Source organism: Ornithorhynchus anatinus, chromosome 3 (genome assembly GCF_004115215.2).
Source record: "Ornithorhynchus anatinus isolate Pmale09 chromosome 3, mOrnAna1.pri.v4, whole genome shotgun sequence".
NCBI classification, from domain to species: domain Eukaryota; kingdom Metazoa; phylum Chordata; class Mammalia; order Monotremata; family Ornithorhynchidae; genus Ornithorhynchus; species Ornithorhynchus anatinus.
In genome coordinates, this window is record NC_041730.1 from 12318153 (window position 1) to 12527710 (window position 209558).

At 45.6% G+C, this 209558-nt stretch overlaps 1 protein-coding gene, 1 long non-coding RNA gene and 2 other non-coding genes across 5 annotated transcripts; 2 read left to right on the plus strand and 2 right to left on the minus strand.

The window, feature by feature from the left end:
* Positions 1-4878: 4878 nt before the first annotated feature.
* On the plus strand, positions 4879-7572 carry LOC114810240. Its single transcript, XR_003757964.1, has 3 exons — positions 4879-4918; positions 6948-7098; positions 7282-7572. It is a non-coding gene; the product is annotated as an uncharacterized LOC114810240 (long non-coding RNA).
* Positions 7573-39507: 31935 nt separating this feature from the next.
* Positions 39508-179941, minus strand: STK33 (serine/threonine kinase 33). 2 transcript variants are annotated; one of them, XM_029061565.2, is made up of 15 exons: positions 179849-179941; positions 134537-134600; positions 103116-103594; positions 100715-100837; positions 94818-94931; positions 89088-89192; positions 81972-82110; positions 77183-77271; positions 74823-74907; positions 72777-72852; positions 62896-63008; positions 61633-61718; positions 54715-54957; positions 44357-44440; positions 39508-40397 (listed from the first exon to the last, which is right to left on the minus strand). In XM_029061565.2, exons 3-15 carry the CDS (start codon positions 103422-103424, stop codon positions 40182-40184), a joined length of 1782 nt encoding a protein of 593 aa, XP_028917398.1. In that variant the 5' UTR covers positions 103425-103594; positions 134537-134600; positions 179849-179941; the 3' UTR covers positions 39508-40181. The 2 variants fall into 2 exon arrangements, with proteins under 2 accessions (XP_028917398.1, XP_028917399.1); XM_029061566.2 differs by lacking the exon at positions 134537-134600 and having other exon boundaries at positions 179849-179931.
* On the plus strand, positions 66529-66666 carry LOC114810999. The gene has a single exon (XR_003758684.1). It is a non-coding gene; the product is annotated as a small nucleolar RNA SNORA7 (small nucleolar RNA).
* LOC114810723 lies at positions 68847-68986 on the minus strand. The gene has a single exon (XR_003758418.1). It is a non-coding gene; the product is annotated as a small nucleolar RNA SNORA7 (small nucleolar RNA).
* Positions 179942-209558: the final 29617 nt, after the last annotated feature.

A 209558-nucleotide genomic window follows, 5' to 3' on the forward strand; every position in this document is an offset into this window, starting at 1 on the left:
TGCTCACAGCGAGCCTACGGTCTAGAAGGGGAGACGGGCAAGAGTATAAATGAGTAAATTACAGATACGTACATGGGGTTGGGAGGGGGGAATGAATAAAAGAAGTCAGGGTGAGGTAGAAGGGCGTGGGAGAAGAGGGCTTAGTCAGGGAAGGCCTCTTGGAGGAGATGTACTTTTAATAAGGCTTTGAAGGCGGGGTGAGTGATCGTTTGTCAGACACGAAGATTTAATAAGGCTTTAATAAGGCTTTCCAGCCCAGAGGCAGGACTTGGACAAGAGGTCGGCAGCGAGATAGACGAGATTGAGATACAGTGAGTAGGCTGGCATTGGAGGAATAAAACCACACGCGGTCTCTGCCTCGCGTGAGTTAATGGGCTAAGTTGAACTGTGGATGACGCTGTCCAAGGCCGTCAGAGAATCCAGGCAGAAGTGGCTGGGGAAGTGCTTACCCTCTTGAATCTAAGTTTTAAACGTGGACAATTATGAAAATTCCCACTTTTCATTATCCTGCTAGAGGTGAGGGATGCTTGTGTTATGTCATACCCCTCTGGCAGGGGTGAGGAATGTAGGCTTGGAGGAGAAGGCCTCATAATCATAATAATGGTATTTAAGCGCTTACTATGTGCAAAGCACTGTTCTAAGCGCTGGGGAGGATAAAAGGAGATCAGGTTGTCCCACGTAGGGCTCACAGTCTTGAGCCCCATTTTACAGATGAGGAAATTGAGGCACAGAGAAGTTAAGTGACTTGCCCAAAGTCGCACAGCTGACAAGTGGCAGAGCCGGAATTTGAACCCACGAGTGAGATGGTTGGCCGGCTTCCGGACCATGTGGTGGGAAATCAGACACGATTAATCGGTACCATTAATCAGTGCATTACTGTGTGCAGAGCACTGTACTAAGCACTTGGGAGAGTATAGAACAATGGAGTGGGTAGACATGATCCCTGCACTCAAAGAACAACAGTCTAGAAGAGACTGGGTATTAAGATTACAAGCTCCAAGTCGGACAGGGCCTGTGTCCAGTCCACTTTACTTGTATCCACCCCAGCGCTTAGTACAGTGTACAGTCGTTACTATTCTAGGGATTGACAGACATTAAAATAAATAACAGAGAGGAGAAATGATGGAGTATAAGACAAAGTTATTAGCAGGGAATGTGCCTGTTTATTGTTGCGCTGTATTCATTCGGTAATATTTATTGAACACTTACTGTGTTCACAGTACTCTATTAAGCACTTGAGAGAGTACACTACAGACACATTCCTGCCCACAACGAGCTCACAATCTACTTGTACTCTCCCAAGCCCTTAGTACAACGCTCTGCACCTCGTAAGTGCTCAATAAGATTGAATGAATGAATGAATGAGAAGTACAGAAGTGCTGGGGGGGGGTGTTAATATCAAAGTGCTTAAAGGGAAAAGACTCAAATGCCTAGGAAATAATAATGATGGTATTTGATAAGTGCTGCTTATGTGCCAAGCACTGGGGTAGACAAAAGGTAATCAGGTTGTCCCACGTGGGGCTCTCAGTCTTAATGCCCATTTTTACAGATGAGGGAACTGAGGCACAGAGAGGTGGCCTAGAGAGGAAACACGACTGAGGGAGAGAGCTGGGGTCCAGGGTTAAGGGCTGCCCTGGAAAATTACAAGGGCCAGACGATTCTTGTTGATTGTAGCAGGGGAGGAGAAAATATAGCTAGAAAGGACTTTTCCAGGCTCAACACCTGGCCTGGGCATCTCTAGGAGCGAGTGGATTAATGAGGCTCAGTTTCGGCGAGGTATCCCAGGCTCAACCCCAAGCCCAGTCCCTCATTCCCTAGGAATCTTTGCCTGGATCACTCCTGGCATTTCCCTTCCTGACTCAAATGAGGCGGAACCGGTATCATTTTGGAAAAGTTCTTCATTCCAGATTATCTTGTACCTACCTCACGTTCGGCACATAGTGAGCACTCAACCAATACCATTTATTATCACTGTCAGTCAACCATATTTACTGAGCACTTACTGTGTGCAGAAGACTGTACTAAGAGCCTGGGAGAGTATACTATAACAATATAGCAGACACATTCCCTGCCCACAATGAGCTGACAGTCTAAAAGGGGGGAGGCAGACATTATTATAAATAAATAAATCACGGATATGTGCATAAGTGCTGTGGGGCTGGGAGGGGTGAAGAACAAAGGCAGCAAATCAGGGTGAAACAGAAGGGAGTGGGAGAGGAGGAGGGGGAGAAGCTCAGTCAGAGAAGGCCTCCTGGAGGAGATGTGCTTTCCATCAGGCCTTGAAGGTAGGGAGAATAATTGTCGGATTTTATTGCTATTGTTCTTGTCTGTCCGTCTCCCCCGATTAGACTAGAAGCCCGTCAAAGGGCCGGGACTGTCTCTATCTGTTACCAATTTGTACATTCCAAGCGCTTACAGTGCTCTGCACATAGTAAGCGCTCAATAAATACTATTGAATGAATGAATTAGAAAAAAGTGTTCTAAGCACTTGGGAGAGTACAGTATTACAGAGTTGGAAGACACATTTGTTACCCACAGCAAGCTTACGGACTAGAGAGGGGGACGTGTGTAGCTCTTCCTATGGACAGACCTGAGATAAAGACTGTAAACTCTAGACTCTAAGCTCACGGTAGGCGGGGAATGTGTCTATTATATTGCTATATCATACTCTCTCAAGCACTTAGTACAGTGCTCTGCATATAGTAGGTGCTCAGTAAATGCAATTTTTATGGATTTGTTAAGTGCTTACTATGTGCCTGGCACTGTACGAAGCACTGGGGTAGATACAAGGTAATCAAGTTAGTCCCTGCCCTACGTGGGGTTTCTGGTTTTAATTTCCATTTTACAGATGAGGTAACCGAGGCATAGAGAAGTTAAGCGACTGGTCCAAGGTCACACAGCAGACACTTGCGTTAGTGCCCCTTTTTGCCCTGAGGGCACCGGTGTGGGCTCAACAGAGCCTTTCCCTTTGGAAACAGGGCTCAGTCTGGGAAGGCCTCCTGGAGGAGGTGAGCTCTCAGTAGGACTTTGAAGAGGGGAAGAGAGTTAGTTTGGTGGATGTGGCCAAGAAACTTGCCTATCAACTCAGTCGTACTGTGCTCTCCCAAGCTCTCGATACAGTGTTCTGCACACAGCAAGCGCTCAATAAATATGATTGATCAACTGAGTCTTGAAGCCCGACTGACATGAGCCATTTCATTTCAGCCCCCTACCCCCTAGTGGCTCCTGAATTGCCAGAAGTGCAGCCAATCTCAAATGTTTTCGGCCTGCAACAGCCAATAACTGGAGCCAAAGGACATTTTTTCTGGGTACAATCTGGCGCCGTAGAATAAAACGACAAAAAAGAATGCCTCCCTGCTCTTTCCAAAGCATCGGTGACGACGGTCTACGCTTCTGGATGTTTGGGAAAGGTAGAAGACTGAGGTGGGGAGTGGGAAAATCAGGATCGGCCGCTTCCCCCCTCCCTCCCACCCCGGCAGCAGGGTGCTGCTGGACCTCTCAGCCGGGGAGGGAAGAGATGGGAGAAGAGTAATGTGGTCTAATCAGAGGACCTGGCTTCTGATCCCGGCTCCCCATCCTGTCTGCTGTGTGAACTTGGGTAAGTCACGTCACTTCTCTGAGCTTCAGTTTCCTCATCTGTAAAATGGAGATTAAAACTGTGAATCCCATGTGGGACAGGGATTGTGTCCAACCCAGTTACCTTGTATCTACCCCAGCACTTAGTAGGGTGCCTGGCACAAAGTGCTTTAAGAAAAGCCACAGTTATTATTATCACTATTAGGACTAATGGAGTGAGCTGAGGGCCTCGAGGGGACCGAGCTCTCAGCCACTCCACAGAGGGGAAGAAACGCAAACTGTGCAACTCAAGGTTTTCCTCCTTCCTTTTCCATGGACAACGCCTGCCCTCATGGGGCTCCCCAGAGGACCACCTCCCCACCGTCCCTCTAATGAGCCCGGAACAGCACTTTCTTCCCTTCTAAGTTCAAGCTGGCCTAGTTGACGTCCTCAACGGATTCTGTGGAAAAACGTCAGTCATCTCTCAATTAGGCAAATCGGACCCCGAGAACCGGAAGCCGTCGGTTCGGGAACGAGCTCCGCTGCCGACCGTTTCTCCTCGCTCCATCCTGGGGCCGCGCAACAAATCGGGAGCTTGGTTGGGGGAAAACATTTTCTTTTTGGTTCCGCCGCAGGAAAGAGCTGACAGGTAATAATACGACGTGCGGTAGCAGGAGAAATGCTGACAGACAGTGTGTTCCTTTGCTTCAATTAGGCTCTAATTACTTCTTCTCTTCAATTAGAAAATCACATGAACCAATTATGCCAGATAATGTGTGCTTATCCTATTCAAACTGCACAATGGCGGAGGCCTATTCACATTGATTATCTTCAATTTATGCTTTTAGCCTTTTTCCCCCCCTCCCACTTCTGCCTGCATGGCCCATTTCAGTTTTAAAGTGGCAGCTCTTAAGCCGTTCACGGTATTATGATATCATTCATAACAATTGTTATGTTTAGATGGAAGAATCATTCTGAATGCTGAAAGGGGAGAGAGGATGCTGGCTTGGAGGGGTGTGGATTGGGCTCTGGGAGTCAGTGGCTCTTTCAGGGGTGGTGGGGAGGTGTGTGTCTGGGGGGGGGGGGGGGGGGGGGAGCCGCTTTTTTAAATCCTATTTGTTAGGCGCTTACTGTTGCTTTCAAGCATTGTTCTAAGCACTGGGGTCCTGTCTTACTTTGTCGATTCGTCTCGACCCATGGGCATTTTTCCCAGAACAACCCACCTCCGTCTGCAATCATTCTGGTAGTGTATCCGTTGAGTTTTCTCGGTAAAAATACGGAAGTCGTTTACCTCTGCCTCCTTCCCTGCGGTCAACTCAAGTCTCCGCTCTCGACTCTCCCATGCCGCTGCTGCCCAGCACAGGTGAGTTTTGTCTTGAAGCAGATTGCCTTTCTCTCTCTAGCCACTGCCCCAGCTCGGAACGGAATGGACAGGCCTCTGCTTGACTCTCCCTCTCGTAGCCGAGACTGGTAGAGTTCTGGAAACTCTCCAGGTGTGACCCTGATAGGGTGGCACTGGGGTACATAAAAGTTAATCAGGTTGGACACAGTGTCTGTCCCATGTGAGGCTTACAGTCTAAGTCGGAGGGAGAACTGGTATTTAATCCCCACTTGAGAAAACTGAGGCACAGGTTCATGAGAGTCCGGGAGAAACCTGCCCACTGAGAAACAAGACTTGCAGATCAGCCAAACAGATCCAAAGAGAGCTAAACACTGAACAGGATGCACTGCCCATATTAAGTGCTGAAATACCATTGATCGATTGATTGAACTCAGTTCTCCCCAGGAGGCTTCAGTTCTCCCAGGAATCAACCATATTCATTGAGCACTTGAGAGTACAAAACCACAAAATTAGCAGACAAGTTTCTGACCCATAACGAGCTGACAGTCTAGAGGGAGCATCATGAAGCTCCTATGTTTCTCTACCCAGAGAAAGGAACGGCAAATGTGTAGAATGGGTGAAGGAAAGGATAGTCGGTCAATTGTATTTGAGCGCTTATTGTGTGCAGAGCACTGTGCTAAGAACTTGGGAGAGTACAATATAACAGGCACATTCCCTGACCACAATGAGCTTACAGCCTAAAGAGCACTCCACCTTTGGCCTTGACCAAGCCTCCGGATCTTTACACGGATTCGGGTCCAAGACAAGTTCCTACCTGCCTCTTGCAGGCAGGTTTATTATGTGCCTGGTACTGTACTAGGCACTGGGGTGAAAACAACAAGTCAGGTTGGACGCAGTCCCCGTTCCATGTGGCGCTCACGGTCTCAATCCCCATTTTCCAGATGAGAGAACTGAGGCCCAGAGAAGTGAAGTGATTTTATTACTGCCCTAGTCCAGCTGCGAAGAGGGCCCGGAAACGGGCCGGCCATGCCTGAGTTTGGGCCAGCACTAATTCCCTAGCCTTCTCCCCGACCTCCACGCAACTCTCTGTCCATAACCCTTCAGTCCTGCCCCGTCTCCAACCAGGCTAACCCCAGTTCCACCAAGGCCCTGCTTCAGGTGTTTTCTGGCAGGACTCCCACAGCTCCTTGGGCCTTCATAGTCGCCCCCAGGCTAGTCCCAGCATGCCAACCCATCTCCCTGGGCCCCTAGCCTGGAGTGGTTGCCACGCTCAGAACACTCTCAGCACAGACCCAGGCAGAATGGCTTCCAAAACCTCTAGCCCCTTCCCCCGGAGCCACTCCGGAGGGGCAGATGGTTCTGGAGCAGGCCGGAAACACAGAGCAGAGTTAGGAAGAGGGGATGGAATTTAGTGGATAGAGCACAGACCTGGGGGTCAGGAGGTCCTGGGTTCTAATTCCGGCTCTGCCATTTGTGTGCTGTATGATCTTGGCAAAGTCACTTCACTTGGCTTCAGTTAACCTCATTTGTAATATAGGGATTAAGACTGTGAGCCCCAAGTGGGACAGGGACTATATCCAACCTGATCAGCTTGTATCTACCCCAGCACTTAGTACAGTGCCTGGCACATACTAAGGGCTTAACAAATACCATGAAACAAAGAAATATAATAAAATAAAAAATAATCTGCTCAAAATTAAGCTACTTTCCCTTCCCTCCCCTACTACTTTGTCCACCTTTTTTGCAACTGATAAGTTCTCCCTGGACAAAAATTACCGGACACCGGAAACACAGCCACTCCTGGGCCAAGCCAACCATCCATTCAACCAGGATCCTGTCACCAGCCCAAATATAGTACCTAGAGAAACAAGGCGATACCTGTCCTCCTTGCCTTCCATCTTAACAGTTAGAAATAGGCTAAGTACCTGTCCGCAATTCTCCTTTGCCACGCCTAGCTTTTCTTTTATTGACTCCGGAAGGGCTACTCAACCCAGAATCTATCCACACTCCTTCCAGACTACTGAATTTTCTCCTCCATAACTCCCTGCAGGAACCCATTCAATGCACTTACCTCACTGGATGAAGCTGCTATTCTCTCATCTTGCTCCACGCCAAAGGAACTCTTCCTCCTCCTCCTCTTCAAGCCCCTCTAGATGGCTGAAGACCGAAAGTCTGCTGAACTACTGAGTCACGTGATGAAGGTTCTTGTAGATCACTTCCACCTAGTTGATTGGTCCATTTTTTTAAGCCCATTATGAGTGGGGAGCATGTCCGCTAATTCTGTTGTATTGTACTCTCCCAAGCGCTTAGTACAGTGCTCCGCACATAAGAGGTGTTCAGTGAATATCACTGACTGATGGATTTCTATGACTCTGTGCCCACAGGACGACCATCTGAGAATGTGGTTGGAGAGGTTCTCAACATCTCCAGGGTTGCTCAGGAGGATTTGAAGAAAATCTCGGTTCCTTGTTACGAGAAGGGAACGTGTCTGCTGATTCTGGTGTTCCGTACTCTCCCGAGGACTTAGGACATTGCCCTGTACCCCCTAAGCACACAATAAATAGCACTGCTTGACTGATTGCTTTGAAATGGGATCAGGGGCTTCCAATTAGTTTTAGCCTCAGACTGGCAACCAGCTGAGTTGACTTTGTAAGAGGAAAGATGGGCGTGGCCTAGTGGAGAAAGCAAGTTCCTTGTAGTCAGAGGACCTGGATTTTAAACCCTGCTCTTTCAATTGCTTGCTGTGTGATCTTGGGCAAGTCACTTAAATATCTCAGTGTCTCAGTTTTCCCAATTGTGAAATGGGAATCCAACACCTGTTCTCTCTCCTACTTGGACTGTGAGCCCCATTCATTCATTCAATAGTATTTATTGAGCACTGTACTAAGCGCTTGGAATGTACAAATCGGTAACAGAGACAGTCCCTGCCCTTTGACGGGCTTACGGTCTAATTGGGGGAGACGGACAGACGAGAACAATGGCGATAAATAGAAGCAAGATAAATAGAATCAAGCACCATGAGGACCTTGTCCGACCTAGTTAAAATGTATCAACCCCAGCACTTATAACGGTGTTTGACACATAGTAAGCATTTAACACATAATGTTAATAGTAATAATTATAATAATATTAATAATTTGGGTCGGGTAGGAGAGAGAGGCTCCAGGATGTTAGTCCAAAGAGGCTTGGTTTGAGGGAATTGGGGGCAGAGTTATAATCATTATGGCATTCAAGTAGAAACTTCTGACCCTAGGCTTTAAGGCATTTCATCATATACATCTTCCTTACCTACTCTCTTCTCCCACTACACCCCAGCTCACAGTCTTCCATCCTCTCAAACCACCCTACTCACTTTGTCTCTTTTCTGTCTTTCCTGCTGCTGACCTCTGATTAGGGCCCTTCCCCTTGCCTGAAACTCCCTCATCTTTCACATGCTGTAGACCACTGGTCTCCCCATCTCCAAGGCCCCTTGGAAAGCCCATCTCCTCCCGGAGGCCTTCCCTGACTAATAGCTCTTCTCTCTACCTTACATCCTCCCCTACTGCCATTTCGGCACTTCTGAGGCACCTGTGTACTTGTGTATACAGGTCTCCTGGCACCCAGTCCTGGCATTTATTCACTAGGCCACGCTACTTCTCAGGGGGTGCTCCCCTCTGAGCCCCCCAAGAACCCCAGAGCACCCCGTCACGACTCCAAACATCGTTCCCCCGTTCCATAGTCAGGCCTTCAATCACTCCTCAGTCGACTGCTCCCTCCACTTCCCTACCCCTGTGCCCTCCCAAACCTGGGAGTAGAACAGAAAAGACAGGATTCTGGAAAACCACCTCGTAGGTGGGCATGGAGCAGTGGGTATCGACTTCCCTCCCTAAGAGACCGGTGTCTTTTCAGAAGAGAGGCCAGCGCCCGGAACGGCAGCGTCTGCAGCGTTAATTCGGTATCATTCAGAAGGTTGCCGAACGCTCAGAGCTATGGAGATGCATTCTTGCTCCCTCTCATTGCAAGTCAATAATAATGGATTCCTGCTATTGATTATACATGAGCCTCTCTGTCCCATCGTAATGAAATTTTAATGTTGATGGTCCCCAAACTATTATTTCAACCTAATAACAGTGAGACTTGACAATTACCCTGCTCCTTGAATTGCTGAAAGAACTAATAAGGTCATCTTTAATAACTTTTTGTTTACCTGACATTTGGTAATTTTAGAGCGACGATGTGTTATTCGTTCAAGCTGGTGGAATTGTCGCGAAGCCACGGGGTCTCTGGACAGTCCCAACCCGGTCCACCTCGGGGAGCGTTTGAGTTTCCTGCCCTGGGATCTGGATACGGGGCACCCGGCGGCCTGGGGGAGAGAAGCCCAGCTGGGTCACCTTAACTCTAAAGGCATCGCATCGCCAGTGTCCACTGCCCTTTCCTGAAGCAGGGAAAGCACGGGGAGGCCCGAGAGTCGAATCGGGCCTGTCGCTGAAGGGAAACGCCAAGCGAAGGGTCTCTCCCCTCCCTCCACTGGCAGGGTTTCCCCGCCATTACTTGGCCGCGCTTCCTGGGAACGTTCCAAATGCTTGCTGGGTCGTCCCCCTCCCTGCCCTCACGGCAAGCCCCTGGGCCTCCCGGGTGACTCCGTGGCAAACCCCGGCTAAGTTACATCTGGCTTGACCGGGATGGAAAGCTGAACAGCCAAACTTGTAGCGTTTGAGCCTCCCTGTCTCTGTTTTCAGTTTTCTAGCAGGTGCTTCTCTTTTAACGGATATCTTCATCACCCTATTTATTTTGTTTAATGAGATGTACATCACCCGGATTCCATTTATTTTGCCATTGTTTTTATGAGATGTCCTTCCCCTTGACTCTATTTATTGCCATTGTTCTTGTCTGCCCGTCTCCCCCGATTAGACCGTGAGCCCGTCAAAGGGCACGGAGTGTCTCTATCTGTTGTCGATTTGTACACTCCAAGCGCTTAGTACAGTGTTCTGCACATAGTAAGCGCTCAATAAATACTACGGAATGAATGAACATCATTCCAGAGCTTGGAGCACTGTAGAGCAAGGATGATTTTCCTAGCCACACTCGATCTCCATGCGTTCCCAGAGACCTCATGGCCCCAGAGGAGAGGCTGGAGCTTCTCCTGGGGCCTCCCTGTAAGGTCCAGTGGCCCAGGAGCCAGCCCTGGGGGATGTCACCTCGAGGGAACTGACCCCATATCTGGCATTCGGATAGCGGCTGAACACCTGACCACACATGACTTGAGAGAAGACGCACGGCCTGGTGGAAAGAGAGCGATCCTGGGAGTCAGAGGAACTCTGCTGTGTGACCATGGCAAGTCGCTTCCCTTCTCTCTGTTTCAGTTTCTTCGTCTGGAAAATGGACATTCAATACTTGTTCTCCCTTAGACTGTGAGAGAGGCGTGGCTCTTCCAGGTCATGGGCCTGGAAGTCAGAAAGTCCTGGTTCTAGTCCCGGTTCTGCCACTTGTCTGATGTGTGACCTTGGGCAAGTCATTTCATTTCTATGTGCCTCAGTTACCTCTCTCTGTAAAATGGAGGTTGAGACCGTGAGCCCCCGGTGGGACAGGGACTGCGTCCAACACGATTTGCTTGTATCCACCCCAGTGCTTAGCACGGTACCTGGCATAAAGTAAGTGCTTATTAGACTGTAAACCCGTCAATGGGCAGGGATTGTCTCTATCTGTTGCCGAATTGTACCTACCAAGCGCTTAGTACAGTGCTCTGCACATAGTAAGCGCTCAATAAATACAATTGAATGAAATACTATTGAATGACTGTGTCCGACCTGATCGTCTTGTATTTACCTAAGTGCAGTTTAGTGCAGTGCTTGGCATAGAGTCAGAGCTTAATGAATACCACAGTTATTGATTTTTAAGCCCCCTCCCCCTTACCCCATTTCCCTTGGACCAACTCTTGACTGTAGCCTAGCAAACCCACTCAACATTCAACAAGCCAAGGCTCAGGCCATATTCCCGTGCCACAGAATGCTTTCCCTTCAGCACTGTTCTAAGCACTGGGAGAGATACAAGGTAATTAGCTAATCCCAGGTGGGGCTCACAGTCTTCATCCCCATTTGACAGATAAGGTCACTGAGGCCCAGAGAAGTTAAGTGACTTGCCCAGAGTCACACAGCTGACACGTAGCAGTCGGGATTAGAACCCACAACCTCCGACTCCCAAGCCCGGGCTCTTTCCACTGAGCCAGGCTGCTTCTCACAGTAAGCGCTCAATAACGACAACGGAAGGAATGAGTGAAGGAAGGAAATAATAATAATAATGGTATTTCTTAAGCACTTACTGTGTGCCAAGCACTGTTCTAAGCGCTGGGGGAGATACAAGGTAATCAGGTTGTCCCAGGTGGGGCTCCCAGTCTTCATCCCTATCTTACAGATGAGGTAACTGAGGCACAGAGAAGTGAAGTGACCTACCCAAAGTCACACAGCTGATAACTAGTGGAGCCAGGATTAGAACCCATGACCTCTGACTCCCAAGCCGGGGCTGTTTCCACTGAGCCACACTGCTTCTCATTTTACAGATGAGGTAACTGAGGCACAGAGAAGTTGAGTGACCTCCCCAAGGTCACACAGCTGACAAGTGGCAGAGCTGGGAGTAGAACCCATGACCTCTGACTCCCAAGATCGGGCTCTTTCCACTGAGCCACGAGGAAGGAAGGAAGGAAGGGAGGGAGGCAGGGAGGTAGGGAGGGAGGGGGAAGGAAGGAAGGAAGGAAGGAAGGAAGGAAGGAAGGAAGGAAGGAAGGAAGGAAGGAAGGAAGGAAGGAAGGAAGGAAGGAAGGAAGGAAGGAAGGAAGGAAGGAAGGAAGGAAGGAAGGGAGGGAGGGAGGGAGGGAGGGAGGGAGGGAGGATAATAATAATGGTGGTATTTGTTAAGCGCTTACTATGTGCAAATCACTGTTCTAAGCGCTGGGGGGATACAAGGTGATCAGGTTGTCTCACTTGGGGCTCACATTTTTAATTCCCATTTTACAGATGAGGGAACTGAGGCCCAGAGAAGTTAAGTGACAACGAAGGAAGGACAGCAAGGAGGGAGGAATGGATGGATGGATGGATGGATGGATGGATGGATGGATGGATGGATGGATGGATGGATGGATGGATGGATGGATGGATGGATGGATGGATGGATGGATGGATGGTTGGATGGATGGATGGATGGATGAATGAATGAATGAATGAATGAATGCGGGGTGGCCGGCGGCCGCGGGCTGCGCGGCGGAACGAGCAAGTCGAAAGGGCCACCTGCTGGACAAAGGGGGCAACTGCCGCGAGCCTGCACCGCAAACGGGGGCGGGGAGGGAAACTGAGGCCCGGGAGCCGACCCCGCTCAACGGGCTGAGGCGCACGGCGGGGGCCGGGACCAGGGACAGCCAGGCCAAAGCAAGCGGTGCGGCGGCGGGCCCAGACCCCCGGCCTGCTCTGCCACCTGTCTGCTGGGTGACCTTGGGCCAGTGGCTGCCCTCTTCCGCAGAATGGGGACCGAGACCGTGAGCCCCAGGGGGGACGGGGACTGTGTCCGACCCATTTCCTTGTGTCCGCCCCAGAGCTTACAACAGTGCCTGGCACCTTACTAAGCGCAGCTGGGTGACTGTGGGCAAGTCACTTCACTTCTCTGTACCTCAGCTCCTCATCTGTAAAATGGGGATTGAGTCTGTGAGCCCCACGTGGATGACCTTGTATCTACCCCAGCGCTTCGAACAGTGCTTGGCACAGAGTAAGCGCTTTAAAAATGCCATCATTATCATTATTATTACCAAATACCAAAATTAAATACCTACGGGAGAAGGGAGGGGTGCCCGCCTCGTGCCCTCGGAGTCTGGTGCGTGTTGTGCGACCGCGTGTGTGAACTCGCCCTGGGCCCTCCGAGCCCAGCGTATACGTGTGTGCGGGCAACTGGGTGTGGGCCCTCTCGTGACCTCGGAGCCCAGCATATAGAGCCGGGTGTGCGGGTGTGTGCCCGCCTCCCTGTCCCCCTCCCTCTCTGTGCCCTTGCAGCCCGGGTGTTCCAGGGAGCAGAAGCGCAGTGAACGGGAACCTCCAAAGGAGCCAGCGGCAGGGGGGTGAGGTCCACGGCCACCCATCTGGCCGGAGGCCGCAGCCGCTCCAGGGCCCGCCCTCCCTTCCCTCCATCCCTCCATCCCTTCCTCCCTCCATCCCTCCCGCTGCGGCCTGCAGACTCACCGAGGCCACACGGACTCATCTCTGGGCTCCTCCTAGCCAGGGCCGGGGCAGAGCCTGGCCGGGCCGGGCCGGGCCGGGCCGGGCCGAGGGACACCCGCGCCCTCCACTTCCCCTAGGGCTGGGCCCTTTGCCCCCGCCTGGCATCTCTGGGTTGGGCCCAGCCAGCCCACGGGGAGAAACGCCCCGGCAGTGAGGCAGATGGGGCGGCTGCCTCCTCCGCCACCCGTCGCTCGCTCCCTTTCCCGCGTCTCCTCCGGCGAACGGGGCTGTTAGATTTCCTTCCGCTTCCACCGCAGGGACCGTGTGTTCGATTTGAGGGCTGTTATCTCAAGCCCCCAGTACAGTGCTCTGCACCCGGCCGGGGTTCAGTAAATACCGATCACTGGGCAGGGATTGTGTCTCTGAGATGTCGTACTCTCCCAAGGGCTCAGTACAGTGCTCTGCACGGAATAAGCAAAGAATAAATACCACTGAAAGAGAGAGAGAGAGAGATCATCCAGAAAGATAATAATAATAATTGTGATATTTCATTCATTCAATTGTATTTACTGAGCACTTACTGTGTTCCAAGCACTGTATTAAGCTCTTGGGAGAGTACAATATAACAACAGACACATTCCTGCCCACAACGAGTCCATTAAGTACTTACCGTGTGCCAGACGCCGTACTAAGCCCTGGGGTGGATACAAGCAAATCAAGTTGGACATAGTCCCTGTCCCACGTGGGGCTCAGAGTCTCAGTCCCCATTTTACAGATGAGGTAACCGAGGCCCAGAGAATAATAACGTTGATATTTGTTAAGCGCTTACCATGTGCAGAGCACTGTTCTGAGCACTGGGGTAGATACAGGGTAATCAGGTTGTCCCACGTGAGGCTCACGGTCTTAATCCCCATTTTACAGATGAGGTAACTGAGGCGCAGAGAAGTGAAGTGACTTACCCAAGGTCGCGCAACAGACAAGTGGAGGAGCCGGGATTAGAATCCACGACCTTCTGCCTCCCAGAGCCGTGCCCTATCCACTAGGCCATGCTGCTTAGGCTCTCTCTCTCTGCCTCCCCTCAGCCCACCGCCTTGGCCCACTGCTTCCTGGCAGAGGGTGGGTGCCAGCCCTCCCCCAGCCTGCCTTCCTGACTTCTCTGCTCTCCCTCTGACCCTCCCACCCGTCCTTGCAGGATCGGACCCCTTCCCGTGCCCCGTGCCCACCCCAAGAGAGAGGTGACCCCTCACCTGTCCAGAAAGGTGTGATTTTTCTCTCTGCACACTGAGCCAAGACAGGTTCGGGTCTTCAAGGCTCTCTCTCAGAAGCCCAGGAGCCACTGAGTCTCCAGACGGTCAGGGAACGCATCTACCAGTTCTGTTAGATTGTAGTCTCCCAAGCGCTTAGAACAGTGCTCTGCATACAGTCAGCGTTCAGTAAATACCACTGGGGACTTCTCAATCACTGAAGAAATCCCCGTGCAGCTCTAGCCTGATTCGCCCAGTCGTCGGCAGCCGCCGCCTTCCATCACCCCACCACCCAACGTGCCTCAGGGGCTGGAGCATAGGCCTGGGAGTCAGAAGGATCTGTGTTCTAATCCTGACTCCGCCACATGTCTGCTGTGACCTTGGGCGAGTCCTTTCGCTTCCTCTGTGCCTCATTACCTCATCTGTAAAATGGGGATGAGTGTGATCCCCATGTGGGACAGGGACCGTGTCCAGACTGATTAATTCGTATCTACCCCAGCACTTAGAACAGTGCTCGGCACGTAGTGAGCACTTAAGTATCAGAATCATTATACTATCATTATTATCCTGGGCACTCAAACTGCTCCTACTTAGGACCTCAGAGGTGGCTTCGGACGGGGAAATCAACTCCCTGAATTTGGGAACGGAAAAAGGTTCATCAGGGATGGTGGAGAGGCCTCACCCCCACCCCCCTATCACGGAAATTCCTCACCCGACAGAGAGAGGGCCGATCTCCGCAGCCTGGTTTCTGCCAGGTTCCTGCACCCTTATCTGTATGCGGGCTGCTGGTCTTCTCTGCCTCTCCTTCTGCTCTCCCTCCCTGTTTTAATTAACAGAAAACAGTTATGAATATTAAAGAAGAAATTAACAGCAGTGTAAATAATTTCTGGGTGTTTGTCGATTCCGATTTCGGGTTTAATTAACCCCCAAGGGTTTGCTGGCTCCCAGGCTCTGCTGAGGAGAAGCGGCTTCTCGTCACATTCTCTTTTGGCTCAATCACTCAATCGGCATCTTGGTTCAGTGTCCCTCTACGGCCTCCGATCAGTGGCTAAGAAACAGCGTGGCCTAAAGGAAAACGCACCTGGGTTCTAATCCCGGCTCAGCCACTTGTCTGCTGTGTGACCTTGAGCCAGTCGCGTAACTTCCCTGGGGCTCATTTCCTCATCTGAAAAATGGGGATGAAATACCTGCTCTCTAGCCTACTTAGTTAGTGAGCCCCATGAGGGAAAGAGACCGTGTCCCTCCTGATTATCTTGTATCTACCCCAATCTTGGAACTTAGTAAGCGCTTAAAAAGTATCATGATTATTCTTACTCGGTCCCTTGACTGGGGAATCATTGCATCCCCAGCTCCCTGAAGCCCTCCCACCTACCTCTCAGATTAGTTCTCTAAAAAACATTCACTCTGTGTCTCTCCACTTCTCAAGAACCATCCACCTTTGCCATCAAACAGAAACTGCTCGCCATCGACTTTAAAGCATTCTGTTCTCCTCCTTCGGCCCAGCCCACAAGCTTCGCTCCTCCAACGCCAACCTCCTCGGTGTACCTCATTCTCATCTATCTCACCGTCAACCCTTTGCCCACATCCTCCCGCTGCCCGGAACCCCTTCCCCTTTCATATCCGATGGACGATTACTCTCCCCGCCTTCAAAACCTTTCTAAAATCACACCTCCAAGAGGTCTTCCTCATTTCCCCTATTCGCTCTCCCTTCTGCATCATCCGGGCGTTTGGATCTGAACCTCTTAGGCACTCGATATTCACCCCTTGTATACCTCCTTAACACCCTGCCATTTCCCCTTCCTGTAATGTATTTTAATGTCTGTCTCCCCACCTAGACTGTAAGCTCTTGATGAGTAGGGATCACCTCTACCCACTCTTTAGGACTGTGCTCAGTATATTGTCCGCACACAGTAAGCGCTCAATAATATGGGTATTTGTTAAGCGCTTACTATGTGCAGAGCACTGTTCTAAGCGCTGGGGGAGATACAGGGAAATCGGGTTGTCCCACGTGAGGCTCACGGTTCATCCCCATTTTACAGATGAGGTAACTGAGGCACAGAGGAGTTAAGTGACTTGCCCACAGTCACACAGCTGACAAGTGGCAGAGCCGGGAGTCGAACCCATGACCTCTGACTCCGAAGCCCAGGCTCTTTCCACTGAGCCACGCTGCTTCCCTACCATTGCCTGATTGAACGACACCACAGAGATGTCGGCCTGAACCCCTGAACCTAGAATTTTTCTCTGGAGACACCTGACTTGTTCCAGAGAGGTGGCCTGTCCAGAGGTTACAAGTAAAATGGACCAGCCTTTTTTAAAAAAAAAAATTTAAGCGCTTACTATGTGTCAGACACTGTTCTAAGTGCTGGGGTAGATGCAAGCTAATCCGGTTGGACACAATCTCTGCCCCCCACGGGACTCACAATCATAAATCCCCATTTTACAGATGAGGTAACTGAGGCACAGAGAAATGAATAATAATAATGATAATGTTGGCATTTGTTAAGCGCTTACTATGTGCTGAGCACTGTTCTAAGCGCTGGGGGAGATACGAGGTAATCAGGTTGTCCCACATGAGGCTCACAGTCTTCATCCCCATTTTACAGATGGGGTAACTGAGGCACCGAGAAGTGAAGTGACTTGCCCAAAGTCACACAGCTGACAGGTGGCCGAGCCGGGATTAGAACCCATGACCTCTGACTCTTAAGCCTGTGCTCTTTCCATTGAGCCATGCCGCTTCTCTAGTGACTAGTGACTAGCCCAAAGTCAACCGGTAGACAAGTGGCAGAATGGGATCAGAACCGAGGTCCTTTTACTGTGATTACTGTGTGCAGAGCACTGTACCAAGCAATTGGAAAATTACAGTATAACAGAGTTGGTACACATGTTCCCCACCCAAAAAGAGCTTACGGTCTAGTCAGCCGGTCAATTAATGGCATTTGTTGAGTGATTACTGTGTGCGGAGCACTGTACTAAGCGCTTGGGAGAGTACAGTATAACAGACACACGTCCTGCTCACAACGAGATTACGGTCTAGAGTGAAAGACAGATATCAAATGCCTCCCAGGCCCTGGACCAGGTTCTTGAGGCGGTAATGCAAGAAACGATCTCTCACCCAGTGGCCGGCACTGTCTTCCTTCGGGGTTTGTGAGTCAGAAGGTCACGAGTTCTAATCCTGGTTCTGCCACTTGTCTGCTCTGTGACCTTGGGCAAATCACTTCACTTCCCTGGGCCTCAGTTACCTCATCTGTAAAAAATGGGGATTCAGAGTGTGAGCCCAATGTGGGACGGGGACCGTCTCCATCCTTATTAATTTGTATCAACCCCAGTGCTTAGAGCAGTACTTGGCACAGAGAAAGTGCTTAACAAGTACTATTATCGTTATTATTATTAAGCGGGCATTCCAGGCCAGAGGGAGGATGTGGGTAAGGTGTTGCTGGTAAATTAGGCATAGTAGTGATAATTATAATGATGCCATTTGTTAAGTGCTTACTATGCGCAAAACGCTGTTCTAAGCGCTGGGAAGGATACAAGGTGAACAGGTTGTCCCACGTGGGGCTCACAGTCTTCATCCCCATTTTATAGTTGCGGTAACTGAGGCACAGAGAAAAGTTAAGTGACTCGTCCAAAGTCACACAGCTGACGAGCGGCGGAGCCGGGATTTGAATCCATGACCTCTGACTCCCCAGCCCGTGCTCCTTCCACTGAGCCACACTACTTCTCTCAGTGGAGTAACGGCGTTTGCAGAGCATCCACTGGGCATATCTACTGCATAAGCACTGTGGAGAGTAGGGTAGCTTTGTCCCCAAGAGGGCTTAAACTCGACTCGTGGCTGATTCATTCACTCAAGCGCTACCACCAAACCCGAAAACTGCAGAGGAGGCGGAAGAACCACAGATTCTTGGTTTTAGTTTCCCAATCTGCTCCTCTTGGCCCGGGAGAGGGAGGGGGAAGGGGCATCAAGGAGGGTTTGGATGAAGGAGCCAGAAAATGGGGCGTGAGGAGAGAATTTAGCTTCAGCGGGTGCAGGCGCGAGGAGAGAGGGGCTTCCTAAAGCACCGAGGGGTGGGAGAGACAGAACGTGAGCCTTCCTCTCGTGTTCCCAAGCTCCCGACCCGCTCCCGCTCAGCCTCCGCTCAGCCCTGACCTCTCAGCTCCAGTCCGCTGCCCTCTGGGTTGGGGCTGCGGGTTCGATGGGGTCACTCTCCATTAACGGCCATAAAAGCTCCACTTCTTCCTCATAAAAGACTCGGCCGTGACAGGGCCCTCGCTTTCCCCAGCTCCGGGCCAGCTGTACCTTGCTCGGTGCAGGCAGGGGCTTCCTAGCCCAGGGCATTAATATTGTATTTGATGGTGTAGATCACTTTTTCATTCTTAATTGGTACTTAAAATTCTTCCTCTAGTGAAAAGACTGATTGATTTGATGTCACGATTGAAGTCGCTCACCGCAGTCACAAACACCCAGCGGGACGAGGGCTCGGGGATGAATCGAGGTCAGAGAAGATGGGTCGAGGCCACAGTGTGTCTGTTAGGGAGGGTCCAGCCCCCTCCGGCCAGGAGGAAACGGTTCGTTCATTCATTCAGTCAGTCGTATTAATTAAACGCTTACTGTGTACAGAGCACTGTACTAAGCGCTTGGGAAAGTACAATACAACAATAAAGGGTGACAATCCCCGTCCACAACAAACTCTCAGTCTGTGGCGGGGCACAGACATCAGTACAAATAAACAGACATCAGCTGCTCGTGGGCTTTGGCCCGTCCAGTTTGGGCTCCCTGTGATCAGTCACTCCACTGATGTTGGGAGGTAGGGAATGTGTCTGTTTATTGTTGTACTGTACTCTCCCGAGCGCTTAGTACAGAGCTCTCCACACAGTAGGCACTCAATAAATATGATTGGATGGATGAATGAATGAATGAATGAAAGGAGTACAAGTGCTACAGATGATCCAGAGTCAGTCAAAATCTGACTCTACCCCTGCCTACTCTCAGCAGAGCCCAGGCCTAAAAAAGACTGGCTACTTTTCTGATCGAAACTCTGTCCAACTGAATGATAATAATACTAATACTTATTAAGCATTTACTATATGCCACGCTTATGCCTAAGTCCTGGGTTAAATACCATCATATCATTGATTGATTGATCGATTAACAGAGTTAGAATACATAATCTCTGTCCTCAAGCCATTAAATCAATCAATAAGTAATACTAATCGAGGGCTTACTGTATGCAGGAGGACTGTACTAAGTGCTTGGGAGAGTACAATAGAGTAGGTAGAAAAGATTACCTGCCTTCAAGGAGTTTACAATCTAGTGGGAATTTCCCATCTAGTTTACAATCTAGATTCTTGTCTTTCTTTATTCATTTCCTCTGGGCCCAGCTTGCAGGTACCAGGGAGGGAAGTGTGCTAATTTGGCGTATGTGAGGAGGAAGGGCATTCCAGGCCAGAGGTAGGACTTGGGCCTGATATGCTCAAGGTCACACAGCAGACAATTGATGGAGCTGGGATTAGAACCCAGATCTTCTGACTCCCAGACCCGTGTTCTTTCCACTAGGCCACACTGCTTCCCTCCCATTTTCCCAACCTCTAGGCCATGCGTGAGAGTCTGGGGAGGCTGGTTTAGCACATGCTAATTTTTTTAGCTAATTACAGCCCCTCAAAAAACCTATCTGGACTTTTCCGTTTTAAGACCTTTGAGAAGCAGCATGGCCTCGGGGAAAGAGTAGAGACTTGGGAGTCAGAGGACCTGGGTTCTAATCCCAGATCTTTGACATGTCTGCTGTGAGTACATTCAATTAATTAATCGATGATATTCTTGAATATTTACTGTTTGCAGAGCACTGCGCTAAGTGCTTGGGAGAGTACAACGCAAAAGAGCTGATAGAAACGTTCCCTGCTTACAACGAGTTTACAGTCTAGAGGAAAATAGAGTAAATATCAATCAATCAATCGTATTTATTGAGTGCTAATTGTGTGCAGAGCACTGTAATAGTAATAATGATGGTATTTGTCAAGTGCTTACTTTGTGCCAAGCACTGTTCTAAGCACTGGGGAAGATACGAGGTTAATAGGTTGTCCCAGGTGGGGCTCACAGTCTTAATCCTTATATTACAGATGAGGCAACTGAGGCACTGAGAAGTTAAGTGATTGTGCCAAAATCACACAGCTGACAAATGGGGTGAGCCAGTTGTTGGGTAGGGACTGTCGCTCTTTGTTGCCGAATTGTACTTTCCAAGTGCTTAGTACAATGCTCTGCACATAGTAAGCGCTCAATAAATACGATTGAATGATTTAGAACCCAGGACCTCTGACCCCCAAACCCGTGCTCTTTCCACTAAGCCAGGTGGCGCATGGCTTAGTGCATGTACAATATAACAGAGTTGGTAGACAAGTTCCCTGCCCACAACGAGCTTCCAGCTTAGTGGAGGAGCAGGCATGATCCGTGCCCTCAAGGAGTCTACAGTTTAATGTGGAATTTGCAATCTAGTTTACGATCTCTATTATAGTTTCTAAGTGCTTAATATAGTGCTCTGCCCTAATAGACACCCCGTTCATTCATTCATTCATTCAATCGTATTTATTGAGCGCTCACTATGTGCAGAGCACTGTACTAAGTGCTTAATCCTACTGATTGACTGAGGGTTTCTACCCAGAATCCTGATGTACCTTCTCAGAGAACTCAAGACCAGAGAACTTCTTCTTTCCCAAACCAGAAGCTTCTTTTAAAGCAGGTCTTAACCACCTCCGGAGGAAGAGCTAAAAATGATCCGTGGAAATTTTTCATTCCTTCATTCGACCGTATTTCTTGAGCATTTACTGGGTGTAGAGCACGGTACTAAGCACTTGGGAAGTACAATTCAGCAACAAATTGAGACAACGGGCTGACAGTCTAGAAGGGGTAGAGACAGACATCAAAACAAGTAAATGGACATCACTAGCATCATTATAAATACACAGAATTATAGATATATACACATCATTAATAAAATAAATAGAATAATAAAAATGTACATATATACACAAGTGCTGTGGGGCACAAGAGCAGGGGGAGGGAGTCGGGGCGATGGGGAGGGGAGGAGGAAGAGGGGAAAAGGGGGGCTCAGTCTGGGAAGGCCTCCTGGAGGAGGTGAGCTCTCCTTAGGGCTCTGAAGGGAGGGAAGAGAGTTTGGTGGAGGTGAGGAGGGAGGGCATTCCGGGTCAGTGGTAGGACATGGGCCAGGGATCGACGGCGGGACAGGCGAGAACGAGGCCCAGTGAGGAGGCGAGCTGCGACATAGGAATGGAGTGTACGGGCTGGGCTGGAGAAGGAGAGAAAGGAGGTGAGGTAGGAGGGGCCAAGGGGATGGACAGCTTTGAAGCCAAGAGTGAGGAATACTTTTGAGCACTTCTCATGTGCAGAACAATATACTTAGCTCTTAACGAAAGTGCAATACAATTGGTAGGCACAGTCCCTGATCCCTCTCCCAGCTCCACCGCAACTATGTACATATCTGTAATGTTATTTATTCATATTAGCATCTGTCTCCCCCTCTAGATTGTAGGGAAAATGGGCAGGGAAAATGTCCGTTCTATTGTACTCTCTCAAGTGCTTAGTACAGTGCTCTGCACAAGGGAGGCACTCAATAAATATGATCGACTGACTCAGTTTACAGTCTACAGGGGGAACAATAATAATAATGGTATTTGTTAAGCGATTACTATGTGCCAAGCACTGTTCTAAGACTGGTGTTGATACAAGGCTATCAGGTTGTCCCACGAGGGGCTCACAGTCTTAGTTCCCATTTTAAAGATGAGGTAACTGAGCCACAGAGATGTTAAGTGACTTGCCCAAAGTCACACAGCTGCCACGGGGCGGAGCCGGGATTCGAACTCACGACCTCTGACTCCCAAGCCCCTGCTCTTTTCACTAAGCCGTGCTGCTTGGACGACTGATGAGGGCTCATGGCCTCTCTGAATGTGCAGAGAAGACCTGATATAAATTCTTCAGTGATGTGAGCAAGTAAGAAAATAGCCATTGAGATCGGGTTTTAGCAGCAGGGTGATCTCTATTCAGTAGCGGGTATGTGTTTGTGCATGTGTTTGTCTGTGTGTGTGTACACACAAAATGTGTACGTATCTGCGTGTAAGCTCACGATGGGCAATAAATATGTCAGTTTATTGTTGTGTTGTACTCTCCCAAGGGCTTAGTACAGTGCTCCGCACACAGTGAACGCTCAATAACTACGCTTGAATGAATGGATGAATGAGGTGTGTTTGTGTGTGTGTGTGTCTGTGTGTCTGTGCGTGCTCACTCACTCGTCACAGCACAACTCGGGAGGGAACCTCTCCTAATGCGAAAGAAGCTGTCAAATTCCCTTTTCCTTCTCGTTATTGTGCAGTGGAGAATAGCAGATTGTCCTTGTGAGTGTTTAAAGCCCAGAGGACAATCTCTATGATCGGAATAATTCCGAGGCTCAATTTAGCTCTTTGACATATCTTTAAGTTCAGATTTGCTTCACGTTTCAACTCCCTTATCACAGAAAGGCTTGAAAATCAGGAAGTTTTGATAATTAAAAACTAAAGAGTCCAGCTCTGGGCAAGGCTTTCATTTGCTATTTCATGGTAGAAAACTTTGCAGCGAGGCTCGGTTCCTCTCTTTTTAGTGATGGTCCCCTAGCCCCGCCCACCATGCCAACTGATAATCATAATAATAATTGTGGTATTTCTTGAAAATCAGGAAGTTTTGATAATTAAAAACCAAAGAGACCAGCTCTGGGCAAGGCTTTCACTTGGCATTTCATGGTGGAAAATTTTGCCAGCAGGTGTGGGTTCCTCTCTTCTTTGCAATGGTCTCCTAGCCTCGCCCTCCATGCCAACTGATAATAATAATAATAATAATTGTGGTATTTGTTAAGAACATACTATGTGCCAAATACTGTACTGAGGGCTGGGGTAGATAGAAGATAATCAGGTCCCCACAAGAGGTTCACATTCTAAGGAGGAAGAGGGAGCCCAGGTATTGAATTCCGACTGCACCGATGAAGAAACTGAGGTATATGGAAATGAAGTGACTTTCCCATCTTGACACAGCAGGCAAATGGCAGAGAGGGATGAGAACCCAGATCCTCGGAATTCCAGGCCTGTGCTCTTTCCACTGGGCCACACGGCTTCTCTAGCCCCTAGCCCACGCAGGCCCCAACCCCAAGCTCCCCCTCACCCAGGGGACCCAGACAAGGGCTCTGTGCACTGGAAAATTGAATTGCTTCCTGGAAGTTGGGAGGAGAGTTGTCCCTGGGGAAGCACCGCGGCTCAGTGGAAAGAGCACGGGCTTGGGAGTCAAAGGTCATGGATTCGAATCCCAGCTCTGCCACTTGTCAGCTGTGTGACTGTGGGAAAGTCACTTAACTTCTCTGTGCCTCAGTTAGCTCATCGGTAAAATGGGGATTAAGACTGTGAGCCTCACGTGGGACAATCTGATTATCCAGTATCTACCCCAGCGCTTAGAACAGTGCTCCGCACATAGTAAGCCCTTGACAAATACCAAGATTATTATTATTCTTTATCCCTGCTCTGCCTGCAGAAGCTTCAGCATACTGTAAGCCCATTGAGGGCAGGGAATGTGTCTGTTATATTGTTAGTTTGTATTCTCCCAAGCGCTTAGTACAGTGCTCTGCACACAGTAAGCGCTCAGTCAATACAACTGACTGACTGATGTCCGCCACACTGCTCTGGGTGACCTCTCTGGGATTCGACTGTCTGTCTTGCTCAATAACTTCAATCCTCTGAACCAGAACCCAACTGAAGCTTCCCACCCTTTCGAGGAGAATAGGAAAAAAAAGCAGAATCTAACAAATCCACTCCCCTTCCTTATGCTATTTGTTCATTGATTCAGTCGTATTTATTGAGCGCTTTCTGTGTGCAGAGCACTGTTCTAAGAGCTTGGAAAGCATAATTCAGCAACAAATAGAGACAATCCCCGAACTCAACGGGCTCACAGTCTCGAAGGGAGGAGACAGACATCAAAACAAGTAAACAGGCATTAATAGCATCAATATAAATAGAATTATAGGTATATACACATCACTAATAAAAGAAATAGAATTGTGCGCTATGCGTCAAAACCTGTTCATTCATTCATTCAGTCCGTCATATTTATTGAGCTCTTAACTGTGCTCTGCACACAGGAAGCACTCAATAAATATGATTGAATGAGTTCTTGGGAGAGCACAAAATAACAAGCGGCTCTGGGGTAGGTACAAGATAATTAGATTGGACACAGTCACTGTCCCACATGCGACTCCCAGTCTAAGTAGGAGGAGAACAGGTACTGAATCCCCAACTTACAGTTGAGGAAACTGAGTCAGTCAATCATATTTATTGAGTGCTTACTGTGTGCAGAGCACTGTACTAAGAGCTGGAGAGAGTACAATATAACAGACACCTTCCCCTCCCACGATGAGTTTACAGTCTAGAGGTGGAAACCGACATTGATATAAATAAATAAATTCCAGATAGGTACATAAGTGCTGTGGGGCTAGCAGAGGGGATAAATAAGGGGAGCAAGTCAAGGAGACGCAGAGGGAGTGGGAGAAAAGGAGAGGTAAGTTAAGTAGCTTCCCCAAGGTCACATAGCTTAATTGATAGAGCCAGAATTGGAACCCAGGTCCTCTGACTTCCAGGGCCGTGCTCTTTCCACTAGGCTACGCTACTTTTCTAGGCTCGTAGACTGGAGGCCGCTTTAAGGACTGGGAACATATTTAATGCCAAATAAGCGGTGGATAAAAGATAGAAAAATGCTGGTGATTCTTCTGATGCTTGCTCTGGAGACTAGCAACGGGCACATTTGAAGCAAAATTGATCATGTTAATACTAACAATAATAATAATAATAATAATAATAATAACGATAATGGCAAAAGCTTTCCTTCCTAATTGCCGCTTGCATTTCAACTCTAATCATCTAATACCCGAAGGAGACGATAGGTAAAGGGAGACACCGAGAGAAGCTGACAAGCAAAGAGAAAAGCAGCCTGGCCTAGTGGGAAGAGCACAGCGCAGGGGAATCCAAAGACTTGGGTACTAATCTCGTCTCTACCACTTGCCAGCTGTGTGACCTTGGTCAAGTCTTTACCTCAGTGGCTGTGTGCCTCATATACATCATCTGCGAAATGGGGAGTCAATACTTGTACTAGACTGTGAGCCCCATGTATGCCAGAACTGATTGTCTTGTATCTGCCCCAGGGCTTAGAACAGTCCTCAACACATAATAAGCACCTAAAGACCACAATTACTATCATTATGATTACTAGCGATCCAAAGTCAGACTAATGATTATTATTATGGTATTTGTTAAGCGTTTACTGTGTGCAAATGACTGTTCTAAGTGCTGGGGTTGATACAAGGTAATCAGGTTGTCCCATGTGGGGCTCACAGTCTTCATCCCCATTTTATAGATGAGGTAACTGAGGCCCAGAGAAGTTAAGTGACTTGCCCACAGTCACACAGCTGACAAGTGGCAGAGCCGGGAGTCGAACCCATGATCTATTATTAGTGATCCAAAGTCAGACTAATGATTATTATTATGGTATTTGTTAAGCGTTTACCATGCGCAAAGGACTGTTCTAAGCGCTGGGGTTGATACAAGGGAATCAGGTTGTCCCACGTGGGGCTCACTGTGTTAATCCCCATTTTACAGATGAGGCCGAGAGAAGTTAAGTGACTTGTCCAAAGTCACACAGCTGACAAGCGGCAGAGCTGGGATTAGAACCCATGACCTCTGATTCCCAAGCCTGTGCTCTTTCCACTAAGCCAAGCTAATAATAATGATGGTATTGGTTAAGCACTTACTACGTGTCATGCACTGTTCTAAACACTTTATGCTGTCGAGTCAACTCCGACCCATAACGATTCCACGGACGCATCTCTCCCAGAAGGCCCCGCTGCCATCTGCAATCGTTCTGATAGTGGATCCACAGAGTTTTCTTGGTGAAAATCTGGAAGCGGTTTACCGTCGCCTCCTTCCGCGCAGTAAACTCAAGTCACCGCCCTCAACTCTCTGCCGTGCCGCTGCTGCTCAGCAGAGGTGAGTTTGGACTTGTAGCAGATGGCCTATAACTCGCTAGCCACTGGCCAAGCTAGGAATGGAATGGACAGGCCTCTGCTTGACTCTCCCTCCCATAGTCGAGACCGATAGAGTGCTGGAAACTCTCCAGACGTGACCTTGAGAGGGGAAGCACCGGGGTACATACAAGCAAATCAGGTTGGATACGATCCTGTCCCACATGGGGCTCACGGTCTTAAAACCCATTTTCCAGATTAGGTCACCGAGACCCAGAAAAGTGAAATGACTTGTCCGAGATCACCCGGCAGACAAGCGGCAGAGTCAGGATTAGAACCCAGGTCCTTCTGACTCTCTCTCCCCTAGGCCATGACTAGTGGGAAGGGTGCCTGGATACACTACCCCAGAGCTCTGTACCCGCAGATTTGGGCAGATGACAGGGACGGAGGTAAGGACGCTATCATTGTGGGTGGGGAATGTGTCTGCTAATTCTCTTCTACTGTACTCTCCCAAGCGCTTAGTACAGAGCTCTGCGCACTGCAAGCGCTCAATAAATACGACTGCTATTTTGAGGAGGGAGGGCCCTCCGAGGAGAGAGGGCCGCCAGTCTCTGTCTTCTTGGGCCCCTGAGTGGATGTTGCCTCGGATTAATGCAGCAATCACTTCTAATGAGGGCCCTGGCTCTTTGCTGATTTGCACCTCATTTACATAGTGTTTATTTTAATATTAAAATTCAGAGACCTTCTCTCTCTCTTGCAGGTGGTGAAAGAGCCGGGTGGGGCCAGCACCAGAAAGCCTGGAGGTTTTCTGGTCCGGAAGCTCGTTGAGGGCAGAGAGAGTCGACTAACTCTATCGTATTGTACTCTCTCGTTAATTATGGAACTTGTTGAGCACTCACTATGTGTCAAAGACTGATCTAAACCCTGGGGTGGATATAATTTAGTGAGGTTGGACACAGTCCCTGTCCCACAGGGGACTCACGCTCTTTGTAGGAGGGAAAACAGGCATCAAATCTCTATTTTACAGATGAGGAAACTGAGGCACGGAGAAGTTAAACGACTTGCCCAGGGTCACACAGCGGGTAAATGGGCAGAGCCGGGATTAGAACCCAGGTTCTTTAACTCCGAGGCTGATTCTCTTTCCAGTAGATCACGACGCCCAATAAATACGATTGACCCGAAGGGCACCCAGGAAACTACCACTTTGGCTCGGTCTAGCAAAGCAGGGGTGCCCTGGCCCCCTCTCCCCAACTCCCCTTCCCTGAGCGAAGCCAGCCCCACCTCAGCTTTAAAAGTGAAGCTGGGCGCTTGGGAGAGTCCAAAACAGTCCAATAGAGTAAGACCCCAGGACCCTGGCTCAAGGAACTGATGCTACAGGGTGTGGTTTCTGGTTTCCAAATCCCCCAGCCAGCCCAGTCCTTATCAGTCAATCAATCAATTGCATTTATTGAACCCTCACTGTATGCAGAGCACTGTACTAAGCGCTTAGAAGAGTTCAATAGAACAGAGTTGGTAGACACATTCCCGGCACACATCTTGCTTGCAGGCTAGAGAGAGAGGCAGACGTTAATAGAAATTAATTACAGATATTTATCTAGGTATTTATGTGGGGCTGAGGAAGGGGTGAATAAAGAGTGCAAATCTGGGTGCAAGGGTGCTGCAGAAGGGAGAGGGAGAAGAGGAAATGAGATCTCATTCGGGGAAGGTCTCGGAGAATAGCTCGGAGGACGTGTAACTTCTTTAGCGTCCGTCTCCCCTGTAAGATTGTAAGCTCCGTGAGGGGAGCGATAATAATGGCATTTGTTAAGCTCTTACTATGTGCCAGGCACCATACTAAGCGCTGGTGTGGATACAAGAAAATCGAGTTGGACATAGTTCTTGTCTTACGTGAGACTCACTGTCTGAATCCCCATTTTAGTGATGAGGTAACTGAGGCGCAGAGAACTTAAGTGACTTCAAACCAACTTTAATAATAATAATTATATTTGTTAAGCACTTACTACTAACTTAAGCATTTATTAACTTAGTACAGTGCAAGCACTTGTACAGTTAGTGCTCAATAAATACAATTGAATAAATAGAATTGAATGAACTAACTAAGGCACGGAGGAGTTAAGTGACTTGCCCAAGATCACATCAGTGACAGGCAACTGGCGGAGCCAGGATTACAACCCAGGACCTCTCTCTCTCTCTATTATGCCCTGCTGTGAGCTCTCCCTCCAGACTGTGAGCTTGGTGTGGGCAGAAATGTTGTTGTTATAGTGTACTCTCCCAAGTGCTTAGTACAGTGCTTTCCACCTAGTAAGCGCTCAATAGATAGGACTGAATGAATGAATGCTTTTTCAAGCTCTCTCTTAGGCAGCCCATGACCACACCCAGCATTTCCAATCTTTTCCTAGTTTTTTTCCTCTTGAAACTTCAAAAACTCCCTAATGCGAACCTTGGCAACCTTGCCTATAATTCAGTTTGGCCCTTCTCCCCCAGCCCCTCCCCATCAGCACACATATCTCAGTGGATAATTAGCAAGGCAGATACTTAAGGAAAGTGAGTCATTTTTTTTATTGTAATCTCTACCCCGCATTAATAAAACCCAACTTGGATCCGTAGGCCCCTACTGTGTCATTCCCTGCCTTCACACACCTCAGAAGAATTTGCACGATAAGTTCTGCTGTGTTCGTCTGTATCGTACCACGTGCCCGTCAATAAGAGAGCGAATGTGCTTCCGGGATATATATTAATTAAAGCCTGTCCTATTAAACTCGAATTAGATCACCCAAGAATATTTGCTGACAAGAGGGTGGGAGGGTCGCGGCTTTAGTGGAAGGGAGAAACACATTGGGTTGCTTTGTCAGCTCCCAAAAAGAGAGGTGAGTGGACAGTGTTGGTGGCTGTGGATCGGTTTCTGGGCAGACGCGGACGTGCCCCGATCGACTCTCTGGTCCCTTTGCGGCGGAAAGGTGGCCTCTTCAGCCCTCCAGGAGAACTTGTGGTATTCGTTAATAATAATTATAATAATAATGGTATTTGTTAAGCACTTACTATGCGCCAGGCAGTATACTAAGTGCTGCGGTGGATAAAGCAAATCGGGTTGGACACAGTCCCTGTCCCACTTGGGGCTCACACTCTCAATCCCCATTTTCCAGCTGAGGTAACTGAGGCACAGAGGAAGTGCAATGACTTGACCAAGGTCACACAGCAGGCAAGTGGCAGAGCCAGGATGAGAACCCATGACCACTTGACTCCCAGGCTTGTGCTCTATCCACTATGGCGGGTTGCTTCTCTTAAGTGCTTACTTTGTGCCAGGCACTACAGTAAGCGCTGGGGAAGATACAAACTAATCGGGTTGGGCACGGTCCCCGGCCCACATGGGGCTCACGGTCTTAATCCTCATTTTACAGATGAGGGAACGGAGGCGAGAGGAAGTGAAGTGACTTGCCCAAGGCCACACAGGAGGCAAGTGGAAAAACCGGGATCAGAACTCGGGTCCTTCTGACTCTCAGGCCCGTGCTCTGTCCACTACATCGTGCTGCTTTTCTATGAGGCACCCTATGATGCGACTGTTACCCTGGGACCCCCTGCTCCCCAAATCTTCCACACGCAGAAGACAATCATTTGGGGTGCCAGGAAACTGAGGTGTGGATTTGTCCGGACCCTGGTGGAACCACCAAGTCAGTCAGAATGACCGGCATCTGAGGAGGTCGACAGATCAGGTGTCGAGCACTGTCTTAAGAGCAGAGAGCACTATACGATATCTGCCTGTCTATCTCCCCCCTTCTAGACTGTCAGCCCGTTGTGGGCAGGGATTGTCTCTCTTTGTTGCTGAATTGTACTTTCCAAGCGCTTAGTATAGTGCTCTGCACAAAGTAAGCACTCAATACATAGGATTGAATGAATGAATGAATGAATGAATGAATGAATGAATACAAGAGGAAGGAAAAGGGAGACAGTCCCTTCTCACCCTTTAATCGATCTATCAGTGGTATCTATTCAGCATTTACTGAGTGCAGAGCACTGTGCTAAATGCTTAGGAAAGTACAATACAACACAGCAGGGAGACATGTTCCCTACTCACAAGGAACTTACAGTCTAGAGAGAGAGAAGGATATTAATATTCATATCTACAAATTATGGATATATACATGAATGCTGTGGGGCTGAATTCCAAGAGTCCAGAGGGTACAGATAATAATTACTAATAACTGTGGTATTTGTTAAGCCCTTACTATGTGCCAGGCACTGTTCTAAGCACTGGGAGAGATACAAGGTCATCGGGTTGTCCCACGTGAGGCTCACAGTCTTAATCCCCATTTTACAGATGAGGTAACTGAGGCACAGAGAAGTTAAGTGACTTGCCCAAAGTCACACAGCCGAAAGTGGCGGAGTCGGGATTAGAACCCACGACTTCTGACTTCCAAGCCTGTGCTCTTTCCATTAAGCCACGCTGCTTCCGTAGAGTGCTCTGCACACAGTAAGCGCTCAATAAATACGACTGAATGAATGAATCTCCCCCGTTAGTCATCTGCGAGTCTCTCAGAGTGCCGGAATTAGCCTAATGTACGTAATTTAAATTCTATATTATAAATTATTTATTTACATTCATGTCTGTCTCCCCTTTTCGGCTGAAAGCTTGCTGTGGGTGGGAATCACGTCTGCTAACTCTGTTGTATAATCCTCTCCCGAGCGCTTAGTACAGTGTTCTGCACATAGTAAGTGCTCAATAAATGCCACTGACTGATCCACTGATTGGAATGGGAAGGCCTCGTTTCTCTGTCGTTCACCAAGCAACACCCAGAAGTAAGGAGAAATGACCTGAGAGGAGAGAATCAATCTATGGTATTTATCGAGCACTTACCGTGTGCAGAGCACTGTACTAAGTGCTTGGAAGAGTACGGTGTAACGGAGTCGGTAGCCACGTTCCCCGCGCCTCCGCTCAGGATTCCCTTCGGAGTTCCGGACTTAGATTCCGGGGACGGGGGTGCCCGCAAAGGATGCCCAGAATCCTATCCTATAAATCATTTCTTTTCCTCTTGGAATGAAGCGTAAGTAGTTTGTGAGACGGGTGGATATCTGATGTGGAGGAGATGTTAAAGCGGAATCTCCTTGCCTACTAATGTGTCTCACACGAGCCAGCTGGTTTCGGCGTGAACCGTTGGCTGCGTCTATGTCTACGGCCGCTCCCAGAAACAGGATGCTGCCCCGACGATAAGGGGAAAACATCACTCTATCTTATTGAAAATTATCTTGGACCAGTAGTTGAGGACTGGGGATGGAGGTGGTCGGGGACGGTGATTGGAAGAGAGAGAGCTTGCCCCTACACTCCATATATAATCATTAATAATGATGGTATTTGTTAAGCACTTACTATGTGCCGAGCACTGCTCTAAGCGCCGGGGTAGATAGAAGGTGATCAGACTGTCCCACGAGGGGCTCACAGTCTTAATCCCCATTTTGCAGATGAGGTAACTGAGGCACAGAGAAGTTAAGTAGCTTGCCTGTATGACTTCGGGCAAGTCACTTACCTTCTCTGATAACCTTGTATCTACCCCAGTGCTTAGAAGAGTGCTTGGCACATAGGAAGCGCTTCACAAATACCATTATTATTATTATTATTATAATCTTGTATCTTCCCCAGTGCTTAGAACGGTACCTGGCACATAGTAAGTGCTTAACAAATACCACGTTTATTATCATCATTATTATTACTAAGTGCCGAGGTGGATGCAAGGAAATTAAGTTGGACACAGTCCAGGTCCCACATGGGGCTCATAGTCTTCATCCCCATTTTGCAGGTGAATTAAGGGCTTAACTAATACCACAGTAATAATGATAATAATCATTATTATTATTCATTCATTCAATAATATTTATTGAGTGCTTACTAAGTGCAGAGCCCTGTACTAAGTGCTTGAAATATACAATTTGGCAACAGATAGAGACAATCCCTGCCCAGTGACTGGCTCACAATCTAACTGGGGGAGATGGACAAAAACAAGACAGCAAAGTCACGATAAATAGAATCAAGGGGACGTACACCTCAATAACAAAATAAATAGGGTAATAAAAATATATACAAATGAGCACAGTGCTGAGGGGAGGGGAAGGGAGGAGCAGAGGGAAAGGGGGTAAAGGGGGCTTAGCTGAGGGGAGGTGGGGGGGGGGGCAGAGAGGCAGCAGAGGGAGCAGAGGGAAATGGGGAAGCTCGGTCTGGGAAGGCCTCTTGGAGGAGGTGAGCTCTCAGTAGGGCTTTGAAGAGGGGAAGAGAGTTAGTTTGGCAGAGGTGAGGAGGGAGGGCATTCCAGGACGACGGGGGGACGTGGGCCAGAGGTCGAAGGAGGGATAGGTGTGAACGGGGGACGGTGAGGAGGTGAGCGGCAGAGGAGCGGAGCGTGCGGGGTGGGCGGTAGAAAGAGAGAAGGGAGGAGGAGAGGTGGGAGGGGGCAAGGTGATGGAGACCCTTGAAGCCCAGAGTGGGAAGTTTTTCTTTCGTGCAGAGGTTGATAGGCGACCACTGGAGGTTTTTAAGGAGGGGAGTGACATGCCCAGATCGTTTCTGCAGGAAGATGATCCGGGCAGCGGAATGAAGAATAGACTGCAGTGGGGAGAGACAGGAGGAAGGGAGATCAGAGAGAAGGCTGACACGATTATCCAGTCGGGATATTATGAGAGCTTGTACCAGTACCATAGCCGTTTGGATGGAGAGGAAAGGGCGGATCTTAGCGATATTGCTATTACTAAGCGCTGGGGTTGTTACAAGCGAACCAAGTTGGACACAGTCCATCCACTTGGGGCTCACAGTATTTAACCCCTTTTTGTGGATGAGATGACTGAGGTAGAGAGAAGTGAAGTGACTTGCCCAAGGTCACTCAGCAGACAAGTGGTGGAGTGGGCTTGTAAAGGTCACAGGCACCTTGAGAAGCAGAGAAAGCCCCTCTTCAGGCAGAAGAAAATTTAAATCATTCAGAGCACTTTCCTCTTAGAGGAGCCATTTCCGGGTGGTCGAGGGTGAGAAAATGGGAAGTGGAAACAAGGATGTACAAGGATGTACACCCTCCTTCTACACCGTGAGCCCGTTGTTGGGTAGGGATTGCCTCTATTTGTTGCCAAATGGTACTTTCCAAGCGCTTAGTACAGTGCTCTGCGTACAGTGAGCGCTCGATAAATAGGATTGAATGAATGACTTCCTGGAGTCTTGATTCTGGCAACTGACCATTATGGCGCAAGAGCACAGTATTTTAAAGAATTTTCAAATATACTTTATTATAAAACGTTGTCATTCAAAAAGTGCAGAATGCAATAAAACAAGTACAGAATTTAATCATCTCAGCTTTCCCTTGCGTGGGAGAGTTGAGTTACTCCCCACCCAAGTTTGCCAACTCCAGAAAGCAATCAAAACTAACTCCCTTTATTAAACCAAGGGGCCCAAAGATACCAACTAGCCATTCCAGGTCGACACTGCTCAGCTCTTTCGGGCAGGTGGAAATCAGTGGGGATGTTTGGCTTCTTCAAAACTTCCCAGGATGTGACGCCTGAACTTTAAAAAAGGTCACGGGTCTGAAAAATAGGAGAGCCAAAATGCAACATCCCATTCTATCGGAGTCAGGGAGTTGCCTTAAAATCTCAAGGTCCCTTTCCACTACTCATGATAATAATTGCGGTATTTGTCAAGCGCTCACTGTGTGCCGGGCAGCGGGGAGGAAACAAGCAAATCGGGTTGGACACGGTCCCTGTCCCATGTGGGGCTCGCAGTCTCAATCCCCATTTTACAGACGAGGTAACCGAGGACCAGAGAAATGAAGCGACTTGGCCAAGGTCACACAGCTGACAAGTGGCGGAACGGGGATTAGAACCCACCGCCTCCTGACTCCCAGGCCCGGGCTAAGTGCAAGTGGGAGAAAAGTTCCGATCCCTGATCAAGTGAGAGCAAAGATTCAGGGAGGGCTCTATTCTGTTCAGCAGGGCCGGCTGCCTCAACATTCCCGGAGCGAGACAACCTGCCCTTTTGGCCAGACTGGAAAAAGTCATCCATGGAACTTCCACCTTGGCCCACAGCCAGTTGCCCCACCCCGTGGTCCTGCCCAGTGCCTCGGCCGGTTGGGCCGTCAGCCCAGCACTTAGTACAGTGCCTGGCACGTTAGTAAGCGCTTAACAAATATCAGCATTATTTTTGTTATTATTCTTAGTGAATAGAGCACGGGCCTGGGAGTCAGAAGGACCTGGGCTCTAATCCCAGCTCAGCCACATGTCTGCTGTGTGTTCTTGGACAAGCCACTTCACATCTCTGGGCCTCAGTTACCTCACCTGTAAAATAGGGATTAAGAGTGTGAGTCCCTCAGGGGACAGGGATTGGGTCCAACATGATTAACTTGTATCTACCTCAGTGCTTAGAACAGCGCTTGGCACTTAGAAAGCACTGAACAAGTACCATAATAATAATAATAGTTGTTATTATTAACTGCGTCTAGGGATGGCAAATATGTCCACCAGGATACAGGGAAAATTTCCTAAACGCCCTGACTTCTCTAAACAAAGGGGAAGAAAATTGGCCACGCTAAGAACCAAGTCATAATCATTATTCTGCGCGGAGATCAAAATCGCACTCCAGTCAGCTCACTTAAAAGAATGTGAGAGATCCAGAAGAGGACAATTGGACGACGTGAGGCCTTTTGAATTGTTAAAGAATAACCAATTAAACGCTTTTGTAAGTGATTTCAGTGCTCTTCAATGATGCCAAATTAAAAGCCCAGGGAACTAAAAGTCTTTAGGTCTGTACCATCCATGATAAAGGGGAGAAAAGCCTGGCTAAATCTGGAGGGGTGACAGTGCCTAGAGAGGGCAGGAATTTGTCTTTTTTTTAATTTTATTTTTTATGGCATTTGTTAAATGTTTACGACTTGCCAGGCACTGTACTAAGCGCTGGGGTAGATCCAAGATAATCAGACCGGATACAGTCCGTGTCCCGCATGGGGCTCACTGTCTTAATCCCCATTTTATAGATGAGGTAACTGAGGAACAGAGAAGTTAGATGACCTGCCCAAGGTCACAGAGGAGATGAATGGCAGAGCTGGGATTGGCATCCAGGTCCTGCCTCCCAGGCCTGTGTTCTATCCACTAGGCCACCACCTTTTGGGAGCAGTGCCTTCTTCCTAGAAGTAAAATGGTCCCAGTCGAGTTCTAGCACAGTAACAGAGATGGGACAGAGAGGGGAAAATTTGGTAGTCCCCACCTTTCTTTTTTGTGGTATTTGTTAAGCATTTCCTATGTGCCCCCAGGTACTGAACTAAGCGCTGGAGTAGATATAGGCAAATCAGGTTGGGCACAGTCCTTGTCACACAAGAGGCTCTCAGTCTCAATCTCCATTTTACAGATGAGGTCACTGAGGCAGAGAGAAGACAAGCGACTTGCCCAAGGTCACACAGAGATAAGTGGAGGAGCAGGAATGACAACACGGGTCCTCCGACTTCCCCAAAAGGAGCAGACTTTCTGAGGGCTGGACTTCCCCCGACCTATTTTAAAGCTTGATCTTTCTGTGGAAATGCAAATCTAAATGAAAGATTCATTCTGTTCTCCGCCAACTGAGTCTAGCAAATTTACTCACGTTAACGTCTGTCTCCACTTTTAGACTGGAAGCTCACTGTGGGCAGGGAAGTTGTCTACCAACTCTGGTATAGCGTACTCTCCCCAGTGCTTAGTTCAGTGCTCTGCACACATAAGCGCTCAAAAAATTTGACTGATTGATTGAAAAGCAGCAGGGCAGCCAGAGTGAGTACTTCCGGGATGATCAACCGGGGCACCCAGTTTGGAGGCGTATTGATATGAAAGCAGATCTTTTGAATCAATCGAGCAATGGCATTACTCTAGGCAGAGCACCGCACCGGACGCTTGGGAGAGCACAATTCAGTGGTGTGGGTTGGCACGTTCTCTGCCCACCAGGAGCTCTGAGCCAAGGCTTTTCTTACCCAAATAACGCCCAAGCATTTCCATTTACCTAGCTGGGTGGGCCTCGTGTTGCTCTCTTCTGACTCTGAGTGACTTTTACCCCTTCTGGGATTTCTGTTCCTTGAGCCCTTCTGGAAAGTCTTCTACGGTAAAAGCACGTTACCCCGCAGGCCGATGGAGCCAAATTTGGAACCTGCTGGCCTCATCTTTGGAAGAAACTGCTGATCACTTCAGGTCTTTGGCAAGCAGCGTTACCTTCCTTTGACTTTAGCTTTGACCGGCCCCTTCCTTTTCTTCTCTCTTCCGAATCAGGCGACGGTGTTTATCGAGTGTTTCCTTTGTGCAGAGCGCAGTCCTAAGCGACGGTACGGCAGAGTTGGTAGACGTATTCCCTGCCCACAAGGAGCGTACAGTCTAGAGGGAGAGGCAGATATTAAAATAAATAAAGGATACGTACCGAAGTGCTTGGGCACTGAGGGTGGGTTGAATATCAAGTGCTTTAAAGAAAACAGACCCAAGGGCAAATATGTCTGTTCATTGCTCTATTGTACTCTCCCAAAGGCTCAGTTCAGTGCTCCGCACAAAGTAAGCGTTCAATAAATACGATTGAATGAACGATGTGGCGCGGAGAGGGAACAGGAGAGAGGAGAGCTTAGGCTGGGAATATTTGCTGGTCTAGATCGGAGGTGAATATGCCTGTCTCCTTTCAGGAGCAAAGCCAGTCTCTCACCGGTCTGGAGCCCGGGAAGGATTGTAGAAGCAATTAGCGTAGCCGAGAGGAGCTTATTGGTCCCTGAGAGCCCTCCTAAGAATGGACTGCTCAAAGTCTTTAGCGTATTAACAGCAGGGCAAGCAGAAGATATGCCCCACAGACTTAAAGCGTCCCCAGGGAGGTACAAAGTAGAGGAAAAACTCAAAACTAGAGTTCAAACACAGTGTGAGCCCTAAATGTGTTTCCAATAGGGAAGGAAAATCACTGAATGCAAATGGCATCTATCGTGAAAGGGTCTGTTTAGTTCTCACAAAAGGGACTCTCTGAGAATGAAATTAATGTACGGATTTAAACACGGAATTATGATTTTCGCTCTAAGGGCTGTAGTATAAGCATGTCATAGCAGATATATTTCATACTGGGGGGCTGGGAAAGGGCATTCGGGATATATAATAATAACGATCGTGGTATTGGTTAAGCGCTTGCTATGTGCCAAGCACTGGTCTAGCACTGGGGTAGATACAAGTTAACTGTCAGACACAGTGCCACATGGGGCTCACAGTCTAAGTAGGAGGAGCAGAGGTATCCATTTTATAGTCGAGGCCCTTTTATAAACTGAGGCCCAGAGAAGTTAAGTGATTTGTCCAACATCACACAGCGTATAGGAGGTGGAATTAGAACTTAGGTCCTCTGAGTCCCGGGTCCCTGCTCTGTCCACTAGACCACTCTAGTTCCCAATTATATAGAAATTATTATTATTGTATTTGTTAAGCACAAAGCATTACCCTATTTATTTCGTTAATGAAATGTACATCGTCTTGATTCTATTTATTTGCAATTGTTTTAATGAGATGTTCATCCCCTTGATTCTCTTTATTGCTATTGTTCGTCTGTCCGTCTGCCCCGATTAGAATGTAAGCCTGTCAAAGGGCAGGGACTGTCTCTGTTACCGATTTGTATATTCCAAGCACTTAGTACAGTGCTCTGCACATAGTAAGCGCTCAATAAATACTATTGAATGAATGAATGAATGAATAAGCACTTACTACTTGCCAAGCACTGTACTAAGAGCTGGGGTACATAGGAGATAATCAAGTTGGACACGGTCTCTCTCTCACACGGGGTTCAGTAGGAGGGAATAGGATTTCATCCCCTATAAGCCTATTTATATGTAGGACAGGTGTCCTTACGCTGACTCCAAAAGATCCAGAAGAAATCAGAGCAGAAGCCCCCAGCTGGGATGAAGCTGTTCCATTCTGGAATATCAACCCTCCGGGTCACGTGATTCCATGCTGTTCCTCTTCAGGTCAGTGGAAGGTACACCTCGCAACCGAACAAATTCCATTTCCTTTAATCATCTCCCCATAAAATGGTCATATACACCCAGATTTCCAAATATTGGTCAATCTAGAGGGCTGGTTTGTCATTCCACTGGGGATAATCCCTTCCCTAACAGCCGAGAAGCTGCCTGGGGTGTAATGAGCTTAGTAGTAGCAACATGGCATGGTAAGTGCTTAGTAGAGTGCTCGGCACACAGTAAGCACTCAATAAATACAACTGAATGAAAAAATGAATGAATGGGTAGAGCACGGGCCAGGGAGTCAGAAGGTCGTGGGTTCTAATCCCAGTTCTGCCACTAATCTGCTGTGTGACCTTTGGCAAGTCACTTCACTTCTCTGGGCCTCAGTTACCTCCTCTGGAAAATGGGGATTGAGGCTGTGAGCCCCACATGGGACAGGGAGTGTGTCCAACCTGATTTGCTTGTATAATAATAATAATAATAATAATGGTATTTTGTTAAGCACTTACTATGTGCCAAGCACTATTCTAAGAGCTGGGAGAGATCAGGTTAAAATAGTGTTAATCCCCATTTTACAGCTGAGGTAACAGAGGCACCAAGAAGTGAAATGACTTGCCAAAAGTCACACAGATGACAAGCGGTGAAGCCGGGATTAGAAACCACGACTCTGACTCCCAAGTCTGTGTTCTTTCCACTAAGTCACGCTACTTCTCCCGACTGGGACTTTGTCAACTTGATTATCTCGTATCCACCCCAATGCTTAGCACAGTGCCTGGCCCAAAGTAAGCGCTGAACAAACACCACAGTTATTATTACTAGTAGTAATAGTACTTATTAAGCGCTTATTGTAGGCAAAAAACTATACTAAGGGCCAGGAAAGAATACACAGGTGAACATCAGATGGTTCATTTCTTAATAAGGACAAAGCAGACTTTCTTCTGGCAATCCTTTGGCATAACCTATCACTGAGTTCCTTTCATCTTTTTTCATTTTCGGGGGACAATGGAAATATGGAAAGGTTATCTTTTCAGCTGGCAATCTATTAGGAAAATTTACTAATGTAATGTACTGGGTAGCTACAGAAATTACTTACCAGTAAAGACACCAACCCTCTTTCCCAAGCAACAGAATACATTCCTGTTCTACCACCCACCCACTGCCGAATTAGGTTTCCTCTCCCTCCGAACAGACGCGGTCCACCAGCATGGCTAACACCTGTTCCTTCTCATTTTTATTTATTCGAGCAACACCCTGGACATTTAACAGCAAGTTTTAAGCAGGGAGTTCTAAGAAAAACTTTTCCCCTTTGCCAAGTTGAAAATAAGTTGTGTAAGCAATCTACAGTGACCTAAAATAGTAATAACACATTCAATGACCGAAGCATTTGTGCTGTAATGCCTAAAGCAAGTTTATAAGCAATTTCCTGGCAAGGTCTCCCGGTGCAAAGAGCACATAGTTATCAGGGAACCTCCATTACAAATTCTGGTCTCTCTGCGGGCTTTTTTTTTTTCTCCGTAAGCGCAGGTGACTGATCTACAGAATCCTAGGTAAAAACCAGCCGGCGGATTTATGGAAGTCTTCCCCGTGGAAGAATCGTTCTGATATGGGCCTACCGGTCTCTAAACCGAATATGACGTTGGTTTTCGGGTCGTTACAATTTCCGGCCCAGCGGTAAACGCTACCGATAATTGGGTTCCGGCTGCTTCAGAGACACTTTCGGTTGGAGAGGCGAGGCAAATAGTTCTGGGGATGTCTGAGGCCATCCCAGGGGAAAAGCGCACATTTCAGTCAGAGTACCCGCATCCTCTTCAGCCCACCTCATCCTCGAGATGTCGGGAGCGGTCGACCCTTCTGGGTATCGGAAAGAGCTGTTGGCGGGTGCCCTACAATGGCTTTTTGGTTTTAGACGCGGGAGTCGATTTAGGATTGCTTTTGGGAGCTAATCCTTGGCTTGCAGAGGCAGAGGCGCTATCTACTGCCCACTTCGGGGCCTGTGGAGGCTGTCTGTTGGCAGGGTAAATCTGTAGGATTGAGATATCTGAAGGGTCCAGGCCCCGCTTTAAACCGGACCCGGAGGATCCTTTTCCGGCAGTAGAGAACTGGAAATAAAAGAGAGGTTCTGAATGAGATGGGGAAGTGACAGCGCCGAGAGGAGGGACCTGAGAGGAACTAAACAGTACTTTGAGGCAGCATGGCATAGCGGATAGAGCAAGGACCTGGGAGTCAGAAGGTCGTGGGTTCTAATCCCGGATCTGCCACGAGTCTGCTGTGTGACCTTGGGCAGGTCACTTCACTTCTCCGTCTCTCAGTCACCTCATCTGTAAAATGGGCAGTGAGACTGTGAGCTCCACATGGGACAGGGATTGGCTCCAACTCAATCTGCTTGTCTGGCATATAGTAAACGCTTAACAAATACCATTATCATTATGATTATTCTTAGTTGGTGTTCTATGGAGAATTGAGAGACTGAATTCTCACATTTTAAAAGAATGACTGGTGGCATTTAATAATAATAATAATAAACATAATAATAATTATGGTATCTGTTGAGTCCTTCCTATGTGCCAAGCACTGTTCTAAGCGCTGGGATAAATACAATGTGATCAGGTTGTCCCAGGTGGGGTTCACAGTCTTAATCACCATTTTACAGATGAGGTGTCTGAGGCACAGAGAAGTTAAGGGACATGCCAAAAGTCACACAGCTGACAAGTGGCGGAGCCGGAATTAGAACCCACATCCTCTGACTCCCAAGCCCGTGCTCTTTCCATTAAGTCACGCTCCCTACGTGCCCGACGCTGTTCTATGCAGTGACGTGGAGACGAGATAATTAGGCCAAGCACAGTCCCTGTCCCACAGCTCTAACGTACATATCCTTATACTCTGCCCTTCCCTTCTCTGTAATTGATTCTAACATCTGTTTCCCCCCCTAGATTGTAAGCTCCTTGACAGAGAAATCACGCCTACCAACTCTATTATATTGGAAGCAGTTTGCCCTAGTGGAAAGAGCACGTACCTGAGAGTCAGAGGACCTGGGTTCTAATCCTGACTCTTCCACTAAATTGCTCTGGGTGACCTTGGACAAGTCACTTCCCCTGACCTCAGTTCCTTCGTCTGCAAAATGGGGATTCAATACTTGTTCTCCCTCCTACTTAGACTGTGAGCTCTCTGTGGGACCTGATTATCTTGTATCTCCCCCAGCACCTAGTGCAATGCTTGGCACAAAATAAGTGCTTAATACATACCACAGTTATTATTACCATTATTATTATATTATGTTAATCATTATTACTACTAATAATATTATTATTACTACTAATAATAAGTTACCTAATCCCCATTTGACAGATAAGGAAACTGAGACACCGAAAAGTGACCTGCCCAAGCACACAGTGTAGGCAAATGGCAAAGCCGGGATTAGAACCGGATCCCTTAAATTAGACCTGGGTTCCGATCCCGGCTCCGCCACATATCTGCTGTGTGACCTTGGGCAAGCCATTTAACTTCTCTGTGCCTTAGTTACCTCATCTGTAAAATGGGGGTTAAGAGTGTGAGCCCCATGTAGGACAGGGACTGTGTCCAACCTGATTAACTTGTATCGACCCCAGTGCTTAGAACAGTGCTTGGTACATAGCAAGTGCTTTACAAGTACCATAATGAGGATTATAATTATTATCATCAATAATAATAATAACAAATCTCAGGCCCCAGCTCCTTCCACTAGGCTGGATTTGCCTTCTTCTATATTTTTAAACAAACCCTGGCACTGAAAGGGGTAGATTGTCTTGAAAAAACACTTTGATCCTCGCTATCATTCCAATTCAGCTTCCGTCTCTCCCCGGACAACATGGCGGATGGGCTCTGACTGGACCGGAGAGAGGAAACTCCCCTCTGGGCGTGGGAGTCATTCCTTCAGCTCCCTGAGACGCGAAAGAAAATCATCTCCCCCAGCCGACCTTAAAAGTCTGGAGGAGTGTGGAGAGTCTCAAAGAAAACTCCCCAAGAATTGAAAACGGGCCATGAAATAAACCGGCTCATTATATCTCCAGCGAAATGAGATGAGCCACTGCAGATATTTTCTTAATATTCCCCCTGCCCAGGGGCTCTGGAGACCCAGTGTGTTTTCTTCAACTCAATGTAATTCTTGATGGCAGTCTCGGTTTACAGATTGAGGCTTTAAATCATTTGATTATTGTACGGAAGAAAAAAAAAGCTCCACAACACCAATTCTACTGCCTTCTCATCCCTGACTCGAGAGACTCGATAGGGAGCCAAGCAGCCGTTCTCCACTGCACGCCTACAAGCGCCTGGCCAATGTCATGTGGACCACCTGCAGCACCTCACGCTGGTTTTGATTCTGATTTTCTTGAAGACATTCCTAGGGGAGAGAAGCCCCGCTCTCTCCTGATTGCCACCCTCTGGGGTCAGTCTGCTGCTATCCGCACTGTGAGCTGACCAAATCTCGGTAGTTTATTTATGTACTTCTAGTAATGTCTGTCTCCCTCTCTAGACTGTAAGTTCGTTGTGGGCAGGGAACGTGTCAACCGACCCTGTCCTATTCTACCCTACCTGCACACAGTAAGCACTCAATAAATGCGATCGATTGGTCGATCGCACCTCTAAGACCTTAGTTCTGACCTTCCTGTTGGTGCACGCCCCATTTCAGTTCACCATTCAGAAACTCCTCGCAAAATGCTCAATCTTTCCTCAGCAAGGGTTGCCAAAAGCAGTCCCTCAACACCAGTGAATCCAGTCTCCCAGGAACTAAAGTAAATCAATCAATCGATGGTATTTATTGAGTCCTTACTACGTACAGAACACTGTACTAAGCCCTTGGCGGAGTACAGTAAGTCATTCCCTGATAGTGAGCCAGGAAGTTGGGAAGAGCACTGGGAGAAACATTAACTGTCGCAGACGACGAGGAGACGGTGTAGCGAAGCCCTGTCTCTATCGGGCAGTACACTAAAATCAGGCACGCCAATCAATCAATCAATCAATCCAACTTAAGGGTGGGCTGCTTCAGCATTCTTTCGCATTCATATGTATGCCCCTCTTACAAAGTTTAAAATGACTCGCTGTTGTTAAATGATTTGCCATTAGTGGGCAATTATCAAATAGGGGGAACTGAAATTGATTTATTGAACTAGCCGCAATTTTAAATACAAGTTAATTGGTGGGATTTCCACAGGAGCAGAGACTGCGGTCCAAGATTAGTGGGGAGGAGAAGGCAGGAATGGGAAAGAGGAAAATTAACCAATCGGCCAAACAGTTAAATAAGTGAAATGATTCAAGTCAATGGTATTTATTGAGCGCTTACTGAATGAGAGCACTCTTCTAAGTGCTTGGGAGAGTACAATATAACAGAGATGATAGACACCTCATTCATTCAATCGTATTTATTGAGCGCTTACTGTGTGCAGAGCACTGTACTATTCGCTTGGAAAGTACAGTTCTGCAACAAAGAGAGACAATCCCTTCACATAATGGGCTCGCAGTCTCGAAGCGGGGAGACAGACATCGAAACAAGTAAACAGGCATCAATAGAATCAATATAGATAAATAGAATTATAGAAGTATATGCATCAAAACAAGTAAAAGGGCACTAATTATAAATAAATAGACACGTTCCCTGCCCACAACAAGCTTACAGTCTAGAGGGGGAGACAGATATTAAAATGTACATAAGCAAAGAAAGAGGAAAAAGCAAGAGATGAGACGTGAGAAAGATGGACTGAGAAGGAGGTGAGACAAACACAAAGAGCGAGAGATATCTCAAGCACATATACACGACCACACGTCCTACCTTGACCGTCTCCCTACACGCCCCTCTACCCACCATTTTTAGCGGGCTGAAAAAGTCTAAGTTCTCCCAAAGCGTGCATTTAATCACTAGGGATAACTCTTAACTAAATCCACACACTCATTAGAGGGAAAGGTATATGTAGACGCACCACCCTCTCGTTCCTTTCTGCCTCTAAAACAGCTTTGCAAAAAAAAGGTTCCGCAGATAAGATAAATGAAAACTGGTGGGAATTCGGTATAATTTTCCAAAAGTACTTACAGTCGAGCTTGGCTTCATATGTGTATTCTTCTTCTTCACGGTCCCGTTTGTTAATGTGTTGATGTGATGCTTTTTCTTGTTGAGCTGTAAAAAGGCAACCGAGGGGCTGAAGTTATTGGCAAGGTACCCTTGGGGCATGGTCTAGTGGAAAGAGATCAGATCTGGGAGTCAGAGAACCTGGGTTCCAATCCCGGCTCCGCCATTTGCCTGCTGTGGTGACAGGGGGCTATAGTGGGGAAAAGCCAGAGTGACTAGTGGGAGAATAATAATAATAATAATAATAATGATAAAAATACGTGGGGACAAGCCAGAGGGTGTGGTGGGAAGAAGAGTCAGGGTGTGGTAGGGATGAGCCAGAGTGGGTAGTGGGAAAATCTAAGTGGGACAACCCAATAACCTTGTATCTATCCCAGCACTTAGAACAGTGCTTGGCACATAGTAAGAGCTTAACAAATACCATCTTTATTATTAATAGTATTATTAATGTATTTTAATGTCTGTCTCCCCTCTAGTCTTTAAGCTCCTTGTGGGCAGGGATTGTGTCTACCTACCTTATTGTATCCTCGCACGTGCTCAGTACAGTGCTCTGCACACAGTATGCACTCAATAAATATCAGTGATTGAAAGTGCTTAAACACAATAATAATAATAATTAATAATTCATTCAATCAGATTCATTGAGCACTTACTGGGTTCAGAGCACTGTACTAAGCGCTTGGGAAAGTACAGTACAACGACAAACAACAATTAGGGAGATAGGGTGAAAACTAGAGGGGTCAAGGGGGGGGGTTTCCTTGCTCACATACATGCTCATTAATGTAGCCCTGATCACCCAGAACCAGAGCTTCAAACCCCAAGCTTGTCTGACTTTCCTAGGATGCTGCCTCCAGATAATAATAATAATGATATTTGTGAAACACTTACTATATGCCAGGTACTGTACTAAGCACTGGGGGGAATACACGCAAACTGGGTTGGATACAGTTACTATCTTACACAGGGCTCACAGTGTTTAATCCCCATTTTACAGATAAACTAACTGAGGTACAGGGAAGTGAAGTGGCTTGCCCAAAGTCACACAGCAGACAGGTGGCAGAGCTGGGATTAGAACCCAGGTCCTTCTGACTCCCAGGTCTGTGCTCTATCCACCAGGCCACACTGCTTTCTAAACTCCACGGTACATAGGGAAAATGTGGCGAGGATTCAAAGGAGAGGAACCCTGATGATTGATTTCCTAGATTCAGGTTTCCAATTCTTTAATTTGCAGAGATCCAAGACTCATTAGCCTGGACAGGAAAAGACTAAAGGGAGACCTAAACGATTTTAGGCATATGGAGATCAGAGAGTGCAGTTACCACTTGGACTTTTTTTAATTGTATTTAAGAGCTCACTATGTGTGATGCACTGTTCTAAGAGCTGGGGTACATACCAGTTGGTCAGGTCAGGAACAATCCCTGTCCCACATGGGGCTCTGGTTCTAATGAGGACAGTCCATGTGTGAAGGGGCTCAGGTGACAGAACATAGAATGTGGGTAAAGATTTCGGCGAGAGCTCTTAATGTAGGTATTTGGGGTTTTTTTGGTATTTGTTAAGCGCTTACTATGTGCAGAGCACTGTTCTAAGAGCTGGGGGAGGTACAGGGTAATCAGCTTGTCCCACGTGAGGCTCACAGTTAATCCCCATTTTACAGATGAGGTAACCGAGGTACAGAGAAGTTAAGTGACTTGCCCCAGTCACACCGCTGACAAGTGGCAGAGCTGGGATTCGAACCCATGACCTCTGACTCCCAAGCCCAGGCTCTTTCCACTGAGCCATGCCAGCAACGGACTGCCAAGAGAGATTGGGAACTCTCCTACTCCAGATATTTTTACGAGGAGAGACGCCTTTCTGCTGCAATAGTTTAGGTCTAGAGGGGAAACAGACATTAATGTCTATGTTAATATAATTAATAGAATACTAATATACTATAATATCAATATGAGAATTAATAATTATATATCCTCAACACTCTAATAATATAAATGTCTGTTTTCCCCCTCTAGAATATAAGCACACCGTGAGCAGGGAACGCGACTACCAACTCTGCTGTACTGTACTCACCCAAGCGCTCAGTACAGTGCTCTGCACATAGCAAGCACTCAAAAAATACCACTGATTGACTGAAAGATGTTTCCTGCCTGGAGGCAAGAGTATGGACAAGATGGCGTCTCACAGTCCTTTCCACCTGGAGAGTCCTCCGTATTATTCTGGTTTCAATTTTTCCCAGCTCGAGTCACTAGATTCCAAAGAGGACTCGAAGTTATTTTTATATTGTATTTTTCCAAACGCTTAGTACAGTGCTTTGCACACAGTAAGTGCTCAATAAATATGACTGAATGAATGAATGAAGGTATGCAAAGGGAGATTATATGTGCTAGAAAAACAAAGTAAAATAGACTCCTCTTGGCATTCACCGGCATAACTTTATCCTGATGAACTCGTCTGCTGATAATGGATGCAAAACCAGTAAGCTCGAGGCATATCATTGGAAGTTGATATCAGTGCCTGGTGATTGAAAACTGTTACCATTTCTCTGAATTTTGAGTAAAAAAAAAAATATGCTATTTAAGTTAAGTGGTTTATCACCATAGCAACCATTCCTAGAGTCACACATTTAAATTACGGACTGATTCAAAGTCCAAATGCCAGGACATTCTGTTACGAACTGTGGCCTCTGGTTTGGGGATGCAATAAGATTCCTCTCACTTCACAATCCTCTTGTGTCCAGAGGATGAGGGCTGAGAGAAGATCGCCCTTCTGGCTTTCCTACTTACAGGTCTTTTCCTCAGCCATAGATGGTGACACTGAAGCGAGCTGATTGCATACATATGGATTTTAAATCAAATCTAATCAAGCGCTTAGTACAGCGCTCGGCACATAGTAAGCGACGAATAAATACCATTAACTGATCTAATTCTCTCATACGGGAGGCACGTTTTCCTTCATTTTCAGTCTAGTCATCTTAGATCAGTGCTCCAGCACTTAGAACAGTGCCCCAGTGCTAAGAACAGTGTTTGGCACATAGTAAGCACTTAAATACCCTCATTATTATTATTACATTTTGTGTGCAAGGAAAATGAAAGGATTTGCATTCTCCTCTCCAAGGGATCGGTTGGCTGATTTTCCTCTCGAAACGGTAAGATCTTCCTTTGTTATGTGCTTGCTATGTACTGGGCACTGTACTAAGCACTGGGGTAGATAGAAGACAATCAATCTGGACACAGTCCATATCCCGCATGGGGCTCACAGTCTTAATTTTCATTTTATAGATAAGGTAACTGAGGCGCTGAGACGTTAAGTGACTTGCCCAAGGTCACATAGCAGACGAATAGCAGAGCTGCGATTAGAACCCAGGACCTCTGACTCCCAGGCCTTTCCGCTGGGCCATGCTGCTTCCTTCTTCGAAAGGAACCCCACACGAACGTTTTAGTATTTGCAATTTCCCTCTAGACTGTAAGTTCACTGTGGGCAGGGCACTTGTCTGCCCTCTCTGTTGAACTGTATTCTCCTAAGCGCTTAGTACAGTGCTCCATATATGGTAAGTGTTCAATAAACACCACTGGCTGATTGATTCAATTTCCAGAAAAAGTTTACATAACTGAGGTTTCAAATCTAACATTAGGCTTCCTTGGAGGGAAAAAAGATCCGCTACTACTGAGATCCTACATCGGCAAGTAGTTGAGAAGCAGCGTGGCTCAGTGGAAAGAGCCTGGGCTTCGGAGTCAGAGGTCAGGGGTTCGACTCCCGGCTCTGCCACTTGTCAGCTGTGTGACTGTGGGCGAGTCACTTAACTTCTCTGTGCCTCAGTTACCTCATCTGTAAAATGGGGATTAACTGTGAGCCTCACATGGGACAACCTGGTTACCCTGTATCTCCCCCAGCGCTTAGAACAGTGCTCTGGACATAGTAAGCGCTTAACAAATACCAACATTATTTATTATTAGTCCACCGATAATATATGCTCTAGATAAATACACTTACTCAAGGATTTCATTTCATATGCCCTCAAAAGAGTTTGTTCAACGTAATAATGTCTTGTCTTATGCCGTCGAGTTGTTCCTGACCCATGGCGACTCCATGGATACATCTCTCCCGGAACGCCCCACCTATCGGCAATCGTTCTGGTAGTGGATCCACAGAGTTTTCTTGGTAAAAATATGGAAATAGTTTACCACTGCCTTCTTCCGTGCAATAAATTTCACCTCCACCCTTGACTCTCTCCCATGCTGCTGTTGCCCAGCACCGGTGAGGAATATAATAATAGATCATACTAATTATGGTATCTGTTAAGCACTTATTTTGTGCCAAGCACTGTGACTTCACAGCATGTACACACAACACACACAAACACCTCCTTTTTCCCCCACCGACCATCCCTCCCTGCCATACAGCTGTAAGCTTCATTGTGGGCAAGGAATGTGTCTGTTTACTGTCACATTGTACTCTCTTGAGTGCTTAGGACAGTGTTCATCACACAGTAAGCGCTCAATAAATACGACTGATTGACTGACTACTAGGGTAGATACCAGATAAACAGGTCGGACACAGTTCTTGTCCCACGTGGGATGCACAGTCTAAATACTAAGTCTAAATCCTTTCCACTTAGACTGGGAGCCCCAGGTGGGACAGAGACTGTGCCCAACCTGATTAACTTGTATTTTACCCCAGTGCTTAGAACAGTGCTTGACACATAGTAAGCGCTTAACAAGTACCATTTAAAAAATTAGAAGATGAGAAATTTCTCAGTTTACAGATGAGAAAACTGAATCAGAAAGAAGTAAATCCACTGGTCCAAGGTCAAAACAGCAGGTAAGTAAAGGAGCCGGGATTAAAATCCAGGCTCCCTAATGCCCGGGACTGTGTTTTTTCCACTAGGCCACGCTCCTTCCCTCAAATGGCCTAAATTAATATGCTGATAACTAAGGACTCTTTTCTCCGTGGAACTACAAAGTCAGAGCTCAGAAGACCAAAGTGTGAGCTTGAAATCTGCCACCCAAGCCCCATCTTAGCTCACATAGACGATTCCATTTTCTCCCGAAACCGTTCAGGGGGTGTTTTAATTGGCAGACGCTGTTTTTCTCCAGGTGTCTTCTCAGCTTAATGACGGTAGCAGAATTACATTATTTATCAGGCTTCTCCAAGGAACCGATGCTAAAGTGGTGATGTGCTATGGCAATCAGTAACATCCCTCCAGGTGTTTCTTACAACTGTCTCCTCTCAAGGTGAGGCTACATAACACAGTAGGAACACTCACCTTTATTATTTGCATTTCTTAATTAGATTAAGGATTCTCATCTCTTCCCTGGTGCTCAGTACAGAGCTTGGCACAAAGTATGCACTTAACAAATACTCCAGTTGTGAAAAATTCAAAAATGAAATGAGTGGATTCTGTTCAACAACGTCCAGGCAATTTTATCCTAGTCCAATGAGCTAAAGGAGTTTTTTCTGTTGGTTAGTTTTTAGCCTAACTGATGTTTTAAAACTCCAATTTCATCTCACTGTCGGCAGTCTACAGATCCAGGCTACTTTTTAGGAATTGTGTGATCAGCATGGTTTCTGTGAGAATACATCAAATTGGGTAGTAGAGATGGAGTTAAGAGATTTCTCCGTGAGGAAGTAAAGATGCAATGAGCAGAGAAGACTTCTAGAATAAGTCCTTATATAGCTTCCAATTAAATTATAGTCAAATTTTAAATCCTTGATTAGAGAACAATTTTGAGTGTTTACATACATATCGCATTCAGAAGTCTTTAGGGGTTTTTTTCTGGCTTCATCATATTTGTTATGTCACATCTCTTTTTGGCCAAAACACTTTTTTTAGGCAAAATAGTTTCGCTATCCATTCTTTTTTTTTTTTAACGGTACTTCTTAATAATAATGTTGGGATTTGTTAAGCGCTTACTATGTGCAGAGCACTGTTCTAAGCGCTGGGTGAGAGACAGGGTCATCAGGTGGTCCCACGTGAGGCTCACAGTTAATCCCCATTTTACAGATGAGGGAACTGAGGCCCAGTGAAGTGACTCGCCCCCAGTCACCCAGCTGACAAGTGGCAGAGCCGGGAGTCGAACCCGTGACCTCTGACTCCGAAGCCCAGGCTCCTTCCACTGAGCCACGCTGCTTCCCCTAATATGTGCCAAACATTGTACCACACACTGCGGTAGATACCAGATAATCATGTTATACACGGCCCCTGTCCTACATGGAGTTCACAGTCTTAGTAGGTGGGGGTAGGATTTAATACCCATTTTACAGGTGAGGTAACTGAGGCTCAGAGAAGGTAAGTGACTTGCCCAAAGTCACACAGCAGGCAAGTGGTGGAGCTGGAATTAGAACCCAGATTCTCTGGCTCTCAGGCCTGTGTTCTTTCCACTAGACCACACTGCTTCCCTAGAACTTGGGGGTTGGTAAGTCACTTAACTTCTCTGTGCCTCAGTTCCCTCATCTGTAAAATGGGGATTAAGACTGTGAGCCCCACGTGGGACAACTTGATTCCCCTGTGTCTACGCCAGCGCTCAGAACAGTGCTCTGCACATAGTAAGCGCTTAACAAATACCAACATGATTATTATTCTTTCAGGAATTCACATTGCAGAACTTGACCTATGTCTGAGATCCCTCATGTGTCCCCAACTGTTTCTGCCAACAGGTCACTGTGCTGTATCCAGATACGCGTCATCGGAAGAACTGCCGTAACGCTCTGACTGAAACGTGTAGTGAAAACACGCGCTATGGAAGCACTGACTGCACAGGCAATATTTCAAAGGCATTGTGTTGATGTGTCGACGTCCAGCATATTAATCACCGGCACCTACGTGAGGAAATGGCCAACGGCATTTCCAGTTTTCACTTTAGACGTCTACATTTCTCAGTCCCATCAAGACATCTTCCTCTCTACAAGGTCATCAGTTCAACTTCATTTGTGTGCTGCTAATGAGGACTTGAAAGAACAAAAGTAAGTCCTTAACATTAACCTGACTTTTGTATAATTTACGAGTGTATTTTTTTTCCTGAACTATATTGAGAACATTTCTTTAAGTGCCAAAGAGTGAAGACAATTTTGTTTCTTCTTCTTCCTTAAAGGGCAGCGCTATTCAAAACCCTCTGGATCAAGGGAGGCATCTGAGTTCAATCCAAATCTTTCTACCTTACTGTTCAGAAACGACCAGGGTGAAAGTAGCAAGTCCCAATTTTAGGGGATTTTTTTCTCTCTTTTTTTTTTAGTGAAGAGCCTAGATGGACCCATTTTTTGACCCACATTTCTATTTCAGAACAATTCTTTACAATTTCCCAGGTCGAACAATGACCCATTGAGGAAAAAAAAAGGGTTATTATCTAGGACAATACAACAGAGTGGGGAGTCATATCTTAAAAAGAGAAGCAGCCATATCTTAGAGAAGCAGAATAGTGTTGTGGATAGAGCACGGGCCTGGGAGTCAGAGGTCATGAGTTCTAATCCTGACTCCACCACGTGTCTGCTGGGTGACCTTGGACAAGTCACATCACTGTGGCTCAGAGGAAAGAGCCCGGGCTTGGGAGTCAGAGGTCATGGGTTCGAATCCCGGCTCCACTACTTATGATAATAATAATAATAATAATGTTGGTATTTGTTAAGCGTTTACTATGTGCAGAGCACTGTGCTAAACGCTGGGGTAGATACAGGGCAATCAGGTTTTTGCACGTGAGGCTCACAGTTATTCCCCATTTTACATGTGAGGTAACTGAGGCCCAGAGAAGTGAAGTGACTTGCCCACAGTCACACAGCTGACAAGAGGCAGAGCCAGGGCCAGGATTCGAATCCATGACCTCTGACTCCCAAGCCCGGGCTGTTTCCACCCTAACCCTACACTTATCAGCTGGGTGACTTTGGGCAAGTCACTTAACTTCTCTGTGCCTCCGTTACCTCATCTGTAAAATGGGGATTAAAACTGTGAGCCCCAAGTGGGACAACCTGATTGCCCTGTATCTATCCCAGCACTTAGAACGGTGCTTGGACACAAAATAAGCACTTAATAAATACCATCATCATTATTATTATTCTCTGGGCCGCAGTTACCTCATCTGTAATCCCAGTTACTCTACTAGGACACAGGTGCTGTTTTTAGATATTACACAGTCTTGGGAGGATGCAAATATTCTGACGAGAAGGTAGTGAGAAACGAGAGATGTAATCTAAGAAGGGAGCTACTCCTTTGAAGAAAGAAAGCTGCGAGATCATTGTTGACAAAATAGCCCGAAAGGAGGCTGTGCTGCTAGGGTTAGCTTCCAGCCCTCTCTTCCCAAGCAGAGGCTTCTGACCTTTAATCACCCACTTCAGTCCCTCATCCTGTGGCTGAAATAAACATCATTTCTCATCAGACAAAGAAACACTGACAAGAGAGAGGTAAGACTGAGTGAAAAATCTACAAGAGTGCTTTCATGTGTTTGGTGTTTTTTTTAATTTTTGAATGGTATTTGTTAAACACCGTGTGCCAGGCACTGTTCTAAGCTCTGGGGGAGATACAAGCTAATCAAGTTGGACACGACCTCTGTCCCACAAGGGGCTCACCATCTTAACCCCCATTTTATAGATGAGGTAACTAAAACACAGAGGAAGGGAAGTGACTTGCCCAGGGTCACACAGCAGACGCGTGGCAGAGGCGGGATTAGAACCCAAGTCCTTTGGACTCCTAGGCCTGTGCTCTATCCACTATGTCATGCTGCTTCTCGGCTTGGTTCTTCGATGGTGAGCTTCCATAGCTAATTGCTCCTTCTTTGCCTTCCAGAAAGAGAAGCTGAGGGATGGAGGGAATGGCGTGGTGCCTATCCATCAATCAGTGGTATTGATTCAGCGCTTACTACGTGCAGAGCACCATACTAAATGCTTGGGAGAGAAGCAGCGTGACTTAGTGGAAAGAGCACGGGCTTGGGAGTCAGAGGCCCTGGGTTCTAATCTCAGCTCCACCACTTATTCATTCAATAGTATTTATTGAGCGCTTACTATGTGCAGAGCACTGTACTAAGCGCTTGGAATGTACACTTATGAGCTGTGTGACTTTGGGCAGGTCGCTTCTCTTTTCTGTGCCTCAGTTACCTCGTCTGTAAAAGGGGGACGAAGACTGTAAGGCCCACGTGGGACAACCTGATTTCCTTGTATCGACCCCAGTGCTTAGGACAGTGCTTCGCACACAGTAAGCGCTTAACAAATACCATCATTATTATTATAGCAAAGCAGCTTGGCTCAGCGGAAACAGCATAGGCTTGCGAGTCAGAAGACGTGGGTTCTAATCCCGGCTCCGCCACTTTGCTGGGTGACCGTGGGCAAACCACTTAACATCTCTGCGCCTCAGCTCATCTGGAAAAATGGGGATCGAGACCGTGAGCCCCACGTGGGACAACCCGATTACCTCGTATCTACCCCAGCGCTTGGAACAGTGCTCGGCGCATAGTAAGTGCTTAGCAAATACCATAATTATCATAATTATTACTATTATTATTACTACAGAATTAACAGTCCCTAATGAGTTTACAGTCTAGAGGGAAGAATTTGGGGGAGGGGTGAGGAGCAGGGTGACTCCTTCCTTTTCCCGGTGAGTTCATTCATTCATTCATTCATTCAATAGTATTTATTGAGCGCTTACTATGTGCAGAGCACTGTCCTAAGTGCTTGGAATGTACAAATCGGTAACAGATAGAGACAGTCTCTGCCCACTGACGGGCTTACAGTCTAATCGGGGGAGACGGACAGACATGAACAATAGCAATAAATCTGTGGTGAGGAGGAGAAGGTGAGGCCCTCTCAAGGCCGAGCAACAGTGGAGACTGTATCATCGGGAGGGTAGCAGGGTGAGGGTCACAGCGAGGAACATTAACCACCGGGTTCGTGAGCAGTCATAGATGGAGGAGCATTCGCCTAGACCTCGCCTTGATGGAGAAGTGGGTAGAGGGGCTGGGAAGGACACACCTCAAAGAAAGGAGAGGAGTTGGATGCGAGTGAGGTTTCAGGGGATTGGGCTCTTGGGGTGGTGGTGAGAGAGGAGGACAGGGAAGGACTGGGAAGGTGGTGGGACAGGGGAGGGCATATTGAAGTCACGAGATTTCACTTTTTTTTCCCCAGTGGTATTTGTGAAGCGCTTACTATGTGCCAGGTACCGTACTAAGCACTGGGGCAAATGCAAGCTAATCGGGTTTAGACAGAGTCCACGTCCCACAGAGGGGCTTCATTTCCCCGGTCCTAAGTGGTGGCTGCTTCCAATCCAACCGCCTTAGAAAACTGTGCATTTTAACTCCCATTTTGGATGCATGGGTGTAGTAATCGTCTGGGCAGTGTTTCTTTCCTCTTACCTGTTTGGCCGGAGTAGAGGATTTACAGCTCACATTCTCAGTTTCGGGCCCCACACTCAGGCTTAAGAAGCTGTTATTCTCATCTGAAGTTTCTCTCTCTCTCTCGCCTGAAGTTCCCTCAAAGTTTTCAAACATCACAGTTGTGGAAGGCAGGTCAACACTTTCCTCATTTCCTACATAATTCTTCCATTCTTTCATCATCTCCAGAACATTTGATGGCCCCTCAGAAGTGAAGGTTTCACCCTAAAATAGTTAACAGTCATTTTTCAGTGTTATAAAACCACTGGCTTTAATGATCTTGTGTTTTCTAGCAGCATTTGTGATGGATTCAGCTACTTGGCAGAAGTAGTATGTGGCCAACTTTCCATAAAAAATGGTGAAAAACTTAATCCCTCTTGCTCTTTCTTCTCCCAAGATGACCATTTGTAATTCCTCCAAGAAAAGTCTACAACTCTATTTAGCTAAATTTGCAATGCTGAAATTTGAAGAGAAAAGAAAACACCTGAAACACACAGTGCTTTGGACCTTTTGAAAATTATTTCTTAGATTTAAAAATGGATTCACTATATGCAGTTCCTGTAGTTCAGAAGTAGAGAATGGAATTCTTGGGCTCAAGAGAAATATATACTCGAGGGGTATTATTAGATTTTATTATGGTTTATACGATTTGGGAAAAATCTGAATTTAGACTGGAATAATATTAGGCTTTATTATTTATTATTAATATTTAGCTTTTATTTTTATGATTCACATACAACATCTGCATATAGCTTCAGAAATTTGGCTCCTTTCTGACATTAGCAAATGGTTAAATGAACACTTAGCATCACAGCTATGTGTTGGTAGCCAGAGCTTTAAGCCCGTCTCAGGCTCACACCTGGCGAGTTTCCAGTATTGTACCAGTCTCAGCTAAGGGAGGAAGAGTCAAGCAGAGGCTTACCCATTCCGTTCCTAGCTTGGGCAATGGCTAGCGAGCGGAAGGCAATCTGCTGCAAGTCAAAACTCACCTGTGCTGTGCTGTGCTGAATATGGGAGACAGTCCTATGCGTGAAAGAAGGCAATGGTAAACCACTTCCATATTTTGACCAAGAACACTCTAGGGATACCCTATCAGAATGATGACAGATGGAGACGGGGAGTTCTGGGAGAGATGTGTCAAAAACGACTCGACAGGTATAAGACAACTGAATGAAGGAGGATGGTAATCACAAAGGAGAGAAGGAGACCCTGCCAGATACCAGTTACCCAAGGAACACCAGACTTTTTGCAGAGGGGGTGAAGGGAAATCCCCCAGAAAAAAAAAAATAACTAAACTTTCCCAATGCCACATTCTACATACCCTGTCCATATTAGGGCCGAAATAGAATTTCCATAGGAAAATTTTCTGCTAAAAAATATCCTGCCCCATATAGACAGGGCCTATATAATGGATTAACCAAAGATGAAGACAATTTCACAGTGAGGGAGGACCAAGAAGTTTGTAGCCAGTAGGATAAATAAGGTCTTAGCCTAACTCGGCTAAGAGCTACAAGAAAATCTTTCCTATTTATAAAAGATATCAAATAGAAACGGCTATGTATAATGCATATAAATAGAGACATCTCCACACAAATAATTTTCCCAGCTATAAGTGTGTTTGTAATGCTATTCAGTTATGTATACATTCATGCATTTACACTGAATAAACTGTGTATAACATATATGTATATATGTTTATATATGATAATATAAATAATCTAACTATATACAAAACAAAAACACCTTCACGGGTAGGAAAAGTTCATTTTAGGGACACCAAATACAAAAAAAGGGCCTTAAACAGTGACTCAGAAATAATCACTCATTTCATCTCCAACATAAAAGGAACAGAAGAGCATTTTGCAGATAAGATAGCTTTTGAGAAAAGGAGCGCAGAATGCTTTTGGAGAAGCACCAAAAAGGCTAAATACGGTTTCGAAAAAGAAGTGCTACGAAAGAGCTGGAAGGCGACACTGATGACTTTTCTACAGTAAACAACCTCTTTTTTTTTGCAACTCTGGGACCACATTACTCTTCCTCAGAAACATGATCCTTTGGATCACAGAAGCATCTGCGTTTGGAAAATGAAAGCTAGTGATACTCTACCTAGTAGCGATGGTCTACCTAGTAGAGCGGTAGCAGGGCCATCGCTAAAATGGTTCTGATCAGCGGGTGTCACATCGCCGCCTTGAATAACAACATCCTCTCTGTGCCACGTGGGTCGGTGTCTGGTTCCGTTCGTCGTGGCAGATTTTCCCTAGCACGGTACTTCTTCTGAGTCTGAGGAATAATGATGACTGTTTGGCTCTCTTTTACATTACATCCATTTACATACACATGGAGGAATCGTTTTCACTGTTTTCCTCAGAAGACTTCGGTGATAAAACATGTGGCAAAGCTCACAATACATCAAGCAAATGAAAGGAGCCTTTCATCTAGCTGAGCCTTCTGAAAAATGACACTATATTAGCAGCAGGTGCTGAATAATGTAAGCTTTGGTTAGAAAGTAACAAGCCTCAGAGAGAACTAACATGGTTTCTTTGGGTCTTTTATTTCCAAAAATGGATGCTGGAGTTCAGGTAGCGAGGCTAAAAGTATTATAGCAAACACTGAAAGTGACTAAGAACATTTTTTAAGGTAGAGATATATTTCTGACCCTCACACCCTGCCCTCTGAATATTTCTGTAACACGGTACGCTTTCGGTCAATTCTCTGTCAGCTAATGATTCGTCAAAAAATTCCAACCATCGTATTAAAGTTCCGTCAGGAGGAAGTAATGAAAATAGGTGATGAAGCCCCCAAAGGAGGAATACTGGAAAAACAATCATAATTAGGGAGAAAATTGTGCTGATTAACAACCGTGATTAAATAATTCATGAGGAATCATTTGCAACATCTATGGCCACGGTACGGTCTTGATGATGATAAGACCCCTAGTGGAAAAAGTTCACTATTGGGAGGCAGAAGACCTGGGTTGTAGTCCCACACCTGCCACTAGCCTGCTGCATGACCTTGGGCAAGTCACTTGACCTCTCTGGGCTTCAGTTTTCTCATCTGTACGGTGAGGAAAACTGTGTGGGACAGGGACAGGGTCCTGTAAAATAACCTTCGCTCATTCATTTAATCATATTTATTGAGGGCTTAGTGTGTGCATAGCACCATACTAAGCGCCTGGGAGAGGACAACAACAAACAGACACATTCCCTGCCCACAGCAAGCTCATAGTCTAGAGAACTGATCCATATCCCAGCATTTAGGACATAGTAAGTGCTTTAGAAATGTCAAAATTCATTATTACCAAGGAAAATAAAAGTGAAGCTTTCAAATTTTACCACACGCTACAAATGTACTTATTCTGAAAGTGGAATTCATAATGATTTTCTTGGTAAGAGCTTTAGAGAAGGTACCAAGTGCTTCATAGATGTCAAAATTAATTATTAGCACTCACCGAAAATGAGTGTGAAGTTTTCAAATTTTATCACGCTATGAACGTACGCATTCTGAAAGTGGAATTTACCATGATTTTCCTGGTAAGTCATTTAGAGAATTTTAAAAAGGCAAAGATTGGCCTTTTAGGTCAGAAGGGCTTAGAACATATCCCTAGGTACATAAAAGAGAGGTAGTCAGGTTTGACGAATGTGAAAGTAAAGCCAGAACTAATTCAGTACAGAGGACTCTTAAATAAAATAGGGAACAAAGATGCAAGAGGAAATACAAAGAAAAGGCCAAAATATACCAAAGAAAGGTTAAATCAGTAAAGAACATAATGGAAGAGTAAATCGCATGCAACATGGCATTTTCTCTGTCAAACATACATATATAAAGGTAAACAATCCAAAAGGAAATGGTCCAAGATGGGAGAAAATTAATCATTAGTGACCTGTTTTACAACTCACATGCTTACGATCAAATGGATGAGCATTTTGTAGAGACTAGTGGTATAACAAGCTGTGGCCAAAAGTATTTCTAAAGATATTTCTAAAGTTTAAGCTCTTTGAAGACCGGAAATGCGTGACTTGCAACTGTTGTACAGTGCTTAGCACTTCATAGGCATTCCAAAAAGACCATTGATTATTAAAAGACGACGATTGGAAAAAGAAAGATTCAAAGTCGTTGGTTTTGGGTTATGGTTTTTTTAGGATTAAAAACCCACAGTGGAATGCCGCATTGACAGATCCGTAGCCTCAAAAAGCTTTGAACAAATTAAGGATAAAATGTAAAACTAAAACTTAAAGCTAGTGCCAGAGATGAATATTTGGAGGAACCGATGAATACCTGTTATTGATATGCACATACTTGGAAAATATGTGTCAGATTTAGAAAAAAAATGGTGGACCAATCAATCAATCGTTTGTTTTTAATGGTATTTGTTAAGAGCTTACTATACACCAGGCACTGGGGTAGATATAATGTAAGCAGGAAATCAGGCCTGTTTCTCTAAGAAAGGAAGAGACAAGTCTAAATGGCAGAGAGGCTGAAAGAGCTTGTGCTCTCCCAAGCACTTAGTACAGGCTCTGCACACAGTAACATCTCAGTAAATATGACTGAATGATTGAGCTCCCCTTTAGAGCATGACAAAAAAAAGTCAGGAAGAGAGAAAGGGAAATAGATGAAGAGAGAGAACAGGAAGGAAAATATTATCAGTATAATCCACTAGGAAAAAGGATAATCTGGCTAACCAAATATTTAAAAAATTAAAGCTTTAATAGGCACCTGATTTATGAGAAAACATAGAAGAACATGGAATTCAAATCCTTGTGGTACTTTTTTTTAAACCAAAGTAAAAAGCAAGCAGCAAATTAAATTTTGTGTGTGCCCTTCAAGTTGGGAACACGCTCGGGGAAAGGGCTTTGTTTGTACTTTGTAGCCCTTCTGTTTGATTTATTAATATCTTCCTAGTGATTCTCAAAAGGCTGTTATTTCATTCACAAAAAGCTATCACGATGTTCATTAACCCAGCTCAGGGATCAAGTTTGCTCTGTTTTTGTCTTGTTTCCTTGCCCTATTTAAATGGCCAATTCTTTCCTCTCGAGAGTGTTTGTTCAGATATTGGGCCAGTTTTATTTCATCTGCCCCATCTTCTTTACTCTGACATCAATCGATGGTATTTACTGAGTGTTTACTGAGGGCAGAGCACTGTACTAAGTGTCGGGAGAGGGCAACAGAGGAGGTAGACTCCATCTCTGTTCTCAGAGAGCTTTATAACTTAGCGATTTACTAGTTTAGTCTAGCACAATCTAAGTACTTAGTGCAGGGCTCTGTGCATGGTAAGAACTCAATAAATACCAGTGATTGACAGTACACTCTATTCTTGCCAAGATGAAGACCTAGATTTCTCCCAGCACTAATCTCTTGGTGCAGCTCACTGGCACCCTTTATGATAGTGATTTGTGTGATAAATATATTTTCTTCTACTGAATGTTCCCAAGTGTTCAATACAGTACCGTGCACACAGTGGATGTTCAATAAATACCTCTGATTGAGCCGTTGTTTTCCTTATCGTCTCGTACATCTTTGATTCAAAACATACCACCGTATTAAAAGAAATCAGATCCATTAAGACAACTTCTTTGTCCATCATAAGACTCATCAAATAGGTAGAGAGAGTAAATATAAGGATGGTGGCCTGTTATTCGGGTGACATTTACATCGAATAAGGGACTTTTCTTTGTAGTTTGGTGTTTTAAAGCCCCAGATGGACCAATAAAAGATTGGAATGTTTCAGGTCAATTTGGAAATGGGTCAGAAGAAACTGGATAGCAGGAGGCAGCCGAATCTATAAACTCCCAGGGGAACTGGTGAGGTTTTAGTGCCTGCCAAGAGGGCCCATTTGTATCCAAGGCAAACAGACAAATTGAATCAGCTCTCTGCTCACTACTTACCCTCGTTCCTCCCCCACTAATAGTAGTAATAATAATGGTATTTGTTAAGTGCTTACTCTTGTGCCAGGCACTGTACTAAGCCCTGGGGTGGATAGGAGCAAATTGAGTTGGACACAATCCCTGTCCCGCAAAGCAATCACAGTCTTCATCCCCATTTTACAGATGATGTCACTGAAGCACAGAGGAGTAGAAGTGGCTTGCCCAAGGCCAAACAGCAGATAAGTGGCAGAGTCGGAATTAAAACCCCTAACCTTCTGACTCCTAAGCCCGTGATCTACCACTGTGCCATGCTGCTCCTTGCTATTACCCAGCCCTCCCTCTAATGCCAACTTATGCACTGTACCTCCCTTTCGTCTCTCGCTGTCCGGGCCTCTCTCAACTCTGGGTGGGTGGGAGAGAAAAAGGGGTGCCCTAAGGACAGGGTATCTTGGGGTTTGCTCAATAGTCCCAGATTTGCAGTGTGGAACTGAACAAATGAGTCAATTAGCTGAAAAAAATGCCTCATCTTGTCTTTTGCTGTCGAGTCGTCTCCGAATCCTAGTGACTCCATGGACACATCTTCTCCCAGAATGCCCCACCTGCGATCGATCTGGTAATGTATCCAGAGAGTTTTCTTGGTAAGAATATGGGAGAACTGCCTCCTTCCACGCAGTTAACTTGAGTCTCTGCCCTCGATTCTCTCCCGTGCCGCTGCTGCCCAGCACGGGTGAGTTTTGACTTGGAGCAGATTGCCTTCCACTGGCTAGCCGCTGCCCAAGCAAGGAATGGAATGGGTAGGCCTTTGCTTGGCTCTCCCTCCCGGAGCCGAGACTGGTAGGGTACTGCAAACTCTCCAAGTACAGTCCTGAGAGGGATTGACAAAATGTACTCAACGATTAAGCTACTTTATAAATGGGTTGAATCTTTATTAGGAGAAGAAGGCCTTCTCTAGCTGCTCTGGAGATAGACTGCTAAATCCAAATTGAGAAATAAGCAACATTAGTGCAGAGGTAGAAAAAAAAATAGTATTATAACCTACTCTTATCCAGTTGACATCAAGCAGTTCATTAGCTGTAATTCTGTGGGCAGGGTCTACTTTCAGAAGTTGTTTCAAAACATGTTTAGCTGTAGGAGAAGGAAAAACACAGATTTTTTTTTTTCTAGCACAAGAAATATACATATCCAAGTCTTTTTCCACCAAAGGTTCTGACTCATACTTTCTTCTTACGAAAAAGATATCAGACTTCCAGGCCCACGTACAGACCGGAGGGATGTGTGAGGTTCGGTGATGGGTGAGGAGGGGGGAAAAATAATAATAATAATGATAATAATAATAATAACAGGATTTGTCTATCATTGACTTTTTGTCAAGTGCTGGGGCAGTTGTTCTTATATTGTACTCTCCCAAACGCTTAGTACAGTGCTTTGCACACAGTAAGCACTCAATAAATATGATTGAATGAATGAATGAAGATAATCCGGTCGGACACAGTCCCGCCCAACATGGGACTCACACTCTAAAAGGGAAGGAGAAGAGGCACTGGACCCCATTTACAGATGAGGAAACTGAGGCCCAGACTTGCAGGTCAGTGGCCAAGCAGGGAAGAAAACCCAGTTTCCTCTGACTCCCAGGCCCATGCTCTTTCCACTACCAAACAATCAATGGTATCTATTAAGCACTTACTATATGCAGAGCACATACTAAGTACTTGGGAGAGCACAATACAACAGAATTAGCAGACACATTTCCTGCCCACTACAAGCTTACACCCTAGAGGGGGAGGTAGACATAAATGTAAATAAGTAATTTATAACATATAATTAAAAATATATACACTAGGTTACTATGCAGTATAAAATTCCACAATAATATTGATTCTGGAGCTGGGAGTATTCCAACGATTTGGGACCCTCAGGGACAATTTGAAGCTCTTTGACAAAACAATTATCCACCTACCAAACCTAGCCTTCATGCTTGTTCTTCTGCTATGACAGGAGATCTTAGTTTTTTTTGTTCTTGTTGTTTGTAATGATATTTATTAATCATTTACTATGTGCCAAGCACTGTTCTAAGCTCTGATTGAGCACCACTGGGTGACTCTTGGCCCTACATGACTTTCCCCTAGCATTTTTACTTGAAAGCGAGGCCTGGTTAGTACCCCAAATCAAATCGGCTTTGGGGATCATTAAATCACAATCTGTTTTTAAACTTAAAGTCACATAATATCAAAACCACTGCAGTCATTGGCAAATTGTCGACGATTCCTTTTCGCTTTAATCAGTAATTAGGGTATGTTCTTACCAGAGTCACTCACAGATTGCCAGATCTTCTTATGAAAGTAAAGTTCTCCCTTCTTAATGGCCTCAAAAAGTTTTTCTTCAGAGTGTGCCATAAAAGGAGGCTCCCCACTCAATCTACAATAAAAATCAGCCCTTGGAATTACTTTCTATTTGATGGAAAAATACTTGCACATTATTATAAAATATTTACTCATTGTCTTATTTATTAAATGCTTACTGTGGGCAGAGCACTGTACTAAGCGCACTCCACTCATCAGGAACAAGGATATTATGTTCCTGCATTCAAATCTTGTGTTATAATGCACGTGCCTCGATCGACACGTACACACAGGCACAATCGTTTCGGCAAAACACTCCGTTCGATCCAGACAACGTGTGTCGTCGGAAGAATGTTCCCTAACTCCCTAGATGCGCTCTTTCCCTTAGACATAATGAAGACATGTGTCATGGATGAACTGTGTACTTAAAGAAGTAATCAGGAAAGTAAGAAAACACACAGCACAAAAGTCACCCCATATCCTTTCCTACATAAGATTCATCAGATCCTGCCTGACAGAAAATGGAAAGATACGCTCCAAAAGTACTGAAGTAACTATTAAGACCTCTGACAGCTCTTACTCTATCATGCATCACACTGGAGGGTCTTTGAATTTCTATTCTGAGACTTCAAGATTGTTTTTCCAGTTTATTATTGAAAAAGCTCTCGCGTAATTACAGTCAGACTTACTAGATTGTGCTCGGACATATCCCAAAGACTCCGTCTTTGTTTCGCTCCGGCACATTTTGACCTTCTCCCACCTACTCTGCCATTATTTTGCTTTAAAATAGAAAGGCTGGAGTAATGCCTTCGTGGGAAAAGGCTGCTGGTTAGAGAAAATTAGCTAACGGAGGGACTTTTTTGAATGGTAGTAAAGCACTTACTGTGGGATAAACAGTTTTATAAGCACTGGGATAGGTGCAAATTAATTAGGTTGGACATAGTCCCCTGTCCCTCCTGGGGCTCAAGTTTCAGTAGGAGGGAGAACAAGTATTTAATCCCCATTTTACAGTTGAGGAAATGGAGGGCCTGAGAAGTTGAGTGACTTTTTGTATTTACCCCAGCACTCAGTATAGTGTCTGGCACATAGTAAGCACTTAACAAATGTCATTAAAAAAAAAAATTACAGCATTGTCCTGGTGGACAAAAGCAGGTTCGGAGAAACATACAAAAATATACGCATTCCAATAACGTAATTTCCTAATCTCTCTCAGTAGGAAACCATGTGTAAAACCACTGACAGATAATGAATTAATGAACCCAGATCATTTTACTAAAATAAGGAGGGTCCCATGTTAACTAGATATATCAAGTGATAACCTGCAGACATTTTCTGAAGCTAAGAATGAGAACTGGTTATTTGCACACAGAAACAAAATAGAAAATACCATTTTCCAAAAGTACATCATACTCATCTCCCCATTCATATTTCATATTTCATATTCAAATTAATCAGTAAGGAAACAAGATGTGAAATGCACCTTATTCATTAATGCTCTGGACCTTATGCTATCTGCAATAATAATAATGTTGGTATTTGTTAAGCGCTTACTATGTGCAGAGCACTGTTCTAAGCACTGGGATAGACACAGGGGAATCAGGTTGTCCCACGTGGGGCTCACAGTCTTAATCCCCATTTTACAGATGAGGTAACTGAGGCACAGAGAAGTGAAGTGACTTGCCCACAGTCACACAGCTGACAAGTGGCAGAGCTGGGATTCAAACTCATGAACTCTGACTCCAAAGCCCGTGCTCTTTCCACTTAGCCACGCTGCTTCTCCAATGACTTATTAAGATTACAAAATACTAATGTAAAGAAAAATGTATATTGTTGAATAAGGAATGAGTCTCAGAAAAGTATAGCCCTGACCGAAACCAGTCCAATTCCTGGTTCGGGACCCCGGCTCTGAGTCGCTGATAAAAACTCTTGTTGTGGACAAAGATTCATCACTCAATTGCTACTATTTTATAAGATATGCTGTTATGCTATTGTGTGACTCTAAGTATCACGATGTCAGCACCAATTCCACAAAACAAGTCCAAAAAGCAGATAACAAGTCCCAAAAGCAGAAGTTTTGGAAAGAGGCAGCAAGGAAAGAAGTAGCAAAACGAGGGCTTCATCACAGTGGGGAAACACGAACGCTAAACAGCAGGGATGACTGCGAAAGATGTCACTGAGAAGAAGGAATATGTGAGAGACTACAAAGATTAAAGAATATTTAATTGGGTGGGGGGGAGGTTCTAAATCAGAAAGCTGGCAACAGAGGTACAAAAGAATCGTTCCAGTAAAAAAGTGTTCCAGGAGATCAAAGGACGCGAAGGAAAAGCTCTAAAAGCTAGTACCCTGTGGCTGAATCTACAAAAACAATGTGGAGTGGAGAAGTCGACCACTTATTCAGTGACTGTGATCTGTGCAGACAGAGAATCTGGACCCCAAAAGTCTTTTTCCTTGATAACTGAGAGTTTGGCCTGAATAACTTGGATAATTGCCTCACCTCTCACCTCTCCACTTTATTTTAACTGGATAAACTCAGCCTCAAATGGAGGAACTACTTAGGGGACTCCAGGCAGGAAGGGTGATTTTGGAGAAGAAAGGAAATAGAAAAATGTAGGAAAAAGCCATGAACATATTGGAGGACATCTGTACTTGAGTCTCTTTCCTCCTCCAAAACAAGTATTTACACATTTCTCTTCCCTTAGACCAAACACTTCTGTCTTCCTGATGAAAATCCTACCTCTAAAGCATTCAGAACATTTTTCAGAATTCATTTGTAAAATTGGCTCTGCCAAGACCCATTTTTTAAAAAATGACATTTGTTATGTGATTGCTATTTGCCAGACACCGTGCAAACCACAGGGGTAGGTGTAAGACAATCAGGTTGGACACAGTCCATGTCCCCCATGGGGCTCACCACCTTAATCCCCATTATACAGATAAGGGAACTGAGGCCCAGAGAAGTTAAGTACCTTGACCAAGGTCACATAGCAGCGTGCATAGCAGCATAGCAGCGTGGGAAGCAGCATGGCTCAGTGGAAAGAGCCTGGGCTTCGGAGTCAGAGGTCATGAGTTCGACTCCCGGCTCTGCTACTTGTCAGCTGTGTGACTGTGGGTAAGTCACTTCACTTCTCTGTGCCTCAGTTACCTCATCTGTAAAATGGGGATTAACTGTGAGCCTCACGTGGGACAACCCGATTACCCTCTATCTACCCCAGCGCTTAGAACAGTGCTCGGCACATAGTAAGCGCTTAACAAATACCAACATTATTATTATTATTATTATAGCAGAAAAGTGGTGGAGCTGGAAATACAACCCAGGTCCTCCGACTCCCAGGCCCGTGCCCTTTCCCCTAGGTCATGCTGTTTCTACTTGGAACCCATCTGGAACCTCGACACTATCTTTTATAGACCAGGATTTCATAAGTACAAGTAGATCACTCATTTCCCTATATTCAAATTAAGCAGTAAGGCAACAGGATCTGAAATGCATCCTAGTTGGACCCACTGCCTTTAAGAACAAATCCATTTGTAATGGCGATAATAATAATAATTGCCATTATTATTGCAGGATTTGTTAAGCACTTACTAGGTGCTTCACTCCCCTCTCGGGGTCACACCTGGAGAGTTTCCAGTATTCTACCAGTCTCGGCTATGGGAGGGAGAGTTAAGCAGAGGCCTGTCCATTCCGTTCCTAGCTCGGGGCACGGCTAGAGAGTGGAAAGCAATCTGCTACAAGTCAAAACTCATCTGTGCCCGTCAGCAGTGGCCCGGGAGAGAGTCGAGGGCGGAGACTCAGGTTGACTGCATGGAAGAAGGCAATGGTAAACCACTTGCCGATTTTTACCAAGAAAACTCTATGGATACACAACTGGAATGATTGCAGATGGAGAGTGGGGCGTTCTGGGAGAGATGCGTCTAGGGCGTCGCTATGCATCGGAGATGACTCGACGGCATAAGACGGGACAAGAGGTGCTTAAACAAATGAGGAAGAGGGAAGAGGTTCTTGGCCGTCTATGAACTGAGAGGTGGAGACTGACAATGGGGTCTGACCCGTTAAAGCACTATGATACTTCGAGAAGCAGCGTGGCTTTGTGGAAAGAGCACGGACTTGGGACAGCATCACCAGACAGGAAAAGGAAAAGAAGCCACAGGGATAACGATGACGACATCGCCGTCGAGTCGTCTCCGACCAGTAACGACACCATGGACGTATCAGCAGTGTGACTTTGCGCAGGTCACTTCTCTGTGCCTCAGTTACCTCATCTGTAAAATGGGGATTAAGACTGTGCGCACCACGTGGGACAACCTCATTACCTTGTATCCCCCGCAGCGCTTAGAACAGTGCTTGGCACAGAGTAAGCGCTTAACAAATACCATCATATTATTATTCCTCATCCCATCCCTAGCCCCACAGCACCCATGTACATCTCCCTGCCCTCTGCTCCTTCTCTATCTGTAAAACGTTTTATTGTCTGCCTCCCCAACTAGATCGTAAGCTCCTTGAGTGCAGGGATTATGATTACCGACTCTAATGAACTGTATGCTCCCGAGCACTAAATACAGTGCTCTGCACACATTTAAGTGCTCAATGAAGATCACTGATTGATTGACTGACTGTCAGTCTGAAGACATGGAGCCAATAAGAAAATAACACAAGATCAGAGAGTATAAAGGGTCAGGGGAATCAGACCTCAGGTGCTGTGTTCAAAATCAGCAGCTTTGGGTAGTCAGCCTGCTGTACTGTACTTTCCTAAGTGCCTAGTACCGTGCTCTGCACACCATAAACGCTCAATAAATAGCATTCATAAGGAGCCAAAGAAGTGGAAGTTGCTACTGATGAGGGTGTCTCATTAAAATACAGGTGTTTTCCTTCCAAATCAATCAGAAAGGTTCAGGAAAGAGTGTACCCAAAGATAGAAGTAGTGTGGCTTCATGGATAGAGCACCAGCCTGGGAGTCAGAAGGACCAGGGTTCTAATCCCAACTCTAATACTTAATTTGGAAAGTCACTTCACTTGTCTGAGCCTCAGTTACCTCATCTGTAAAATGGGGATTAAGACAGTGAGCCCCACGTGGGACATGAGCTGTATCCAACCTGATTCGCTGCTATTTACCCCAGTGCTTGGAACAGTGCTTGACACACAGTAAATACTTAACAAATACCATCATTATCATTACTGGAAGATAATAATAATCTTGGTATTTGTTAAGCGCTTACTATGTGCAGAGCACTCTTCTAAGCGCTGGGGTAGATATAGGGGCATCAGGTTGTCCCACGTGAGGCTCACGGTTCATCCCCATTTTACAGATGAGGGAACTGAGGCACAGAGAAGTTAAGTGACTTGCCCACAGTCACACAGCTGACAAGTGGCAGAGCCGGGAGTCGAACCCATGACCTCTGACTCCGAAGCCCAGGCTCTTTCCACTGAGTCATGCTTCGTCTCTAAATCTTTTTAAAGATCTTTTTAGGCTAGAGAAGCAGGATGGCCTAGAGATGAAGCAAGGATTTGGGAGGCAAAGGATTCCAGTTCATCAATTAATACAGTGCTCTGCACGCAGTAAGCACTCAATAAGTACGACTGACCGACTAGGTGGACGGACTGATAGAACCTCATATTTCACAGTAGGTCGGGAACTAAAATAGGCGACAGCATCACCAGACAGGAAAAGGGAAAGAAGCCACAGGGATAACGATGGCGACATCGCCGTCGAGTCGTCTCCGACCAGTAGCGACACCATGGACGCATCTCTCCCAGAACGCCCCACCTCCATCCGCAATCGTTCTGGTAGTGGATCTACGGAGTTTTCTTGGTAAAAACACAGAAGTGGTTTACCACTGCCTCCTTCCGTGCAGTAAACTTGGGTCTCCACCCTCAAATCTCTCCCATTCTGCAGTTGCCCAGCACAGGGGAGTTTGGACTTGTAGCAGATTGCATCCCACTCCCTAGCCACTGTGTCCAAGCTAGGAATGGAATGGATAGGCCTCTGCTTGACTCTCCCTCCCGTAGTCAAGACTGGTAGAGTACTGGAAACTCTCCAGGTGCGACCCCGAGAGGGGATATCGCCAACACCGCTCACATAAAACTAACATTTATCCTGAATAACAGCAGCAACTCCGTGAAGCCTCGTCACTGCACATGACGGTTTGATTTATACGGGGCCTGACAACTTGTGGAAACAGAGATGTTGATTTCTTCAAAGAGTGGCAGGTCCGGTGCCAACAGGAAATCGGGCAGCGGATCAACAAAGGCTGCAAAGAAGGACCTGGCAAAGGAGGCCCAAATGAACAGTTCGCTAAGTTCTGCCGTAGCGTGGGCTTTCGCTAGGCATTTTGGCTAGAAGGCTGCTAGGGAATTAGGGGCCGTTGGTCTAATAAGGTAAGTCTCTTTGGATTCAGTCCCCTAGACTGCAAGCTCATTGTGGGTAGGGAATGTGTCTGCTTATTGTTATAGTGAACTCTCCCAAGCGCCTAGTACAGTGTTCCGCACACAATAAGCGCTCAATAAGTATGACTGACTGGAAAATATCGCATGCAAGCGCTCATCTTCAGACACGGTGAATAACACTACAACGTGAGTTCTCTTTTATGTCAGAATACAATCCCCGTGTTACAGGAGGCCTGGGTGAAGAAGAGAAGAATGTATTTATTGCATCAGGATGCTTGGGATGAATTCAAGGATGAGAGTATTTGTTAAGCGTTTATTGTTTGCAGAGCCCCGTACTAAGTGCCGGGGTGGAACGAAACAAGCAGATTGGACACTGTTTCAGTCCCGCATAGGGCTCCCAGTCAAAGTCAGCCTAAAATAGAGAAAACGGTAGGATTTCAGAAGGAAAAGTAAGTGATGAGAGGTGGTGTTTCTCTAACTGCACTGTTGGGGGTTGAGGAGCTCAGCCATTAGAGCCATCCTCTGGGGCTTCTGTAAGTGACAGAACGCTGGGCTAGACTTCATCTAGGCTCCGGGAGATTTGGAGCTGCCTGAAAAACCTTCCCCACACTCTCCTGACACGCCGAGGCCAAACCCTGCCCATGCTGGAAGGAAGTCCAAAAGTCTGCCATTAATTAATCAATGGAATTAACTGAGTGCTCACTGTGTGCATGTCAGTGTACCAGATGCATCAGAGCTACCCTAAGTGCTTGCAGTCCCAATCTTCTGAATGTTTTTTGTTTGGTCGTATTTTACGGTATTTGTTAAGCGCTTACTCTGGGCCGGGCACTGCCCTAAGTGCTGGGATAGATACAAGATAATCGGATTGGACACAGTCCCTGTCCCAAATGGGGCTCAAAGTCTTAATCCCCATTTTACAGAAGAGGAAAATGAGGCACAGAGAAGGGAAAGCGGCTTGCGCAAGGTCACACAGCAGGCAAGTGGCGGAGCCGGGATGAGTCCTTCTGACTCCCAGGCCCGTGCTCTATCCACTAGGCCACGCTGCTTCTGCGTGTTGTCAAGATTCCAGCACCTTATGATTAAGGAATGGGTTCCTGAAGCAGATGGGCAGGGGGTAGGGGGAGTGCTGAGGACTGCCCCTTCATACCCTGGAGCCGATACATGGACTGATCATTATCAATCGATCGACTGTATTTATTGTGCACTTACTGTGGGCAGACTGCCGCGTTAAGTCCTTGGGAGAGTACAGTATAACAATATAACAGATCCGTTCCCTGCCCACAGTGAACTTACAGTCGAGACGGAGAGACAGACGGGGATATAAAGAAGGAAATTACGGATATGGACATAAACGCTGCGGGGCTTGGGGAGCGGTGAATCAAGGGAGCAGACCAGGGAGATGGAAAAGGGAGTGGGAGAAATGGAAATGAGGGCTTAGTCGGTGAAGGAGCGCTTTCTTTGGTGCAGAGCACCCAATTAAACGCATGGGAGAGTACAGTGCAATAGAGTTGACAGATATGACCCCTGTCCTCAAGGAACTTATAAAATAACTTTCGGTGATCGTTTCCATTCTTTTTTTTTTTTTATGGAATTTGTTAAGCGCTCACTGTGTGCCGAGCTAGGGTAGGTAATCAGGTTGTCCCATGGGGGGGCTCACAGTTTTAATCCTTAGTTTACAGATGAGGTAACTGAGGCACAGAGAAGTTAGCAGCTTTCCCAAGGACACGTAGCAGACAAGTGGCAGAGCCGGGATTAGAACCCATGTCCTCTGAATCCCAAGTGCCTTTCCACTAAGCCACACTACTTCTCCTTTGCAAGTATCCTGCCACTCATCCATTCATTCATTCAATAGTATTTATTGAGCGCTTACTATGTGCAGAGCACTCTATTAAGCGCTTGGAATGTACAATTCGGCAACAGATAGAGACAATCCCTGCCCAGTGACGGGCTTACAGTCTAATCGGGGGAGACGGATGGACAAAAACAACGTAATCACGATAAATAGAATCAAGTCACGATAAATAGAATCGCTCCATAGACTGTAAGCTCGTTGCGGGCAGGAAATGTGTCTGTTTATCTCAAGTGCTTAGTTCAGTGCTTTGCACACAGTAAGTGCTCAATAAATACGAATGAATGAATGAATGAATGAATGAATGAATGATCAAGTATTTCACTAGGGCAGCTTGGTTTTCTAAGTCACGCTTCTGCCAGGTACATGCTTTCTGAGCAGGCTTCAGTGGCTACTGGTGGATTCCCGTGAACACGACTGAAGTTAAATTAAATTACCCTTCCTATGGATTTAGATTGGTATTCTACTCCCCTCTCTAGCAGTGAAGATGCACCTGGAAAATCTCTCAGAGTCTCTCACCTTTGTGATATTGGAAATACAGATCTCTCAAAATCAAAACCTCCATCTTCTACTCTCACAAACAGAGGATAGGATAATGTGGGCCAAGATAATTAAACTGTTGGGTTCACAAAGGAAATCACGGAAAACTAAACCTCGTCCTTACCCTTAAAGAACAATTGTCCTCTATATCGCAAGCTCCTTGTGAGCAGGGAATGTGTCTACCAACTCTGCTGTAATGTACTCTTCCAAGCGCTTAGTACAGTGCTCTGCACATAGTAAGTGCTCAATAAATACCACCAATTTATGGATTATGGACAACGGCAACATTTGAATTATATCTTTTGGGGCAGGCCTGCATACAAACACACCCACACACACAGTTTACATATAGCGTGAAAACACGTACCTGTGTACCAAATTTTGTCCATATTTAAAAAGTGTAATGAATTTACTACTACCCCCTTCTGACAGCCTTGGCAGTAATCAATCAATCAATCTATCAGTGGTATTTACTGAGTGCTTACTGTGTCCAGAACACTTTACTAAGCACTTGGGAGAGTGCAATACAACAGACTTGGTTGACACTTTCCCTGCCCACAATGAGCTTACAGTCTAGAGGGGGAAATGGCCATTAATATAAATAAATAATTTATAGATATGTACATGATTGATGTGGGGATGAGGGTGGGGTGAATACCAAATGTCCAAAGGGTACAAAGTACGGTAATGGAGCAGAAGGGAGAGGGAGTCGGTGAAAAGAGGATTTAATCGAAGAAGGCTTTTGGAGGAGACGTGATCTTTAATACGGTAGTAGATGGAGGAAAACTCCAAAAGGTCCCACCACGTATAGAATCCTTAAAAACTGTTAACATGCTGTCTACTAGTAATATAAATTGCTGATTTCCAAACTAATTTAGAACGATTCATCAGATAACGATTCTCGAATATGTGGTATTTTTAGAAATATTTCCCTAACGTATTTACCGTCCCACCGAAAAGAGCTTTTAAGACGTCTTCTCGATCAATTGTTTAACTAGCTTCTGATAAAATCATGAGCGCTTTTCCTCAGAGGGGCTGCTCGTTCTAAATTGCATATTTAGCAGGCTACTTACAGTATGTACATAATGACACCTATGCTCCAAATGTCACACTGCTGGCTATAGTCATGGGCATTGATAACTTCTGGGGCTGCCAACCAAGCAGAAAAAATAATATTAATAATACAAAAAAAATGACTTTTAAATGCTTAAACATAAAGCATGAAAAATGTGCTGATGTGGTGTAATTTATTCCCCTCTGAAAGAAAAGAACCAACAGCAGATGTTGGGATGAATAATGTACGGGCCTTAACAATTCATGTTGCCGGGCCTTCGCTTTTGTCACTTAGCTTCTGAAGGGATGGGGGACAAAAACGAGGCAACTCAAGGAGAAGCTGTTTTTCTTTCAGAAACCCTTAAGAAGTGTTGTTCCCAAAAGGCTGCCCAGTTTTCCCCTTCCCAGGTGGGGCTGGGTGAGCTGAAGAGGAAGGGAAATTAGCTACGCATCCTCCTAGGTGAAAAGAGGGAGGCAACATTTCTTCCTTTGCCAGCCCCACAGCCCTCTCCCTCTGCCCCCTACAACTCTCTCCCACCTCGGCAAGCCTCTCCCTCTCCTCAGCTCTCTCCCTCCATCCCCTCATCAACCCTCTCACCTTAACCCCTCCGCAATCTTCTCCCTCTGCTTTTTCCACAACCCTCTCCCTCTGGCCCCTCTACAACCCTGTCTCTCTGCCGGAGGCCACATGGGTGGCTTGTGCCCTGGGCTGTTTGGCTGCCAAAATGGCCCCCAGGGGAGAAACCATGACGCCCAGCTCACCATGCAGGTTTACGCTTGGGGGACACAAGAGTTTTAGCTTCTCCATCGTTTCACAGAAGCTTAATACAGAAAGTCTCACGGGACGTGGCCCAGGGAAGGGGAAGAGATGAGACAGGACGCACGAGTTATGTAATGTCCAGCCACACAACCTATCGTGTGTCTCTCTTTTGTTGTTAATCATCTGATGAGAAAAGCAGTACAGACTATGAAGTACACGTCTTGGGCTAAGAAATAAAGTACACTTGGAGATATATTCGCTTCATATAGATATGGTATAACATCTCTCTTGGAAGGCGACTCTCCACAGGGAAATCCTAAAAACTGGGTTTTAAAAAATGAATTGGCTCCTTTTTATGGCCCTAACAGAAACTCTTTTGATATTCATGCTCTGGCAGAAGGATTTGCGTTTTTTACTATTTTTTATGGTATTTGTAAGCACTTACTATGTGCCAAGCACTGTTCTAAGCGCTGGGGTAGACATGAGTTCATCAGGGTGGACACAATCCCTGTCCCACATGGGGCTCATAGTCTAAGTAGGAGGGAGAAGGGATTTAATCCCCATTTTACAGTTGAGGAACTGAGACACAGAGAAGTACAGAGACTTTCCCGAGGTAACACAGCAAGCAATTGGTAGACTGTGGTCCTTCTACCTGATACCTGATTAGTCCAGGCGTCCAATTGATTGACAGTTGTTGCTGGAGATATAGCAGGCTGTGCACTCTCCCCTTCAGAGCTCATTGTGGGCAGGGAATGTATCTGTTTTTTGTTATATTGTACTCTCCCAAGCGCTTAATACAATGCTCTGCACACAGTAAACACTCAATAAACACAAATGACTGCCTGAATGACCCCACTGCCTCCTGCTATGGGCTTCCCCAAATTCCAAGGACTGACTTAAGACCGCCAAGGGCAGGATGCAGGGTGGAAATGTCACTTGTCAATCCTAAACAAGGATCTCGAAACCCCCTAAGAGAGCTATAACACCAAAATCCTCTGTCTTCTCTGTGTGGGGTAAACCCCGCTACGGGACTTTGAGGCTTAACATCAGCTTGGACAAATTTGGGACGAAATGGAATTTTCCTTGGGAAAAAAAAATCATCTTCGAAACACGTACTGGGTTTGCAAATCTGGCCATTAAATATTACATTTATAAATATGTTTGAATTGCTCTCCAAAGAAAACTCCCTTATTTTGGATCAACCTCTAAGGTAAAAATCTAGTTTTAGTAGATAGATGCACGCTGCCTGTTACATTTCTTCACTTTAAAAAAAATAAATGAGTCAAATCTGAATCACAGCACTTACCCATATAGATCGGGGTCCCACAAGTAGTCTGCAGCATACTTTCACTGCCACCCAACTTCTGCACCGCTAAACCAAAATCGGTTACCTAAGGATAGAAATTCTTCTCAGTCATATCGAGCCAGAGACCTCATGCTGAGCTCCCGGCTCCTGTTATCTTTGTTTTTCAAAAAAGCTATTTAGTAATAATAATAATAATAATGGTATTTGTTAAGCACTTACTATGTGCCAAGCACTGTTTTAAGCACTGGGGTAGATGCAGGGTAATCAGGTTGTCCCACATGGGGCTCACACTTTTGGGAAGCAGCATGGCTCAGTGGAAAGAGCCCGGGCTTGGGAGTCAGAGGTCGTGGGTTCTAATCCCGGCTCTGACGCTGCCAGCTGTGTGACTTTGGGCAAGTCACTTAACTTCTCTGTGCCTCAGTTCCCTCGTCTGTAAAATGGGGATTAAAACTGTGAGCCCCACGTGGGACAACCTGATCACCTTGTATCTCCCAGGGTTTAGAACTGTGCTGTGCACAAAGTAAGCCCTTAACAAATGCCACCATTTATTTTATTTTATTTTAAATCCCCATTTTTCAGATGAGCTAACTGAGACACAGAGAAGTTAAGTGACTTGCCCAAGGCCATGCAGCAGACAAGTGGCGGAGGCAAGGATTAGAACCCACGTCCTCTGATTCCCAAGCCCCTGCTCTTTCCACTAAGCCACGCTCAATAAATACCATTGGTTGATTCAATAAAGAATTAGATTATTCATGCAAAACAGTAACTAAGAATAGTAGTATTCCCGGAGAACAGATCTATGTTTATTGTCCCTTTTATTTTTTCTTGTAGCTCTACAGAAGCAGCGTGACTTAGTAGCAAGAGCCCGGGCTTGGGACTAAGAGGTCGTGGGTTCTAATTCCGGCTCTGCCACTTGTCTGCTGTGTGACCTTGAGCAAGTCACTTGACTTCCTCCGTGCCTCAGCTACCTCATCTGTCCAATGGGTGTTAAGACTATGAGCCCCAGCTGGGACAACTTGATTAGCTTGTATCTAACCCAGTGCTTAGAACAGTGCTTGGCACAAAATAAGTGCTTAATAAATACCACAGGTATTGCTACTGAAGAAAACCTCTTCTCCCACAGCTGTCTGCGGGGTCAGTCTGTCTCCCTCCAGGCAATAACAGTGCAATGCCTGGTACATAGTAAGTGAGTCAGAAGGATCTGGGTTCTAATCCCACCCCCACCCTTTGTCTGCTGTGTGACCTTGGGCAAGTCACTTGACTTCCCCTGTCCCTCAGCTACCTCATCTGTACAATGGGGGTTAAGACTGTGAGCCCCAAGAGGGACAGGGACTGTGACCAGTCTGATGGCCTTGTACCCACTCCAGCCTTGGTACAGTGCTTGGCACATAGTATGCACTTAACAAATAGCATAATTATTACTATTAAGTGCTTACAAACACCATTAAAAAAAAGTTGGCAGGCAGTGCAGGTCCAAGACGCCGACTGTGCGCGTCAATCATCACACCTCTGAACAAACCTAGCAGAAGGCTTTCTCTAGATTCCTCTTGGAGCATTACGATTTCTTCTCAGAGGACAACAAGAAATACAGACACCCAGGAAAAAAGGAATTGGAAAAATGTACTAATGACCTTTTCAAGCAGTTTTACTCAAATTCGACAATAGAGAAGACACACGTTTCACAGGAGATTATATATTGCTTTGTCTATTAGTGTGCAGAAGGTCTTTAATAAAGATTTTATTCTTAAATGAACACATTTATACATTGCGAAAGAAGCCATTATCAAAATGGTAAGCAATTCGTAGCATGAATTATATAACGTATCATTTTTATTTGGAATGAAGGAACAATTAATTTTTTAAAAAACTTTAACTGTAAGCACTTAGAACATTAATTGTGTTGGGTGGGAAATATTTATTAATGCCCAAGAAATTCTCCATCAAGGAATATTGGTTTAGTTAAATCAAAGGTATACTAATCAAGGTGAGATTTTCTCCAAATTACTAACAAATTTACATTAAATTGCCATGTCATTTAAAAATGAATTAAGTTCTGAGTTTCTGCTTACTTTCTGCTACATGTGACTCAGAAGTACTGAAACGCTGTGTACATTAATAAAATATGCTTGTTGTGGGCTAAGAGGTCTAAATTCATTATTCAACCCCAAAATCTTTCTGTGATTCACCTGAACTTTAAAACCCTTTTTTTCTCTTCAGTTACATTTACATCCTCCTCCTCCTCTGCTCCTCGAAACAACACCATTTACTGTCTGTTCGAAAACCAAGTGAGACCTGACCTATTCATTGGGATACCAAGCTCCTGCTCAGGAAAATGCATATCACTGCTCATAATGGCTTACCTTTATATTTAGTTTCATTTCATTATTGTCATCAATAGTGGTGCTCTTCACCAATATGTTTTCCAGCTTTAGATCTCTATGGACTATATCTGCCAAGGCAAAGAACATTTTAATGGATTTCACGTATTAAGATAAAGCTAGAACAAAGAAATCACCAAAAAAATTCTTGAAATTACGTCACTTCATTCATTCAATCGGATTTATTGAGCGCTTACTGTGTACAGAGCACTGTACTGAGCGCTTGGGAGAGAACAATACAACGATAAACAGACACATTCCCTGCCCACGATGAGCTTTCAGTCTAGAAGTGGGGGGTAGACATCAATACAAATAACTAAAATGACAGATATGTACATAAGTGCTGTGGGGCTGGGATGAGGGAAGAGCAAAGGGAGAAAGTCAGAGTGACGGAGAAGGGAGTTGGAGATGAGGAAAGGTGAGGCTTAGTCTGGGAAGGCCTCTGGGAGGAGATGGGCCTTCAATAAGGCTTTGAAGGAGGGGAGAGTCATTGTCTGGAGGATTTGAGGAGGGAGACAGTTCCAGGCCAGAGGCAGGATGTGGGCCAGGGGTCGGCGGCGAGATAAGGTACAATAATTTTAGCACTAGAGGAACAAAGTGTGTGGTCTGGATTGCAGAAGGAGAGAAGCGAGGTGAGATAGGAGGGGGCAAGGTGGTGGACTGCTTTAAAGTCCATGGTGAGGAGTTTTTGTTGGACGCAGAGGTGGATGGGCAACCACTGGAGGTTTCTGAGGAGCAGATTCATTCATTCAATAGTATTTATAGAGCACTTACTATGTGCAGAGCACTGTACTAAGCGCTTGGAATGTACAAATCGTTAACAGATAGAGACAGTCCCTGCCCTTTGACGGGCGTACGGTCTAATCGGGGGAGACGGACAGACAAGAACGATAGCAATAAATAGAATCAAGGATGACATGTCCTGAACGTTTCTGTAAACAATGATCACACACATAAGTCTTACTTGCCTCATAACCGACAGTCCCTCCCACAGAGCGTGAATATGAAAACTACTTTGCGAGGCCAGTTTCCTTTCTGCCCCTTGATGTCACTTTTTTTAAGCTTCTGCTCTACCCCAGTTGTGATCTTTGTTCCCCTCTAGCCCCTGGTGGGCAGGGAATAAGTCTACCTACTAGGTTGTATTCTCCAAAGCGCCTAGTACAGTGGTCTGCACAAAGTAAGCCCTCGCTAAGGATAACTGAGTGACAGTCTGTCTCCACTGTTGATTCCGAGGCATCTGGTTTAGCCTCACTGTGTCTTCGAAGCCCCTCTGCCTGGTGACTTTAAAAATGCTTCCTCCGTCCTTTTTCCGCAGTTCCTCCACTTCAGCTCAATACCGGACAGCTGTGGGGACATCCTGCCATTATCCACTCTCTTCACCTGCCCTGCCCTAAAAGGGAAGCAGCGTGGCCTAGTGGATAGAGCATGAGCCTGGGAGACAAAGGGACCTGGGTTCTAATCACAGCTGCTTTGTTACCTTGGGCAAATCACTTCACTGAGCCTCAGTTTCCTCATCTGTAAAATGGGGATTAAATCCAACTCCTTCCTATTTAGAAACGAGCCCCATATGGAACTGGGATAGTACCCAACCTGATTATCTTCCATCTACCCTAGCTCTTAGTACAGTTCTTGGCACATAGAAAGCACTTAACAAGTACCACGAAAATAACAACAACGATGATGATAATAATAGTGGTATTTGCTCAGCGCATGCTATGTGCCGTACTAAGCGCTGGGGTGGATACAAGCAAATTCACTCATTCAGTTGTATTTATTGAGCGCTTACTGTGCGCAGAGCACTGTACTAAGCACTTGGAATGTACAGTTCGGCAACAGATAGAGACAAAATCAGGTTGGACACAGTCCTTGTCCCACATGGGGCTCACAGTCTTAATCCCCCTTTCACCTCCGGGTAACTGAGGCCCAGAGAAGTGAAGTGACTTGCCCAAAGTCACAGAGCAGACAAGTGGCGGTGCCGGGATTAGAACCTAATTTCCTCTGACTCCCAGGCCCATGCTCTATCTACAGGACACGCTGCTTCTCAATTACTATATGATATAATGCTATAATAATAAGTGCTCAGTAAATAGCACTGATTGATTGACTGACACTCAAGGTGAAGTCCCAAAAAAGACTTGGTGTGGGTCTTTGACTCAGAGCTAATGAGCCCAGGGAAAGCAAAAGTACTTCGACGAATCGCTCAGCGTGACAAAGGTGATCCCAGCTCATATTAGCCAACGGGGATTTGCCGGCCCAACCCCAGAGCTATGAAGCCCCATCAGCCGCTCCACTGCACCAGAGAGAGCAGCATGGCCTAGTGGCAAGAGCACGGTTGGGGGAGTCAGAGGACGTGGGTTTTAATTGCGGCTCCCCCACTTGCCGGCTGAGAGACCTTAGGCAAGTCACTTCACTTTTCTGGATCTCAGTTACCTCATCTGAAAATGGGATTAAGACTGTGAGTCCCATGTGGGACAGAGACTGTGTCCAACCTGATTAGCTTGTATCTACCCCAGTTCTTAGAGCAGTGCTTGGCACATAATACGTGCTTAACAAATACTGTTGTTATTATTATTATTATTATTATTATTATTAAGAATTCGGCCTTGGTGGCATCTGCGGTAAAACCGGGCCCCACAGCCAGTGGGACGTTACAATTGCCAAGAACTTTGGCCTTGTTGGGTGCCATCCTCTGTCAGTTTCTCAGAGGATATATTAGTCTTCTTGAGGCCATTTTTTCTTTGTCTACCCTTGTGCCTAGCCTTGTGTGCTACCTAGAAAGCAGAATTTAAGGACAGCATTCGATCTATTCGTGGCATTTACTGAGCATTTACTTTCCGCAGAACACTGTCCTAAGCACTTGGGAGTGTACAGTACAGCTCGCAGACATAACCCTTGCCCTCAAGGAGCTTACCATCTAACAGAAGGATCATGGTATTTCTTAAGCACTTATGCTACGCCAAGCACTGTACTAAGTGCTGGAGAAGATACAAGATAATCAGGTCAGAAATCGTCCCCGTTCCACTTGAGGCTCACTTGTTCTACACCAAGCACTGTACTAAGTGCTGGAGAAGATACAAGATAATCAGGTCAGAAATAGTCCCTGTTCCACGTGAGGCTCACAGTCCTTAAGTAGGAGGTAGAAGAGGTGTTTCATTCCCATTTCACAGGTGAGGAAACTGAGGTACAGAGAAGTTTAGCTTGTGTCACCGATGGACAATCTTGGTTGTTTGCAGAGCTTGTCAGATGGAGGGAGGCACATAATCTTAGTCTTCTCTGAGACTAAATAATCGTATTTATTGAGCACTTACTATGTGCCGAGCACATGGGGAAGTACAAGCCCAGTAGTCCGTAGTACTCTGCTTATTCTGGAAAACGGATCATAATCACGTGCATGTCTTCTGTGTGTTGTGTGTGATATTAGGACACTGTCAATCAATCAGTGGCATTTATCTAGCACTTACTTTGTGCAGAGCACTGAACTACGTTCTTGGGAGAGGACAATATACTGAGTTGGTAGACACCTTCCCCGCACATGATGAGCTAACCATCACTGTTGAAAAGAGATCCTGGGTGAGGGATTCAGGGGTATTTGATGAAACTATTAGCCATTCAACATCATTGGTATTTATCATTGGTATTTATCATTGGTATTCATCATCATCATCAGTGGTATTTATTTATTTTTCATGGTATTTGTTAAGTGTTCACTATGTGATAGGCACTGTACTAAACACTGGAGTAGATACAAGCTAATTAGATTAGACAGAGTGCATGGCTCACATGGGGCTCACAAGTCTTAATCCCCACTTTAAAGGTGAGGTAACTGAGGCACTGAGAAGTTAAGTGATTTGCCCAAGGTCACAGAGCAGACAAGTGGTGGAGCCGGGATTAGAACCCAGTTCCTTCTGATGCCCAGAACTCTGCTCTATTCATTCATTCATTCATTCAATAGTTTTTATTGAGCGCTTACTATGTGCAGAGCACTGTACTAAGCGCTTGGGATGAACAAGTCGGCTCTATCCACTAGGCCACACTCCTTTTCCTAATTAATTGAGCACTCACTTTGTGCAGAGCACTGTACTAAGCATTTGGGAGAGTACAATACAACAGAATAGGTAGACGCATTCCCTGCCCACAACAAGCTTATAGTCACCGAGGAGAAAGATCCTGGGTGAGTGACTCAGGGGCATTTGATGAAACTATCAGCTGTTCATCCTCACCAATGGTAATTATGGAGCGCTAACTATGCGCGGAACACTGAACTAAGCACTTGGGACAGTACAACATAATGGAGTTGGCAGGTGCATTCTTGGCTCTAGAATGTGGACATTCTGAATATATGAGCAATTGCTGAACAATGCTCCCTAGAATAACAAATACAGACTCTCTCGAAGTAAGTCTCAAAAAAAAAAAGTACTTGGATTTTCAAAAAGGTAATGGGTTTTTCTCTCTGAATACGTCAAGAAATGGAGAGGATTTCATGTAAGCTAAAATTATGATAGTGACACTGCCTTGTACTCGTTGGACAGGAAACCTAATCATTGACTTCTTGAAAAATGCTAATTCTGTAAGGCAAAGTTAGGTACAGTAACAGAGAGGGGTAAAGAAACCAGAACAATTAAAAAAAACCCAAACCTGCTTTTTAACTGTACATTTTTGGGGGAGAAATAAGATCAGTTTACAAGGAGAGGAATTGTAATTATAGTTGCCCTTAAACAAAACTGACATTTGCATTCACTGAATAAATGAGATAGATAAACCTCTTCCTTACCCTTTTTGTGAAGGTATGCTATAGCTGATGCTAGACTTTGAATGATGTATCTTGTCTCATCCTCTGAGAAGTGCCTTTTCCTGTTTAGAATTTCTTTAAGTTCTCCGTTCTCACACAGCTCCATCACTAAGTACATACTCTGGTTTTAAAAAACAACAGAAACTATAATTTTGTTTTGGCCTAGACATCGTTTAAACTCTTCTTTATTCCTGGGTACTTCAAACATACAAAATGATGAGAATTTGATCCCATTCTTCCCTTCAAATGGGGGAGGATCCTGGTTCAGAGAACATTAACTCGCCCTCCACCCCATTCTCCCTCTCAGGATGGTTCGCTGGAGACTTTCCGGTAATCTCTCAGTCTCGACTGCGGGAGGGAGAGTCAAGCGGAGACCTACCCATTCCATTCCTAGCTTGGCCAGTGGCTAGTGACCTGCTCCAGGTGAAAACTCACCTGTGCTGGGCAGCAGCGGCATGGGAGAGAGTCAAGTGCGGAGACTCAACTTGACCGTGCGGAAGGAGGCAATGGGAAACCACTTCCGGATTTTGACCAAGAAAACTCTACGGATACACCACCGGAACGGCTGCAAGTGGAGAGCGGGGCATTCCGGGAGAGATGTGTCCACGGGGACGCTGTGGGTCGGAGACGACGCCACAGCATAAGACAAGACCACCACATTACTGACTCTCCAAAAGAACCTGGCTTCCAATCCCCATCATAGATTCTAGGAGAAAAAGGAAAACGAGGGAGAAAGAAGAGGCGGAATTTCGTAAAAGTGACGGAAACCTAATGGCAATGAGAGAGGACCAATAAGCTTAAGAGCCTCTGTTGGGGACGAGATCTGTAAATATAGTAGTCCTTCGTATTTGAAGAAGACAGCATTGATGGAGAGGTTCAACCGTGAATGCGTTTTTGGCTGAAAGGGCTAATTGTAGTATCCACAATCTCGACCAGTATGGGTACGCGACAAGCCAGTCCCTTGTTGCGTAATTGTATTTCAAGGTAGCGCCCGACACTGTTTTCTCTTTTGCCTCCTTGTCTCTCTTTCGTTATAAAGCTTTTGCTCAGAGAGCCACTCCCTTCTTAATAAATAAATAATAATTATGGTATTGGTTAAGCGCTTACCATGTGCGAGGCACTGTACGGATGGATACAAACAACAAATCGGGTTGGACACAGTCCCTGTCCCATGTTGGGCTCACAGTCTCAATCCCCGTTTTCCAGATGAGGGAACTGAGGCCCAGAGAAGTAAAGGGACTTGCCCAAGGTCACCCAGCAGGCAAGTGGCAGAGTCGGCATTAGAACCCATGACCTTCTGACTCCCAGGCCCGGGCTCTATCCACTGTGCCAAGCTCCTTCTTGCGGCGGTTTGCCAAGCAGGGCTGTCCTCGGCAATATCATCAGAATGAATGGAATTTGCATTGGGTTCCCATACTCTTCTTAGGTTCTCTCAGTTTGATAAATCATTTTTTTTCTCTTTTTTCCTCCCAACTCTCTCCCACTCTTCTCCCTAATCCTCTCCCCCACACCAAGAAAGATCCTGCGTTTGATTTTAAAGCTATTAATCTAAGTCAAGTCTACTTTTGCTAAAGGGCCTCTGTCTGTCTATTTGAACCCTAAGAGAAATACACCAATGCAAATTCTCATTGTTCCAGTTCAGGCCACGGAGATGGTTGAAACCATGTGGGAATGCAAAAACCAAGTAGAGACAAGCAGCACAGTTGCCCTTGGCCCATTATGGATAAACTTGCCTCTCATACGGACACCATCTAAGAGATTTTGAACTCTTTCAAGTGGAGGCTTATTTTTTTGCTTGAGGAATCTCAATACATCAGCTAAAATAAATCTAATTTTCTTGGGTCCCAGATATAAATATGGGTAAAAGAAAATATCCGGTTTCCTCTTCTCTCAGGTGCCCTTACTCTCTCTCCTCATAAAGCACCCGCTTTTTTAAAATGGTGTTTGTTAAACACTAAGCGGCAGGCACTGTTCTAAGCCCTGGGGTGAGATAATCAGGTTGGACACAGTCCTTGTCCCAGATGGGGCACAGAGCCATAAGCACCGCTTTGCAGATGAGGTCACTGAGGCACAGAGAAGTGAAGTGACTTGCCCAAGGTCACACAAGAGGCACATGGCAGAACTGGGATTAGAAATCAGGTTTTCTGACTCCCAGACCTGTGCTCATTCCATTACGCCACACTACTCCTCTCTGGGATTTCCTCTCTCCCACGACCTCTCCTTCCCCAGATTCCATCTTCTCCAGTTCTGGACATTTGAGCAACCAGGAAATAGGAGGTTTCACTGGGATAGATTTTTTTCTCATTTTTAAATAGTATTTTCTAAATGCTCACTCTGTGCCATGGACGGGATTAACCACTGGAGTAAATACAAGCTAATCAGCCTGGACACAATCCATGTTCCACGTGGGGCTCACAGTCTTAATGCCCATTCTACAGATGAGGTAACTGAGTCACAGAGAGGTGAAGTGACTTGCCCAAAGTCACACAACAGGCAAGTGAAGCAGTGTGGCCTAGTAGAAAGAGCAGGGACTTGGGAGTCATCTGGGTTCTAATCCCGTCTCTGTCGAGTGCGTGCTGCGTGACCTTGGGAAAGTCACTTAACTTCTCCGGGTCTTGGTTTCCTCATCTGTAAAATGGGAATTAAATCTTACTCCCTCCTACGTAAGATTGTGAGCCTCACGCAGGATAGGGACTGCGTCCGACCTGCCTGACTTGTATCTACCCCAGTACTCTACCCCAGTGGAGAAGCAGCGTGGCTCAGTGGAAAGAGCACGGGCTTTGGAGTCAGAGGTCATGAGTTCGAATCCCAGCTCTGCCATTTGTCAGCTGTGTGACTGTGGGCAAGTCACTTAACTTCTCTGTGCCTCAGTTACCTCATCTGTAAAATGGGGATTAAGACTGTGAGCCCCACGTGGGACATCCTGATTCCCCTGTGTCTACCCCAGCGCTTAGAACAGTGCTCGGCACATAGTAAGCGCTTAACAAATACCAACATTATTACTTAAGAACAGTGTTTGACACATAATAAGTGCTTAATAAATACCATGAAAAAAGTGGTGGAGCTGGGATTAGAACCCGGGTCCTTCTGCCTCCCAGGCCCTTGCTCTGTCCTCATTCAGAGGGAGGGAAGCTTCCACGGAGAGAGAAGAGGAGCCCAGAAACCAGAGAACACCTGGAAGAAGTGGACATGTGAAGACAGACGGTCTTGGAGGCGGGGGGTCTTGGCCAAAGGACATTGGCAAAAGTGAAGCACAAGTGGGAAAAAATGCAAGACTGCAGAGAAGGAGAGAGGTCAGGGACGGAGAGGTAAGTTTGGGAACCATCCACGTAGAGATGTGGCTCAGTGGAAAAGAGCCTGGGCTTCGGAGTCAGAGGTCGTGAGTTCGACTCCCGGCTCTGCCACTTGTCAGCTGTGTGACTGTGGGCAAGTCCCTTCGCTTCTCTGTGCCTCAGTTCCCTCATCTGTAAAATGGGGATTCACTGTGAGCCTCACATGGGACAACCTGATGACCCTGTATCTACCCCAGCGCTTAGAACAGTGCTCTGCACATAGTAAGCGCTTAACAAATACCAACATTATTATTCAAAGCTTTGGGAATAAGAACGAGAATGAGAATGTGGATGGAGATGGAGACTAGAAGGGGACCCAGAACTGAACCTTGAGGGATTCCCACAGCTAGAGGTCGGGAGGCAGTGGAGGAGCCTGAGAAAGCAACTGAGAAGCAGCAGCCAGAGAGATAACAGGAGAACCACCAGAGAACAGTGTCACTGAAGCCAAGGTGAGAAAGTGTTTCGGTCAGTCAGCTGTATTTATTGGGCATTTACTATGTGCAGAGCGTCGTACTAAGCCCTTGGGAGAGTCCAATATAACAATAAACACACGCATTTCCTGCCCGCAACAAGATCTAGAGGACTATTTCTAAGAGGCGGGGGTGGTCCAGAGTGTCGAAAGCAGCCGAGAGGTCGAGGAGGCTGAGGATGGAGTCGAGGCAGCCGGATTTGGCAAGAAGGAGATCATTGGTGACCCGCTCCCTTCTGCGTCGCCCTGATTTGCTCCCTTTATTCATCCCCTCCTCCCGATCCCTACAGCACTTACGTCCACATCTGTAATTGATTTATTTATATTACTGCCTGTCTCCCGCTCTAGACTGTAAGCTCGTTGTGGGCAGAGAATGTGTCTGTTTATTGTTCTACCGTACTCTCCCAAGCGCTTAATCCAGTGCTCGATAAATTCATTTGACTGACCGACCTGCTCTGCCGTGAACGCCAACCTCCTGGGACCAGCTTCAGTGGACCAGAAAGGTGAGGAATAGGAATCTGGAATAGGAAATATGGGAAGAGGGAAAAGGATGGGAGCGGTGGAAAATCCGGGAAAAGGAGAAGGTGGGAGCGGCCCAGCTCGGGGAAAGCGGAAACGACGAGGATTGACAGAAATCATAAACCGGAACCTCCCTTCTCTCCCGGCAGAGACCTGGAAAATCTATTAGCCTTTAGGGACGGGATGTGGAATTAGAACTAAGTCTTCAAATCTGGAACACACCTCGACATTTTACTCTTCATTTGGACACGAAGATTCAAAAATAGATGGTAAGGTCGTTGTGGGCAGGGAATGTCTCTGCTATATTGTTGTGGCGTATTCTCCCAAGCGCTTAGTACAGTGCCCTGTCCTAAGTGCTCAAAAATGACCGATCGACTGATTAAAATCAGTCTCCCCAAAAGAAGGGGGGCAGGGGCAGGGAGCGTGTCCATCAACTCCGTTGTATTGTATTCTCCCAAGCGCTTAGCACAGTGCTCTGCCCACAGAAAGCATTCGAAAAATATGACTGATCGATTCCAAAGCTCAATCTCCTTGTTTCAATTTGTGGACCGGATTATACCAGGGCAGGCTTGTGTTGTGAAAAGAACGTCCCCTACTACGTTACCGTGTTAATCTCTCGACTGAGGAAGGAAAATGCGTGGCGTGGTAGAAACGACCCATCCAGATTTGTTTCTGGATCACAGTGGCGTGAGAGCTGTTAGGTGGCCTATTCGTGAAATACCGGGCCTATCCTGTGTAAGCCATTTTGTGGTTTCAGCAGGGGATGTGTTATAACTACATAATCAACAAAAATCTATAACCCAGTGATGGCAAATAATTTGTTTTATCAAGACTCAAAAGTATCTGCTTAGACTAAATGAACGAATGTAAAAGAGATTACAGGAAGAGCCAAATACAAAAAAATGACCGCAAGTCTGTACGTTTGGCTTTCAAATTATCCTAGGCTTCCTGATTTTTCTAAAAAAAGGATAATACAGTAATTTTGCACATCAATTTCCAGGTATCTGACAAGTATTCCAGTAATAACGCAAATACGTTATGCTGGAGTGAGAGAATAGATAACTGAAAATACGAAAGTTGGGAGAATGGGAGGCTGTTGAAATGATGAAGAGACATCAGGTGTTGGGAATTCATCTGGGGAGACACCCTAGAGGTAGTGGGATTTAGGGAGGGCTTTGAATCAATCAGTTTGCCAGCGGTATTTACTGAGCACTCACTGTGTGCAGGGCACTGTACTGAACACTTGGGGAAATGCAATATAATAGAGTTGGGAGATGTGATTCCCTGCCCTCAAAGAGCATGTAGTCTACAGAGGGAGATAGATATTAGAATAAATTACAGAAAGGGGATACTGTAGAATATAAGAATACCGAAGGTCCTTTATTAATAATAATAATAATAACGGTGGTATTTGTTAAGCGCTTACTATGTGCCAAGCACTGTTCTAAGTCCTGGGGGAGATAGAAGGTAATCAAGTTGTCCCACGGGGCGCTCACAGTCTTCATCCCCATTTTACAGACGAGGCAACTGAGGCATAGAGAAGTTAAGTGACTTGCCCGAAGTCCCACAGCTGGCAAGTGGTGAAGCTGGGATTAGAACCCAAGACCTCTGACTCCCAAGCCCGGGCTCTTTCCGCTAAGCCATACCGCTTCTCCTTTAGCCCATAAGCTCGTTGTGGGCAGGGAATGTGCTTGTTTACTGTGTACTCTCCCAAGTGCTCAGCACAGTGCTCTGCACACAGTAAGCGCTCAATAAAGCACGACTGTTTAACCGATTTAACGAAGTGCGGTGGGGCCGGGACGAGTATACAAGTGTGTAAGAGGCACATCGACAAGTGCATAAAATGGGGAAGCCTGTGGGCTGGCAGGTTTGCAAAGAAAGGGAGAGCGCTAAGCCAGGAGGACACTGTGAGGCATGGGTGGAGGGTGGGAGAGTTAAAGAGTGAGACACAGTTAGGAGCGGTACCTCGACCTAGTGGAAAGGGCATAGATGATCTAGAAGTCACTGGACCTGGGTTCTAATCCTGGCTCCTACTGAGGGCTCACCTCCTCCAGGACGCCTTCCCAGACTGAACCCTCCTTTTCCCTGTACCCCTCCTTCCCTCCCCATCACCCCGACTCCTTCCCTCTGCTCTACCCCCTTCCCCTCCCCCACAGTCCTTGTGTATATTCCTTCACTCATTCAATAGTATTTATTGAGCGCTTACTATGTGCAGAGCACTGTACTAAGCGCTTGGAATGTACAAATCGGTAACAGATAGAGACGGTCCCTGCCCTTTGACGGGTTTACGGTCTAATCGGGGGAGACGGACAGACAAGAACAATAGCAATATTGTATATTTGTATATATTATTTATTACTCTATTTTATTAATGATATGTATATATCTATGATTCTATTTATCTATTTTGACGGTACTGTGCCTGTCTACTTGTTTTGCTTTGTTGGCTGTCTTCTAGACTGTGAGCCTGTTGTTGGGTGGGGATTGTCTCTGTTGCCGAATTGTACTTTCCAAGCTCTTAGTACTGTGCTCTGCACACAGTCAGCGCTCAATAAATACGACTGAATGAATGAATGATATAGCACTGAAACCATGAGACGGACGAATCACACAATAAGCGAAAGCTAAAATCCTCCAAAAATGCTCTCGTCAGTCTCTGGTGACAGTATTCTGACAAGAACACGTGCAGCGATGCCTCAGAGGGATTACTTCAAACCAGAATGACGTCTACTCGGTATTAAGAACAACTTTCAAATGTTCCAGCTAATGGATTTTTACCTTGGGTGTTTCGAATACTTCTTCCAGGTGTATAATGTGTTCATGGTTCACACTTTTTAGGATGTTCACTTCCCGTTCCAGCAACTTCACAGCAGAGCTTCCAGCCTTAATTAACAAGGGAACATGGATTTTACATTTGTTTAAGGGTAATTGTTAGGCGCTTACTATGTGTCAGGCACCGTACTAGGCCCTGGGGTAGACACAAGCTAATTAGGTTGGGCACAGTCCCTGTCCCTCAAAGGGATCACACTCTTAATCTTCACTTTACAGATGAGGCATCTGAGACCCAGAGAAGGTAAGTAACTTGCCCGAGGTCACACAGCAGACTAGCGACAGTGCTGAGATTTGAACCCAGGTCCTCTGGCTCCCAGGTCCTTGCTCTTTCCACTAGGCCTCGCGTCTTCTCTACATTTTGCATTCACAGCATTTCCACCTATGCTCAACAACTGCACATTCCTTTGCTTCTCTTCATCTTCCTTTGCTGTTTCTCCTTCAGCTGCTGATCTACAAGTCTGTCGAATGAAATCATTTCTCTTTGGCCTCCACTATCAAGTCCTATATAGCTGCTCTCTAATCGCATTGCTCTATTCTGTCTATAAAGTTAACTTCGGCTTGCGTTTGAATCTTGCCTAAATTCTTCCAGTTTCCAATACATCTTACTGATCTTTACTTCACCAACCCTTTTATAGTGTTTTCTGGGATGGTGACAATAAAGCAATCAGAAATCTCTTCCCTAGTGTCCCTTTCAGGAGGGAGCAGTAAGTAAGCATCCAAGAGCCCGGAATATTATAACAAGAAAACGATGGGCCTTAATCAATCAATCCATCAACCGCATTTACTGAGCACTTTCATTAATGCATTCATTCAATCGTATTTTCTGAGCGCTTACTGTGAACAGAGGACGGCACTAAGCGCTTGGGAGAGAACAATACAACAATAAACAGACACGTTCCCTGCCCACAGTGAGATTACAGTGTAGAGCACTCACTACGTGCAGAGCACTGTAATAATAACAATAATAATGGCATTTGTAAAGCACTTACTATGTGCCAGGCACTGTACTAAACACTGGGGTGGATACCAGCAAATTGGGTTAGACACAGTCCCTGTCCCATGCGGGACTCACTATCTCAAGCCCCATTTTACAGATGAGGTAACTGAGGCACGGAGATGTAAAATGACTTGTCCAAGGTCATACAGTAGGCAAGTGGTGTACAGTGCTAAACGCTTAGTACAGTGCTCTGCACATAGTAAGCGCTCCATAAATACTACTGAATGAATGAATGAAGTGGTGGAGCTGGAATTAGAACCCATGACCTTCTGACTCCCAGGCCTGTGCTCTATCCATTAGGCTACGCTGCTTCTCTACTAAGCGCTTGGGAGAGTACAATATAACAGAGTTGGTAGACAGGTTCCCTGCCCACCGCGCTCTTACAATCTAGAGGAGTAAGCAGCAGTTTACCTGACAGGGGGCTTTCAAGGGTGAAGCAGCATGACCTAGTGGATAAAGCACAGGCCTGGGAGTCAGAAGGGTTGGGGCAAATCACTTCACTGGGCCTCAGTTACCTCCTCCGTAAAACTGAGATTGAGATGGTGTGCCCCACGTGGGACAGGGACTGTGTCCACCCCGATTTGCTAGTAACTACCCTAGCCCAGTGCCTGACACATAGTAAGTGCTTAACAAATATCATATTATTATTATTATTATTAAGGGTGCTTTTGGGTCTGTCAGATATGAAAAGCGACACTTCCCTCAGACCACCTGCAATCATTCGGTCAGTCAACAGTGCCTGGGTGCTTGAACGCCTCCCTAAACCGGAAGAGTCTGTTTCTGGAATGGCAAGATTCCCCGACTTCAACTCATTCCATCCTAAATCTGCCGTCACCGGGGACCTCATCCCGGGGTCTCCTCCGTACGTTCTGAGAAGCATCGAGCCCTCATCAGCCACCCTGAGGATATTCCCCCTGTAGGCCGTAAACTCCTCGTGGGCACGATCGGGCCTACCAAACTCTACTGTCCTGTACTCTCCCTTGCTACAGTGCTCCTCACACAATTAGCGCTCCACACACAATCGCAACTGCATGATTGATAGCGCTTAGAATGGTGCTTTGCACATAGTAAACGCTTAACAAATGCCATTATTATCATTATTATTATTATTATTATTAAGTAGCCTTAAGGATGGGCCTGGGAGCCGGAGGACCTGGGTTCTAAACCCGGTCCCGCCACTTGCCTCCTGTGGGCCCCTGGGAAAGCCACTTCACTTCTCTGGCCCTCAGTTCCCTCAAATGTAAAATGGGGGATTCCATACCTGTCCTCCCTCCTATTTGACTGCGAGCCCCATGTGGGACAGGGACTGTATCCCACCCGACCGACTTGTACCTACCCCGGCGCTTAGAACACTGCTGGGCACATAGCGAGTGCTCAACAAATACAATAACAAACAATAAGGGGCAGGGGCGGCAAGGAAGAGCAGGAAGCCTCTCCGGCCAATTCGTCTTCCTCTCCCCTCTCGCCTCACGTATTCTAACAGGTGTGGGCCAGTTGGAGCACCCCAAGCAACAGGCTCTCCCCTCCAAGCAGCCGGAAGCCGCTGCTCTCCTTGGGGTCAGTCTGGAGGTTTAAAGGGAACAATAGGGAACACGAGGCGACCGAAATACCTTTGAATGTGTCTGAAGACGGGCACGGAGCAGCCGCGACTCTCAGTACACCAGGCTCCCTTCTGACCCTCAAAGTGGGAAGGGGATTTATCTTGAGGCCGAGAAAGTGCCCTAGTGGCCCTGCTGCTTTGTATCCCGTTCCCTTTTTCCCTTTCAGAATGCTTACGTGTGAACAAAAGCACCTTATAAATCCCATTTCTTCCTCTTCACGGGTTTCTGTGTCAGTTCTCCTCAGGTAATTTTTTTTTTACCTTAAAATGGCTGAACTTTCCTCATTGTTCACTACCTTAAACTCTTTCCCAGGTTGTTGGTGTCATTTCTGGTCATGTGTAGTTCAATCAACACAGACTTGCCTTTTTCTAAGTAGAACATCATCATCTCACAAATCTGACCTCTTCTAGTCTATGCCTACCTCGTTACTCAATTTGGGCATTAATATCAGCTTAGAGTGAATTGCCGTGCAATTTGCTGCAATTTTTTTTAATGGCCGAGGGAAAGCCCTCCATTTTCCATTTGTAAAAACAGTCATTTCTGCAGTACCGTGGGTTTTTGTTCCGTAATTTGGATCTCACGCAAGGAAAGTATTAGGGGGATGGGGTGTTCCCGACACAAGCCGGTAATGGGTAGAAAATGATCCAAAATTTGACCCAGGTAGATTCAGTATAAGAGGAAACAGCCGTCAACCTACTAGTAGCACTGGTCAAAGTGAAAAGCTTCTACACTTCCCAGCTTCTGCTTCCTTGCATCGTAGGAGACTTTTGGGATTCTTTGTCATTGTCGTATTATTGATAGTGTAGTAATAACTGTAGTGTTTGTTAAGCGCTTACTACGTGCCAGACACTGTACTGAGGGTTGGGGTGGATACAAGCAAATTGGGTTGGACGCAGTCCCCGTCCCACATGGGGCTCACAGACTTTAACCCCATTTTACGGAAGAGGTAACTGAGACCCAAAGAAGTTCACAGACTTGCCCAAGACCACACAGCAGACAAATGGAGGAGTTGGGATTAGAACCCAGGTCCTTCTGACTCCCAGGCCCAGGATCTATCTACTAGGCCACACCGCTTCTCTACTGTAAAGTTTTGAAACTTTTCCATATTTAGTACAGTTAGATAACAATGGTGCAAACATTCTGCTAGGAGGTGAACATTTTGACAATAAAGAAATGTGTATCCCAAATTGTCGGCATGGTGGTATTTTCAAACCTTCTACGCTCTAACCGACTAAATCAGTGATTATTTTCACACAATTTCCCCAAAACCTGGTGTTCTTCAAGAACAATGCTGCCACTTTATAGCAGAAACAACTGTACGGTTCGAGGCTCCTCTCCCTTCGGCGTTGTTTATGCTCTTGGATCTGTGACCTTTGGGCACTTGAGAGCCACCCCCCTCTCAACCCCACAGCACTTATGTGTGGGCAGGGAATGTGTCTGTTATACTGTTATATTGGACTCTCCCAAGTGCTTAATACAGTGCCCGGGACAAGGTGAGCGCTCAATAAACACCACTGACTGATTGGCTGGTCTATAGATTATATATTATAAATTATTTCTCTACATTATTGTTTGTCTTCCCCTCTAGATCGTAAGCTCGCTATGGACACGGAATGGATCTACTAATTCTGTGGTACTGAACTCTCCCAATTGCTTAGTAAAGTACTCTGCACAGAATAAGAGTGCTTAATAAATTCGATTGAATAAGTGCTCAATAAATACCATTGATTGATGATGACAGGTAAGTCCCTTTCAATCAATGGCGACTGTTGAGTGCTTACTCCGTGCAGAGCACTGTACTCAGCACTTGGGAAAGAATAACACAACAGAGTTGGTAATAATAATAATACTAATTTGTTAAGCACTTACTATGTGCCAGTCACTGTATTAAGCACTGGGATGGATACAAGCAATTGGGGTTGGACCCAATCCCTGTCCCATATAGGGCTCACAGTCTTAATCCCCATTTTACAGATAAGTGAGGCACAGAGAAGTGAAGTGATCTGTCCAAGGCCACACAGCAGACGAGTGGCGGAGACAGGATTAGAACCCATGACTTCTGACTCTCGGTCCCGTGCTCTAGCCAGTATGTACAATACCTGCTCTTTGTGCCCTCTGAGATCACAGATCCCAGCAGCCCAGGGGTACAATTGCCCACGGGCACTGCATCAGACACGTGCCAGCCCCTTCTCTTCTCCACACAGCAAGTGTGGTCAAGACCTACGTGGTTCATAGTAGCCATGTTTCAGACTCCATCTCTCGGGTTCAATTCGGGCCAGGCTGAAATGGCCGATGGGGTTTGGGCTCGTAATTATTTCTCCTTGAAAGCCACCTACTATGCACAACCCTCCTGATGACTATCGCTTCTAAGACTGATCACCAAATGGGCCGATAAAAGAGGACAGTGTGGTCTAGTGGAGAGGGCACGAGGAGGCCTTGCTTCTAGTCTCGCCTCTTTTCCTGGCATGAATTGTGTGACTTTAGACAACTCACTTTATTAATCAATCAATCAAACTTCTTTCTCTCCCTTCTGCATTGCCCTGATTTGCTCCCTTTATTCATCCCCTCCCCCAGTCCCACAGCACTTACATACCTAGCTGTAATTTTATTTATTCATATTAATGTCTGTCTCCCCATCTAGACTGTAAGCTAATTACGGGGCAGGGAATTGTCTGCTTAGTGTTATATTGTAGTCTCCCAAGCACTTAGTACAGTGCTCTGCACACAGTAAGCGCTCAATAAATACAACTGATTGAGTGACTGACGATCAGTCCACAGTATTTATTGAGTGTTTACTGGGTGCTTGAGAGAGTGCAATAAAACAGAGTTGGGAGACACATTTCCTTCCCACAACGAGCTTACAGACTAGAAGGGGCCTCAGTTTCTCCATCTATAATATGAGGTTGATAATGCCTGCTTTTCCCTCTCTCACAGAATGAAGATAAAATAAGATCTCCGTGGCATGAAAGCGCTCTGGAAATAAAAAAGGGCTATACAAAAATCAAGGTATTATTCGTTATTATTACGATCATTGCTAATAATAATAATAAAAAGGGGGCTCTGACTTAGTACACATACCTTTTCTTTGTTCACTTTTTTGATTGCCCACTTCAGGCCCGTTTCCTTGTGTGTGACTTCAATGACTGTTCCAAAATTGCCTTGTCCCAGTTTTCTACCAAAAGTATAGAATTGCTTTAAAAAAAAAAAACGAGAAATAATTATCTATCCTCTGTCTGACATGCACTCAAGCTCACTCACGTTGAAAGTTAAAATCAGGATGATAGAGCTCCCTAGCTCAGCTCCTATCAGCACCATCAGTGGTACTTGTACTTATTGTGCACTTACTGGGTGCACTGTACTAAGCACTTGGGAGAGTCCGATACGACAGAATTGAGTTGGTAGATATGTTCCCTGCCCACAACGAGCTTACGTATGCAGTGGTATTATTGATGGGAGTGCACCTCACCTACCTAAATCAAAGAAGTTCATCTTTGAAAACACTCTCCCAAGTGCTCAGCTCAGCGCTCAGCGCACTGTAAGCGCTCAATAAATAAGATGTATTGATTGATCACACTTGTTCCCAATACATTCTTTCGATAATAATGTACCAACATTGTTTTAATGGATTTGATGGATTTTTCCCTTCATGATCATTCCATGGAGAAGCTTTGTACCAACTTTTAGTAGAGTGTCTGGCACACATTAAGTGCTTAACAAATATCATTAGAAAAATGAAATGGTAAAAGAGTTGTATAAAATGTCTTAGAGATCATAATTCTACATTGCATTCGTTCACCATCATCACAATAACTGTGATATTTCTTCAGAGCTTAGGTAAACATAATCAAGGTAGTCAATCCTATTTATCGAGCGCTTACTGTGTGCGACCCGATTTGCTTGTATCAATCCCAGAGCTTAATCCCGTGCCTGCCGCATAATAAGCGCTTAACAAATACCACAATTATTAATCCCGGTCTCCACTGTGTGACCCTGGGTAAGTCCCTTCACTTCTCTGGGCCTCCGTTTCCTCAACTGCAAAATGGAGATTCAACACCAGCTCTTCCCCAAGTGAGACAGGATTGTGGCCAAGCTGATTAAATTGTATCTATCCCAGTGCCTAGGTTTGACACACAGTAAGCGGTTAATAAATTCCACAAAAAAAAACTGATAACAAAAGTTTAAAAAGTGAGACAAAAAAGGAATTTGTAAACCGATTTACACGTAAATGCTGATGGTGGTTGACAGGGAAGACAGGACCAAGGGGTATGGTGGTTCCCTATCTTTCAGTCGAGGTAACCGAGGCACAGAAGTGAAGTGACTTATCCAAGGTCACAAAGCAGGCAAGTGGCAGAGCTGAGATTGGAACCCAGGTCCTCTGACTCTGAGGTCCATAATCTGTCTACTAGGCCATGCTGTTACTGCAAGAACACGACCTGCCCAAGCACTAGAGGAAGTCTGAGTGCAAGAGGCACTTGGGAGAAAGTGATAAAAGGATGGAACCAATGAGAAGCAGTGTGGCCTAGTGGATATAGCATGGGCCGGGGCGTCAGAAGGAGCCGGGTTCTAATCCCGGATCTGCTCCTTGTCTGCTGTGTGACCTTGGGGAAGTCACTTCACTTCTCTGGCCCTCAGTTACCTCATGTGAAAAATGCGGATTAAGACTGTGAGCCCCATGTGGAACAAGGACTGTGTCCAACCTGATCAACTTATATATACCCAGTGCTTAGAACAGTGCCTGGCACATAGTAAGTGCTTACCAAATGCTATTTTTAAAAAAATGGAGCTTACAAGTGAGCCTTGTCCACCTATTTTAGATTACTGCAACTTTATAAAACCTCACTGATTTGGATGCTGGGAAGCTGGGAGAAGAGCTCAAATCTAAAATGGGGACAGTTCAAATTATGGAAGAATTCTTCTCAAATGCAATTTGTCTAAAGCAAGTCCTGGACCAGTTTTCTGGGGGAGGGATCTCCCTGGGTCTCTGTGTGTTTCCCCCTCTAGACTGTAAGCTCGTTGTGGACAGGAAATGCGTCTGTTACAGTGTTAAAGTGCACTCTCCCAAGCGCTCAGTACAGTGCTCTGCACGCGGTGAGCACTCAATAAACACGACCGAATGAATGAATGAGTTCAAGGGTTCCGCTGCTCTCTGCAGCATCTGAAAATCTCCCATCATTTATAGCTTAAACCTTGGGACTCAATCAACGGAATCTGTTGAGAGCTTACTGTGTGCAGAGCACTGTACTAAGCGCTTGGAAGAGTATACTAGAGCAGAGTTGGTACACATGTTCCCTGCCCACAACGAGCTTACATTTAGCCAAAATGTCCGTGAAAGGTATACTTTGTAAGAGAAGAGAAGGCCAACAAAGGAGGCAGGGAGGTTGAATTATGACACATTGAAGATTAATAAGGACGTGAGTCAATGTGGATTATTGTGTTTAGAAATCCAAAGAAAAACACAGTTGCATTTAATTTAGTGATAGCACAGTTAGGCAAGCGCACTGTATAATAGCAATAAAAGCGCCCAATCCTTTTACATTTTAAGTTGAGAAAACAAGAAAATTAAATTCCGAACAATCATAATGCACAGTTACAAGACTATTTTACACACATTAACTTGGGAAACTCAGAATTATCATTTCCAAAACAGCAGGGATTTTTTTTAAACCTCGCCTCTCACTCTAGCACTGTAACAAATTAAGGGTTACTCTTGATGGAATAATTGTATTTATTTAGTTTTCAAACAATCATAATTCTTATCCTCTTTGGAGCTCATGTTGCTATTGCATTTTTGCAAGGGTTTTAGTTGTGTAGACCTTATAGAGCGTGAGCTTTGAATCTTTTTTTTTTTTGGTCTTCACGGCACATAAAAGCCTCTTCTGACAAGACCACGGGTTTCATGGAAGCATGTGGTATTTGTTGCTGAACTGTACTTCCCAAGCGTATAGTACAGTGCTCTGCTCACAGTAAGCGCTCAATAAATACGACTGAATGAATGAATGAATGAATCCCAACATGATGGGGTTTGATGTATTTATTGCTATTGTTCTTGTCTGTCCGTCTCCCCCAGTTAGACCGTAAGCCCGTCAAAGGGCAGGGACTGTCTCTATCTGTTACCGATTTGTACATTCCAAGCGCTTAGTACAGTGCTCTGCACATAGTAAGCGCTCAATAAATACTACTGAATGAATGACATACAGAGTAATCTGCACATCTATCCTTCCACCGTTAAGCGGTAGAGCCCAAAAATGAGTACTCTGGTTAAGAAGTGGCCGATACATAGTGAAGATACAAAAAAAACACCTCATGGTTCTCTAATGTTGCATCCATGTAGCTATTTCCATTCAAATAAAAGAAATACCCTAGCCCATATTTAACATTTCAGTGCCAGATTTCACCCTGCTAAGGAGAGCACAATAAAATGTCTATTTGAATCAAGGACGCGATTGTTTCTTGACAGAACATTATACTCTATTTCGCCAAATACAGCATCTCCGTAAGCCAGGACAAGATGCAGTGACAGCAACATAAGGCTATGGTTCAATGTTAATGTTATATGAAAAAAAAATGGCACTTTATTACAGTGCACATTACCGATGGAAACAAGGAAAAATATAGGTCAATCTCTCTTTAATTGGCACAGGGTTGGCTCGTGCTCGCCGTGTCTCGGGTTTGATTACTTCAATAAAAGATGTAAAGCCCGTAACAAAGACCTACACTCGCTATGGCCCGTCTTAAGCCTACCGGTGGCGAAGAAAAAAACCCATCCCAATCTTTCAGCAGATGCCAGACCCCATTCATTTCCGTTCAGCTAGAACGGCGACCGATCAAACAATCAATGAATGGTATTTACTGAGCGCTTACTGCGTACAGAGCACTGTATTAAGGGCTTGGGAGAGTAGAAGCCGCATGTGTAGCTGGAAGAAAGAAAAACCGAGCACACAAAAGAAGCAGAAGCATAGAGGATAGAGCTCAGGCCTGGAAGTCAGAAGGTCAGGGGTTCTAATCCTGGCTCCGCCATTTGTCTGCTGTGTGACCTTAGGCAAGTTACTTCACTTCTCTGTGCCTTAGTTACCTCATTTGCAAAATGGGGATTGAGGCTGCGAGCCCCACGTGGGACAGGGCCTGGGACTGGGTCCAACCCGATTTGCTTGTATCTACCCCAGCGCTTAGTACAGTGCCTGGCACACAGTTAAGCGTTTAACAAATACCATCATCATCATTATTATTATTACAGTAGAACACGGCTGACGCATTCTCGAAACAAAAACAGAAACCGGCGTGGCTTAGTGGAAAGAGCATGGGCTTAGGAGTCAGCCACTTGTCAGCTGTGTGACTTTTGGCAAGTCACTTAACTTCTCGGTGCCTCGGTTACCTCATCTGTAAAATGGGGATTAAGACTGTGAGCCCCACGTGGGACAACCTGATGACCTTGTATCTACCCAAGCGCTTAGAATAGTGCTTGGCACATAGTAAGCGCTTAACAAATATCAACATTATTATTATTATTATTATATGGGGCTAGTTTGATCGACAGTATGGGAAGCTTAATCAAGAACCGCGGTAGATACAAGATAATTGGGTGGGACACAGTCCCTGTCCCACACAGTCTTAATTCCCATTTTACAGATGAGGTAACTGAGGAACAGAGAAGTGAAGTGACTTGCTGTATGCTGTATGCAGGTAGGTGGACTATCTCCAAGCCTCGTGGTTTCTTGCCCGACTCCAAGGTCTACATTTTTCCACATTGACCCTCCCAGAAGGCCATGCTTCCTCGACCATTTTTACCCCTTCCTTATTGACGATAATATAATGATGACAACAACAATAATAATAATCATCCTCATCGTGGCATTTTAAGTGCCTACTGAACTAAGTGATGGGGTACATACAAGATCATCGGGTCCTACACAGTCCCTGTCCCACTGTGTACTGGGGAGGGAGAACAGGCTTTTAACTCCCCGTTTAACAGATGAGGTAACTGAGGCACAGAAAAGTGAAGAGACTTGCCCAAGGTCACACAGTAATAATAATAATAATTGTGTTTGTAAAGCACTTACTATGAGACAGGCACTGTTCTAGGAGCTCAGGTAGATACAAGTTAATAGAGTTGGACACACAGTCCCAATGCCACATGGGGCTCACAGTCTTAATCCCCATTTCACAGATGAGGAAACGGAGGCACAGAGAAGTGAAGTCATTTGCCCAAGTTCACACAGCAGACAAGTGGTGGAGCGGGGATTAATAATAATAATAATAATAATGTTGGTATTTGTTAAGCGCTTACTATGTGCCGAGCACTGTTCTAAGCGCTGGGGTGGACACTGGGGAATCAGGTTGTCCCACGTGGGGCTCACACTCTTGATCCCCATTTTACAGATGAGGTAACTGAGGCACCGAGAAGTGAAGTGACTTACCCACAGTCACATAGCTGACAAGTGGCAGAGCCGGGACTCGAACCCATGACCTCTGACTCCAAAGCCCGTGCTCTTTCCACTAGGCCACGCTCTTCGGTAAATGGCAGAGTTGGAATTAGAAGCCAGAGTCTCTGACTCTCAAGCCCTGCTCTTTCCACTGGGCCACGCTGCTTTTTTTTTTCTTTTTTTTTCTTAAGCACTTACTATGTGCCAGGCACTGTACTAAGCGTTGGGGCAGATCCAGGTTAATCACATCGGACGCAGTTCCTGTCCTGCATAGTGTTCGCAGTCTTCATCCCCATTTTACAGATGAGGTCACTGAGGCACAGAGTAGTGAAGCGACTTGCCCAAGGTCACACAGCAGGCAAGTAGCAGAGCCGGGATTACAACCCAGGGCCTTCTGAGTCCTAAGCCCACGCTCTATTCACTAGGCCTGCCTGGGGTTGGTTGGACAGACAGATGGCTACCAGGCACGATAATAAAGCCAGCTAAAAAAACACAAATGTCTATTTCCGGAGCGACACACTGTAAAATGCAGGAAAGCGCGAAGTGGCTTCTTACTTTAATAGCAGTTCCGTCATCCATCCTCGTGTGAGGAATTTTTCCTTCCGCACAAGTGCCACGAGTCCACTGTTGTTGAGACATTTTTCTAAAAGTCTCTATGACTTCTGTCATTCTTGACGGCTTTGGATAAGAATGCAAAGACAATAATTAAACCAGAATGAATATTTTTACTCCTAAAGCAATACAATAATTTAGACACTATGCTACAACCAATCGTATACGTAAAGAGAGCTTTAATAAGCAACTGAAACATAACATTTACTATGTAGATACACAGACATAACAGTTTATCGATTGGCCAAATTCATTTTGTGCACGTTTATTGATTCGGGTGGCTTTTTTTTGTAATCATGAATCAGAAGTCGATTTAAATTTAACCTCGGTGTCCTAATCACTGCCTAGGTTAGAGTTCCAGTGATATAAGGAGCGCTTCTATGGATTTTTTTCTATCTGCCGACAGTTAATTTAAACTCTGGAGTAGCACTTCTCAACTAGTGGGTCTTGAGGTTCATCCAATCATATTTATTAAGCATTTACTGTGTGCAGAGCACTGTATTAAGCGCTTGGAAAGTACAATTCGGCAACAGATGCATTCAGTAGCATTTATTGAGCGCTTACTATGTGCACAACACTGTACTAAGCACTTGGAATGTACAATTCGGCAACAGATAAAGACAATCCCCGCCCAGTGACGGGCACACAGTCTGAACAGAGAGAGACAATCCCTACCCAACAACAGGCTCACGGGCTAGAAGGGGGAGACAGACAACAAAACAAAACAAGTAGACAGGCATCGATAGCATTAAAATAGATCAATGGAATTAGAGAGAGAGAGATAAATAGAAATATAGATATATAAATGGAATTGTATATATCTATATTTATTATAGATGTATATATAGATATGTATGAAATTAATAGAAAAATATGTACAAATATACACAAGTGCTCTCAGGCAGGGAAGGGGATGGAGCAGAAAGAGGGAGTATGGGTGATGGGGAGGGGCGGAAAAGGGGGGCTCAATCTGGGAAGACCTCCTGGAGGAGGTGAACTCTCAGTAGGGCTTCGATGTGGGGGGAAGAAAGTTAGTTTGGCGGATGTGAGGAGGGAGGGCATTCTAGGCCAGAAGTAGGACGTGGGCCAGGGTTGACGTTGGGACAGGCGAGAACGAGGCCCAGTGAGGAGATGAGCGGCGGCCGAGGAGCGGAGTGGGCGGGCTGGGCTGTAGGAGGAGAGAAGGGAGGTGAAGGAGGAAGGGGCAAGGGGATGGACAGCTTTGAAGCCAAGAGTGAGGAGTTTTTGCTTCATTCAAAGGTTGATAGGCAACCACTGGAGATTTTTGAGGAGGGGAGTACCGTGCCCAGAGCGTTTCTGTAAAAAGATAATCCGGGCAGCAGAGTGAAGTATAGACTGAAGTGGGGAGAGACAGGAGGTTGGGAGATCAGAAAGGATTTTTACTGTATGCAGGGCACTGAACTAAGTACTAGAGAGAATACAAAATAACAGAATTGGTAGACACGTTCCCTGCCCACAACGAGTTTCCAACCCAAAGGAATCAATAGCAGTGATTGATTCCTGTTCAGAAGTCAGGCCATCAATAGTTTTTACTGAGTGTGTGGAAAGCGACTCGTAACCAGCCTTACTCCATTTTGTTTTCAGTCTCCATTTTGCATTAATCTACCTTGTTTTCCTAAATCATGCTTCAGCCACACCCTTCCCCTGCTGTCAATTTCAGCCACACCCTGACGTCAGTTATGAAAACTGGTGCCATAATTGAGTTATGTAGTGGATAGAGCCCGAGCTTGGGAGTCTGAAGGTCATGGGTTCTAATGCCCAACTCTGCCACTTATCCGCTGGGTGACCTTGGATAAGTCACTTCACTTCTCTGCACCTCGGTTCCCTCATTTGTAAAATGGGGATTGAGATTGTGAGCCCCGTGTGGGACAGGGACTGTGTCTAACCCTATGTCCTTGTGTCTATCCCAGCACTTAGTACAGTACCTGGCACATAGTAAGCGCTTAACAAATACCACAGTTATTATTATTGGATTCTGTTGTTCCTGCGAAGGAACAGCACACCCACCACGGACGAGAATTAGCTCCTTCTCCCACCGTTCGGGGTTAAAGTTGAGCCCGCTTTTAGGGCAGCGGAATATGTCTCTCCTCACCCATACAGATATGTATTAATATTACACTAAAAAACCCATTGTGCTGTGTTGCTTTTCTGTTGGACTTGACAAGTGCTTGCTATGTGCAGAGCACTGTCCTAAGAGCTTGGGAGAGAGCACTGATTGAATCAGCGACACATTCCCTGCCCCCAACGAACTTTCGGTCCGGAAGTCCCATAATGGCAAAAAAATCCCGATCGCTGCCCCTTATCGGGTCACCGACCCGCTCACCTCCGTCACCGTGGAAAGCTGCTCCTTCGACTTGGAAAGCAAGGAGCGGGAAGGTAAAGGCAGAGGAGGGAATTGCTCCTCGCTCTTCAACATGATGGATTCCTGGCTGTGGTCGAGCTCTTTCAACGTGGGCTCGATGGAGCCGGGCCCGCTCTTCTCGGAGCTGGAAGGGCTCGTCGTGGCCGACGTCTCCACCACGGAGGTGACCGAGTAGGGGAGGGCTTTCTTGTGGCAGAGGCAGGTGGTCACGGAGCATACTGAACACCTGGGGCCCTTCAACGGGTTTTGGTCGTTGGTCAGTTCGGACATGGTTCCGCTCTGTGTCCGAAGGCGGATGCGGATGGAGTGTGCTGAGTCGGAGGAATGTCTCCACGGGGCGGGAGCAGAAACAGGACCGGAGCGGGAGAGCAAATTATCTTTTCTGACTGATGAGGTCTTCTAGGTCAACGAGGAAGTGGGCAGGCGTTAGCACATTACACCTGCAGGAACAAAAGAAGTCATTATTGCTGAATTGTAATAACAATAATGACATTGGTTAAGCATTTACTCTGTGCCAAGCACTGTTCTAAGCACTGGGGGCTGTTGTAATTAGGTTGTCCCACGTGGGGCTCACAGTCTTAATCCCCATTTTGCAGACGAGGTCAATGAGGCACAGAGAATAAATAAAAATAAATAAATAAATGGTGGTATTTGTTAAGCGCCTACTCTGTGCAAAGCACTTGTTCTAATAATAATAATAATAATGTTGGTATTTGTTAAGCGCTTACTATGTGCCGAGCACTGTTCTAAGCGCTGGGGTAAACACAGGGGAATCAGGTTGTCCCACGTGGGGCTCACAGTCTTAATCCCCATTTTACAGTTGAGGGAACTGAGGCCCAGAGAAGTTAAGTGACTTGCCCACAGTCACACAGCTGACAAGTGGCAGAGCTGGGATTCGAACTCCTGAGCCCTGACTCCAAAGCCCGTGCTCTTTCCACTGCGCCACGCTGCTTCTCAAGTGCTGGGGGATACAAGGTGTTCAGGTTGTCCCACGTGAGACTCACAGTTTTCATCTCCATTTTACAGATGAGGTAACTGAGGCACAGAGAAGCTAAGTGACATGCCCAAAGTCACACAGCTGAGAAATGGCGGAGCTGGGATTAGTACCCACGACCTCTGACTCCCAGGTCCGTGCTCTTTCCACTGAGCCACGCCGCTTGTACTTACCAAGCGCTTAGTACAGTGCTCTGCACTCAGAAAGCGTTCAATAAATACGATTGAATGAATAATTAATCAATCCATCAACCGAATTAATTGACCACTTACTTAGTGCAATCACTCAGTCAATCGTATTTATTGAGTGCTTACTGGGTGCAGACCTCTCTGCTAAGTGTTTAGGAGGGTACAATATAACGAGAAACAGACACATTCCTTGCCCACAGTGAGCTTACAGTCTAGAGAGGGAGACAGATCTTAATATAAATAAATAAAATTACAGATATTGTCATAAGTGTTGTGGGGCCCAGAGGGGGGATGAATAAATAATAATAATAATAATAATGTTGGTATTTGTTAAGCACTTACTAGGTGCAGAGCACTGTTCTAAGCGCTGGGGGAGATACAGGGTGATCGGGTTGTCCCACGTGAGGCTCAAGGTTAATCCCCATTTTACAGATGAGGTAACTGAGGCACAGAGAAGTGACTTGCCCAAAGTCACCCAGCTGGCAAGTGGCAAAGCTGGGATTCGAACTCATGACCTATGACTCCCAAGCCCGGGCTCTTTCTGCTGAGCCACATCAGGGTGATGCAGATGGGAATGGGAGAAGAGGAGAAGAGGGCTTAGTCAGGGAAGTCTTCTTGGAGGAGATGTGCCTTCAATAACGCTTTGAAGGAGGAGAGAGTAAATTATGTGTCGGATATGAGGAGGGAGGGCGTTCCAGACCAGGGGCAGGATGTGGGCGAGGGGTCGGCGGTGAGACGGACGAGATCAAGGTACATGGCGAAGGTTGGCATCGGAGGAGCAAAGTGTGCGGGCTGGGTTGGAGTAGGCGAGTAGTGAGATGAGATGGAGAAGCAGCACGGCTCAGAGGAAAGAGCCCGGGCTTGGGAGTCAGAGGTCCTGAGTTCGAATGCCGGCTCTGCCACTTGTCAGCTGTGTGACTGTGGGCAAGTCACTTCACTTCTCTGTGCCTCAGTTACCTCAACTGTAAAATGGGGATTAAGACTGTGAGCCCCACGTGGGACAACCTGATTCCCCTGTGTCTACCCCAGCGCTTAGAACAGTGCTCTGCACATAGTAAGCGCTTAACAAATACCAACATTATTATTTATTATTATGAGGCAGGAGGGGGCAAGGTGATGGACTGCTTTAAAGCCAGTGGTGAGGAGTCTACGGTATAGAGGGGGTACAGACATTAATATAAATAAGTTACAGATGTGTACATAAGTGCTGAGGGGTTGGAAGAGGGGATTGATTGAAGGGAGTAAGTCAGGGTGACACAGAAGGAAGTGGGAGAAGAGGAAAGGAGGGCTTAGTCAAGAGAGGATTGTAGAGGACTGTAAGAAGACTGTATTAAGCACCTGGGAGAGTGCTTTATACACTATAAATAGAATAGAATAGAGAAGCAGTGTGGCTCAGTGGAAAGAGCCCAGGCTTGGGAGTCAGAGGTCATGGTTTCGAATCCCAGCTCTGCCACTTGTCAGCTGTGTGACTATGGGCAAGTCCCTTAACTTCTCTGGGCCTCAGTTACCTCAGCTGTAAAATGGGGATTAAGACTGAGCCTCACGAAGGATAACCTGATTACCCTGTATCTACCCCAGCGCTTAGAACAGTGCTCTGCATATAGTAAGCACTTAACAAATACCAACATTATCATTATTATTATTAATAGAGTTATAGTAGAGTTCTATTATGATAGAATATAATAGAGTTGAGAAACATATTCCCTTCCCAGAGTGGGAGACGGATATATAAATAAATAAGTTACAGATGGGTTCATAAGTGCTAAGAGCTGTGAGATCATTAAGAAATGATCAAGAAAAACATCTCCCCTCTAACTTCACCGTTTTTGGAGAGCACAGTAAAGGCAAAAACACTTTCAAAGAGAACCTGGCAGGGACACGATGTCCAAATTAGACACCGGGCCCTTTGTGGAACAGGGACTGTGTTCAACCAGGTTAAACCTTTTTTTATTTTATTTTTTTTTATTTTATTTTTTTCATATGGAATTTCTTAAGTACTGCTATGTGCTATGTGCTTCCATAGAGAAGCAGCGTGGCTCAGTGGAAAGAGCCCGGGCTTTGGAGTCAGAGGTCATGAGTTCAAATCCCAGCTCTGCCACTTGCCAGCTGTGTGACTGTGGGCAAGTCGCTTCACTTTTCTGTGCCTCAGTTACCTCATCTGTAAAATGGGGATGAAGTCTGTGAGCCCCACGTGGGACAACCTGATTCCCCTGTGTCTACCCCAGCGCTTAGAACAGTGCTCTGCACATAGTAAGCGCTTAACAAATACCATCATTAATTAATTAATGTGCGAGGCACTGGAGTAGACACAAGCTAATCAGGGTGGCCCCAATCCATGTCCCACATGGGGCTCACCATCTTAATCCCCATCTCCCAGATGAGGGAACAGAGGCCCAGAGAAGTGAAGTAACTTACCCAAGGTCACACAGCAGACAAGTGGCAGAGCCGGGATTAGAACGCAGGTCCTTCAGACTCCCAGGACCGAGGAGAGTGTCTTCAAAAACTCTCCAAAAACTCTCCAGTAACTTGAGGGAGAGTTCAATGGAGTAGATCGACGGAATCCCTGCCCTCAGGGAGTTTATCATTATCTTTTCTAACCGAATGGGCCACCTAAATTCCAAGAGGGCATTTACTCATACCCAAATCAAACAGAGACGTAGCGTGGGCTAGTCGCTAGAGCACAGGCCTGGGAGTCAGAAGGATCTGGGTTCTCATCCCAGCTCCATCACTTATCTGTTGTGTGACCTTGGGCTTCACTTCTCTGGGCCTCACTTACCTCATCGGGAAAATGGGGATTAATTAAGACTGTGATCTCTATATGGGCCAGGGACTGTGTCCAACCTGATTAACTTGTATCTACCCCAGTGCATAGTACAGTGCCTGGCACATAGTGCTTAATATCTTAAAATAAAAAAAACTTCATCAGGTCATAATTCTTAAAATGCTGAAGATCATAATCTCTAGACTGTGAGCTCCTTGTGGGCAGGGATTGTCTCTCTTTACTGTTGTACCGTACTTTTGCATGCAATAAGCACTTGATAAATATGACTGAATGAATGGAGGATCTAGAAAGCACATTCAGCATTAAAGAAAGTGTGTGCACTAAGCTGTTTCTATTACAATGTTATCATTATTCTTTTACTACCTTGTACCAAAAGCTCCAACCTCTTCAGTGATCTTATTAAATGAATTAACTCATCTTAACATGGTTTACTCCAGGTCCTGGGGTGATTTAGATCAGGAACCCAAATGGTGGCTGCTTTAGAGTTATGGGGGGGTGCTGTTTTTAAAAAATCTCAGGATCTACTTAATTAAAAAGCTCGCTATTCAACTGGCTGGCCGCTTATTCTGCCTACAGAACTTTGTCGTCACTGACGCAAAAGCTTAATGGAAGCAGGAAAAAGAAAAATGACTGATCTTTCATCTCCAAACCACCGAGACAAACTGAGCAGCCCCACTGAGAAGCGTAATGGCGTAGTGGATAGAGCACGGGACTGGGAGTCAGAGGGTTGTGGGTTCTAATCCTGCCTCTAACCCTTGTATGCTGCTGTGTCATGGCCGGCTACTTCCACCCCGGCCAGGGAGGAGGCGGAGGAAGTACCGAAGCGGCTCTGTTCTGGTTCCTCGAGAGGGGTCGTGCCCACCCAGGGCATTCCCATACGTGACCCTCGGCCCTCCAGAAGGCAGAGGAGGAGGGTGGGAGGGGAGGGGCTGTGGTAGGAATTATGACGATCAGTCGATTACCTGGTGGAGGGGGATGGCGGGGCCACCCTGGGAGGGATTGGAGCCCGGCTTTGGAACGTCCTACCTCCTTGAGTTTGGCTGGTGACTGCCACAGTTAAAGCCACCTAGACAACGGAGGAGTCGACGAAGTACCGCTCGTCTTGGAGGACTTTGCCCGATAAACGGATCGTGGCTCGAAATGATGAAAAACCCACAGGGAACCACCTGCAGCTCTATCTTCAATAGAATCTGAGTAATTTACCTGTGTTATTCCCTAGGAAGTAGTGAAAATTAGTGAGGTAATGTTAATGAGGCCTCGTAGGGGGAAACTACTGTTAATATAAATAGTACGGGGCAATAAAGGAAACTGTGCTTGGACAAAGAACAGGCACTCACCCCAAGTGGGAAAATACAGGGCACGGAGAACAGCACAAAACGCAGCGTGAATATGGCTAATTAGGGCTGAAGTGCTTCTAAGGAAAGGGGAACTTTTGGAAGAAGGTAAGGGGGTCCTTCCCTATGGTAGCTGACAGGCTCTCACAAGCAAAGGTGAAGCATGAAAGAAAGCACAAAGTAAGGAATGGGACCCAGAGAGAGCAGAGAGGAGGAAAATTTTGGCCCACATAAGTCTACCCCGGAGAGGGAGGAGCAAATGAGGGCAGAAAATATCAAAGAAAGGCTCTGAAAGGGAGGCGAAGAAATCTGAACTTTAGAAAGAAGCAGCAGGAATGCCAGGGTTGAGATTCAAGGACTATAAACTAGGCAAACCAGTCACGGTGAGTGTTGGCAGGCACGAAAAGTATGACATAATTCTCTCTTTCTACCGAAATTTAAATGATTGCCCTAGGACTCCAGACAAGCTCTACCCCTCTAATAATAATTAATACTTATGGCACTAAAGTGCTATGTGCCAAGCATTTTACTAATTGCTGGGGCTTTGCCTTGTCATGCTATTGTCGTGTCCGACCCATAGCGACGCCATAGACATGTCCCTCCCAGAATGCCACACCTCCATCTGCGATCGTTCCCGTAGTGGATCCATAGAGTTTTCTTGGTAAAAATCCAGAAGCGGTCTACCATTGCCTTCTTCCGCGCAGTAAACTCGAGTCTCCGCCCTCAACTCTCCCCCCTGCCGCTGCTATCCAGCACAGGTGAGTTTTAACTTGCTGCAGATTGCCTTCCACGTGCTAGCCACTGGACTAGTTAGAAATGGAATGGGTAGGCCTCTGCTTGACTGTGCCTCCTGTAGCCGAGACTGGTAGACTACTGGAATTTCTCTAAGTGCCATCCTCAGAGGGGAATTGCTGGGGTAGATACAAGATAATCAGGTTGGGCACAGTCCCTGACCCACATGGGACTCACACTCTAAATAAGAGGGCATAGGACTTAATCTCCAGTTTACAGATAAGGAAACTGAGGCTTCGAGAAATTAAGTGACTTGGCCAAGTTCACATAGTAGACAAAGGTGGAGCCGGGATTAGAACCCAGGTTCCCCAGGCCCGTTCTCTTTCCACCAGGCCACAGGGCTTCTCTAGTCTTTAAACACCTTGTGGGCATGTCTAATTACCGTATTGTTCTTTTCTCTCCCAAGGGATCATAACAGCGTCCTGCACACAGTAAGCACCCAATAAATACCACTGATCTAAACCTCTGGGCAAATAAATGAAGCATTAGCCTCCTCAGGTACCCGTTCCCACTGTGCTTGACTTCACTGGAACCCTTCCAAATAGAAAGACAGCTTGTTGGCTACCCTGATGACCCTCTTTGCTTTTAAGCGGTTTGCTCTCAGAGAAAGCTTGTCAGATTCACTCCTAACAACCCGTCGAGGTTACAGTCGACTCACGGCTCCTCTGCTGCCAGAAACAGTCTTTTGAGTATTTGTCTGCAAACATCATCAGGTGCAAATGGTGTGGTTTTTTAGACACCGCTTTCGCTAGACAAAATATGCTTCCGATGGAGCGCTCGTATTTCCAGGGACCAGAACTTTAAATAGAGGCTCTTTGGCCTTGGGGATTTCGATCGGAATCCTACCAGTTGGGGGACCCACGCTTTTTCAAGTGCCTGGTACAGTGGTCTTGTAAGCACTCAATAAATACCACTGTTTGATTGATTTTGAAAAAAAAAAAAGAGGTGACCAATATTATGTTGTCAGAGTAAGTGAAAAGATACAATCCACAAACATTCACATTTGTACACTAAAGAAAGAAAGCAAAAGTGTGAGCATCGCAAATCAGTCGGTCAGTCAATTGTATTTATTCAGAGCCTACTGTATGAAGAACACTAAACTAAGCACTTGGGAGAGTGCAATATAACAGACACATTCCCTGCCCACATTGAGATTACGGTCTAGAGGAGGAGACAGACATTAATAGAAATAAATACATCACAGATATGCACATAAGCGCTGTGGGGCTGAGACAGGAAAAGGGAGCAAGCCAGGGTGATACAGAAGGAGGGAAGAAAAGGAAAAGAGGGCTTAGTCAGGGAAGGCCTCTTGGAGGAGATGTGCCTTCAATAAGACTTCGAAAGGGGTGGGAGGGGTAGTAATTGTCTGTCGGATAAGAAGAGGGAGGGCCTTCCAGGCCAGAGGCAGGACGTGGGCGAGAGGTCGGGGGAAAGGTGGACGAGATCGAGGAACAGTGAGAAGGTTGGCATTAGAGGAACGAAGTGTGCTGGCTGGGTCGTAGCAGGAGAGTAGCAAGTAGGAGGGGGGGAAGGTGATTGAGTGCTTTAAAGCCGATAGTAAGGAGTTTTTGTTTTACGTGGAGGTGGATGGGCAACCACAGGAGGTTCTTGAGGAGGGAAGAAACACGGTCTGAACGTTTTTGTCCAGGCTCGCTCTCATTCTGCTTATTTATAGGTCTGGGAGTACTTAGGTTTCTCAGTATTCATTTTATTTGACAGAATGTGCTCAACAGGAGATAAAACCTTCACATCTCTAGTTCTTGTCCTTTAATGTACTCTTGCTACCGTTAAACTTGATTCTCCTCCTCAATCAATCCATCCTGGTATTTATTGAACGCTTACGGTGTGCAGGACACTGTGTTAAGCAATTGGAAGAGTACAATATAATAATAATACTAATTGTGGTAATTGTTAAGCACCTTCTATGTACCAAGCACTGTTCTACACACTGGGGTAGACACAAGGTAATCCGGTCAGACACAGTCCCTACATGGGACTCAAAGTCTTAATCCCCATTTTACAGCTGAGGTAAGTGAAGCACAGAAAAGTGAAGAGACTTGCCCAAGGTCAGGCAGCAGACGTGTGGCAGAGCCGGGATTAGAACCCTGGTCTTTTTGACTCCCAGACCAGGATCTTTCCACTAGGCCACACCGCTTCTACTAAGCACGCGGATCCAGAAAGACATTACGAGGGCACCTGGGCAGGTGACTACTTTCACTGTAGCAGTAGGGACTTGCCCAAGCTCCGACAGTCAATGGCCCAGAAGTCTCTGCCACTCAACCTTCAGCTCAGCGGTCGGAAACCATTCATGATTCTGCAGAGACCAAGCAAAGACGTTCAAAGAGATCTGGTTTTTGTTTAAGTTGTTAGAAGGTAATCTCACTCTCACAGACTTAACTGAAACGCGCGCGCTACTGCAAACGTATCCCCTTCGACACAGCTTTCTTCTTTCTTACTTTTATGATTCAAAACTCCGATACGCTAGAGCCTTTTTCCATTTTGAGATGGTCCAAAAATGGCTGGCTAAGCAGACTAAAATTGATTGCAGCTCGCGTTGGCTTTGGCCGTTACATGAGATTTGTAAACAAGGTTCCACTGCTCTTTTTAAAAAGCACTACATTAATACCCTAAGCCTCGATTCCTTCCATAGTCCAAGGCATTCGGCAGAGTCAGTAGCTTAGCAGTTTAGACCACTATATTGGCTGATCGATGAATTGAACAAAGAGGATCAACTTCTGGTAAAACATTCTGAATGAGACCAAGCAGAAAAGAAGGGATTACCCTAGTTTTGCAGACGTATAAGACCCTCTTCTTTGGCCAGAGCCACGGGGAGAAAAGGAAAGGAAAGACTTGAGAGGTAGAGATGAAGAAGAAAAACAAATGACCCCTGGATATGTTACGTTAAGCACTGGCTTGGTGAAACTGGGATCGTTCTCCGCTATGTGCTAAGAGTGCCCTAGGACCACCCTACCTCCCCTCACTAGTCTCCTACCACACCCCAGCCCGCACACTTCGCTCCTCTAACACTGACTTTCTCACCGGACCTTCATCTCATCCATCTCACCGCTGACTTCTAGTCCACATCCTGCCTCTGGCCTGGAACGCTCTCCCTCCTCATATATCCGACAGAAAATTACCGTCCCCCACTTCAAAGCCTTATTGAAGGCCCACCTCCTCCAGCAGGCCTTCCCTGACTAAGCCTTCCTTTCCTCTCCTCCCACTCCCTTCTGCATCGCCCTGACTTTCTCCCTTTATTCATCCCCCCTCCCACAGCACTTATGTACATAGCTGTAATTTATTTATTTCTACTGATGCCGGTCTCCCTCTCTAGACTGTAAGCTTGGTGTGGGCAGGGAATGTGTCTGTTTATTGGTGTATCGTATACTCGTAAGCACTTAGTATAGTGCTCCGCACATAGTAAGCGCTCAATAAATACAACTGAATGAATGAATGAAAAGAAAGGTTCTCTTTCCAGGTCCTTTTGGAATCTCTAAAGCCCAAGTCCTTCCCAAGGAGCGGCTCTTAGCTTTGTAAAAGTCAACCCAGTGGTTGGATTTTCAGTTCTTTTTCTTTATGGTATTTGTTAAGCACTTACTATGTTTCAGGCACTGTATTAAGTGCTGGGGTAGATACAAGCTAATTCTGTTGGACCCAGTCCCTGTCCCACATGGAGCTCACAATCTCAATCTCCAATTTATAGATGAGGTAACTGAAGCACAGAGAAGTGAAGCGACTTGCCAAAGGTCACACAGCAGACATGTGACAGAGCTGGGACTAGAACCCAGGTCCTTCCGGCTCCAAGGCCTGTGCTCTATCCATTTGGCTGAACCGCTTTCCTGGTTCATACCCATAAGGTCTACTTAGCCTCCCCAAAAGGGGTTGCTTCCCTGGGGTTTCATACATATAATGATGATGATGATGATGATGATGATGCTATTTGTTAAGCGCTTACTATGTGTCAAGCACTATTCTAAGAACTGGGAAGGATACAAGATCATCCCGTTGCCCATGTGGAGCTCACAGTCTTAGTCCCCATTTTACAGATGAGGTAACTGAGGCATAGAGAAGCTAAGTGACTTTCCCAAACTCACACAGCTGATGAGTGGCGAAGCCGGGATTAGAACCCATGACCTCTGACTCCCAAGCCCGGTCTCTTTCCACTGAACCACACTGCTTCTCACACAAATGCTGCAACCACTCCAGAGTCCGATCACCCCAAAATTCTACATGACTCCTCCATGCTCTTCTATTCTGCTAAAACAGTCTGGCTGCCTTATGTGATCATAGTAATTTCTAATCCCCATTTTCCAGAGAGGCCCAGAGAAGTGAAGTGACTTGCCCGAGGTCAAACCGCCGAGTGGCAGACCCAGGATTAGAACCCAGATCTTTCTGACTCCAAGGCCCCTGCTCTCTCCATTCGGCCACACTGCTTCTCATGGTAGCGCTCAACAACAAGGACTATTATCATCCAGCTATCACACTTTCGCAATTTGTTTTTCAAAATTATAACTGGGCACTGACCTTGGAATGTAAATGTGATTATTAAACACTGATGTATATTGCAAAGAATATTTATCCGGCTGTGTAAGCATCATAAGCACAGAGATCATGCCTTTTATAGTTCCTGTAAGTGTTTAATAAATACTAGGTCAGGCCCCGTTGCTTTCTGGAAATATTAATTCACTCACCACGGAGCTTCTCTTACTACCTCTTTGATCGATTATCCGGGATCAATCAGTGGTATTAATTGAGCGCTTACTTTGAGCAGAGCACTGGGCTAAGTGCTTGGTAGAATACAACATAACAGAGTTGGTACGCAGGTTCCCCACTCACAAGGAGTTTACCGTCGGAATCGTGCCTGTTATACTGCTGTGTTGTACACACCCAACTGCTTAGTACGATGTCCTGCTCATAGTAATCACTCAGTAAACACGATTTTTTTAATAAATGTATATACTTCAGGGCTTGGCACATTGTAAACACTATGACCGTCATAATAATAATAATGGTGATGATGATGGCGTTTGCTAAGCACTTAGTATATGCGAAGCACTCTTCTAAGCGCTGGGGAGGATACAAGGTAATCGGGTTGACCCACGTGGGGCTCACAGTCTTAATCTCCATTTTACAGATGAGGTACCTGAGGCACAGAGAAGTTAAGTGATTTGCCCAAAGTCACACAGCTGACAGCGGCAGAGCCGGGATTAGAACCCATGACCTCTAACTCCCAAGCCCGTGCTCTTTCCACAGACCCACGCTGCTTCTCTGTTCTGTACTAACGTCTGTCAGTCTAATAACACATTATCCAAATAGGGACTAAATAAAAAGTAACTCTTCCTGAGACCCTCAACATCAAGAAATAATATTATCATCATTATCAGTTTCAATTCTTTTTTAAATCTGCATTTTGTATAGAACATAGTAATAGTGACTTGGGGAACTCTGGTAAAAATGAAATACCTTAGGCATGATCCCTACCCTCAGAGATCTTCCACTTTAAAGGAGGAGACACATAATCAGAAATATTTAAAAGTTTAAATTTAAACAATCCACCAATCACTGGAATTTACTGAGCACTCTGTGGAGACCACTGTACTAAGCGCTTGAAAGAGTACAATTTAACAGTTGATGGATACGTTTCCCGACCGGAAAGGAACTAAGTGTCTCTAAGAGAAATGCTGGGATGCTGCCCCACTCTCAAGTGAAAATTATTTAACAGCATTTTGGGCAGGGAGCGTGTCTACCAACTCTGTTACACTGTACTCTTCCAAAGCACTCTGCACACAGTAACCACTCAATAAATTTGGCTGATTGATTGATTAAAGTCCATTATTCATTCATTCACTCATTCAATAGTATTTATTGAGCACTTACTATGTGCAGAGCTCTGTACTAAGCGCTTGGAATGTACAAATCGGTAACAGATAGAGACAGTCCCTGCCCTCTGACGGGCTTACAGTCTAATCGGGGGAGAAGGACAGACAAGAACAATAGCAATAAAGAGATCGATATGTATCTCAGCAAAAATATTTGAATTCTTTAGTAGCTGCTGGGGCATTTAAGGGCAGATACTGTGATATTTAGGTATCTAGGGAGTATTAATCAAGTGAATTTATTGAGGGCTTACTTTGTGCAGAACACTGAACTAGGTGCTTGGAAAAGTACAATAGAATAATAAACATTGACAATCCTCACCCACAATGAGCTCACAGTCTAGAAGGGGGGAGACAGACATCAGTGCAAATAAATAAAATTACAGCTATAAACATAAGTGCTCTGAGGGGATATATGATAACATATCAGACACATTCCATCAATCAATGGCATTCATAGAGCGCTTACTGAGTGCAGAGCACTGTACTGAGCACTTGAGAGAGTACAATAGAATTGGTAGAACCATTCTCTGGCCACGATGAGCAAAGTGTGCGTGTTTGTATATGTATATACACACACACACACATATAACACATATAACATCACATCACATATATAACATATATAACAAACTGGGAAATGTCTTTCTAAACAGATAAAAAGACATTTCCCAGTTTATGTTTAAGCAGTTTATTAGAATAAACAGTAAACACAAATGCATTTTCTTTTTCCCGGTCTTTTTTTTAATGGTTTACAATTTCTCACTTTAATTTCACCAGCCGAATGAGTAATAATGCAAAGAACACATTAAACAAAAAGACAGCCCATAGTTTAACACCTCCGATATCAATAATTCACCCCGATTAAGTTTACTGAAAAAAATACCACCCAAATGGCTGAAAACTGGCTACCTATATCACCCATATTCATTACCACTACTCAGAGACCAATTGGAAAAAAACAAAATAGTCAAACAAATGTGGCCATTGATCCCTTTGCTCAATAGCAGGCGGTAACAAAGGAACCTTTAAACTCCCGAAAGATAGTCTGGCTAATGGGAAATGCATAGCTGAGCTATCAAACATATCCTCTTGTGACGCTGCTGATCTTTGTGAATAATTCCACTTTACACTGGCTACTGGATCATTTTTATAAGAAGCTTTCCCGATCCAGGAAAGGGTCCTACTTCAGATGTGGAATCTCCTTCCATGAATGGGTTTAGCTACCGTGTTTTACACTATCTTGGATTGGTGACTGCAATTTATTGTTGTTTTTTTACAGTAGGTATTTACTGAGCACTTTTTAGATGCCAAGCACAGTGGGAAGCACTGGGATAGGAATAAAATAATCGGAGTTCTTGTCCCACCTGGCCAGTTTCCACTGTGGTTCACTAAGCAGTGTGGCTCAGTGGAAAGAGGACAGGCTTGAGAGTCAGAGGTCGTGGGTTCAAGTTCCAGCTCTGCCACTTGTCTGCTGTGTGACTTTAGGCAAGTCACTTGGCTTCTCTGTGCCTCAGTTACCTCATCTGTGAAATGCGGATTAAGACTGTGAGCCTCATGTGGGACAACCTGATAACCTTGTATCTACTCCACTGCTTGGCACATAGTAAGTGCTTTACAAATACCATCATTATTATTTTCACTGCCATTTAGATTTGTGAGCCACTTACAAGGCAGGGACTGGGTCTTATCTGCTTATCTGGTCATTAGCATAATGTTTAGCATGGTGCATGGCACATGGAACGCACTTAATCCACACCATTATCCCTGCTGCATAGGAGAGGAGAATTTTTTTTTTAGGGCATTTGTTAAGGGCTAATTTTGTGCCAGGCACTATTCTAAGCGCTGGGGTAGATACAAACTATCACACTGGACCCAATCGACTTTCGGGGTTACTGAAGTCAGTGTCATTTCAGGTAGACACTGATAATGTGAAACTGTTCTCCCTTTCAATGGAATCATGTAAGATAAGCAAGCTCTTCTTCAGGTTTTTTGTTGTTGTAGTTCGTTTTTTAATAATAATACTAATGTTGGCATTTGTTAAGCGCTTACTATGTGCAGAGCACTGTTCTAAGCGCTGGGGTAGATACAGGGTAATCAGGTTGTCCCACATGAGGCTCACAGTCTTAATCCCCATTTTACAGATGAGGTAACTGAGGCCCAGAGAAGTGAAGTGACTTGCCCACAGTCACACAGCTGCCAAGTGGCAGAGGCAGGATTCGAACCCATGACCTCTGACTCCCAAGCCCACGCTCTTTCCACTGAGCCACACTGCTTCTCTGGCATTTTTTAAGTGCTTACTATTGCCAGGCACTGCACTAAAGTGCTACGGTAGATACACGTAAATCAGGTGGAATATAGTCCTTGTCCCACATGGGACTCACAGTCTTTACCTCCATTTTACAGAAGAGGTAACTGAGACCCAGAGAGGTGAAGTGACCTGCCCAAGGTCACACAGCTGACAAGTGGCAGGGTCAGGATTAGAACCCAGCTCCTTCCGACTCCCAGGCCTGGGTTCTAGCCACGGGGAAATACTGCTTCCCTTTCTTCATGCGTAGAGCATGTATAGAGTATTTTTGTAATTGTCAGGAAGCAGAAAATGGGCAGATTAGACTGTAAGCCCGTCAAAGGGCAGGGACTGTATCTGTTGCCGATTTTACATTCCAAGCGCTTAGTACAGTGCTCTGCACATAGTAAGCGCTCGATAAATACTATTGAATGAATGAATGAATGAATGAATGAATGAATGAACAGCCCCACTTTCTGAATACTCCCTGAAAGAAATCAAAAACAGTCACTTTAGAGGCAGTTAAAAAATTAGTATTGCTTCTGAGAGTTAAGACTCCCAATGGTAAAGGCAGAATGGAAAAGATTTAGGAAGAGCACTGGATTCCAGATATGGGGAAACTTGGCATCTTTTCAAACTGGAAAAGTAAAAAAGGGAGGGAAATGCCTACATACTTTTTTAAAAATACCTAACAGTAACAAGTCCATCTACTGCTTTTTACTTTTGCTTACTTTTCATCTGTAACTGGACCAAGAAATCTTTGCATACCCATTCACTCTAAGTTTACAAACGATTGTGATTTGACTGACCAGAAATGTTCTTAATTATAGGTTAAATGTCAAGCCTGTAGCTTGTGATTAATCAAAACAATACGGCAAATCCTCTGCATAGATTTAAAGGAATAAGCAGCAGGACCTAATGGCTAGAATACAGGCCTGGGAGTCATAAGGACCTGGGTTCTAATGCGGCTCTGCCACTTGTCAGCTGTGTAATCTTGGGCAAGTCATTTCACTTCTCTGGGCCTCAGTTACCTCATCTGTAAAACACAGATGAAGACTGTGTGCCCCATGGCGGTCATGGACTGTGTCCAATCTGATTTGCTTGTATCCACCCCAGCCCTTAGTACAGTCCTTGCAAATAGTAAGTGCTTAGGAAATACGACTATAATTATTATTATTACCAATAATAATAACCCTGAAACTGGAAATACCAATTTTTCTTCTCAAAGAAAGGACAGTGCTTTCTGCCTGCAGCTGTAGAAAACTCTATGTCAGATAGTTAGAGCTCTTCATTTTGTGCCTGCATGAAAAAATGCCTGTATTAGGACCTTCTTCCTGAATAGTAATAAATAATAAAAATGTTTTTTAAAGTTATAGTGGAAACATTTTTATGATAAATAATACTTCAAAACAGAGTTTACATATCTTTCAGGCCTTAAAATATTTATATTTTTGTGTTTCTTCAACAGATTCTTTTCAAGTAATACAAAATGCATGCATTCGGGAAGACAGGACATTTAGGAATATGAACGGCTTCAGATTTTTTCTTACCTTTGTTTCTAAAAGTACTGCTTCTAATTCTACTATTTCTTGATTATTTTACCTTATTAAAAAGCCAAATGACATAGCCATACAAATCTGTATATTTTGGGTATTTCCAACCTTCAAGAATTCCCAAAGTCTCAAAACCTCAGCCTGATAAACTTAACACAATTCTGTAAAAAAAAAAAAAAAACTCCTTTGCAATTTACCAACCCATCCTGAACCCAAGTACAATTCTACCTCAGCCCAGGAAGTCCAAGACAATAAATTCCACAGTGGAATGTACAATGACTTGGTAAATAATTGTACCTTCCAAGCGCTTAGTACAGGGCTGTGCACATAGTATGCGCTCAAGAAATATGATCGAATGCATAAATAATTAGTTTTTAAATGTAATTTCTTTTCACCTGGATGACTTCTAATTATTTTATTTGAAATGAAAAGTAAAACCAAACAAACATTCATTCACATTTCTGTTTCCAATTTATGAAAAGATCGGAGGTGTCCGTCGCAAAAATCTACAATACCTCACAGACCGAGTGATACTATTTATATATTTTAGAGGCATAAAATTAATCAAGTATTGCAAACCCAACAGATCCTATGCAAACACAAAGACTAATCGCCCTTCTTCTAAAGTGTAACTAAATCTTATTTAAACAGGATCTTCAGCACGTCGGCTATATTAGGAAGCCATAAAGTTACCTTTTAAGTAGTTTTCCTCTCTGTTCCCGAGGACTAGAGATGTGCAAGCATTTACACGTTATAAACAAAGAAAATGAGCTCAAAGCATGTCTTAGCTAAATTAATTTTAAAAGTCTTCTTAGATTTCACAATTTCACTTTTTATTTAAAACAATCTGGAGGAACTACTATGTCACCGAAAATCTCTTACCTTTGATTGAAATGTTAAATGGCCACTTATAAAGTGACGATATAAGATTACATTTATGGAGATTTCTTTAAGAAAATGAACACGAGAACAGCTTTATTTGATATCAATGGCTTCAATTTTTATTGCCCAAAAAGCAATTTTGGGGCTCTTTTTACATTAAGTATTGCTACAACAACTGCTCACAAGTATTTGAATTTCTATTGCATGGGCAACGAGCAGAAATCCCTCCATTTCACAGAGAAGGGTGGAATGCCTGCTGTTATATGCAGCTGTCCAAACCCCACCCCATCTTTGTCAAGTGGGCATAAAAAAGGAATAACTCTCAACAGTGGTTTCATGGGAGGGAGAAAACGGGCATAGGCAATTTAGGTAGAGTTACGGGGAGAACCTTCCGTGGCTTTCCAAAAGCCCTCTTGTTCCCCAGAAGAAGGCGGAGACATGACCTAGAGGATAGAGCACGGGCCTGGGAGTCAAAAGGTCATGGGTTCCAATTCCGCTCCCGCCACTTGACTGCTGTGCTGTCTTGGGAAAGTCAATTCACTTCTCTGGGCCTCAGTTCCTCATCTGCATAATGAGGGTTGACAATGTGAGCCCCACATGGGACAAGGACTGTGACTAACCTAATTGCTGGTCGAATCCACCCCAGGGTTTAGTACCGTGCCTGGAACATTGTAAGTGCTTAATAAATACCACAATTATCATTATTATTAATATTAGTAAATTGCCCTTTGGAAGGAAGTTGGAAACACTGAGAAAGGTGATCAGACAAATAGCGATACTAAAGGACGCCTTTGTGATGAAAGAGGGTTTGATGTTTCAAATTGTCTGCCTGAGCCCATGGATTTCATGTATTCCCTCAAGACTGTAAACTCGCCTGTAGACTGTAAACTCATCTCAAAACTGTAAGCTCGTTTCGGTCACGGAGTTGGTCTACCAACTCTGTTATATTATGATATAGTGCTCTCCCAAGCGCTTAGAAAGTGCTCTACACACAGTAAGCGCTCAATAAATATGATTGATGATTGATTGCCAGAGAGTGACCAATTCCCTGGCATTGTCCAGACTACCATACACATTGCTGGTGAAACCGCGAGAAGCAGCATGGCCCAATGGCTTGAGTATGGGCCTGGGAGTCAGAAGGATCTGAGTCCTAATCCTGGCTCCACCACACATCTGCTGTGTGACCTTGGGCAAGACACTTCACTTCTCTGGGCTTCAATTACCTCATCTGTAAAATGGGGATCGAGACTGTAAGCCCCACGTGAGACATAGACGTGATTTGCTTGTATCCACCTCAGTGCTTAGGACAGTGCCTGGCACATAGTAAGCAGAGAGTGGGGAGAGAAAGGAGGCTGGGAGGTCAGCAGGAGGCCAGGTGGGATAAGATGAGTGATTGTATTAATATGGTAGCTGTTTGGATGGAGAGGAAAGGCAGATTTTAGCGCTGTTGCGAAGGTTGGACGGAAAGGATTTACTGATGGATTGGCTTTGTGGGTTGAATGGCAGAGAAAAGTCAAGGATAACACCAAGGTTACGGGCTCGTGAGACAGGAAAGATGGTGGTACCGTCTACAGTGATGGGAAAGTCAAGGGAAAGACAGGGTTTGGGTGGGAAGATAAGGAGCTCTGTTTTGGACATATTAAGGATGAGCTGACGGGAGGACATCCAAGTAGAGATGTCTCGAAGGCAGGAGGAGATGCGAGACTGCAGAGAGGGAGAGAGATCAGGGCTGGAGATATAGATTTGGGTGTCATCCTCGTAGAGGAGGGAGTTGAAGCCATGGGAGCGAATGAGTTCTCCAAGGGAGTGGATGTAGATGGAGAACAGGAGACGACCCAGGACTGAACCCTGAGGGACCCTCACAGTGAGGGGGTGGGAGGCAGAGGAGGAGCCTGCGAAGGAGACTGAGAATGAATGGCCAGAGAGATAAGAGGAGAACCAGGAGAGGACAGAGTCAGCGAAGCCAAGGTTGGATCATGTTTCCAGGAGAAGGGGGTGGTCCATGGTGTTGAAGGGAGCTGAGAGGTCGAGGAGGATCAAGCAAGAAGGAGATCATTGGTGACCTTGGATAGGGTGGTTTCTGTGGAGTGAAGGGGACGGAAGCCAGTTTGGAGGGGTAGAGGAGAGGAATTTGAGCCAGTGGCTTGCCTCACATACCCTTAACCTTAACTCCTCTCAGTCCACCCTCATCTTCAAGCCATCTCTAAATCCTGTCAGTGCTACTTTCACAACATCACCAAAATCCGCCCCTTCCTCTCCGTCCAAACTGCTAGCACATTAATGCAAGCACTTCTCCTATCCCACTTCATTGTATCAGCCTCCTTGTTGACCTCCCTGCCTCCTGTCTCTCCCCACTCCAGTCCATATTCCATTCTGCTGCACAAATCATTTTCCTTCAAAAATGTTCAGACCACGTTTCCCCGGTCTTCGAAAACTCCAGTGGTTGCCAATAACTTCGCCCCCTCCTACCTCACCTCACTACTCTCCTACTCTCACTCAGCCCACATACTTTGTTCCTCTAATGCTCACCTTCTCACTGTACCCCAATCTCATCTATCTCACCGCCCACCTCTCGCCCACATCCTATCTCTCACCTGGAACGTCCTCCCTTCTCATGTCAGACAGATATTTCCTCTCTCACACTTCCAAACCGTATTGAAGGTACAGCTCCTCCAAGAAGCCCTCCCTGACTAAGCCTCCTCTCCTCTTCTCCAACTCCCTTCTGCGCCGCTCTTACTTGCTCAATCATTCATCCTCCCTCCCATCCCTAAAACACATGTATCTATATGTATAGCGCTTGGCAGAGCGTAAGTGCTTAACAAATACCATCATTATTATTATTGTTATTGTCATATCTGCAATTTATTTAACTATTTACTTATCTATTTATACTAATGTCTAGAACTCCCCCTCTAGACTGTGAGCTCACTGTGGGCAGGAATGTGTCTTTGTTGTTATATTGTACTCCCCCAAGCGCTTAGTACAGTACTTCGCACACAGTCAGCTCTCAATAAATACAATTGAATGAATAAATGAATGAATGAATGAATAAAAGAAAGTGTAGGCGACTCGCACAAGGAGTTTGGAGAGGAATGGAAGGAGGGAGATGGGGCGATAACTGGAGGAAACTGTGGGATCGAGGAAGGGTTGGGTTTTTTTGATGGGGAGACATGGGCATGCTTGAAAGCGGTAGAGAAGAAGCCATCGGAGAGTGAACGGTTGAAGACGGCAGTTAGGAAGAGAAGAAGGGAAGGGGGAGAGAGTTTTGATGAGGTGCGAAGGAATGGGGGTGGCTTTTGAGAGGAGGCAGTAGATCTCTAGAGATACTGGTGGGAAGGATGGGAGAGTTGAAGAGGGGGCCGGAAGGGGGAGGGACTGAGGAGCGGCAGGGGGGATTTTAGGGAGCTCACACCTGATGGTGTCAATTTTCTTAATAAAATAGGAGCCCCATGCAGGACAGGGACTGTGTCCAACCCAAATCACTTGCATATTTACCAGCACGTAATCACCAGCACGTAGAACTATGTTTGACTCAAAGTATGCGCTTAACAAACACCATCCAAAAAAGAAAAAAAAACCCTGCCTATCGGTGAAACCGCAAACCTGGCAAATGAGAACCAAAGGTGCAAATAGGCCAGGATAACCAGTGAACGGTAGGCTTTCGCACCACTCACCTTCTGTTTTAAAGTTTCAGGATTTATTTTCTCTCGTTGTGAAACCCCCACTGCTTCATTTTGAAAATGCACACCCTTGATATTAAAAAAAAATGAAGATGTCTAAAGAAAACCATTCTGAATAGGCCTTGTCCACAGGGGATTTACTAGAATGACACTTGCAATCAATCCCCAATCTGCTGCTAGGCGAACAAGCTAGAACCAAGTTTCTAAACCATCAGATTCAATGCCGGGATACAGTGGCACACGATTCATTTTTGTTTCATGTCATTTTAACAAAAATATCTTCTAAGTGCATCCTTCTCTATCAAAGAGGTCAACTACTTTGTTTTCCAATTCAAAAAGACTCTCCGCATTCAATCGAGACAAATCCAAGATGCAAGAGAGCAACCACGCTTGGATTTTTCAGGGTCCTAATTCACCAATCTTCAAACCAATTCTTAAAACTCTAAAATCCTCTCAGATGAGGATGGCCATCTTATTTTACTAATAGGAACCCTAAAGCGTAAAATGCCTGTGAAACTTTGCCAGGTTAATGTGCAACTTCCTTGAGGACAGGGATCCTGCCTTTTTCTCACTATTGCACTCTTGTGAGCACTTAGCATAGTATAGTATAGCACCCAGTAAGTGCTCAACAAATACAATCAATTGACTGCTTGCTTCAGTTGCCATGTCAGGAACGTATCTGATGCCTGTAGACTTGTTTCGTTTTGATGTCTGTCTCCCCCTTCTAGACTGTGAGCTTGTCTCTATCTGTTGCCGAACTGTATTTTCCAAGCGCTTAGTACAGTACTTTGCACACAGTAAGTGCTCAATAAGTATGATTAGACTGTAAGCCTGTCACTGGGCAAGGATTGTCTCTAACTGTTGCCGAATTGTATATTCCAAGCACTTAGTACAGTGCTCTGCACATAGTAAGCGCTCAATGAATACTATTGAATGAATGAATAAGTGAATGAATGAATGGATCTGATGAGCCCCAATCCCCGCCTCATTGCCAGACTCCAAGGGATCACTTTCATTCAATCGTATTTATTGAGCATTTACTGTGGGCAAAGCACTGTCCTTTTCACTCATTCTCAGGACAGCCAAGTTTATTTCACCCATCTTTTGGCCGACCGACGATGTAACGATATGGGAGTGGTAAGGAGTTGTTCTCAGGACCTCTAAACCCAACTGGAAGAGGTAGTGGCTTCCCCTGGGGAAGTCTGAGTAGGTATAGACCGATTAACGCCACAGGCCACCCAGGTGTCACACTGAGAAGTACAAAGGACGTTTTCAAATTGTGTTGACAAACAGAGCGGGCATCTCAACCCGTCCGTGACCTTGAGCCGTCGCGACCCTCCTTTAACAATTGGTCGGGAAGGGATAACAGATGAATAATTGGTTTTCCTGAAAGAAGGGAGGATTCCGTATCCATGGATTTCTTTCTTTGGCGAGCTTCTGAAATCTTACGATGGAACTGTAAAAACAATGTGATTAAAATCGATAGAGCACATCATTTGCTGATACCACTGCCCAAGAAAAGGCAATAAGCCTCAGGCATGTTATTACTAGATTACACAATTTCACTGACAGGTTCAAGATTTTAAAGGCAGCCAAGAAGTATAGAGGATTTCTTTTTCAGAGCCAAGGGATTTTTTTTTCCTCAATTAAAAGGAAACCATCATGTAGGGTTTTTTTCGAGATGAAGATTAAAACCGTCCCTTGTAGCACCTGCAAAAGAAGCTTAAAATTAAATTTTTCCTGCATTTTTCTAAAAATAAAAACTGGTTTGCTTTGCCAATTACAATGGAGCTGAAAGCTACTTTTGTTTAACAATACGGTGCCCAACCATGCAATAACGTCTCTGTACATCAGCTTCTCAGATATCAGCCCAGCTCTGGGAGTACTGGATGTTAGTTTATTGTTTCCGCAGGGGCGGCAGAAGGCACAGAAAACATGTTTTTTCAAGTTTGCCCCCAAACCTGGCTATGGTTTTTGGGGGGGTTTTCCTAGTAATAAAATTAGGAATTTTTAAAAAGCGTTTCCGTTTTCAAGGACTTACTTTTTCCAAATATTACTATTAATTTAGATGGTTTTAAATTTAAATCACTTGATAAATTTCTACCTGGGATTCAAATATTAGAGTCAAAAGGGAGTCCCTGACTACTGGGAGCTCAGAGTGATAAATATTATTCACTCAATTGTATTTATTGAGTGTTTATTGTGTGCAAAGCACTGTCCTAAGTGCTCGGGGGAGTACAGTATAACAACAGACACATTCCCTGCCCACGATGAGCTCACAGCCTACAGGGGTGTGGGGAGGGGAGGGAGGGATACAATTAATGTAAATAAATAGATAAATTACAAATAGATACAGAGAGATGCATATGTGCTCTGCCAATGGAAGGGAGGATGAATGAAGGAGCAAGTAAGAGCAACCCAGAAGTGGGAGGAGAGATTATTCCAGTTACTGAGAGGGCTTCTTGGGTTTGTTGAATTTTGTATCCTGGTTTTTGCATTGACAGTTCAAAATAAGAATGCTGTGACACCATCATCATGGCATTTACTGAGCACTTACTACATGCAGAGCACTGTACCGAATGCTTGGGAGAATTAGACACATTAGCAGAATTAGCAGACACATTCCCTGCCCACAGTGAGCTTACCATCACCAACAGCATTTACTGAGTGCTAACTGTGTGAAGACAGTGTATTTAGCCCCTACTATGGAAAAGAAACTACACAAAGTGGTTGAAAAATATGAGAGTTAGAACATACAATGCCTCAAGGACCTCATAATTCATTGGGAGAGACACATGTTTAAATAAATGACAAGTAGAGGAAATAAAAATCAATCGATCAATCACATTTATCGAGTGCTTACTGAGTGCTGAGCACTTTACCACTAGTAGTTATGGTAATGGCAGTAGTAATAGCAGAAGTTAATAATAATAGTGATAATAGTAATAATAAAGGAAATAGTAGCCAAGAAATATACCGCAGATTAATGTTAGGAAGATGACCTCTGAAGAGCCTGGAAAAAGTCATGAAATGTGCTGAGGTAATGGTTGCCACAAATATACAAATCGTCAACTCTATGGCATTTCCTGTGACAATGTCTGGATCCGAAAGCTGGGCAGTTAAACAACGGGATGGAAAGAACATTGATTTTTTTGGAAATGTGGTGTTAGAGAAGGCTTTGGCGAATGCCAAGGACTGCCCCAAAGACAAACAAATGGATTTTAGAGCAAATTAAACCTAAGTGGTCTTAGGAAGGCCAAATGACTCCACTTAGATTCGCATATTTTGGACACATCATCAGGAGAAGACACTAATGCTAGGAAGAGTCCAGGGAAAACATGGAAGAGGCAGACCGGCAGCTAGATGGCTAGCGACCATAACAACGATAACGAAAGACCCATTAGAAAGGTTGCGGATTACGGCAGAGGACAGGACGTTCTAGACAAATTATATCCATGGAGTCGCTGTGAATGGGAAATGACTCGGCGGCACTTAATAATAATAATGATAATAGTAGCTACAGTAGCTGTAATATTAACAGCAGAAGTATAGGTAATAGAATAATAGTATTAGCACCTTGATTCTATTTATCTTGACTCTATTTATCTTGATGATGTTGTTTCTGTTTTGTTATGTTTTGTGTTGCTGTCTCCCCCGTTTAGACTGTGAGCCCGTCATTGGGCAAGGATTGTCTCTATCTATTGCCGAATTGTACACTCCAAGCATTCAGTACAGTGCTCTGCACATAGTAAGCGCTCAATAAATACTATTGAATGAAGTTTAGCAGTAATAATTGTAATAGCAGCAGCCGTATCACCGTTATCGAGTGCCCACTTGATGTGGTGTTACTGTACTAAGCGCCTGAGAAGTACTGAATGAGAAAGTGATTGCATTTCCTGCCCAAAAGCTTCCCTTCTAACGAAACAAACATAAGCATATTTATAACAAGAGTGATCAAAACAAATGAACATACAGATATATGCAAGGACTTGCATGCAACTGTAATCCACCTCCACTTTCCTTGAAAGAAACATTGGTCTCTTATCTGCAGCAATGAGGCAAAAACTTTCCAATTATGAGCAAAATAAACACTTCCAACTGAAACAAACATTTGAGCAAGCGATCGTGAGTTTATTTGAGGCAATATCTATTTTATTTAAGCCGGAAACTGCCAGGGTGGCCAGCGGCTAATATGTGGCTTAATGACCTTGCAGATTGGGGATTACTAAAAACAATTTTGAAAAAGTAAGATTTTGCGAGGCATTAACCCGTAATATAAACTCATTAGCATTTCAGCGTAAATGAAATGAAAATGTAACTACACGGTAATCGCTAAAGCACTGAGGCTTCAAAAGGAGCAAAAGTACGTGGCATTTCTTTAACGGAGATTGTTATGATATAATTCCAGATTAAAGGGCAGGTTTTCTCATTTTCAAGTAGGCAATTCCCAAAGATAAACAAATACAGTCTTGGAGAAATATTGTCCCATGTGCTAAAAATAATAAATTGAATCTCATAAATTTCCAGTGATTTTTTTTTCTTTATTCCTCCTTTTGGTTCCAAACTCCTTCCTACCACAACTTTTATCTACAAATGGAAAAAAAAAACCTCACAGCATTTGAGCTTGTGGTTTTTCTCTCTTTTGAGTTCATATCTTTTTTGGGTTGTTGAAAATAAGAATAAAGTGAGGTAAAACTGAAAAGTCAAGTTTCTCTCCCGAAACCTTATTCTCCCTGAGGATTTGCTATTACTTCCCTGGTCTACAATGCTTTTCATATTTAAAATTAAACATTAACCATATACAGAATAGACACCTCTTGCCCCAGACATGGTCAATCCATCATGTCAAAATTACCATAGAGACTGACTTTTTCATTTGGAATGAAATGCACTTAGGTACATATCCGTAATTTACCTATTTATCGATCAATCGTTTTATTTGTTGAGTGTCTAATGTGTGCAGAGCACTGTACTAAGTGCTTGGGAGAGGACATCATAACAGAGTCGGTAGATATAGTCTCTGCTCACAATGAGTTTTTCATTTATTCATTCGTATTTATTGAGCGCTTACTGTGTGCAGAGCACTGTACTAAAGTACAAGCAGCATGGCGCAGTGGAAAGAGCACGGGCTTTGGAGTCAGGGCTCATGAGTTCGAATCCCAGCTCTGCCACTTGTCAGCTGTGTGACTGTGGGCAAGTCACTTAACTTCTCTGGGCCTCAGTTATCTCATCTGTAAAATGGGGATTAAGACCGTGAGCCTCACGTAGGACAACCTGATTGCCCTGTATCTACCCCAGCGCTTGGAACAGTGCTCTGTACATAGTAAGCACTTAACAAATACCAACATTATTATTATTATTATTACTAAGCACTTGGGAGAGTACACTCTAACAATAAACAAACACATTCCCTGCACATAATGAGCTTACAGTCTACCAGGCGAGCTTACAGCCTAGAGGACTGATGTCTGTCTCCCCGGCTAGCCTGTAAGCTCCTTGTGGACAGGGAATGTGTCTTCCAAATCCATCATATTTTACTCAGCACTCTGCACATAGGAAATGCTCAATATATTCCACTGATTGACTGATTGAATGGGGGTGTGAAATGAGAACAAGGATTTTAGCAGGGGTGGGGACTGGGAAAGGACAGGTTTCATAGAGACACAGAGTGGCTTAGTGGAAAGAGCCCAGGCTTGGGAGACAGAGGTAATGGGTTTTAATCCCAACTCCGCCACTTATCAGCCTTGTGACTTTGGGCAACTCACTTAACTTCTCTGGGCCTCAATTACCTCATCTGTAAAATGGGTATTTAGACTTTGAGCTCCACAAGGGACAACCCGATTACTTTCCATCTACCCCGGCGCTTATAACAGTGCTTGGCAGATAGTAAGCACTTAACAAATACCATCCTCTTCATCATAGAGCAAACAGAGCAGAAGGCCTTCATTTTGGGTCATATCCCATCCTGACTGGAAAATTCTCAGAACTTGTCAAAGACCTGGGATGGGCTCAAACAGCTGCAGGGGGCGGGTGGAATCGCCCCAGCACCATCCTCATAGAGCGGACATCTATGCAATATAATAATAATAATAATATTAGTCAATCGGATTTATTGAGCACTTCCCGTGTGCAGGGTACCTTACTACGCAATTGGGAGAGTACAATACAACAATAAATGGATACACAATGCACACAATGAGCTCACAGTCTAAAGGAGGATACAGACATTAATACAAACAAATGACTGATATGTACATAAGTGTTTTGTTCTGGGAGCAGGGGATGAATAAAGGGAGCAAGTCAGGGTGACATAGAAGGGAGTGGGAGAAGAGGAAAGGAGGGCTTAAGTCAGGGAAGGCCTCTTGGAGGAGATGTGCCTTCAGTAAGACTTCGAAGGCAGGGAGAGTCATTGTCAGACATGAGGAGGGAGGGCAATCCAGGTCAGAGGCAGGATGTGGGCAAGAGGTCAGCAGCAAGGTAGATGAGATCGAGATATAGTGAGAAGGTTGGCATCAGAGGAGCAAAGTGTGCGGGTTGGGTTGTAAAAGGAGAGAAGTGAGGTGAGGTAGGAGGGGGCATGGTGACTGAAAGATTTAAAAACCAATGGTGAGGAGCTTCTGTTTGACGCGGAGGTGGATGGACAACCACTGGAGTTTCCTGAGGAGTGGGGAAATGTGGCCTGAATGTTTTTGTAGAAAAAACAATAATTATGCAACTTAAGTGCTTACTGCAGGCCAAGCACTGTTCTAAGCACCAGGGAAGGCACAGGTTCATCAGTTTGGACACCTTAGGGTGGCTCATAATCTAAATTGGAGAGAGTAGGATTTAATCCCCATTTTACAGATGACATGACTGAGCCTCCTCTGAGTGAAGTGACTTGCCCAAGGTCCCACAGCAGACCCATGGCAGAGGGGGGGATTAGAACCCAGGCCCATGCTCTTTCCACTAGGCCCCTGCTTCTGTGGAGTACCAGATCTCATTTCTATTTTTTGAAAGCCACAAAGAAGAGGCCATACAGGCCCCTTCATTTAGATCTTACCTTCTAAAAAAAAACCTGACGATCTACTTCTGGCAGTTGTATTCTATACCTATTTCTTTTAGATTTACTGCTTTTAGTGACTTAGATTTTGGTCTGAAATTCCAATCTATATTTTTTCCTCTACATCATATTTCTAACTAGAACCGCCCCCATCTAGGCTAGAAGCTCGCTGTGGGCAAGGAACGTGTCTACCAACTCGGTTATCTTGTTATACTGTACTCTCCCCAGTGCTTAGTACCGTGTTCTGCACACAGTAAGCATTCAATAAATACGACTGATTGATTGATAGACTCTCAAGAAAATTTTAGGTAAATCGCTGGACAGCCATTTCTTGGTCCAAATTATAATAATGTCGGTATTTGTTAAGCGCTTACTATGTGCAGAGCACTGTTCTAAGCGCTGGGCTAGATACAGGAGAATCAGGCTGTCCCACATGAGGCTCACAGTTAATCCCCATTTTACAGATGAGGGAACTGAGGCACAGAGAAGTTAAGTGACTTGCCCACAGTCACACAGCTGACAAGTGGCAGAGCCGGGATTCGAAATTATATTTTCCTTTTCCTTCCTGAATATCAGCTCCTGGCAATGTCAAAACTTTCAAATTCTCATGCCGAGCCTGTCTGTGTACCCTCTTTAAATAAATTCCCCCTTGATAGGTGTATACTGTCCTATTGCTCTTAGTACCATGTTCTCATACTGTTAATTCCATTTAATTTTTTATACGTTATTCTACATCAAAAAGCCCTTTCAAAAGGTTCCTGTTTTAAATCAACACACTTCGAAACACCAAACTGCAATTAAAGTTAACCCAAATAGTACCTGGAATACATCATGTGACACTGACAAATCACTGCAAAATCACCTTTGCAGGTGCCAATATGAGATAAAAAATTGCTGACTTGTAAAATCCCACTCGTTATTCTGATTACTCTGTGGTACTTTAGAGTATACTTCTGAAAAGTGGAATGTAGCAGCTACGATGAGCTCTGATTTAAAATGAGGCAGTAAAAAAAAAACTTGTCAAAGCTGAAGGATCCTCACTGAGATTCTTATTAAGATCGATTTTAAAAATACGCATTTCATTCGATTTGCCTGATTTTATAACCAGAGAAATGCACAGCTGGTCGGATAACGGGGGGAAGAGGGAACCTACTCTTGAAGATGAGCTTCACGATTTACCCACTACTCACCCACCCACTTACCCTCTAGACTGTGAGCTCACTGTGGGCAGGAATGTGTCAGTTTATTGTGTCTCCCAAGTGCTTGGTACAGTGCTTTGCACCCAGTAAATACGATTGAACTGAATGAACGACCCACAATTTGGTCAGGAGTCGGTAACAAATGATCTCAATTCCACTGAAGTACAAGAGTCCCATTTTTCCAGCCCTTCCTGTGCAGATGATAAGGGAAACAATATTCAGAAACAAGGAAAGAGATCTCACTGGGCTGGAGTCATTACACCCCAAGGGGTGAGGGAGTCAGGAAACCCAGAGAGGACTATGGGAGAGACTTTAGCCATTGATCGTATTTATTGAGTGCTTTATTAGGTGCAAAGCCATCATTTCCCTCTCTCTTCTGCCTCACGCTTGCCCTTGGATTTCTACTCTTTATTCATTCTTTCAATCGTATTAAAGAAGCAGCATGGCGCACCGGGTAGAGCCCGGGCCTAGGAGTCAGAAGGTCGTGCGTTCTAATCCCGGCTCTGCGACTTAATTAATGTTGATATTTGTTAAGCGCTTACTATGTGCAGGGCACTGTTCTAAGCGCTGGGGGAGATACAGAGTATTCAGGTTGTCCCACGGGAGGCTCACAGTAATCCCCATTTTACAGATGAGGTAACTGAGATACAGAGAAGTGAAGTGACTTGCCCACAGTCACACAGCTGACAAGTGGCAGAGCCAGGAGTCGAACCCATGACCTCTGACTCCGAAGCCCAGGCTCTTTCCGCCGAGCCATGCTGCTTCCCGTTAGCTCTGTGACCTTGGGCAAGTCACGTCACTTCTCTGGGCCTCAGTTCCCCCAGATGGAAAATGGGGATAGAGAGTGGGTGCTCCACATGTCCAACCTGATGAACTTGTATCCACAGTGCTTGGCACATAGTAAGCATTCAACAAATGCCATAATTATTATCATTATTGTTTACTGAATGCTTCCTTTCATTCAATAGTATTTCATTCAGTAGTATTTATTGAGCGCTTACTATGTGCAGAGCACTGTACTAAGCGCTTGGAATGTACAAATCGGCAACAGATAGAGACAGTCCCTGCCCTTTGACGGGCGCACGGTCTAATCGGGGGAGACGGCCAGACGAGAACAATGGCAATAAATAGAGTCAAGGGGAAGAACATCTCATTAAAACAATAGCAAATTAATAGAATCAGGGTGATGTACATCTCATTAAACAAAATGAATAGGGTGATAATTCCTGTGTGCAGAGCCATGTACTAAGCACTTGGGAGAGGGCAATATAACAATAAACAGAAATATTCCCTTTATTCACCCCACCTTCACTGCCCCAGCACTTACGTACACCTCTGTCATTGATTTTAATGGCTTTCTCCCCATCTAGACTGCAATCACCTCATGGAAGCGCTTACTGTGTGCCAGACACTCAATGTACAAAGCACTGGTGCAGATACAAGGTAACCGGGTTCGACACAGTCCACGTCCCACACGGGGCTCACGGTCTTAATTGCCCAGATGAGGTAACTGAGGTACAGAGAAGTAAACCGGGTTTAAAAACCGGGTCCTTCTGGCTCCCAGGCCCGTGGTCCACCTACTAGACCATGCTGCTTTTCACTGCAAGCGCCTTCAAAAGGTTTTCCATGATTATTCTCTCATCTCCAGAGAAGCAGCGTGGCTTAGTGGAAAGAGCTCGGGCTTGGAAGTCAGAGGTCGTGAGTTCTAATCCGGGCTCGGCCACTTGTCAGCTGTGTGACCTTGGGCAAGTCATTTTACTTCTCTGTGCCTCAGTTACCTCATCTGTAAAATGGGGATTGACTGTGAGCCCCACAAGGGATAACCTGGTATCTACCCCAGCACTTAAAATAGTGCTTGGCACAGTGTAAGTGCTTAACAAATACTATCATCATCATCTCCTCACACTGCATCCTTCCCCACTGTCATTTCAGCACTGTTGCATCGTTTAAACACTTTGTTTCTCAAACGCCCACTCCAATCCCTCCTACCCACTTAAGTGCATATCTTCATACTTTATTGCTTCTTTTCTACTTCGATTCATTTTAGTGCCCGTCTTCCCCACTGGATTAGAAGACCCATGAGGGCAGGGATCGTATTTACAACTCTAATGGATTCTACCAACTTCTTGGGACAGGGATTTCCACCCGGTACTTGAGAAACATTACAGAGAGGCAGTATGACCTAGTGGAAAGAGCATGGGCCAGAAGTCAAAGGATCTGGGGTTTAATTCTGGTTCTGCCAATTGTCTGCTATGTGCTCTGGGGCAAATCACTTCATTTCCTGTGCCTCAGTTGCCTCATCTGTAAAATGGGAATTTTCTAATTTTTTTTCCAAAATATTTTTTCAAATTTTTTCAAAATCTTTTTCACTCCTTTTCATATTTTTTTTTCTTTTTTCATTTCTTTGGGGTTTTTTTTTCATTTTTCTCACTATTTCATTTTTCCACTTTTCTTTCCAATTTGGGGCTTTTTTTTTTTCATTTTTCTTAACTTCCCCGTGCCTCAGTTACTTCATCTATAAAATGGGGGTTTAAGACTGGAAGCCCCACCTGGCACCCAGACTGTGTCCAACCTGAATATCCTGTACCTACCTCAGTGTTTAGTACAGAGCCTGGCCCATAGAAAGCACTTAACAAATACCTTTTAAAAAACATTATTCGACTGATTAAAAACATTTCAATGGGCTACCAAAAACTTGAGATTTTTTAAGCAGCTGGTTAAGGGAAATCAAACCATTTCAAAATTGATTCTTATTCATTTTTCAAAGGCATGCTCTTACCTTGTTTACTGAAGGCTGAATGCAATCATGAAACGGCACCTAAACCAAACTTCTTCTCCATTACCTAGATAAAAAGAATCAGTGACCTATGAATCGTTTTTCAGTTGAAGTATCTAGCAAACTTTAATGTAATGTTTTTTAATGGAGGTATCTACTTGGTATTGGCTCATCAGTACTCCGCTACACATATCTTAGAGGAGCAGCACGGCATAGTCGATAGTACACGAGCCTGGGAATCGGAAGGTCATGAGTTCTAATCCCTGCTCCCCCACTTGTCTGCTGTGTGGCCTTGCACAAGCCATTTCATTTCTCTGGGCCTCAGTTACCTCATCCGTAAAATGGGGATGAAGACTGTGAGCCTTTTGCAGGACAGGGACTGCGTCCAACCCGATTCGCTTGTATCCATCTTAGAGTTTAGTGTAGTGCCTGGCACACAGTAAGTGCTTAACAAATCTCATAATTATTATTATTATATCTTCCTTACACTGGTCAGGTTTCAGCCTCTGAAAACAGTCCCTGATATTCTAGTTCGTAAAGAGAATAATATCATTTCATAAACATTCTTAAAGTCTCCGTACAGTCACTACTATGTCTGAATTAAGTTTTGCACGTTAAAAAAAGAGGAAGGCAAGGATGGGAGTATCAACAGATTCATTACTGTAAATAAAGTTGGCCTTAGATTTAAGTGTGTTGCTGATGATAATAATTGTGGTACTTGTTAAGTGCTTAATATGTGCCAGGCACTGTACTAAGCGCTGGAGTGGATGCAAACAAATTGGGTTGGACACAGTCCCTATCCCCCATGAAGCTCACAGTCTCCCTATTTACAGATGAGGTAACTGAGGCCCAGAGAAATGAAGTGACTTGCCCAAGGCTACACGGCAGACAAGTGGTGGAAACGGGATTACAACCCATGACCTTCTGACACCCAGACCAGTGCTCTACTCACTATATCGTGCTGCTTCCCCTTGAGACTGCATTTATGTGAGGGAATGTATTTGGGAAAGAATCCCCTACAATCAATCAGTAGCATTTATTGAACACTTATTGTGTCAGAACATTATTCAAAGGGCTTGGGAGAGAAGAATATAATGGAGGTGGAAGACACGTTCCTTGCCCAATAGGAGCTTACAGTCTAGATGGAGGAGCTCTCATGAGATTCAAAAAGACCTACTACCTGAACACAGGTTAGGCCTAGGTTTTTTAACCCTCCCCCGAATATAAGTGAAATACAGTCCCTTCCATTCTTCAGTCTAGCCCTAAATTTTCTAACCCTCCCCTGAGTGTAAGTGAAATGGGGTCTCTTCTATTATGGGTATTTGCCATTTTAGAGAAGGCTGTTTTTTTGAAAATCACAAACAATTCTAGGGAAAAAGACCCACCTGTTTCGAACGCATTCGGTAGCGCAACCGTTTGAATGTGCTTCTTGAAAACTCTCAAATCACGTATTTTACATACATGATATCCCTTGGGATTTGAAGATGATGCTTAGGAGGCTTAAACAATCATTTTAGTGTGGCAAAGAACAGTGTGTTTCTGACAATCCCTGGACACCTGTGCACGTAAAAACTGTTTCTTGCTGTACTTTCCATTTGATAGTTGTAATGCCGAGTTATGTCTGATTCTACTTCTTGCAGTGAAAATCTTCCTTAAATTTCTGCTCTAAGACAGTCACCTTATGTCCAATTGGCCCTTGCCACACAGGTCTCTACTCGTGGCTCAGTGGAAAAGAGCCTGGGCTTCGGAGTCAGAGGTCATGAGTTCGACTCCCGGCTCTGCCACTTGTCAGCTGGGTGACTGTGGGCAAGTCACTTCACTTCTCTGTGCCTCAGTTACCTCATCTGTAAAATGGGGATTAACTGTGAGCCCCACGTGGGACAACCTGATTCCCCTATGTCTACCCCAGCGCTTAGAACAGTGCTCTGCACATAGAAAGCGCTTAACAAATACCAACGTTAACTATGTCTCATTATTTCAGGTTCTGCTTCACCTGAGCCTCTAAAATGTTTCTCCACTTCTTCTTGCTTATCTTCCCCCCATGGAGTAGCTGGTTAGGCATCATTCATTCATTCATCCATTCATTCATTCAATCATTCAATAGTATTTATGGAGCGCTTACTATGTGCAGAGCACTGTACTAAGCGCTTGGAATGGACAATTCGGCAACAGACAGAGACAATCCCCGTCCAATGACGGGCTCACAGTCTAATCGGGGAAGAGAGACGGATAAAAGCAAGACAATATAATCACAATAAATAGAATCAAGAGGATGTACACCTCATTAACAAAATAAATAGGGTAATAAAAATATATACAAATGAGCGGACGAGCACAGTGCTGAGGGGAGGGGAGGGAGAGGGGGAGGAGCAGAGGGAAAGGGAGCTTAGCTGAGGGGAGCTCTCGTCCATGACCCTTACATGCCCCACCCAAACAACACGTGTTATGACGAGCACTGCTTTAAAGCTGCTTGACCGATGGCATTCCAAAGCATCCCCTTGTGAACCTTCACAATATTATTGCTAAAATCCGTCCTTTCCTCTCCATCCAAATTGCTTCCACGTTAATCCAAGCACTTATCCTACCTATCCCACCTTGATTACTGTCTCAACCCTCCTCCCTGACCTCCCTGCCGCCCGTCTCCCCCAACTCCAGTCCATACTTGGCTCTGCTGTTCGGATCACTTTTCTACAAAAACGCTCAGGATATATTTCCCCATCCACCTCCGCATCACCCAGGACCTCCTTACCGTCGGCTTTAAAGCAGTCAATCACCTTGCCCCCGTCTAACCTCACCTCCAACTCCAACCCTGCCTGCACACTTTGCTCCTCTAATGCCAACCTTCTCACCATGGCTCCAACTCATCTATGTTGCCCTCGACCTCTCTCCCACTTCCTGCTCCTGGCCTGGAACGCCCTCCCACCTCATATCTGACAGACTCTCTCCCCCTTTCAAAGATTTATCGAAGGGACACGGGACAAGGCCATGTGGGACATGGACTGTGTCCAACCAAATTAGCTGTATCTACCCCAGAGCTTAGTACAGCGCCTGGCACATAATAAGCCGTTAACATATCTGCTTAACATGAACATATCTGTAATTCATTTATTTATTTTTTTAGATTAATGTCTGTCTCCCCCTCTAAATTCTAAACTTGTGTAAGTAGGGTACGTGTCTACCGACTCTGTTATATTGTCATTTATTCATTACATTGTCATTCATTCAATCATATTTATTGAGCACTTACTGTGTGCAGAGCACTGTACTAAGCACTTAGAATGTACAATTCAGCAACGGGTAGAGACAATCCCTGCCCAACAACAGGCTCACAGTCTAAAAGGGGAGACAGAGAGCAAAACAAGTAGACAGCTATCCTTTCCAAAAGCTTAGTACGGTGCTCTGCATATATTGTGCTCAATAGATACCACTGACTGATAAACAAATAATAACATTAAAAATGATGGTAATTGTTGAGCACTTACTATGTGCCAAGCACTGTTCTAAGCACTCTCATACATGTCACAGAGCAGACATGTGGTGGAGCCAAAATTAGAACCCATGACCTTCTGACTCCTAGGCCCGTGCTCTTCCCACTGCGCCATGCTGCTTCTAACCCCAGCTCTGCCACTTGCCTGCTGTGTGACCTTGACCAAGTTACTTAACTTCTCTGTGCCTCAGTTTCCTCATCTGTAAAATGAGGATTTAATGTTTGTTCTCCCTCCTACTTAGACTGTCAGTCCCATGTGGGACAGGGACTGTGTCCGACCAAATTAACTTGTATGTGTCCCAGCATTTAAAACAGAGCTAGACACATAGTAAGTGCTTAACAAATACTGTAATTATTACTATAATCATTACAGTAACCATGGTATTTAAATGCTTAACTATGTGCCAAGCACGGTAGTAAGCACTGGGTAAAATATAAGATCATCAAGTCAAACATAGTCTCTCTCAGTCCCACAAGGAATGCAAAGCCTAATTAGGAGGGAAGAACAAGCACTTATCATGAGGCAACTGAGGTAAAGAGACATTAAAGAACTTGCCCAAGGTCACCAAGTAAATGGCGGAGCCAGGATTAGAATCCAGAGCCCTGGACTCCCAGGCCTGGGCTTTTTTCTTAAGGCCATTGTGCTCCTCACTGACAATCCTATATTTTCCCTTGTAAGAATGGGACCAAATTAGCCTTCCTACCAACACACACACGACTACACCCCACTTTTAAGGGCATAGGGTGAAAAAGGGTGAAAAAGGGTGAAAAAAGCTCACCCTTTTTCACTTTTACCCTGAAGAAGTGGGATTCTCAAATCATCAAAAGAGACACACGGCATTCAGTCTAACTGCATATCACTGCCAGAGCTATGCTGGTAGAGACAGGACTCTAGGCACTAACTCCAATTTTTTTTTTTTTTAGCATTAAAGGATGAAAATACTCACGTCTCCCAGTAACTCAGTAATTACTTGACATTAAAATGATCATGTAATTTATTTGGCATTTAACTAATGTAATGGGAGTCTGCATAAAGAAGATCAGGAAGGTAATAGTCTGTCTTTAATAGCTAAATCATAACTACAGTAATACCTCGATGAGGGCTAACAGATTCAGGGAAACTCTTTCTAGAGATTAACAAAGAAAACTTGATGCGTGGCATCTTTCAATGAACAACCACAAACCAAAGAAAAGATTTTATGGCCCATTTAGGGCCTAAACAACACTTTACAAGGAAAAATAGATGAAGCAATCACTGCCTTCTAAAATAGTTTAGTTCAGTAACTACAATTTTGAGATATGAATTGGATTCTATTATATCAATTGCTTGAAAAAACTGTTCCTTTTTCAATGAGCCTATTATTAGACTACTGACCTAATTTACTAATGAAAGGGCGAAAAAGCTTTTGATCCACCCTTTCCATGGAGAATTTTTTTTTTTTGAAATGGCCCTTCGTATCTTACTTCAGTACCACAATACAGTTTTATATTTCCTGCTTTATCTGTTGAGTTGAGATAACTCGGTAGCTATTGTCCAGGTAGATTTTCATTTCACCCAAGCCATAGTTTTATTAGAAGCAAATCCCCTAACTTTGTAGACCTTACTGCCAGGTCTGCTTAGAAACATCGTAGTCGATGCAAAAAAAGAGCTCGGCCATAGAAATTACATACCAGGGACAGTGGGAACAACTTAGGCCTCCAAAGAGCCCTTTCCCCAACTCCAGTGCATTAAGTATGTTTGATGCATATCTTTATGTTGCTGTATCTTTAGAAATAAAAAATAAAATAAAATTATATAGTCCTCAGTCAGTTTCTATTTTACCTTTCATTTGGTTCAAATGTTTCACAACTTAAGTCTATGATATTACAAGCCCCTTCAGAAGGCTTAAATAGTATTAAAATATGACTTTCAATTTAAAGGGCAAAATATCTGGAAAATTAAGGTCACATAATGTTCGAAAACCTAATGGAGTATGGATTTCTGCTTGAAATACTTCAACCAGAAACCTCGGCAATCTTAAATCTGTCTCTCCTGGATATAATAAGTTTTAAAGCTTTGAATGAATTTTCAGAATACGTTTCACATATCCTATAACTTCTGAGCAGGGTGCAAAGAAACACAGAACATGAGCTCAACAATAATGGAATTTTTGCGTGGTATCAATAATAGTCACCTAACCCTTTAAAACAACAGATGAATGCAATCGCTCTCAAATGGGTAAAAATAACAGTACCTGACAGATTTTTTCTGTGTATTTACTCTTAGATCCAAGCCACTGCTCTACAGCGGAGCTAAAAAGGGGCGATCGTAACAGAGGTGGAGAAGCAGCATGGCCTAGTGGATAGAGCCCGGGCCTGGGGCTCAGAAGGATCTGGGTTTGCTGCTGCGTGACCTTGGGTAAGTCACTTCACTTCTCTGGGCTTAGCTATCTCATCTGTAAAATGGAGATTAAGACTCTGAGCCTCAGTGTGGGACATGGACTGGGTCCAACCTGATTAGCTTGTCTGTATACCCAGCGCTTAGAACAGTGCCTGGTTTATAGTAAGTGCTTAACAAATACCATTAACATGGTATTAAAATGGTATTTGTTAATGCCGGAGCACTGTGCTAAGCACTTGAGTGAGGGATTGTCTCTATTTGTTGCTGAACTGTACTTTCCAAGCACTTAGTACATTACACTGCACACAGCTCAAGCGCTCAATAAATACAATTGAATGAATGAATGAATGAATGAATGAGCTCAGCCTTTACATTATTTTTGCCCCGGTGAACTAACTAGCCCAGGGATACTGCTGAAGCCACCAGGCAGAAAAAGTAGGGGAGATTTGCCTCTTTAATAATTATAATTTGTTAAGTGTTTACTATGTGCCAAGCACTGTTCTACGTCCTGGGGTAGACACAAGGTAATCAGGTTGTCCCACGTGGGGCTCACAGACTTAATCTCCATTTTACAGATGAGGTCACTGAGGCACAGAGAGTTAAGTGACTTGCCCAAAGTCACACAGTTGAAAAGTGCAGAGCCGGGATTAGAACCCACGACCTCTGACTCCCAAGCCCGTGCTCTTTGAACAAAGCCATGCTGCTTCCCTCTTTGTCCCCTCTCATTTACCTAGTCCTCCAACCATTTTTCTTCCCTTTCCCCTCTGTTGGCACTCCCTCTTCCTACCCCTTTCCTTCTTTTCCTTTCTCTCTCTTTCCCCTACTTTTTTTTTTCTTCCCTCCCTCTTGCCCTTCTCTCTTTCCCCCTATTAATAATAATAATAATAACGTTTGTATTTGTTAAGCACTATGTGCAGAGCACTGTTCTAAGCACTGGGATAGATACAGGGTAATCAGGTTGTCCCACGTGAGGCTCACAGTTAATCCCCATTTTACAGATGAGGTAACTGAGGCACAGAGAAGTGAAGTGACTTGCCCACAGTCACACAGCTGACACGTGGCAGAGCCGGGATTCGAAGCCATGACCTCTGACTCCCAAGCCCGTGCTCTTTCCACTGAGCCACACTGCTTCTCGTGAGCCACACCCTGCTCCTTTCCTTCTATTCCCCTAGTTCTCTGCTCCCTGTCCTTTCCCTTCTGTTCCTAGTCCCTCTCCCCATCCCTTTCCTTCTTTTCCCTGCTCTCTCTTTCTTCTACTTTTCTCCTTCTCTCTTTCTCATTTCTACCAGACGTAGTGTAGCCTAATGGATAGTGCATGGGCCTGGGAGTCAGAAGGACCTGGGTTCTAATCCACCGCTTTCATTCATTCATTCAGTCAATCGTATTTACTGCTGTGTGCCCAGCACTGTACTAAGCACTTGGGAGAGTACCAAACAAGCAGCGTGGCTTAGTGGAAAGAGCCCGGGCTTGGGAGTCAGAGGTGGTTGGTTCTAATCCAGGATCCACCACTTATCAGCTGTGTGACTTTGGGCAAGTCACTTCACTTCTCTGTGTCTCAGTTACCTCATCTGTAAAATGGGGATTAAGAGCGTGAGCCCCATGTGGGACAGGGACTTTGTCCAACCTGATTACCTTGTATCCACCCCAGTGCTTAGAACAGTGCTTGACACTTAGTACGCACTTAACAAATACCATAATTATTATTATTATTTCCTCCCAGTCTTCTTTGTTTCTCTTGCCCCTCTCTTTCCCTTTTCCTCCATTCCTCTTTGCCCTGCTCCTTTCTTCCCATCCCTGTCATCTGGCTCTCCCCCGCCCCCGCCCCCCCCCCCCCCCCCCGTCCCTACTCTGGTGACATGGAATGTGGTTAATTTACATCAAGAGAAGAATTCTATTTATTTATAATGATGCTACTGGTGCCTGTTTAGTTGTTTTGATCTCTGTCTCCCCCCTTCTAGACCGTGAGCCCTTTGTGGGCAGGGATCGTCTCTATTTATTGCTGAATTGTACTTCCCAAGCGCTTAGTGCAGTGCTCTGCACACCGTAAGCACTCAATAAATATGAATGAATGAATGAATGAATGAATGAATGAATGAATGGGGAACAATCCTCTTACCAGAATTTTCAACTCCAAAAGACTCCACCTACAGCACTTGTGTACATATCCTTATATTACATATTATAAATTACTCATTTAATCATATTGTCTGCTCCTCCTCTAGATTATGAGCTCACTGTGGGCAGGGAATGCTTCTGTTATATTGTACTCTCCCAAGCACTTAGTTCAGTGTGCTGCACACAGTAAACGCTCAATAAATACCATTGATCAATCTATATGTTAAACAGCGAGTTCTTATAACGTTCCTGAAGGGCAGGTTGAGAAGCAGCGTGGCTCAGTGGAAAGAGCACGGGCTTTGGAGTCAGAGGTCATGGGTTCGAATCCCGGCTCGGCCACTCGTCCGCTGGGTGACTTTGGGCAAGTCACTTAACTTCTCGGTGCCTCAGTTACCTCATCTGTAAAATGGGGATTAAGACTGTGAGCCCCACGTGGGACAACCTGATTCCCCTGTGTCTACCCCAGCGCTTAGAACAGTGCTCGGCATAGTAAGCGCTTAACAAAATACCAACGTTATTATTATTATTAGGTGTTATCATCCTTATTTCCAGCTGAAGAAAAAGAGCTACACAGTTAAACAGCTTGGCCCAAGTTCACTAAACCAGCCTCGCATTCCTTGCCCCGAGAAATCTTGGGACTTGGCTGGATCTCCATCAACAAAACCAAGTGCAGCGTGGCGGTTTATAAAGGTAATCCCGTTCTTACGGAGCCTTGAGCGCTTCTTGTTTCGCTCAGAGCCGTTTTGCTTGTGGAGGCGCACGACTTCCAAATCCAATTCATTGTCAGCCAATCAGTTAGTCAATTGTAATTATTGAGCGCTCACTGTGTGCGGAGCACTGTACTAAGCACTGAGGAGAGTACAGTATAAACAGTTGATAAACACGTTCCCTCCCCACAATGAGCGTATAGTCTAGAGGTTATTACTTATTCTACAGTACCCACTGTGCTCTAGGACCAATTCTCCAATCCACACAGAACCAAACTTCAGGGCCTCGATGGGGCATGAATTTATGAAAAGACTGGAGAGATGAATGACTTTGCCAACTCCGATAACTTTTTTTATTATTATTATTAATTGCTACTTTGACACTTACAGTTAATGCAGAGTGATTTCCTTTCACATTTGGGATCACTGAAACATGATGTCATGATCTGAGAAAGAAGGAATTTTTTTGCCCATAAAAATTCTCTAGAAATTTGACTTTGGTAACCGAGTGCTTTCTTCTTGACAATTTAACCCGGAAATGCAAAACAAAACTGAGTACCACGAGTATCTTGGAAATACTAGCTATTTCACTTGAGGGTAATGAAGCTGCCAGCTGCCCCTGAACCCTTTTCCATTTGCTTTAAACTACCCTGGAAGCATCAGTAAAACAGACACAGGGAACTGGAGGGTTGTGCTATTATCCCAAGTTCTCTGTTCCATGAAGACAGTCCAAATGGGAAATGCAGACCAAAAATACACTTTGATGCCTGAACTACCCTTTGAAATTGCAACGTGGTGCGAAGCAACTGGGTAATAATAGTAATAAATAATAATGATGATTGTGGCAATTGTTAAGCACTTACTATGTGCAAGGCGCTGGCGTGGATACGGGCAAATCGGGTTGGAGACGGTCTCCGTCCCACATGGGGCATACAGTCTTAATCCCCGTTTTACCGATGAAGGAACTGAGGCACAGAGAAGTCAACTGACTTGCCCAACGTCACACAGAAGACAGGTAGCAGACTAGGGATTGGAACCCTGGTCCTTCTGACTCCCAGGTCCGGGCTCTCTCCGCTAGGCAACACTGCTTCTCCGCTTCTTCTCGATACTCTGTACTCAAGAGTCCACTTTGCAGACTAAGTCGATGGATATCTGAGGCCAAATTGTTGCTAATGTTTGATATGAAAGTGTTCATAGATTATATATTGCCAGTTTTGAGAATATCGCTCACTCTCCCACCAACCACCATCCATTCCAGGAAATATCCATTGTCCACAGAAAGAAGAGCTCTCACTTGCCCAAGGTCACGCAGCAGGCAAGCGGCGGAGCCGGGATTAAAACTCAGGTCCTCTATCTTTCACGCCCATGCTCTTTCCACTAGGCCACACTGCTTCTCTACAGATGAGCTAACTGCACCACAGAGAAGTGAAGTGAAGTGCCAATACTAGAGCCAGGATTAGAACCCAAGTCCTCAGTCTCCCAGTAACCTTCAATAAGGCTTTGAAGGTGGGGAGAGGGATTGTCAGACATGAGGAGGGAGGGTGTTTCTAGAAAAGCAGCGTGGCTTAGTGGAAAGAGCCAGGGCTTGGGAGTCAGAGGTCGTGGGTTCTAATCCTGGCTCCGCCACTTGTCTGCTGTGTGACCTTGGGCAAGTCATAACTTCTCTGTGCCTCAGTTACCTCATCTGCAAAACTGGGGTTTAAAAAACGTGAGCCCCCATGTGGGACAATCTGATTATCCTGTATCTAGCCCCGTGCTTAGAAGAGTGCTCTGCACATAGTAAGCGCTTAACAAATACCATAATTATTATTATTATTTCAGGCCAGAGGTGGGATGGGAGACAGAAGATGGCAGTGAGATAGATGAGATCTGGGAACAGCGAGTGAGTAGGCATTAGATGAGTGAAGCGCGCGGGCTGGGTTCTATCATGGGAGCAGCGAGGTGAGTCAGGAGGGGATGTATCCATCTTATTAAAAGCACAACTCCTCCAAGAGGCCTTCCCCAACTAAGCCTCCGTGTCCTCTTTTTCATTCCATGTTGAGTCACCCTTGCGCTTGGATTGAGTATATATGTACATATTTAATATTCTATTTATTTTATTAATGATGCGTATATATCTGCAATTCTGTTAGTTTATATTGATGCTATCGATGCCGGTTTACTTGTCTTGATGTCTGTCTCCCCTCTTCTTTCTAGACTGTGAGCCCGTTGTGGGCAGGAATTGTCTCTATTTGTTGCTGAATTGAACTTTCCAAGAGCTTAGTACAGTGCTCCGCACACAGTAGGCACTCAATAAATACAGTTGAATGAATGAATATGCTGGCCCTACCAGTGGACATTTATATGAACCCGCTCTTCCGCTTCCGCAATATTTCACTAAGCCAACTAAAAGACTTAAAGGATAGGGTAAAACGACCAACATTATGACCTCCCAATGGCACCTCCAGCCTGCTCTGACCTTCTGGACTTCTGTTCCACGTTCACAATAGTTTTCCTTTATGAGATCGCCACGCAATGGAATCTGAAACCAAATCCAAACCAAACACCAACCTCTCACGCAGACCTTGCGTCCCTTTGCTATTTCCCCCTCCCAGCCCCAAAGCACTTATGTTGTTGTTGTTGTCTTATGCTGTCGAGTCGTGTCCAACCCATAGCGACGCCACGGACACATCTCTCCCAGAACGCCCTATCTCCATCTGCAATCACTCTGGTAGTGGCTCCATAGTTTTCTTGGTAAAAATACAGACGTGGTTTACCATCTCCGCCTTCCAACCTTGAGTTTCCGCCCTCGACTCTCTCCCGTGCCACTGCTCCCCAGCTCAGGGGAGTTTTGACTTATAGCAGATTGCCTTCCACTGGCTAGCCGCTGCCCAAGCTAGGAATGGAATGGACAGGCCTCTGCTTGACTCTCCCTGCCATAGTCGAGACTGGTAGAGCACTGGAAACTCTGCGGGTGCGACCCTGAGAAGTGAAAGCCCTTATGCACATATCCGTAAATTTATTTATTTGAACTGATTTCTGTCCCCCACCACCCCAGACTGTGAGCTCATTGTGGGCAGGGAATGTCACCGTTTATTATGTTATTGTTGTATTGTACTTTCCCGAGTGCTTAGAGAAGCAGCGTGGCTCAGTGGAAAGAGCACGGGCTTTGGAGTCAGAGGTCATGGGTTCGAATCCCGGCTCGGCCACTTGTCCGCTGGGTGACTTTGGGCAAGTCACTTAACTTCTCGGTGCCTCAGTTACCTCATCTGTAAAATGGGGATTAAGACTGTGAGCCCCACGTGGGACAACCTGATTCCCCTGTGTCTACCCCAGCACTTAGAACAGTGCTCGGCACACGAGAAGCAGCGTGGCGCAGTGGAAAGAGCACGGGCTTTGGAGTCAGGGCTCATGAGTTCGAATCCCAGCTCTGCCACTTGTCAGCTGTGTGACTGTGGGCAAGTCACTTAACTTCTCTGTGCCTCAGTTCCCTCATCTGTAAAATGGGGATTAAGACTGTGAGCCCCACGTGGGACAACCTGATTCCCCTGTGTTTACCCCAGCGCTTAGAACAGTGCTCTGCACATAGTAAGCGCTTAACAAAATACCAACATTATTAGTAAGCACTTAACAAATACCAATACCAACATTCAGTGCTCCACACACAGTAAGCACTCAATTAATATTACCGAATGAATGGATCTCGTAAAGAAGATCAACAGCTGAAGGCAAAATCAATGCTACCTACTTTGTGACATGTACCGGACTACGCGCTTGGGAGAGTACCACAGAGACATTGGTTAAATCCAACAGGCTCCGACAGAACTTAAGCACCCACATCTACCCAGGGAAAATTTTCTCGTGAGGTCTACATCCAAAAGAAAAAACTGCATCATCAGCAACATGGAGTAGTGGATAGAGCACGGGCCCGGGAGTCAGAAGGTCATGGGTTCTAATCCCGGCTCCACCACTTGCCTCCTGTATGGCCTTGGGCAAGTCACTTCACTTCTCCGTGCCTCAGTTACCTCATCTGTAAAATGGGGATCAAGACTGTGAGCCCCATGTGGAACAGGGACTGTATCCATCCTGATAAACTTGTATCTACCCCTGTGCTTAGCACAGTCCCTGGCACACAGTAAGCACTTAACAAATACCACAGTTATTACTATTAGTATTAGTGAGCATCATGAATGGTATTTATCGAGCACTAATTAGGTGCAGAGCACTGTACTAAGCACTTGGGAGAATATAATACTACAGAATTGGCAGACATATACTCTAACCAAAAGGAGCTTGCAGGCTAGAGTGGGAGACCGACATTAATATAAATAAATACTTTGTAATATGTAATTTAAAGATACGTACTTAAGTGCTGTGGGATTGAGGGCGGGGCAAATATCAAATGCCCAGATAGCCAAGTGCAGATCAATCCAGCGGACGTTCTTCCTAACCCACCCCCGTCCCCCAAAACCGCAAGGCTACCAGGCAGACTTGTTGTGGGCAGGGAATGTGTCTGCTTACTGTTCTCCTGAACTCTCTTAAGTACTTAGTACAATGCTCTGCACTCAGTAAACGCTCAATAAATATGACTGAATGAAGAGGACAACATTCACAACTATCCAAAAAAGTTCAATATCTGGGGGGTACCTTTCTCTCAACTGTGGGCTAGCAAATGGAGAAGGTGTTTTTTTGGGGGGGGATCACTCAACTGAAGGACTACACACAAACTTTCCAAAAAGGGGCACAAAATACATGGGGCAGCATGATTTATGAACCTTAAGTGTTAAGGGTAGTGTTAACCTTAACCTTAGCGTCACTGAGGTGATCAGAAAGGCCGCCAAAATACCCCCTAAATAAGGAGGGCTGTGAAAGCAGCATCCTAAACCATTTCTGTCCAGTGGAAATTTCTGAATACACCAGAGACTGCAGTGAGCCACAGGGACTTTGAAGTTATGGCAAAACTTTGGGCTTTGGCCGCTAAAATGACTCCCCTGACTGGATGTGCCAGGCTGGGTCAGCGGGAAGAAACACTCAACTTCAACTTTGGATGAACCTAAAAACTTGTTGCTCTTCTGACATCACTGAACTAAAAGTGAAAAACATGAAAATCAGAAAATGATTCGGCACGCTTACAAATGAAATACGATTTAAATTTATATTCAAATGAAGAGAGACTCTGTATTTTTCATGCTTTTCTAGAAATAACTGGCAAGGCACCTGACACGGTAAAGGGAAAATAAAGAACAGGAATCAGATTCCAAATAGTCAAGAACGGAGCCAAGGAGATTTTTCATGTCCTGTATTTGACTTCTTAGTTCATTTATATTGTATGAAAGCTTTGGAAACAATAATTACAGCTGGCATGGGAATCCTTCATTCGAATCTAATCATAAATGAGGAGTTTGAAGACAATCTCAGATTCAGAAGCCAAAGCAGTAAACGAATTCACTTTCAAAGATATCACTATTTTTCAGAAACTCTTCTTGCATCCATATAGCTTTCCCACAAGGTGGCATCTTCACACTAGGTTTTTTCATTTTCATATAGGGTGGCTTGAATTAATCTACAATTCTGCTGAGGCTCCTTTCAGAGAGTAAAAGGGTAGAAAAATAGACATGGAGTCACACTCTCCCTCCCCAACGTCTACACAGGGCAGAGAGTCCCCGAAGTTCCTCTGTCGCTCCCTATCTAGTCTCTGGATAAGACTTACTACCAGTGGAAGCTCATTATGTTCAGGGAGCATCTCTGCTTTTTCTCTCGTATTGTAATAATAATAATAATAAAAGTATTTGTTAAGCACTTACTATGTGCCAAGCACTGTTCTAAGCAGCTCCCAAGCTCTTAGAACAGTCCTCTGCACAAGGAAAATGCTCAATAAATACCATTGATTGATTGGAAGAGGCAGAGGGACTTTTTTTCTTTATGGTATTTGTAGAGTGCTTATTCTGTGCCAGGCACTGTACTAAGCACTGGGGTAGATACAAGTCAATTAGGTTGGACAGTCCCTGTCCCACATAAGCCTCACGGCCTTAATCCCCATTTTACAGATGAGGTATATGAGTGAGGCCCAGAAAAGAGAAGTGACTTGTCCAAGGGCACTCAGCAGACAAGTGGCAGAGTCTATATATATATATATATATATATAATAATAATAATAATAGTATTTGTTAAGCGCTTACTGTGTGGCAAGCACTGTTCTAAGCGCTGGGGGAGATATAAGATCATCAGGTTGTCCTACGTGGGGCTCACAGTCTTAATCCCCATTTTACAGATGAGATAACCGAGGCACAGGGAAGTGAAGTGACTTGCCCAAGGTCACACAGCTGACAAGTGTTGGAGCCAGGATTAGAGCCCATGACCTCTGACTCCCAAGCCCGAGCTCTTTCCACTGATTTATATAGTAAATTTTCTAATTTAATTAGCTATTTAACCACAGCTTTCTTTAAAAGAGCTCAAAGAACTTCCCATTCATGATCCAGTGAATTCTCTCAACACCCATGTTAGGTAGGTAACAATTTCTAGACTGTGAGCTTGTTGTGGGCAGGGAATGTGTCTGTTTATCGTCGTACTGTACTCTCCCAAGTGCTTAATACCGTGCTTTGCACCCCTTAAGCGCTCAATAAATACACTGGAATGAATAAAGGTAAGAAATGCCACAGATGGCATGGAGAATTTGAGTGACATGTTGAACCTCTTAGAATAAATCAATGACTGAACCAAAAATGGAATTCAACTCTCTTGTTATTCAGTTCAGCACTATTATTGGCGTAGTAATTGGTCTCCTCTTTGTTAAAGGTCTTACTTTCAATGAACACACTCTGAATTGGACTTTGAAATAATCTTTTAATCTACCTTGCCCCTTATTTAGCAGTAGTCATAGTAGTAATAATATTTATTGAGCAGCTATGTGGGGCAGTGCGCTAAACTAGGCCCTTGGGAAAAACCAAATTTTCAAGTGACACTTTCCCTGCCCACAAGAAGCTTACACTCCAACGGGTTCATTCAAAGATTTACAGGAAAAGTCAAAGTAAATAATTGAATCAGAAATCAGTACGAATGAGTTCATATACATGCTGGAATTGGCTGGTAGGCTTTTATGGCTTAGGGTGCTGAGCAGTTGGGGAATTGGAAAACTGGTTCTACTTTCATTCATTCAATCGCATTTATTAACGCTTGCTGTGTGAAAAGCACTGCACTAAGCACTTGCGAGAGTACACTGCAACAATAAACAGACTCATTCCCTGACCACAATGAACTCAGAGTCTAGAGGGGAAGATAGACATTAATATAAATATAAGTAAATTACAGATTTGTACTTAAGTGCTTAAATCATCAAGGTGAGACATGCAATTCTACAATTATGGCTCTTCCGTTGATAGTCAGATTTTTTTTCTTATTTAAAGAGTGAGTTCCTCATTTCTTGTCAAGTTTGTTCCTAAGGTTTCACATACTAAAAAGATTTGGTTCCCAAAGTTTCCTTGCTCACAACCATTTCGTTTTTCAGGAAAGCAGAATAGCTGCCACCAGCTGAATCCTTACAAATGCCAATTCTGAGTTCCTATTTGAAGTTTTACTTTATAACAACTTGCAGTGAAAGCCTTCCAAATAAATTCATACTCACTCCTTTCACCCCGCAACTTCAGGAAAGGTACAGTGTTTCGACAAAGCAAATAAAACCTTCACCAAAAGGATTCGACTATTGAATTACATTAAAAGCTTTCAGTTTGACTGTATTGCTTTGTATGGGAATGCAATTTAGATGAAAGAAGTGAGGAATCTTGGGAAATTCTCATTTCAATCAATCACTCAGTGATACTTACTGAACGCTTTCTGTGGTGAGGGGACTTGGGAGAGCACAATAGAACAGAGTTGGTAGACACGTCCCTGCCCCTGAAGGTATTTACTTTATAGAGGGGGAGACGGACATTGAAATCATTTACGGATATTGGCAGAAGTGAGACGATGGGATTCAGTCGTATTTATTGAGCACTTACTGTGTGCAGAGCACTGTACTAAGCGCTTGGGAGAGTACAATGGAACAATAGAACAGACACATTTCCTGTACCCAGTGACCTTACAGGTAGAGACAGAGCCTGCAAAATAATAATAATAATAACGTTGGTATTTGTTAAGCGCTTACTATGTGCCAGGCACTGTTCTAAGCACTGGGGCAGATACAAGGTAATCAGGTTGTCCCACATGAGGCTCACAGTCTTCATCCCCATTTTATAGATGAAGTGACTGAGGCACAGAGAAGTGAAGTGGCGGAGTTGGGATTCATTCATTCAATAATATTTATTGAGCACTTACTATGTACAGAGCACTGTACTAAGCGCTTGGAATGTACAATTCGGCAACAGATAGAGACAATCCCTGCCCAATAACGGGCTCACAGTCTTAGAACCCATGACCTCTTACTCCCAAGCCCATGATCTTTCCTCTGAGCTACACTGCTTCTCTGAAGGGAATGAGAAGGTGGAGCCAGAAAGAAAAGCAGCGTGGTTCAGTGGAAAGAGCCTGGGCTTGGGAGGCAGAAGTCTTGGGTTCGAATCCAGGCTCCGCCACCCGTCAGCTGTATGATTGTGGACAAGTCACTTCAAAGCAGCGTAGCTTAGTGGAAAGAGCCTGGGCTTCGGAGTCAGAGGTCATGGGTTCGAATCCCGGGCTCTGCCACTTGTCAGCTGTGTGACTGTGGGCAAGTCACTTCACTTCTCTGTGCCTCAGTGACCTCATCTGTAAAATGGGGATTAACTGTGAGCCTCACGTGGGACATCCTGATTACCCTGTATCTACCCCAGCGCTTAGAACAGTGCACGGCACGTAGTAAGCGCTAAACAAATACCAACATTATTACTTCTCTGTGCCTCAGTGACCTCCTCTGTAAAATGGGGATTAAGACTGTGAGCCTCGCATGGGACAACCTGATTACCCTGTATTTACCCCAGCGCTTAGAACAGTGTTCTGCACATAGTAAGCGCTTAACAAATACCAACATTATTATTATTATACCCAGCTCTACCAGTGCCTAGAGTAGGCACGAGATAATCAGGACACGATCCCTGTCCTACATGGGACTCACAGTTTATCGGCCGAAAGAGCAGCTTTCCCCTCCTTAAACCGTCACCTTCCCAGACTAGGCCCAGGACAGTGCTTTACTTCAGAACTGTGACCCCCACACTCAGTCTCGGGACCAGCGGTTTGAGAAATGAGGTTCGACTGGTATGGCAAATTGCTCCGCCCTTTAAACGCCAGCCGAGAAAGGCTGCAAAATACAGGACGGCCCGGGGCTACCGAAATGCCAGCTTCGGGCCTGCTGCGACTTTCCCCAGCTGCCACCTTGGAAGGCCTAAAGAGTGTCATCGGTTTGGAGGCAGGATAGGTAGAAGGGTGGGGAGGAGGGTAAGGACACTTAGCTTCCCTGGGCAGCAGCTGTCAATCAAGCCTTTTAACAATAATAATAACAATAACGATAATGTTGGTATTTGTTAAGCGCTTACTATGTGTCGAGCACTGTTCTAAGGGCTGGGGTAGATACAAAGTAACCAGGTTGTCCCACATGACGCTCACAGTCTCAATCCCCATTTTACAGATGAGGTAACAGGCACCGAGAAGCTAAGTAACTTGCCCAAAGTCACACAGCTGAGGGGTGGTGGAACCGGGATTAGAACCCACGACCTCTTACTCCTAAATCCGGGCTCTTTCCACTGAGCCACGAAACACAATCTCCCTTAAAATGACCAGCCTGCCGGAAACGTAACCAAAAGTTCAGGGTAACAAATCCTTCTAATGGTAGCGGGCTCACAGATGATCTATTATTAAGGACGCTGCATTCGCCATCAACCCATGTGCCTTGATTGCTTCAAGGCTAAAATCTTAGACCGTATAAGCTGCCAAATTACTGGTATCTTATCTCCGGTGGGCATGGTTGAGTCATATCTCGGTTTCACTACTCTCTCGACACAATTTAAGTCCTTGATCAAATTAAATGATGCAGGAATAGAAATATGGAGCACCGGCAACCCAAGATTGGTTTAATGTTTAATGTGTGGTTAGTTTTGAGGCAGTAAAGAAGGGTCGAGGTCATTGGCGTTTGACCTTTCCTAGGTCCCTTAGGATTTTTTTCATTCGATTGCACAAATCCAGGCAGTAGAAATATACCGGTAGAATACAAATGACAGAAATTAGCTCTTTTATCATGGTTCTAATTCCAAAACGAGTCCACTGCTGAAATATTACTCTTGGAATCCTTTTTTCAGGCATTTACGTTGTCAGGTGACCGCCTGACATCTAGTGGAAATTGAAGTGAATCACTCTGCCAGCCTCTTTTCTTGGTCCTAACCTTTATAGCCGACTTCAAAACGGGTTTTCAGCTGGGTAACGATGTTACCAAAATGATCCCGATCGATGTTTACAACAAAGGGATGGAACCAGAATCTTTAAATAAATAGAATGAAAACTGGGAGTCAAAAGCCACAGACAGGCCAGTAAGGCCTAGTGTAATGGAGAAAGGATTGTCTTTGGGGACAAAAACTTCATAAGGAGTGAGAGACGGTGAGGCAAAAGGGAAAAAATAGCACCAGGCACTGCAAACGTCGAACAAACATCAAGGGACAGTCTTTTTAGGCCCAAAATGTGATTGGGTCCGTGAGTTCTGGCTTGGCCTTTTAATTACATATGAACTCATATGTGAATTTTACCTTCTCAGGCATCGTCTTTGAGTATTGAGAACAATCATGTGAGAGGTAAAAAAAACCCAAAAAACTACTTTTGCAAATACTTCATTTAAAAAGAAGATATAGGTCATCAATCAATCAGTGGCATTTATGGAGTGCTTACTATGTGCAGAGCACTGCATGAAGTGCTATATTCATTCATTCAATAGTATTCATTGAGCACTTACTATGTGCAGAGCACTGTACTAAGCGCTTGGAATGGACAAATCAGTAACAGATACAGTCCCTGCCCTTTGACGGGCTTACAGTCTAATCAATATAACATATATATATAATATGTTTAAATTACACCTGAGAAATGACATTTATATTAATGTCCGTCTCCCCCTCTAGACTGTAAACACGTTGTGGGCAGGGAGTATGTCTGCAAGCTCCTAAGTTCTTAGTACAGTGCTCGGCATATAGTAAACACTCAATAAATGCCACCGATCGATTGATTACAATACAACAGAGTTAGCAGATACCTTCCCGGCCCGAAATGATTATGGAAAGAAGAGAGACAGCTGAATGAAACTATTCCTGAAGAAATACTTTTACAACTTCAGTTCCCTATATGATAATAACAATAATAATAATAACTGTGATATTTGTTAAGCACTTATGCATCAAGAACTGTATTCACCAGAGTGAATACAAGATAATCAGATGGGACACAGTCCCTGTCTTCCAAAAAATTCTCAGCCTAAGTAGGTGGGAGAACAGGAATTGACTCTCCCCGTTGTACAGATGAGGAAACTGAGGCACCGAGAAGCTAAGTGACTTGCCCAAGGTCAGAGAACAGAACAGGTGGTGGAGCTGGGATTACAAAGCAGGTCCTCTGACTCCCAGACCCATGCTTTTTCCTTTAGGTCATGCTTGAAGAACAGAAAGGAAAATGAGAAATTTTGGTTTGACCCCAAAATCTATAAACTTTTCCACAGAACTTTAAAATCACTCGCATGAACCAAATCATCGCATCAGCTCCTAGTGGGCAGTGAACACGTCTACCAACTCTGCCGTATTCTCCAAGCACTTAATACAACACTCCGCACACAGTAAACTCTCAATAAATTCATTCAATCGTATTTATTGAGCACTGACTGTGTGCAGAGCACTGCATCACTGATTGATTGATTGATTGGTCATCAACAGCATTTATTAAGCTCTCCAGAAGGCCCTGTGCAAGACTGAAAAACAGTCCGACATCTCAACTGCAAAGGCAGAGAGGCTGCTAGTGAACCAGGAGAGCGCAAACGACCACAAAGATGCCACAATGCAGCTGTGGGCTTTCACCAGGAGAGTAACTGTCAGGCCCTAAGGAAGGGAATAGTCAAGTCAGTGAACAGCACATTATGGAAGCTCATTATTCATTCATTCAATCATAGTTATTGAGCGCTTTCTTTGTTCAAAGCACTGTATTTAAGTGCTTGGGAGAGTACAATATAACACCCTGTTCTAACCCCGGCTTCGGCTTTTGCCCGCCACGTGACCTTGGGTAGATCTATTGAGTTCTCTGTGCCTCAGTTTCCTCAGCTGTAAAATGCGGATTCAATAGCAGTTCTGCCTCCTCCTTGGACTCTGAGAAGCAAGGAGTCCAAAATTCTGCTCCTCTAGGATTAGCACCCTTTTCCTCTTTGTGGTATATATTGTTGTCTTGGTCTTTTCGATTGCTTTTTGACATTTTATTGTTTCACTCTTTCTTACATGTCAATCATCTGCACCCTCTCCCCTCCCTTTTCTCCCCACTTCAGTCTATACTTCATTCTGCTGCCCGGATTATCTTTCTACAGAAACGCTCTGGGCATGTCACTCCCTTCCTCAAAAATCTCCCGTGGTTGCCTATCAACCTTCGCATGAAGCAAAATCTCCTCACTATTGGCTTCAAAGCTGTCCATCCCCTTGCCCCCTCCTACCTCACCTCCCTTCTCTCCTTCTCCAGCCCAGCCTACACACTCCACTCCTCTGCCGCCGCTAACCTCGTCACTGGGCCTCATTCTCGCCTGTCCCGCCGTCAACCCCGGCCCATGTCCTACCTCTAGCCTCGATGCCCTTCCTCCTCACATCTGCCAAATTAGCACACTTCCCCCACTTCAAAGCCCTACTGAGAGCTCACCTCCTCCAGGAGATCTTCCCAGACTGAGCCCTTCTTTTCCTCTGCTCCTCCCCCATCTCCATCACCCCGACTCCCTCCCCCTGCTCTACCCCCCTCCCCGCCACACAGCATATATGTACATATTTATACATGTGTATATATGTACATATTTATTATTCCATTTATTTTATTAATGATGTCTATATATCTATAATTCTATTTAATTATATTGATACCCGTCTACTTGTTTTGTTTTGTTGTCTGTCTCCCCCCTTCTAAACTGTGAGCCTGTTGTTGGGTAGGGATTGTCTCTGTTGCCAAACTGTACTTTCGAAATGCTCAGTACAGTGCTCTGCACACAGCAAGCCCTCAATAAATACGATTGAATTGAATTGCAGTGTGGAGGCAGGATTAGAACCCAGGTCCCCTGACTCCCAGGCCCATGCTCTTTCTACTAGGCCATGCTGCTTCCCAAATAACAGCGGTATCTGTTTTAAGTGCTTACTCTACACTATGCACTGTATTGAGCGCTGGGGCAAAGACAAGATAGTCAGGTCGCATATGGAACCCCCATTTTGCAAATGAGGGAACCGAGGCACAGAGAAGTAAGGTGACTCGCCCAAGGTCACACAGCAGACAAGTGGAGGAGCGGGGATTAGAACCCAGGTTCTTCAACTCCCTTTCAATCTAGCCAGTCTTTGCTGTGCATCTTAAAGAACTGTTGCCCTGAGCCAGAGTAAAATGATCCCTGAAATGTAATGAAAATTGATCCAAGAAGGATTCTTTCCTCACTTTGGACCCCTAATTCACTTCAGCAAGAGAATGTAGGCTCAAATATTTTATTTGCCTTATTTCTCAAGCTGAAATTAAAGAGTGGCTTCAATCATTCGATCCCAAAATGAAACTGTTGAAATGAAACGCAAGTTTCTCTAAAAATCTATTCATACCGTTTGCGTTATTCACAACATGCAACTAAGTAGAGTAAGTAGTTCATGTAACTGGCACCACATATTGCAGATCTGATAACATCTCCTTACAGGAAAAATTATTAAAATGAATACTGCAATATGGCTAGGCAAATTCCAGAAAACAATACACATACAATAATGCCGGTCCCTTTGGCACCAATTCATATGAAGGGCAGCAAGAGGGAAAAAAAACCCCTACTATTTCTTTTTAAAAAACCCTCGAGTTTACCTAAAAGTATTAAAACAGTCCTGCTATATCTTTACAGGTTTCGGTTCTCTGCTCAAAACAGCCCTGGAAAAGCTGTATCCCCGAATAATTCTCTAGAATCCTGTTTAGGAAATATAGTGTAGCACTAGAAAGATCAATAGTGACACCATACAGGGAAAATCCAATTCCCTTACATCATTTTTAGGTCGACGGATCTTAATCGACGAGGTCTTAAATTACCTTCTCATTGCTCTTGTCCTAAATCAACACCTGGGTTGCCGAAGTTTGATGATGTCGGTATTTATTAAGCGCTTACTAGCCCTGTTCTTCTGCAGACAGTACGGCACCCGTGTCTTCCACGTACAGACTATCGGATTACCGTAAAGGTGCTTATGTTACTTTGGTTACTTGGCACATATTAAACACTAAGTAAACAGCATTATTATTATTATGTAAGTGCTCAGTTTGGCGTCATTATTATGATTATTTTCGCTCACCTGACTTTGCAGTGAATGAATCATACCTTCAATATAGCTATATAGCTATATTTCCAAAGATATGGCTATGGATACAGATGTGGCTATGGATATAGATATACAGAGATAATTATATATTGAGATATATTTACAAAAAAAAATTTCCAGTTCACCCAACTCCCAGATTTGGTTACGGACTGTTCTCACGTGCTGTAATTCCAAATGGGCCCATTCTATGAAATATATATCACTTTTCTCGAAATTTGAAATCCACTGGCTCAGGTAATGTAGCATGGCTTGCTTGTTGACAACCGACTGGGAATTAAACTAAAAGAGTGCAATGGCATTTTCATATTGGTAAAAACTCTTCTCTAACCTGGCCTCAATCCTCCTTCCTGCATCACCCCAGCTGCTGACTTTCAGAATGACACAATGTGCCAAAACTGACTTTAATGCCTTTGAGATTTCTTTTTTTCTTTTCTGCACTTCGTGAACCATGTGGTGTTTGAAGTGTTAGCCGATGTCAAGAGGTAAAGCCTTGCTTTCAGATCATGAAAGCCCAGCCTTTTAGATCATGAAAGAATTACTTTTCAATACTTTGGGGCCATATTTAATTTTTGATTTTACATGTATCAATTGCTACTACTTAGAATTGTTTAAAGGAAAAAAACTTTAAAGTACATCTTGACACTGTGGGCATAAATGTTTGGTGTTGCACTGAACGGAAAGAGATCCGGTTTTCTCAAGTCAAAGTGGGACAGAGGGTGGGGTTTTCCTGTGAGAGGCTTTTCAGGGGACGGGGCCCACTAGCCCATCCATAAGGGGGGTGGGAGGGGGGGAAAAACAGGTCACCCTGAAAATTTACTATCAGAAGTAGAAATGCATAGAGGTTCAAAAACAGTATTTTTAGAAGCCTCCTCTACATTGAGAAAAGCGCCTGGACATTAAAGCATTACCTAGGCTTAAAACTACAGCAGCAGCCGACAGGCTGAAATGTGTATATCCTACCAAAGGAAATGTTCCTAGTGATTAAAATTACTTTCACCTTGCCCTCAAAAAGAACTTTTAAAAAGGGAGAGGAATTTTAAGAATCCTCTGCCTCTTTTGCAAGGTGCCATGAGAAATAGTGTGATTTAGTGGAAAGAGCATAAACCAGGGAGTCAGAGGACTTAGGTTTTAATCCCAGTTCCCACCACTTCATACTGGGTGACGTTGGCCAAGTCACTTAACTTCTCTGTGCTCCAGTTTCCTCATCTGTAAAATAGAAGTTCAAACCCTGTTCTAACCCCGGCTTTGGCTTTTGCCCGCCACGTCACCTTGCGTAGGTCTATCGAGTTCTCTGTGCCTCAGTTTCCTCACCTGAAAATGGGGATTCAATAGCAGTTCTGCCTCCTCCTTGGACTCTGAGAAGCAAGGAGTCCAAAATTCTGCTCCTCTAGGTTTAGTACCCTATTCCTCTTTGTGGTATATATTGTTGTCTTGGTCTTTTCGATTGCTTTTTGACATTTTATTGTTTCACTCTTTCTTACATGTCAATCATCTGTACCCTCCTCCCCTCCCTATTTCTTAGAATATGAGCCTCTTGAGGGCTTTTCCATTTTCCCAGCCCTTAGAACTGTGCTCTGCACAAAGTAAGCGCTTAATAAACACCATTGCTAGACTATTACCAAACTTTCTCTTGGAGCTGTTGAAGCTTATTGTAAACTACTGTATCTAAGCTACCATAACCAAATACATTCCAGGAGGTCACACTCAAGCAAAATTTAAATACTTACTGAAGCAAAACTGGAAACTTCAATTGCTTTCAATATTACTTTGAAAGACCTGAACTCTAAGTTAAAGAATGATTACTGGACCATTTCCAAACCAGCAGAGAAATCAGAAAAAACAGTAGTAACTCAATATATAAATAACTGGCAAAGGAAGACTTCGGTCAGTGAGTTAGGAGAAGAAAACTGGCAATTAATACAGATTGCTTCCAAGCCTTATGAATTTCAAAAAATTCAGTATCAAATTGTTAGAACAGTACGAGGCTTTTTACTACTAGGAAAATCAAGCTTATGCATGATCAAAGACATACCATACATGAATAGAAGGATATCAAAAAATCAAACATTTGATTAAAATAGCTGAGGACAAAATTAATTACTGAACTACTTGCCTTCAGTAAGACAGAAGAGATTAAAAGACACATTTCTTTTGTCAGGCTTCTAGAACATCTGACCCATCAGAATGAAGAAGGTGGAATTAAAATTCCACCTATATTTCTATATACATATACCTACATTTAGGTATGTCTATATGGGCAGATGCATGTCTATCAGAAGCACCTGGCTTAGTTAAAAAGAACTTTGGTCAGAAAATAATGCTGGAACTTTCTGTTTTAAGGCAGCTGCCCAGAAACCTAAGTCACAGCTACAAAGACACCCCTTTTCGAATTAGATAAATGTTTGGAACGGGGGGGGGGAGGGGGGGAAGCAACACTTTCCAACCTAACCTTTCTACCGTTTACCCTTCACCATATATTCATTCCTACATTTATTCACTTCCACACCATAAACTCCAGAACACCTGAAGGATGAAGTTGCTTTTAAAACTTGAAAGTTACCTCGAATTTCTGAAACCCACTGCATATTTCACAGCAGAAATCTCCACCCTCTTTCAAAATATGGCAGCAGACCTCACTTCACTGAATCTTGTGACTCTCAAACCCAAATAAAAATAATTTCCTATGTAACATTTCAAGATTGATTTGCATAAAATTTTCATTGATTATACAAAGTTCCTTGGCCTCCCAGGGCTAATTCACAAAAGACTTTAGTTCTTAACTGAAAACTGGACAAAGCCAGAAAAGCCAGAGAAAGTGCAATAATCACTGACAGCTCTTAACTGAGTAACCACTAAAACCCAGGTGGGCTTTTCTAACTCTCTTTATTCTCAAATTTCCCCTACCTGTAAATTATTTTAATATCTGCCTCTCTGTAGACTATAAGCTCCCTCTGGGCTGGGATCAATTCCACCTGCCCTATTGTATTGTAATTTCCCAAGTGCTTAGTACAGTGCTCTGCACACAGTAAATGTTCAATAAAGAGAACAGAGAGAACCAGCGTGGCTCTGGGGAAAGAGCACAGGCTTGGGAGTCTCAGAAGTTGTGAGTTTTAATTCCCGCTCAGTCACTTGTCAGCTGTTTTACTTTGGGCAAGTCACTTAAATTCTCTGTGCCTCAGTTACCTCACCTGTAAAATGGGGGTTAAGACTGTGAGACCACAAGGGACAACCTGATTACCATGTATCTCTCTCAGTGCTTAGAACAGTACTTGGCACATAGTAAGCGCTTAACAAATACCATCATTATTATTATTAATAAATATCACTGATTGACTGATTGACATTCCCACAGGAGTCAACAACTAGGCAATGTGGTCTACTGGAAAGTATGTGCGACTGGAAGACAGAGGACAGAGGGTTCTCATTTAACTCATTTAATGAGTTTGGGCGGCTCATTTAACCTCACTGTGCCTCGGTTTCCTCATCGGCAAAATAGGGGAAAATATCCATCCATCTTAGACTGTGAGACCTGTGTGCGTCCACTCTGATTTCCTTGAATCTTCTAAGCGCTTAGTGCAGTGCTTTGCACACAGTAAGCGCTCTATAAATATGACTGAATGAATGAATGGATCTACGAGTTCATTCCTTTTCGTTCCCATTAAAGAATTTCGGTCCATTCTTCACCTTTGGTCCATCGACGGCTACAATTGGGGAGGGCCGATTACTGATCGGGTACCATCCGTTCTAACCATCCAGAGATTCATTCATTCATTCCATCATATTTATTGAGCGCTTACTGTGAGCAGAGCACTGTACTAGGCACTTGGGAGAGTACAATCAAACAATAAACAGACATATTCCCTGCTCAAAACGATAGACATTAATATAAATAAATTACAGATAGATATATAAGTGCTGTGGGGCTGGAAGGGGGAATGAGTGATGAGGGCAAGACAGAGAGAAGAGGAAAAGAGGACTTAGTCAGGGAAGGCCTCTTGGAAGAGATGTGCCTTCGATTAGGCTTTGAAGGGGAACAAAGTCATTGTGCACCCTGGATCTCCCAGGATACAAGCGTTTCCCTGCCTCTTTCTTCCTCCCAGTGGATTCCCGGTCCCACTCCATTCTAGCCTGCCCAGAGGTGGGGAGGGGAGGTCTGGTGGGGTGGTAATAATAATAATTATGGCATTTCTTTAGTACTTACTGTGTGTGAAGCACTGTCCTAAGCACTGGGGTAGATACAAGGTAATCAGGTTATCCCACGTGGGGCTCACAGTCTTAGTCCCCATTTTACAGATGACGTCACTGAGGCACAGAGAAGTTAAGTGACTTGCCCAAAATCACACATCTGACAAGTGGCGGAGCCAGGATTAGAACCCCCATCCTCTGACTCCCAAGCCCGGGCACTTTCCAACTGAGAGAATCGCATTTAATGCCACCCTGCTGTGGCCAGGGCCAGGTCTATCTTTCATTCAATCGTATTTATTGGACGCTTACTGTGTGCAGAGCACTGTACTAAGCGCTTGAGAAGTACATTTCGGCAACAGATAGAGACAATCCCTACCCAACAAAGGGCTCACAGTCTAGAAGGGGGAGACAGACAACAAAACAAAACAAGTAGACGGGCATCACTACCATCAAAATAAATAGAACCATAGATAAATGCACATCATTAATAAAATAGAGCAATAAATATGTACAAATATATACAAGTGCTGTGGGGAGGGGAAGGAGGGTAGAGCAGAGGGAGGGAGTAGGGGCAATGGGGAAGGGAGGAGGAGCAGAGGGAAAGCGAGGGTTCAGTCTGGGAAGGTCTCCTGGAGGAGGTGAGCTCTCGGTTGGGCTTTGAAGGGGAGAAGAGAGCTAGTTTGGCAGATGTGAGGAGGGAGAGCATTCCAGGTCAGAGGTAGGACGTGGGCCAGGGGTCGACAGTGGGACAGGCGAGAACGAGGCCCAGTGAGGAGGTGAGCAGCGGCACAGGAGTGGAGAGTAAGGGGTGGGCTGTAGGAGGAGAGAAAGGAGGTGAGGTGGAAGGGGGCAAGGCGCTGGACAGCTTTGAAGCCAAGAGTGAGGAATTTTTGTTTCGTGCGAAGGTTGAGAGGCAACCACTGGAGATTTTTGAGGAGGGGAGTGACATGCCCAGAGCATTTCTGCAGAAAGATAATCCGGGCAGCAGACTGAACAAGGCCCACTAGCAAAACAGACCAGACATAAGAAAGGTTGGGGAATCAATCAATCGACCAATCAATCACACTTATTGAGAGTTTACAGTATGAAGAGCACTGGACTAAGCACCTGGGATAGTACAATATAACAGAGTTGGCATACACATTCGCCGTCCACCATGAGTTTAGAGTCTACAGGGGAAGACAGACCATAAATAAATTAGAGATACATAAGACAGACCATAAATAAATTAGAGATACATACATAAGTTCTGCAGGGCTAAGGAGGTGAATAAAGGGAGTAAATCCAAATAATTCTTTCAAAGTGGGGAGGGTGATCGCCGGATGCGAAGAGGGAGGCCATTCCAGGCCAGAGGCAGGACGTGGGCGAGAGGTCAGCGGCGAGACAGGTGAGAACGAGGTACAGTGAAGAGCTTGAGGGCACTAAAATCTGATGGCTACCTGTTGCCTCCCTCTTCTAAGGTCAACTCTGAAGAAGAACTTTCAAGTTCCTCCCTGAAGGACAGAACTGATTAAGAAGAAAATCGGTAACTTTCTTCCATTTTCTTAATTTATGGATGCAATAACTTGAATCTCTTTAAAGGCATTTTATCTGGCAACGAGCAAAGTGTTTGAAAGCTAAATGCCCTAAATCTACTTTCATGAGAACTGAGAGTATGTTTTGAACTCATAGTGGTTTGCACTTAATGTCCCATTTTAAAATCAGATTTAATCATTTCATATAACCAGAGGTTCTTCAGGAAGATGGATTTCATTTTACCTCAAAGTCTATTACCCCGGGTCAGAATTGCAATGAATTGTAATAGCATTTGAAAGTACTGATACTGAACTCAACAATCCAATTAGTAAGGGAATCTGAAAACATTATTTGCCAAAATGACTACTTCTACCCTCCCAGGCTTAAATACCTAGCACCGTAATTAAGTGACTGTCCACAACATTTGTATTTATAGATCTTTCAAATAACCTCCCAGTAAGAATCATTACTTCCCATTCATGTTTTCAGAATGGATTTTTGCCGAGACTACTTTGAAGAGTTTAATTAAAAACACTCCAAAAACTCTATTTGACAAATAAATTCTTCAATATAAAAATACGTATTTCCTTATAACTTCAAAAGATATTTTTGTATCATATGCTATTGCCGTTTCATTCGCCAGCTTCGGGACCGGAGAACAGGGACAAGACGGTCTTATTGCCGTGCTCAAATCATCACTACTATTCACCCTCCAGGTGCCAAAGGCAAATTATTTTTTGTGGTGGGGGATTTTCTTTGTATTTCTTCTGTGTGTTTGTGTGTGTGTATACGTCATGTGAACACACACGCACACACACTATAATTTCCTGCTGCTAAATTCTTGCGCATACCTTCCCTTCTGTTTGGGACTCCCACTTGACATCCAGCAGACCACTGGTCTCCTTAGGTCCAAAGCCCTTCTGAAGTAGCATCTCCTCCAGGAGGCCTTCCCTGATTATTCTCTTATCTTTGTACCCTATATCTCCCTTCAACCAGCACTCCAGCCCCCCCACCGCAACTAACTGGGTACTCACACTTCCCACAGCCAACACCCTTCTTCCAAAAGGCGTGGGTGTCAATCAGTCAATCAATCACTGGTGTTTATTGAGTGCTTACTATGTGCTCAGCACTGTAAGCATGGGAGAGTGCAGTACAACAGAATTAGTGGACAGGTTCTCTGCCTATAATGAGCTTACAGTCTAGAAGGGGGGATAGACATTAATCTAAGTAATTTATACTATACAATTTAAAGATATGGCCTAGTGGCAAGAGCACGGGCTTGGGAGACTGAGGTCGTGGGTTCTAATCCCGGCTCCGCCACTTGTCTACTGTGTGACCTTAGGCAAGTCACTTCACTTCTCTGTGTCTCAGTTACCTCATCTGTAAAATGGGGATTAAGAGTGTGAGCCTTACGTGGGACAGGGACTGTGCTCAACCTGATCACCTTGTATCTAACCCAGCGCTTAGAACTGTGGTTGGTACATAGTAAGCACTTAACAAATACCATAATTATTATTATTATTATTATTTTAAGGGCTGTGAGGTTGAGGGTGGGGCGAATATTAAATGTCCAAAGGACACAGATCCAAGTGTTAGATGACAGAGGAGAGAGAGCAAGCCGGGGAAAAAGAGGGCTTAATCGGGGAAGGCCTCTTGGAGGAGATGTGACCTTAATAATGCCTTGAAGGGGGAAAAACGGTGGTCTGGCGTAAATGGAGGGTTAGGAAGTTCTAGGCTAAAGGGGAGGTTGTGGGAAAGGGGTTGGCGGCAAGACAGACGAGATCGGGGTACAGTGAGTAAGCTGGCACTAGAGGAGCAGCGTGTGAGGGCTGGGAAGTAGTAGGAGATCGGTGAGGTGAGATAGGATGGGGCCAGCTGATTGCTTCAAAGCCGACGGTAAGGATTTTCTGTTTGACGTGGAGGTGGATGGACAGCTGTTGGAGGCTGTTGAGTGGGGAGATATGGACTGAACGTCTGTTGAAAAATGAGCAGAGTGAAATATGGACTGGAGCGGGGAGAGACAAGAGGCCAGGAGGGAGGTTAGTGAGGAGGCAGAAGCAGTAGTAGAGGCGGGACAGGATAAGTGCTTCGATCAGCATGGCAGCAGTTTGGATGGGGAGGAAAGGGTGGATTTTAGCAGCGTCATATACAGATCTTACATGTCTGTAAAGATCTTTATGTTCTTTCACTTCCTGTAGTTTGTTTTAGGGCCTGTCTTCTCCACTAGATCATTTAATCCTTGAGGGCAGAGATCGTGTTGACCAATTCTTATGTATTCTTAGAGAAGCAGCGTGACTCAGTGGAAAGAGTCCGGGCTTGGGAGTCAGAGGTCATGGGTTCGAAGCCCGGCTCTGCCACTTGTCAGCTGTGTGACTGTGGGCAAGTCACTTAACTTCTCTGTGCCTCAGTTACTTCATCTGTAAAATGGGGATTAACTGTGAGCCTCACATGGGACAACCTGATTACCCTGATCTACCCCATTGCTCTGCACATAGGAAGGGCTTAACAAATAACAACATTATTATTATTATTATGCTAAAGGAAGAGTAGCTATAGAATCCCCCCTCAGGGTCACATCTGGAGAGCTTCCAGGATTCTACCAGTCTCGGCTATGGGAGGGAGAGTCAATCAGAGCCTTCTCCATTCTATTCCTAGCTTGGCCAATGGCTAGAGAGTGGAAGGCAGTCTGCTACAAGTCCAAACTGGGCAGCAGTGGCACAGGAGAGAGTCAAGGGTGGAGGCTCAAGTTGACCGCGTGCAAGGAGGCAATGGTAAACCACTTCTGGATTTTTACCAAGAACACTCTATGGATCCACTGTTGGAACAATTGCAGATGGAGAGCGGGGCGTTCCGGGAGAGATGTGTCTAGGGCGTCGCTATGGGTCGGACACGACTCGACAGCATGAGACAACAACAACAACAAGAATGTAGCAGGGTGCTTTTCCATACAGGAATCCCTTAAAAAATATTATTAATTAATTGATAGATATGAATGCACTTCAGATATACATACACATACTATACATCCGTACACACACATATACATAAACTTGCTAAAGGTATACAAAAGGAAGTATGCCTACTCACAGCTGAACATATTTTCTAGGTAGTATGCATCTAACTAATGTGTCTAGACCAATGCTTATTGAATTATATTTAAATATAATAATAATAATGTTGGTATTTGTTAAGCACTTACTACGTGCCAAGCACTGTTCTAAGCGCTGGGGTAGATACAAGGTAAATCAGGTTGTCCCATGTAGGACTCACAGTCTTCATCCCCATTTTACAGATGAGGTAACTGAGGCACAGAGAAGTTAAGTGATTTAATTAATTAATGTTGGTATTTGTTAAGCGCTTACTATGTGCAGAGCACTGCTCTAAGCGCTGGGGTAGATACAGGGTAATCAGGTTCCCACATGAGGCTCACAGTCTTCATCCTCATTTTACAGATGAGGGAACTGAGGCCCAGAGAAGTGAAGTGACTTGCCCAAAGTCACACAGCTGACAGGTGGCAGAGCCGGGATTCAAACTCATGACCTCTGACTCCCAAGCCCTGGCTCCTGCCACTAAGCCACACTAATAAGATGACCTTATTTTCTGAAACTCATTGGGCAGTAAGCTCATCGTGGGCAGGGAATGTGTCTGTTTATTGTTCTATTGGACTCTCCCAAGCGCTTCATACAGTGCTTTGCTCACAGTAAGCGCTCAATAAATACAACTGAATGAATGGATGAACTTCCAGGTCTAACAGTCCAAGGATGGGGGAGAGAGTGAAGGGGATGGATGGGTAATGGAGAAGGGGGAAACGGGGGGATTGGGAGGAGGAAGAGGAGGAGGAGTGGGAAGGAAGATGAAGGTGTAGAAGGAGTTGGAGAGTTACAGAGAGGTGGGAGGCAGTTGCTAGAAGAAATAAAAATGTTGGCACTCAGACCCTCAACCAGGCCCACTTGGTCACCCCAGCCCCAGATTCCCAGACCCACACGGACGCTGTGTGGACACCCACTTGTATCAGACACACACATTTAGAAGCAGTATGGCCTAGTGGCTAGAGCACGGGCCTGGGAGTCAGAGGGACTTGGTTCTAATCCAGGCTCCGCCACTTGTCTGCTACGTGACTTAGGGCAGGTCACTTCGCTTCCCTGGGCCTCAATTACCTCATCCGGAAAATAGGGGTTGAGACCGTGAGCCCCACATGAAACAGGGATTGTGTCTGACCCAATTTGTTTGTATCCACCCCAGTACTACTATCTGGCACACAGTAAGCACTCAACAAATACCACAGTTATTATCATTAGATATAGGTATAGATTCTCCCGGACCCATGTGCTTTCTTTGGAGCCATAAAATAGCAGTAGGACATGAGAAGTATCTACCCCAACACTTAGAACAGTGCTTGACACATAGTAAGCACTTAAGAAATGCCATCGTTATATTATTATTGTTATCAGCAGCAGCCGGGTGTGGCCTCCCCATGACTACCTGGCCTCCCCCTGCCGTTAATTAGAGGGCAGCCCCTAGGTGCCCTAATAATAAATGGATGAACTTCCGTTCAATCGATTGTATTTATTGAGCACTTGGTGTGCAGAGCACTGTACTAAGTGCTTGGGAGAATACAACAATAAACTGTGACATTCCCTGCCCACAGTGAGCTCACAGCCTGGCGGAGGCAGGGGAAGAGAGACACAGATGGCAATAGAAATCAATAAAATGACAGATACATAAGTGTTGTGGGGGAGGAGATGGGCCTTCAGTAAGGCTTGGAAGCTGGGGAGAGTGGTTCCGGGCTTCCTGGAGGAGGCTAGCGTAGCCAGGAAGTCTGGGCAACCAGAGGGGAGTGGTGGCTACCTTGTCTCTTCTGCTGGTACTGATGTTGCTCCGCTCTTGGTTAGGCCTCAGGTACCGGGTCATTTCCGCTACTATCGTTGTTCTCCTCTAGTTGGGGTTTGACCAGACCCACCACTCTTCTGTTGGGTGGTGGGGCCTACCGGGTGGAACCCGCAATTCTCAAAGCAAACTGAACAGAGCAGGGAGAGAAGGAGCTAAACGGCTGGAGGGGTGGAGAGGGTCTCTCTGAGGGGGTCGAGATGATGCGGGAGGGCCAAGGAAACAAGGAGAAGCCGGGTTGCCTTGCGGATAGAGTCAAAAGGATCTGGGTTCTAATTCTCTCTCTGCCGCTTGTCTGTGTGTGATCTTGGGCAGGTTGCTTTGCGTCTCTGGCCACAGTTACCTCACTGGAAAAGGGGGATTGAAATTGTGAGCCCTATGTGGGACAGGGGCTGGGTCCAACCTGATTATCTGGTATCTACCCCAGAGCTTAGTACAGTGCCTGGCACAGAGTAAGCGCTAAACAAATACCATCAAAAAACAAGGGGGCTCTAGAAGAAGGAAGAAGCGTGATCCCTTGACTTCTGGGAAGACTCAAAAGGGAGCCCGGAGAAGGTCAGAAGAGTTGAAGTGGGGCGGGCGGAGGGAGGACGGGACGGGTTTCTGGGCAGACCAGGAAAAACTAAGAGGGGACATTCGGGAGGCAGAAAAGCAGAGAGAACATCTTCGAATGGCCAGGAAACTCAAGGAAGAGTCCCTTGGAGGGTGGGGAGAGTGAAAAACTAGGTGCAAAAAGCCTGAGCAGAGATAGCAAACAAAGTTGAATGCCGAATACTAAGTAGAGGAGAAGATTCCAAGGACTTAATAATAATATTTATAGTATTTGTTAAGTGCTTACTATGTGCACTGTTCTAAACACTGAGGTAAATACAAGGTAATCAGATTGTCCCACTTGGTGCTCACAGTCTCAATCCCCATTTTACAGATGAGGTAACTGAGGCACAGAGAAGTCGGGTGACTCGCCCAAGGTCACACCGCTGACAAGTGGCGGAGCCGGGATGAGAACCCATGACCTCTGACTCCCAAGCCCGTGCTCTTGCCACTAGGCCATGCTCCCTGTACCTTCTCTTACGGTTTTCACTTTTATAGTTCAAAGGGCAGCCATCGAACTAATCCAAAAGCCAAGCGAGAGAGGAAAAAAGTGAAGAAAGGTCAAAAGATTAAGGAAAAGCCCTAACGGAATCTACAGTCTGAAATCATGTTTTATTCATCCGTGAACCCAACGCAACAGAGGTAACAGAACTAATGTGATAAAACTAAAAAAACTCCCTTTAAACTTTGAGCAATACGCTCAATTATATGGACGGTAGTCTTTTTACTTTGAGCCGACAACTTTCATTTGCAGCAACTCACACTCAAGACCCTAGATGTAATTAATAAGCTCCGTTAGCTTCCCTAGAGATTTCGGCAATCAGACGTTTTACGCATTCCCAGAAAGAAACATTTGATACAATTAAGTACGGCTTATTAAAAAATATATATCACTCGTGAAACCGAGATAAAGAGCCACTAAAGACATGGGCTTATTAATAACTCGTTCAGTGCTGGATGTGATTAATACAACTGATAAAACTTCCACTCGTGGGTGGCTGAAATTGGGCTACAGTTTCTTGGTTTTTCTACCTGGTGCCCAGATTTTAGGTTGGCACCTGACAGCTTGTTCCCGCTCGACAAAGCGTCTTTTTAAAAACAGTCTCTTTAAAATGTTATTTAGTCATCTATTTGCAATCATGGGTTACTTATTAAAAACATTAAAATTAACCTATGGCCATCAATCCCAGCAATGTGCAGTCCAGAAAATAAACCCTTCACTTCTGCAGAAGCTTACGCAGTCTTCTAGACCGTAAGCTTGTTGTGGGTCGGGAACGCGTCTATCGACTCCGTTGTATTGTTCCCTCCCGATTGCTCAGAACAGTGCTCTGCACAGTAAACCCTCATATATATGATTGATTAGGCAATTAATCAATCAATAGTGCTTACTGAGTGCTTGCTGTATACAGAGCACTATACTAGATGCTTGGGAAAGGACAATATAATAGAGTGGACAGACTCGGCCCCTGTCCACAAGGAACCTAGAGTCTACTGGGGGGAGACAAATACTAAAATTCATGATTGATAAAGTAAATAAGAAAGGTAAATGTACCTAAGCGCTGCGAGGTTGGGATGAGTGTCAAAGAGCTTAAGGAATACACAGCCAAGTGTAAAGCGAGTGGTGAGGGAAGGACAAATAGGGAAGATGAGAGTGGTAAATTTATCCCATTTTAGTAAACCTGGGACTGAACCCCCAAATACTGGACGATGAGTTGCACATGGCACTGTAACTTCAACCTCCTTGCTGACCTCCCAGCCTCCTGACTCTCCCCACTCCGGCCCACACTTTGCTCTCTGGATCATTTTTCTACAAAAACGCTGGGGACCTGTCACCCTGCTCCTTAAAAAACTCCAGTGGTGACCCACCCACTTCCATATTAAATAAAAACTCCTCACCACGGGCTTTAAAGGAGTCCACCACCTTGCCCCCTTCTACCTCACCTCGCTATTCTCCTTCTCCAACCCAGCCTGCACACTTCGCTCCTCTAATGCCAACCTTCTCATTGTGCCTCTATCTCTCCTATCTCACCGCCGACCCTTACCCGACACGTCCTGCCTCCGGCCTGGGACGCCCTCCCTCCTCAGATTTGACTGACAACTACTCTCCTTGCCTTCAAAGCCTTATTGAAGGCCCATCTCCTCCAAGAGGCCTTCCCGGACTAAGCCCACCTTTCCTCTTCTCCCACTCCCTTTTGTGTCAGCCTGACTTGCTCCCTTTATTCATCCCCCCTCCCAGCCCCACAGCACTTATGTACATATCTATCATTTATTTATTTGCACTGATGTCTGTCTCCCCACCTCTAAACTGTGAGCCCATTGTTGGGTAGGGATCGTCTCTGTTGCCGAATTGTACTCTCCCAAGCACTTAGTACAGTGCTGTGCACACAGTAAGTGCTCAATACATGTTTGAATTAATTGAATCAATTAATAATGTTGGTATTTGTTAAGCGCTTACTATGTGCCGAGCACTGTTCTAAGCACTGGGGTAGACACAGGGGAATCAGGTTGTCCAACGTGGGGCTCACAGTCTTAATCCCCATTTTACAGATGAGGTAACTGAGGCACCGAGAAGTTAAGTGACTTGCCCAAAGTCACACAGCTGACAGGTGGCTGAGCCGGGATTCAAACCCATGACCTCTGACTCCAAAGCCCGTGTTCTTTCCACTGATCCATGCTGTTTCTCTGATTAATTAATTATACCCTGGGAGCATGGCATAGCTTGATGTTGTAGGCGGAAACTATGTCTACCAACTCTGATATATTGTTACATTGTACTCTCCCAAGCACTTAGTACAGTGCTGTGCACACAGTAAGTGCTCAATAAATCTGATTGAATGAATGAATTAATCAATTATACCGTGGGCGCACGGCATAACTTGATGTTGTAGGCGGGGACTGAGTCTGCCAACTCTGTTATATTATTACACTGTACTCGCCCAAGCGCTTAGTACAGTGCTCTGCACATAGTAAGTGCTCAATAAATACAATTGATGACATCACACATGACATGTAGGGCAAGGATGGCTGAGCCTGCTCAAACCTGGGCACTTAATAATAATAATAAAAGTAACAGTGGTATTTGTTAAACGCTTACTATGTACTAGGCACTGTACTAAGCGCTGGGACTGAACACAAGCTAATCAGGTTGGAGACAGTCCCTGTCCCACATAGGGCTCACAGTCTAAATCCCCATTTCATAAATGAGGTAAATGAGGCCAAGAGAAGTGCAGTGGTCTCCAAGGTCACACAGCAGATAAGTGGCAGAGTCCGAATTAGAACCCAGGACCTTCTGACTTGTTCTGGGAGGGAGCCCCGGACCTCCATCCACCCTGGCTGCGGAACTGCTGCGTTCCCCTCCCCGGTCTCTGGGAATCCACAGGTGCCGCTTACGAGTCGCAGACCGCAGGGGCAGGAGCGGAGGCGGATTAAGGCTGAATGCTCTAAAAATACCACTACTGGGAATCAAGGCATCTCATGCCAGAGCCACACCAGCCCAGTGATAGACCGGCTGAGAAACATACAGTCTGCTATTAATAAAAATAATAATAATAGTGGTATTTGTTGAGCGTTTACTATGTGCCAAGCACTGTACTAAGCACCGGGGTGGATACAAGCAAATCGGTTGGACACAGTCCCTGTCCCATGAGGGGCTCAGAGTCTTAATCCTCATTTTTTAAGTGTAGCAACTGAGGCCCAGAAAAGTGAAGTGACTTACCCAAGGCCACTCAGCTTACCCGTGATGGAGCCGGGATTAGAACCCACGACCCATGACCTTCTGACTCCCAGGCCAGTGCTGTATCCATTCCACCCCGCTGCTTCCTCACACCATTCTAATAAAACACAAAGCTCGTCGCCCTGGTGATAATTTATCAATGCTGTATTTTTACCTAGCAGGTAGATAGCATTTTGGCATTACCTCAAACCTTTCATTCATTCATTCGTATTTATTGAGCGCTTACTGTGTGCAGAGCACTGGACTAAGCGCTTGGGAAAGTAAAACACAACAATAAACGGTGACATTCCCTGCCCACAGTGGGTTTACAGTCTAGAAGGGGGGAGATAGACCTCCAAACAAGTAAACAGGCATCAATATAAATACACAGAAATACAGCTATATACACATCAAGACAAGTAAACAGGCATCAACAAATAAACAGAATAAATAGAATAAATCAATAAATAGAAGTGTCATGGGGCGGGGAGAGGGGGGTAGAGGAAAGGGAGCGAGTCGGGGCGACGCGGAGGGGTTATGAAGTCATAACCGGCCGTTGCGATTTTGTACAATCTAAGTACTCCTCCCAGCTGTGTATTATTTTCTGCCTGATGTCTCCATGAGATTTTAAACTTCCCGAGGGTCGGGACTGTTCCTTCTACCTCTACTGTACTTTCCCAGGAGATTAGTACAGTGCTCTCCGTACAGTGTAGGTCCTCGATGAATTCAGGCATATCCCGCGGTATATCCAAAGCCCAAAACATAAAATCCAGTGACCCGGCACAAACGTTCCCCAGGTCTTCTAAGGCCTACCCCCAAAGTTATGTCCAATTACCTCTGGTAAAACAAGTCCCTCCCTACTGCCCCAACCCCAAAGTCCAGTGATTGCTGGCAAAACAAGGCCCTCCCCTGTCCCCACCCCCCTGTTCAGAGCAATTTCCCTCCCAATTCCCCACCCTGGATTCAACTCTTCCCTCTTTCAGCCCCCTCCCAATACCCCATGCCAGAGGTAGAAGGGCAGAAAAATCTTCACAGGTCCTGGGTGGGACCCTCCCGAAAGCCGGACGCCTGGGTCCTGCCCCGTCTTCTTGCCCCAAGTGGTTCCTTTCGACCCTGCTGTCTCCCCGCCCCCGGCCTCTCCCTGTCATCAGTGACTAACCCCTTGCCCTGCGCTTAGTACAGTGCTCTGCACATAATAAGCGATCAGTAAATACTGTTGAAGGAATGAATGGTGAAAGCAGAACCAGTGGGGAGGCAGCATGGTGTAGTGGAGTCAGAAGGTCATAATAATAATAATAATGTTGGTATTTGTTAAGCGCTTACTATGTGCAGAGCACTGTTCTATGCACTGGGGTAGATACAGGGTCATCAGGTCCCACGTGAGGCTCACGGTCTTCATCCCTATTTTACAGATGAGGTAACTGAGGTACAGAGAAGTGAAGTGACTTGCCTACAATCACACAGTAGACAAGTGGCAGAGCCGGGATTCGAACCCATGATCTCTGACTCGCAAGCCCATGCTCTGAGCCACCCTGCTTCAGTGTCATCAACGGCAGTGAAAACAACCGAGAAGCAGTGTCGCCTGGTGGATAGAGGAAAGGCCTGGGAGCCAGAAGGATCTGGGTTCTAATTTGACCTTGGGCAAGTGACTACAGTTATCTCATCTGCAAAGTGGGGATTAAGTACGTGAGGCCGCTTGGGACACGGACTGATTACTTCATATCCACCCCAGTGCCTGGCAAATAATAAGCGCTTAACAAATACCACTAAAAAAGATTGAAAGGCTAATTACTCTTAATTTGTATTAAATCTGTCTTATTTATTAATACATGAGTCATATTGTCTTTGGGTAGTTAGTTACTAATCCTTCCATGTGTGACACCCTTTACGTTTAACTTTACTAAAATGGGAAAAACTGGAAACAGAGCAGGGGCATTAAACTGAGCTTCAAACAACCAGCTAACTTAGTACACTTAGTAGAGAAGCAGCGTGGCTCCGGGGAAAGAGCACGGACTTGGGAGTCAGAGATCACGGGTTCAAATCCCGCTCTGCCGCTTGTCAGGTGTGTGACTTTAGGCAAGTCGCTTAACTTCTCTGTGTCTCAGTTACCTCATCTGTAAAAGGGGGATTAAGAGTGTGAGCCCCAAGTGGGACAACCTGCTCACCTTGTATCCTCCCCGGCGCTTAGAACAGTGCTTTGCACATAGTAAGCGCTTAACAAATGCCAACATTATTACTATTACACTGATTCTCTTCCAGTGTCTCCCACGTCATTTCGGAATGGCATTGCACTGTGTCCAACCTGTGCCTGACCTGATTACTTTGTATCTACCCTAGGGTTTAGTACAGTGTTTGGCATATGAAAGAAGCAAGAAACTAGAGAAGCAGTGTGGCTCAGTGGAAAGAGCCCAGGCTTGGGAGTCCGAGGTCATGGGTTTGAATCCCATCTCTGCCACTTGTCAGCTGTGTGACTGTGGGCAAGTCACTTCACTTCTCTGGGCCTCAGTTACCTCATCTGGAAAATGGGGATTAACTGTGAGCCTCACGTGGGACAACCTGATCACCCTGTATCTACCCCAGCGCTTAGAACAGTGCTCTGTACATAGTAAGTGCTTAACAAATACCAACATTATTATATGATAAGCCCTTTACAGATGTCACAATTATTCATTCTTATTAGTGTTGCGGAAACAAAAGCAGGAAAAGTGTTAACTTTAAACCACCAACGGCACGGCATAATAGACCAAAAGAAGCTTTTGCTTTAAGCAAGTCTCAAATTCCAGAATGAGATAAAATACGTGGGTCCAACGTTATAGATAGTGGTAAGGCATCAGTGTGTTAAATTCCAGAGTTGAATTTATGCTAATAGTATAAAGCATACAGTCCCGGGTCACGGTATTTATCGATCCATTCATTTTCTTCATATTGCCGAAAGCCATTTCTCATTGTTTTGTTTCTTAAGTAATACCGTGCCATTTTCCCAATAAGATTTAAAATGACAAGTCAATGGGTATTAGTAAAGATAATTACTATAGTCCATTATGGATAAGAATGACACACTCTTTAATTATATTAGTCTATTGCCCCTCATCTTATAAACCTTCCTGACATGAAATGGTTTTAGGTCGATAAAACATAGGGATTTGAGAGATAATTAGTTTCTTATTCATCCTAATGCTTATTATAGTTAATAAATTAATGGAGGAAGGATGTACTAATCCAGTTTAATAAGAGGTTGAAAATTCTTCACTTTCTAAACTCTCCTGAGAGTACATCTACACGACTAAATCATACCACCAGAGATGTCCGATGAAGATCAGAGAGCCATACCTGCAGACGCGGTTGGGAAAAAATTCTTTTTAAAATTGCAATGTCAGTTAAATCACATCCAGCACACACTTCTTATTCAATAGGCATGGTTTTAAATACTCTCCTAGAAGTCGAACCATCAAAAGTCTCAGGATCACAGTGCCGTACTAAATGAATGTCAAAGAGTGATAATCCCATACTCCCCAGAGAAAATGCAAAGATATACCCTAAATTAGAAAGATGTAATTAGCTGAGTAGAAGATGCAACTAACATACATCATGAAATGAAACAAAAAAGATTCTTCAATTATAGGAGGCAAAAAAGGCATTCCAATAAAATTTTATTTTATTTTGTCTGGCAGCCAAAATAGAAAGGCTACTAACGGCTGAATGTAGAGAGGGGGAAGCTCGTCATATCTTTTCACTCCTCTCTTTATTCAAAAAAGTCAAATGTGAAAAGTTTACTGAGCCAAGTCTTATTTATTTATTTTTTTGGTATTTGTTACGCGCTTACTATGTGCAGAGCTCTGTTCTAAGCGCTGGGGTAGACACAGGGTAATCAGGTTGTCCCACGTGAGGCTCACAGTCTTCATCCCCATTTTACAGATGAGGTAACTGAGGCACAGAGAAGTTAAGTGACTTGCCCACAGTCACACAGCTGATGAGTGGCGGAGCCGGGACTCAATCCCATGACCTCTGACTCCCAAGCCCGGGCTCTTTCCACTGAGCCACGCTGCTTCTCATTTTCCATGATAAATTGGACAAGTGAACTAAAACAGGAGTAGAAACTGTTAACAAAAACAGAATGTACTTAAATCAGCCAAAGCTTGATTTACACCCTAGGGAACTTAAGAATCCCTGCTCTGCTGCTTGTCAGATGTGAGACTTTGGGTAATTCACTTCACTTCTCTGTGCCTCAGTTCCCGCATCTGAAAAATGGGGATGAAGACCGTGAGCCTCACGTGGGACAACCTGATGACCCTGTATCTACCCCAGCGCTTAGAACAGTGCTCTGCACATAGTAAGCGCTTAACAAATACCAACATTATTATTTTTATTATTATTATTATTAAGAAATTGGCTGTTGATTTATAAAGCCTGTTATTTTTTGCAAACTCAGGGAGTATAGGATTCCTTGAAGGTTGGAAAGGGACCAATACAGTTCCATCTCCCAAAAGGGGAAGAGGAAAACCAAGGTACTTTTGGCCCCGTCAGTTTAACGTTAATAACTGGAAAGATAATGGAGTAAACCATCGTCACTTCGCAACGACCCGGAACATAAGAACCTAGGACACAACGGGGATGGCTTCTTGAAAAGTCAATCGCATCACACGGATTTAATCTCTTTCGATAATGGTTTGACGGCCTACACAGACGAGCGGGAGGCACTGAATGAAACCTCCCTGAAAGGTAGTAAGGCTTTAAAATCTGCCCCTTATTCACAAATTAGCAAAGTCTTCCCCGCACCTTACTCTTGGCGGGGCAAAGCTCGCTCATCTTCAGCCCCAGAGGGTGATCATCCATAGACCAGGAACAATTTGGGATAATATACTATGTGGTGTCCCACAGGGATTGGTCCTTGATAAAGGGAATCAAGACCTGAATTGCAGATATAATCCTAAACAGGGATTGGTCCTGGACAAAGGGAATCAAGACCCGAACTGCAGATATAATCCTAAATTGGGTGGCGGGCCTAAATTCCTTTTTAATTGTACTCGTTAAGCACTTGCGATGTGTGCTATAGAAGCAGCACGGCATAGTGGAACTACACTTCTCTGTGCCTCAGTTAAAATGGGGATTAACCGTGAGCCTCACGTGGGACAACCTGATCACCCTGTATCTCCCCCAGCGCTTAGAACAGTGCTCTGCGCATCGTAAGCGCTTAACAAATACCAACATTATTATTATTATTATAGCGGATAGAGCACGGGTCTCGGAGTCAGACAGGCATGGGTTCTAAACCCGGCTTCACTACTTGTCTGCTGCGTGACCTTGGGCAAGTCACTTAACTTCTCTGGGCCTGTCACCTCACCTGTCAAATGGGGATTGAGCCTGTGAGCCCCACGTGGGACAAAGACGGTGTCCAACCTGATCTGCTTGTATCCACCCCACGTTTGGCACAGAGTAAGTGCTAAACCAATACCATCTTTATTTATTTATGTGCCAGGCATTTTACTGAGTGTTGAGGTATGGACTCATTGTATGTAGGAGAAGCAGCGTGGCTCAGTGGAAAGAGCCCGGGCTGGGGAGTCAGAGGTCATGGGTTTGAATTCCGGCTCCGCCGCTTGTCATCTGTGTGACTGTGGGCGAGTCACTTAACTTCTCTGGGCCTCAGTTCCCTCATCTGTAAAATGGGGATGAAGACTGTGAGCCTCACGTGGGACAACCTGATTATCCTGTATCTCCCCCAGTGCTTAGAACGGTGCTCTGCACATAGTAAGTGCTTAAATAAAATACCAACATTATTATTAGTACAGTGCAGGGCATCTAATAAGTGCTTAACAAATACCATCATCATTATTATTATTATTATTATTATTATTCTCAGGGCCTCAGTGACCTCATCAGACAAATGGGGATGAAGACGGAGAGTCCCACACAAGACAGGGCCTGCGTCCAATCCGACTGGTGTGTAATCGCTCCATCGCTTAGCCCAGTGCAGGGCATCTAATAAGTGCTTAACAAATACCATAATTATTATTATTATTCTCTGGGCCTCACTCCCCACATCAGACAAATGGGGATGAAGAGGGTGAACCCCACATGGGAACAGGACCTGCGTTCAACCCGATTTATGTGAATCCACTCCAGGGCTCAGTACAGTGCCCGGTACCTAATAGGTGCTTAACAAATACCATCATTATTATTATCATTATTATTCTCGGGGCCTCAGTGACCTCATCAGACAAATGGGGATGAAGAAGTTGCACCCCACACGGGACAGGGCCTGCGTCCAATCCGACTGGTGTGTATCCACTCCGGCGCTTAGCACAGTGCAGGGCATCTACTAAATGCTTAACAAATACCATCATTATTATTATTACTCTCTGGGCCTCACTCCCCTCATCGGACAAATGGGGATGAAGAGGGTGAACCCCACACGGGACAGGACCTGCGTTCAACCCGATTTATGTGAATCCACTCCAGGGCTCAGTACAGTGCCCGGTACCTACTAGGTGCTTAACAAATACCATCATTATTATTATCATTACTATTCTCTGCGCCTCACTCCCCAACAGACAAATGGGGACGAAGAGGGTGAGCCCCACACGGGACAGGGCCCGCGTCCAACCCGATTGGTGTGTATCCACTCCAGGGCTTAGCACGGTGCGGGGCATCTACTAAGTGCTAAACAAATACCATCATTACGATTATTATTATACTCTGGGCCTCAGTGACCCCCTCAGACAAATGGGGATGAAGAGGGTGAGCCCCACACGGGACAGGGCCCGCGTCCAATCCGACTGGTGGGAATCCACTCCAGCGCTTAGCACAGTGCAGGGCATCTACTAAGCGCTTAACAAATACCATCATTATGATGATTATTACTCTCTGGGCCTCACTCCCCCCATGAGACAAATGGGGACGAAGAGGGTGAACCCCACATGGGACAGGGCCTGCACCCAACCCCATTGGTGTGTATCCACTCGGGCGCTTAGCCCAGTGCGGGGCATCTACTAAGCGCTTAACAAATGCCATCATTATGACTGTTATACTCTGGGCCTCAGTGACCCCATCAGACAAATGGGGATGAAGAGGGTGAGCCCCACAGGCCAGGCCCTGCGTCCAACTTGGCAGCCAGTGGGCGCCGAGGCCCCTCCCCCCCTCCCGGCTAACGCTCGCAAGGCGATGGGGCGGGCGGCCTCGCGTCGCCACGGCAACGGGGCGGGCGGGGCCCCGCGGCGCCCCCTGGCGGCGGCGTCCGGGAAGGGGAGGCCACTCACCCCGGCCCCCGCGACGGGCAGGTGGGAGCGCAGCGGCAGCAAGGGGGCGCCGGAGAGCAGAGGGGCCGCCCCCCTCCCCCCCCCGCCAGCTGGGGGGTCCGAGGAGCGGCCGGGCGGCCGGAGGGCGGGACGGGGGCCGCCGCGGGACACACTTCGCCACCGCGCGGAGTCGGGCACGGGGAGGGGCGGGGGAGGGGAAGGGGAGGGAAGGGAAGGGAAGGGATGGGGAGGAGGGGGAGGCGAAAGGCCTGCCGGGAAAACCTGGGGGGGAGGGGGAGGCGGCTCCGCCCCCTCTCCCGGCACCCCCCGCGCGCTCCCAACGGCCTTTGCGCCGGGCAGAGGCCAACCCTGCCCCCCCCCCGCATTCATTCATTCATTCATTCATTCAATAGTATTTATTGAGCGCCTACTATGTGCAGAGCACTGCACTAAGCGCTTGGAATGGACAAATCGGCAACAGATAGACAGTCCCTGCCCTTTGACGGGCTTACAGTCGAATCGATAATAATGTTGGTATTTGTTAAGGGTTTCCTCTGTGCAGAGCACTGTTCTAAGCGCTGGGGTGATGTTGGCATTTGTTAAGCGCTTCCACTGTGCAGAGCACTGTCCTAAGCGCTGGGGGAGATTCAGGGTAATCAGTTGGTCCCACGTGAGGCTCGCAGTCTTCATCCCCATTTTACAGATGAGGGAACTGAGGCCCAGTGAAGTGCCTTGCCCACAGTCACGCCGCTGGCAAGCGGCAGAGCCGGGATTCGAACCCGTGACCTCTGACTCCCTAGCCCCGGCTCTTTCTGCTGAGCCACGCTGGGGTAGACACAAGGGAATCAGGTTGTCCCACGTGGGGCTCACAGCCTTCCTCCCCATTTTACAGAGGAGGGAACTGAGGCACAGAGAAGTGAAGGGCTGACAAGTCCCTCGGTCTCGCCTATCCCGCCGTCGACCCCTGGGTCACGTCCTCCCGCGGTCCTGTAGGGTTTTGAAGAGGGAAAGAGAATCAGTTTGGTGGAGGTGAGGAGGGAGGGCGTTACTATCAATAATAATAATGTTGGTATTTGTTAAGCGCTTAATATGTGCAGAGCACTGTTCTAAGCGCTGAGGTAACTGAAGCCCAGAGAAGTTAAGTAACTTGCCCACAGTCACACAGCTGACAAGTGGCAGAGCTGGGATTGAGCGCTATGTGCAGAGCACTGTCCTGAGCGCTCGGAAGTGTGCAATTCGGCAACAGATGCAATCCCTGCCCGACAACAGGCTCACGGTCTAAGCGGGGGAGACGGACAGCAAAGCGAAACAGAACAGAACAAAACAAGTAATCTGGCACAGATATCATCAAGATGAATAGAATCATAGATATATACACATCATTAGCAAAATAAATAGTAATAAATAATACATATAAATATGCACAGTGCTGAGGGGAGGTGGAGCAGAGGGAAAGGGGGGGCTAAGCCTGGGTGGCTCACAGTCTAGAAGGGCGGAAACGGCCTACAAAACAACATTCATTCAATGGTATTTATTGAGCGCTTACTATATGCAGAGCCCTCAGAGTACAATAAGCCAACAGAGAGAGACAAACCCTGCCCTACAACGGACTCACAGTCTAGAAGGGGGCGGAAACGGACAACAAAACATTCTGCTGGGAAGGAGGAACCTTGTTCTGATCGAGGATGGAGGCCAAGGACCGGTCCTTCCCAGCGGGGATTGGCCACAGCCTACCTTGTTACCACGGTCATTGGCGTTTCTCTTCAGTGTTATCATCGGTGGTGTCAAATGATCACTCAGTGGCATTAATTGAGCGCTTACCGTGTGCAGAGCACCATACCAAGTGTTTGGGAGAGTACAAAACTACAGAGCTGGCAAACACATTCCCTGCTCACAGGGATCTTAGTCTAGAGGGTGTCTTCTTTTAATATGAATGATGACCTGAAGTATATTTATTTTAGTGCTTCTTTCTCAGAGAGTGGCTCTTCCACCTCATCTCCTCCTTTGACATGATTAGCCTGCGGTCACCCAGCAGACGAGCGGTGGAGCCGGGGTTAGAAGCCGGGCCCTTCTGACTCCCAGGCCCGTGCACTATCCACTAGGCCACATTCAGGGCAGGCAATATTTGTTCTGCATCCCCTCTGTGCCAAACATCCCATTGAGCGCTGGGGTTGATATTCAACAATCAGATCAGACATAATTCTTGCCTTTTATAGTCTAAATGGAGTGGGAGAACACGGTATTTGTTAAGCACTCACGTGCCAAGCATTCATTCATTCAAATAGTATTTATTGAGCGCTTACTATGTGCAGAGCACTGTACTAAGCACTTTGAATGTACAATTTGGCAATCCCTGCCCACTGATGGGCTCACGGTCTAATCGGGGGAGACAGATGGACAAAAACAAGACCACTTAATCACGGTAAATAGAATCAAGGGGATGTACACTTCATTAACAAAATAAATAGGGCAATAAAAATATATACAAATGAGCACAGTGCTGAGGGGAGGGGAACTGTTCTGAGCGCAGGGGGAGATACAAGGTGATCAGGTTGTTCCACGTGGGGCTCACAGTCTTAATCCCCATTTTACAGGTGAGGTCACTGAGGCCCAGAGAAGTTAGGTGGCTTGCCCAAGGTCACAAGGCGGACAAGTGGCGGAGCCGGGATTAGAACCCACGTCCTCTGACTCCCAAGCCCGGGCTCTTGCCACTAAGCCACGCTGCTTCTCTAGAGAACAAAGAGAGACAATCCCTGTCCACAACGGGCTCAAAGTCTAGAAAGGGGAAGACAGACAACAAAACAAGTATGGATACTTTTTCTGGCCCCAGCGGGGAGTTATTAATAATAACAGCAGGACTTGTTAAGTGCTTACTATGTGCCAAGCACTGTTCTAAGAGCTGGGTGGCTTAATGGAAAGAGCACAGGCTTGAGAGTCAGAGGACATGGGTTCTGATCCCAGCTCCGCCACTTGTCTGCTGTGTGACCTTGGGTGAGACACTTCTCTAGGTCTGTTACCTCACCTGAAAAATGGGGATGAAGACTGAGCCCCACGTGGAACGACCTGATATCCTTGTATCTCCCCCAGCACTTAGAACAGTGCTTGGCACATAGTAAGTGCTTAACAAATACCATTATTATTATTATTATTACAGGGTAATTAGGTTGTACACAGTCCCTGTCCCACACAGGGCTCACTGTACCAAGCACTATACTAAGCGCTGAGTTAGAGACAAGGTACAAGATACTTAGAGAAGCAGCAGTGCTCAGCCTTCTTAATAGGCACTCGATACATCTGACTAATTGATTGATCGGGAGGGAAGCGATAAATGTGAACCATCTAGCATTAAGGCTTCTGATCCTGTCCCACAGGATATCTTCACTGTCCAGCTGAGAAAGTTCATTCATTCATTCAATAGTATTTATTGAGCACTTACTATGTGCAGAGCACTGTACTAATCTCTTGGAATGAACAAGTCGGCAACAGATAGAGACAGTCCCTGCCCTTTGATGGGCTTACAGTCTAATGGGGGAAGACAGACAGACAAGAACAGTGGCAATAAATAGAGTCAAGGGGAAGAACATCTCGTAAAAGCAATGGCAACTAAATGGCAACTGTACTGAGCGCTTGGGAGAGTACGACAACAGACATATCCCCTGCCCACAATGAGATTGCAATCTCCAATCTCTACAACCTTGTAGATGAGTTCTCAGCTGATTCATGAGACATATTCATTCATTCATTCAATCATATTGACTGAGTGCTTACTGTGTGCAGAGCACTGTAGAAGTGCTTGGGAGAGTACAGTATAACAATAAATAGACACATCCCCTTTCCACAATGAGTTTACAGTCTAGGGAGACGGACAGATATTAAAATAAAGCCAAAGGATCGCTACTGATGCTTACTGTCAAATTTCAATCAACTGTACTCATTGAGCGTTTACTAAGTTCTTGTAAAAGAACAGTACAAGAGAGTTGGTAGACAGGATCCATGCGCACAAGGAGCTTATATCCAGCAGTTTTTCTCAGGGTTGATTACCTAATTATCTTGAATCTGCCCCAGTGTTTAGTAAACGTTTAACAAGTATTACTATTATTATTGGTTCTGGACTGGTTTTATTCAACATCTTTATTGATGGCATGGACCAAGAAGTTGAGACCATGCAAACCTCCCCTCCCCATCACCCCCACTTGCTCCCTCTGTTCTAGCCCCCTCCCTGCCCCACAGCACTTGTGTGTTTATATGTACCTATTTATAATTCTCTTTATTTTCATTAATGGTGTGCATACATCTATAATTCTATTAATTTATATTGATGCTATCGATGCCTGTTTACTTGTTTTGATGTCTGCCTCCCCCCTTCTAATAATAATAATGTTGGCGTTTGTTAAACGCTTACTCTGTGCCAAGCACTGTTCTAAGCCCTGGGGTAGATACAAGGTAATCAGGGTGTCCCACGTGGGGCTTCCAGTGGTCATCCACAATTTACAGATGAGGTAACTGAGACACAGAGAAGTTAAGTGACTTGCCCAAAGTCACACAGCTGACAGGTGGTGGAGTGGGCATTAGAACCCACGGCCTCTGACTCCTAAGCCCGTGCTTTTTCCACTGAGCCACGCCACTTCTAGAATGCGAGCCCATTGTGGGCAAGGATTCTCTCTATTTGTTGCTGAACTGTACTTTCCAAGGACTTAGTACAGTGCTCTGTACACAGTAAATGCCCAGTAAATAAGATTGAATGAATGGAAACCTAATTTGTAGGTGACACTAATGATGGAGAATTGCTAAAACCTAGGGAGAAAGTAACAGGCCTCAATGTTATTATAGACAGATTGGGGGAAATGACCTTCAGAATAAAGCAAAACTAGGATAAGGGTAAGGCAAAATCCAACTTTTCACAATCCACGATGGAGTAAGACGGGCTAGGCACAAGTACAACAGGAAATGTGAAGGTCATTCTTGGCCACAAGTTAGCTATGGTTAAGCAATTTTAAAACTCAAACATGATACTGGGATAAACTAACAGAAACTGGCAGAAACTGACGCACTCATTGGTAAACAATCCTTCTGCTATTTTCTGCGTTCCTCAGCCTCTTATTGGAGCAGTATGGCCAATTTTAGTCATTGCGTTTAAAAAGGATGAAGAGGTGCTGCCGAGAGTATAGAGAAGTACTACAAAAAATTTTAAAGAATAAGAAAACAGGTCCTATGTGAAAAGGTTAAGGGAAATGGGGCTATTTAGCTAAGGGGAGGCTTAATACCTCCAAGTAGAGGAAGAAGCTTCATGGAAAGTATCCTGAAAATCTTTTCTCCATTTCCCTGGAGGATCAAACAGGGGAAAATTGGCTTAAATGAATAGTAAATGGGCTTAAGTGAAAGCAGGAGAGATCTTGCCCAGGGATTAAAGAGAGTTATTGACTCTTGGGGTGATAAAAGACTGAAATGGGCTCTGGGGAGGATTAATAATTAATAATCATGGTATTTTTTAAGTGCTTAATGTGTGCTAAGCACTGTACGAAGTGATAGGTAGACACTATGCATTCACATAAGACAGTGAACCTACAGGGTAGGGTTATCAGCGTGGCTCAGTGGAAAGAGCCCGGGCTTGGGAGTCAGAGGTGATGGGTTCGAAGGCCGACTCTGCAACTTGTCAGCTGTGTGACTATGGGCAAGTCACTTAACTTCTCTGTGCCTCAGTTACCTCATCTATAAAATGGGGATCAACTGTGAGCCTCACGTGGGACAACCTGATTACCCTGTATCTACCCCAGCACTTAGAACAGTGCTCTGCACATAGTAACCGCTTAACAAATACCAACATTATTATTATTATCCATCTGATCCCTACTGTATAGATGAGGAAACTGAAGCCTAGAGAGGTTGTGACTTTCCAAGGTCATAGAGCAGGCAAGTGGCAGCGCCAAGACTCGAACCCAGGACTTCTGATTCCCAGTCCTGTGCTTTTTTCATTAGACCAGAGGGCCTTCACAGATCTCTTTAAGGAAAGAAAAAACCATGCATCTGTCCTAGGTTCCTTAGTTATTCACCTGCCTAGAGCAAGGATCTAGATCAGGTCATTCAATCAATCAATCAATGGAATCTGTTGAGCACTGTGTTCAGAGTACCGTACTAATTAATCAGTCAGTGCTTCTTATTAAGTGACTACTGTATGCTAAACACTGTAACAAGGGATTGGGAGAGTACAAGAGCCGCAGAAGATACTATCCTTGCCCTGGAGGAAACTACAATTCCAGGGGATAAAGACACTCAGATATATTACAGGCAGGAGTGAAAGGGATTAGAAACCAGGAAAAGCTGAAAAAGCAAATGCTTAAATAGTAGAGCATACAAATGGATATGTATCGAACCTTCCAGGTATGTGTATAATTCCTGCAGGTGATAATTGGGAGGATATGTTATGGGGAGAAGACAAATTCATCAGGAAAAGCCTCCTTTCTTTAAAAAATGGTATTTCTTAAGAGCTTGTTGTATGCCAAGTGCCGTACTAAGCGCTGAGGTAGATAGAAGCTAATCAAGTTGGACACAGTTCATATCCCACATGGGGGTCACAAGCAGTGTGGTCCAGTGGAAAGAGCAAGGGCTTAGGAGTCAGAGGCCATGGGTTCTAATCTCGACTCTGCCACTTGTCAGCTGTGTGACTTTGAGCAAGTCCCTTTACTTCTCTGTGCCTCAGTTACCTCATCTGTAAAATAGGGCTTAAGACTGTGAGCCATATCTGGGAACACTCTGATTACTGCGTAGTCCCCCCTCTCCCCCAGCACTTAGCACAGTGCTTGGCACATAGTAAGCACTTAAAAAATACCATTATTATTATTAATCCCCATTTTACAAATGAGTCAGTCAATCATATTTATTGAGTGCTTACTGTGTGCAGAGTACTGTACTAAGCACTTGAGAGATCACAGCATAACAACAGAACAGACACATTCCCTGCCCACGATGAGCTTAGAGTCTAGAGGAAGCAGGACTTGTGTTCCCCACTCCCCCTCCCGGCCCTTTCTCGGGGGCCTCAGGTCCACTTGGTTCCCGACCAAACCTCCAGGTCTGCTCAAATAACTGTCAACTGTCTACAGTGGAATTGTGGCCCCCAGAGCTAGCTGGCAACCACTAAATAGCCGGCAGGTGGCCGGTGTCCAGCCAGGGGCTTCTGGGAGCCCTTGAAAAGCACCAAATAAAAACATCTTTTTTTAAGGTAATTTTCAGTGTGCCTACTCTGTGCCAGGCACTGTATTTAGCGCTGAAGTAGTCACAAGTTAATCAGGTTGGACACGGTCCCTGTCCCAAATGGGGCTCACAGCCTTAACCCCCATTTTACAGATGAGGGAACTGAGGCCCAGAGAAGTGAAGCGTCTTGCCCAAGGTCCCAAAGCAGATAAGTGGCAGATCTGGGATTAGAACTGACTCCCAGGCCCATGCTCTAGCCACTAGACCACACTCCTCCTAAACATTCGACACCTGAGCTTCGACTGGAGCTTCCTGTTCACTCAAACGTCATCCATCCTTCTTATCCCCCGACCGGTCCCAAATTCTTTCATTTCAGGAACATCAAAATATATTCGCAGTGATCATCAACTTGACAGTAGCTTTGTGACATATGACTACTTCCTGCAGTGCATCATCGCTGAAAATAAGCCCTTCTTGCTCTCTGAGTTGGCGGACAATGCCATGGTACTAGCTGAATGGTTAATCCCGATTAGACTGTAAGCTCATCAATGGGCAGAGACTGTTTCTATCTGTTGCCGATTTGTCCATTCCAAGCGCTTAGTACAGTGCTCTGCACATAGTAAGTGCTCAATAAATACTATTGAATGAATAATCATATCTCACTAAACTGTTGTATCAAAGCAGAGGGTAACTGAGGTAACTGAGGCCCAGATAAATCAGGTGATTTGCCCACGTTCACACAGCAGACAAGTGACAGAGTTGGGATTAGAACTCAGGTCCTTCTGACTCCCAAGCCCGTGCTCTAGCCAGTAGGCCACACTGCTTCTCCCGGCTGGGGTGGAAATTCAGAAGGACTTTGAAAATGGAAGAGAGTCATGATGCAGGTGCACTTCTGCTAAACTACAAAGGATTGGTCAGCAGGCATCCCCGGGAACCTTCCTCAATAGCGCTCCACCAGTTTAAAGGGTCGATTTAAGGCACCCTCATGGTCCTTGTCGTCTCACTGGTTCCTGCAGGCATCACCCGATTGATTGGAACCTCGCCCAATCTTCTGACGCAGAGGGGGGGCACCCGGATCCAACGGAGATGGCACAGACAGAAAAAGCCACGCTGACTAGGGCCTAGGTTTTAGGAGGGGACTCCTTCTCCCCCTTTGTGGTGATGGCAAACTGAGAATTTCATTTACTATGAAACCTGTAACTGTGAACACAATGCCCTATATACCAAAATAAGATAGTTATACTCATCTGGCAGTTAGAGATAACACTGAGGCCTCTGAAACACTTTAACTGTGCCATTTGCATTTATTCTTGGGCAAACCTTGGTGCATGTTTTTCTAGCGAGATGTAATGGCAGTAAAACCACCAGGTGTTACCATCTCATAGCAAAATTTGCCCTGAAGAGGAGAAAGTACCATGGGGGCTCTGGGACATAAAACGTTTAGCATTAATAGTGCTGGCCAAACTAATGACTACAGCTCCTAGATCTCTCAGCATGATCCTCCTGGGCTAAATATATTAAACATTCTATTAGGTGTACAGAAATGTTTTTAATTCTCGTGCTCCAACACCTTGCAAAATCTTCTCTGCAGCCATTCACTGCCGGAAAGGTTTGGATGTGGGGCTCCTTGCATAATAATAATAATTGTGGTATTTGTTGTACATTTATAATATGCCAGGCACTGTACTAAACGCTGGGGTGGATACAACCAAATCGGGTTGGACACAGTCCCTATCCCCCGTGGGGCTCACGGTCTTAGTCCCCATTTTAGAGACAAGGTAACAGGCCCAGAGAAGGAAAGTGACTTGCCCAAGGTCACAAAGCAGACAAGTGGTGGAGTAGGGATTAGAACCCAGGTCCTTCTGATTCCCGGGCCCAGGCTCTAGCCACTAGGTCACACTTGTTCTTGCGTATGCTGGTAAAGTGGATTTTTAAACACTCATGCCCCATATCGTATTTGCAGTGAGGCTAAATGGTCAACTTTTTGTATGAGGAGTTATGTTTTGATGATCGAGGTTACATTCCTATTTTCCTCAGGCGGAAAGTGGGGCACAAAGAAATCAAATGACTTGCCCCAAATTGCAGAACAGATCAAGAGTGTGAATCAGAGCTCCAAATTCCTGGTTTCTAGTAGCCCATGCTGGCTTCCTTTCATCATGTTCATCAGGCACTCACCCTGAGACCTAGCACAGGGAAAAGAGAAAATATACCTTTTTCTCTTCTTACTGGTTGCCAAGGAATACAAACCCACTATAGGTAGTAATAATGATAAGACTAATAACTGTGGTATTTGCTAAGGGCTTGCTATGTGCCAGGCACTGAAATAATAATTATTATTATGGTATTTATTAAGTGCTTACTATGTGCCAGGCAAGCTCTGGGGTGGATACAAGCAAATTGGGTTAGACATCGTCCCTGTCCTACATGGTTAACACAGTCTTAATCCCCACTTTACAGGTGAGGTCACTGAGGCACAGAGAAGTGAAGTGATTTGCCCAGGATCACACAGCAGATAAGTGGAAGAACCAGAATTAGAAGCCAAGTATGCCATGCTGCTTCTCTTAATATCCCTGAAATGAACTAATTGAGTATCTGTGTGTGAACCACCTGACAATCATCTGAATAAATTTTCCCCCTTTTTGTCTTCAGCAGATAAAGTCTCTCCTAAAAAGTTAAAAAAAAAAAAGAACAGTAGTGTGCAACAGAAATACAAACTCATCTTGTGAGAGGAGGCCTGACATCCATCCATCCATCCATAGTATTTACTAAGCACCCACTGAGTGCAAAGCCCTGAACTAAGCCCTCGAGATAGGACAAGTGAAGCAAGATCCAGGTCCCTTCCCCTCAAGAAGTTTACAATCGAATCAGGGTTTACAATTTGATGTTGACTGTCCTTAAATAAAAGCTACAGTTTACTATTCCCACTGCCCCACTGCACCTAGTTGTGCCTCTCCTGCCTCTTTCCCCTCATTTACTCTGTCCTCTGGGCCTGGAATCAATCATTCAGTTATATTGATTGAGCACTTACTGGGCACAGAGCACTGTATTAAGCACTTGGAAGAGAACAGTGCAACAGAGCTGGTAGGCCCATTCCCTGCCCACAAGGAGTTTACAGTCTAGAGGGAACTCCCTTCCCGCCCCCAAATCTGACAGACTTCCGCTCTTCCCATGGTCAAACATTTCCTAGAATGCCACCTCCTCTAACAAGCCTTCTCTGATTAACTCCTAACACCCTAAGCCAAATCAAATGTCAGTCCCACTCCACTGCTGGGGTCCCCCTAACTCGCAACTCTATGCCGGCTCCCCAATTTTCTCTTTCCCTGATGACTAGGGCACCCTCTCCTTATAGGTCGTTCTGGCCGATCATTTTCATTTCTGTCCTTCCTCTTCTTTTCTCCTTTGTCATTGGTTATTGCCACTTCCCTTGCCTCCAGGTCGCATGACAGCTGGTCCCTCTTTTATCCTCTTTCTGTCTTCACAGGGCTCTGGTTCCTCCTGAGAGTTCTGAGCTGCTCCACCTTTGGCTGACTGCTTTATAAAGGCCCAAAGTAGCCCGAGGAAAAGCCGGTTTCTATGTTCTAGAAAAACACTGGTGTTACCCATCATAATAGGTCCTGCTTTGTTTGGATGCCGGTAATCTCCTGCTTCCAAGAGATCTGTAAGGGAGTCATTTCAATGAAGTGGCCAAAAAATAATACATTTAACATTCTTGTAGAGGGTGAGAGGGAAGGAAGCCCCTCAAAATCAAAGGGCACTTAATTTTAGAAAAGAAAAAAAAATGTGGACTTGGGTTAGGAAGAAGAAAAAAGGGGTAACAGGAAACCAGGAAGCCTGGTGGCTGTTAAAAATACCACCTTAGCAGCCCAAGTTAAATATGTGCCACAGAACAAGGACTCAAGTCACCCACAAGGACTTTGCCTGACTGACTGGCAAAGAAATGAGGTCATCTAAGGGAAAAAGTCACCAAGTCAAAAATGGAACGCTTACCCAGGTGAGAAGAACAGGGAAGACCATAAAGGACCCTGAATAACAGGTTCTGTGTGAACAGGGAATTAGGATCAAAAAAGAGTCTGAAGAGCAACTCGAAAAAGGATATCAAAGTTTATTCAAATGCATCAAAAGCCACAGGCAGAATAGGCAATCAGTGGAGACTGACAATCAAGGAAGAAAAGGCATAATTTATCCCCAAAGGCGATAATCTGTCATCTGAGGGAGATGGTGGGATGATCTGTATACTCTAATTGTTTATTCTAGTGGACAAGGAAGAGGGAGAGAAGCTGAGTGGCTTAGTGGAAAGAGCACGGGCTTGGGAGTCAAACATCATGGGTTCTAATCCCGACTCCGCCATTTGTCAGCTATGAGACTTTGGGCGAGTCACTTAACTTCTCTGTGTCTCAGTTACCTCGTCTATAAAATGGAGATTAAGACTATGAACCCCATGGAGAACAACCGGATTACCTTACATCTACCCCAGTGCCGGTTTCACCTCTACAATATCGCCAAGATCCGCCCTTTCCTCTCCACCCAAACGGCTACCTTACTATTACGGGCTCTCGTTATATCCCGGCTAGACTACTGTGTCAGCCTTCTCTCTGACCTCCCTTCCTCCTCTCTCGCCCCGCTCCGGTCTATCCTTCACTCCGCCGCCCGGCTCATCTTCCCGCAGAAACGATCTGGGCATGTCACTCCCCTTCTTAAACAACTCCAGTGGTTGCCTATCGACCTCCGCTCCAAACAAAAACTCCTCACTCTAGGCTTCGAGGCTCTCCATCACCTTGCCCCTTCCTACCTCTCCTCCCTTCTCTCTTTCTACCGCCCACCCCGCACGCTCCGCTCCTCTGCCGCCCACCTCCTCGCCGTCCCTCGGTCTCGCCCATCCCGCCGTCGACCCCCGGGTCACGTCCTCCCACGGTCCCGGAACGCGCTCCCTCCTCACCTCCGCCAAACTGATTCTCTTTCCCTCTTCAAAACCTTACTTAAAAATCACCTCCTCCAAGAGGCGTTCCCAGACTGAGCTCCTCTTCCCCCTCTACTCCCTCTGCCATCCCCCCTTTACCTCTCCGCAGCTAAAGCCTCATTTTCCCCTTTTCCCTCTGCTCCTCCACCTCTCCCTTCCCCTCCCCACAGCACTGTACTCGTCCGCTCAACTGTATATATTTTCGTTACCCTATTTATTTTGTTAATGAATTGTACATCGCCTCGATTCTATTTAGTTGCCATTGTTTTTACGAGATGTTCTTCCCCTTGACGCTGTTTAGTGCCATTGTTCTTGTCTGTCCGTCTCCCCCGATTAGACCGTAAGCCCGTCAAACGGCAGGGACTGTCTCTATCTGTTGCCGACTTGTTCATCCCAAGCGCTTAGTACAGTGCTCTGCACATAGTAAGCGCTCAATAAATACTATTGAATGAATGAATGAATGAACAGTGTTCGGCACACAGTAAGCGCTTAACAATTACCATCATCATTAGGAATGAAATCAAAATGGGGTGATCACACAGACTGTTTTCGGCCAAACTGATCACTTATAATTAACTCACTTGAATGGTAACTGAAAAAATTCAAAACTGAAATTACAGAACACATGATGCAAGTATGTAACCTACCATTTCAAATGGCCACTGGACCAAAATACCGGTGAATTTTCAGTCTAACTCATAGCTGCAACGAAGGCGCCTGAGGTGATATTGGAAATTACAAACTGGCATATCTCACTTCCGCGCTTAGAAAATGAATAGGATAAATAAATTAAGGGACAGGAAGCTCTCAAAAAACACAACTGCTGAGGGAAAGACAAAATGGTTTCTGTAAAGCAATAGTAATGCCATTTACCGAATGTCCACTGAGAACAGTGAACTGCACTAAACACTTGAGAAGGGCAAAGCAAGCGAGTGACCTGAGCCCTGGCTACAAGGCACTTACACACCAACGGGGAAGAAGGGAAGGCTGTGCCCAGTTGGATCAGATCCGGGTTCTAAACCCGGCTCTGACGGCTGTCTGCTGTATAACAACAATAATAATGATGATGGCATTTGTTAAGCGCTTACTCTGTGTCAAGCACTGTTCTAAGCACTGGGGTAGATACAAGCTAATCGGGTTGGACACAGTCCCTGTCCCACATGGGGTTCACACTCTTAGTCTCCATTTTACAGATGAGGTAACTGAGGCCCAGTGAAGTGGCTTGCCCACGGTCATGCAACAGACATGTGGCAGAGCCAGGATTTGAACCCCCATGCTCTGACTCCCAGGCTCGCGCTCTTTCCATTAGACCATGGTGTCACGTTGCGGTCCGCCTGAAAGCCAGCCTGAACAGGTGTACGGGCAACTCACTGTGTGATCTTGGACAGGCCACTTCACTTCTCCGTGACTCAGAGACCTCATCTGTCAAAGAGGAATTAAAACTGGGAGCCCCATAAGGAACACGGACTGTGTCCAACCTGATTAGCTCGCATCTACCAGTGGTTGCCTATCAACCTTCATATGAAGCAAAAACTCCTCGCTCTTGGCTCCAAAGCTGTCCTTGCCCCCTCCTACCTCACCTCCCTTCTCTCCTCCAGCCCAGCCCTCACACTCCGCTCCTCCACCACCGCTAACCTCATCACTGGGCCTCGTTCTTGCCTGTCCCGCCGTCGACCCCTGGCCCGCGTCCTACCACTGACCTGGAACGCCCTCCCTCCTCACCTCCGCCAAACTAACTCTCTTCCCCTCTTCAAAGCCCTACTGAGAGCTCACCTCCTCCAGGAAGCCTTCTGAAACTGACCGCTCCCTTTCCCTCTGCTCCTTCTCCCCTCCCAATTCCCCCTACTCCCTCTCTCTGCTCTACCCTCTTCCCCACAGCACTTGTGTATATTTGTATATATCATTACTCTATTTTATTCATGAGAATATATTTATCATTCTATTTATCTATTTTGATGGTATTTATGCCTGACTACTTGTTTTATTTTGCTGTCTCTCTCCCCCTTTTAGACTCTGAGCCCGTTGTTGGGTTGGGATTGTCTCTATCTGTTGCTGAATTGTACATTCCAAGCACTTAGTACAGTGGTCTGAACACAGTAAGTGCTCAATAAATACGATTGAATGAATTAATCTACCCCAGCTGTTTAGAAGAGTGCCTGGCACATAGTAAGCACTTAAATACCATTAAAAAAAAACAAACTAGTTTCCTGGAGCCCTTTGAAATAAATCAAATAACCACCAAAAAACCTCCTACGGAAAGATGCCACATGGTGAGTTCTGATCCAAGCAACTAAACATACAGGAGAAGAGCAAATCAGTGCCAAGCTCTATAAATCAGGATGAGGGTTTGAAAATCAATTTAAACCTTAGAAAAGGGAAGAGGCCTCGGAGATCTCAGGTGATCACATCCTGTGCTGGTGATTAACCTTGCCTCGGTCGGAGCTTCCACAGGACTCGGTCTGGGAGACCAGCCAATGGGGAATTAACATAATCAATCAACAGGCGGAATCAGGCTCGGACGGGATGACGGGGGAGCCGTGGGCCAGAGGCAGTGAGAAGAGGGGAAGGGTGGGGATGGGCAGGATGACTCGGGTTGGCGCTGGTGGCTTTGAGCCACTCAAATCGAATGTGGTTTGAAGGATAATGGATCCCCCATTACGGCTTTCAGTCTCTTAGAAACAGCAGCTGATCTGAGCCACCAGCATACACCTGATGTGTCTGCTCGGCTCTCGGAGCATAAGCACAGCTGTTCCTGCTGCTAGTGGCACGTCGAAGCCCACGTGGGGAGCCCAACTCAGCGCTAAAGACCAAGGGTAACTAGTGCAGAGCTATTTTGGGCACCAATTAACAAGTTTCTTGACCCACAAAGCTTTAAGGTGTCTGCCTTTGTACAACCAAAAGCACCCACGAGGCCTTGAAACCGCTCTGCTCGGGTCTGCTGGGGAAGGAAAGAAAGAGAGAAGGTGTCCGACAGGATCTGCACCGCGTAGGAAACGGCTATCGATCAATCATATGTACTGAGCACTTACCATGTGCAGAGCACTGTATTAAGCGCTTGGGAGTATACAATAACAGTGAGTTGGCAGACACGTCCCCAGCCCACAACGAGCTTACTTCTAGAAGGGGAGAGAGATATTAATACAGACAAATAAATGTCAGATATGTATGCAAGTGCTGCGGGGCTGAGGGAGGGGTGAATAAAAGGTGCAAATCCAAGTGGGAGGAAGCAGCATGGCCTAATGGCAAGAGCCCGGGCTTGGGAGTCAGAGGTTGTGGGTTCTAATCCCACCTCCGCCACTGGTCTGCTGTGTGAACTTGGGCAAATCGTTTTTGTGTGCCTCAGTTACCACATCTGTAAAATGGGGATTAAGACTGTAAACCTCACTGCCTAGAACAGTGCTAGGCACATAGCAAGTGCTTAACAAATACCATAGTAATAATGCAGAAGGGAGTGGAAGAAGAGGAAATGGGGGTTTGGCTGGGGAAGGCCTCTTGGAGGAAAGGTGCTTTTAAGTAAGGCTTTGAAGGTGGGGAGATTGGTTGTCTAGTCCCTTTTGTTGCAGGAGACTGGGCAAGAGTATCTTCCCCACTGCCTCTCCACTGCTGTCCAGTTATTAGTCACCCAGTTCTCATCCCCAAGTCATCTGAGATAGGAACACTACTTCTGTCTGTAACCTTCCACTCTGCCATGTCTTCTACCTGTAATTTATTTTAACGTCTGCCTCTCCCCTCTAAACTTCAAGCTTCTTGAGGGCAGGGATCGTATCCACCAATTCTGTTCTACTGCACTCTCCCAGTCACTTTGTACAGTGCTCTGCACGCAGTAGAGTACTCAATCAATACCACTGATTGATCGAAGATCCCGAACGGAAGAGATCCCGCTCCCTGAGTCTTCCTCGTTACCTGTCACTAAGCCACTTTATCCCCCAAATGCAGGGAAAACTCCAGATTCTCTGTCCTGTTTTCCCCCTTTCCCCTCATCCCCTCATCTTTGCTCTCAAAAGAGGCAAATGTAATTGACTTCATGGCACATCCTAAGCACCTGTAATTGATTTTAATATGTCACCCGCCTCAGGACTGTTAGCTCCTTGGGGCAGAAAACTTGTCTTCCTACTCTTGTATAATTCTCTTCCAAGCGGTTTTGTGCTCCATGAATTCCATGTTTATGATGGATTGACTGACTGATTGATTCTTTGTAAAATTCAGGGTTTTCCAGTCAGGATGGTCGCAGATCCAGCGCTTGTAACAGGGACCACCTATGTGTCGGAACCTTTAGTTTCCTCAAGGTCTTCAAATATTTTGACAAGCACCTGTGCAGGTTGTAAACACATGTTCATGTGATTAGCCTTCAAATATGTTCTTGTGTTTTAAACAGAGCGTCATTAGGCTGCTGACCAGCCTTAAAAGATCCTATTTACCTCATGAAGTGATCCTAAGAGATCTTCAGACATTTTCATTTTTTATGGAATTTGTTAGGTGCTTACTATGTGCCAGGTACTGTATTAAGCACTGGGATAGATATAAAGTAATCAGGTTGGACCCTGTCCATATCCCACATGGGCCTCATAGTCTCAATCTCCATTTTACAGATGAGATCACTGAGGCACAGAGAAGTGAAATGACTTGCCCAAGTCACAGAGCAGAGAAGCAGCGTGGCTCAGTGGAAAGAGCACGGGCTTTGGAGTCAGGGTTCATGAGTTCGAATCCCAGCTCTGCCACTTGTTGGCTGTGTGACTGTGGGCAAGTCACTTAACTTCTCTGTGCCTCAGTTCCCTCATCTGTAAAATGGGGATTAAGACTGTGAGCCCCACGTGGGACAACCTGATTCCCCTATGTCTACCCCAGCGCTTAGAACAGTGCTCGGCACATAGTAAGTGCTTAACAAATACCAACATTATTATTATTATTATTATTACAAGAGTCAGAACCGCGATTAGAACCCAGATCCTCTGGTTCCTTAACTGTAAAATGGGAATTAAATCCTACTCCCTCCTATTTAGATTGTGAGACCCAGGCAGGGACTGTGTCCAACCTGATGAACTTGGATCTATCCCAGCACTTAGAACAGTGCTTGACACAGAGGAAGTGCTTAACATAATATCATAAAAAAAGTCTCAGCAGTGAAGAGGACCTTTTGAGCAACTTGGCAATCTTATCGACCCGGGGCCCTCTCCATTCAGGATCTTACTGTCAGGAGCGAGTCTTCAACCACAAAAGTTGCCGGAGAGGTCAGATTGGAAATCCACCAGGTTCCACAGAATGGGATATGGAAAGATATTTAGTTTCTAATTTGGGTCCGATTGCCCATGAAAAATAAATAACTATGGCATTTGTTAAGCTCTTAATACATGTCAGGCACTGTTCAAGGCACTGGGATAGATACAAGTTAATCAGAGAAGCAGATTGACCTAATGGATAGAGCACAGGCCTGGGAGTCAGAAGGACCTGGGTTCCAATCCCAGCTCTGCCACTTGACTGCTGTGTGACCTTAGGCAAGTCATTTAACTTCTCTGTGCTTCAGTTACCTAAACTGGAAAATTGGAATTAATATTATGAGCTCCATGTGAGACACAGACTGTACCTACCCTAGCACAGTACAGTGCCTGCCACATAGTAAGTGCCTAACAAATACCATAAAAAAAGGAAATCAGGTCAGACACAGTCCCTGTCCTATACACTTAGAACAGTGCTTTGCACATAGTAAGTCCTTAACAAATACCATCGTTATTATTATTATTAGGAGAGAGACTAGGTATTTCATCAACATTTTATAATTGAGGAAACTGAGGCACAGAGAAGTTAAATGACTTGCCCAGGTGCACACACAGAAAAACCAGCCATGATGCGTGAATTTGGGGCTATTCTGTCTTTTCAACTTGCTAGCCAGTTTCTGGGAGAAATGTCCTCCTGCTGCAAAGGCAGAGGTGAAGAACTTTAAGAAGTCAAGCTGGACATCCTTACTGATTGATGGATTGGAGATTCCTAAGCCTTTCCACCTACATCAACAGCAAACAGCGAATAGAACACGGGCCTGGGAGCCAGATGGTGCTGGGTTCTAATCTCAGCTCCACCACTTATCTGTGATGTGGCTTTGGCAAGTCATTTCACTACTCTGTGCCTCAGTTCCTTCATCTGTAAAGTACGGATTAACAACACTGTGAGCCTTATGTAATAATGTTGGTATTTGTTAAGCGCTTACTATGTGCCGAGCACTGTTCTAAGCACTGGGGTAGACATAGGGGAATCAGGTTGTCCCATGTGGGGCTCACAGTCTTAATCCCCATTTTACAGATGAGGGAACTGAGGCACAGAGAAGTTAAGTGACTTGCCCACAGTCACACAGCCGACAAGTGGCAGAGCTGGGATTCGAACTCATGAGCCCTGACTCCAAAGCCCATGCTCTTTCCACTGAGCCACGCTGCTTCCCTATGTGGGACAGGGACTGTGTCCAACTTGATTATCTTGAATCTACCCCAGCGCTTAGTGTAGTTCCTGACATATAAAAAGCCCTTAACCAAAAAAACTCCCAAAGGTTCCAGAAGTACCCCATTTTAGCCACCCCATTCAGAATCTCCTCTACTAAGAATAAATGTGGTATTTGTTAAGAGCTTACTAGATGCTAGGCACTGTACTGAGCACTGGGCTCTCTTTGGTTGGGAAATTCATCTGATGCCGGTTGGTCCTTTTCTTCTAATTTTCAGGGATGGGCAGAAGTAAAAAAAAAAAAGAATGTGAATGACTAGAGCCCAAGCCTTGATCGTGTCCATCCAAAGACGAGTTAAAAGAACCAGCGTGAATCAGAGGGAAGACAATCCAGGGATCTTTAGCCAACCCCGTGTCAACTTGACGTTGCGTTCATTTTCAGAAGGGGGCCAGACTGCCTAAGGCCATAAGGAGAAACTTTAAAAGCCCTCATTAACTCGTTTCAGGTGCCTGCCACCCTTTAATTAGAAGCACTTTATTAAGTAGCAGGAGTTGCCAACCCCTCAGGTGGCACCGGCTGGGTTTGAGAGGTGGCACTTCCTAGTACATTTATCTTCTTTGAGAAATCTAAAGTGTCTGCCCTTAGCCACGCTCCTGAGAAAGGAAAGCAGAACCCACGAGTCCGGTTGCTTGGACTGTAGGTTTTCATTAGCAGTGAGGCTCGTGAACTTTTATAACTTCCATATATTTGGCAGAACGGGTATAGATCCAAGATGCCGAGGACTCGCTCCTGAGCCTAACGATAGGGTCTATCCCAGGTTTACTTCACTGGCCACAACTCACCCGAAAGATACGTAGTTTCTTCACATAGGGAGGCAGTGTGGCCCAGTGGAAAGATCTGGGGGCTTGGGAGTCAGAGGACCTGGATTCTAATCCCCACTCTGCCACTTGCTTTCTGGGTGACCTTAGTCAACTTACTTCACTTCTCTGGGCCTCAGTTTCCTCATCTGTAAAATGAAGATTCAATATCTGGTCTCCTTCCTATTTAGACTGTGAGTCTGATGAGGGAGAGGAATTGTATCTGACCTGATTATCTTCTATCTAGCGCAGTGCATGGCACAGAGTAAGTGCTTAACAAATATCATTACTATATACTTCAGACTCATTTTACATTTGTCTATTGGCTGGTTTTTTGATGTCAGAGAGAATCAGCGACTCCATGGACACGGTACCCTCATCTTTCAGTACTCGAATACTATCACTATCTTTTTTTTAATGGTATTCATTAAGCACTTACTATGTGCCAGGCACCGTTTTAAGTGTTGGGATAGAAAGATAACCAACCTCTCTGGGCCTCAGTTACCTCCTCTGTAAAATGAGGATTAAAACTGAGCCCAACATGGGGCATGGAATGTGTCCAACCTGATTATCTTGTATCTACCGCAGTGCTTAGTACAATGCCTGATGCACGTTAATCATCTAACAAATACCATTTTAAAAAAAGGCACTAGCCACTGGGGATGACGCAAGCTAAGCAGACTGGACATGGACCATGTCCCACGTGAGCTCACAGTCTAAAGGGGAGGGAGAAAAAGTAGCTTATCCCCATTTTACAGATGAAGAAACTGAGGCCCAGAGAAGTGACGTGATTGGCTCAAGGTCACAGAAGCAAGCAAGGGGCAGAGCTGGATTAGAAAACAGGTGCTCCAACTCCCAGGCCCATGCTCTTAGAGAAGCAGCATGGCTCAGTGGAAAGAGCACGGGCTTAGGAGTCAGAGGTCATGGGTCCAAATCCCGACTGTGCCACCTGACAGCTGTGTGACTTTGGGCAAGTCACTTAACTTCTCGGTGCCTCAGTTACCTCATCTGTAAAATAGGGTGAAGACTGTGAGCCTCACGTGGGACAACCTGATTACCCTGTATCTACCCCAGCGCTTAGAACAGTGCTTGGTGCATAGTAAGCGCTTAACAAATACCAACATTATCATTATTATTATTATTATTTCCCATAGACCACATTGCTTCCATGCCTTGAATTTGCCTAATTTTTCTTCTCTCCCTAGTTAATTCAAGGACCCTCTCCTCACTGGGGAGGATTGGAAAGGCTGGGAGTCTAGTACCATTTCCCAGAGGGGACTGAAAGGAATGATGAAGGTACCCTGGGATTTTCTAGCATCTTCTTTCCGAGGATGGGAAATGATTTCACATTTATTGGAAAAGCAGCATGCCCTAATGGAAAGAGCATGGCTCAAGGAGACAGAGGACCCAGGCTCTAGTCCCGGCTCTGCCACATATCTCAAGTGTGACCTTTGACAAGTCACTTAAATTCTCAGGGCTTCAGTTACCGCATGACCAAATTGGGGATTTAATGCCTATTCTTCCTCCTACTTAGACTGTGAGCTTCATGGGGGACCTAATTATTTTATAACTACTACAATGCTTGGCGCATAATAAGCACTCAAATACCATTATCATTATTATTAGTAGTAGTAGTAATAGTATTGATGTTGTCGTACTCTGATCACACCTCATACCCTGTGAAATAGAGAGGGCAAGGATTATTTTCCTCATTTTACAGGTGGGGAAGGTAAGAGCCAATGTGGGAGAGAGGAGTTCCTGTAACTATAGCCAAGGAAGGCTTTATTAGTACCCCCACTGAACTCGACCTAGTGGAAAGAGCACTGCCCGGGAGTCAAAGGACGTGGGTTCTAATCCCGGCTTCGCCACGTGTCTGCTGTGTGACTTTGGGCGAGTCACGTCACTTCTCTGGGCCTCATTTACCTCATCTGTAAAATGGGAATCAAGACTGTGAGCCCTATGTGGGACAGGGATCGAATCTGATCTGAATACCTTGTATCTACCCCAGCACTTAGAATAGTGCTCGGCACATAGTAAGAGGTTAACTAAAGCCACAATTACTATTATTAATAATAATAACCTTCACCATGGGCATTTGGTTCTTGGTTGTCTTATTAAGCCTGGAGTTGCAGAGGATGGCTAAGGAACCACCACTCGGGTTACCAGAAAACCCAAAGCCAACCCAGAGACCAGAGATGTACATTATGTCACTTGGGCGACGGAGCGATGACGTCAGGGTAGGCTGCGAGCTCGCTGTGGGCCGGGATTGTCTCTCTTTATTTCTGAATTGTACTTTCCCAAGCGCTTAGTACAGTGCTCTGCACACATTAAGCGCTCAGTAAATACGATTGAATGAATAAGAACACACAAAGCAAAATCCACAGAACCTAGAGTGTCCTCCCAGGGGGACCCCTGCTACTCCCTTCCTCCAGAGCTGAACTTTCCTCTCCGAGCCCCATATGACCCCGGCCCGGGCTCCGAACCCAAACAGTGGGACTAGGGAGCACGAGTCAAGGAGGAAGGAAGCTTAAAATAAACTTACTGGACAGAAAATCGGCCAGTGCCACAGTAGTTCTGGACAGGGGTCAGGCCGCCTGGTATAAAACCAGATGAATGGTTACCCTAGGGAAGGGAGAGCTTGTTAAATAAGGAAGGAGGCAATTCAGACATCCCTGTGTGAGATTTAAGCCCTGGAATCCCAATCTCAATCCACTCCCCCACCTCCCCCAAAAAAAACTCTTGGGAAGGGGAAGGGCAGAGCAGTTTTCTCCAGGGAAAGGCTCCTCAACTTGGCTGAAGCTGCTCTAGGAGGCAGCAGGAACCACCTGGAGGGCCCAGTCCACCCCCTCCCAGGGCCTCCGGGATGATGCGGCTGGACTCCGGTCTTCCCTTGCCCCCCTTTTCTGTCCTTGAAATTCTCAGGGCCTGTTATGTGGGCTCTCCAGCTACCATGATGCAAGAGGAGGCCCTCTGGGTGCCCTCATAGGGGCTCTCGAGCTATCATGATGCAATACCAGACCCTGTTGGAGGCTGAGAGGGGGACCAATTCTCAAGCTGCCATGATGCAACTCCAGGCTGTGTAGCTGCGGGGGGGGGGGGGGCTCTCAAGCTACCGTGATGCAACCCCAGGGTGCGTTGGTAGTGGGGGGGAGAGGTGAGGGGAGACTGATTCCCTAGATCTGGAACACGATGCAACTTTTACAGCCGAAGGGAGGAGAAAGCCCATCCTCAAACAAACTTCCCAAACCAAGATCCGGGCCCGAAGAGCAGGGCTTGGAATCCTGAGGTGTCCACGCTCCTTATAAAATCAGGAACAGATGGCATATGTCTGATCTAAACATCAACAGCTCGGGCTATTTTTGCCAGCCAGACCCAGCCGAGCGGAGCTATTACGAGCGAGAGAGCGGAGCAATAATTCCCCCGGGGAATCCACATTGCATGTCATTATCTCAAGGGAACCGAATCGCCCATGGCTACACAGTTGTTTCTCTCAAGGATCTCACCTGCTCGACTCCACATGGTGCGGGGCGGAAGTCTTACTTTAATTCCTTGGCTGCTGCAGAAGCAGCGTCTGGTCTTCTCTCCTTCTCATCCCTCGTCTTCTCTACCCCTGGCCCAACTCCCTCTGGCTCTACTTGCCTTGCAGCTGAGTGGCTGGAGTTGGACGACCATAGGATCCACACCTGGAAAGGACCTCCACAGGTCATCTCGTCTATCCCCTGCCTCAGAGGGAGCACTGCAGTGAAATAAATCACTGCGGACAGGTGGAGATGCCACCTAATTCTAGAAATCTCCTTCGCATCTTGCTTTTGGGGCAGAGCTCTATTTATTTACTTCTATTAATATCTGTCTCCCCCAGTCTAGATTGTAAGCTCACCGTGGGCCGGGAACTTATCTGTTTATTGTCGTATTGTACTCTCCCAAATGCTTAGTACAGTGCTCTGTATACCGTAAGCACTCTACAAATATGATTGAATGACTGAATACCGTAGCAGTTTTTCCATCCCGGAGCCTGAGGAGGGGTCTGCCTGGCCTGCCTGGGCCCCTGAATCAGACTGTTGTTCTCTGTGGAGATCAGGGGAGGTTTTCACAGCTTGGTGTCGGAGTTTCCCGGGAACCACTATTTATCTGACTAGAATTTAGTTCAAATGTCACTGACACCATGGAGACCGCTCCTTCTCTCTCTACATCACACTGATGGATCCCTAAGGCTCTCTCCAACCATCTGCTTAGCCTTCCTTCTCTCCCAAGCAGAGAGAACAGGAGAGTAAGGGGATAGGCGAGAGCGAGGCTTGGTAGACTGAGGATCCCTGGAGACAGGGATCGTGTCTAATTCCCACCTGTGAACTCTTTCCCGGCGCTTAACACGTCCAAAACAGAACTCCTCGCCTTCTTATGCAAGCCCTGTGTTCCCCCTGGCTTTCCCATCACTGTAGACAGCACCACCAACCTCCCTGTCTCAAAAGCCCGTAACCTTGGTGTTACCCTCGACTCATCTCTCTCCTTCAGCATTCGATCTGTCACGAAATCCTCCAGGTTCTACCTTCATGTGGGTAGAATCCACCCTTTCCTCTCCGTCCAAACTGCTACCAAGCTGATTCAAGCACGCGTCGTTTCCTTCCTTGACAACCGCATCAGCCTCTTCGCTGACCTCTCTTCATCCCGCCTCTCCCCTCTCTAGTCCATACTTCACACTGCCGGCTGCATCATTTTTCTAAAAAAATGTTCAGACTATGTCTCCCCACTCCTCTGCATCAGACAGAACGCCTTTCATCAGCTTTGGCACTCTAAACCTGATTACTTACTACAGCCCCACCCACACGCTCCACTCCCCTAACACCAACTTGTTCTCCGTACCTCTATCCCATCCGTCTCTATCGATCGATCGTATATACTGAGTGCTTACTGCGTGCAGAGCCCTGTACTAAGCGCGTGAGAGAGTGCAAAATAACAGAGTTGGTAGGCACGTTCCCTACCCACAACGAGTTTACGGTTTAGAGGGGGAGCAGACGTTAATATCGGAAAATAAGTTCCGATACGTTCGTAAGTGCTGTAGGGCTGTGGGAGGGGTGAAGAGAGGTTGCGAATTCAAGTACAAGGGTGATGCAGAAGGAAGTGGGAGACGAGGAAATAAAGCCTTAGTTGGGAAAGGCCTCTTGGAGGAGATGTGCTTTTAATGAGGCTGTGAAGGTGGGGAGAACGATCCTCTGTCAGATATGAAGAGAGAGGGCGTTCCGGGCCTTAGAGGCAGGATGTGGGCGAGGGCTCGGCGATTAGATAGATGACATTGAGGTGCAACGGGTAGGTTGGCATTAGAGGAGTGAAGTATGAGGACTGAGTTGCTGGAGGAAATCGGGGAGGTAAGGTACGAAAGGGTAAGGTGGTTGAGGGCTTTAAAGCGGATGGTGAGGGGTTTCTCTTTGATGCGGAGGTAGATGGGCAACCACTGGAGGTCCTTGAGGAGTGGGGAAACATGGAACATCTGTAGAAAAATGATCTGGGCAGCAGAGAGAAGTACGGACCGGAGCGGGGACAGACGGGAAGCAGGGAGGTCGACAAGGAGGCTGATAAGGCAATCAAGATGGGATGGGAAACGTGGCAGCAGTTTCAATGGAGAGGAAAGGGCCGATTTTAGCAATGTTGGGAAAGTTGAATGGACAGAATTGACTATCTCACCACTGACCCCTTGCACACATTTTCCCTCAGGTCTGGAGCTCCCTCCCCTTCCGCGACCAGCAGTCCACTACCCTCCCCACCTTCAAAACCTTCCTAAAATCACATCTCCTCCAAGAGCTCTTCCCACACTAAGCTCTTTATTGGTCCTATCCTCCGTCCCTTCTGCATCAACTGTGCAGGTGGCTGGGTACCTCTTAAGAACACTGATACTCCCCCCAGCCCCACAGCACTTACGAATAATAATAATAATGTTGGTACTTGTTAAGCGCTTACTATGTGCAGAGCACTGTTCTAAGCACTGGGGTAGATACAGGGCGATCAGGTTGTCCCACGTGAGGCTCACAGTCTTAATCCCCATTTGACGGATGAGGGAACTGAAGCACAGAGAAGTGAAGTGACTCGCCCACAGTCACAGAGCTGACAAGTGGCTGGGATTCGAACCCATGACCTCTGACTCCCAAGCCCGAGCTCTTTCCACAGAGCCACGCTGTTTCCCAAACCTTATACTCTACTATTTCTTCTATCTCTTATCTATTTTAATGTCTGTTTCCCCCTATAGACTGTCAGCGCCTTAGGGGCAGGATCGCATCTTCCAAATCTGTTGTCCGAGCGCTCCGATATGGTGTTCTGCTCACAGTAAACACTTAATAAATACCTCTGATTGATTGATGTTCCAGTGCTCTTGCTGCAGTAAGAGCTTACCCTTCATGGACGGCAGGAAGAGTGGTGGAGAGGGAGGTAATTATAATATTTGTGGTATTTGCTAAGCACTTACTATGTCCCAGGCCTGAACTAAACACGGGGATGGATACAAGCAAATCAGGCTGGACACAGTCCCTATCTCACGTGGGGTCCACAGTCTTAATCCCCATTTTGGAGATGAGGTAATGGAGGCACAGAGAAGTGAAGTGATTTGCCCAAGGCCACACAGGAGACACGCGGCAGAGCCGGGATTAGAACCCATATCATTCTGGCTTCCAGGCCCGAGGGAGACAATGGACAAGTAAAAGGTTGGGAGAAGTGATGGGATACTGATACCTTTGTGTGTTATTAATAATGTTGGTATTTGTTAAGCACTTACTATGTGCAGGGCACTGTTCTAAGCGCTGGGGTAGATACAGGGTAATCAGGTCGTCCCACGTGAGGCTCACAGTTAATCCCCATTTTACAGATGAGGGAACTGAGGCACAGAGAAGTTAAGTGACTTGCCCACAGTCACACAGGTGACAAGTGGCAGAGCCGGGAGTCTAACTCATGACCTCTGACTCCGAAGCCCAGGCTCTTTCCACTGAGCCACGCTGCTCCAACCTGGATGGACTCAGAGGGGATTGATAATAATTGTGGCATTTGCTAAGCACTTATTACAAGCCAAACACTCTAGTAAAGCCCTGGGATAGATACAAGATAATCAGGTTGACACAATCCTGTCTCAATTGGGGCTTCTAGTCTCAGGGGGAGGGAAAAGGGGGATTTAGCCCCCATTTTACAGATGAGGTATCTGAGGCACAGAAAAGTTGTGACTTGTCCACGGTCACACAGCAGGCAAATGGCAGAGCTGGGATTAGAACTCAGGTCCTCTGACTCCCAGGCCCGTGCTCTTTCCACTAGGTCACACTGCTTTTCATGTGAGTTCCCATAAGCCCGCGGGGGAGACGCCTAACCTGATCAGCACAAACACCACTCTGAGGAAAGCAGTGGGTGGAGATGGGTCTTTTAATTTTTCATATAAATGTTCAGTTTTCTACATTCTGTTAAAAACCAGACATTGTGACACCAAAACCAAACCATCCGAACTCTGAAAGAACAACACAAAGAAGCAACACTAAACATCTGCTACCTGGCGGAATGGCTCCGAGGGATTCTTCGACTTTTAAATCACCTAGTCTCTCCTGTCCGAGTGTCTTACGTGATGGGAAGTAGGAGTTCTAGATATTAACAGCATTAAACGGAAATCAATTCCTAACTGGGCATTCTGATCCCGATCTTCATTTTCTCACTATGTCGACTACCGGCTTCTCCTACCTTACGTCAGAAATGGTCACACCAACCGGTCCCCTTGCTTAGGCCATGGAGGTTCCGGATGGGGAATTAAACTTTGGTCATTTGGTAACTTCGCTAGGATGTTGAAAATCCCAAGAGGGAAATGACTCAGTCGAGGGGCCAGGAAGGAACTGGGACTATCCAAGGGGGGTTATAACTGGGAAGGGGCGATGCTGATATCAGCAAAGGACTCCGGTTCCTCCTGGAAGCCCTTGGCTCTGTTAGGGTCCAAGGATCAGGTCCCCCTTTCCAGACCCCCTCCCTGAAGACCGGGCCCGTCTTCTGGGTGTTCGCTCCACACACGGCCCACCGCTGGCTTCCGGGAAATCTTAATTCCCGATGGCGTTGGCGAGGAGTTGCCGGGTGGGTGTCCGAGCCGGGTCTCCCTGACCTCTCTATACCGAAACGGTCCCCTGATGAACCCTGAGCACGGAAACTGGCGGGGAGGAGCAATCATCCGAATCGGGTCAAAGAACTCGGGAGGAGAGACGATCCTTGGAAGGGAGGCTGAGAGCCCCGGGGGCCTTACTGAGCCACCCTGACCCGACGGCACGGTGCCCCGACAAAAGAAGCCAAGCCCTCACAGGTCACGACGACGTCCCTCCCACACCTGACCGGATTATTCTGAGTATAGCGACCGAGAGGCAGCCGGAAGACGGTCCTGAAGCGCTTCCGTCGAGGTGAGTTGGGAATTGCTCTCGTCAACTCTGAGCTTTCCAAGAAGCTGGAACCCCGTTAGACCGTAAGCTCCTTCCGGGCAGGGGCCGTGCTTTTCCTTCTGGCGTACCCTCCCGAGTGCTCAGTGCAGTGCTCTGGCTGCAGGAGGCACTCGGCAAGCAACCCTGATAGGCCGGGAGCCTCTATCAGCCCTGTTTGCTAGTCGGAATCTGTTTGGCTTAAACTAGAAAGCTCTCCCATTCCAAAACAGAGAAAGAAAAGGCAACGAGTATGTGGTCTTGTAACGGGAGGATACAGTCCACAGGTAGAGCGTCACGGGGGAGTCTAGACGGCCGGCAAACGTGAAAGCAAGTGCAAATAGCCAGATGGCTACCTGTGGGATGGACGGGGAAAGGATGGGGCTATTATTTTCACGGCGATTATTTTCACAGCGATGAGCTGGGTCAAAGGCCTCGAAGCCACCATTGCCCAAGGGTGTCCCAGGCAGTGTCTCGCAGCAGACTTTATTTTAAGATGTGCGGAGAAGCGTCCTTTGTTTTTTCCATCCCGGAGAGTCGCCAGGGATGATAGCAGAGAGAGTCGGCATGGGGGAGGCCACCAAGTCGAAGCTTCACGGGGCGCCGCCCGCCATCGGACGGGGCCGGGGAAACCTCCCCAAATCCGCTTTCCGGGCTGTAGCCTCCAGCCCCGACTGGGTGAGCTCCGTGGTTCTGGTCATTTAAGCCCTTAGGGAAGCAGAGCGGCCTAGGGGAAATAGCCCGGGCCCGGGCGGCAGAGGACGTGGGTTCTAATCCCGGCTCTGCCACGTGGCAGCTGTGTGACCTTGGGCAAGTCGCTTCATTTCTCTGGGCCTCAGTTCCCTCAACTGTAAAACGGGGATTAAGACTGTGATTACCTTGTACCTGCCCCAATCGATCGTATTTATCGAGTGTTCACTGTGGGCAGAGCACTGTAGTAAGCACTTGGGAGAATTCGATATGACAATATAACAGACAGGTCCCCTGCCCACAGTGAGCTTACAGTGCTTAGAAGGAATGGCGCTTGGCACCCAGTAAGCGCTTAACAAATTCCACAATTACTACAATTATCACACCCGAAAGGGTCTTTTCAGGACAGAGGGTGCCAGAGGGGAGATAACCACGCATTCGGGTGGCCCGAGGCCTGAATCGTCTCCCTTCGGCTTGGACCTCTCCCGGTTTCAGGACCCCCATCCCGCTCCAAAGGGAAGACGGTGGATACGAAGCGGGAATCAGTTCCCGATGGTGGTCAGGAGGGCACTCTGATGTGCCGCTACTTCTGAGATCCCGGAGCACGGGGTGCCGACCGGTCCAGGAGGCGAGAATCCCGGCCAGGCACCGACCGCAAAAGGAGCAGCCGGGGATCGGGGAAAGACCCAACTGGTCAGAACCCGAAGGTGAGTTGGGGGAAGAAAGAGAGGTCGTTAGCTCTCGCCAGGCCTGCCTCTACCAGAAAACCCTGAAACCCTTATTCATTCCTCTGAAGTGGACCCGCAGGAGAGCAGAGAGGGGCGTTTTTTTCTGGGAAGTGGCCCAGGTTCGGTGACTCCGCCCAGAGGGGCACAAGAGAATGGGGTCGGGGAGGGCGAGCAGCCTGTCGACCACTGTCCCGGTCTCCTCCGCGGACGGCTCCCACACCCTGTAGGAACTTTCAGCCCATCAGATTGTCGTGCGGGAGAGTAACCGGTAAACGGCGCAAGATGGAGAGAGTGGGCTGGAGTATTTCAATCTTAAGTACCCCTACAGAGAAACCACATCCATTGTCTAAAACAACCTCTACCCTGTCACCCAAGGGAGGGAAAGCTGAGGTCAATCATCGACCCCATCTGATCTCGTCCCCACCCGAGGAGAATCTGCCGTCTCTCCCGGGGTTTCGGCCAGACGCTGGAGCAGA

Coding starts and splice junctions, on each gene's coding strand:
- STK33 (XM_029061565.2), bottom strand. CDS start 103,424: ATGTCCGAACTGACCAACGACCAAAACCCGTTGAAGGGCCCCAGGTGT. Junction 82,111..89,087: donor AAGTATTCGAAACACCCAAG/GTAAAAATCCAT, acceptor TTTTAAAACCAG/AGTATGTACTTAGTGATGGA. Junction 54,958..61,632: donor TTGATGTCAACTGGATAAGA/GTAGGTTATAAT, acceptor TAACTATTTTAG/GGTGAAACCTTCACTTCTGA.